This window comes from Rana temporaria, chromosome 1 (genome assembly GCF_905171775.1).
Source record: "Rana temporaria chromosome 1, aRanTem1.1, whole genome shotgun sequence".
Classification (NCBI taxonomy): domain Eukaryota; kingdom Metazoa; phylum Chordata; class Amphibia; order Anura; family Ranidae; genus Rana; species Rana temporaria.
Window position 1 is genome coordinate 608,054,872 of NC_053489.1, and position 288,358 is coordinate 608,343,229.

Consider the following 288,358-nt stretch of genomic DNA (forward strand, 5'->3'; position numbering starts at 1 on the left):
GTGGCCTCTTGAGACTGAGACAGCCATAGCCAATCTGATTCCATCCCTTCCTCTTCCTCTTCAGAGTCTTCATCCTCATCTCGAGGAAATGACTGGGATCTGGTAACTGGCCGCGACCCTAGTGAGGTTGTGGGGGTCACTTGTGGATCTGACATGGAAGGTAGACGAACTGCTTCGGAGAGGGGTAATAAATGGTTTCGGTGCCAGGTTTTTAGTGGTCCGGTATTCTCTTCTGGCCTAATCTGGTATACTGGGAAACCCGGTAGCTGCTTGCAGATGATATATGGCTGAGACTTCCAACGGTCTACCATCTTGTGCTTTCCCGGAACACCCAAATTCCTGAGCAATACTCTGTCTCCTGGTTGCAAGTCCTGAACCCTGACCTTCAAATCATATTTCCATTTATTCCTCTTTGGTTTGAGGTAGCTTGGGCTTTTTCATAGGCCGTCTTCTGACTTCTCCTCAGTCTGTCCACATATCCCTTGTGGGTTTGACATCGTATTTTGACAAACCCCTCCACGAATCTTCTATAGAAGGAGCAGAAACTCAGGAATGACCGGAGTTCAGTCACATTGGTAGGCCTCGGCCAGGAGGTAACAGCATCCAAATTGTCCAGATCTGTAGCCACCCCTTCTGCGGACACAATGTGGCCAAGGTAGTGGACCGAGGACTGGTAAAATTGACACTTTTCTAGGGAAAGCTTCAGTCCTTCTTTGTGGAGCCTCTTCAGGACTTTCTCCAGCCTTTCCTCGTGTTCTTCTAGGGTTCTGCCTGGGGCTTGTCTGGGATCGTATAGCACTACCCCCGAAGGAGCTGCTGGTTTGTTGTGGGTGGCACATTACCTCATGGCTCCTCCGCCGTCTTAGGGGTGTATGGTGCATATAGCAGTAGTAACGGAATGTCCATGACAGGTGTCTTTTGCTGTGCACTTTATTACCCAGGTGGTTAAAACAATAAAACTTGTGGTGAAGAAGGTAGAGTTAAAAGGAGAAGAAGAATAGCAAATTCAGGCGTAGCAAAAGGGAAACAATCCTGCTTCCACGTGTAACACTTCTTGCGCCACTCCTGCTTGAGTGGGAATAGCGTACCTGGACAGGCCTCTCTAACTGACCTAGCAGCCAGAGTATAGCTTGAACTTTTAAGGAAAAGTCTCTGCCACAGACCCTCCTGGAATGGATTCAGAGAGAAACCTCTGCCACAGGCCCTCCTGATTGTGTTTACGGAGATGGACCTCCTTGGTAGAATTACGCCTGGATCTCCTTCAAGTTGTTTTCAGGTACCGATTGACAGGTGACCAGCCTCTCAGTGTCCAGATACCTCGATCCCCGGTGGTTTGTCGAGACCCTATTGGATCGCCAGCCTCTCATTGGCTCTCAGATGGACTCCCCACCGAACAGCTATACCGCTTGGGATTTTCAGGATTGGGAACCCAGTCGATCACTGGGCTCCCTGCCACAGCTCAATTGTTCCGGACCAACAAGGTCCTGGAACCAGGAACTCCGTGTGGCACGCACGCCCCGACCCGGTAAGGCCATAACGCAGGGGGAAACGGGTTGGAGACACCCAAAAGGTGGGTGCCTCACTGGAATAAGACCCCAAACTAATGGCGTCTGCCCCATAAATACCCTCCCCCAGCATGCATAGCGAGGCCCAACCCTCCTGATTGGCTGCTGGGGAAGAGCACCCAAACCTTGACTTCACTGCTGCCACCTACTGTCCTGGGGTGGGAAGAGCACCCCAGCAACAACAGAATGAGCCCACAGCACAGCCAAGCTGAGACAGAGACCCAAGTTTGAACACATTAACTAGATCAGAGTTCAATTAACACTCTGATCTCCCTCTAAATTAAAATAGCACCGGTACTTTGAAGTAACCAGACGCTACACATATATACACACACACACACACACACACTGTGTGTTTATATAATTAAATATTTATTGTGACAGTGCGAGGCTCTGTCTTTGTGGGATTGGTCAGGAAATGTACACAAGGTTTGCACATTGGATGAGTGCAGGACTATGAAGCATAGCTTCTGAGTGGAGAAAACTGCCTTTGCACCCTCCTCCAGATGTTGGTATTTCCGGATGTGGTTCTGTAGTTTTGAGATTCAAAGTGCCCTGGGAGGGAAGAAATCTCCATCCCATTGTTCAGTTGTTGTGGAAAACCAGCAGGGTGTGTGCACAGGTGCACACAAACCTTATAATAATGGTCTGTTGAGAGTTGCAGGTGGGGGGGGGTGGAGTTGCTGTCATTGAGACAATCTCTGTGTAGAAAGAAGCCCCTTCCACATGAGTTGGGCTCTGTTGGAGTCCACCTGCTCAACAGATAATCTGTCTACTGATCCCTGCTGAGCAGGCGGCTGTTCCGTGTCTGCTCCGCTTACACTGAGTGGACACAGACACACCCTGCTCTCCTTTATGGGTGGTCAGATGTAAATAGACCATATGTCCATTTACTCAACTACCACCTGATACGATCCACCAGACAGATGGGGGTGGATCCCCATCTGTCTATTTTTAGCAGATAAGATTGGATCAAATGTTGATGGGTTTAAAACGACTGTCGGTTTATACCCTCCACTCCATAAAGGAGACTGAAGGGTCCAATTGGGTCCACTTGAAAAACTGAAGGCGGGCTTGATCGGTCCGCTAGCGTGAAAGGGCCCTAAGTTGTGTGCATTAAGGAGCTCAAGGCTGTGTGCATAGAAGAGCTGATGGTCTGAGGGACCAGTACCTATAGCAAGAGTAACCAGTTGGGCTAGCATTTTTATTTGTATTTTGCTGGAGAAGAACCCCTGTGTGGGAAACCTTATGTTATACAGACTTTGTTTTCCTTTTAATAAAAATGGGCTGACGTGAACTCACTTGGGAAAGCTTCTACCACTAGAGCTATACTTTACAGGGCTGAGACCACAAAGCTCCAAACAGTACATCTACACAATGGGAGCTTGATCAGGGTGACAGTAGCAGCCTTTCTCAACCAGGATTCTGCGGCACCCGTGACAGCCATGGATGGCACCCCGTGGGCTGTGCTAGATGCATAAATTTGCAATACATGTCTGACCTTAAGATTTCATGGCATCTCCCCAACTCCCCAGGACTTCTACTTGTCACTTGCATCTCATCATTGTTACATTGGCTTCCTTATAGACATGTGCTGTTCGTTTCATTCCAAAAAAAAATATTCGGACAAAGTTTTCGTTATTCTGAGATTTGGCTATATCCGAATACCCAAATTACAGTATAAACAAAATTTAACTAATGCTCCGTGTGACGAAACAAAATTTAGTAAATTTCTGAAATTCTTATTGAAATTTGAATTGAATTATACATCGAACTCCAGTTGAATTCAAACATATTTCTGAAATCTGAATGTGTGTGTTTTTTTAGAGCACCATTATGAAATAACACTGGGGTAGATTCAAGAAGCACTTGCGCCCGCGCAACCATAGGTTGCGCGGCGCAAGTGCTTACTTGCTCCGGTGTAACGAGTGCTCCTGATTCAGGAACCTCGTTACACCGACTGCAGCCTAAGATATGACAGACATAAGCCTCCTTATGCCTTCATATCTCAGGCTGCATTCTTGCGTTGGCCGCTAGGGGGCGCGGCCATTGTGATCGGCGTATAGTATGCAAATTGCATACTACCACCGATTCACAAAAGTTGCGCGGGCCCTGGGCACGCAAGGTACGGAGTTTCCGTACGGCAACTTTAGCGCAAGGTTGCTCCTGCTAATAGCAGGGGCAGCCAATGCTAAACTATAGCTGCGCTTCCCGCTCGTGAAATTTAAATTTCACGTCGTTTACGTAAGTGATTCGCGAATGGCGCTGGACGCCATTCACGTTCACTTAGAAGCAAATGACGTCCTTGCGACGTCATTTGCCGCAATGCACGTCGGGAAAGTTTCCCGACGGAGCATGCGTTGTTCGCTCGGCGCGGGAGCGCGCCTAATTTAAATGATTCCCGCCCCCGGCGGGATCATTTACATTAGGCGCCCTTACGCAGGGCTAATTAGCATAGCGCCCGCGCAATTTACGGAGCTACTGCTCCGTGAATCGCGGGCAAATCGAAATATTTGCGTGGGCGCAGAGAAAAATCTTTGCTCTTTGCCCACGCAAATATTGCACGGATCTACCTGAATCTGGGCCACTGTTTTTGTTAAGCCAAAAGTGATTTAAAGAGTCATTGTAATCACTTGATGAAGACTTTTCCCTTTTGTGCCACATTTGATTAAAAATGTATTGATTCGAATGTTTTGAATCTAAAAAAAGTCAGTAAATTTAAAGAAAATTTTAAAAAGCCATAAAACTAATTCTAAATCCGAATCCCAAATACGAATTGAACGAATCAACCAAATTTAACGAAACTAAGTAACTGGATTAACCAATCTAAACATTATTTCGTCATGCACATGTGTACTTGCTAACATTGCATATTTGCTAAATGGAGTGTGTCCTGTTCTGCTGCTTTAAAGCTGAACTCAAGACAGATATAAAATACACAAATGAATGCAGGTCAGTATTCAATAAATGCAAATGTAAGAAGAGTACGTAAGTGCAGTTGCATTGGCATTAATCCTTTCTAGTCTTTGTACAGCAGAGCTCAGACTAAGGGAGGGAAAAGCCGCACAAGGTTCCAGTCTGGTGTCCTGCAGTTGAAGAAGCAATCTGATAGGCCACAAAGAGAATAACATAGAGATGAGCTCAAAAGTCTGCTGCTTCTCCTTTTGGGTTTCCTTTCCTATCAAACAGGGTTGTACTGTGTGGCAGATCCAGGTAAATCTCAAAACTCTTATGACAGAAATCAAATCATTTGGCAAGTAAAAGGGCACCTGCATTTCAACTGTGTATTTACCTGTTTGTCTGGAAACAAGCTTTAAGCTACTCTTCATTTCTTGTTGTAAGTCAACAGGAATGCATTGTGTACAAATGTTAAAGGCATTTATGGAGATGCATCTGAAATGGAAGCCATTTTTCCCTAAAAGCATACAGCACTTGACTTGCTGCCAACTCTGACATCTGCACACATTTATTTTTAAGTAAATAGAGAAGGACATGTAAACTAAATGGGTGCTTTGAAAAATATGAAGGATGCCATTACTGAGCTAGTTGCCTTACATATGGAATATCTTCAATACTTTATGAGTTGCTAGTCTGGAACAAGTATACAGATCACAATCCTAACTTTACTCATGTCTTCTCTGGCTGCGTTTGATGTTGAGATCTTAGTAATGTATGCGTTCGGTGGCTGGATTCCTCACTGTCCAATATAGAGGTTCCCATTCAACAGAATCGGGTTTAGTGCTTGAGTCATTTAAGGGGTACATTTTCTTGGTATTAGGATCAGTATGGGGGGTTAGGTTAAGTGTTTTCATTGTGCAGTTAAGGAAGTATGTGCAAAGCTTTTTTGGCCATACCTCTCCTAAGGTTCTGCACTCCTGTGACCCATTTTCAGCCGACTGCGGGCTAAGGCCCACTATCAGCTGATGTCACAGAGCCAAACCAGGATCTGAAAGCTTTGACCAGCAGATGGCTCAGCCTCTCAGCCATCTTCTGAAAGCCTAAACCAGCCCCACCCACCCCTTCCACAGCCCATCTCTCCAGTGAGAGCTGGAGGGGAGAGCAGAGGGCCACTGACTGACTGTTCCGGCTCTCCCCTCAGAGCAGAGGGGGACAACTGAGTGATCAGTTGTGTTTGATTGTTTAGTTCTCACTGCAGAGCTGGCAGGGGACAGATGCAGCATTGGATCGATGCTGCATTCACATGAGAATAATTTCTCTTTTAAGCACTTGCTCTTTTTGGTTATTCCTGTACCCCATAGTTATATAGGAGTTGTGGGAGGAACCACTGAATGAAGCAAGGGACACAGAAGATTGACACTTCAGGAACAGATTGACTGAAATGGGAAAAATATTTGGAGGTATGGGCAGCAGGAGAGGTAAGTATCCACTTGCTTCTTTTCAAACAGATATGAATTTTGTAGCACTACCCCTGGAGGAGCTGCTGATTATTATTGGGTGGCACGTTACCTCTATATTCTCGCTGTCCAGGGTGCAAAGAGAGCCTGAAGAATTTCAATGTCCACACAATGCACTTCTTTTTCTTGGGTTTATTTTGCAAAAATTCAGTAGAAAAGAAGGATAAGGGGTGGAAAGGTAGATAGGTTCAGGTGCATAGTCACAAATAAGGAAACACTCCTGCTTCCAGCAAACAGTTATCGTCGCCATAGCCAGAGTGGGTATTGCTCACCCGCATAGGTCCCTCTCACTGGCCTAGCAGCCGGGATGGTGCATGAAGTAAAGTACAGTCTATGCCACAGACCTTCCTTTATGAGGAGACACCTTTGGTCCGGAATCCTCTGCCACAGGATTCTGCACCCGGATCTCTTTAGCTTAGCTTTGGTAGAACTTTTAGGTCCGACAGGCGACACTGTCAAGCCTCTCAGTGTGTGGTGCATCCTTTGATTAAGTTTCCAGGCCTTCTCCTAAGGTACCAGCCTCTTGCATGGCTCCCTCCAGGATAGGTCCTCCCCTGGCTTCCTTCATCAAGTAGCTTCCTCCCACAGGATGGACAGCACAGGATCACCTTTTGCAAGGCAGGCCCCAGCCAGACTACTGGGCCCACAAACAAAGTCTCAGCCCCAGGCCAGCGTGGTCCCGGAACCAGGAGACAGACCCCGACGACCTCACCCTAATGGTGTCTGTCCCTTAAGTACCCCTCCCCGGCATGGACAGCGAGCAATCACTCCCATCCAATGTGCCTTGACCTTGCTGCTGCCACCCTTGGCCTGGGGTGGTAATGACACCCCCAGGCGAACAATGGTGGATACTCCCAGCACAGTCGCGTCTGAAACAGAAGCTAAATTCCCCTAATAATTCCTGTCTGAGCCAATAACCGCTCAGACCCCACTAAATTTAAAGCAGTGCCTGATCAACAGGAGCAGGTCGCTACACACTCCCCCCCCCCCCCCCCCCCCACTACAAAAAGACACTGTCCCCAGTGTCAGGAACAAGGGCACTCAAGCCTGGGTGCCAGCACCTGAAACCTTAACTTGGATGGTAAAGGGAAGAGAAGAGAATAGAAAGACAGTATATATTATCACATTATAACAAATTGACATTATCATTACTTTCCTATCTATCTAACCTGCCCATTCTCCGGCAGTCTTGATAGAAGATCTGCTTACCTAAAAGAAAACGGAAATACACAAACACACATAACAATCCTATTCCTGATATATACAGTTAAGGCAGAGCAAAGCTGCACCTTCGTGAAGGTGGAACTTTCCTCCTTCCTTCTAGAGAACACAAAATGTAGTCTTAAAAAGTCTTTCCCTAGTCTTATTGACCACTGCCGCCTAGTGACAGAAATCACAATCAGAAGTTTGATCAAGACTTATTTTTGCTCAAGGATTTGTGCAGAGTCCTCAGAGGCCCTGGTCCTAACTGACTAGTTCCTCCCCTCCCAAGTTCAAACACTTCAGCAGGTGAAGAAATAAAGCTCTTTCATGGAACTTCTTTAAAGAAAAACTTTCAAACAGGTCCTGCCAGACTTCACAAATAAAACCGGGGATCCGGCAGTGTCAGGGATTTTCCATTCTTATCAAGGGTGGTGATAAAGTACACTCTGTCATCCTTGCCAGGCCTTTGGATTACCACCCAATCGGAATAAATGTGTCGGCCATAACTCCAAAGCAGCCGACATCCCTCAAAGTGGTGAGCCATAATAAAAGAAAAGTCCAAGTTTAGGCACTTTTAAATAGTCCCATATGGCTTCTGCATACCACTTTTCATGGTTAGCTTCGATCTCCTCCAAAGTTGTCTTTGGCACATAGGGAAACTCCAAGCCATAGTCAAGAGCTACCCTTTTCATCAATACCCTTTGCAAGCGGGTGAGTTTGGGTAGTGTGCGGGAGTGTCCCAGTCCCGGCATAACGCATGCCTCCGGAGATCTTTTCAAAAGAGGTGTAATAGAAGGTAGTGCATCTTTTCCCCCAGAAACAGTTTCTGCGTCAACGACAACTTCTAAGTGAATACCCGGGGTTTCCGCCTGAGGCGTTGTCTCCCCACATTTAAAGTAGGAACTGATCAACAGGAGCAGGGCGCTACATACATCTCTGCAAATCATGAACATTTCCACATTTTATCTCTTATGCCGCGTACACGCGGTCGTTATTCAGCATGAAGAAAAACAACGTTTTTTAAAACGTCATTTAAAATCATTGTGTGTGTGGGCTTCACATCGTTTTTCGGCTTCTGACAAACGCCCAAAAAAAAATTCGAACATGCTGCATTTTTTAATGTCGTCTTTTAAAATGTCTTTTTTCGGGTTGTAAAAAATTATCGTGTGTGGGCTAAAACGACGTTTTAAACCCGCGCATGCCCAGAAGCGAGTTATGAGACGGAGCGCTCGTTCAGGTAAAACTACCGTTCATAATGGAGTAAGCACATTCATCACGCTGTAACAGACAAAAAAGCGCAAATCGTCTTTTACTAACAGGGAATCGGCTAAAAGCAGCCCAAAGGCGAATAGAACTTGCCCTTCAGAGTGCCGTCGTACGTGTTGTACGTCACTGCGCTTTGTTCATAATTTTTTTAAAACGATGGTGTGTGGGCAACATCGTTTTTAATGATGAAGTTGGAAAAACTTTGTTTTTTGGACATGCTGGAAAAATTTTGTTTTTTTTCATGACGAAAAACGACCGTGTGTATGCGGCATTAGGCTTGGTTCACATTGGTGCAATGTCAGACATTGCATGTGATTCTGTCAGGACCATTAAGGTAAGTACTCACCGAGGCCGAGATGCTGAGGGCGGCTCACCTTTGCGACCCTGTGCAGACCACTCCCTGGAGTTAGAACAGAGGAGGGACGGCACAAGGAGGCACCGGTGCCGGGAACTGGTAGGCAGACCTGGTGCAGCTGACGAAAGCAGGGCAGGTGCAGAGGACTGGAGACAGTCGTTGATCAGGCAGGAACAGGCAGGTAAGTCCAGAAGGGACCAACAGGAAACAAGGCAAATCCGGGTCACAGGCCGTGGGTCAGGAGTTGGAGAGATCAGAGGAAGTCCGTGAGAGCAAGCCAAGGTCAAGGGGCAGGAGACAACAGCAAATCCGATAAGCAGGCAGGGGTCAAGTGTAGGAGACGGCAGAGAATAGTCAAGGTCCAATCCGGGTCAAACAGGTCAGGGTATTCAGGTTTCAAGGTTCTCTCACAGGGTAAAGCTGACAACGAACCAGCAATTAGCAAAGAGGAAGGGGCTGGCTTAAATAGGCCGCACTGGCCACTGATTGGTCCACAGAAGTACAGGTTCAGAACCAGGCTCCATCGACAGCACACAGAATAGCACTGAGCAGTGGCTCAGAGGCAAAGAGCTGGACTTGTAAATGGAGAGGTCCCAGGTTCGATTCTACCCAGAACCAACTGGGGAATGTGACCGTAAAAGGTCTGTGCCCTGACAGTGCCCCCCCCCCCCCCCCCTAGGGGCGGACTCCGGACGCCCAAACTGTCCATTATTACCGGATGCTCCTGATGGAAGCTCGGATAGAACAGAGAGCATGTAGATCTTTACTTTTTCTTTTTGGGCTTAGTTGATCCTGAAGTTCTGGTAGGGGGTGCCCTCCTCGCTTGTAAAGCTCGTTCAAATATCTCCAGATCCCGTTTACAAACCATGGTACCATTTGAGGCATATGTGCAGTCTGGAGGGAGAACTTCACTTGGGGAGATATGATCTGGAATTTCAACTGGGGACACAGGAACTGAAGACACTGGAACTGGGGACACAGGAACCGAAGACACTGGAATTGGGGACACAGGAACCGAAGACACTGGAACTGGGGACACAGGAACCGAAGACACTGGAACTGGGGACACAGGAACCGAAGACACTGGAACTGGGGACACAGGAACCGAAGACACTGGAACTGGGGACACAGGAACCGAAGACACTGGAACTGGGGACACAGGAACCGAAGACACTGGAACTGGGGACACAGGAACTGGGGACACAGGAACTGAAGACACTGGAACTGGGGACACAGGAACTGAAGATACTGGAACTGGGGACACAGGAACCGAAGACACTGGAACTGGGGACACAGGAACTGAAGACACTGGAAAGGTAGGTACAGGTTCTGAGGCATAGAAAAAACTCCCAATAGTACCCAGCTGAAGAAGCTTTGGCCGAGGTGGGCGAGTTGGGCAGAGCGATATAAGGTGCCCGCTAGCACCACAATAAAAGCAAAGTCCATAGCCTCTCCTCCGCTCTCTTTCTACCTCAGATAGGTTGGACCGGATGGCCCCGATCTGCATGGGTTCTTCCTCCTCCAAGGTAGGCGTGTGTGCATCCACAGAAATGTCAAGACCTTGTGATGGGGAAACTTCCAGGCTGGGCACATACAGAGTCTCATAATTTGGCACACACTGGGCTGGCTGGAGGTCATAACCGTACTGGGGCTTCCTATCCTTGGGTACCCGTAGGCCCCGTGAACTAAGAGCAGACTTGGGAGTGCTGGTCCTCTTGGAAGCAGGGATATATGAGTCCAGAGCAGACATGAACATCTCCCAGCTGTCCAAGACTGGACTTTTTTCCTGCAGCAGCAGGTGAGCCCACGATTTGACCTGCCCTGTTAGCAAGTTGACGGAGGCTCTAACCTTAATATAGTCCGTGACATAGGTCCTAGGTTTAAGGGTGAACAATAGCTCACAGTCGGTTTTAAAGCACAGGAAGGATGCACGGCTACCACCAAATTTTTCTGGCATGACAACAAAAGGTTCATAACATGCTGGTTCCGGGGCTGGGCGTGTTGTCCCTTTAAATTTTTGGACTTCTTGTTGTAGTTCCTGAATAGTATGGTTCAGGCTGGAGACTTGCAGAGCCAGGGAGGTGAGCATCTTGTACAAGTCTGCGGACTCCATATTATTAGTTAGTCCATTATGTAAGGGTTTACCTTCTTGCAATTTTTGAACGGCAACCGTCAAAACAGACACCTGTTGACACAGGTTTTCAAGGGGTGAGCATGCCCTGTCGGCCTCAGACATAATGGCTGGTTCGTACTGTCAGGACCGTTAAGGTAAGTACTCACCGAGGCCGAGATGCTGAGGGCGGCTCACCTTTGCGACCCTGTGCAGACCACTCCCTGGAGTTAGAACAGAGGAGAGACGGCACAAGGAGGCACCGGTGCCGGGAACTGGTAGGCAGACCTGGTGCAGCTGACGAAAGCAGGGCAGGTGCAGAGGACTGGAGACAGTCGTTGATCAGGCAGGAACAGGCAGGTAAGTCCAGAAGGGACCAACAGGAAACAAGGCAAATCCGGGTCACAGGCCGTGGGTCAGGAGTTGGAGAGATCAGAGGAAGTCCGTGAGAGCAAGCCAAGGTCAAGGGGCAGGAGACAACAGCAAATCCGATAAGCAGGCAGGGGTCAAGTGTAGGAGACGGCAGAGAATAGTCAAGGTCCAATCCGGGTCAAACAGGTCAGGGTATTCAGGTTTCAAGGTTCTCTCACAGGGTAAAGCTGACAACGAACCAGCAATTAGCAAAGAGGAAGGGGCTGGCTTAAATAGGCCGCACTGGCCACTGATTGGTCCACAGAAGTACAGGTTCAGAACCAGGCTCCATCGGACAGCACACAGAATAGCACTGAGCAGTGGCTCAGAGGCAAAGAGCTGGACTTGTAAATGGAGAGGTCCCAGGTTTGATTCTACCCAGAACCAACTGGGGAATGTGACCGTAAAAGGTCTGTGCCCTGACAGATTCACACTGCTATGTTAAGGTTTTTTCACCTTCATGCAGAGGATTAGCGGCCCCCGAGCCCCAGTTTACTTACCGGACCCCTCGAAAGTCCCGCACCGCAAACGCGCTGGCTTCTCGGCCAGACTTCTCGGCTCATTCATTGGTTGATTGATAGCAGCGCAGCCATTGGCTCCCGCTGCTGTCAATCAAATCAATGACGCGGCGCACCAAGTGATACAGTCAGCGGCTATAACCGCAGGCTGTATCACGGGAGCGCACCCGCAAAAACCAAACTCCATGGAAGAGAGTTCCCATGAAGGGGGTTAGTTCTTGAGGGGAGGAGCCGAGACAGCCGCCGAGGGACCCCAGAAGGCCAGGATCGGGGCCACTCTGCAAAATGAGCTGCACAGGGGAGGTAAGTATAACATGTTTGTTATTTAAAAAAAAAAAGAAAGGGAACCTTTTAGTATCCCTTTTAACATGCTGCAAATACAGAAGAACTCTTGATGCACCAGAAATACAGTATGCTCCTATATTCCTCTTTGACTGGCCAACACAGTGTATTTTTGAGTCTCAAACTATGTGTTGTTAGCCCTGCCTAATTCACAGGCCAGGTCTATAACTTCTGCACAGACTGAAAGCATAGGAAGTTATGAGCTCACCAGATTTCTGGCAAAATCAACAGGTATTTTTTGCATTTGAGCAAAAATTTTGCATACAACATTCTTCACAGGCTGACTTCTTTCCTGCAGTGATTTGGGACACAGTGGTGCAGTGCTTTATATGTTCCCAACGGACTTGGGTTAACACTACCTCACTACATCCACCAAGGGGGCTGACACGCAGAAGAAGCTCAAAAGGCTTTTTAGTTGGCAGCATTGAATAATGAGAGATGAAGTTTGGGAGAGAAACTTTACTATGGCAGTCTATGGGCCATTGGACTAAACTTCCCGAGCTGGGTATAAAGGGAGAGAGATTTATATTTTCTTAGGCTAAATACCAAGGAGATTCTCTGCTATGAGTAATTGTGGTGTGTTCTCCGCTATTCATGTATAATACCCACATCAACCTGCTACAAGCCTGCGGTCGTGTGCTGGGGACCTGAATCACTCCAGACATATCCACAAGTGAGCTGACATTTGAACAGTGATACCCTTGTTGCTGTATCACTTGGACTGGTAAGAGGACACTGTTGCCATTTACCTGGTGGTGGTGGTGGTGCTGCTGCTGCTGCTAGCAGAGACTGAGCTCATCTAGCTAGCAGCATTATTTACTGCATGACTTTACTGGGACTGTACTCATATGCACCATCGTAATTACTGGGTCCCAACTCTAGCTGGCTGAACAACTAGAGCTAAAGCCAGCTCACTCAGATAGCGGCTTCACAAGAAATTTACCTATTCTCCATAGTAAAAGGCTTCTCTTTAGGGAGTGTTTACCTTCATCATTGCTATTCATATAGAAAGCACTCTCAAGTGGATATAGCCCATTGTTTACGGCGGAGTTTTGACAGTATTGATTTTCATTGCTGTTACTGTTTTCTAATACCATTGCTTATTGTTGATTTTGTGGATCACCAGGTTTACTCAAATTTAGCTGCATAAAACTCAATTCTATGCCGCTATAGCTCAGTGAACATATTGTCTACTGAATTATGATTGACCTACTCCTCTACGTACTCATTTAAGTGCATAGTGCTATTTACTGCAACCTGTGACAATAAATTCAGTTACTTTAGCACTATCCAGTTTGATGTTTGCTTTTTGATACTGAACCTTTTCTGTGTGCAGGGTATCTATAAATCGCACTCCCAGTAGCAGTGCAGTATCCATTTGCTTAATGTGCATTTGAAGTCATAAAATTCAAGTAATTGTAAACCTTCACCTTGTAAAACAACCCAATCAGTTTAAAGTAGACATGAAAGGCAAAACATTTGTGTATAGATATGAAAAAAAAACAATATAATTTTTCACCTCTTTTATAAGTGATCACATTCCCTCTGTTCTCAGCTGCATACGAGCTAGGGAAAGAGACACTGTTCTTCCCAGTGAATGGCTGTGTGTGTGTGTGTGTGTGTAGGGGGAGGGGGGGTCCAGACAAGCCTGATCATTGGAGGAGAGCAGGCTCAGTTCCCAGAATAACTAGGAAGCTGATCATGGTGTGTTCTCTTGCTTAGTGTGGTCAGTTTAAAAAAAAAAAAAAAAAGAAGCAGAGGGACTAACAAGAACACCAGGAATTCCACGCAAAGGAATACAAAGCGAAAAGGATAATTTTTCATACAAGTACATGGTACAGCAGGCACATATCATTAATATGAAATGTTGAGTTTACATATTCTTTAAGTTCTTCTAGATTACTTCATATTGACCCCTTTTGCAGGTATAGGTATATAAAACATGAAAAAATATGTGCCTGTGCTGTTTAAAATGCAGTAATAAACTGTCTCACACTGTTCTGCGTATACTCAGTTGCACTAAGCCAAAAATGTAATCCACTAGAGGCTGATCTGCTGACAATCTAAAGATTTACTGCTGCTCAGCAGCTCTGGGCTTCAAGAAGAACCAGGAGCAATGCTGGAGGTAATTCACAACACTCACTAATTTTGGTAGCATAATTATTATTGTGAAATGTTCCTTGCTAAAGAATATTGGGGTTGATTTACTAAAACTGGAGGGTGCAAAATTTGGGACAGCTCTGCATAGAAGCCAATCGGCTTCCAGGTTTTTTTTTGTCAAAGCTTAACCACTTCCATACAGGGCATTTTCACCCCCTTCCTGCCCAGACCAATTTTTAGTTTTCAGCGCTGTTGCACTTTGAATGACAATTGCGCAGTCCTGCAACACTGTACCCAAATAAAATCTTTATGTTTTTTCCCCCCACAAATAGAGCTTTCGTTTGGTGGTATTTGATCATCTCTGCGGATTTTATTTTTTGCGCTATAAACAAAAGTGCAACAATTTTGAAAAAAACACCATATTTTTTACTTTTTGATTTAATAAATATCACATTTAAAAAAAAAAATTTTCAGTTTAGACCGATATGTATTCTTCTACATATTTTTGGTAAAAAATCGCAATAAGCATATATTGATTGGTTTGTGCAAAAGTTATAGCGTCTACAATATAGGGGATAGATTTATGGCATTTTTATTTATTATTATTTTTTTTACTAGTAATGGCGACGATCTGCGATTTTTTTTTTTTTTTTTTTTTTATTGTGACCGTGACATTGCGGCGAACATATCGGACACTTTTGACACGTTTTTGGGACCATTCACATTTATACAGCGATTAGTTCTATAAAACTGCACTGATTACTGTGTAAATGTGACTGGCTGGGAAGGGGTTAACACTAGGGGGCGCTGTCACGGAAGGTCCCCGCACTCAGACCGAATGCTTCCATCAGATACTGCTTCCCATAGTCTCGACATAGATACCAGATATTTTAGCTGCCTTGTAACACACAACGAGACGAGACTTGTATGTGTGCTAAGTATGGAATCTTTAATAGCATCAAAAACACAATCTCTTATACAGTAAAGAGGAGGTGACCAGAACAATAATTAACATGAGCTAATTTATCTAATCATTTAGCCAGACGAGGTGAGTAGACGCCCCGGCTCTTCATTCATCTGCTGTACAATACACAATCTCTTAAGCGTAAACACAGGACATCTTCACACACACAATAGAGGCAATTAGCACAAAGAATAGAGGGATAGCTGGAGGTGAGGACATTAACATTAACATCCAGCAGTATGAAAGAGTCACATCTACAATTAACCCGTTGAGTTCAGAATCAACCAACTTAAAATAGTCCTACAGATCTTGGAATATAATGTGGATAATAAATACATAATAATCCCATCTCGGGTAGTCCAAGATATCATTCTTCAGGCATCCTATGCCCCTAGTGGTCATAGGATGATTTTAGACATAAGAAGGTCTGAGTCTGTGACAGGCGCTGAAGGTGTTAATATGTTCCCTGGGAGTGATTCTAACTGTAAAGGGAGGGGGACTCACAAGGGGAGGAGACCGATGTGTGTTCCTCTATACTGGGAACACACATCAGTCTCCTCACCTCTGACAGGACGTCATATGAGGTCCACTGGGAGGGAGAGACAGTTCCTGCCGATGTCATATTACTATGGCTCGGTAGGGAACTGGTTAATTGAACAAGCTGACGTTAAGCATTGAACTTCATTTTTCTCGGCTCGTAGTAGTGTTTTACGTCACCACATTTTGGACGGTGGGAATTTAGTCTGATAGTGTGTAGGCAAGACTGATGAAAGTCAGCTTCATGGGAATTCCGCGGAAAAATTCCATCGGATTTTATTGCATCAGAAATCCGATCATGTGTATGCGGCATTAGAGTCGTGTCAAAAGAACAGAGAACCTAATTTACCAAGCGGCTCCTTTGGACGTATCGCTACGTGTCCACCCCTGACTCAAAGTAATCCAGAGGATCTCCCTAACTACAAATTAGAGTGACACCATGTTCAACTGCACTGGATAAATGCCAGCTCTGCTGCAATATTGTGTGTCTGGCCCAGATACCACTACCCCGATTACACCCCTGGATACCCCTCTACACACTGAAGAGTACTCCATCTCTACTAGAGAGAGAGGGGGGCTGAAAGAGAGATCAGGCTCAGAGAGAGAGGTGGGGCTGAATAAGATTGAGGTGGACAAAGAAGGGGGTTGAGAGAGAGAGAGAGGTGGGGCTGAATAAGATGGAGGTGGACAAAGAAGGGGGTTGAGAGAGAGAGAGAGAGAGAGAGAGAGAGGGGGGGCTGAGAGAGAGAGGTGGGGCTGAGAGAGAGAGGTGGGGCTGAGAGAGGGAGACCTATGAGATAAGCCCACCAGGTGTGAACCAGGCAGCAAAGGACTTCCATTAAATACTACACACTATTGCAGAAACAGCCCAGCTGAGAAAAACCAACAAACAATCCAATAAATGGTTCGACAAAGAATGCGAAGCATTAAGGAACACCTTACGGACCGCCTGACAACGCTGACCTAAGGATAGCCCATGGCCCCCTACAGAAAAAGTACAACTAAACCATTAAAAAGAAAAAGCAAAACCTAATCTCCAAAAACCTGCAACAGCTGGAAGAGGCACTTCAGGAAAATTCTTTCTGGGAAATATGGAAGAATATTGGCTCAGCACCCAGGAAAAACAACCTCCACATCCCAAATGGCGACATCTGGCTCAACTACTTTAACCTCTTCCATACAGGGCAGTTATACACACTTCCATACCAGGCCTATTCTGGCACTTCTCTCCTACATGTACAAATCATAATTTTTTTGCTAGAAAATTACGCAGAACCCCCAAACATTATATATGTTTTTTTAGCAGACACCCTAGGGAATAAAACAACGGTCATTGAAACCTTTTATCTTGCACGGTATTTGCGCAATAATTTTTCAAACGCCTTTTTTTTGGAAAAAAATTGTTTCATGAATTAAAAAAATTAAAAAACAGTAAAGTTAGCCCAATTTTTTTGTAAAATAGGAAAGATGATGTTACACCGAGTAAATAGATACCTAACATGTCACGCTTTAAAATTGTGCACACTCATGGAATGGCACCAAACTTCGGTACTTAAAAATCTCCATAGGCAACGATTTGAAAAAATTTTTACAGGTTACCAGTTTAGATTTACAGAGGAGATCTAGTGCTAGAATTGTTGCTGGCACTCTAACGCACGCGGCGATACCTCACATATGTGGTTTAAACGGCGTTTACATATGTCGGCGGGACTTGCGTGTGCGTTCGCTTCTGCGCGCAAGCTACCGGGGACAGGGGCGTTAAAAAAATAAATTTTATTTCTTTTTTTTTTATATATATTTATTCCTTTTTTTACACTTTTTTTTTTTTATTTTTTTTTTTTTTGATCACTTTTATTCCTATTACAAGGAATGTAAACATCCCTTGTAATAGGAATGTGTGTGACAGGTACTCTTTATGGAGAGATGCGGGGTCAATAAGACCCCACATCTCTCCTCCAGGCCTGAAAGCATGAAATCGGTGAAAAAAAAATCACCGATCTCATGCTTGCTGTTGCTTAGCAGCCGTAAAATCGCGGCTTTGTTTAATTACGGGGACCCGGGCGTGACGTCATCACATCGCACCCGGGTCCTCCGACGGTCATAGAGATGACTGGTGACCATCTGGTCACCAGTCATCTCTATGCTTCCTGCGAGCGCCGGACGATTCGTTCTCCGGGCCCCCGATGGCACGGGAGAGCCCGGAGAAGCACCGGATGGCGGCGGGAGGGGGGGGATGTCCCCTCCCGCCGCCTGTAAGAACGATCTAGCGGCGGAACCGCCGCTATGATCGTTCTTACGTTGTGCAGAATCGCCGGCAGTTTAGAAGGATATCTGAATGATGCCTCTAGCTGCAGGCATCATTCAGATATCCCCCCCACAAAGCCCAGGACGTCATATGACGTCCACTCTGAACGGCAGAGGTTCTTTGTGGACGTCATTTTACTATGGGCCGGTAGGGAAGTGGTTAAGGACCTCTACAAAAATATTCCAGCGGAGGCTCTAACTGTAGAACAAAGACATCATCAAAAGTCTAAATGACATGGAGAAAAAAAATTAAGGACTTCCAGAACCCCCTAGACGTACCGCTTACACCACAAGAAATTGGGGAGAAAATCCAAAACCTGCAAACCAAAAAATCCAGTGGGATGGATGGAATCCTGCCAGAGATGATTAAACACGGCTCCCCAGAGGTACACGCTGCAATGTGTAAACTGTTCAATCTGGTCCTGAGTGCTGGTTACTACAATACAGTATGGAACCAAGGCCTCATAACACCCATCCATAAGAGTGGAGACCAGTATGATGCAGCATACTAGGTAAACTATTCAACAGTATCCTCAACAAACGGATCCTCAACTTCCTGATACAACACAATGTCCTCGGCAGAAGTCAGGCAGGGTTCATGCCAAACCATTGCACTACAGACCACATCTACACAGCCTCATTAAGAACCATGTCCACCATACAAAACATGGGAAGATATTCGCCTGCTTTGTGGACTTTAAGAAGGCATTTGATTCAGTGTGGCACCCAGGCCTGTTCCTCAAACTATTGGAGAGTGGAATAGGAGGGAAAACATACAATGTCATCAAGAGTTCATACACTGAGAACAGCTGCAGCGTAAAGGTGAATGGGAAAAGAACTGAACACTTCTAGCAGGCCCGAGGAGTCAGACAGGGCTGCAGCCTAAGTCCAACCCTCTTCAACATCAATGAACTGGATGCAACTCTAGAATCCTCCCCAGCACCAGGACTGACTCTACATGACACTGAGGTGAAGTTCCTGCTGTATGCAGATGACCTCCTACTTCTGTCACCAACAAAGAAAGGCCTACAAGACAGCCTGGAAGTGCTGGAGAAATACAGTGCCACATGGGCACTACCAATTAAACCTCGAGCAAAACAAAAACCATAGTGTTCCAAAAGAAAAATATAAAACAAACAACAAAGAGCCCTTCCTTCACAATAAACAACTGAAATGTGGATAAAACTAACAGCTACACATACCTCGGCCTAGACATTACTCAATCATGAAGTTTTAAGCCAGCCATAGAGGCACTAAAAGACAAGGCATGCAGAGCCTACTATGCAATCAGGAGATGGCTGTACCACCTAAAGCCACCCGTGAGACTCTAGCTCAGAATATTTTATAGTGTCATCACCCCAATTCTTCTTTATGGCAGTGAAATTTGGGGTCCTGTCACCTACCCAGACCAATCCAAATGGGACCCCAGCCCAACAGAAATATTCCATCTGGAATTCTGCAAGCACCTCCTCCAAGTCCATCGGAGCACCTCCAACAGTGCTTGCCGGTCCGAGTTGGGCAGATTTCCCTTACTTCTCGCAGTACAGAAGAGGGCGCTATCATCATACTGGGACCACCTACAAAACAGCAGTCCCAACTCATACCACCATAAAGCCTTAGTGGACAGTAAGAACCAGTCCAAGCCGTGCGGCCTGCAACAACTCAACACCTTGTCTATCCCAAACTCTCAACAATGCGGCCTGACAATCTCAAATAAAAAACATAATGGATAACTCCAAAGAAAAACATGTTGGAGAATGGAGACACGCAATAACAAACTCCAAAAAACTAACCATTTACCAGTCACTGCAGAGAGACTACAAACTGGCCCCGTACCTGGAGGTGCTACAAGACCCCAAAGACAGACAGACAATGAGCTTGTACAGACTGAGCGCCCACAGCCTGGAAATGGAATTAGGACAGCACAGACAGACCTACAAGCCCAGGGAGAGTAGACTGTGCCAGCAATGTGACCAGGGGGTCCCGGAGGATGAAGAACACTTCTTGCTACATTGCCCCAAGTACTCATCAGTGAGGGACACTCACTTCCAGAGACTCTCCGCTCTCATCCTGGACTTCAATTCTACAGAAGAGAAGAGGAAAATCCAATTTCTACTGGGAGAAGAGGAGCCAATGGTGAAGATAGCTGCCCAATATGTGACGGCGTGTCACAGACTGAGAGGGACATGAGAAACTGAGAACTTAATCCTTTCACAGACTTATGTCGATTCCCCTTTATATTACCCCCCCTTCCCTATACAAACTCAACTGCTTTGGCAATGCTAACATGTATTTGGTCCTGCCAATAAAGCTTATTTGAATTTGAAAAAAAAAATTGAATTTAAGAGAGAGAGAGCGAGCGGTGAGGCTGAGAGAGAGAGAGAGAGAGAGAGAGAGCGAGCGGTGAGGCTGAGAGAGAGAGAGAGAGCGAGAGAGAGAGAGGTGAGGCTGAGAGAGAGAGAGAGAGGTGAGGCTGAGAGAGAGAGAGCGAGAGGTGAGGCTGAGAGAGAGAGAGCGAGAGAGCGAGAGGTGAGGCTGAGAGAGGATCAATTAATTGTCATTTCTCCTCCGCCCGGCTTGCAGTGAGGTTTGTAGCACCTGCTGTCGGAGGAAGGTTAGGCAGGTAAGCTCACCGGCATCCAAGCTCCCAGCTCCCAGGATCAGGATCAAGCTCCCAGCTCTCAGGATCAAGCTCCCAGCTCTCCTTTTACAGATCCTCCACACAGTCTCCAGCCTATGGTCCCTGGCCTCATCTGGCTTCACATTCCCCCATCCCCCCTCATCATTCCACAAACCATACTACTGCATCTACCTGGGAAAGCCTCCTAGCACATCAAATAGACTACCCTCCCCCACTTACCCCTTTCTTTGCCCCTCCAGCCTGTCCAAGCAATCAATTCACTGGCCAATTTTTCACTCCACAAGTCGCTCGGTTGCAGAACATAGGACAAGCAGGATCACCAATCTGCAGCTCTAACAGGTAAGAACCCACGCTCCACCGCCATAGTTCAGTTTATCCAGGGTTTTATGCGATCGCCCCTGAGGGATCAGGAAGGAATTTTTTCCCCTGTCGCTGCTGATTGTCATTGCACGGCTAGGTTTTTCTTCGCCTTCCTCTGGATCAAACGGGGAGGGATGGTTTAGTAAGTTGGGGACCCACCTGAAAATCTTCCTTCCCATCGTCATTAAATACCTCATCGATCAACATTTAACCACTATCACCATCCCCGGCATTTCTGCGATTATGGCTAATCTGATATACTCTGCAAAAACCATTTGGGGTCTAAAGCCATCCGCCTCAATATTACCAGCCGTCACCAAAAAAGCTCTAAGGAGTAAGCAACTGTTAAGAATCGATTGACGATCGACAGTCAAAAATTACACGTATTCACCCCAGCCAAAGCACATATCATGCGCTTTGGTCAACAAAAGATCGGCAGTAAAACACCGACAAGAAATCCATGATTTCATCCTACAACACGATTTAGACTGCCTCTTTATCACAGAAAGCTGGCTAACAGCCGACTGTAACACCATTCTAGGAGAACTGGTGCCAGAGAATTATCGTATTCTAACAGAAAACAGAGTGGGGGCAAAGAGGAGGAGGCCTGGTGGTGATCCACAAGACTCACCTCTCGATCACTAAACTAGACCTTCAGAACTCGCTTCCATTCATGGAAACCCTCACTCTGCAACTGCAAACAAATCCCCAGGACACTGTTCACATACTACTCTGCTATAGACCACCTGGTCCAAAAATGCACCTTCTCACGTCATTGACAGAGTTCATCTCCACCTATACCCTAAACATCAAACACCTCCTGCTGCTCGGGGATTTCAACCTCTGAGCCAACGCCTCACAGGACCCCGTCGTCGACGCCTGCATTGACCATTTGGAAGGATTAGGTCTGCAGCAACTAGTATGTGGGCCCACACATGCTTCAGGTCACACGCTCGATCTCATTTTCAGACAAGATTTGGAAATTAACTTTCTGGAAAATGAGCCGCAACCATGGACAGATCACCATGCAATTAAATTCATAATTACTAAAAATGCCCCCTAAAAAAAAAACGATAAAACCGGTGACCACACACTGGACTAGATCTCAGAAGAAGCTCCACTCGGAACTCTTCAAAACTACATTAGGAAACAAAATAAAAACGATCCAACAACATCAAATAGCCACAGAAACACTTTACGCCATGGGTCTTCAAACTACGGCCCTCCAGTTGTTCAGGAACTACAATTCCCATCATGCCTAGTCATGTCTGTGAATGTCAGTGTGTTACAATGCCTCATGGGATGTGTAGTTCTACAACAGCTGGAGGGCCGTAGTTTGAGGATCCCTGCTTTACGCCATCAACAAGGCTCTACTACAGTCAGCAGACTTGGTAGCGCCAAAACGCAAAACGTGCATCCGAAAAAACAACTCCAGCTGGTTTAACGACCAGTTGTCGTTGTTGAAGCAAGAGCGCAGAAGAGCGAAAGCAGCTTTGAAAAGAAGCTCTTCAGAGGAAAACCATACTATTTACAAGGTAATAACTAAGAAATACCATAAAGAAATCTTTAAAGCCCAAAAAAATAATTTTTCCAATATCATCGCAAATGCCCTAAACCGCCCCCGCGAACTCTTCAATCTAGTCACCCAGACCATGAACCCAGTCTGTCTAGAGGCCCCCGAATTCTGATTCACAAGAATTTTGCAACAAATTATCAGATTATTTCATTAACAAAATTGAAAAAATACGTGAAAGTATTCAGCAAAATAGAACCTTCATCAACCCCCCCCCCCCCCCCTAAATCACAAACCTAATACCCACATAAATCCGCCGCAATCAACTAATTTCACTTTAAAACCCATTTCCATCGATGCCACTAAAAATATCATCGGTACTCTGCGAAATAGCACAGCGCCTAATGATATCATCCCCACTAAACTGCTGAAAGAATGTGCCGATATTTTGGCACCAGCTATTACGCAGCTTATAAACCAGTCATTCAAGGAGGGCTTGGTGCCAACCTTGCTGAAACAAGGCATAATCAAACCAATTAAAAAAAAAAACACCCTCGACCCCAAAGACCCAAAACACCGTCGACCCATAACAGGCCTAAATGTCTTCTCCAAGGTAATGGAGAAAGCAGTTGTACAACAGCTACAACATCATTTAGACACCCACAAATTACTCGATCCGTTTCAATCGGGTTTTCGTCCTGGTCACGGGACAGAAACAGCACTGCTCAAAATATGGGATGATGCTCTCGAGGCAGCAGACGAAGGAGAATCTTGTCTTCTGGTACTGTTGGACCTAAGCGCAGCTTTTGATACGGTAGACCACAAATTATTACTGACTCGGCTAGCTGAAGTAGCCGGAGTCGCGGAATGTGATTTATCTTGGTTCTCCTCCTTCTTGGAAAACCGATCACAAATGGTAAAACTGGGGCCTTTCACTTCTAAAAAACGCACGGTGTCATGCGGAGTCCCTCAGGGATCCCCTATATCGCCTGTTATGTTCAATATCTATCTCCGCCCTCTTTTTGAAATCATCAGTAACCAGAAGTTACTTTACCACTCTTATGCAGATGACACACAACTGTATTTTCGCATCTGCAACAAAAAGGATCATTATCTCGGACTAGAGAAATGCTTTACTTTGATAGAAAATTGGATGACGAAGAGTTATCTTAAACTCAACGGTTCTAAAACAGAACTTCTCCTGTTTCACGCCAATCGAAAGAATCATCCCGCAAACAACATGGACACCCCCGCCCATTCTGGGTAAAACCATCACCCCTAGCACCAAAGTCAAAAGTCTCTGAGTCATTTTCGACACCTACATGACAATGGATGCACAAATAGGGTCAGTAGTCAGCGGATCGCACCATCTGCTGTGCCTACTACGCAGACTCACTCTCTTTATCCCAAAAGAAGACATAGCAGTCGTAGTGGGAAAAATTATCAACTCCAGGCTTGACTATGCAAATGCCCTCTATCTCGGACTCCCTAAATACCAAATCACTCGTCTGCAAGTCGTTCAAAATACGGCCGCTCGACTTGTGACTGGGAAAAAAACATGGGAATCAATCTCACCGTCACTGAGATCCCTTCATTGGTTGCCGGTAAAAGACAGAATCACCTTCAAGGCACTCTGTCTAATGCATAAGTGTGTTCAAGGAAATGCCCCCCCAATATCTATGCGGAAAACTAAAAGCTCACAACACCAATCGCGTTCTGCGATCCACCAACCAAAATCTACTCCAGATACCCAAAGCCAGATACAAGTCCAAAGGAGAACGAAGATTTGCAGTCCAAGGACCTAGACTATGGAACGTTCTACCAACCAGCATCCGACTGGAGGTGAACTACTTGGCCTTCAGAAGTAAAAACAAAACCCATCTCTTCTGAGGGCAAAAACGTTTACTCAGGGAATGAATGCTAAGCGCCCAGAGGCGATTCAGTTCGCATGTGTTGCGCTGAATAAGTTTCTCACTCACTCAGAGAGAGAGAGCGAGAGGTGAGGCTGAGAGAGAGAGATGGAGCTGAGAGACAGAGAGAGAGAGATGAGGCTGAGAGAGAGAGAGGGGCTCAGAGAGAGAGGGGCTCAGAGAGAGGGCTGAGAGAGAGAGAGGGAGGTGGGGCTGAGAGATAGGGGCTCATAGAGGGGGCTGAGAGAGAGAGAGGTGAAACTGAGAGAGAGGGTAGTGGATAGAGAGGGGGCTGAGAGAGAGAGAAGTGAGTCTGAGAGAGAAAGAGGGGTGAGGCTGAGAGAGAGAGGTGAGGCTGGGAGAGAGAGAGAGGGTAGTGGATAGAGAGGGAGGCTGAGAGAGAGGAGCTGAGAGAGAGAGGGAGGTGGGTCTGAGTGAGAGAGAGGCTCAGAAAGAGGGCTGAGAGAGAGGGAGGTGGGCCTGAGAGAGAGAGGGGCTCGGAGAGAGGGTAGTGGACAGAGAGAGGGGCTGAGAGAGAGAGGGACTCATAGAGGGGGCTGAAAGAGAGAGGTGAAGCTGAGAGAGAGGGTAGTGAATAAAGAGGGGGCTGAGAGAGAGCGGGGTGAGGCTGAGAGAGGGGGTGATGCTGAGAGAGAGGGAGAGGTGAGGCAGAGATAGAGGTGAGGCTGAGAGAGAGGTGAGGCTGAGAGAGAGGTGAGGCTGAGAGAGAGATAAAGGCTGAGAGAGAGGTGAGGCTGAGAGAGAGGGTAGTGGATAGAGAGTGGCGCTGAGAGAGAAAGGGGCTGAGAGAGAGGGAGGTGGGGCTGAGCGAGAGAGAGGGGCTCAGAAAGAGGGCTGAGAGGGAGGGAGGTGGGGATGAGAGAGGGGCTCGGAGAGAGGGTAGTGGACAGAGAGGGGCTGAGAGAGAGAGGGGGCTCATGGAGGGGGATGAGAGAGAGAGAGGTGGAGCTGAGAGAGAGGGGTGAGGCTGAGAGAGAGAGAGGGGGCAACGCTGAGAGAGAGAGATAGGTGAGGCTGAAAGAGAGGTGAGGCAGAGAGAGGGGTGAGGCTGAGGGAGAGAGAGGTGAGGCTGAGAGAGAGGGTAGTGGATAGAGAGGGGGGCTGAGAGAGAGAGGGGCTCAGAGAGAGGGCTGAGAGAGAGGGAGGTGGGGCTGAGAGAGAGAGAGGGGCTCAGAGAGAGGGTAGTTGACAGAGAGAGGGGCTAAGAGAGGTTGCTCATATAGGGGGCTGAGAGAGAGAGGTGGGGCTGAGAGATAGGGTAGTGGATAGAGAGGGGGGCTGAGAGAGAGAGGGGCTCAGAGAGAGGGCTGAGAGAGAGGGAGGTGGGGCTGAGAGAGAGAGAGAGAGGGGCTCAGAGAGTGGGTAGTTGACAGAGAGAGGGGCTAAGAGAGGTTGCTCATATAGGGGGCTGAGAGAGAGAGGTGGGGCTGAGAGATAGGGTAGTGGACAGAGAGGGAGCTGAGTGAGAGAGGGGCTCAGAGCCCTAACTTACCTCCTCTTCCCTCATTGTATGGATACAGCGGGCGCCGGGTGGGGGATGTGGACACTGCTGCGGGCGTGCCGGCCGGCAGGTCAGTAAGTGGCGGAGGTAGGGGGCAATGAACGAGGTCACGGCGCCCTCGCTGACATGCGCACATGACTCGTCTAGCTCGATACACCGGCGCTCAGCAGCACTATTTCCAACCAGAGGTAGCTGCTGCAGAAAAGCACAATGCCAACTCGCCAGTGTGCCCCATCAATTGCCGCCAGTGTGCCCCATCAATTGCCGCCAGTGTGCCCCATCAATTGCCGCCAGTGTGCCCCATCGATGGCCGCCAGATTGCCCCATCAATTGCCGCCAGTGTGCCCCATAAAATGCTGCCAGTGTGCCCCATAAAATGCATGTGCCTCCACTGTGGGGACGCTCATTGTTTAGTGTTAGGACCACAGATATTACAGGGTGCCTTGGCGCGGCTCTGTGGCTCACGCATGCGTTTGCAAATGCGTGCGGACTGAACCCCTGTTTTTAACGCATACTGTAGACAGGTTAATTGGTTTTCTGCAAGCTGGTCGGTAAGTAGGCTTGGTTTTTCCCTGGGCATTCCCCAGGTTTTTGTTGTTATCTGCTTTAGCCTTCCAATGCTACTTACTGTTATGGCCAGCTATAGACGGGGGCAGTGGACATGTTTATGCTTCACCTGTGGTGTTTATATTGGTCCATCAGTGCACCAACACCTTTGCAGCCATTGTGCTATATGCTGGGTGCTTGGTGTGCTCTTGTACCTTTAAAGGAGGGGTGGCTTCCCTTCAGTTCACCTGCCCCTGTCTATCCATTAAAATGCATGTGCCTCCACTGTGGGGACGCTCATTGTTTAGTGTTAGGACCACAGATATTACAGGGTGCCTTGGCGCGGCTCTGTGGCTCACGTATGCGTTTGCAAATGCGTGCGGACTGAACCCCTGTTTTTAACGCATACTGTAGACAGGTTAATTGGTTTTCTGCAAGCTGGTCGGTAAGTAGGCTTGGTTTTTCCCTGGGCATTCCCCAGGTTTTTGTTGTTATCTGCTTTAGCCTTCCAATGCTACTTACTGTTATGGCCAGCTATAGACGGGGGCAGTGGACATGTTTATGCTTCACCTGTGGTGTTTATATTGGTCCATCAGTGCACCAACACCTTTGCAGCCATTGTGCTATATGCTGGGTGCTTGGTGTGCTCTTGTACCTTTAAAGGAGGGGTGGCTTCCCTTCAGTTCACCTGCCCCTGTCTATCCATTAAAATGCATGTGCCTCCACTGTGGGGACGCTCATTGTTTAGTGTTAGGACCACAGATATTACAGGGTGCCTTGGCGCGGCTCTGTGGCTCACGCATGCGTTTGCAAATGTGTGCGGACTGAACCCCTGTTTTTAACGCATACTGTAGACAGGTTAATTGGTTTTCTGCAAGCTGGTCGGTAAGTAGGCTTGGTTTTTCCCTGGGCATTCCCCAGGTTTTTGTTGTTATCTGCTTTAGCCTTCCAATGCTACTTACTGTTATGGCCAGCTATAGACGGGGGCAGTGGACATGTTTATGCTTCACCTGTGGTGTTTATATTGGTCCATCAGTGCACCAACACCTTTGCAGCCATTGTGCTATATGCTGGGTGCTTGGTGTGCTCTTGTACCTTTAAAGGAGGGGTGGCTTCCCTTCAGTTCACCTGCCCCTGTCTATCCATTAAAATGCATGTGCCTCCACTGTGGGGACGCTCATTGTTTAGTGTTAGGACCACAGATATTACAGGGTGCCTTGGCGCGGCTCTGTGGCTCAAGCATGCGTTTGCAAATGTGTGCGGACTGAACCCCTGTTTTTAACGCATACTGTAGACAGGTTAATTGGTTTTCTGCAAGCTGGTCGGTAAGTAGGCTTGGTTTTTCCCTGGGCATTCCCCAGGTTTTTGTTGTTGCCAGTGTGCCCCCCCTTCCGAGTTCGAATAGAGCGCGGTAGCGTGCACTCAGTGACGCTACCGCGCTCTATTCGAACGAGGAAGGGCTCTTGTTGCCGGCCGGCATTTGTTTTTATGCTTGATGTTTTTAGAACGATTGTAAGTACAACTTTTATATTTAAATAAACGCCCTCAAACGGTATCACACTATAGTCCTTTTCTATTCTGGGGTACTACGTGATCTCTGAGTGGAAGGGCTGCCACTCTCTTTCTGTGGAGGATTGGATTTGCTGGATAGCTGGCTCTTCTCCCTTGGATGATTGTGATCAGGATTCACCTGGATTTGCTATCCCCTGGATTTGTTATCAACACAGAGCGGTGTATCTTGCTCAAGGCTATTCCCTCTTAGCAATCTAGTAAGAGGCTATCTATGTGGTGGTGGCTTCACTGATTTGTAATACCGTTCACTGTGGTGTTATCAGAATCCAGCTGTAAAGATTCCTGCTGCATATCCTGTGTTTCATATCCATCAGGACATTTATTTTTGGACTAACCCATTCATTATTCAATTTTTTTAATATTCGATTTTTAAGTTCACATCTGTGCATTTTATGGAAAGGGCCAGGGACTTTTTTCTGGTTTTTGGTTCCATAGACTTCAATGTATGAAAAGCATGTATTGTAAAACGTAAAATGCACCTGCAATATGCAAACTGCAACCTGCAAACGTGTGAATCAGGCCTCATACTGAAATACTACATCATAGACCTGTTTAGTGCAATCTAAAATATTTTTTCAACAATGGAAAAAACACAGTGCATTAACATGTCAGTACTAGTAACAGAGTTAAAATGCACATTGATCTCATGTGAAGGTTTGTCCTTAATATTAGTTATGCAGATGATAAGTCCGATGTTAAGTGATTTTCAAAAGGAAGTCTTTATCATTTAGGAAATGATTCAACAAGCTCTGCTGTTTGTTAATGCTTTCATTAACTCCATTTGAATTCTAAAGGCAGTTTATCATACCAGCACATGAGAAAACCTGAGTCATCCTTTTTGCATGAATATAGTTCTTGAAATCAGGTGAAGCTCTGAACTAGCAGAGATATGAGTTTTATTATAGTGATTATCCAAATCGCTGGTTCGGGTAAATTTGTTATTATTTCAATGGGCTTTACTATTAAAAATTAATTAAAAATCTTCACTGATGGCCCAATGAAAGGCAATGCCTTGCTCAGCCTCAGCTTTTTTCAAGACTTGTAAAAGCAACCTTAAATTTCAACTCCAACTTTGCTAATGATTTATCGTCCTATCGTACTATCGTCCTATCGTATAGGAGTACAGCCCAGGCTGTATGATGACGATGCCCCAGGGGTGGTTGAATGACAGCCTGGGCTCACAGGAAGTAGATTGAATAATGCTGACTGTCATTCAGCCTGGAAGGGAACAGATGGCATCAAATGATGGAGAGATGTACAACCCCAATTCCAAAAAAGGTGGAGCGCTGTTTAACCACTTACCCCCCGGACCATATTGCTGCCCAAAGACCAGAGTACTTTTTGCGATTCGGGACTGCGTCGCTTTAACAGACAATTGCGCGGTCGTGCGACCTGGCTCCCAAACAAAATTGGCGTCCTTTTTTTCCTACAAATAGAGCTTTCTTTTGGTGGTATTTGATCACCTCTGCCTTTTTTTATTTTTTGCGCTATAAACAAAAATAGAGCGACAATTTTGAAAAAAAATAATATTTTTTACTTTTTGCTGTAATAAATATCCCCCAAAAATATATAAAAAAACATTTTTTTTCCTCAGTTTAGGCCGATACGTATTCTTCTACATATTTTTCGTAAAAAAAAATCGCAATAAGCGTTTATTGATTGGTTTGCGCAAAAGTTATAGCGTTTACAAAATAGGGGGTATTTTTATGTCATTTTTATTAATATATATTTTTTACTAGTAATAGCGGGGATCAGCAATTTTTTTTTTCGGTATTGCGACATTATGGCGGACACTTCGGACACTTTTGACACATTTTTGGGACCATTGGCATTTTTATAGCGATCAGTGCTATAAAAATGCATTGGATTACTATAAAAATGCCACTGGCAGTGAAGGGGTTAACACTAGGGGGCGGGGAAGGGGTTAAGTATGCCTGGGTGTGTTCTTACTGTGGGGGGTGGCCTCACTAGGGGAAACACTGATCCTCTGTTCATACATTGTATGAACAGAAGATCAGCATTTCCCCTGCTGACAGGACCGAGAGCTGTGTGTTTACACACACAGCTCCCGGTCCCCGCTCTGTACCGAGCGATCGCGTGTGCCCGGCGGCGATCGCGCCCGCCGGGCACGGGAGTCGGGGGTGCGTGCGGCTGAGAGAGAGGACGTTATACTACGTGCTCTCGCCCAGCCGAGCCGACCTGCCGACGTAGAACGGCGGTGCGCGGTCAGCTAGTGGTTAAAATCTACATAAAACAGAATGCAATGATTTGTTAATCTAATAAGCCCATTTTAACTTATCAAATGTTTAAACCTAACTTCCTCCATCACTGACTGCAGATATACATCATCTGTCCTGTATACAGCTATATATACAGGACAGATGATGTATATCCGCAGTCAGTGATGATGGAGGAACAGGGGAGGGCTGGCAGCATTAGGCCTGGGGGGCAAGTCCAGTCAAGTGGCCATAGAGCGTGGAAAAGTGATCGAGGAAAACAGTCTAAGATTTTTTCATGATCACAAGAGTCCGCACAGAGGCCCCCCTTACATCGGAGTCCGCACAGAGGCCCCCCTTACATCAGAGTCCGCACAGAGGCCCCCCTTACATCGGAGTCCGCACAGAGGCCCCCCTTACATCGGAGTCCGCACAGAGGCCCCCCTTACATCGGAGTCCGCACAGAGGCCCCCCTTACATCGGAGTCCGCACAGAGGCCCCCCTTACATCGGAGTCCGCACAGAGGCCCCCCTTACATCGGAGTCCGCACAGAGGCCCCCCTTACATCGGAGTCCGCACAGAGGCCCCCCTTACATCGGAGTCCGCACAGAGGCCCCCCTTACATCGGAGTCCGCACAGAGGCCCCCCTTACATCGGAGTCCGCACAGAGGCCCCCCTTACATCGGAGTCCGCACAGAGGCCCCCCTTACATCGGAGTCCGCACAGACCCCATATACATCAGATCTGATGTAAGGGGTGTTCTGGGAAACTTGATTTAAGGGTACATGCTGTGGACTATTGAGAGGGTCTCTGCTCACCAAAGCCTGCCTCCCTCCCCTTTAACAAAGTCTACAGAGCACCCCTTTTTATACACTGGGAGGCAGGAGAGACTAGAGAGGGTGAGCTTACCAGGATGGAGGCTGAGGCGCAGGCAGGCTGTCTGATGCTTTTTTGGGTTCAAACTTCCTGTCCAGTGCCCACACATGCCCGGGGAGTGTGGGCAGGGCAGACTCAGAACGAGGAGCAGATGAGCTCTCTCTCCTTGTGTCTGTGCAGAGAGAGAAGGGGATGTCAGCGTTGGTGTGCGCTGAGGCTGAGCTATGTGTGAGACGAGACATAGCTCAGCTCTGCAACCATCTACCTCGGAGCTGACACAGGCACGGCTGCACAGTGGGAGGTGAGCAGCGGCCATGACCTGTGTTAACAGAGCTCCAGCATGCATATTCCTGCTCTGCAAAAACAGCATTTGGTAGTGGCGGCCGGTGGCTGTGCATAGTGTCACCAGCCCGGGGGGAGATTTCCACCCTGCCCCCCCTGCCAGCCCTCCCCTGTGGAGGAATACAGGAAGGAAGATGGGTGTATATAGCGGTATACAGGACAGGACAGATGATATGATATTTCCTATATCTGGTACCCCCCTTCACTGATCATACCTGTTTGCACTCAGCTGCCTCCCCCCCACCTTTATATATGTCAGGCCCACACACACACATCTGTAAGCACACACAACTCTGCCCCCCCCTGTACACAAACAGCCTCCTCCCTTTACTTGTACTCACAGCCCCCACTTGTAAGATGGTGTTCCTTCTTCCAGGTCCTGTTTCCACATGTCCCTGTGAAAATACATTACAGGCAGCAAACACGAGGGGCGCACATACAGAAGGCAGCCAGCGGTGGCAGTAAAGAGCCTGTATAAGCTCAATGACAGATCTGCAGCAGCTGTGGAGCAGTCTCTTAGGCCTCATACAAATGGCTGGACTTTCCGAGGAAAAAAAGTCAGACAGGCTTTTTTTCTCGGAAAGTCTGGCCGTGCGTAGCCTCCATCTGACTTTTTTTCTCGGAAGTCCGACGGACAGAAAGAGAACAGGTTCTCTATCTAAGCATGGTCAAAGGTCTGACCGTGTGTACAAGGCATTACAAACACAGAGAGCCAGTACAGATACAGATGTGGCCACGACGGACCCTTGCCGATTCCAGGGGGCTCACTCGCCCCCCTTGCCCCTATCTGCGGACACCCATGGCTATAGGTAACCTATTTGCTTTTTATTTTTTGTAAAAAGTACCCAGATATTTCTAGCCTAAAAGTTTTTTTTTCCTCCAAAATTTTGATTTTTATCAGCAGGTCTATGAAAATGATCAATGGCTGATTTACTAATGGCTTGACTAAGGGGAAAAGCAGTTATTGGAGAAACACCTGAAATACAATTTTGATTGAATATCTCTTTATTATGAAATGTTAGAACTTGAAAAATTGCATTGATCATTTAATTCCTCCATTAACAATAATTTACCATTAATATTTATGGTACTTTCCTATCACTGAGGTCTAATTAATTCTGCAAGGTTCAAGCCTCCCGTTTTAGAGTGAACACAATTAATCAAATACCAATGTAGCAAATCTGTTTTATCATCCTAGTAGTTCAGGGTTTCAGTCATCTCTGTTTTAATTGATTCTGCCAAAGATTTGTTTGCTTTTCCCTTGAGCAGTAATGAAAACTTACTATGTATTATATATTTAAGCAACCTTAAAAATATATCAACCATTGTAATTAACACTTTAGCATTAATAAACTGTTCTATATGTAGGGGCACAATGCAATTTTTTCTCAGCCACTTCACCATGCTGAGATTATTTCTCTACGTGCACAGTGACAAAATTTCTCTTCCAATGGCCTTGGTGTAAAGGTTAAGCAACATACAAGACAAGAAATTTGGGAGACAAGAGGTCACAAGCCTCTGACTTTAAGCGTGTTATGGGTAGGTAGGAAATTACTGATATAGTATATAAAAAAGAAGAAATTTCATTACAATATTTAAAAACATGAGAACAATTTCACACTCAATTCAAAAAGTCACTTGTTCCATAGAAGCATAAAAAACAGACACTACCACTCTCTACATGTTTCGCTCAGTAGAGCTTCATCAGGAGATTCTGTTGTGGAGTTTATGCTATAGATGACAAGAAATTAAATGAATGCTCATGTTGATATGTAGTTTGCACAAAAACATGTGAAAACAAATGAGTTGGCATATATAACGTATGCAGATTTTAAAGAAGTATACAAAATCTTGAGTAAAGGCACATAAACAAAAGGTCTATATGGATATTGGAAGAACCTTACCAGAAACTGCTCTATATCAATATGTAACTAGGAATTTAGGTAGAAATTCAAGATTCATGTGTGCGCAGAGCACCCCGTTTGTTTAAAATAATTTCTCCCAGAGTTTGCAGAAGGGGACAAAAACATATTTTTTTTTAAACTTGCATTTCTTTACCTAAATTCCAAGTGACATATTGATATAGAGCAGCTTCTGGTGAGGTTCATTATTCTGATATCCATATAGACCTTTGTTTATGTCCCTTTGCTCAAGATTTTGTATACTTCTTTAAAATATATCTGCATACGTTATATATGCCAACTCATTTGTTTTCACATATCAAACACAGAGCACAGCGCAGTGACCACAAATATGCTGGGCAGAATATGTGGGAGAGAGAAGATTTAATTTACAAAACCTTGGATGGCACAGAGGTGGAGCAATTTTGATGTATTGGAGCACTGGTGGAATCGTCTAATATCTTTGGAGACTTTATTCAGCTGTACTGCCAAGCATGCGAGTGCAAGGCATGTCCTATTGGTAAGCGCAATTCCTTAGGGTGTGGAGTCACTGAGCACTTACTGTATGGTGTGGTGGAAGGTCTCAAGCAAGATTTTTTAAGAAGATTAAGTGGACACTTTGGGGCAGATCCTCAAAGAAATTACGTGGCGAATTTTGCGCGTCGTATCTTTGTTTTGGTATCCACAAAACAAGATACAACTGCATCTGTGTTAGATCCGACAGGCATAGGTCTTCGTACGCCGTCGGATCTTAGATGCAATTTTTCCGCGTCCGCAAGGTGGCGTTCACGTCGTAATCTGCGTCGAGTATGCAGTTCCGACGATCCCCGAAGTATACAGTTCCGACGATCCCCGAACGTACGACCGGCGGTCGCATTTTTTTACATCGTTTCCGTTCGGCTTTTTCCGGCGTATAATTAAAGCTGCTATATGGTGGCGTACTCAATGTTAAGTATGGCCGTCGTTCTCGCGTCTAATTTTAAAAAATTTACGTTGTTTGCGTAAGTCGTCCGTGAATGGGGCTGGACGCCATTGACGTTCACGTTGAAAACAATAACGTTCTTGCGACGTCATTTGAAGCAATGCACCCTAGGAGTTTTTACGGATGGCGCATGCGCAGTTCGTTCGGCACGGGGACGCGCTTCATTTAAATGAAACACGCCCCCTACCTGCCCAATTTGAATTCCGCCGCCAGAGATACACTACGCCGCCGTAACTTACGCCGCAAATTTGTTGATTCAAACCAAAGCCAGGTAAGTTACAGCGGCGTAGCGTATCTTACATCTGCGCCGGGCGCAGTGTATGTATGTGGATCTGCCCCTTTAAGTTTAATCACTTGAAATTCACTCACTTATGGACTTGGCTTGTTATTACCTATTTTTGACCACTGGATGAACATTTTGAACATTTATTTTACATTTATTTATTTAATTACTTTAGTTTTATCCAATATATATGAATCATACTTTTTGGTATACAGTATGTGTGATATACTTTTCACAAGGTGATTCATTTATAGACTAATTTAGAATTGTTCATTCACTGAACATAGCGCTACTATTTTGTTCACTCAGAATCATTACACATCACTATTTAAAGTAGCTGGTTTATGTATTTTTCAGTTTGTTTTTTGGCGCTGTGGGGTGTGAGAATGTAGAAGGGCACGTATATTTTCCTTTTTTCCCCATTTATTATAACATATACTCAATGCTACAGAGAAGAAAGTGGTGATATCAGCACCTCACTGATGTCTTCAGTAAGCTACAATCAGGAGGTTGTGCGACTGGGAGCCATTTCTCCATATAGAGAAAAAAAATGCAACTGGTTGCATGAACTAAACTTCCCTGAAAGAGGAGGAATTAAAGGCATGTCAGAGGGATAAACAAGAATGGAATACACCAAGTTAAAAACAAAAGGGCAGCATTTTCAAAAAAGGCAAGCAATCACCTTTATAGTGATAATTAGGGTTGAGCGAACCCGAACTGTACAGACTTTGGTTTTTTTTTTTGTTCTCGAACCCGAATAATTGAAAAAAGTCCGGGTTCGGAGTTCGGCTATTTTATGGCGCGCTGCACGGCAGCCAATCGCCATTTGTTTTACTAGCCATGCCTACTAATGGCATGGCTGTGATTGGCCAGTGCAGTATGTGACACAGCATGTGACCAGCCTCTATATCAGATAGAGGCACACAGCACAGTCGTCACTCTGCATTAGCTAGTGTAGGGAGAGGCTGCTGCTGATTGAGGGACAGTGTCAGATAGGTGTATCCTGCTTCAGAAATCTACACACGCACTGTTTATTTCTGTGAGATCTGCATCTTATCGTTTAGGGAGAGGTTCCAGCTATTTTCTATAGGGACAGCAATATATAGGTGACTCTCTGCCTATTTCACCAGCACTGCACCTGTCACCTGTGATATACTGTGTGTGTCCAGTACATAGTTTAGGGAGAGGTTCCAGCTATTTGCTATAAGGACAGCAATATATAGGTGAATCTCTGCCTATTTCACCAGCACCTCACCTGTCCCCTGTGATATACTGTCTGTGCAGTACATTGTTTAGGGCTAGGTTCCTGCTTCTTGCTATAGGGAGAGAAATATATAGGTGAATCTCTGCCTATTTCACCAGCACTGCACCTGTCACCTGTGATATACTGTGTGTGTCCAATACATAGTTTAGGGAGAGGTTACAGCTATTTGCTATAGGGACAGCAATATATAGGTGACGCTCTGCCTATTTCACCAGCACTGCACCTGTGATATACTGTGTGTGTCCAATACATAGTTTAGGGAGAGGTTCCAGCTATTTGCTATAGGGACAGCAATATATAGGTGACTCTCTGCCTATTTCACCAGCACTGCACCTGTCACCTGTGATATACTGTGTGTGTCCAGTACATAGTTTAGGGAGAGGTTCCAGCTATTTGCTATATGGACAGCAATATATAGGTGACTCTCTGCCTATTTCACCAGCACTGCACCTGTCACCTGTGATATACTGTGTGTGTCCAGTACATTGTTTAGGGAGAGGTTCCAGCTATTTGCTATAGGGACAGCAATATATAGGTGACTCTCTGCCTATTTCACCAGCACTGCACCTGTCATCTGTGATATACTGTGTGTGTCCAGTACATTGTTTAGGGAGAGGTTCCAGCTATTTGCTATAGGGACAGCAATATATAGGTGACTCTCTGCCTATTTCACCAGCACTGCACCTGTCACCTGTGATATACTGTGTGTGTCCAGTACATAGTTTAGGGAGAGGTTCCAGCTATTTGCTATAGGGACAGCAATATATAGGTGACGCTCTGCCTATTTCACCAGCACTGCACCTGTCACCTGTGATATACTGTGTGTGTCCAGTACATAGTTTAGGGAGAGGTTCCAGCTATTTGCTATAGGGACAGCAATATATAGGTGACTCTCTGCCTATTTCACCAGCACTGCACCTGTCACCTGTGATATACAGTACTGTGTGTGTCCAGTACATAGTTTAGGGAGAGCTTCCAGCTATTTGCTATAGGGACAGCAATATATAGGTGACTCTCTGCCTATTTCACCAACACTGCACCTGTCACCGGTGATATACTGTGTGTGTTCAGTACATAGTTTAGGGAGAGGTTCCAGCTATTTGCTATAGGGACAGCAATATATAGGTGACTCTCTGCCTATTTCACCAGCACTGCACCTGTCACCTGTGATATACTGTGTGTGTCCAGTACATAGTTTAGGGAGAGCTTCCAGCTATTTGCTATAGGGACAGCAATATATAGGTGACTCTCTGCCTATTTCACCAGCACTGCACCTGTCACCTGTGATATACTGTGTGTGTCCAGTACATTGTTTAGGGCTAGGTTCCTGCTTCTTGCTATAGGGAGAGAAATATATAGGTGAATCTCTGCCTATTTCACCAGCACTCCACCTGTCCCCTGTGATATACTGTCTGTGCAGTACATTGTTTAGGGCTAGGTTCCTGCTTCTTGCTATAGGGAGAGAAATATATAGGTACATCTCTGCCTATTTCACCAGCACTCCACCTGTCCCCTGTGATATACTGTCTGTGCAGTACATTGTTTAGGGCTAGGTTCCTGCTTCTTGCTATAGGTAGAGAAATATATAGGTGAATCTCTGCCTATAGGAGGAGGAATCGGGATCATTTCCAAGGCTTTCAGGGCAGTCATTCACAAGTGGCTCCGAGGGTGGGTTTGTGCACCAACAAAGGCCAGGTACACAATTGTCCAGCAAGGGCACAGTTCTGGAGGATGACGCAGTGGAGGATGAGGAGGAGGAAGACATGGAGGAGGAGGCGGAACCATGTTCACAGCAGGATGGCATCCAGACCAGCTCATGGCCATCACTTGTGCGTGGCTGGGGGGGATACAGAGGACACAGATGATACACCTCCCACAGAGGACAGCTTTTCGTTGCCTCTGGGCAGCCTGGCACACATGAGCGATTACATGCTGCAGTGTCTCCGCAATGACCGAAGTGTTTCGCACATTTTAACAGGTGCTAATTACTGGGTGGCCACGCTGCTGGATCCCCATTACAAGGACAATGTACCGTCCTTAATTCCCTCACTGGAGCGTGATTGCAAGATGCGCGAGTACAAGCGCAAGCTGGTAGACGCGCTGCTGGTGCAATTCCCACCTGGCAGCAGGGGCACAGTGGAAGCACAAGGCGAAGGCAGAGGAGGAGGAAGAGGTCGCCAATGCAGCACCTCAGGAGGCAGGGTTAGCATGGCCGAAATGTGGAAAAGCTTTGTCAGCACGCCACAACAAACAGCACCACCAGCTGATATGGAACGTTTTAGCAGGACGCAGCATTTCAGCAACATGGTGGAGCAGTATGTGTGCACACGCCTACACGTACTGAAAGACGGCTATGCCCCCTTAAACTTCTGGGTCCCCAAATTGGGCACATGGTCTGAGCTTGCCCTTTGCGCCTTGGAGGTGCAGGCCTGCCCTGCGGCCAGTGTATTGTCTGAACATGTATTTAGCACGGCAGGGGGTGTTATCACAGACAAGCGCAGCCGCCTGTTCAGAGCCAATGTGGACAAGCTCACGTTCATTAAAATGAACCAGGCATGGATCCCAGAGGACTTGTCCGTACCTTGTGCAGAATAGACACCGGGCCGGCCTTACCCAGCCTTTGCTTTTTTTCTGATCTTTCTAGGGTTGCCATCTCATCCCTTTAAAAGCAAAAACATATTATTTACACAGGTTCTCTGGCTGATTAAGGTGCTGCTAATTAAACTCACTTGGTGCCTCATCAACATTAAATTATCCCCAGAACCTGTGTAATTACTCTGTGTTCAGGTTTAAAGGGATGAGGTAGCAACCCTAGATCTTTCTCACTCTTTTGGGGTTTACCCTAATTTAAAAAATAAATCAATTAAAAACCAAAACCTGCTGTGTTGGCTACCTCCTCCTCCTCCACCGCCACATCCACCTCAACCTCCTACTACATATGGACCTCGTCCTCCTAGGTAATTTTTTTTATTTTGTTTATGTTATTTTAAGTTATTTCCCTATCCACATTTATTTCCAGAGTACTTGCCATGCTCTTCCCGACATTTTGCTGTCATTTGCAGCCCTCCAGCCCTTTCCCTTAGTTTTTTAGAGACATTTTAGTAGTCAAAAGTCCGGGTCCCCATTGACTTCAATAGGGTTCGGGTCAAAGTTTGGGTCGAGTCCAAACCCGAACATCCAGGTGTCCGCTCAACTCTACTCCTCACCTAACTAGTGCATGCTTTCCTGACCTCCCTGGTGTGTGCTCTCCTCACCTAAAGTTACCCCTGCTATATGAGGAGTATGTGCGGCGTATCCTATGTTAAGTATGGCCGTTGTTCCTGCGCCGAGTTTTGAAATTTTTACGTTGTTTGCGAATACGGCTGGACGTAATTTACGTTCACGTCGAAAGCAATAACGTTTTGCGGCGGATTTTCGAGCATGCGCACTGGGATGTTTTCACGAAAGGCGCATGCGCCGTTAAAAAAAACATAAAATATGCGGGGTCAAGCCAAATTTAAATAAAACACGCCCCCAACATCCCCATTTGAATTAGGCGGGCTTACGCCGGCCCACATACGTTACGCCACAGTAACTTAGGGCGCAAGTTCTTTCTGAATACGGAACTTGCGCCCAAAGTTACGGCGGCGTAACGTATCTACGATACGTTACACCGGCCGGGCAGATACACCATTGTATCTGAATCCGGCCCTGTATGTAGTGAGACCCAGATACAACTGGCCCTTTGAGGGCAACCACACTGCTGCGTCAAACTCATTGAGTTTGACACCGCTGCATCAAGGCATCTGACACTCCTGGAAGTGTCTGATACTGAAGATTTTCCTGCAAGGGTAACACTTTAGGACTGAAAATTGTGGCGACAGGCTGCAGGAGGGTAAATACTATTGTAGCACATCTCCGTAGGGACTGCTGATGAACTTGGATCCCCCATTCCTGCACAGCTAGGCACACTGAATTTTCACAAGCACCCATAGTCAGAGAACAATCTATGACTTAGCTTTTGGTATTAATTGAGAGTTAATAATTTGGACAGGAATGGGAAGTTATGGGATGCCCACTTGACTTCAGCAAAACTATAGGGACATCTGCCTATATACAGCCTCCTTCACTTTCCTCCTGCATAGCACTTGCTTGCTCCAGCTGAATAACTTTCATTTATCTGACATGCTCCCAGTCAGATTAGCAATGGCCCTTTACAGGCAGGAACATGTAGCCCCTTTTTGTGTAGCACAGAGTAGTGAAACAGCTTGTGACTCTGTGGCCACTGATCCCAGCCCCACCACTTCAGGCGCTGCCAACCCACCTGGCTGCAGCTGCCCCTTTCACTAGCCTTCCAAGCTCACTCTCCCCACCAGTCCTCTAGACTGACTCTTCAACAGCCCACCAGCTGACTCTCTGGGGATCTCTCAGGGAAGCATGAAGACTTAAGCACACCGCTGTCTTCAGGGAGACTGGCTATATGTGTTAGTCCTCAACAGTGTTGACTACTCATTCTGTCCTCTCTTGCTCCTGTGCCTCCAGGAAGACTTCCTTTTGTTTTTTAGCAGGATTTTTCCTGCACACGAGCCCCGGCTTAAGGTAATACACCACTACCCAGAGACTAAGGGGAACCCCTGAGGTCCACAGACAGCCTTGAATTGAAGAAATGCTTATAAACACAGTCTTACCCATGGGCCTCAATGCGTGATGTTAATGACTTGTATAGTGCTACAATGCGAACTGAATTGCCTCAAGGCGCTTTTTTTTGCAGTCAGTGTCTGCTTGGCTGATGCGGTCATTTTACCTCGTAGGACCTCGACACGCTTGGGACACACATACGTACACATATATGTACACATATATACTGGGCCAATTTGGACAATATCCTATTAACCTACCAGCATGTCTTTGGAGCCTTCTCAACACTGTATCTCCATCTTCTACCCGACTGCTCCTGCTGGAATGGCTTATGTCAATTTATGGAGTGGTCTCAGCCCCCTGCCAGCCTACCTCTGAGGATTGGCTGAGTCTCCATAAATATTCAAGGCAGCTCCTCCTATCTTCCACCTACTAATCTTAGAAGATTCTCCAACTTCTAGACCAGGAGAGGCACCAGAGAGCTGCCAGGATAAGTCACTCAGCCCTGAACCTTAGAAAAACCTTGACCCAGATTCCATAGCTCAGGCTTAGCCCTGAGCTAAACTATCATTTTCCTACTCCGACTTCTAGCACACACTATAGCATGCTACACTATTGCTACACTATTAACTACCTATTTTTAAACTAGCAACCTATTTGATACTTGGGATTTTAATGCAGCAGGCAAAGCAAATTTAACTTACTACTGGAAGTCAGGAACTGAATTTCTGGTGGACCATCAAGTATTTTTCTGTATATGCAACTTACAGAACAAAAATACAGAATGGCATAGTGTGTATGAAGAAGTGTATATCTTGGGTTGGGACATACTTTAAACAGTCACAAGGCTTAAGAGAAAAAAGAAACACATTCAACATTGGGTAACACCTCAACCATCCTTTCCACTAGTTGTTCTTTTTTTAAATATTACAAGATCCCTTTCCTTAATCTCTTGGCGCTGACAGCATGTAAATATGCGGCTTCTCGTCGGGTTGACCTTGGCACTGAGCGGCAGCATATTTGCAAAAACAACTGAAAGCTCCCAATCGCTGCTTGCGATCGGGAGCTTTCTGATCATGTGATCGCTGTGACAGCCCCACCTCCCGGCACCTTAAACCTCTTCCTGGTGCGGGAGGCACCTGCGCCAAGGGGTAAAAATATTTCACCTATCTTAAATGAGACAGCAAGAAGTTGTAACAAATAATACATGAATGTTGAAAGTATTTGTGAGAAATATTTCTGACACTCTGCCAAACATTTTGTGTAAACCATTTTTATGGTTAAAAGCTTAATATTTTTTGCTTTTAGAAACTATTGTGTCAAAAACTTACATATAAACCACAAGAGTGCAGAAGCCAACAATGATAACCATCTTGTAATGACATGTTCTTACATTGCCTGCTGAGAATATATTGTTCTCAAGCAATTTAATATTGTCACCTAAAATAAAAGGAATGGCATTTCTGGGGCTTTCTGTTAAGTGGTTTCTTGTTGCTTTGTTTCTGCAGACATCTAACACACAAATCATTATAAGCTTTCCTGCAAATGCAGCATTACATAACCATTTTTTGTGTGGAAAATAAGCAAACTGTTTTGAAACTGTTGTGAATTCATGTAAACTGTCTAATGCTAAAGTAAAACTTGTAACTAATCTAATAGAAAACTTGTTTCAGGCATTAATTTAATATAGCTTACACCTGGTATTGCAAATCAGGTCAAAATCGACCTTATTTTGTGGGTACAAATACATGAATACCAGCTGGTAACATGTAGATGGCATTTGTAAAAAAATAAATAAAAAAATAACAGGTGTTGGACAAATCTGTGAAGGTATCCCAGATGGGCTTTGCTCCTCCAGGGAGCTATTAAAAGAAATTAACACTTGGAATAAAACTGTGCGGTAGAGGAGAATCTAATTTGTGGTTCAAAATGGCTGTCATCTAGTTGGACCTTGCATCCTTTTTTCGGATACTTGGCATATCCAGCCTTTCTTATCATGTATGCCTATAATGGCGAATACAGAATATGGCCCGGATTCACAAAGCACTTGCACCGGCGTAAGTGCAAATATGTGCCGTCGTATCTGTGCGCCGTACCCACAAACTAAGATATGCCTAAAAACAGGCTTAATCCCACCGACGTAACTTGCCTACGCCGGCGTAGGGTGGGCGCACATTCACATTGGCCGCATGGTGGTGCTGCCATTGATTAGCCATTCAAATATGCAAATGAGGAAAATACAGCGATTCACGAACCTGCGCCCGCCCGACGCAGGCTACGAGAGGTGCGCGTAAGTTGTACGTCCGGCGTAAAGTTAAGCCCCATAAAGGAGGTGTAACTCAGCAGCAGACATGTAAAGGTCTGCATCAGGGAACAGAAGCCAGCGGTTTTTACGTAGTTTACGTTGGACGTGTGTCTGGATGGGGGTAGATTACGCTCATGGCGTAGGCAGTGATCCGGCGTATCTTAGGTAGTTGTTCCAACGCGGTTATGAGCAAGCGCACGGAGATGTGTCCACGACACGACGCATGCGCAGTTCGTTCAACGTACTTGTCTGGCTCTCAAACCATCATTTGCATGGGGTCATGCCTCATTTGCATGGCTTTGCATGGGGCAAGCCCACTTCCACCTACGCCGGCCTGCGCCTTCGAAATCTACGCCACGCCGACGCAGCTTTGGGAGCACTGGCTTTCTGAATTCCATGCTTGCCTCTCTGCCTTGCGTCGGCGTAGCGTACATTGAGATGTGCTACGGCGGTATAATGTGCGCCCGTTCTCTGTGAATCTGGGCCATAATCTGCAAAAAAAAAAAAACATGCATTACCAATCTGTAATGCATGTGTGTTTCCTATGCTTTGTTTCTTTAAAAACATTTCAAGTGTAAACTCCTAACCCCCTAGTGAGCTGCCTTGGCTGCATTGAAATTCCATTGTTGTCAGCCTTCCCGTGTTTTCCCCTGCTGGACTAGAAAACACCTTTTGTCTCTCCTTAGCTCCATAGCATAAGGTGTTTTGTAGTCTAGCAGAAGACAACTAAGGCAGGCATGATAACACTGTTTAGAGAAAAAACATGGAGAAATGCGTATGTATTGCAGAGATGTATGGCATATGATTTTTTTTTTTTTTTTTTGCTTGACCATATATTTTCAAGTTGGTGAATTATCTAATCCATCCCCCTAATCATCACTGAAGAGAAAGCCCCTCCAGGTGAGCACATTAGCCATCCATCCACAGCATAACCAGGGTTTAGGTGAAGGTGCTAGCACAGCTCACCTACAGATACACAATCAAAAGGAATCTGGAATTTGCTGCAACACTTCACCTTTATCGAGCCTTCATGCAAAAGACATCACAGACGGTGCGGGATATAGTAAAAATGTACATGTTTCACGCTTTGTCTAATGCTTACTCATAACCTCATACACAAAAATAGAATAAATCACCCTTATAAGCTCTATACCACCATGAGCCCAATTGCACTAATTTGAAAGTCCCTCCCATCCCTATCAAAGGCAGGATATGTGGGAACTACTTACAACACATTATTAAACAGGTGTGGTGCAAAGAGAATCTTACTTGAGTGTTAATACATCTAATAAAAAAAACTTTTTTTTTTAAATGTCTCCATAATGCATGTAAACCATGGTCTCTTCCATAAACATAATTACTAACTGAATCAGTAACACACTTATGGATATAGTAAAAATTCTGTAAAAATTAGCACAGAAATAATCTACTACCTTACTATCATATATACTAATACATGCATATAAAAAGTAAATGGATGAGAGCAAAATCACAAAGAAGAATCAAAATCAAAACAACGTATATTAGTCAATGAACTCCAATGACCCTGATGTATAAAGAATCTGCATTCATAAAAATAAAGAAATATATAAACACATACCTCATAATTTTTTGACATTAAATGTATGATGTATAATCAATATCACATGGCCATATTGGAGGAGGCCATGTCATCACGCCGGAGTCTCGCCGAGTGAGGTGGTGAGCAAGCAAATGACTGTATATGTGTAGCGCTTTTAATTTATATTCTTGTAAGTGTAACTTTTAGCGTGGATTGTGAATACATTTACGAAAACGGATTGCACAATGTCTGGGCCTTTCTGTCTTATATAAAATATCAATGGAGCCTTTATATTGTGCCATGTGGATAAGACGGTTGCCTTGTGATAATTGAGGAGGATTGAGGTGGAGGACCCTAAGGAACAACAGCAGGGAGATAATATTAATCAGCGTGTTGTGATATTATTGAGGTGAGCAGGTATTTCACCTGGTGGACAATGTGCATTGATGCATGAAGAGTTAAGACAAGTGGTGTTTTTTGTTACTTGTTTTTTTTTTTTTAACACAGAATTTTAAAGCTAGGACTGCATACAGGTGCATCTCATAAAATTAAAATCTCATCAAAAAGTTAATTTAATTCAGTAATTAAATTCAAAAAGTGAAACTCATATTCTTATATAGAGGCGTTACACATGGAATGATATATTTCAAGCATTTCTTTTCATTTTGAGCTTACAGCTAGTGAAAACCCCAAATTCTGTATCTCAGAAAATAGGAATATTACATAAGACCAAAAAAAAAAGGATTTTCAATACAGAAATGTTGGCTTACTGAAGAGTATGTCCATGTACAGTATAGTCAAGGCCCCTTTTGCATGAATCACTGCCTCATTTCAGTGTGGCATGGAGGTGATCAGCCTGTGGCACTGCAGAGGTGTTATGAAAACCCAGGTTGCTTTGATAGCGGCCTTCAGCCGTCTGCATTGTTGGGTCTGGTGTATCTTCCTCTCATCTGATTTAATTCTCCAGCAGGACTTGGCACCTGCCCACACTGCCAAAAGTACCAATATCTGGCTTAATGATTCTGGTATCACTGTGCTTGATTGGCCAGCAAACTTTCCTGACCTAAACCCCATTGAGAATCTGTGGGGTATTGTCAAGAGGAAGATGAGACACTAGACCCAACAATGCATACACGCTTAAGGCTGCTATCAAAGCAACCTGGGTTTCCATAACACCTCAGCAGTGCCACAGGCCGATCGCCTCCATGCCACGTTACACTGATGCAGTAATTTATGCGAAAGGAGCCAAACCAAGTATGGAGCACATGCTGTACTGTACATGAACATACTTTTTCAGTAAGCCAACATTTCTGTATTAAAAATCCTTTTTTTTTATTGGTGTTATGCAATATTCAAATTTTCTGAGATACTGAATTTTGGGTTTTCACTAGCTATAAGCCATAGTCATCAAAATTAAAATAAAGAAAAAAATATATGAGTTTCAGTTTTTCTATTAAATTACTGAAATAAATTAACTTTTTGATGATTTTCTAAATTTATAAGATGCACCTGTATGTACAGCATATATTGTTTATATTGATATAATATTCATTTTTAGCATGTGGTAAGGTGTTGCGCTACACTGTTTTTGATATACATATAAACAGCTCGACTAGCATAAATATAAAATAATCTGGTCCTCACGAAATACCTTTTACAGACTGCAGCACTCATATGGAGACTTCACAGCTCTAATTAGTCTTCAATATAAATGATGCCTTTCGCCACTTCATCCACCTCAGTAATTTTCGACAAGCACTACTCTACTCTTGGCTTAGGCATTTTTTAGTTCAGTTATGTCAAAGCTGTTTGAGGCAAAACAGGCCATAGAAACTTAAACTGGATTTGACATACTATTGAATGCATCATATTTTCTGGTATTTCCACAATTTTCTGATTGGTACCCAAACACTGCAAATTTACGTACATTCATTGATAATTGCACGTAAAGCAAACCCAACTTTGTCTAAAAAGTGCTTATGTAATAACAGTGCTAAAGTAAATATACCTTGGGATGCCTACAAAACCACATGTTTTAGTTGTAAAATCAATCACTGTGTCTTTGTTGAGCTTTTTGGATTCTAAGCTCTGGCTGTGCATGTGAATTTGGCCAAGACTTGTCAAATGCCAGTTGCAACCCTGTCCTTTTGGGCATTTGACATTTAAAGAGGTTGTAAAGGTTTGTTTTTTATTTTCTAAATAGGTTCCTTTAAGCGAGTGCATTGTTGGTTCACTTACCTTTTCCTTCAATTTCCCTTCTAAATGTTTTTTTTCTTTGTTTTCTTTGTCTGAATTTATCACTTCCTGTTCCTCCTCAGTAAGGTGTTCAGTAAACTGTTCTAAATGACTTTCCAACGCTCGGATCATGGTGGAAATCTTACTGAGGAGAAACAGGAAGTGAGAAATTCAAACAAAGAAAAAAAGATTTAGAAGGAGAATTGAAGGGAAAGGTAAGTGAACCAACAATGCACTAGCTTAAAGGAACCTATTTAGAAAATAAAAGACGAACCTTTACAACCCCTTTAATTAAGAGGGCTTAGTGTGGAAGGGGTCTCGTAATCTCAACATGGCAAATGGTTGAGGTTCTGTGTACAACATGGGATAAGGATTCAAGGAACTGTACACGGACACAGGGTTTGAGTTAAAGCGGGGGTTCACCCTAAAACTACTTTCTAGTATTACAATGTCCCGACACATTACAATACAATTATGCCTATTTTGTTTTTTTTTATGCTGTACATACCTCGGTACAGCTAATTCACCCGCGGCTTCCGGGTTGCGAATCCCGCGGGAGTGGGCGTTCCTAACTTGCTGGTGATTGACGTGATGACAAAAAACGAGCTCCCCCCGTCGCATAAGCTGCGTCACGATTGCCTAAAGGAGCCGAACGGCGGTGCGCAGGCGCAGTATAGCACCGACTCGTTGTAATACTAGAAAGTAGTTTTAGGGTGAACCCCCGCTTTAATTACTAACATTATTGTTATTATTTTTATACAGGATTTATATAGCGTCAACAGTTTGCGCAGCGCTTTACAACATTAGGGCAGACAGTCCAGTTACAATACAATTCAAAACAAGAGGGCCCTGCTAACATGGTTACTTACAGACATCATATGCTTACACTTTAGCATTTTTGTGACCTTAACCTCTTTTTTAGCTGGATAAGGGTCCACTTTAAAGAATGTATTTACAGTCGTTTTTTTTTTCTTTCACAGTTTATCATTTTCTCATATAATTATCCATCTATTATTTATCAGTCAGTAAATGGGTTCCATTAGCTCCATGAGTAAGCTATCATGACTTACAAAAAATAAATAAAAAATACACACAGTATGAGTGAGATCTAACATAGATAGCAACATAGTTATTAACATTAGAAAGGGCAAAGGACCATTGAGTCTAACCTATTTTAATTCTAATGCTGTTAGAGGCATCATGCTGCTGATCAATTTTATAAATGATATGTGCATTTATTATGTTTGTACCACTTACACTACACAATACAGCTATCCAAAAAAATGTACACTACACAATACAGCTATCCAAAAAAAATGTACTAACATGGTACATGAAAAATGAGAATGTATGTATACCTAACTTTAATTGTAACAGTGCCCATCTACAACAGAAATCTTTCCAGGAGCAAGAGATTATAAAAATGAGAAAAAGAGTGTCAACAGACTTATTTTTGTACCCTAATTGCACAGAAACAATTTTAGAATTTTGCTAACGTTGTTTGTGAGACACCCTCCTTGGTGTATTCATTAGCACTTAAAAAAAATGCAACATGATACCCAGCAATTTCATCCCAGCCATCTGTAATATTTAAGAAGTTGCTATGTTCTGTGTGCCTTCGACATGCAATTAAAATAATAATTGGCTAAGAGAAGCAGTTTCCAGAGAGCCTTGTGCATTTCTTTCAGGTTACGTGAAATGTTGAAAACACTTGCCATTTTAATTGCACACACACATATTTCTTTATTTTGAGGGTTTTTGTGTTGTGTTCAGTCTGTTAAAAATTTAACATACATTTTTTCTTCTTTTGCCAACAGATGGGAAGGCTATACCATGGTATTTTTTCCCACTGAGTGACAAAGTATTTCATTACAGAAGAATAAAAACAGACAGATGTGTCAAAACATTCCTTTAAGTGATGAGTTGCATAAGGTTATGTGAAATCTCGCATTTAAATATCTTTTGTATTGTATAAAATCATATTGCGCAGGATGCAATTCATATCTTTGAAACATGCTGGATGTACCTGTACAAAGTGTTCTTGACATTTATGAGTTTTTAGAATTTATATATTTTTGTTATGGCTTTAATCATGTTCTGCATACTCTGTATGCAGTTTTTATTACTTATGTGGATAGTGAATTTGATTTGAAGCAATGAATTACTGACAATAACTTTTGGACGACAAATGCAATTAAGTGAAGCCTTTTATACGCCTCGAATAGCTTAAAAACATTATTTATTTTTTTGATAGTGACATATTTTGTAACAATGGCAGGTAATGAATGTTCTGTTCTGATCCCCCATATGACAGTAGAGGTTATTTTATTTTTCACAAAATACTGGGGAGGGGGGAGTTTTTCTTTTTTTTTGTGTACTATTAAAGGGGTATTCTTGCTTACACCAAGGTATTTTTATACCTTGATTATAAGTGCATCTGCAGTTTCTCAAAGGCATTGGTTCTCAACTCCTGTCCTCAGGACCCACTAACAGGTCAGGTTTGCAAGATAACTGAAATACATCACAGGTGATATCATTTGCTGCTCAGTGATTGCAGTATTCTAGTCTGCATCTCGACAAGTTAGTGGGTCCTGAGGACAAGAGTTGAGAACCACTGCTCTTATGCCGCGTACACACCATCACTTTATGTGATGAAAAAAAATGACGTTTTTAAAAACGTCACTTTAAATGACTGTGTGTGGGGGAAAACGTCGTTTTATGTCTTGTAAAAAACGACCAAAAAAAATTGAAGCATGCTTCAATTTTATGTGTCGTTTTTCAAAACGTCATTTTTTACTTCACAGAAAATGTCGTTTTTTTTCATCACATAAAGTGATGGTGTGTACAGGGCATAAGGCTTCATGTACACTGCTGCTGGTAAATGGATTTCCACTGAACTCTCCTCTATGTTATCTTATCAGTATATGTACACAGGGTCGTTTATAGCCATTTCTAGGCAGTTGAGTTTAGAAGCAATTTTTTAAAACAAAATAATGTGTTCAGGACGGATGTTTAGAGGCATTATTTGAAACACCAAACGCCTGTAACAGCTTGTAAATGCGTGTAAACGCGGAAAGTCGTGTTTATCCACGTTCCGTTTAGAGGAGTTTTTAATTTTTGACTATTTGAAAAAAAATTACGCAAACGCGGCTAACTGCAGCTAAACGCAGCATGTAAATGTGGCAAAACAGATGTTTTTAACCACTTGAGACCCGCGCTATTGACAAAAGACGTCAACAGCGCGGTTCTCAGGTGCCAACTGGACGTCTTTGGATGTCATTTGAAATGCATTACCCGCACGCACCACTGGGGGGCGCGCGGCAGGTAACCACTGTGCCGCCGCATCGCTGGGGAGCCGATGCGTGTACCTGGCGGCCGCGATGTCCGCCGGGTACACGCGATCGTCGGTGACACAGCCGGTAACAGCAGGGACGTGGAGCTCTGTGTGTAAACACAGAGCTCCACGTGCTGTCAGAGGAGAGGAGACCGATCTGTGTCTCTTGTACAAAGAGACACAGCATCGGTCACCTCCCCCAGTCACCCCCCTCCCCCCACACAGTTAGAACACACCCAGGCTACACATTTAACCCCTTCCTCACCCCCTAGTGTTAACCCCTTCCCTGCCAGTCACATTTATACAGTAATTAGTGCATTTTTATAGCACTGATCGCTGTATAAATGTGAATGGTCCCAAATTTGTGTCGAAAGTGTCCGATACGTCCGCCGCAATATTGCGGTCCCAATAAAAATCGCAGATCGCCACCATTACTAGTAAAAAAAAAATAATGAAAAAAAATCATAATTCTGTTCCCCATTTTGTAGGCGCTATAACTTTTGTAAAAAAAAAAAAAAAAAAAAAAATCGCAATAAGCGATTATTGCGATTTTTTTTTTTTTTTTTTTTTTTTTTTTTACAAAAATACGTCGAAAAATACGTATCGGCCTTAACTGAGAAAAAAAAATAGTTTTTTTTAAAAAAAAATTGGGATATTTATTATAGCAACAAGTAAAAAAAATCTATATATTTTAAAAAAATGTCGCTCTTTTTTTGTTTATAGCGCAAAAAATAAAAACCGCAGAGGTGATCAAATACCACCAAAATAAAGCTCTATTTGTGGGGAAAAAAGGACGTCAATTTTGTTTGGGAGCCACGTCGCACGACCGCACAAATGTCAGTTAAAGCGACGCAATGCCGGAAGCTGAAATTTCGCCTGGGAACGAAGGGGGTTTATGTGCCCAGTAAGCAAGTGGTTAAACGTCGGTTACTATCTGTCAAATTAAATCGTTCAGGAGAGGCTGAAACATTCCTACAAATAACTGTCGAGACAAACTCTGCAGGTTCGCGGACCCACAAAACTATTATGGGAGTTACCATTTACCATATTAATTATAATGCACTGTCTGGCCTTTGAACTTAGGTCAGCTGGCTTAGAAGAGCAAATATGGGGGATTTTAGATAAGCCAGTTCCCTCGCTACAGAAGTTGAAGAAAGTGGAAATATAGTGCTGGACCAATAAGGTTATCTTATTGATAATGCTATCATAAAGTATTGATATTGATGTAAATAATTCAGTTCCCAGGCAGGTGGCTTCTACACCCCAGGGGATCTCCACAGTCTATATGGCTTGTTGTGTAACATAACAAAAATGGAAATTAAAGCTCCACACCACTGCTAGGAGGTGCAGATACAACTTTTTTTCAATAAAATTTAGGGGGGACAATCCAAGTAGTAGTAGCCAATGCATTTTAGGGTTAAAAGTTACCCCTTTATCAGGGTTCTTCTAGTATGATTACAAACACAGGCCCTGTCTGTAGATGGTTTGGCAGCCAGCTACTCTTTGAATTGCCCACCTGACTTTTATTGGAAAAAAGCTTTCTCTGGACATCTTTGCAAAGTTTAGTGCTTCAATTAAAATTTTTGCCACCCTTGCTATGAAAAGGTGGGTTCCCTGCATTCACATTAACTGATAGGTAAAGTATATAAAATGCTGCTGATAATGATAAAGAGGATAGGGAGAGATTAGTGTAGGGCTGGTCTCCTAAAGTAGATGTAAGCCCCCTGAATGCCCTGTAGGAAGCAAAATGCTATGTATCTTTGAGCTTTTTCAGGGTGGGGGAGGGGAGGGATTTCACTTTTTTTTTCAGCATTTGTTACATCTTAACCACTTAAGCCCCGGACCAAAATGCAGCTAAAGGCCCAGGCCAGGTTTTGCGATTCGGCACTGCGTTGCTTTAACAAACAATTGCGCGGTCGTGCGACGTGGCTCCCAAACAAAATTAGTGTCCTTTTTTCCCCACAAATAGAACTTTATTTTGGTGGTATTTGATCACCTCTGCGGTTTTTATTTTTTGCACTATAAACAAAAATAGAGCGACAATTTTGAAAAAAATTCTATATTTTTTACTTTTTGCTATAATAAATATCCCCCAAAAACATATATAAAACACTTTTTTTTCCCTCAGTTTAGGCCGATACGTATTCTACCTATTCTTCTACCTATTTTTGGTAAAAAAAATCGCAATAAGCGTTTATCGATTGGTTTGCGGAAAATTTATAGTGTTTACAAAATAGGGGATAGTTTTATTGCATTTTTTATAATTTTTGATTTTTTTACTACTAATGGCGGCGATCAGCGATTTTTTTCGTGACTGCGACATTATGCTGCCGGCATTGACATCACACACATGCGACATGTTTCGAAGCTAGCAAGTCATTGATGGAAAAAAGGCCGCACCTCTTTTTCAAGCATATGCATATATGGGCAACTTTCAGCCAGTGGTACATCCATGACACCTCATCCAAGGATATGATCACTTATAAGCATTTTAGTTACCTGCCTTTGTTTGACAGGATTACGAGTAAAACATTTAAATTTCAAATGATTAAGAAAGTGAATCTGCAAATAATGCTAACAAAATAGTTATAGTATTTGTGAAAATGGCCACTGGGTCTGTACCAGCATTTAGCATTTAGCCTTCAGCACTATCAAAGGTTTCTTCCCTTCCTTTCTTGTTTTAGATTAAGACCTAAAACAAGCTCTACTTTTGTTCCCCTGTGACTCCGTGAGAACTGAATCTGGTCCTCTCTGTTCTTCATAAACCATTTTTAAATTCATTAGAGACACTTAGCCAGATTCAGGTAGAGTTACGCCAGCGTATCAGTAGATACGCCATCGTAACTCTGAATCTGCGCCGTCATATATTTTAGTGTATTCTCAAATTGAGATACACTTAAATCTAGCTAAGATACGACCGCCGGTGTCGTCGTATCTTAGCTCTCTATTTAGGCCGGCCGCTAGGGGCGTGTACGCTGATTTACGCCTAGAATGCGTAAATCAGCGAGATACGCCTATTCACGAACGTACGCTTGCCCGTTGCAGTAAAGATACGCCGTTTACGTAAGGCGTTTTCAGGCCTAAAGATATTCCACCAAAAAGATGGCGCAGCCAATGTTAAGTATGGACGTCGGAACCACGTTGAATTTTAAAATTTTTAGTCGTCCGTGAATGGGCCTGGGCGTAATTTACGTTCACGTCGAAACCAACAAGTCTTTGCGGTGTAATTTGAAGCATGCGCACTGGGATATGTCCACGGACGGCGCATGCACCGTTCATTAAAAACGTCAATCACGTCGGGTCATGATTCATTAGCATAAAACATGCTCACCTCTTCACAATTTGAATTAGGCGCGCTTAGGCCGGCACATTTACGCTACGCCGCCGTAACTTAGGACGCAAGTGCTTTGTGAATACAGCACTTGCCTCTCTAACTTACGGCGGCGTAGCGTATATGAGATACGCTACACCTGCCTAACGTTAGGCACGGATACCTGAATCCAGATAAACGTCTTGTCTTGCAAATCAGTTTTTTTTATTTTGCATAAGGTAATGTTGAGGCCTAAAACCTCTATCTTGCCTAAGGTGTTTGCTTGACCAAGGTAGGAATGGCCTTACAATAAAAAACAGTTTAAAAATTAAATAAATAAACTAAAGGACGATGTCACTGGAGGACCCACCCCCTTGTGATATCATCGACTGGGGCATGATGGGTCGAAGGGCCTGGCATGAACTGGGGTGGATTCCCGCCAGCTACTTAAACATTTTTAATGCTGGCGTAGTTTAATGAGTCGTAGTTGTTAACGATGCGTTGGGTGCCGCCTCCTAAAACACCAGCTGTCCACTGTTTGTTAAAGATGCCGACGGGTGCATCCGATAGAGTAGAAATTTCGATAAAAACAGAGGATTTATTAAAAAGCCACTCACGTGTACACAAAAACACAAGATGGCCACTGCCGCACTTCTAGCGGATGTATAACATCTACAAATGCCGCTTCCAATGATGGTGTGACAAAAATACTCCTCTGCTCCTGAATTCTGAGCTGCTGCAGTTATGTTGCCTGTGCCTGCTTGCAATGAAAATGGTTGCAAATAAAAAGTTGCAATGACTATGGTGGCTATTAACATTGTCACTGCTTATTCACAAGCCTGTAGCTTGTCATTCAGCAGCTGGTGGTCACACCTAGTCCTGCCCACTGCTCTCTAGATTGACATCACTATTTATGTTAAAGTTCCCATTAGGAACTTAGGTTTAGCCTCCATGCCTGTGAGGGATAAGAGAGCATCTTCACGCAGGGCTGTAGTCATAGGGAGGGGGTGAGCACATTCTGCTTTTCACCATGCAAAACGGCTCAAATGCTGGTGGAAAGCAAGAAGAGGAGTGACAGGAAATGGCATTTTAAAACCTGGATTACTGTATTTTGGAGGTCAAAAGGAAAAACGAGGTAAGTGATATTTAAATGCTCTAGCTTACAGCAATCAATTGATCTAATAAAAAACGAACCTTTAGTGTTCCTTTAATGATACCCTTTCACTGTGAGCTCCAGTGTCTATGAAGTGGAGCTTGTCAGACACAAATAAAGAAGCATTTGGGTTAGTCAAGGGTTCGCTTATAAGCCCACATTACAAAATTCGGCAAAACAGGCCACAGATTCCAAAAGATTGAATTTGGGTTATAGATTAATTGCACCCTAACAGTAATAATGATATAAATATACATATATTTGGCTGGGGAGGTGGAGGGGCTTAGATTTTATAACAAAGCCCTAAGATAATAAAAAGAAGTTAGGACTTGTTGAAGTAAGCTGTCGAACTACTGAGGACAATTTGAAGTTTATTCCCTGCACTGTTGCTCTTGCTTAGCAACTTTTATCCACAGCAACATCTATCCTTTAAGGGACATATAATGTTGGGTACCTCTCAGGTTCACTTTGTAATTCTGACTCCAATAATGCTTACATTGAGGCCTCGTACACACGACAGAGATTCTCGGCAGAATTCGCCGAGAAACTCGGTCAAAACCCGGATTCTGCCGAGAATCTCTGTCGTCTGTACAGTTTTGGCTCGATGGAGCCGCCGAGGAGCTCGACGAGAAAATAGAGAACATGTTCTCTATTTTCTCGTTGGCCGCGTTGTTCTATAGGAGAAGGCGGCCCGCCGAGCTCTTCGGCGGCTTCATCCCAAAACGAGACGAGGAACTCGACGTGCCAAGCACGTCGAGTTTCTCTGTCGTGTGTACGAGGCCTGACATGTGCAAGCTGCCATAAAAAAGAGAAAATACATAGTTTCCACTAAATATATTTTATTAAAACAACCAAAAGGTTAAAAATACTAACAAAGCATTGTATTCCTAGCACATGATTATATTCCATCCAAAACATCTCATCCAGAAAGAGCAGTACAAACATCACTCGTCACATAGGAACACTGAATCCGCCTAGCGTGATGACATCATGGGTATCGTGATCAGCCCCATATGTGCTATGTCCAGTGTGGGACTTCCACAAATGTACCCCAATAGCAAGCAGCACGATAGTGTCTTCAGGGTGATGTGCAGTGTTAGTTTTCCACCACACCGCGTTTTGATTTTGGGCCAAAAAGTTCAATTTAGATCTCATCTGACCAGAGCACCTTCTTCCACTCGTTTGCTGTTTCTCCCACATGGCTTCTTGCAAACTGCAAACAGGACTTCTTATGGCTTTCTTTCAACAATGGCTTTCTTCTTGCCACTCTCCCATAAAGGCCAGATTTGTGGAGTGCACAACTAATAGTTGTCCTGTGGACAAATTCTCCCACCTGAGCTGTGGGTCTCTGCAGCTCCTCCAGAGTGACAATTGGCCTCTTGCCTGCTTCTCTGAATAATGCTCTCCTTGCCCGGCCTCTCAGTTTATGTGGACGGCTATATCTTGGTAAGTTTGTAGTTGTGCCATACTTTCCATATTCAGATGATGGATTGAACAGTGCTCCATGAGATGTTTAAAGCTTGGGATATTCGTCATTGTCCAGCTAAATGGATTAATGGAACCAAGGTGGGGTTCCTGCAGAAGTGGAGGATCCAGCCAGGGACACTAGCATGGATGAGAATGGTCAGGGCACCCTAGGAATGATGGTTGCTCCACCGGGGAAAAAAAGTGACCATCGCCTGGAAGTGATGTCACAAACTGGCAGGAGTTGTAGGTGCCAGGCCTCGAACTGTGGGCAGCGCTGGGATTGGTGGGTGATCCGAGGCACGTTGAAGCCAAAAGAGCGTAGGACAGGAACACAAGCCAGCAGCTACAGACTATGGCCCGGATTCAGAAAGAAGCTACGACGGCGTATCTCCTGATACGCTGTTGTATCTCTGAGTCCTGCCGTCGTATCTATGCGCCTGATTCATAGAATCAGGTTACGCATAGATCTCCCTAAGATCCGACAGGTGTAAGTGACTTACACCGTCGGATCTTAGGCTGCAATCTCACGCTGGCCGCTAGGTGGCGCTTCCGTTTGTATATGCGAGGAATATGCAAATGAGGAGTTACGCCAATTCAGAAACGAACGACCCCCCGGCGTTTTTTTTTACGTCGTTTGCGTTTGGCTTTTTCCGGCGTATAGTTACCCCTGCTATATGCGGCGTATCCTATGTTAAGTATGGCCGTCGTTCCCGGGTCAAATTTTGAATTTTGTACGTCGTTTGTGTAAGTCGTTCGCGAATACGGATGGGCATAATTTGCGTTCACGTCGAAACCAATGACGTCCTAGCGACGTCATTTAGAGCAATGCACTCTGGGATTTTTTTGGGACAGCGCATGTGCAGTTCGGTCGGCGCGGGGACGCGCTTCATTTAAATGATACACGCCCCCTACCGGCCGAATTTGAATTCCGCCGGGGGATTTACGATACGCCGCCGCAACTTTACAGGCAAGTGCTTTGTGAATAAAGCACTTGCCTGAAAAACTTGCGGCGGCGTAACGTAAATCAGATAGGTTGCGCGGATCTAAAGATCCGCTCACCTATCTGAATCTACCCCTACATGTTTTGGGGCGTGGCCCCTTCTTCAGGTCATAAAGTTATTATAGTTGCATGCTTATCCTATCGCTACACTAGTTTTTAAAACTTTCTGGGGCATATACCCAGAATGATTGTGCAGATCAGGGGTCCTTATCTACATGCTTGTTCTGGGTCAGTGACTACGCAGGTATTAAAGTCTGAGATTAAATTATTATCATTAACCCATTTACGCAGACTGTATGCAAATTTGTGGCTTTTGGCTTGAAGGGATTGTACCGGGGTGATGCATGCAGCAGCACGCATCATCCCGGTACCGTTGTTTAGAGCCGATGGTTGGCTTTTTTATGATAACAATTGATGCAGCTAAGTAGCCACTCAATCGTTTTCAGAAGCAGTGGCTCCTTCCGCGGCTCACCCGTCCCACCAGGAGGCCCAAGCGACCAGCCAGCACATCTGCCGGCTGACCTGAGACCCGAATGAAGCAAGAATTCTTTTTCGATCGGGTTCCGGATCTAGTAACCCGAAAGCGATGTCATGACATCACTTCCGTTTTTCAGAAGACTTGCGCCAAATTTTAACAAATTACAGCATTCAAACCAGGCAAACATGGCGTTTTGAATGCTTTTGAGTGCAAAGGAGGGATTTGTGGTCTTATAGACCCCAGATCTCTCCATAAAGATTACCTGTCACTGCCTATTACTGTCATAAGGGATGTTTACATTCCTTGTGACAGCAATAAAAATGATCAGGCGATTTTTAAGTTTCACAGTTTGTCACCATTTCATAGAGTGTGCACAATTTTAAAGCATGACAGGTTAGATATCTATTTACCCGGTGTAACATCATCTTTCACATTGTACAAGCAAAATGGGCTAACTTTATAGATTATTTTTTTTATTCATGAAAGTGTATTTCTTACCAAAATATGCATTTAAAAGACCGCTGCGCAAATACAGTGTAACAAAATCAATCACTATTTTATTCTCTAGGGTCTCTGCTTAAAAAATACTTATAATGTTTGGAGGTTCTAAGTAATTTCTAGAAAAAAAATACTGATTTTTAACTTGTAAATAACAAGGCTTCGGCATGAAGAGGTTAAAGCCAGGCATGTAATCTTTATAGAAGGAAGTTAGCAATAGCTATCCACAAATTTCTGTCAGTACAGATTTCCTTTTTAAAACATTCTGCTAAGATACAGATTTATCCACTTGTGAATGTGCAAGGTTACCTGCAAAACATGCAAACTTGGTACGAATTTATGACAATTTTTGGTACATACTTTCTGTGTTTATATGGAGCCTGTATTAATTTCTTATCAAATCTTAATTTTTCCTCTAAAAATGTTTACATTTTACAAATATCTTATATCAATGGCAAGTCACTTTATGTCTGCTGAGACGTTTTTGCTAGAAGGTCAGTGGCGCATGCTTTTAGAATTTACCCCAAAAAGTTAAATAAAAAACTGCGCCCTCACAACCCCAAGCCGGCCTTTTAGAGGAGGGCACGTTCTTTTTTAATGCATGGTCCAATTTGCTCCAACAGGGAAAAAAAAATGTTCTTCTTTTCCATACGTCAATTAGACATGTGCATTAATTTTCGTCCGAATACATTTTGGTCCGAATTTTGGGGATTTTCGCGTTGGTTTTAACAAACGCGCAGAATCCAAAATCCGAAATATCCGACATAAAAAATGCTTTATTTTCGTTTCGTTGTGACAACAGTTCAAAATAGATAGAAGATTCGAAATGACAGTGACAATAGTGTGCTGTGTCTATCGAACCTGCGGTTGAATGTGCCTAACTTAACTCTATTAGTCGAAGATTATTCGACATAGAGAGAAAAGATTTGACATTATAGATACATGAAGATTCGATGAAGCAGCAAAAAGCTTACGATCGCCGCGAGTGGACATTTATGGTCAAATGCTCCGCCCATAGGCTATAGAATAATTCTAATGTTGGTTGACTAGTAATAATAATTAATAAATATAATTATTACTAGTCATACAACATTATAATTCTACTGTAGCTTGTGGGCGGAGCATTAGACCGGAAATGCACGATTGCGGCGTCGTACAGTTTAGCTGCTTCGTCGAATCTTCTTAAAACATTCGACAGACACCATAAACCTTCAATTGACAAATTCGACCTAAATTCATTCGGATTTTAGGACAAATGCATTTTTTAACTGCTTGCCGACCAGCCGCCGCAGTTATACGGCGGCAGGTCGGCTCTGCTGGGCGAGATCACGTAGCTATACGTCATCTCGCCGAGCAGCCAATAGGAGCGCGCACGTGCGCCCCCCCGCTCGCCCCTGACGCCGGCACACATGCCCGGCGGTCGCGATCACTGCCGGGCACCCGCGATCGCTCGTTACAGAGCAATAACCGGGAGCTGCATGTAAACACACAGCTCCCGGTCCTGTCAGGGGGAGAAATGCCTGATTGTCTGTTCATACAATGTATGAACAGCGATCAGTCATTTCCCCTAGTCAGTCCACCCCCCCCCTTCAGTTATAACACACCCAGGGAACATACTTAACCCTTTCCTCGCCCCTATTGTTAACCCCTTCCCTGCCAGTGGCATTTTTATAGTAATCAATGCATTTTTATAGCACTGATCGCTATAAAAATGCCAATGGTCCCAAAAATGTTTCAAAGGTGTCCGCCATAATGTCGCAGTACCGATAAAAATTGCTGATCGCCGCCATTACTAGTAAAAAAAAAATATTAAGAAAAATGCCATAAAACTATGCCTATTTTGTAAACGCTATAACTTTTGCGCAAACCAATCAATAAACGCTTATTCCGATTTTTTTTTTTACAAAAAATATGTAGATGAATACGTATCGGCCTAAACTGAGGAAAACATTTTTTTTATATATATATATTTTGGGGGGATATTTATTATAGCAAAAAGTAAAAAATAATATTTTTTTTCAAAATTGTCGCTCTATTTTTGTTTATAGCGCAAAAACTAAAAACCGCAGAGGTGATCAAATACCACCAAAAGAAAGCTCTATTTGTGGGGAAAAAAAGATGCCAATTTTGTTTGGGAGCCACGTCGCACGACCGCGCAATTGTCAGTTAAAGCGATGCAGTGCCGAATCGCAAAAAGTGGCCTGGTCTTTGACCAGCAATATGGTCCGGAGGTTAAGTGGTTAACGACACAAAATAAATAAAAACTAATTTCGGGAGTAACTAAATAACATTTTCTTTATCGTACATCACGGGACACAGAGCGGCATATTCATTACTATATGGGTTATATGGAGTACCTTCAGGTGATGGACACTGGCAATCTCAAACAGGAAATGCCCCTCCCTATATAACCCCCTCCCATAGGAGGAGTACCTCAGTTTTTACGCCAGTGTCTTAGGTGTTGGTCATGGTTTAGCTTGCCTCCGCATCCTTGGGATTAGGTGAGCTAACCGGTTCTGTCCAAAGGCCTCAGCGCTAAAGTGGTCAGTAACCGGACCCCAAACCCTTGGGGTATAGCCCATAATGCTTTTCTTTTTAGAGAGCTGGACCCTGGGCCCAGAACTTAGAAACCTTTGGGGGCCTAATGTTTCTGTTGCCAGAGTGCTATATGGGCCCAGGACAGTGGATCCTTCATAGGAACCCAGGGCCTGAAGGTCTAGACAGCCCCACGGAGATGGGGGAAGATTGGGCCTCTTGCTTGGCAAAGTCCTGCGGCATGGAGCAGGTAAGTGAGAGGAAACTTGCGGAACTTGGTTGTTAGCAGGTTTTTTCTGGGGGGTCACAGGGGATATGCCTAAAGTTATGCGCTGCATCTGGCAAAATAAGTCACATATCTTAATGATAGGATGGCTTTGTATGTTATTTCCCCATAAGAGGTGACCTCCCTGGTAGTATTGAAAAGCATTGAGTGGCTGTGTGTGTGTGTTAAAGAGAGCTGTGCTTACCTGCAAGCCTCCAGGCGATGCTGCATTGGTCCTTCCTCCTAGCCTGGATGACAGACAAACGCTGGCCTCCTCGTGGGCTCCCTTAACCCCCACCCCCTCCCCCCCCCCCGTCGGCGCGCGCGCGCGTCCCCGTGTTATGGGCGCAATTTCGCGCCGTTTGCTGAGGGGGGAAGGGCGGGTCAGTTGGTTTAAGGAAGGGGCGGTCCTTCCTTTCGTTCCATCAGCTCAGTTTATGCTGGAACTGAGGAGGAAGAGACCAGAGCGGCAGCACGGGGCGCCGAGGACACACAGTGGCCAAAAAAGATATTACAGTCTTCATAAGACTGTTTTGAAGCCTAGAAAAGGGCTGTTCTTTTTTTATCTCAGCAGTTTTTTGGCAATACTACTAAGGGGGACAGAATGTTTTTTCTTTCTTGGGTTTAAAAAAAAAAAAAAAAAAGAAAAAATCCACAAAGGGAGAGAAGGCATTTTTTGGTTTATCCCCCAAACGGGTTTTGGGCAATAATTGTTTATAGTTCCAAACACCGATAAGTTAGCGGGCGCACCTCGGTATTGTACCATGGCATCCGGGTCAGAGGGTACAAGAGGTGGGGATTCCCCCAGAGAGTCTGAGGTCTCGGAAAAAATTATGCCGCTGCTTTCCCGAGAGGGAGCCTTGGGGCCATCGGGATCTGGGGCTGGAGCTGGCTCGGGTCAGTCCAACCCTAGGATGGTCACGGACGAGGTATTATCCACCTCTTTAAAGGAGATGGAAAAGAGAATGGAAAAGATGATAACCATGGCTCTGCGGGGCAGAAAACGGAATAGATCTCCGTCGCCCGAGCGTGGACCCTCTGAGGAGGAGGTCCTTTCCGCAGGGGAATTGGAAGACCTCTTGGACAAGGACCAAGCAGGTTCGGGGATCGAGGATCCGGATACAGGGGAGTCTGGGGCAGTCTCCCAAAGGGAGAGCTGGTGGGTTCAAGCCTTAACGGACTTGGTCCATAGTGCTTTCAACTTGCCAGTACCAGATCTCCAAGTATCGACTGTTTCAGCTTTGGGCTCTCTAAAGCCGCCTCAAAACAACGCAGTTTTTCCGATCCATCCTCTGCTAGAGGAAGTTCTGTTCCAAGATTGGATCAAGCCAGATAAAATCTTTTTACCACCTAAAAGATTTTCTGCCTTGTATCCTATGGAAGATAAATTTTCCAAGAGATGGGCAACCCCTTCAGTGGACGCAGCCATCTCATGTGTTAACAAGTCTTTAACATGCCCTGTAGAAAACATACAGGTGTTCAAGGATCCGGTTGATAAACGCTTGGAAGCACTACTTAAAAACTCCTTCACTACTGCAGGGGCAGTAGTGCAGCCAGCTGTGGCTGCGATTGGGGTTGCACAAGCATTATCGGATCAAACTAAGCAGATGCTTAAACTTATTCCTGCCCAGCAGGCAGAAGAATTTTCGGATGTCCCTAGGGCCATACGCTTTACGGTAGATGCGATTAAGGATTCTATCCAGCAAGCGTCACGTTTATCGTTATCCCTTATCCATATGAGAAGACTCTTATGGTTAAAGAGCTGGGAGGCCGAGCCCCCATGCAAGAAGCTCCTGGTAGGGTTCCCCTTCCATGGAGGACGACTCTTCGGAGAAGACCTGGATAAATACATTCAGACCATTTCAAGCGGCAAAAGTACTCTTTTGCCAACCAAAAAGAAGTTCCAGGGGCCTGCGTTTAAACGACAGCACTCCCCTGGGCAGGGGCCCTCTAATGCCAATCAGTATCGACGGCCTCCTGCAAGATCAAACTTTAACTTCAATAGCAGATCGCAGGGACAGGCTGCTAGAGGCAAGAGGCAGTGGTTTCGCAAACCAGCAAAACCAGCCCCCAAGCCGACCTTATGAAGGGGCGCCCCCACCCACGAAGGTGGGGGGAAGGCTGCGTCTCTTTTCAGAGGTTTGGGAAGCCAGCATTCCCGACAAGTGGGTACGGTCTTCCGTGGCCACGGGCTACAAATTAGACTTCCTAAAGTTTCCTCCTCCTCATTTCCAGGAGTCAAGGATTCCAAACAATCCGGAGAGGGGAGCCGCATTAATGACGGCATTAGATCATCTACTCTCCCAGGAAGTAATAATAGAGGTACCAGTCCTAGAACAAGGGCTGGGTTTCTACTCCAACCTATTCATCGTCCCAAAGTCCAATGGAGATGTCAGGCCAATTTTGGACCTAAAGATGGTAAATACTTACCTAAAGGTCCGCTCATTTCGGATGGAATCCGTGCGGTCAGCAGCTGCCACACTCCAGAAGGACGACTTCATGGCTTCCATAGACATAAGGGATGCCTACCTTCATGTTCCAATTTATCAGCCACATCAAAGATATCTACGCTTTATGGTGGCTTCGCGTCATTTCCAGTTCGTGGCGCTTCCCTTTGGGTTGGCTACGGCCCCCCGGGTGTTCACGAAGGTCCTAGCCCCAATCCTAGCCAAGCTAAGGATCCAAGGGGTCACGATCCTAGCATACCTGGACGACCTCCTAGTCATAGATCACTCGTCTCCTGGCTTGGAACGAGCAGTGGCCCTCACTGTCCAATACCTCGAGAGGTTCGGCTGGGTCCTAAATCGAGAAAAGTCAGCATTCCAGCCCACAAGGCAGTTGGAATATCTCGGCATGAGGTTAGACACAGAACAACAAAGAGTGTTTCTACCTCTGAGGAAGGTCAAAGCCATCAAGGAATTAATCCTACTGGTTCTAAACAAAAAGGAACCAACTATTCGCCTATGTATGCGGTTACTAGGCAAGATGGTGGCCACATTCGAGGCGGTACCGTATGCCCAGATCCACACTCGCATCCTGCAAGCAGCCATCCTGTCAGCATGGAGCAGGAGGCCACAGGCCTTGGATATCCCTTTGCCGCTCTCATCAAGAGTCCGACAAAGTCTGTGTTGGTGGTTAGACCCTCAGAATCTAGTGAAGGGGAAGTCTTTCAGCCCAGTGGCTTGGAAGATAGTAACCACAGACGCCAGCCTGACGGGCTGGGGAGCAATTTTGGACGGTTGCACTCGCCAGGGTACTTGGGCAAAGCCAGAGAGGCAGTTGCCCATCAACATCTTGGAGCTCAGAGCTGCTCGACTAGCCCTCAGGGCTTGGACGTCCAAATTGCAGGGGTTCCCGGTGAGAATTCAATCAGACAATGCCACGGCCGTGGCATACATAAATCACCAAGGGGGAACCAAGAGTCAAGCCCCTCAGAGAGAGGTGAGCTTGATTCTCCTATGGGCAGAGGCTCATGTGCCCTGCATATCGGCAATATTCATTCCAGGAGTGGACAACCTTCAGGCGGACTTCTTAAGTCGCCAGACTCTGTTGCCGGGGGAATGGTCTCTACATCCACAAATCTTTCAAGCACTCTGCCAAAGATGGGGAGTGCCGGACGTGGATGTCATGGCATCGAGACTCAACAAGAAGCTAGACAGGTTCATATCCCGCTCAAGGGATCCGATGGCCTGCGGAACCGATGCGCTGGTTTACCCTTGGCATCAGTTCAAACTTCTTTATGCTTTTCCCCCGCTCCAGTTACTACCCCGCCTGCTGCGCAGGATCAGGGTGGAGCACATACCAGTCATCCTGGTAGCTCCAGCATGGCCCAGAAGGGCATGGTATTCACTAATCCTAAAGATGGTAGTGGGAGACCCTTGGACTCTTCCTCTACGGCCAGACCTGCTATCGCAAGGTCCGATCCTCCACCCTGCCTTACGGCATCTAAATTTGACGGCCTGGAAGCTGAATCCCTGATTCTCAGGGGTAGAGGTCTGTCTCAGAAAGTAATCTCTACCCTAATCAGAGCCAGGAAACCGGTCTCTAGGGTGATTTATTACAGGGTCTGGAAGGCCTATGTAGGCTGGTGTGAGTCCAAGCGATGGCTTTCTCGCAAGTTTACCATCGATAGAGTATTAAGTTTTCTCCAGCTAGGAGTGGATAAAGGACTGGCATTAAGCACAATCAAGGGACAGATTTCAGCTTTGTCAGTGTGGTTTCAGCGGCCGCTGGCCACCCACTCGCTGGTTAAGACCTTCCTTCAAGGGGTCTTACGTATTAATCCTCCAGTTAAATCCCCGCTTTGTCCGTGGGATTTAAATCTTGTTCTGTCAAGTTTACAGAAACAACCTTTTGAGCCGTTGGCTGAAATTCCTTTGGTTCTACTGACAAGGAAGTTAGTATTTTTGGTCGCCATAGTTTCCACCAGAAGAGTATCGGAACTGGCCGCCTTATCCTGCAAGGAACCATATCTTATTTTACATAAGGACAAGGTCGTTCTCCGCCCTCATCCTTCCTTCCTACCAAAGGTTATATCCAGTTTTCATCTAAACCAGGATTTGGTATTACCATCCTTCTTTCCTAAACCTACTTCCAGAAAGGAAGGGTTGCTGCATACCTTGGATATTGTCAGGGCCATGAAGGCCTATCTTAAAGCTACAGAGAAGATCCGGAAAACAGATGTGTTGTTCATTTTACTGGATGGGCCCAAGAAGGGGCAGGCAGCTGCAAAATCCACCATCTCAAGGTGGATTAGACAGTTAATCACTCAGGCCTACGGCTTGAAAGGGTTGCCTCCTCCGTTATCATTAAAGGCTCATTCTACTAGGGCCATGGGCGCCTCCTGGGCAGCACACCACCAGATCTCTATGGCTCAAGTTTGCAAGGCGGCAACCTGGTCTTCTGTCCACACGTTTACAAAATTCTACCAGTTGGACGTAAGAAGGAATACTGATACAGCCTTTGGGCAGGCAGTACTGCAGGCTGCAGTTTGAGACCCTCGGATTCCGGGGGCTCCCCTTTTTTTGAGTTAAATTTAAAATTATTTTTCTCAACTAAGTTGGATTTATTATGATTTGAGTATATCTCTAAATTAAATCCTTTTGTCTTGGAGATGTTCTCCCTCCCCTCATTGTAAGCATTGCTTTGGGACATCCCATATAGTAATGAATATGCCGCTCTGTGTCCCGTGATGTACGATAAAGAAAAAGAGATTTTTAATACAGCTTACCTGTAAAATCTTTTTCTTGGAGTACATCACGGGACACAGAGCTCCCACCCCTCTTTTGGGGACCATTTTGGGAGGCATACTGCTTGCTACAAAACTGAGGTACTCCTCCTATGGGAGGGGGTTATATAGGGAGGGGCATTTCCTGTTTGAGATTGCCAGTGTCCATCACCTGAAGGTACTCCATATAACCCATATAGTAATGAATATGCCGCTCTGTGTCCCGTGATGTACTCCAAGAAAAAGATTTTACAGGTAAGCTGTATTAAAAATCTCTTTTTTTTGGACGAGACCGAAATTCCGAAAACAAAATATTTCAGTGTGCATATGTCTAACAGCAATCAGATGTTCTGTAGATCAACAATCTGCAGTGTTTTTCTTTACAAATAACAATATTGGCTAGAACCATTAAAGTCCATTCAACAGTTTTTACAGTTTCTACTGTAAAGAAGCCTTTCCAAATGGGGAGCTTGAACATTGGTTTCTCCAAGTATCCACTTGCAGTTTACAGTGATTTTAAAGTAAACAACTTTGAACCAAGTATTCTAAGAGCCGGTTCACACTGGGGCGACACATCAGGCGGCTCAGCCGCCTGACGAGTCACGTCCCATTGAATGCAATGGAACCGTTCTAATAGGAGCGACGCAAGTTGCTCCGACTTAGAAAAAGGTTCCTATATGACTTCGGGGGCGGCTCGGGGCGACCTGCATTGACTTCTATACAGAAGTCGTTTTGCGAATCGCCTTTGAAGTCGTCCTCAGAGTCGCCCCAGAAGTCCTGCCGCTGCACTGTGAACCGACTCTTAGTATACTATGTTGATCATATACTCTCTTAGTTGACTCTTCTACAAGAAGAATAAATTCTATTTAATTACTGTTTTCTCATAGCTCCTCCATGACCTTTATTAATTTAGTTGCCTTTATCTGTACTCTCAGGAGTACAGTAACATCGTTTTTGTGAAATGGTACCCAAAATTAACTGCATATTCAAATTAAGGTCTACCTGTACAGACATCCATTAATGCAAATATGAAGCCAACCCTGGCCATATCTACCCTTTAATGCACTACATTTTCTTCTATAGACCCAATAGAAAGAGCATTTTGGAAATTCTTTGACAGATATGATAATACAAGCTCCCTTAAAAACATAAGTGCAGTGGGAATATTTCTTGGGAGAAAAATAACTCTAGTAGAAAAAAACATGACTATTAGTCTCAAAGATCCATATAAATCAAGTAATTAACAATTACAGGAGGTGCCATGCTTAGAAAGAAAATCCCATGTGACTTAAAAAGAAATTATGTGTTTTTGTCAGTACCCCTCCTACTCTATAGATTTTTTTTAACTTTATTTTTTTTTTAGTATTTGAGTAACCTTGCAATAAAATAGAACAGCTTGATTACTGCCTTATCAGTGCAGCCTCATTAGTTCCCTTCAGTGCCACCCTCATCAATGCCCTTCAGTGCTGCCTCATCAGTACAGCCTTATCAGTGTCCATCAATGCAGTCTCATTAGTGTCCATTAATACAAGCCTCATCAGTGCCCATCAGTGCAGCCTCATCCGCACACATGAGGTAAGAAGGAAAATTACTTATTTGCTAGATTTTATAACAAAAACTAAGAAAACTTTTTTTTTTATCCAAATTTTTGGTCTTTTCTCATTTGTTCAGCAAAAAAAAACAGTGGTAATTAAATGCCACCAAAAGAAAGCTCTATCTGTCTCAAACACAATATATAACAATTTCATCTAGTTACAGTGCTACATGACCGTGCAATTGTCATTCAAAGTATGACAGCACTGGAACCTGAAAATTGGCCTGGGCAGGAAGGGGGTGAAAGTGCTCGGTAGGCAAGTGGTTAAATAAGTCTCTATTGTGCTTCCTTCTGGTATTATAAAACTTATCTCTGAATGTAATACAACTGAGTGTTTCGGAAACAAAATGCTCAATGGGAATGAATATTACATAGCAGAGTTTACTGTAGTGTGATAGTTATTAATAGCAACTGCAGAGTATATGAAATCTTTAATTGCCAAACTGAGTAGGTTATAACTGCAAATGTTCAAATTAGTACATTGAAATAGAAATTATGCTGTTTCCTATAGTGTTGATGGACTTTTACACTTTGACAAAATAAGGTTTCATTTGTGTGGCATTAATTAGAGTTATAACAAAAGGGACATTTTTACTGTTGCAATGAAAAAGATAAATTTGTTTTTGCAGCTATATAGATATATGACATTTAAATATAATGACTGTTAAACATGACCTACATACAGGTTATTTTATACACAGTACACAGAGGCACACAGTATTGGCTTGGTAGTAGATAATAGGTATAAAATAAAGTGCACATCCTATACATCAGGGCTCCCTTTTTTGTACAAGACGTTATTTGATTTTGTAAAAGATTTAATATACTGTATTTATTGGCGTATAACACACACTTTTTTCCCCCTGAAAATAAAGGGTAAACTGTGCCTGCTTGTTATACGCCAATATTCTTTTCTTATTACCAATGGGGGGGTAGTCCGCCCCGGGTGCCACCTATTGGGGGTGGGGGTGTCAGCCCGGCTGCCCCACCTCTCCTGGCCCTGGGACAGCACTGCCAGCATACCATGAAATAAAAAAAAAGTTACTGCCAGTCCTTTCTCATACACTGCTCCTCCTGTGCCACCCTCAATGTAAATGAAAGCCTCTAAATACCTCACTTAACACCTTTCTGGACACTCTCCTCCTCCCGCTCTGCCTCCTCAAGTGTAGCTTTTGATTGGAGGACTGTCATGTGACCGACAATGAATCATCAGAGGAAAGAAGTCCCATGACCGGGTCCACGAAAGAGCAGTGTTAATTGAGGTTTTTTAAAGCTTCGATTTACGACAGGGACACAGGAGGATCGGTGTATGAGAAGAGGCTGACAGTGATGTTTTCTCAACTTTACAGTATGCTGGCAATGCTAACCCAGGAGACTGGGGGTCTACTGGGAGGGCAAGGTGGATTTAAAATGAATGGGAGTCTGTGTCCCATGCAGGGAGCCTTTGTAATGTGCAGGGGGTCTGTGTAATGTGCAGGGGGCTGTGGAAAGTTTTTTTCCTGTAACTTTCCTCTTAAAGTTAGCGTGCGTGTTATACGCTGATAAATACAGTGTATATATATATATATATATATATATATATATATATATATATATATATATATATATATATTTCTGTGTATACGTTTTAGGCTGGTGTGAAATATTGCTGTAAATTTAGAATGCTTTCAGAAATAGAAGTGTTAATAGTTTCTTTTTAACAATTAACACAATGGAAAGTAAATGACCAGAAGAGAAATCCAAATCAAATCAATATTTGGTATGACCACCCTTTGGCTTAAAATCAGCATCAAGTCTTCTAGGTACACACAATAATTAGGTACACAGTTTTTAAAGGAACTCGGCAGGTAGGTTGTTCCAAACATCTTGGAGAACTAACCACAGACCCTCTGTGGATGGCTGCCTCAAACCCTTGTCTCTTCATGTAATCACAGACAGACTCGATGATGCTGAGATCAGGGCTGTGAGAGGGTAAAACCATCACTTCCGGGAATACCTAACCGATAGAAAAAAAACAATCGTTTGTAGGCACGTCCATCGGTTAAAATCCATGCATGCTCAGAATCAAGTCGACGCATGCTTGGAAGCATTGAACTTCGTTTTCTTCAGCACGTTGTTGTGTTTTACGTCACCGCGTTCTGACACGATCGTTTTTTTAACTGATGGTGTGTAGGCACGACTGACCATCAGTCAGCTTCATCGGTTAACCGATGAAAACAGTCCATCAGACCGTTTTCATCGGATGGACCGATCGTGTGTACATGGCATTAGACAGGATCAATTTGGTTGTTTTGCAACGTCCTCAACGTTACTCGTGGTGTCCTCAGTGCTGAGAAATGCAGGCCAATACTTATCTAAACTTTACCAAAATACCCCACATTATTGACTAACAAGCTTCTTTTTTTTTTTGCTAATGAACTGGGCAACATTATAATACTCAATTCACTGTGTATTTAAATCCAAGACCAAAAATAATAAATACTCATATAATATTTATTGCTTGCCAGCTTGCATTCGTTTTCTTTCATCTGTCTTTTTTACTTCATTTCCACCTGGTGATCCTAGCATTAACACACTTCCTGTCCTAGGGTGACAACACTATTTCACTGTACTGTATCTATGGAGGAACAGCATTATTACCCCAGGTAGGGGTATCATCATAACATATGGGTAAGATATTATATGGAGTAGTTCATTGAGGTGAACTGGGAAGTCCTTGTAACAGTGCAGAGTTCTCAGAAACTTACAAGCTCACTTGATTTATGGCAGAATCAACAGGTAGTTTTTTCCTCAAACAGATACATAAAAAAAAATTCAATTGGAGTTTTTAATAGACCAGTTTGTACAAATTTAACTCCAATTTTCCCATAAGTAATTTCAATAGATTGGTGTAATACTAGTAATAGATGATTTAACATCTTCCACCATCTGTCCAAGGAGTCTAGCTATGTCTCCCTTTTATGAAACTTTGTCACCGGGCTGACAACTTCATCATACCAAATGATCACAGTACATCACATAACATATATCTAAACTGGAAGGCTGGGGCACAACAGGCTACTTATGAAAAAGTATCATTGTAAAGGTTGTATTGCTGTCTGGATGGCACATTCCCCTAATTCCTCTTTCTGGTGTCACATGGCTAAAATAGTGATGGAAAATCTTTTTTGTGCAGTCTCTAATAGCACTAAAGACTCACTTTATTAATAAAGAAATTATTTGGTTAGGCTTGGATTTTGAAGGACAATGAGCAATGTGTTCTAAACAAAGAACTAGGCTTTGGGCCAACTTTAGTTGTTGACTTTTTCAAGTTTCAGGTGCACTTATGTAATTTTGAGTAAAAACTCAAGTGGAGAGCCTAGCACGCTCTTGAAAAACTGGTTAAGAGTGTAGTATCTGTTAGAATAACAGGCAACTTGGCTGTTGAATACTTACTCAACTTCTTGTATATACAGTACCTAAAAATGAAGACTGAATATTATGGATAAATTAGCTATTGACAATTGGCTGAGGAATATTAACTAGAAGCTGTCAGTTACCTCGTTTTCGGGTGCAACTAACTACATTGTGGTTTTGTATATTTGTATATATTTTGTATTTTTGTACATAAGTATTTATTATGGTCACAGCTAAATAAAATAATATATATTTACATTTACACACACACTTATTAAAATAATAACATGAATAATACACATATATATATATATATATATATATATATATAATATATATATATATATATATATTTATTTATTTATATATACTCATGTGGCAATTAATTAATACATAATAATTTTTGCAGTGTTCTATCCAGCCAGTACATGGAGCATTAAAGTCTTGGTCATTTTTTTAACATTAATTATGCTGAAGTGAACCCTTTGTTTCCAGGATTTGAATAAGGCTTTAGATCAGTGACTGCTCATTTAGTCCTGGTTCACACCTCTGTGGCTCTGCGATCTGTGTCTTGTGTAGGGACGGCAGCCTATTCATTTGAATGGGCTCTTGTGCCTCTTGAAATCGCAGTCTGCATGGAAAGTGCAGTGTGGCTGCTGCAATTATCAGTGCATTTTCTTTGTTTTCTCTGCGTGTGGTTGAGGCTGCGGCAATAGGTGTGGAACCACAGTGGGAACCACCCACCCACCTGTGAACCAGGCTTTGAGCCCAGGTTTACACTGGGCTGCAGGAGTGAAGCCGTGAGAGTTCAACTGAACTCGCACAATTTCACTCCTGCTGGTCAGTCCAGGTTTCTGCACAGATGTCAATATAAATCGAGTCCAGAAATCGCAAAAAGTAGTACAGAAACTACTTTTCGAAATTGGTGCAGTGCCGCAGATTCAGCGTCGTTAAAGCCGTCAAATGCTGCCGATTTGACATGTCAAATCATATGTCAAATCGCACCAGTGTGAACCAGGGATAAAGGACACCTCTGCTTGTTTTCAGCAAAGGGAGCTTCAAAGCAAGTTTAACCTACTGTGCTGTATATTTTGCTAGTGGTTAGGGAATAATTTGTCATCAATTTATTTGTAAATCAAAGTTTGTCTACATATATTTAAAATATAAATAGGCAACAGTTTAAAAACATAAAAACTTAAAAAAAAACTAAGACAAAATTACAACTGTTTTTTAATTTTGGTTAAATAAATTTTGACATGTACTGTATGTATCCACCAAAAGTCTTGATGTATACTCTCTGAAAAGTTAATAAAAATGTGCATGGTGTTCTTGGAAGATTCATAGGAGTTTATTTACAGAAGGTGTAGGCAATGTTCACCTAATAAAGTGAATGGTCTTGCAAAGTAAATGTTCACTTAGCTTGCTAAATGTGGGAAAACTGTGTTTACTTTGAAAACCATTCATGTGCAAGAGAGATTAAAAAAAAAAAAAAAAACACAACAAATATTTTCCTTGCACAGGATTGGATGATTGAAATAACCATAACTTCCCCTTTACAAAGCTAACTGAACATTCACTTTGTAAAATGATCTTCTTTTTTTGTAAATGAACCTCATGGGCTCTGCAGTACAATTGTTGTTTTTGTTTTTGAGCCTTTACAGAAATGTATTTATGGGATTCTTCAGACCTTAATGAGGGAGTATAGTATGTGTTTCCATGATATCATATCCTCAAGTTCTTTATACATCTCAAAGTTTGGTACCCTTAAAAAAAAAAAGGAAAGGATCATGTTCTTTTAAAGCATGTTATACAGCACAGTGCTTGTGCTGTGCAATTTGCCCCCCCCCCCATATCACCTGAAATATCTGTCCGATCCTACCTGGCTATGCCCTCCCCCCTGTAAACTTCCATTTCCATCAGTGGACAGTACTTACATTTTTTGGCAATAAAATACTTTTTCATGGTGTGGATGTCTTTACCTTGAACTCTTTGTGGGAATGAGTAAGGGATACCAGTGTACCTTTGTACTCATTCCCCTGGGAGGGGCAGATATCGGGAGCCCCCATTTTAAAAAAGGAGGCTTGCAGATTTCTAAAATGCTCTAAAAAAAATCCCCTTTTCTTGGGCAATCGGATGTAGGGAAAAGGCTCCTGCGCTTTAAAATTGGGACTTCACCTCTCTCTCTTATGTTTTACCAAGCTGCCCAGCCACTGAACATTACTTGTGGCTACTCTCTCTCACATAATACAATCCAATTTGTATTTCAAGATAAAACCTCATCTCATCTCATCTTTCCATTTTGTAATGCGCCCTAAACAAGCTGCTTATCTATTGTCAAGTCATGGAACAAAAGTTGTGGCTTCTATATCTCATATAATTCACTCCAATTTTTATTTCAAGATAAAACATTCCCCAGCTCTTCCTCTTACATTGTAGCCTTAGAAAGCTACTTACATACTGTCAAACAATGTACAATATTTGTGGTTATTGTTTCTCAAATACTACACTCTAATTTCTATTTAATTAAAAGATAAAACCTGCATCATTTGTCCCTCTCTATGGCCTTACAATGCTGCTTACATACTGTGCAGCACAATACACACAATACACTCTAATTTCTATTTAGGATAAAATCTGCTTTGTCTCTCCCTCCTATAGTGTGCTCTTATCAAGCTGCTTACAAACTATCCAGCCACTGAACAATATTTGTGGCTATTGTATCTCAAATGATAGGATCGATTTATGTCAAGCTAAAACCTGCCTCACATTTTTTTCCCTCACTGGTCTTACCAAGTTGCTTACATACTGTACAGTAACTTTACAATATCTGTGGCTATTGTCCCTCACATAATACACTCTAACTGCCATTTTAAGATAAAACATGCAATTCCTCTTATACTGTGCCCTAATCAAGCTGCTTACATACTGTACTGTCCAGCCCCTGAACTATGTATGTGGCTATTGTATTTCAGATAATGCACTCTAGTTTGTATTGCAAGATACTTTCTGCCTTGTTTTTTTTTATGTGCTGTCTATTCATGTGCTTGCACACTATCTTGATACTAGCTGTTTTTTACAAAACACAAACATGAACATTTTGCACAAAACTCCTTTGTCACTGACCATTTTTTAGCAAGTTGAGTACTTTAGCTTATTTTATAGAGTAAACTTTTATTTGGCTTTTAGATCTGTTGTGGCTGGTACTTTTTCCACTAATCAATTCAGGACTATTACTGCTAATAAAAAATAAAATAAGAAAATCAGGCATTGCAGCCAAAACTATTTAAAAAAGCCTTTTTTTTTTTAAGTTGAAATTTGTCATATTGGCATGCTGTTACTGTATGTAAAATGTGATTCAACAAACCCTCTGGGGATCAGATTTGGGCAGATTCACTCATCCCTAGTAAACACATGATAAGCTGTTTGTCTTGAAAGAACTTCAATATGTAATAAAATTCACATCTTAATAGCATGGACGCTCTTAAAGAAAGGATTACTTGTGCAGCACAATACACATGGACAACGAAACACCTACTGAATACATTTTTTTCACAAAAGAAATGGAAGAGGTCATGGTAACAGCATTCAAAAGAGATGTACAGATTATCTATAAGATGTTTTCATCTCCAGTTACTCCATGAACCCAGACCGCCAAGCTTTCCAGAGTTCAGCTTTTCACAACAGACCATATACTTTGTGGAGTATGGAGAGGGGAAGAAATCACAAGAACTCAACTGAAGGTTTCTATAAAGAGTTGAAAATATGTAATTTTCAAAAGGAGAGTACAGTTTTAACAGACCTTAGCTCATGTGCATTCTTTTATCTAAGTCCTCAAAGACTTTTGGGACTTGGTAAGAAAAATATCAATAGTCTTAAAGCAAAACCCCTCGAAATCAACAAAATACATAATTGAAATACATACAGCATATGCTTATTTGTTTAGCTTCCATAGTATTTGTAATTCTGCACAGTGAATGTTGAATAGTTACCGAATAAGCATTTCAGCTTCCTGAGCCTCCTGCGTCAATTTATACTTCCAGACTCCTTACTCCTTACTGTATGGAAAATCATTATCATTACCAATGTGCAGTGAGAAAGGAGCTGGACTAGGAACCAGCGAACCAGAGAGAAGCAGTGTTTTCTATGGGACTTACAAAAGTGCATGTAACACAAGAATGGTTCACCAAAACAATTTTTTTTTGCCAGGTCAAACTGCATAGATACATCCATTTCCAGTGTGCTTTTATCCCAGTGTTCCACTTCAAAGTAAACTCAAATATATATTCCCTAGCTCATCAACCATATTCCGTATTGCTCTGTGCATTGGAAATTTAAATTACAATTTAGTTTACATAGCACAGAAATAAAACAAGAACTTCAGTTCAATTAAATAGTAAGATATTTAAATGAAGAGCTGTTGAAATCAGTAAATACAACCATGTAACACTTTTTACATAATTTCATTACATTCCTTGCATGTGCAGGTGCACGGCAAAAAAATATAATTAAAGTGGTTATAAAGCCTAAATATGTTTTACCTTAATGCATTCTTTGCATTAAGGTAAAACATGTTTAGGCATCACTATCGTCTTTTTACTTACCTGAGCCCTTTTTTGATCCAGTGCTGTGCCTGTCTGCAGCCCTTCTCCACCCTCACTTCCTAGTTTTACTGGCTTTGCTGAAGCAGCAGAAACTATTGGCTTCCCGGTGTTGTCAACCAAAGCCAGTGACAAGAGAATGGGGGCAGGGCTGGGTCCCATTGTCTGTGTCTCTAGATGCAGACGGCGGGCATGGGTGCAAGCACAGATGAGTGCTCCCAAAGAAAGGGGCTTTCCATGGGGCACTCGCTAGAGAGGAGGAGCCAGGATCGCTGGAAGGGTACCTGAGAAGAGGAGGTCTGGGCTGCTCTGTGCAATTACATTGCATAGAGCAAGTAAGTATTAACGTATTTTTTTTTGTAATGCATTTACAATCACTTTAACCACTTCAGGCCCGAAAGGTTTTACTCCCTTCCTGACTAGGCAATTTTTTGAAATACGGCACTGCATTACTTTAAACTGACAATTGCGCTGTTGTGCAACGCTGTACCCAAATACAATTAATGTCCTTTTTGCCCACAAATAGAGCTTTCTTTTGGTGGTTTCTTGATCACCTCTGTGTTTTTATTTTTTGCGCTATAAACAAAAAAAGACCGCAAATTTTTAAAAAAAATAATATTTTTTACCTTTTGCTATAAAACATATCCAATAATAAAAAAAAAAAAAAAATCTAATTTCTTCATCAATTTAGGCCAATATGTATTCTTCTACATGTCTTTGGTAAAAAAACAAAATCCCAATAAAACGTAAATTGATTGGTTTGCACAAAGGTTATAGGGCCAGATTCACAGAAGAAATACGCCGGAGTATCTACTGATACTCCGGTGTATTTTAAAATTTGCCGCGTTGTATCTTAATTTGTGATTCACAAACAAGATACGACGGCATTTGGCTAAGATCCGACAGGCTTACGGCTTCGTACGCCTTCGGATCTTAGGCTGCCGCTGGGTGGAGTTCGCGTCGTTTTCCAGCGTCGGGTATGCAAATTAGCTTTTACGGCGATCCACGAAGGTACTCGCGTGCGTTACGTCGTCGCCAGTCTTTTTTCCGTCGCAAAGTTAAGCCTGCTTTTTCATGGCTTAACTTTACACCAGCCATGTTAAAGTATGGCCGTCGTTCCCGCGTCAAATTAAATTTTTTTTTTTTTTGGCGTAAGTACGTTACGCACGTTGCAATTCACAAACACGTTGGGGCGCCGTAATTTCGCGCAAAGCACGGCGGGAAATTTTCAAACAGAGCATGCGCAGAACGTTCGGCGCGGGAACGTGCCTAATTTAAATGGTACACGCCCCATTTGAATTAGGCGGACTTGCACCGGACGGCTTTACGCTACGCCGCCGAAGGTTTACACGCAAGTGCTTGGTGAATCAGGCACTTGCGCTAAAAACTTGCGGCGGTGTAACGTAAAGACGATACGTTACGCCGCCGCATTTGTACCTGAATCTGGCCCATAGCGTCTACAAACAATAGTATAGATTTAGGGACTTTTTATTTATTTTTATATTTTTTTTACTACTAATGATCAGCGATTTTTAGCAGGACTATGACAAGTCTGATACTAAGTGACACCTTTTAGGTAGCAGTGACACCAATACAGTGATCAGTGCTAAAAAGAAATGCATTGTCACTGTACTAATGACACTGGCAGGGAAGAAGTTAATATCAGAGGCAATCAAAGGGTAATGGTGCTTGCTAATAAATTAATACACATAAATCGGAAAATAAAACTGACAAGTCCTGTGACTTGAAAAAAAACACGTGTTTCACTCCAAGTATAATACTACCCACTAAACATCAACCAGATAATGTGGAGGGTGACGAGAGTGATTTTATGTGAAAAATATGATAAGTGGTAATAATACCACCCAGAGCAAAGTCCTAACACACTAAATTAAATGTGATTAAATAGTTAATCGAATGTTACTCTATATGTGCAAACAATAGATCCACTGCAACATACAATAATTAATATTAAAATAAATAAGCAAAATGATATAGCAAAATGAGTCTATGCACATATATACCATAGATAGAATAAATAGTGTGTTTAGAATCAATATAAAATAATGAATATATAAATAATTAATCATTAAATATAAATGATCCAGTAAACTGGAAAATACTAGTGAAAAAAGGATATGGCAAATCCAAATGTTAAATAATGTGAACAAACAAATGTGCGTAGATAAAGTGCATCTGATAATACCATAAAGTGCAAATGTGCAATGTAATAAGTTGAACCAAACTTCATGCAATTAATATTGTAGGTGAAATAATCTCAAAAGATTTTGCTCCTCAATAAATAAATAAATAAATAAAGTCCAATCCCATGCAGAAAATATAAAATAGCAATGTCCATTTAAATTTCTGAAGTGTGTAGTGACACAGGCAATCCACCGCAAACTGACAGGTGCTCCACTCTGAGTGACCCCGCTCTCACCAGCCTCTCACCTCAGCTGGCTTAAATACAAGCCTTCTAATGTTAGATGGCAGCAGCTCTCAGTCCCGCTCCCAGATAGACCACTGAACGGTCACTTATAGGGATCCAGAAAGATACTCTCTAAAGGCTCACAATGAGGATGCAAAGCCCCCAGTGGAAAATATAAAAACAAAAATAGGCTTCATAGTGCAGTACTTTAAATAAACATACTTTATTATAACAGCATATGCACTCACAGTTACGATGATAAAGAACAGCATGAAAACAAACTCCTCCGTTCTCGTCCGTGAGCGTGGATGACGTCACCAACGGGTTAAATGTGTCCTTAGGGGGTGCTATCTAACTATGGGGGGTGTGCTTTGACTAAAGGAAAACAGAAATCCGTGTTTCTGTTTAACAGAAACACAAGATCTCCATTTTTCCCTCTGGCAGAACAGCGGTCTGCCTTGTTTACATAAGCAGACTGTCGTTTTGCCTCACTCCAAATGACTGCAGGGTTCCTGGCAGACATCGCATCCTCTGGACCCGCTGATTGGCTCCCGCTGTTTCCAATCACATCGGGAACGGGTGTCCAACGGCACACAATCGCGCCCCAGACCAGGTATGTGATTTTGCGCTTAAGGGCTGCCCTGCCACAGTATATGTACGTGGGGCAGTCCCAAAATGGTTAAGATCTCTAGCATGTGCCGGGACCCAACCTTCATGCTAGCTAATGTAGCTGAGGGCCAGCTGTATTTATACTGAGATTATATTACACACAGGTGGACTCTATTTACTAATTAGATGACTTCTGAAGGCAATTGGCTCCACTAGATTTTAGTTTAGGGGTAGCAGAGTAAAGGGGGTTTAATAAAAAAAGCATGCCACATTTTTTAGATATAAAACATTTTGAAAAGCATTTAGCATTTTCCTTCAACTTCACAATTATGTGCCACTTTGTGTTTGTCTGTCACATAAAATCCCAATAAAATACATTTACGTTTTTGGTTGCAACATGACAAAATGTGGAAAATGTTAAGGGGTATGAATACTTTTTCAAGGCACTGTATGTAATAATAATAATAATTAAAAAAAAGTATAGTTCATTTTGTACACACTTTGATGCTTAAAATTATATATATTTTTTTTTATAAAAATTGCACCAGAAGGAGTAATGCCCTTAAACATGATTAATAAAGCCCACCTCCCTCCAACTCCAGTCCCATGTTTTGAAGCCTGTTTTTTCTTAACTGAGTCTGCCATCAAGTGACCCTTCTTGGTGCCTGCTGATCCACTGCTGCGAGTAATGTTCACACTTTTCTGCAATCCATGCCCACACTTTGTTGTGATGTCAGCACACCCTTCAGGATCCAGCGGTGACCCACTAATGAACAGCTAATGGTAAGTATTCATGTCACCAGGCAGTGATGTGGCCACCCGAAAAAAGACCCTTGTGGGATACAATCCTGAATAAAAAAGATTCAGGATGCAGTTGTTTAGGTAAGTTTGTGTCTTCTAGGTAGGTTTTAGAAAAAATCTAAATAGGTAAAACGTTTTGGGTTAATACATAAAATGAATGTTCTTTTGGGAATACGTGAATGTCAAAGATACTCAACACTGTAAATATGAAAATTGGGAAGGCATTCAGTATGTGTGTACAGCTGCCTGTCTGACAGAAGCATCCAACCAGTATCCAATCACTGCTGGCAGTCAATGGCTGCGACCGCTGATCAGTGTGTTCTGGTGGTGGGGGTCAGTCCCCGTGTCTGAACGCAATAGCATATCGGGGGTGATTGGCGCACTAACATCATGTGTGTTAGTACTGCAATCTGCCAGTTCAGTTGTTGGATAAAAGAATACAAATAAAAAACTGAGTGTGTGTGTACCAAACTTTACTGTAACGGCACTATCAAAGTCTGTGTTAATCAGCTTCTTTGTATAAATGGTCAGGATAGTAAAAAATGATCCTCGAAATGTAAACAATCTAATCAAAATGTCCCCAAGAGATACTGTACATATACCAGTAATAATTTGTGTGTGTAATGGGATCGGATTATAAGTGTATCTCTTGATTTTGATGAATTATGATAATAATGACAATTTACTATACTGTCAAATGTAAATTTTAGTTTTTAGAAGGATTTACTACTACTCCATTGCCAGGGTCCAGAGCTCAGCAACTTCTGCCACTGCTTTTTCATATGCAATTATCCTGTGACTATAGAGCTCCATCTTTAAACTAAGGCCTACTGTCAAGGGTTAAAAGAAAATACTTTATCGCTAATACTGATGTATCACTGAAATGTTACTTCATTTTTCAAATTTGCTCTGTAATGCAAGTGGACACGTTTGGTTAGGGAAACTCAAAAAGACCACACAAAGCCCTGTCCTCAACCCTGTTGAACATCTTTGGGAAGAACTGAATTGTTGTTTGCATATCAGGTCTTCTCATTCTACACCAGTATCTGTCCAAATGTTCATTTTGACGTATTGGCCACAAATTCCCACTCTAAAATCTTGAGGGAAGCATTCCTAGAGTTGACTAGTAGAGTTAAATAGTAAAAATGGGCACTTGTAGCATAAATACGATATGAACATTTTTTTTCCCCCCCCAAAAGTAAAATCTTTTAAAAAGAAGGAGCTCCGATTCCCCCTAATTGTATAGGCATATAAACAGTTTCCTGGGTCTGGACAGTGTGCGTTCCACAGACCATAGCGCAAAAAACAGAAGTTCCAGAAGTGAAGTGAATGAGTACCAAGTCCTGCATGCGTTTCGTCATTGGATGTCGTCTGAGGCGCCTCAAACGATGTCCAATGATGAAACGCATAAGGCGGGACTGGGTACGCATTCACGTCACTTCCGTTTTTTGCGCTGTGGTCTGTGGAATGCACGCTGTCCAGACCCAGGAAACGCTATGCCTATATGAGTCAGGGCAATTAGAGCTCCTTTTTTTTTAAAAGTTTTTTTTGGGGGAAAATACATTTTTTATATACCGGATTTACTCTGAGTGCCCTTTTTTACTATTAATTGTATTTATTAATTAATTTTACCCTATTATACAAACAACGCCATAGAGCAGGAGGTCATATTGATCATTGAGACACCAGGACCAGAGGCATATCTGACTACATGCTCTTTACCCCTGCAGGGGTAGGGTTTTCTGGTGAGTGCATAAACAAAGGGGAGCACAGAGTCACTTTATTTCTTTGTAAACAAGGCAGACCGCTGTTCTGCCAGAGGGAAATTGTAATAAAGTGTTATCTCTTGGATTCTGCACAAGTCACATTGGGATGTTTGAATTATGGACATTTATTGCAGATCTATCACAGATTTGGACTTACTGTATATATTGGTTTCCATTTTTTTACATTGGTTTTGGTTTGTGTATTTTTTATGTCATTTGATTTATTGAGGATTTTTTTCAGATATCACATACTGGATACACTAGACACATGTTCATAATTTTTTCAGCCTGCCTTTACTTTTAGTCATGATATAAGGAGACTTGGGATGTTCACGTATATTTAAAAAGATTATTTTCATAAGAAACAACTGGTATAAGTACACATTTTTTTTATATATTTGTTGTAAACAGCGCCAAATTCCCTTACTTTCATAATTAACTAATTGGACTTCACTTATGAAGTTTTCTTTCAGGGAGGCAGCAGCTTAGCACACACCTAAGTGCAGGATTTTAGTTAAATATACTCCTAGAGTTGAGGCTGTTATAGCCACAAATGGTGGTGGTGGGAGAACATAGTTCTAGAATGGGATGTCAAGCAGGTTCATATAGGTTTGAGGCTCTTGTTCCACAAACCTTTTGCCGTATAGTGTATATTGATGGTTTTATAGTAATACAGTATATTGTATGTGTAACCGTTGAGGGTTTAGCCACTTCAGCCCCGGACCATATTGCTAGTCAAAGACCAGGCCACTTTTTGCGATTAACTGACAATTGCGCAGTCGTGCGACGTGGTTCCCAAACAAAATTGGTGTCTTTTTTTCCCACAAATAGAGCTTTCTTTCTTTTATCACCTCTGTGGTTTTTTAGTTTTTACGCTATAAACAAAATTAGAGCGTCAATTTTGAAAAAAAAAAATTTTTTACTTTTTGCGATAATAAATATCCCCCAAAAATAAATAAAAAAAGTTTTTTTCCCTCAGTTTAGGCCGATACGTATTCTTCTACATATTTTCCGTAAAAAAAAAACAATCGCAATAAGCGTTTATTAATTGGTTTGCGCAAAAGTACTGAGACATTATGGCGGACACTTCGGACACATTTTTGGGACCATTGGCATTTTTATAGCGATCAGTGCTATAAAAATGCATTGATTACTATAAAAATGCCACTGTCAGGGAAGGGGTTAACACTAGGGGGCGAGGAAGGGGTTAAGTATGTTCCCTGGGTGTGTTCTAACTGAAGGGGGGGTGGACTGACTTGGGGAAATTACTGATCGCTGTTCATACATTGTATGAACAGTCAATCAGGCATTTCTCCCCCTGACAGGACCGGGAGCTGTGTGTTTACACACACAGCTCCCGGTTCTCGTTCTGTAACGAGCGATCGCGGGTGCCCGTCGGTGATCGCGCCCGCCGGGCACGCCCGTCGGCATCAGGGGCGAGCGGGGGTCGGCAATCAGTTAAAGGGGTTGTAAAGGTAAAAAAAAAAATTCCCTAAATAGCTTCATTTACCTTAGTGCAGTCCTCCTTCACTTACCTCATCCTTCGATAATGCTTTTAAATGTCCTTATTTCTTCTGAGAAATCCTCAATTCCTGTTCTTCTGTCTGTAACTCCACACATTAATGCAAGGCTTTCTCCCTGGTGTGGACTGTCGTGCTCGCCCCCTTCTTTGGACTACAGGAGAGTCAGGACATCCACTAACACACAGCTCCTTTCTCTATCTGCAATGTAGTGAGCGTCCTGACTCTCCTGCTCGCCCCCTCCCCCCTCAAGGGAGAAAGCCTTGCATTACTGTGTGGAGTTACAGACAGAAGAAGAGGAAGTGAAGATTTCTCAGAAGAAATAAGTACATTTAAAAGCAAAAATCGAAGGATAAGGTAAGTGAAGGAGGACTGCACTAAGGTAAAGGAAGCTATTTAGGGAATTTTTTTTACCTTTGCAACCCCTTTAATCTTCATCTACTGTAGTACCTTTTGTAAGTATCACTGAATATGTAAATGCTTTGAAGGATTATATGTGTTTATCTAAATAAAATATATTACTTATTAGATGATGACTGTGGTTAGTTTTAATATATCATGCATAAACAGTATACTACTATACCAACAAAACCAGGTTTGAAGATAAGAACTGATTATCTCCACTTAATTAAAAGTATTTTTCAAAAACAATCATAGGTAAGGAAAAATAATAATGCAAGGAATGATAATAATAATAATAGTCATAATTAAGCAAAGGTGGCAAAAAGGTGGAGAAAGGTTTACTGTATCTTAACACCTTATTTGATTGACATTAACTTGTACTATAAGGACACATGTTCATTGGCACTGCAATTTTATTTTTGTTTGAAAGCCAGCTTTACATTTTAATTGCCTGCTGTATTTTAATTAGATTTTAGGACAGGTGAAAATAATTAAAAGTACAACATTCATATATATATATTAATTGAAGCGCAATAATAAAAGGATTAAGGAAAATCATTTTATCATACGACCAAGGGAAGAAGAAACCAAGGTGTGCTCCTGTATATAAGCATATCTAGTAATTGTATTTTTTTCAGGTTTTATAACCTAAACATTGACAGGCCATCAAAACACTTGGCTGCCTTCACACCTCTGTGGGTTTTATACATTGCCATTAATGTGTGGTGTATTTTAGACATGATTTATATGCATTTTATATGCAGTAACATTTATTACTATTTAAGATATACTTTGCTGAATACTGTACAAAAGCAAACAAGTGAATGTTACCAAAATGAGTAATTAATCTAGGCACATACAGTAAGCATAAATACAAATATAAAAATAGAATGGTATAATATATCTGATCTGAAAAAAAATACTTGCAATAAAAAGAAAGTAATTTATATAGAGGCAAGTTTTTTTTATATATATACGTAAAATGTACAAATACCATGTGTTGCAACATAAAAAAATTGTTTTCTTGAAAATCTTTAAATGATAATCACTGGTCGAGTACTGTATGTGATACTTTTTTGTTTGAACAATTACATTTTCAAGACAAGCTTTCTGGATGTTCCCTACTTCTCCATCCATATACAGAGAACCCACTATGCGATACAACTACCGCCACATTTTCAGCTTCCACCCCAACACACCAAAAGGGTAATCATACATAGTCAACTGATATGCTCTAACCCAAGAGACAGAAAGACATGTAGCCAGGTGCTGGGCTACAGCAATATGGAGCGGAGACATTGCCTTTTATTCTTCTCTCCCTCTACTGAGATACTGATGGTATACTGCACCATTCTTCTCTGACCAGCAAGTTGAAAGCTAAAGCTAAGAACACCTATAGACTCCAATGCTGAGTAGTGATGTCGCAAACCTAAAATTTCGGGTTCGCGAACGGCAAACGCGAACTTGCGCAAATGTTCGCGAACGGGCGAACCTCCAATGGGCAGGCGAATTTTAAAACCCACAGGGACTCTTTCTGGCCACAATAGTGATGGAAAAGTTGTTTCAAGGGGACTAACACCTGGACTGTGGCATGCCGGAGGGGGATCCATGGCAAAACTCCCATGGAAAATGACGTAGTTGTCGCAGAGTCCGTTTTTAATTCATAAAGGGCCTAAATCACCCAACATTCATAAATTGTTTGGAATAACGTGCTTTAAAACATCAGGTATGATGTTGTATCGATCAGGTAGTGTAAGGCTTAGGGTTAGGGTTAGGGTTACAGATAGGGTTAGGGTTACAGACAGGGTTAGGGTAACAGGGTTAGGGTTAGGGTTACAGACAGGGTTAGGGTAACAGATAGGGTTAGGGTTAGGGTTACAGATAGGGTTAAGGTTACAGTCTGTAACCCTAACCCTGTCTGTAACCCTATCTGTAACCCTAACCCTTTCTGTAACTCTAACCCTAACCCTATCTGTAACCATCATCATATCTGTAACCCTAACCCTAACCCCATCTGTAACCCTAACCCTAAGCCTTTCTGTAACCCTAACCCTGTCTGTAATAGGGTTAGGGTTCACAGTGACAGACCAAACTCTGACAGATCAAACTCCCCGTTTAACGCACCGCAAACACCTGCAAACAGTCCATTTGCACAACCGCAAACTCCCCATTTACACAAGGTTGGATACCAAGCTAGCCATGTCCCGTTCCTTGTCCTCACTGACATCAATGAACATTTTGGAGATTGCAGGCGATGGGGGTTTTTCAAAGCCTATGGTCGTGTTGAGGTAGTTCAGTGACAGCTAAGTGACCCAGAAAACAATGATTCTGCAGTGTGGGCCCATTGTTGGCCTAGTAGGCTTTAATGATCACCTTAGATGATCACAAAGAAAATTAATGTTTTTTCTATGCAAAATTATCCAGCCGATCGCTTTTGGTCTGTTCACAATGAAGCAACGACCTTATCATCTGGGGTGTGCCAGCATTGCCATTGCCAACACACTCATAGAGGTGGTCGCCTCATTGTGATACGCAAGCCCCTTCACCACAACAAGGTAATGATCACGAAGGGGAATTGACACATGTATGTGCCTTTTTTGTTTTTGTTTTTTGCAGCCACAGTGCAGCACAAGAGGCCAGAAAAATTAGGCATGTACACATGCCTGAAAAAGTAGGTATTGTTGCAGCTGCTGCTGTAGCAGCGGCCAGAAAAATTGATGTTTTCCAGGCAGAAAGTGCACTAAAACATTGCGGCTTGAACCCTATTTGGTGGCGGATAAGTCACGCAAGTCATCCGGCATGCAGAGATAAAATACAGCAGCATGTGGACCATTTGTAGCCCAAGGAAGCTCATTTAATCAGGCCTTTAGTCAAATGTCAGTCCCTTCGGGATCCATGCCTCATTCATCTTAATAAAGGTGAGGCAATCTAGACTTTTTATGACCTAGGCGACTTCTATTCTCAGTGACAATCAGTTCTATCACAAATTGGGATAGCTCAGGCCACAGGTCAAGCCTGCACACCCAGTAGTCAAGGGGTTCATTGCTCCTCAGAGTGCCGATATCTGCAGTTAAGGCGAGGTAGTCTGCTACCTGTCGGTCGAGTCGTTCTCTGAGGGTGGACCCCAAAGGGCTGTGGCGACGCGTAGGGCTGAAAAAGCTCCGCATGTCCTCCATCAACAACACGTCTTTAAAGCGTCCTGTCCTTGCCGGCGTGGTCATGGTAGGAGGAGGATTACTTTCACCTCTTCCACTGTTAGATTCCTGTTGTGCTGTGACATCACCCTTGTATGCTGTGTAAAGCATAGTTTTTAATTTATTTTGGAACTGCTGCATCCTTTCCGACTTCCGGTAATTTGGTAAAATTTCAGGCAAAAGTAAATATAGTAAATATATTGCGCTAAACCCTAAAGAAAATAGTTTTAAGGCAGCTAACACAAACAAAGGATAATTGTAAACGTGAATAGAAGTAAAAGTGTAGCGCCAAAAAAGATCCACCTGGATGGTGGGTCTATTGTGATAACAAGGGTCTACTAGACCATACACACTGTGAATGAACACATGGTGAATACAATAACTTGTATATGTTACAAGTAAACGTGAGATCCCAGTGGTGATACTAACCAGTGAAAGATATTATACAAAACTATGGGTGATAATCAGTGAATTACTCTCCCAATAAAAAGATTTCCTCAGGCATAGAAGAGATACTATGGCACATAAGCTGGGATGTCAGGTAGGTTAACCAGTAAGTGGTCATAAGAGATACTCAAAATACCCAGGACTGGTATGAGCAATCCTATATAGTAAATATATCCTGTACACACTAAGAGTGCAAGATAAGCAAATCTGGCTATGAATTGCTATATCCAAAGGTCCCAATCAAGGTAAAAGATGTATCATAAGTCCATACACCGTGATGAAGATAAATCTGCTTTCCCTTATTTTTGGTAGACTTTGAATCAGGTGTACTATTCAAGGAGTGTTTCCAACATCACTTGAAGATAATTAAATAGGGTACTCTTACCAGATGTTGTGGACCCTCAACACACCGTACGGTGGGAGGACCTTGCAAGCTTGTATGGGCCGATCGCCCTAACTGGTTACCGTCAAGATGGTGCCGTCAGGATCTTTGTCCTTAGATGAAACAGACGTTCCTTTGTGCACCGAATGTGCTTGTGACCAGGTGTTCCGGGTTTCCCAATGTATAAATATACATCGCAGTAGTACCATTCAATCAGTCACGGAATGAAAATAAAAGAGAAAAGGGAAAAAAACTCCTCATAGTCTAAAAAAGTAAAAAATTTAATGAAAAACACTTTCAAATACTTTCAAGTATCACAGCAATGACAAAAAAAGTCCATAGAAATGCTTTCAACATTTCACAGCAAAAACTAAAGATCCATAAAAATCCATAAAAGTTCAAGAAAACCTTTTTAAAACACGTGAGAGCAGCAACACAGCAACGACTCTCCACCTAGATGGGTGGACAGGAGATATCCAATAGTGTGCAGTGGTCAGAGTGGTAGGACCAGTATACCCGACCGGTTTCGTCTAAAGCATACTTTAACAGGGGTGCATTACTGGTCCCCCCTTCCTCCCTGCACTTAAATACCCTATGTACCCACCTGTATGAGACCCTATTCGTCCCACGATCAATCACGGCGTGCATGTCATTTCCAATCCACTTCCAGGGATCCCCTGTCTTCAATCCTCCAATTGGGGAGAAGCAAATGATGCTGTACGTCCGGCCTATGAGCTCCGCCTTGTACGACGCGGCAACCGTCATGACGTCATGACGCCATGCGCCGATGCGTTCCATCGTGCGTCTCACGCCTCACTCTCCCTTGTAACAGGAGGACAGGTACCCCACAGTGTATGCATCACGTGGTACAGCCATTTCAGGCACTTTCTTCTTATACCGAGGGTTTAGTAGTAGCGTGGCCACCCAGTACAGGTCGTTCTCCTTCAGCCTTTTTATACAAGGGTCCCTCAACAGGCACGACAGCATGAAAGACCACATTTGCACAAGGTTGGATGCCGAGCTACTCATGTCCCGTTCCTCGTCCTCATTGATCTCACTGAAGGTCTGTTCTTCCTCCCAGCCATGTACAACACCACGGGTACAAGATAGGTGACAACGAGCACTCTGGGATGCCTGCTGTGGTTGGTCTTTCTCCTCCTGAAAGCCACATTCCTCCTCTGACTCCTCTTCCTCACACTCCTCTTCCAGCGTTTCTGCAGGTCCAGCAAGTGATGCTGATAAGGCCGTTTCTGGTGGTCATGGTGACCACAACTCCTCCTCTTCCTCTCGCTCATTTACGGCCTGATCCAGCACTCTTCGCAGGGCACGTTCCAGGAAGAAGACAAATGGGATGATGTCGCTGATGCTGCCTTCAGTGCGACTGACTAGGTTTGTCACCTCCTCAAAAGGACGCATGAGCCTACAGGCATTGCACATGAGCGTCCAGTAACGTGGCAAAAAAATTCCCAGCTGCGCAGAGGCTGTCCTAGCACCCCAGTCATACAAATACCCGTTGACGGCTTTTTCTTGTTGGAGCAGGCGGTCGAACATTAGGAGTGTTGAATTCCAATGTGTCGGGCTGTCGCAAATCAGTCGCCTCACTGGCATGTTTCGCCGCTGGATATCTGAAAAGTGCGCCATGGCCGTGTAGGAACGCCTGAAATGGCCACACACCTTCCTGGCCTGCTTGAGGACGTCCTGTAACTCTGGGTACTTATGCACAAAGCGTTGTACAATCAGATTCATCACATGTGCCATGCACCGGACATGTGTCAACTTGCCCAAATTCAATGCCGCCAACAAATTGCTTCCGTTATCACACACCACTTTGCCGATCTCCAGCCACTGATCCACCTGTGTGTTCAGGACGGACAGGAGTGCTGGTCCGGTGTGACTCTCTGCTTTCAGGCAAGTCAACCCCAAGACGGCGTGACACTGTCGTATCCGTGATGTGGAATAGCCCCTGGGGAGCTGGGGGGTGCAGTTGATGTGGAGCAAGACGCAGCAGCAGAAGAGGACTCAGCCGAGGAGGTTATCGAAGAGGATGGAGTAGGAGGAGTAGAGGAGGTGGCAGCAGACCTGCCTGCAAGTCGTGGCGGTGTCACCAACTCCTCTGCAGAGCCACACATTACATGCTTGTCAGCCATCAGCAGGTTTACCCAATGCGCAGTGTAGGTGATATACCTGCCCTGACCGTGCTTTGCAGACCAGGTATCAGTGGTCAGATGGACCCTTGCCCCAACACTGTGTGCCAGGGATGCCATGACCTCCTTTTGCACAATAGAGTACAGGTTGGGGATTGCCTTTTGTGAAAAGAAATTTCGTCTGGGTACCTTCCACTGCGGTATCCCAATAGCTACAAATTTTTTGAAGGCCTCAGACTCCACCAGCTTGTATGGTAAAAGCTGGCGGGCTAAGAGTTCCGACAAGCCAGCTGTCAGACGCCGGGCAAGGGGGTGACTCTGTGACATTGGCTTCTTATGCTCAAACATGTCCTTGACAGACACTTGACTGTGGGCAGATGAGCAGGAACTGCTCAAGGTGAGAGACGGAGTGGCGGATGGTTGAGAGGGGGCAAGGAGGACAACAGTGGTTGACGTGACTGAAGATGCTGCAGAGAGAGAGAGGGGGAGAGAGAGGGGGAGAGAGAGAGAGGGGGAGAGAGAGGGGGAGAGAGAGGGGAAGAGAGAGAGAGGGGGGAGAGAGAGATAGAGAGGGGGAGAGAGAGAGGGGGAGAGAGAGAGAGGGGGAGAGGGGGAGAAAGAGAGAGAGAGGGGAGTTGTATTCTGAAATGGCAGCCATATAATGAGACAAAGACTTCTTGCACTACAGATTCCTATAGGCCCACTAGAAGGAGTGGAGAGATGGTTATTTTTAACTACCTTGGAAAGTTTTTCCTCTTGCGAGAGAGGGGGAGAGGGGGAGAGAGAGAGGTAGAGGGAGAGGGGGAGAGGAGGAGGAGGAGAGAGAGAGAGAGAGAGAGGGAGAGAGAGGGGGAGAGAGATGGAGAGAGAGGGAGAGAAAGAGAGAGGGAGAGAGGGGGAGAGAGGGGGAGAGAGAGGGAGAGAGAGGGAGAGAGAGGGGGGAGAGAGAGGGAGAGAGAGGGGGGGAGAGGGAGAGGGAGAGAGAGAGAGAGAACCTCTGTCTTGATATTGGTCTACCAACAGGAGAGGAGACCATTCCAGCAGAAATCTGAGACTGGAAGTGAGGACACCTAGGATAGCACAGCACCACCCACATAAGACATGTAAAGGGGGTCTCTGACTGTCACATCTAATGTAAAAGGGGTCTCTGATGGTGACATTTGATGTAAAGGAGGACTCTGATTGGGACATCAAAAGTAAAGGGGGTCTCTAATAGTGACATCCTTCAAATCCTTAACACAACGTTCAACACTATTCTACCGCCTGATCCATCTACGGCACTCCTGAACAGTAATCCCCACACCCTATCACATCGTCAATTTAAACGAATGCTCTTCATAACCACAGCAGCAAAGCAGACTATTGCGACAGCATGGAAATCTGACTCACTATGTATTTTATCAGTCAAATTACTCAATCCATGATTCGTGCAAAAACAGAAGCAATATTTCTCGACAAAATATCCAAATATGAAGCCTTGTGGAGTCCATGGTTTGAGCATTTCATACCTCCGGGTTTTTGATAAAACATTGTTGTCTCTATGGCCCCGTATACACGTCCGAGGAACTCGACGTGCCAAACACATTGAGTTCCTCGTCGAGTTCAGTGTTGAAGCCGCCGAGGATCTCGGCGGGCCGACTTTCCTCATTGAACAACGAGGAAATAGAGAACATGTTCTCTATTCGGCCCGACGAGTTCCTCGTCGGCTTCCTCGCTGAAAAGTGTACACACGACCGAGTTTCTCGGCAGAATCCAGCTCCGATCGAGTTTCTGGCTGAATTCAGTGTATACGGGGCCTCAGAGGGAGTTTGCCCTATAAATATCCTCTCTGGAAATACTTTTCATTCTCCACTCTATCGTTCCCTTACCCCAAACTGGTTTAGTTTTACTTTATATTTCTTACAAACAAGTTTAACCATCAAAACAAAGGTCATCTGCGATAGTTAGGAATATTACTTAATCTCCAGATAATGCTAAGCCAATTAGCAGGAACTTGGACCTTGAATAGTCCATTAATTTCTCCTAACTATTTTAGGTTATTTTGACCGGCTATATCGAGCAAACCTTATCTTCTTCCATTTTCGCTATAACTAAATATTACCTTTTATATTCTCCTATCTTGATTATCTTGATTATATATGATTGTTAGGCCCCTTTCACACGGTCAGACCGTTCAGGTCTGCCTGTCATATTTGTCGGCAGACCTGAACGGCCGCTCCATATATCTCTATTTCCGCTGACATCCGATCTGCTAAAATCAGACGGATGGCGATACATCGCCATCCGTCCATGGCGGATCGGATCGGGTGAGATATGATGAAAATGGACATGCTGTCCATTTTCATCAGATCGCTTCAAAGGAGACAGCGGTGCTGCACAAGCCCCTCCCCGCTCAGTGAGTAGAGAGGGACTTGTCATCCGCTGGCTCAGCGGAGATCCACGGAGAGATCTCCCGCTGAGCTGGCAGACTAGGAGTCCGCCTAGTGTGAAAGGGGCCTTATTGATGATGGCTAGAATAACATCACTAAATTGTTATGATAACTGAAATGTTACACTAAGGCCGCGTACACACGATCGGTTAAACCGATGAGAATGGTCTGATGGACCGTTTTCATCGGTCCAAACCGATCGTGTGTGGGCGCCATCGGTTATTTATCCATCGGTTTAAAAAAAGCCAACTTGTTTTAAATTTAACCGATGGATACCTAACCGATAGAAAAAAAACGATCGTCTGTAGGCACGTCCATCGGTTTAAAATCCACGCATGCTCAGAATTAAGGATGAGCTCCGGCGTGTTCGCATTGAACACGCCAGGAGCCCGCCAGGAAGACGGCACCCGCGCTGCGCTAATCACAGCCAGGCAGACATTTCCCGATCTCTGCAGCCGAGCATCGGGAAATGTCTGCCTGGCTGTGATTAGCGCAGCACGGGTGCCGACTTCCTGGCGGGCTTCTCACGTGTTCAGTGCGAACACGCCGGAGCTCATCCTTACTCAGAATCAAGTCGTCGCATGCTTGGAAGCATTGAACTTCGTTTTTTCAGCACGTCGTTGTGTTTTACGTCATCGCGTTCTGACACGATCGGTTTTTTAACCGATGGTGTGTAGGCACGACTGACCATCAGTCAGCTTCATCGGTTAACCGATGGAAACGGTCCATCAGACCATTTTCATTGGATGGACCGATCGTTTGTACAGGGCATAAAGAATACTCCTTACATTTGGTTCTATATACTTCATGAGAGAAGCATTTTTTTTTGCATTTTATTCTTTTCATTGTATTGTACTAATGTGAATGGTATTATTCTTATGACCTTTGTTATGCTTTATGAAAACATAATAAAATATTCAAACAGAAAAAACATGCGCACATCATTACATCTACTTAGGTAACAGATCCTCCATGATGGCAACCTGATAATAGGTTTTGTATTCAAGGAACCATCTTTTACAGCAGACTTCAGCAGTGGCGGCCCGCCCCCCTCCTGTAGGCAAATATATATATATATATATATATATATATATATATATATATATATATATATATATATATATATTTTTTTTTTTTTTTTTTTGGCCCCTTTAAGAAAGAAACTTAAAAAAAAAAATTTCTTTAATGGGTTGGGATTGAGCGCCGGCCACCATTTCCCTATGAAGCGCCGCGTCACTACAATCTAGACATGGCGCTTCATTTGCGGGCTTTTAGCTTGAATATGGGCGCATTGAAAAGCGCTGATATGCTTCCCGTGCCTCTCTATGAGCGCCGGGAGCATTACTACTGTGACTTCCGGCTATTCGTCTTACAGACGAAAATCGGAAATGACGTCACGCGGCACTTTCTCTGAAGTTCACACTGCCCGAGCGGAGTGAACCTGGCGCTGCTAAGGTAAGCCAGCCAAGCCACACTCAGTTCAAAATGGATTTGATTTATCGCCCCATTAGGTCATCAGCGGACAGCGGTGCACTGCCTGATCCCCACCCATCCACCTTGGAGCCTGTTATTGTATTTAGACTGCTGGGACTTGTAGTTCTCCATCATCTCCTGGGGCTCAGGTGCATGCAATCCACCCTCTATGGGACTACAAGTCCCAGCAGTGAGAAAAACTGAACAAATATGGTGGATTGCATGCACCTGAGCCCCAGGAGAAGATGGAGAACTACAAGTCCCAGCAGGTTATAATATAAAGCTCCGAGGTGGATGGATGTCTGGACAGTGACAATTGATGGGCACAGTGGTGACATTTGATGGGCACAGTGGTGACAATTGGTGGCACAGTGGTGACAATTGATGGCACAGAGGTAACAATTGATGGCATGGCACAGTGGTAACAATTGATGGCACAGTGGTGACAATTGATGGCAAAGTGGTGACAATTGATGGCAAAGTGGTGACAATTGATGGCATGGCAAAGTGGTGACAGATGATGGCATAGTGGCTGTGTTTGATGGCATGGCACAGTGGTTGCGTTTTGATGGCACACTGGTTGCGTTTTGATGGCACAGTGGTTGCGTTTTGATGGCACAGTGGCTGCGTTTGATGGCACAGTGGTGATAATTGATAGGCCGAGTGAGACTGCAATTGTTTTTTTTTTTTTTTTCGTTTGCGCCCCCCCAAAAAATTTGAGCACCAGCCGCCACTGGACTTCAGTGAACCTATTTAATTAGTTGTGAACTGTTTCTGCTGTTTCAGTGCACTACCAAACTGTTTACTGTAGGTCATTTAGAAGTTTTCTAACTGTATGTGTGATACATTTTTTAAGAGATAAAAATTCTGTGGTGGAAGCCCCCAAAAGATGACTCACTTTGTCCATTAAGAAGAATTGGCTAAATGACAGAGATTTATTTTAAAAAATAGAGGGCCAGATTCACATACATCGGCGCATCTTTAGGCGGGCGTAGAGCATCGAATATACGCCAAGCCGACATTGCGCAGAGCGCGCGAGCACAGTATTCTCAATGGAAATGCTCCCAACGTTGCGCCGGCGTAACGTAATTTCATTGGCGTAAGCCAGCGTAAGTGTAAGTGGGTGTGACCTTATGCAAATGTTGATCCGAGCGTGGAGCAGTGTTTTACGCCCGTCGTATCATGAACGGAGCATGCGCAGTCATGTGGACGTATGATCGCTCCCCTGTGCGCATGCTCAAAACTGTGCCGGCGCTACTTCCTGGGATACGCCGGCCCACCGGCTTGCGCCGAGCGCATAAATACGCCCAGCCATACGCCCGTCCGGTGCAAAAGTACATCCTGCTTGTTTCCCCCCCTGAAGCAAGGTACTTTTGCTGAGCGATGGAGGCAGCTGGAAATGGAGGCAAGGACAAGGAGGAAAAAAAACTTTAACAAGGAGGAGAGGGCAATTATTATCAGGGCAATTTCCAAATATTATAAATTCCTCCATGGTGCCCACAGTGCCCAGACCAGCAGGGCACATAAGAGGGAGATATATGAGGAGATCACCCTGGAGGTCAATGCCATGGGTAACGAGACCAGGACCCCCAACGATGTGCATAAAAAAATAAATGACCTCAGACGTCGGGTTTGTGACAAGTTGGCCCTTATGAGCAAGCATGCCAGGGGCACGGGAGGAGGACCAGCCTGTGATCTGCGGCTGACAGATGAGGAGGAGGTCGTCGCCCAATATTTGCAGCGGGATCAGGTGGTGGGCATGGAGGAATTCGACTCCGGTGACCAGGCCTTGAGGACAGGTAAGTGTGTTTTATCTCCTATCCGGTGTGTAGCATGTGAGGGGGTGGAAGTGAATATGTGACAAGTGTGTGGGTCCACCAACATGTGAATGCTTTGCGTCATCCACAGATGTGCTGGATGGAGCTGGGCTGTCGTAGGGCTGCTGGGAGACCCACTCCATCCCCAGAGGAGTGTGCCCACACCTCTCCTCTGGAGGAAGTTGTGGAGGAGCACAAGAACCTGGAGGAAGTGGTCAACCTCGTTGAGGATCCCATCATCCCTGGACCCTCCCAACCCTCCTCCCTCATCAGGGGAAGCCCCTCACCCTCCTCCCACATCAGGGGAAGCACCTCACCCTCCTCCCACATCAGGGAAAGCCCCTCACCCTCCTCCCACATCAGGGAAAGCCCCTCAAGGGCCTCCCTGTATACACAGCCCCAAGCCTCTCCTGCCCCCAGGAAGGCTACCCGCAAGACCAGGGGTGTTCCCGAGTCCCTTCAGGAAAATCTTGCCAGGGATCAGGCCCGCCAGACCCGCCATATGGGTGCTGTAGCCAGGGATTTGCGACGTGTGGCAGACAGCCTGGCCTCCTCGGCGCAGATTAACGTCAGTCTGCAGGATAGCAGTGGCAACTGTGCAGCTGTGGTGACCTGTGTTGGTGAGCTGCAGGCCACAACCTCATGCCTCGTGGCAGAGGTCAAGAGCCTGACAGTGGCTGTAAAGGCCAATAGTGCTGCCATCGAGGCAGAGGGGAGGCAGAGGAGGCGCCACCAGCAGTACACCACCACCCGCCAGCTGCAGATGCAGGCTCAAACAAATGCGGTGCTCACCCGCATTGCCCTGGCATGGGGGGCAGGCAGCCAGCACCTGCCAGGAGTGGCAGACCTGAGGATGAGCCTCCTCCTGATGCCCCACCACCCCCACCTGAGGCTCCCCCCAGACAACTAAGGAGCCAGAGCCGTGGCACCAGACGTAGCCCACGACGGGGCAATTGATTGCCTTTTTTAGATTTTTTAATGCTCAGGTTATGAGCCTTTTTTTTGTAGTGTATGCACACGGTGAGGAGTGCAGGCTACAGTGTGACTGGTGTGTGAATGTGGGGGTGACATACCTGCCAGCAAGGTGTGTCACCCTGGGTCGCCGGGGGGAGGTTATCCCCATGACCGTGTGAATGTTGTATGAATGGACAGTGACACCATTGGGGCCTTGGCGTGGCATTGCTGCTCCCAAGTCCTGCACGGTGGACTTGGGCTAAGCCAATGTGATGTGGATGTGGTGTGTGTGAGCTAGGGACCACAGTGGTGTGCATGCGTGCATTCTCCATGATGAATGTGTGTGTTTAACGTGCAAAGATGCATACCACGAGGCATCTCCTGACTGCTCTTCCCTCAGCAGACGGGGTAGCCTCGTTCAGGGGGGGACTGTGTGGTTGGGGGGTCAGGTCATCACATATGTCAATCTCCAGGCCCTTTCTCATGGCGTAGTTGTGCAGCATGCAACATGCTCCGATGATCTGGCACACGAAGTTTGGGGAATACAACAGGGTCCCCCCGGACTTATCCAGGCATCGGAAACGGGACTTCAGGAGGCCAAATGTGCGCTCCACCACTGCACGGGTACGTATGTGTGCAGCATTGTATCTTCTCTCCCCTCTGGTTTGGGGATTCCGGTATGGAGTCATGAGATGGGGCCCAAGTGCATATGCAGATTAACCTGGAAGGGAAAAGACAGGAGGATGTTAGTCGTGCATTTGCCCCTCGTGATGTCTGCATCATGGGGTCGGACAGTCATGCCTGACTCCCATGTCACACACATCCCAGCCACGACTCCACTTGTACACTGAAAAGATCCACTGGCAAGGAAATTAAGTGTTGCCAGTACCTTGACCAGTGGCTGCACTGCATGTGAGCGTTGTGTCTTGCTGGTGATGTCATCATGCAGGGCTGTGGCTAATTCCAGGATGGCATCAGGGTTGAATCTGAAGATGCGATACACCTCCGATTCACACATGCCAAAGACGTTCATGCACGTTCGGTATATCCTCTCCCGTGCCCTCCTACGTGCCTGTGGACACAGTAGTAGTGCAAGGACCACGGCTGCCCCTGGCATGTTGGCATACAGATGTGTTGTCCTGCAAGTGTGGTTGCTCAGCTCGTCCGTAACGGTGCTGCTGCAGCTGCTCTCCAGCTGACCTGTGCACGTCTGTTGCCGAGTTACACCAGCTTTATGAGGGATAACTTTAGGCCGGACGTACAACTTACGCGCACCGCGCGCACGTACGTTCGTGAATCGCCATATCTCCCTCATTTTCATATTTAAATAGGAAATCAATGGGAGCGCCAGATGCGTCCAGCGTAAATATGCGCCCACGATACGCCGGTGTAGGAAAGTTACGTCGTTTGGAAGAAGCCTATTTTTAGGCGTATCTAGTTCTGTGGGTACGGCGCACAGATACGACAGCGCACATTTAGACTTACGCGGCGTATCTCGAGATACGTCGGCGTAAGTCCTACGTGAATCTGGGCCAGAGTCTCTTTAAAACTACAGGCAGCTTACAAAAAATAGTGACTGCCAACCACAGTCACAAGCATTCTGTAAACATTTTGTAGGACTAAAACTTGTAACAGTCAGTAATGCTATAATCCACATCCCCGCAATATCACAGTCCACCGATCTCCAGCAGTAAAATGTGGACAGGTAGTTCTAGCAGCAGCCATGCTCCATTCTAGGTAGATATATGGGGCAGCCACAAAACCGATTAGAGCCTTTACCTTAGTGCAGTCCTCCTTCACTTACCTCATCCTTCGATTTTGCTTACAAATGTCCTTATTTCTTCTGAGAAATCCTCACTTCCTGTTCTTTTGTCTGTAACTCCACACAGTAATGCAAGGCTTTCTCCCTGGTGTGGAGTGTCATGCTCGCCCCCTCCCTTGGACTACAGGAGTGTCAGGATGCCCACTAACACACAGCTCCTTTCTCTATCTGCAACGTAGCGAGCGTCCTGACTCTTCTGTAGTCCAAGGGAGGGGGCGAGCAAAACACTCCACACCAGGGAGAAAGCCTTGCATTACTGTGTGTAGTTACCATAGGCGTGCGCACAGGGTGTGCCAGGTGTGCCCAGGCACACCCTAAATACTCTGTGCAGCACAAATTTCCCCTATTGCCCTGCCCCCCCCCCCCATTTCCCCCACAGCGTTGCCAGCTTTCCTCCTCTCCTCTCCCACTGGCTGCTGCGGGCACACACAGGAGGATGGTTTAGGATGAGGGGGGAAAGGGGCCGGTAAATATGTAATTTATCAACCCCTTCCTTTTCTAAATGAACACAGTGAGTGATCAGTAGCGTGTGAGCTTTGGGGTGCACACCCTAATGCAATAGGCTGCGCACACCTATGGTAGTTACAGACAGAAGAACAGGAAGTGAGGATTTCTCAGAAGAAATAAGGACATTTAAAAGCAAAATGGAAGGATGAGGTAAGTGAAGGAGGACTGCACTAAGGTAAAGGAAGCTATTTAGGGGGAGAAAATGTACCTGTATAACCCATTTAAAGCATGCTATGCTCTGAGTTCAAGTATACATAAAGTAACATGATACAAAATCTGCACAAATTGATCTGCATCCTTGCCTAGTTTATTATCCATTTAAAGATAGAATTATCAGGTAAGTATAGTTTTCTTTTTCTGTTATCATCAATGAATGAGTTGTGTACTAGCAATATGGCCATTTTCTGCTGGCAATCTGCATTACATCATACGTTTTATTGATCAAAAGGTTTGCCATCAGCAAATAATCTTCTGTGATTTGCAGTGCAGGACACATAAGAATGATTAGTTACAAATTTATAAGAATCAATACCAATATGGATTTTGTATGCTTTTAGAATATTGGCCTATTAATCTGTAGCATGTTATGTCTCAATTTGCTGAGGCTGCCCTATTTGTACTGTATTATTTTATTTTTTTAACCATTTTAAACATATGATTTGTAGTTTTTCAGGTCTGCGAGTATGTGAACCTCATATGAGACATTCTTAGAAGTGTTTATTGTTATGAAAAACAGTACACAGTGACTTAAATATGCATATGTATTTATTAAAAAAAAATGTACAAAATTGTTGCATCCAAAGCAGCCAGGCCAAGCTGGTTATTTTATTATTTGGACATTAAATGTACAGTATATTTAAAACCGGTCACCAAAAATCTCATTCAAACTACCATGTTTTAGTAATTTCAAAAATGATTTTCAATTTCTTTTAAAATCTGTAGTTTTCATTAAAATAATATTGTTTATGATGCACAATGCTATAGCAATCTATAAATTAAAAATATAGGAGAGATTAAATAATAATAAAAAAAAATTGTACTAGTTACTAATCATGCTATATGTTTCAATTTTTTTTTTTTTTTTTTTTATAATATTCTTTAAAGATTGTTCTATTATGAAAATATTTGTTGAACAAATGTCACAAGCATTTATGAAAGCTGTACACATCTCCCCAATATTTATATATTCATTATTACATATTGGTTGAAAGTGTGGCTTGAAGCAGTATTGAAGTAGTATTGATACAGTATATATATTATACACATACACTATATTACCAAAAGTATTAGGACACCTGCTGTTACATATATATATATATATATCAGATATTAGCAAGGAAAGGCGATGCTGGAAGGTGGGTAAAACGCTGCACACCCCAAATTGTTGTAGAAAGGAAAAAGGGAAAGTTACCCCGGGGGCTTTGTATTGCAGCAAAAAGTAAATAATGTTTAATTGGTACAAAAGTTTTATTTTTGTTTTATATGTCTCACAGGAAACATATCTATTCTATTTAAACCAAAGAATAGTCAAGTAGTCACAATTAAAGTATGTACGTATGAATTGACAGCATATTGATTAAACCGTAAGGGCAGACCAACAAGAACATGGCATAATCTTATAATAATGATAAACATGATAAAACCCGACGCGTTTCGACCTTGTAGAGGGCAGTCATCTTCAGGGGGTGAAATGGAGATACTCTGAAAGGAAATACATTGTATAGGTGAGGTTGTTAAAAAACAAAGACGCTCTCAGCAAAAAAACATCTACCGTATTGACAGTGTTGTAAACAATGAGTATATTTACCCTTTAACAGCTAGGGTAAAGGAAAATGAGGCTTTCCCATGTGCTGTGTCTGTGAACCAACCAGGGACCCCCTAGTTGCAGCCAATGCCTCGCAAGACCCACATGGAGGCGGGAGGAGATAGATGGAAAAGAGCTCGGCTGGGTAGATGGACCAAAGGCTCCGGGCCTACGAAAGGCCGCACTGGTACCACACGTGTGGGGGCGATTCCGGAGGAATGGACCTAAAGGACCAAGCTGGTAGCCATAGAGGACTTGAACCAAAAACGGGCACCCCATGCTGTAGAGATGGTATAAGGTGGAGAAATGTATACAGAGATAATTAGAAGGATATGATATTAGTGTCTTAATAGTAGAATGGAATATATATAAAAATATAAAAAAGGTTATTGAAACCATAATCAAATGCCATGGCAAAAAGTAAAAGTTGCGATGGGAAGTATGATTAAATAAAGAAGCCTAGTGAGGTATCAAAGTGAATGATTGTGATGTGCAAGGAAGAGTTAAATGTGGGATGGTGCATGTGAAATGTGACTGTGAATGGAGTGAGAAGAGGAAGTGTAGAGTTCTGAAAGGTGTTGACTAAAAACTACAAAATATAATGAAAATGTACTAAATGTGCAAAAATGCATGATGGAGAGAAGTGCAAAAAAGGACGTGTGTATGATCATGTATGAATGATGAAAGAAAGATAGTGTGGGAATAGAATAATGAAGTGCCTACTGGGCGATTAAGTGGAGGAGTAGCAAATTGTCTTGGAGAAGTCCCTATGAAGGGAAAGTCCAAGATAAGTGAATAAATAAATCAATACATGAATAGATAAGGAGGTACCCAGAGCCCAGAGGTTCTGGAAAAAAGTTTGCAAAATAAATGGAGTAAAAATATATGCTGGGGAACAGAGCTCCAGTGAAAGGCCCTATACAATTTCAGGCATTACTTACTTTCATCTGCATACTGGTTAAGGTCTGTTTATTGTGGTGGCTGTCTGGGATCTGAAAGGAATCCCAGTAAGTCCATCTATTAATATATAGGTCATGCTATGATTGGGCATACCTGATAGGTAACGAGTCAAATGACTACCAGGGTCCTCATGTGAGCTCCTCCCCCCCGGAAACACCCCCCCCCCAACCACACATGAGCGCAGGGGAACAGAGGCTGCCGGAAAGCAGCCCTTGTGCGGCCTCCCCGGCGTTCTGGAAGGACAAAGCCCCGACCCAGTCGTCACTTCTGCCGCCAAAACGGCGTGACGTCATGATGTGCTGTGCATAACGCTGTGCTCATGCGCGGCAGATCAAATGACATCCGGAAAGATCGCGGGACGCTGGCGGCGGGTGAGAGCTCCCTCAAACGGCCAATCAAAAGATGCCCACTGTGGAGCATATGGGGGATACCGGGGAGTGCCCCCAATAGCCCCCTCCACCCGTTGTGAGGCCCGGAGGAAAATAGGGTCCCCACAAATCCACACCAAACAGTGGGCCTGTGTGCATAGCTACAAATAAACAATGTCCTAGTGGGAGCAGAGGCAGCACATAATGGGTGAAAAAAAGTAAAATAAAGTTTAATTGTTGTGTAGTAAATATATGTAAAAAAAAAAGATATATGTAACGTATTGGCATGTTAATAGTTAATATCAAAGTAACTAACATGACCATTTCTACGTACTACAACAAAAATGTAAATACCTATGACATTATAATGAATGTCTAAAACAAAACATATTAGGCCCCGTACACACGACCAAACATGTCTGCTGAAACTGGTCTGCGGGCCAGTTTCAGCAGACATGTTCGGTCGTGTGTAGGTCCGAGCGTGCAGGATTCCAGCAAACATTTGCCCGCCGGGCCTTTTCCCAGCGGACAAATATTCCTGGACTTGTTTTAAAACAGTCCGCTGGAATCCTGCCCGCTCGGACATGTTCGGTCGTCTGTACAGACCTACCGTACATGTCCGAGCGCCCGCCATCCCTCGCATGCGTCGAATGACTTCGACGCATGCGTGAAGGCATTTAACTGGCAGGCCCGCCCACATCGCCGCGTCATCGTCGCGGCGACGCCGCGGACACGCCCCGCATATTGTTTACGCGCAGATTTCTGTACGATGGTTAGTACAGCCACCATACAGAAATCCCCGGGCAGACATGTACGGGGAAAACGGTCCGGCGGACCGGTTTCATCGTACACGTTTGCCCGTGTGTACACGGCCTTAGAGGTAGAGAACTAATAAGCTTCAATACCACTTCCTTGCACATCACACTCATTCACTTTGATACCTCACTAGTAGAGTTGAGAGAACACCTGGATGTTCGGGTTCGACCGAACTTCGGAAAAAAGTCCGGGTTCGGGACCCGAACTTGACCCCGAAACCCATTGATTTTGACTACTAAAATGTCTCTAAAAATGAATGGAAGGGGCTAGAGGGCTGCAAATGGCAGCAAAATGTTTGTAAGAGCATGGCAAGTACTATGCAAATAAATTTGGATAGGGAAATAACATAAAAAAATATATATATATATATATCTTGACCTAGGAGGACGAGGTCAGGGTTAGGGTTTATCTCACACGTACAGATATGGACGAAACACTGCAAAAACTGGAGGAAACACTGCAAGATATATATTTTTGCCCTAAATGGGTGATTTTTGAATAGAACAATAGAAGAACACTGGCTAAAGTGTTTATCTCACACGTACAGATATGGAGGAAACACTGCAAACACTGGAAGAAACACTGCAAAAAGTTTTTTTCCCTAAATGGATGTTTTTTGAATAGCACAATAGAAGAAAAGTATATAAAGGGTGTATCTCACAGTAACATATGCAGTGCTGGTGTAATATGCAGAGTATCTCACAGGAACATATGCAATGCTGCTGCAATTTGATTTGTGAAGCAGGACTGACTCCTAAATATTTCTCTCCGTATAAGAACAATCTGGAACCTTTCCCTAAACTATCTAATGCAAAGTATCTCACAGGAACATATGCAGTGCTGGTGCAATATGCAGAGTATCTCAGAGGAACCTATGCAGTGCTGGTGCAATATGCAGAGTATCTCACAGGAACCTATGCAGTGCTGGTGTAATATGCAGAGTATCTCACAGGAACCTAGGCAGTGCTGGTGTAATATGCAGAGTATCTCACAGGAACCTATGTCGTGCTGGTGTAATATGCAGAGTATCTCACAGGAACCTAGGCAGTGCTGGTGTAATATGCAGAGTATCTCACAGGAACCTAGGCAGTGCTGGTGTAATATGCAGAGTATCTCACAGGAAAATATGCAATGCTGCTGCAATTTGATTTGTGAAGCAGGACTGAGTCCTATATATTTCTGTCCCTATAAGAACAATCTAGAACCTTTCCCTAAACTATCTAATGCAGAGTATCTCACAGGAACATATGCAGCGCTGGTGTAATATGATTTCTGAAGCAGGACTGACTCCTATATATTTCTGTCCCTATAAGAACAATCTGGAACCTTTCCCTAAACTATCTAATGCAGAGTATCTCACAGGAACATATGCAGCGCTGGTGTAATATGACTTATGAAGCAGGACTGATCTCTCCCTCAGATCAGATCAGCAGCAGCCTTTCCCTACCCTATCTAAAGCAGAGTGACGAGCTGTGCTATGTCCCTCTAGCTTATATAGAGTCTGGGTCACATGCTGGGTCACATGCTGCACTGGCCAATCACAGCCATGCCATTAGTAGGCATGGCTGTGATGGCTTCTTAGTCACAGTAGCAAAACAAATGGTGATTGGCTGCCCTGCAGCCCGCCATTACATTGCCGAACACCGGACCCGAACTTTCAGAAAATTGTTCGGGTTCGGGTCCGGGTCCAAACAAAAACCAAAGTCTGTACCGAACCTGAACTTTTTTAGTTCGGGTTCGCTCAACCCTAGTGAGGAGAGCACACACAAGGGAGGTCAGGAAAGCATGCACCAGTTAGGTGAGGAGAGCACACCCTGGGGGTACAATACTTTAATGAGCCCAATTTCTCACTGTGCCACATGAAAAGAGTCAATCTGATTTGTCAGCTAACAGCTCCTCTATGCTAAGCTGCAGTAACTCAGCAGACTCAGCATACAGGTGCTTGTAAACTAATCCAGATGTACTGCTTGCTGAGCTTACCTTCCAGGAATTTCACAGTCACTCGGCTCCCTCTGCTCAGCTGCTCACACCTCCCTTTTCCAGGTGGGCGCGGCCTCAGGGGTCAGGCACATCCCTTTCCCTCCCACTCAAGCAGCAGCCTGCAGGAGATAGGCTGGAAAACTGCTGGGGGAGGTACATGCTGGATCCACTGCATGCACTCAGCTACACACAGTACTAAGGAGGAGAGGGAGGAAGTGTTTACTCTGGTTGCCAAGGAGACCTGTTTCGTGTTAGCAGCAGAAAGCAGGTGTGAGAAGAGGAAGTGGAGGCTGGCGTGCCGCTGCGTGGGCCACATTACAGGATCCGCAGCCACCTCATCCCAGCCACGTAAAATTCCATGGGTTCCTTGGGACTGTAAAGGATCCCTTGAAGATTGCTGATGATACAATCCTCCTCCTCCTCCTCCTCCTCCTCCTCGTCCCCTTCCTGTGTGCTAGGCGAGCAAGCAGGACCACTGTCTGGATAAAGGGGGCCTTGAGAGGTAAGGAAGTCCTCCTCTTCCTCCCTCTGTTCTGCCTCAAGGGCCCTGTCCATTATTACACGTAGCGTTTGCTCCAACATGTGAATAAGAGGGACAGTCTCACTGATGCATGCACTGTCACTGCTCACCATCCTTGTGGCCTCCTCAAATAGTGACAGGACAGTGCATGTATCCCTGATCAAGACCCACTGGCGTGGGGAAAAAAAACAAGCTCCCCTGACCCAGTTCTGCTGCCATATTGGCACAGTTACTCATTGGTGGCCCTCTGCTGCGTGTGCAGCCGCTGCAGCATGGCCAATGTAGAGTTCCATCTGGTGGGCATGTCACAGATTAGGCGGTTCTTGGGCAGGTTGTATTCCCTTTGGAGGTCTGTCAGCCGAGCAGTGGCATTATATGACCTTCGGAAATGCACACAGACTTTCCTGGCCTGCTTCAGGACATCCTGTAAGCCCTGGTACCTGCCTAAGAACCGCTGCACCATTAAATTCAGAACATGAGCAAAACAGGGCATATGGGTCAGTTGTCCCTGTCGCAGGGCAGAGAGGAGGTTGGTTACATTGTTGCTAACCACCATTCCTGGCTTAAGCTGGTGTGGCGTCAACCACCTCTGAGCCTTCCCCTGCAGAGCTGACAGAACCTCTTCCCCAGTGTGGCTCCTGTCTCCCAAGCACACCAGCTCTAGCACTGCATGGCATCTCTTTGCCTGCATTCCTGCGTAGCCCCTCGTACGCCTACGGAGCACGGCTGGTTCCGAGGACACATCAGCACAGGAAGAGGCCACAGAGGAAGAAGAAGAGGAGGGGGTGGAGGAGAGAGGTGTGTCACAACCGGTAGGAGTGTTTTGGAGGTGTGTTGTGGCGCAACAACCTCCAACACTACTATACCTTGCCCTGCGTCCTTCCCAGCTGCCAGCAGAGTCACCCAATGTGCCGTGAAAGAGAGGTAATGTCCCTGTCCATGCCTGCTGGACCATGAGTCAGTGGTGATATGCACCTTACCACTGACCACCCTGTCCAGCGAGGCATGGTCATTGCCTTCCACATGGCGGTAGAGAGCCGGAATCGCCTTCCGTGAGAAAAAGTGGCGTTTGGGAACTTGCCACTGAGGTACCGCACATTCCACAAACTCACGGAAGGGGCAGAATCTACCAACTGAAAAGGCAGCAGTTGAAGTGCTAGCAATTTTGCTAAGCTAGCATTCAATCGCTGGGCATGTGGATGGCTGGGAGAGTACTTCTTTCGGCGCTGCAGCAGCTGGGGCAGGGAAATTTGGCTGGTACAATCTGACATCGGTGTACCGATAGTAGATTGCCCGCATGTACTACTAGATTGTGACACACCTAATTCTACACCTTCAGTCCTATCAGTGCAGGCTTCAGAGAGCACTGAGGGTATAGTGGGGTTGGAGATCCCAGCTGATCAGGAGCAAGGGGAGGTCCGCTTTGTTCTTTGGTGTGGGTCTTTCAGGTATGCTTGCCAACGAACTGCATGGCAGGTCGACATATGTCTGGTCAAGCATGTGGTGCCCAAGCGGGTGATGTTTTGGCCACGCGAGATACGCTTGAGACATATGTTGCAAATAGCAACGGTGCGATCTGATGCACATGTCTCAAAAAAGGCCCACATCAAAGAACTTTTGCAGTAACGTTGAGACACAGCAGCGCCCTGCACAGGCGTAGCTCTGCGATGTAATGCAGTTGGTGTGCTGCCCTTAAGCTGGCCCCTGGAGGGCATCCTGCCTCTTTGGAGATGTGCCTGTGCCTCTTCCTCCTCCTCTCTCCTATCAGGCACCCACATAGAGTCAGTGACCTCATCATCCCCTCCCTCCTCATCACTGTCAAAAACCTGGCAGTATGCTGCAGCTGGGGGAACATGACTGCCAGATTGCTGTCCCTCTCGGGCACCCCCTCTCTCTGGGCTCACATTACTGCCTTCCTCTATCCGTGTTCCATCATCGGAGCCTTCAAAACGCTGCCCATCTTCATGCAGCATGTACCCAACACTGTTGAAACAGTTCGGGGGACTCCTCAGGAGGATATGGTGGGACTAGGGAAGGAGTAAGTGATGCCATTGAGCAGAGGGAAGAGGACGCCTTGGCAGCTAATTTGCCAGACAAAGTACCCTGAGCCTGGTTGAGAGAGGATGAGGACGAGGATGAGGATGGCTTGGTCATTCACTCTACCAATTTGTCTGCATGTTGAGGCTCAAAACGGCCAGCTCCCGAAAAGAAGGACAAGCGTGTGCAACGGCCACATGCTGAAGAGGATGCACCGTGTCCACCACCAGCACTGTTGCCTCTAGATGCAGAGCCTGCTTGCCCTCGTGACTCTCTGCCTCTCTTTGTTGTCCTTCCAGACATTATAATGGCCTGAAGAGGACAAAATCAGTACACACACCTCGTAGCTTTAGGTGCAAACTGCAGAGGACACGTGCAGTACACACCAAGTAGCTTTATGTGCAAACTAATAAGCAAACTTGCAGTATACACCAAGTAGGTTTAGGTGCAAACTACAGAGCACACTTGCAGTATACACTAAGTAGGTTTAAGTGCAAACTATACAGCACAAGTGCAGTAAACACCAAGTAGGTTTAGGTGCAAACTACAGAGCACACTTGCAGTATACACTAAGTAGGTTTAAGTGCAAACTATACAGCACAAGTGCAGTAAACACCAAGTAGGTTTAAGTGCAAACTATACAGCACAAGTGCAGGAAACACCAAGTACGTTTAGGTGCAAACTATACAGCACAAGTGCAGTAAACACCTGGGCCCGGATTCTCAGAGGACTTACGACGGCGTAGCGCCATGTACGCCGTCGTAAGTCCGAATCCGACCCGTCGTATCTATGCGCCTGATTCTTAGAACCAGTTACTCATAGATATCCATTAGATCCGACAGGCGTAAGTCTCTTACGCCGTCGGATCTTAACTGCATTGTTTTTTTTTACCGCTAGGTGGCGCCTCCGTCGAATTCCGCGTTGAGTATGCAAATTAGCTAGATACGCGAATTCCCGAACGTACGCACGGCCGACGCAGTAAAGTTACGACGGTTACGTTAGGCTTTTCCCGGTGTAAAGTTGCCCCTGCTATATGAGGCGCAGTCTCGTTAAGTTAAGTTAGGTATGGCCGTCGTTCCCGCGTCAAAATTTGAAAAAGTTACGTTGTTTGCGTAAGTCGTCCGTGAATGGGGCTGGATGTCATTTACGTTCACGCCGAAACCAATGACGTCCTTGCGGCGTACTTTGGAGCAATGCACACTGGGAAATTCCACGGACGGCGCATGCGCCGTTCCGCAAAAACGTCAATCACGTAGGGTCACAGTAGTTTTACATAAAAAACGCCCCCCTGATACAAATTTGAATTAGGCGGGCTTACACAGGCCGATTTACGATACGCCGCCGCAACTTACGGAGCAAGTGCTTTGAGAATACAGCACTTGCCCGTCTAAGTTGCGGCGGCGGCGTAACCTAAATCGGATACGTTACGCCGCCGCAGAGATACGCCGCCGCTGGACGTGAATCTGGGCCCAAGTACGTTTAGGTGCAAACTATACAGCACAAGTGCAGTAAACACCAATAGGTAGATTCAGGTAGGGGCGCACAAATCTAGGTTGGTGTAGCCTAGCGAGTTTACACTACGCCGGCCTAAGCTAGAGAGCAAAGTTGATGATTCACAAAGCATTTGCGCGCCAATGTGCGCCGGCCGAACCTAAAGTTGGAGGCTTAAGCCGGTGTAAGAGGAAGTGGGTGTGAACTTATGCAAATGATTGTGTGAGCGTGGTGCAGTGGTTTATGCCCGGCCTAACTTCAACGGAGCATGCGCAGTGATGTTTTAGCCGGAGCGCTTTCTTGTGCGCATGCGCGCATCTAGGTCGGCCGAACTTCCTGTTGTAGGCCGGCCTATTGGCTTGCGTCGAGCGTATAAATATGGCCAGACATGCATCCGACCGATGCAAAATTACATCCTGCCTTTCCCCCCCTAAGCTTGGTAATTTTGCTCCTGGCTTATACAGTTATGATGGCTGCTCCCGTGGCTGCTCCTGTGGCTGCTCCCGTGGCTGCTCCCGTGGCTGGTCCTGTCACACACAGGAAAAAAAAATTTACTGCCCAGGAGAGGGCTATTATCATTGATGGGATGGAGGAGTTTCATGAGTCCCTCCATGGCCCTTCCAGCCGGAATACCACCCGTGCCAGGAGGCAGGAGATCTATGACACCATTGCCACTAGGGTCAATGCCCTTGGCAATGTCCCCCGCCTTGGCAAGCATATATTAAAAAAAAAAAAATGACATGCGGCTTTGGGTGCGGGAGAAGGTTGCGAAAATTAGGAAGCACAGGACTGGCACTGGGGGTGGCCCACTCTGTGCTGTCGAGCTGACCCCGGAGGAGGAGCGGATCGCCCGGTGTCTGCACAGGGAGCAGGTGGAGGGGATTGAGGGGTTTGATTCCCGGGAAGAGGTCTTGATGACAGGTAAGTGTGTTTTATATTTCCTATCTGGTGTGTAGCATGTGTGGGTGGGGGAAGGGAACATGTGACAAGTGTGTGGGTCCCCCAACATGTGACTGCTTTATGTCATCCACAGATGTGCAGGAGGAGGCGGGCCCATCTGGGGTTGGTGGCCGTCCCACCACATCTACCACCTGCACCCCCATGATAGGAAGCCCCTCTCCCTCACCCACCAGCAGGGCAACCACCACCAGGACCTCCCCATACACCCGCTCTGTCGCCTCTTCTGGCCCCAGGAAGGCAAGCAGGAAGACCAGGGGTGTTGTGGGCGATGTCTAGGACCAGATCGCCCAGGACCAAAGCCTGCAGACCCAGCATATGGGGGATATTGCTGGGGATATGCGGAAGATATCAAAGGATGCTGGACATCTGAGGGAGGCAGTGGAAGAAGTCAGCTGTAACAGCTCGGCAGGAGCCACCTGTCTGCATGTTGAGGCTCAAAACGGCCAGCTCCCGAAAAGAAGGACAAGCGTGTGCAACGGCCACATGCTGAAGAGGATGCACCGTGTCCACCACCAGCACTGTTGCCTCTAGATGCAGAGCCTGCTTGCCCTCGTGACTCTCTGCCTCTCTTTGTTGTCCTTCCAGACATTATAATGGCCTGAAGAGGACAAAATCAGTACACACACCTCGTAGCTTTAGGTGCAAACTGCAGAGGACACGTGCAGTACACACCAAGTAGCTTTATGTGCAAACTAATAAGCAAACTTGCAGTATACACCAAGTAGGTTTAGGTGCAAACTACAGAGCACACTTGCAGTATACACTAAGTAGGTTTAAGTGCAAACTATACAGCACAAGTGCAGTAAACACCAAGTAGGTTTAGGTGCAAACTACAGAGCACACTTGCAGTATACACTAAGTAGGTTTAAGTGCAAACTATACAGCACAAGTGCAGTAAACACCAAGTAGGTTTAAGTGCAAACTATACAGCACAAGTGCAGGAAACACCAAGTACGTTTAGGTGCAAACTATACAGCACAAGTGCAGTAAACACCTGGGCCCGGATTCTCAGAGGACTTACGACGGCGTAGCGCCATGTACGCCGTCGTAAGTCCGAATCCGACCCGTCGTATCTATGCGCCTGATTCTTAGAACCAGTTACTCATAGATATCCATTAGATCCGACAGGCGTAAGTCTCTTACGCCGTCGGATCTTAACTGCATTGTTTTTTTTTACCGCTAGGTGGCGCCTCCGTCGAATTCCGCGTTGAGTATGCAAATTAGCTAGATACGCGAATTCCCGAACGTACGCACGGCCGACGCAGTAAAGTTACGACGGTTACGTTAGGCTTTTCCCGGTGTAAAGTTGCCCCTGCTATATGAGGCGCAGTCTCGTTAAGTTAAGTTAGGTATGGCCGTCGTTCCCGCGTCAAAATTTGAAAAAGTTACGTTGTTTGCGTAAGTCGTCCGTGAATGGGGCTGGATGTCATTTACGTTCACGCCGAAACCAATGACGTCCTTGCGGCGTACTTTGGAGCAATGCACACTGGGAAATTCCACGGACGGCGCATGCGCCGTTCCGCAAAAACGTCAATCACGTCGGGTCACAGTAGTTTTACATAAAAAACGCCCCCCTGATACAAATTTGAATTAGGCGGGCTTACACAGGCCGATTTACGATACGCCGCCGCAACTTACGGAGCAAGTGCTTTGAGAATACAGCACTTGCCCGTCTAAGTTGCGGCGGCGGCGTAACCTAAATCGGATACGTTACGCCGCCGCAGAGATACGCCGCCGCTGGACGTGAATCTGGGCCCAAGTACGTTTAGGTGCAAACTATACAGCACAAGTGCAGTAAACACCAATAGGTAGATTCAGGTAGGGGCGCACAAATCTAGGTTGGTGTAGCCTAGCGAGTTTACACTACGCCGGCCTAAGCTAGAGAGCAAAGTTGATGATTCACAAAGCATTTGCGCGCCAATGTGCGCCGGCCGAACCTAAAGTTGGAGGCTTAAGCCGGTGTAAGAGGAAGTGGGTGTGAACTTATGCAAATGATTGTGTGAGCGTGGTGCAGTGGTTTATGCCCGGCCTAACTTCAACAGAGCATGCGCAGTGATGTTTTAGCCGGAGCGCTTTCTTGTGCGCATGCGCGCATCTAGGTCGGCCGAACTTCCTGTTGTAGGCCGGCCTATTGGCTTGCGTCGAGCGTATAAATATGGCCAGACATGCATCCGACCGATGCAAAATTACATCCTGCCTTTCCCCCCCTAAGCTTGGTAATTTTGCTCCTGGCTTATACAGTTATGATGGCTGCTCCCGTGGCTGCTCCTGTGGCTGCTCCCGTGGCTGCTCCCGTGGCTGGTCCTGTCACACACAGGAAAAAATTTTTTACTGCCCAGGAGAGGGCTATTATCATTGATGGGATGGAGGAGTTTCATGAGTCCCTCCATGGCCCTTCCAGCCGGAATACCACCCGTGCCAGGAGGCAGGAGATCTATGACACCATTGCCACTAGGGTCAATGCCCTTGGCAATGTCCCCCGCCTTGGCAAGCATATATTAAAAAAAAAAAAATGACATGCGGCTTTGGGTGCGGGAGAAGGTTGCGAAAATTAGGAAGCACAGGACTGGCACTGGGGGTGGCCCACTCTGTGCTGTCGAGCTGACCCCGGAGGAGGAGCGGATCGCCCGGTGTCTGCACAGGGAGCAGGTGGAGGGGATTGAGGGGTTTGATTCCCGGGAAGAGGTCTTGATGACAGGTAAGTGTGTTTTATATTTCCTATCTGGTGTGTAGCATGTGTGGGTGGGGGAAGGGAACATGTGACAAGTGTGTGGGTCCCCCAACATGTGACTGCTTTATGTCATCCACAGATGTGCAGGAGGAGGCGGGCCCATCTGGGGTTGGTGGCCGTCCCACCACATCTACCACCTGCACCCCCATGATAGGAAGCCCCTCTCCCTCACCCACCAGCAGGGCAACCACCACCAGGACCTCCCCATACACCCGCTCTGTCGCCTCTTCTGGCCCCAGGAAGGCAAGCAGGAAGACCAGGGGTGTTGTGGGCGATGTCTAGGACCAGATCGCCCAGGACCAAAGCCTGCAGACCCAGCATATGGGGGATATTGCTGGGGATATGCGGAAGATATCAAAGGATGCTGGACATCTGAGGGAGGCAGTGGAAGAAGTCAGCTGTAACAGCTCGGCAGGAGCCACCTGCATGGTAGAGCTGCAGGCCACCACGGCCAACCTGGCCACCAAGGTGGATTGCCTTTGTGAGGCAGTAAAGGAAAATACCAGTGCGGTACAGGCTGCCATACAGGAGGAGGGGAGACGGAGGCAGCGGTCTGAGAGGGCCAACCTCACAAGACAATTGAGGATGCAGGCCCAGACAAACCTGTTCCTCAGCAGGATCGCCGCTTCCTTGGAGGCCAGGCAGCTGTCACCTGGCAGGAGTGGGCCACCTGCCGATTTGCCACCTCCCGATCTCCCACCTCCCCCACCACAGGCTCCGCCAAGGCAGCCGTCACCTGGCAGGAGTGGGCCACCTGCTGATGTGCCACCTCCCGATCTCCCACCACCCCAGGCTCTGCCCAGGCAGCTGAGGAGCCAATCATCTGCCACCAGGCGCAGCCAAAGGAAGGCTAAATAAAAGCCTTTTTTTTCCCCTTTGCTCAGGTGATGAGAGGTTTTTTTCCCTTTGCTCAGGTGATGAGATGTTTTTTTTTCCCTTTGCTCAGGTGATGAGATGTTTTTTTTTTCTTTCTGCCAGCACACTGTGAGGAGTGCTGCTTCAGTGTGACTGGTGTGTGAATGGGGGGGGGGGGGGGGCAATCCTGCTGGCAAAGGGGTGTCACCCTCTGCCGTGTGAAAGGTGTATGAATGTACAGTGACATAATTGGAGCCTTGGCGTGGCGTTGCTGCTCCAAAGTCCCGTTCGGTGTACTTTGGTCTAATCCAATTAGAGGAGCATGAAATGTGTCTGTGCTAGGGACCACAGTGGTGTGCATGCGTGCATTCTCATTGTGCTATGATTAATGTGTGTTTTTAAATATGTGTAAATATGTCTTCTGTGAGGCGTCTTCTGATTGCGGCTCCCACAGCAGATGGGTTATCCTCAGTTATGGGGGGATTGTGTGGTTGGGGGGTCAGGTCATCACGTAGGTCAATCTCCAGGCCCTTTCTCACGGCAGACTTATCCAGGCATCGGAAACGGGACTTCAGGAGGCCAAATGTGCGTTCCACAACTCCACGGGTACGTGCGTGTGCTTCATTGCATCTTCTCTCTCCTGGGGTTTGGGGGTTCCGGTACGGAGTCATGAGATGGGGTCCAAGTGCATATGCAGAGTCACCTGGAAGGGAAAAGACAGGAGGATGTTAGTCATGCATGTGCCCCTCATGATGTCTGCATCATGGGGGGGGACAGTCATACCTGACACCCATGTCACTCACCAACCAGCCAGGTGTCCCCATACATGTTTTGGTCAAAATCTGTTGGGATGTCGCTTTGACGGTATATGAAGCTGTCATGGCTGGATCCTGGGTGTTTGGCACGGACCTGCCATATGTGGCATTGGGCATCGGCTATCACCTGTACATTTATTGAATGCCAGTGCTTCCTATTGCGGTATATGTGCTCTGTCTCACGGGGGGTACGTAGTGCCACATGTGTGCAATCAATGGCCCCCACGGTGCGTGGGAATCTGTCAATTCGATAGAAATCCTCCATTGCCTTCTGCTGCAGATGCTGCTGAGTGGGTCTGATGATTTGGTTGGACATGCGTCTGAGGATTGCGGGGACAACCTGGTGCACACATCTGCTCATACTGGTTTGTGACATCCCAGCCACATTTCCACTTGTGCGCTGAAAAGAGCCACTGGCAAGGAAATGGTGTGTTGCCAGGACCTTGACCAGTGGCTGCACTGCATGTCCACGATGTGTCTTGCTGGTGATGTCATCCTGCAGGATTGTGGTTAAATCCAGGATGGTTTCACGGCTGAATCTGTAGATGCGATACACCTCTGCTTCCCCCATGGCAAAGACGTTCATGCGCGTTCGGTAGATCTGCTCCCCTTCCCTCCTACGAGTCCGTGGACCCATTAGTAGTGCTAGGAGCACGCCTGCCCCTGGCATGTTGGCACACAGATCTGTGTTGTCCTGCAAGTGTGGGTGCTCGGCTTGCTCAGCTCGTCCGTAATGCTGCTGCTGTAGGTGCTCTCCAGCTGACCTGTGTCCTGGTGCAAAGTTATTCCACCTTTTTGGTGGAATAACTTTAGGCCTGACGAAGCTCATCCATAATAAACAGTGATTACACCAGACATGTGAGGTATCGCCAAGCCAAAACTCCTGTTAAATTGATAACCTGTAAAGGCTTTTAAAGCGTTGCCTAAGGACGATTTTAGTAACCGTACATTGTCGCCATTTCACAGGCCTGTGTAATTTTAAAACTTGACATGTATCTATTTTATGTTTTAGAAAAAATTGGGTATTATATTGTGTTTGTGGCCACTACAATTCATTTAGGTGTATTGTTTCCTAAAAATTTGCATTTGATAAATGGCTGCATGACATAAAAAATTGCAACAGCCACCATTTTATTCTCCAGAGTCTCTGCTATCTAGTTTTGCAGGTGTGACCAGACTAAAAAACTGCAGTCAACCAGCTGCCAGGAGTCAAGTAATAATTGTGTTTTTTTTTATAATCCATTAAAGGGTTTCTATCTAACTGTAGTGAAGGCGAAACACCTCTTTAAATGTTTTAACATAAGTTTACTGACCCTGTTAATAATGAGATTCCAGAGACATGAAAACATAACATTAAAAGTATATTTTTTTTATATTCTTTGTTCACTTTCATTTACTGTAGCTGATCTTCAATGCAGTGGCGGTGTATGAAAGATTATCCTCTAAATTCACAGATTGAATGGTCCTCTTGTGAAAATATTCTATTTTTTTAAACCAACCTTATTTCTCAAACTTTTAAAAGGAATTTGTCCTTCAGTATTGTTGTAGCCCACAATACTGTACATGAGTATCACTGCCAGAACAAGTTCATTAATCTTTATTGATGTTTTTCCTTTATATCAGTAAAAGAATGGGTACGTCAAGGTCAAAACAAGTGCTTGCTATGCGTAGATTATATTGTGAAATACAGAAAGAACACATTTCTAAGTAATATAGGGGCTATATATATATACAGTCCTGATCAAAAGTTTTAGACCACTTGAAAAATGGCAAAAAATCATATTTTACATTGTTGGATCTTAACAAGGTTCCAAGTAGAGCTTAAACATGCAACAAGAAGAAATGAGAGTGAGACAAAACATTTTTTGAGCATTCAATTAATTGAAAATAATGATTAAACTGAAACAGGCTGTTTTTCAGCTGATCAAAAGTTTAGGACCACATGCCTTTAAAAGGCCAAATCTGTGCAAAGATGTGGATTCATTGTCATTCTCTGTCAGGTAGTCACACGTTGTGATGGCAAAGGCAAAAAAACTCTCCCTTTTTGAACGTGGTTGGGTTGTTGAACTGCATAAGCAGGGTCTCTCATCAAGACACTGGACGATCCTCGACCCAAATTAAGGTCCTTACTGGTGCTGACTGCAGCCCCATAACCATCAGACGGCATCTGAGACTGAAGGGCTTCAAAAACAAAAAACGTTTTCAAAAACCTTGTCTCCTTGAACGCCACAGAACTGCTCGTTTGGACTTTGCAAGAGAGCACCAAACATGGGACATTCAAAAGGTGGAAGAAAGTTTTATTCTCTGATGAGAAAAAATGTAACCTTGATGGTCCTGATGTTTTCTACGCGCCACAGTGGAGGGGCGCCATAATGGTCTGGGGTGCTTTTTCCTTCAGTGGAACAATGGAGCTTCAGGAAGTGCAGGGGCGTCAAACGGCCACTGGCTATGTCCAGATGTTGCAGAGAGCATTCCTCATGACTGAGGGCCCTCGTCTGTGTGGTAACGACTGGGTTTTTTAACAGGACAACACTACAGTACACAATGCCCGCAGGACAAGGGACTTCTTCCAGGAGAATAACATCACTCTTTTGGCCCATCCTGCGTGTTCCCCTGATCTAAATTCAATTGAGAACCTTTGGGGATGGATGGCAAGGGAAGTTTACAAAAATGGACAACAGTTCCAGACAGTAGATGGCCTTCGTGCGGCTGTCTTCACCGCTTGGTGAAATGTTCCCACTCACCTCATGGAAACGCTTGCATCAAGCATGCCGAAACAAATTTTTAAAGTAATCAACAATAACGGCGGAGCTACTCATTACTGAGTTCATGTTTGAATGAAAAATGAATGAATGAATGAAAAACTTATAAAGCGCGGCACATTCTAACTGAATCTCTTCTGGGCGTTGGAAGTTGGATTTCTGTTTTGGGGGGGTTTAGTTTTTTTTTGGAGGTGTGGTCCTAAACTTTTGATCAGCTGAAAAACAGCCTGTTTCAGTTTATTCGTTGTTTTCATTAAATTGAATGCTCAAAAAATGTTTTGTCTCACTCTCATTTCTTCTTGTTGCATGTTGAAGCTCTACTTGGAACCTTGTTAAGATCCAACAATGTAAAATATGATTTTTTGCCATTTTTCAAGTGGTCTTAAACTTTTGATCAGGACTGTATCTTGTTTATTCTCCAAATGGAATAACAAGGACAAAGATACATATCTGGCTGGAGCTCACAATGAAATTCAAGTGACTGTGTTTATGGGACTTTAGTTGAATTTTCTCCATACAAATACTGTATTTGAATCAGGCCCTAGTATCCAAAAATATGGACAACGAATGAGTCAAATACGTTTTTGGGCTTCTAGTAATTTGCTACATGTAACCTGTAGCAGAATCCACATTTCATTGGCATAACTTCAGAAACTTGAAATAAGAGTTCTATGGATGTACATGGTACTTTGTGCTGTTATTTTAAATAATCCAGCCTTTGTTTTGCAGTCAGTGCCCAAAATCACTCTTTACTAGGGACTGACATTGGTACAAAAATGTCACTTGGAATGGGAATGTTTGATGTGGTTAGGGTTGCTTTGATGATTTTGAATGGTCCCTTAAAGTCTTTTATTTATGCTTTGTGACTTAATTTGTTTGTTTAAAATCCCCCTAAATTACCCCTATCAGTAGCAAGGAGAATAAACATAAATTACAATTATTTTATTAGAGATAAAAAATATATATATATATATATATATATATATATATATATATATATATATATATATATATATATATATATATATATATCTGCGCTTGTGGTTAATAAACAAAGGGGCAGATCCACAAAGCGAGTACGCCGGCATACCGATACGCCGGCGTACTTTCAAATTTCCTGCGTCATATCTTTGTTTTGAATCCTCAAAACAAGATACGACGGCATCTGGGTTAGATCCGACAGGCGTACGTCTTCATACGCCTTCGGATCTAAGATGCAATTCTTCGGCGTCCGCTGGGTGGCGTTCCCCTCGTTTTCCGCGTCGAGTATGCAAATTAGCTATTTTCGACGATCCACGAACGTGCGAGCGGCCGTCGCATTCTTTTACGTCATCTCTAGTCGGCTTTTTTCGGCGTATAGTTAAACCTGCTATTTGGTGGCGTACTCAATGTTAAGTATGGCCGTCGTTCCCGCGTATCATTTAAAAAAAAAATTTTTGTTTGCGTAAGTCGTCCGTGAATCGGGCTGGACGTAATTTACGTCCACGTCAAAACAATGACATCCTTGCAACGTCATTTAGCGCAATGCACGGCGGGAAATTTAGTAACGGCGCATGCGCAGTTCGTTCGGCGCGGGGACGTGCTTCATTTAAATGAAACACGCCCCCCTACTCGCCGATTTGAATTTGGCGCCGTTACGCCGCGAGAGAAACACTACGCCGCCGTAACTTACGGCGCAAATTCTTCCAGGATTCAAACCAAAAAAAGTAAGTTACGGCGGCGTAGCTTATCTCAGATACACTGCGCAGGGGCAGATCTTTGTGGATCTGCCCCAAAGTCTGATAAATACTATACCTCTGATACCAGGCACATAAAAAAAACATAGAAAAAGTGCAGCACACATAGCCTAAAAATGTGGCCTAAAGCGAAGTCCTGCCACACAGAAAAAAAAAAAGTCAGCAGATACTGTAGCTGCTGGCTTTTAATATTAGGACACTTACCTAATGTCGCAACGTCGGCACCCCAGCCAAATGTGCCAAAGGTGCCAAATATGGCACTGGAGGGGGGGGGGAGCAGATAAGCGGAGCTTCCACTTTTGGTTAGAACTCCGCTTTAAATAATCCTGGATAAATATTTGAGTTACAACTCCTTCAAATATAAACAGTGCAACACCTAAAGTGAGATAGTGAATAAACAAACAATAGCCACATTTTAGTGCCACAATATTACGTGATAACCGAATAAATAAATATGTGACTCCAGAGAGGAAACATTCTTTTAATGAAAAGTCCAAAAATTAGAAAGTTGCAAGATCAGAATAAAAGTCCCACGTGTGTTGAGGAAAGCTGGAAATCACAAAATAGGTAAGGTGACACCAACCAAAATCATGCTGCGCCTGCCGGAACATGTGTGACCCCCTTATTAAGAGTGGTCTGAATGCACTTACTTTACAATTACAGAGCCAGGTTATAAGGCACTCTTCTCCAATCTCCAGGTAACAGAGAACCATAGGGAATATGATATACTGAAGTCTCAGTAACTGATACAAACTCACTATGGTCCAGGCTCCCACACAGTGTTAGAATCTGTAAACAGGGGCATGACATAAAAGGATACTCCACATAGTGTAATATTGTAAAATTCTATCTGAATGAGTTGTCACTCAACTATTTATCCAGTACCATTTAAGACAATGTTTCTCAACTCCAGTCCTCAAGTACCCCCAACAGGTCATGTTTTCAGGATTTCCCTCAAATGAACGGGTGTGGTAATTACTAAGGCAGTGAAACTGAACAAATCACCTGTGCAAAATAATGGAAAGCCTGAAAACATCACCTGTTGGGGGAACTTGAGGACTGGAGTTGAGAAACATTGATTTAAGACACAATTTTTGGCTGTATGGACTGCACGAAAATGATTTTCTTGCCTAAGTGTTTGTATGTGTTTTCACATTCCCCTGCGATTAAATCTAAATAGATATTTTAAAAACTGAATTCCCAACTGTCAAGGTTTATTAGGGTCAGTGGTAAATTAAAGTTCACAATGTTACAGCAACCAAAAACAAAAGCAGGAATGGCCCTGCCATATATATATTTATGTTATCTGAAAGGCCAAATGAAGCACTTGAGGATGTGGGTGATTCAGGATCAGAGGGGCTGAGACATATTTGTAAAGGCCCGTACACACGGTCAGACTTTTTGCCAACAAACTTCAAAATCTGCAAGTTTTCAAATTTGTCCGATCATGTGTACGCTCCATCAGACCAACTTTTTCAGGTTTCATCAGACGAAAAGTTCGGTCTGCAAACGGACAAACTTTTCAGCAACAAAAGTCCGATGGTGCCTAGTCCGACGTGTGTACAGCATGCCATCGGACTTTTGTACAAAGTGCAAATACGCATGCTCAGAACCAATGTTAAAATCAACCAACAATAGCAGAAGTTAACCAAAGGGTGGCGGTAAAGCGCAGAAAAACCATGTGATGTTGGGAAAGTTTTAGAAAAGTTTGCAGAAAAGTCAGAGCGTGTGTATGCTATGGGTGTGACCGGACAACTCCCTTCAGACAAAAATCCAAGGGAAAGTTTGTTTGATGTCCGACCGTGTGTACGAAGCTTTAAAGATACTTCAGGTGAAGGATCTCTTAATGGGGCAGGAAGCACAATCCTCTCAATTGCCTAGAGTGAAATATTCTATTCTAGATTTGGAATGGTCAGTGTAGAAGGAGGCTAATGCCTCGTACACACGACCGTTTTTCTCGGCAAGAAAAAAAACAAAGTTTTTCCCAACATGATTCATCTCCAGCTTGACTTGCATACACACGTTCATGTAAGAAAACGTCCGACCAAAGCGTGGTGGCGTACAACACGTACAACGGCACTATAAAGGAGAAGTTCCTTTCAAATGGCGCCACCCTTTGGGCTGCATACTTGATTCTGAGCATGCGTGTTTTCTTCCCCTCGGAAAAGCATACAGTCGACCGTTTTTTGCAACGAGAAAAAGACTGACCGAAAAAACAACCGAATTTTTTTTTTTGCAGGCAGTTTTTTCGTTGAGAAAACTGATAGGGAGCATACACACGACCGGTTTTCACGACCAATATAAAAAATGGCAGTTTTCTCGTTGTGAAAACCGGTCGTGTGTACAAGGCATAAGAAATTAGCAGGTTTTCCAGATACTACTTTAGTGTTCCCATCTGGAAAAACCCTTTTCTGGATCAGTTAAGTACATTTTCGGATTGCAATTTCTGGAAACAGAGAAAGGTGGTCATACTGGCAGAGGTATATGATCATAGAACTCCACACTTGTTTGACTACCTATGTAAGCAATATACTTTACCTCATAAGTATTTCTATAAACATTTACAATTTCAACATGCCCTTTAGGCTCAATTTTGTAGCCAGAATCCCAAGATATCAAAATACTTGCTTATTGGTGTGTTGAGATTGCAAGGACTGAAAGGGGTAATATAGTAAAACCTTGGTTTGCGAGCATAATTCGTTCCAGAAACATGCTTGTAATCCAAAGCACTTGTATATCAAAGCATTTTTTTACAGGGTATAAAAGAGAAGAGAGGCACCTCTAAGTGTACCAATAAGTTGCTAAATGTTGTACCTTCATTAAATGTAACCATATTGCTCAGTGGCGGTTCGTCCATAGAGGGCGCTGGAGCGCCGCCCCCTCTGGCTCTCACCGCCACTGAGTGAAATAACATAGATTCATGCATTGCACAGATCTATGTTATTTTCGCCGCTGCCGCTGTTATTCAGATAGTCGGCGCTCAATGTCCGGCCATCTGAATAACGCCAGCTGGTTGGCTGTAGGGAAATGTCTATCAAAGCCAACGGCTCTGATAGGCTTTCCCAATACAGCCCTCGGGTCCCGGAAGCTTATTCTCGGAGCACACAGACTGTACGCCCCTTGAATAAGATGACAGGCATCTCAGCCAATCACGTTGGCCGGTTATGGCTACCTGTAACCTGATTGGCTGAGACGCCTGTCAGTCATCGAGGGCGGGAGAAGACATCGTGGGACGTGGATGCCTGACTCCAGTAAAGGTAAGTGCCGGGCGGGGGGGGGGAAGAACGCTATTTACAGGGCACAGTGGGGACAATTGGCACAGCGGCGACCATTAAAGGGCACAGTGGCTGCGTTTAATGGCATGGCACAGTGGTGACAATGGATGGCACAGTGGCTGCGTTTAATGGCATGGCACAGTGGTGACAATGGATGGCACAGTGACTGCGTTTAATGGCATGGCACAGTGGTGCGAATTGATGGCACAGTGGTGCGAATTGATGGCACAGACTGCATTTGATGGCATGGCACAGTGACTGCGTTTAATGGCATGGCACAGTGGTGCGAATTGATGGCACAGTGGCTGCATTTGATGGCATGTAACAGTGGCTGCGTTTGGGCACAGTGAGACTGCAATTTTTTTTTTCCTTTGCGCTCCCCCAAAAATTTTGAGCACCAGCCGCCACTGATATTGCTACATTTAGAGGCTCCTCTATTCTTTTTTATACTCAGTTGTGACATGACGCTACTCTTATATCAAGACATCGCTTGTATATCAAGGCAAAATGTATTAAAATATTTTGCTTGTCTTGCAAAACGCTCTCAAACCAAGTTACTCTCAAACCAAGGTTTTACTGTATCTACCCTTTACTCTTTATGTTAGGTGATACTCCTATGAATGTAAAAGCTAAATGTCAGTCTTTTTCCCCCAGATAGGACAGATGAGAATTGGGAGGAGATTTGTTTGTAACATTTAGTAGTATTATGATTATGTACCCACGCTGTGGTAATAGTGATCATTTAACTGTGCTCATCATAAAAACTATTTTTTTTAACCTATAGGACTGCTGCTGTAATGTTGGTGAACCTTCTTATACCAACTTTAAAAACACATCTCCTAAATTCATATTTAAATCCATGTGCTCTTATTATTAAAAAATACCAAAAATTCATAAAGTGTTCTCATGCATAAATTCCTGTGCTCTTGTAAGAAAAAATAAATTGATAATCCTAGGGGATTTTTAACAGCTGGGCAGAAGATGCTGACCATATAGAAGCCCAGAAAATCCTGGACTTCGCTACTAGTGTAGGATACAAACAGGGTGTTTCTGGACCCACCCATTGTGCTGGCCACACACTCGATTGGATCCTGTACAAGGAAGCCATTCATAAAATACATATTCCTATTATGGTGCCTTGGAGCGATCATGCTTTTATCGAATTTGAGCAATTAGGTCTCCCTACTAAGAAGGAGCCGCATATTCCCTCAAGAGTAAATACCAACAAGCCTACGCGTAATTACTCTAGATTATCCATTAAAGACTTTCAGACTCAGTTTTGAATTGCTATAAATAGCACTGTTTTCTATAAGACTTATGATGTTTCCATTAAAGTAGAGATTTTTAATCGTGCGATTACCAATGCTCTTGATATTGTGTTGCCTTTAAAAAAATCTCAAATATTTAGAGCTGAGAAAGCTAACCCACTTTGGTTCACCCAACAAACGAGGGAACTGAAGTGGGCTTGCAGGGCTAGCGAAAGAAAATGGAGGAAGAACCCTACCCCAGAGTCCAAGGTGGTCTATAACACTAATCTAAAAATCTATAAATTAGGAATCGTCGAGGTTAAAAAAGTATTTTTTACCGGAAAAATTAAAAAGGCGAACAACTCAGCAGCAGAGCTTTTTCGGATCGCAAGAGCTCTTGCTAATCCGTCATGTACCCAAGCTCCCGAAGAAGTTTCGGGTGACTTCTGTCAGGTGCTTGCTGACTATTTCATGGATAAGATTCAGAGTATTAGAGATAATATTGAAAACATTAATTACTCTGAGTCTATACCTGTGTATAGGGGCAATCGTTTTGACAGTTTTTCTCCTGTCACCCCCCTGGAAATAAAAATCATCCTCAAGTCTCTTAGGGCATTTTCCTCTGCGCTCAATCCCTGCATTGCACAGCTGATGAAGGATGCTTGTGAGACCATGGCCCCTTTTATAGCGGACATTATAAGCACATCTTTTTCATCTGGAGTGGTGCCAAGTATTCTAAAGCAGGCGGTGGTTATACCACTGCTGAAGAAATCGAAAGCCGCGCTCCGTGCTCAGTAACAATCAACCTATTTCCACCTTGCTAAGATCATGGAAAGAGCAGCGGTATGGCAGTATCAGCCTCACTTGGAATCTAACAACATCTTCGATGACCTCCAGTCAGGATTCCGACCTGGCAGAGGTCCGGAAACGGCCTTGGTTAAAGTCCAGGATGATCTCCTCTGGTCTTTGGATAGGAATGACACCTCGGCCTTAGTACTTCTGGATCTGTCTGCAGCTTTCGATACCATCGATCACACCAGACTGTTGTAAAGACTAGGGACTGTGGCTGGCACTGATGGTACTGCTTTGGCATGGATGGCCTATTTTCTGCAGGAGAGAGTTCAGCGGGTAAGATTGGGACCGTATTACTCTGCTGATAGTTCTCTCTCCTGTGGGATCCCTCAGGGTTCGGCATTATCGCCTATCCTGTTTAATATCTACATGAGACCATTGTTGTACATCATACGTCACCATAACCTCCTCTTCCACGTCTACGCAGATGATACCCAGATATACTTTCGCCTCCCCAGGACCAACGAGAGGCAAGTGGATCTTGCCTCTTGTTTGGAGGAGATTAGAACCTGGATGGGAGCCAATTACCTCAAGCTTAATGGCTCCAAAACTGAAACTATGATCTTCAGTAACCATGATTGCCCTAGTAAGATGCCCGATTGGCCTGACTCTTTTAAACCGAGTCCGGCACCAGTTTCTAAGGTCAGGGACCTGGGGGTTATCCTTGATTCTAAGTTGGCATTGCGTAGCCAGGTGAATCAAGTGGTAAGTGTATGTCACTTCCACTTGAGACTCCTGGGATCTATGTTTCGCTTTATCGAGGATTCTGATAAAATCTCTATGGTCAATGCAATGGTTGGTAGTCGACTCGATTACTGCAGTGCCCTGTACATGGGTGTGTCTAAGAACATCTTGCACAAGCTTCAGCTTGTTCAGAATGCCGCTGCTAGGCTACTCACGGGTGTGGGCCGGTGCGACCACATCACTCCATCCCTACAGGCCTTGCACTGGCTGCCCGTGGCACAACGGGCTCAGTTCAAGACGGGGTGTCTTGTGCATAAGGCCATCCATGGTTTTGGACCGGGCTATCTCAGAGAACAATTCATCAGACATGTGCCTACCAGATCTCTGCGGTCTGAGAATTTGGCTTTGTTGAACATCCCCAAATTTGCCAAAAACAAATGCGGTGGGAGGACCCTGGAAGTTCAAAGAGCTCAGTTCTGGAACTCCTTGCCCTGTCACATAAGACTTGAGAATGATCTCCTAAAGTTTAGGAGATTGTTAAAAACATGGCTATATATTCAGGCTTTCGGGGTGACTAAAATATTAAACATTCTAATAGCTCTAAATTTAATATTTTTAACTTTGTATGTTTTATATATCTTCTTGTTCGCTGATTGTTATTGTTTTATTGTTACTTGTTTTAACAATGTAGTTTCTGCTCCTTTTCTGTTCTGTTTTTATCCCGCCAGCGCATCGAGGCACGTGTGTAAGACTGCGCTGTTGTTTTACAAGCATTTTAACAAAAAAATAAAAAATATAACAGAACGCATAAATTAAATATTTAAAAAATTAGTAAGTAAATCTTATGACCAAATATAAAATTAACATTTGGTAGTATCACCTGCAGTTAATAATAAACTGATCAAATTATGCATCAACCAAACCTTATCCTATATCATTTGTATAGTCAAATTGTTTACATGGACATAAAACTGGGGCAGATTTTTTTGCATCTACCGTATTTATCAGGGTATTGCGCGCTCCAGCGTATAGCGCGCACCCCTAATGTGGACCCGCAATTCCTGTAAAATTTTTTTAGTACTTACAGTTTTGGTGTCTTGCGCGGCGTCCATCGGCGGCCTCGTCGGGTCTGGCGTCCGTCTGCGGCTTCGGTGGTGTCCTCCCAGCTTCTCCCGCTCTGTCTCCCCGTCGAATCGCCGCTTCCGGCGCTCTGTTTGAATGCCTGCGCCGACATATACCAAATGCAGCACACTCGGCTACATTCGGCCAGGCTCGGCTTCGCTCGTGCTCACGCTCTGTGACGTTTATGCGTGAGCACAAGCGAAGCCGAGCCTGGCCGAATGTAGCCGAGTGTACTGCATTCGGTATATGTCGGCGCAGGCATTCAATCTGAGCGCGGTAAGGGGGTCGGCGTATATCGCGCACCCACGATTTCCCCCTTATTTTAAGGGGAAAAAAGTGCGCGGTATACGCCGATAAATACGGTAATTTGGTTTTGTTCTGAAATTGCAGCTATAGGAAACAGGTCTTGGGGATCGATGCAACCCTAAAAGCAGTTAACTAGATTCTGCCATATGAAAACATTATGCAAGAACCTAGATGAACCTTGCAGAAATACCACAAACTCTTGGGTATATGGTGTAATTCTTATTTCACTCTTGAAAGGAATGAAGGACAATAAGTAAAGTTAAAAACAATTTAGATATAGTAGTGGTTTAAGTGGAAGATAAATTGGGTTGCAGAAATAGAAAGAGACACACCTCATCCTGCCCGAGTGGTTAGCAGGTAAAAGCAGCCTCAGTGCTATTCATCCGGGCCACACCCATAACGTCATCATATTGATACTTATATTGATACTTAAACCACTCAAAAAATGTAAAGGGACAGGTGGGTGAAAAGTGCACTGTGTACCATAAGAGTTCAAGACACTGAAAAGCAACCACAATCAAATGAAAACTGATTGACAATTTAGAAGCATGCATATACGGGCACAAAAGGTAAATAGGGACTAAATATAATTGGTGAAAACATTTTAATAAAAAAATTGCATACTAAGTACAAAAATCAATAAAGAAAAAAGGAAGAAAAATTACAAAATGCCCCAAACAATCCTACAAAAGCTTATTCCCCTGATTAAATTATTTTTTAGATTTTTTTTTTTTATTGGTGTTCACTATAAAAATATGTAATACGAAAAAAGCTAAAAAAAAAAAACATGTCTTAAAAGACAAGAGAAAAGCTTAAGTGGCGAAGATGGAGACTATGCCATAATAATAGACCTGTGTGGTAAATCCCAATAGGAAAACTAAATAACAAAAATGTCAAAAAAAAATCACAGTAGGAAAAAAGGACAAAGACCCCATACAATATCGCTCATTCCCAACAATATTTAATCAATGCACAAATGTTTAGTAGAAATATACTGTGAAATAGGGGGTAAAAAAATTGAAATCTAAGGGAGCTGATAGAGTAACCTATAAGGACACAATAAACTGGGATGAGTCTATTTACAGGATTCACTTGAGTGAAAAAATGATTGGGAAAAAAAGCTATCTCTTCCTATTTCTGCAGCATGCTTTGGGTCTCCAACGCCTGCACCCTCACTAGTCAGCGTCATCCAACTGATCAGACCCTGTGAGCCTGAGCAGGGACCCTTATTTATTTATTGTAGGTAACAAAGATAATATGGGGTTATTACTTTGATATGTTGGTGAGTGGTAAACGACGGCAACTGAATTGTGTGAATTGTAATATGTGGTTTGTTTTTTTAGTTTGTAATGGGATGGTCGTTCAAATGATGACCCAATGAGAATGTATTGTCATTGTAAATGGTATGTTTTGTACCTTGTTTGCAAAACTTATGCAATAAAAAGTATTAAAAAGAATAACAAATTGAACATTTTTCAGGGACAGTATGTTTTAGTATTTTGTAGTTTTTGTGTGTGCTTGTTTTACTGTTATTTGATGTTTCATGGAAAATAAAGTAAAATACACAAAAAAATTATAAATAAGATTGAAAAAAAAAAAAAATCTATGAATTGGCACTAAAATTTTATATATATTATAATAATTTTTGGGGTTGAGAGGTGGTGTTTTTTTGTATTACAGCATGCATTATTTCCAATTATGATCACACGCAATTTATATCCAAAAAAGCTCATAAAATCAATACCCCCATTAAATTCAAACAATAAAACATACCAAAAACGATGACAAAAAGAAAAAAAAAATGTTTTCCTCCAAATCTTTTTATTGAAAATTTTTAATTTACAAGCCTCAAACAAAAACAGAAAGGGGTAGATTTACAAAGCTTGTATCTAACCCACTACCAATGTTTCCTTTTACTGCATTGATATTATGGGATTGATTTACTAAAGGCAAATCCACTCTGCACTTGAAAGTGCACTTATGCCACGAACACACGATCGGTTCATCCGATGAAAACGGACCGATGGATTTTTTCATCAGATATCCGATGAAGCTGACTTTTATCAGTCTTGCCTACACACCATCAGTTAAAAATCTGTTTGTGTCAGAACGCGGTGATGTAAAACACTACGACATGCTGAGAAAAATTAAGTTCAATGCTTCCGAGCATGTGTCGATTTTTAACTGATGGACTTGCCCACAGACGATCGTTTTTTAACCATCAGATAATTTTAAAACGGGTTCTACGTTTTTTCACCGATGGGGGAAAAAAAGATGGGGCCCACACACACTCGGTTCGTCCGATAAAACCGGTCCATCGGACCGTTTTCATCAGACAAACCGATCGTGTGTACAGGGCATTAGAAGTGCAGTTGCTGCAAATCTAAAGGGAAGATCTGAAATGAGGGGACGCTTAGCTGATTTTATCATCCAATCATGCACTTGTAGTGCAAAGTGGATTTGCCTTTAGTAAATAAACCCCTATGTCTTTGTACCCAATATGCATTTTTAAGATTGTTTTTTTTTTTACTTGTTTTATTTAACAAATTAAATTGCTTTTGTTTTTTGTAAATAAATACTATTATTTTAAAATACTATTATTTTAAAATCAAATCAAATCTATTATGCAATGCTTTAATGAAAACTGACAAATTCAGTGCGATAGGCAATAAAAAAATAGCAAATGTGAAATGCAGTAAATTCAATAAATCCAGGCTATAACCTGCTCATGTGCTATAAATAATTGTGCTGTAAAAGTTCATAAAATAATATAAAGTTCATTCAATAACTTTCAATAACTCAATAACTTTTATTTCCAAAGTGTGGTGCCTTTTTGTGCAATTTTCATACAAATTTTTCTCTTCACGGAGGATTCTTTGCTTCTAATGTCATTCTAGAAATAGAAAGGCATGTTGATTTGTTGAGTTGCTGTCTAATAGGTGTTGGACACTGAGCACATTTGTTATTTATATTGCACTGAATTTGTCTTTTTTAGCTGGAGAACGGCTTAATAGGTTTGATTTTAATTATGTTTTGTTTTTTTTCTTTGGAATTATATTGCAGCAGATGGATATTTGTTTTTTTTTTATAGCATACTGCTTTGTTTTTTCAAATATCATTAATTGGTGTTCTACTTTCTTTGTGTGTAAATATTGACCCTGTGTCACATTACAGACCATAGACTGAGAAATCCTATGAATGGGCTATAGCGTACAGTTAAAATGAGGACTTTAGATGAGTGAATCTCACATGATCATTTTACATTTGACTTAATTAAAAAAATAGGTTCCTTGACAAAGCCATTCATTGGTGAAAAGCTGATAGGAAGCAGGAAACATCGGTTGGCTTGACAGAGGATTCTTGCAGAGCAATGGATGGATAATGAACATTTTGCACAATTGTTTAAAAGAAACAGGGAGAGCCTAAACGATTGCATATAAACATGAGTAATCAGTATTGCTGCTTCCAATGAGAAGCTTAAAATTACTTGAGTTTTTAATTTGGCACTGCAGTGGTAAAGGTAACAGTAAAGATGAATTTGTTCAAATTGTAATGTTTATGAATTCCTAATAGTATCACTACTGTTAGCTTTTGCCACAAGAACCATGAAGATATTGGCAAACTAGCATTTTATTCCTATACTAAATCATCTCTCTAACATTTATCCTGTCCCTAACTAAAAAAAAATGTATTTAAATGCCCCCTAAAACAAGTCCTTAAAGCAGTATTAAACCCAAAAGGCAACTTTTATTATATTGCTGCTTACCAATTATTGGATGTAATGGCTGTATTCATTTCCATTTTCAGGCTTTCTTTCTTCTATTTTTATCTGCTGATTCAGTCAGAAAGTCTGTTATTTTTCACAACACAAACTCTCCAGCAAAATTTATTATTTTTACATGGATGAGACAACCCACTTAAAGGGGTTATAAAGGTTCGTTTTTTATTTTCTAAATATGTTGCTTTAAGCTAGTGCATTGTTTTATTTCTTTGTTTTCTTTGTCTGAATTTCTCACTTCCTGTTCCTCCTCAGTAAGGTGTTCAGTAAGCTGTTCTAAATGACTTTCCACCGCTCAGATGATGGTGGAAAGCTTACTGAGGACAAACAGGAAGTTAGAAATTCAAACTAAGAAAAAAAGCATTTAGAAGGAAAATGGAAAGAAAAGGTAAATGAACCAACAATGCACTAGCTTAAAGGAACCTATTTAGAAAATAAAAGATGAACCTTTACAACCCCTTCAACACTGGCAGGGGTGATTAAAATAAACATTTATCCCAAAGGGAAAAAAAAACTATTTGCTGTAACTGCTTATAAAATGTGAGCTGGAGATTGCTGCTGTCTGCTGTACCTTCTTTTCTCATTCCTCCAGACTTGTGTCTCGCTAATACAGGTAGTGTGTCACTGGCCAGATCACCAGGTGAAAACAGAGGGAAAAAGGCCAAAGAAAGGAAAACGAATGCAGACAACATATCTAGTGACTGGTAAGCTGCAACATAATGTATTTTTGGTTTTGTGTTTATTACTGCTTTAACACTTGACATGCTAAAAGTTAATGTATAGCAGTTTTATATATAACATCATTCTTTATTTCCTACTGTCAGGCATAACAAAATAAGGTTTTAGATTTTGATTTATCAGTTAGGTAATTATAAAATGATAAATATAAATACTTTACTTTTCTCTTTTTTTCCTCCTGTTTAAGTACTTTTCTCTATCTGTTAACAACCTTTGGGGAAAGAAGCCTTTGGTTTATAGGCTTTTTAGCTCAAGCTGAAATGTACACACAGAAGTGGATACTCTTTAGAAATAACTCATCCCAGTTGTCCTATCTATTTAGTTAATCCCTATTGTTCTGAGAATCATTTGTCATTTATTAAATGTTTATTTGTAAAACATAAATTGTACGTATATGAAAAATGAAAAAAAACATAATAAAAAATAAATGTACACACTTAAAATACAATTTATTCAAAAGTAGTATAGTTTGCTATAAAAAAAAAATAAAGGCAAGGAAGAGGGACTGGTGTAATAAGGAATGTAAGTGTCAGGGTTTTTCCTTTTTAAAAGGAAAATAAAAATGTTGAATAGATGAACAAGATAAATATGAAGTAGCATGAAGAGAAACTATTAAGAGATTAACAAAAATAGAGAGGAAATGGCAAAGGGAAAAAATTATTATAGCAAGAATATGAAAAAAATAAGGAAAATTCACTTCCAATACTTAACCTAATTTTCTTTTCCAGACTAAATCCATGTGCATATGGGTGGGTAGTCTCAACCCTTGAGAACCCCATAGAACCAAGCTCTCAATAAATCCCATTTAGTACCTACCAGAGCATGCTCCTGGCATATAAGTGGGCCTGTATGCTTCCATGGAGTTAGTCAAGAAAATAAAAATATGGTAAGTATTGGATAGAAATTCTCCTTATACCTGATCACTCCATTACAGCATATGAATGGGAAATAACTAGCAACAATAGAAACATTTAAACGTTATTACAGGAAGAACTAGATGCGAAAACTGAATGGGCAAAATTCTGTAAAAATGACTGGTACTTTACAATATGCAAAAAAACTTCTGAAGTAGTAAGCAGGAGGCTGCTCTGCAAAGTCAATCTACGGTTATTGAAAAAGCCATAGCCTACAACATCAGGTTTATGGTTACCCCCTCTGACCCCAAAAAGCACTTCTCTTTGTAGACATCTTATATCACTTGCGCTATCCAGCCCGCTATCATCCTGGTAGATGCTACGCCTTTATTCCACCGTGCAGGAATGATAAATAATCTCTGTTTTCCTCACAGAACTTCTGGCTTTAATGTACTGTGGACGAATCCTGTCCAAGTGTAACAAATGAGACCCTCCTGCCGCCACATCTCCATGTGTGGCTATTTTTTGGATTTATATAAAAATCTGTAGCCACCTTTAGAAAAAATGTAACAATAAGTCTAAGGGCTACCCTATGCAGGTAGATAATGAAGGGTTCCCCACAGCTTAGAGCTTTTAAGTCAAAGGCTTTCTTGGTTGACATGATTGCCACTAAAAATGCAGTCTTCAAAATAGGAACAATTTTTATTTATTTGTTTTGGTGGTTTTATTTAACCTCCCTGGCGGTATGATTCTTTCTGAAAAAACATGCTGAAAGCGGTACAATTATTTGCCAATAAATTTGGTGTTTTATACTGTAGGCCTGTGATTTTTAGGAATAACTTACTTAAATCTGACCAAACAAGAATCTAATAGGCATCCCGGGTATGACATTTTTTTAAAAACAAAATTTTAAATTATAATATAATAAATAATTATACATAATTACAGCAAGTAATAATATAATTAAAATAAAAATTATTCAATAATGTAATCAACTCAAAATCACTGAAATTTGCTCAGTTGCAGAATTGTAGCTGTCATTATTTATTTTTTTTTTTATGACGAATTTCCCCGCAAATCGCTATCGCACAATTCTGCAAGTGATTATAATTTATTATCGCTGTTTTCTAGCTGATCTAAAACCATTTTTGACATAAAAAGACACTTTTGGTTGCTATGGACAATCTACAGTTTTCAGGGAGAAAGAACCGTTTTTATTATATAAAATGACATGTAGGACACTGGGCAGACCACTAGGGACAAGGGGGGTGTGTATTTTTTACATACAGTACTGTAATCTATAAGATTACAGTATACTGTATGTATAGTGCTTGTTTACTTTTTTGAATTTGGCGCCGATCTCGGCTCCCGTGCGTCGTAACGTCGCAGGGAACGGAGATCGGCAGCACAGGAGGACGCTGTGTGAATCGAGCGAGGTCCCGCTCGCTCACACAGCGTGGTGACATCGCTGGATCCAGGAGAAAGTAAGGCAGCGCACGCTGCAGGCTCTGCATATCTACCCCGAGCGCGACTTGGGGTTACCGTTTTTGGTAGAAAAAATCAACCCTGAGTCACGCTCGGGGATACCGCCAGGTGGGTTAACCACTTGCCGACCGTGGACGTTGTATAAAGTTTTCGGCTTTTCCATCGCTTGATCGTTCTTACGGGCAGCGAGAGTGGACATCTCCCCTCCCGCCGCCCTCCGGTGCTTCTACCAACTCACCTGTGCGATCGGTGAGTTGGTGACAGGATCCGTCGGACCCGGATGTTGATCATAGTGATTTCCAGCAGACCAGATGGTCGCCGGACTCTCTCTGATCATTGGAGGCCAGGCGCGATGTTATGACGTCACGCCCGGCCTCTGCATTCAAAAAACGGCGCCCCTTCGGCTGTGAAGCGGTGATGTTTTTTATCATTTTAGGCTTCTCAGCCTAGTGGTGAGATATGGGGTCTTATTGACCCCATATCTCATATATCACTGTAAAGAGGTCCTGTCATACCATATTCCTATTACAAGGGATGTTTACATTCCTTGTAATAGGAAAAAAACGTAATCAAAAGTGTCAAAATAATAAATATATATATTTTTTTTAAAGTGCCCCTGTCCCTGTTTGCTCGCACACAAAAGTGAACGCATACATGTGAAAATGGTGTTCAAACCACACATGTGAGGTGTTGCCACGAACGTTAGAATAAGAGGAATAATTCTAGCCCTAGACCTCTTTTGTAACTAAAAACATGTAACCAGTAAAAAAAATTAAAGCGTCGCCTATGGGGATATTTAAGTACCAGTTTGGCGGCATTCCACGAGCGTGTGCAATTTTGAAGCGTGACATGTTAGGTGACTATTTACTCAACGTAACTTCATCTTTCACATTATGAAAAAAAATTGGGCTAACTTTACTGTTTTTTTTGTTTGTTTGTTTTTTAAGCATTAAACTGTTTTTTTTCTTTTCAAAAAACGCATTTAAAAAATTGCTGCGCAAATACCGTGTGAGAAAATGCAATGACCGCCATTGACCGCCATTGTAGTCTCTAGGGTCTCTGCTAAAAAAAACCATATATAATGTTTGGGGGTTCTATGTAATTTTCTAGCAAAAAAATATGTTTTTTACATGTAGGAGCGAAGTGCCAGAATTGGCCTGGTTTTTAAGTGGTTAAAGAGTATGTAAAGGTTCAGTGGCCCCTATCCTCCTCTTCTGGGGTCCCTCAATGGCTGCCCTGCTATCAATCTATCCGATCAGGACCCGAGCCCCCGGCTGGCGCTGATGTGCTCGTCCCAGTTGCTGGAAAGACTGGGTTCAGGTAAGTAAAAGTGGGGCTGCTGCATCACAGGAGGTTTTTCACCTTAATGAATACAATGCATTAAGGTAAAAACACCTTGAGGGTTTCCAAGCCCTTTAAATCCTCAGAGGATCAAATGCATACTGTATAGCACTTGATCCCATTCTAACTGGTGGCCCTGCTGTCCCTTGAAAACACCTCCTAATGCTGACCCCCTTTTGAAGCCCAAATTACAGGTTTTCCTGTGAGGGATGTACAGCGAGAACAGAACCCTGCCCCTGCTCTAAGCTGATCTTTAACTATTATGAATGAATGTTTTGCTTGTCCATAAAGGTAAAAGATCACTGAGAGCTTTGGCTCTGTGTAATGTTTCTTCTGGCGTTCTGTGTAATGTTTCTTCTGGCGTTCTCTGTGTGTACAAGGAGCCACAGGTACATTACAAAGAGTCGCAACTCTGAGCAATCTTTTGATGAATGATCGCTAACAACTTGTTAACTAATCTGTTAACTGTTAACTGATTCAAACTATCATTCAAACAACTACTCACAAATAGCTGCTACATCCAACAACAAATCCTAATGTGAATTAAAGTGGTTCTAAAGCCTAAGCATTTGTTTACCTTAACTGCTTGCCGACCAGCCGCCGCAGTTATACGGCAGCAGGTCAGCTCTGCTGGGCGAGGTGACGTAGCTATACGTCATCTCGCCGAGCAGCCAATAGGGGGCGCTCGCCGCTCGCCCCTGACGCCGATGCACGTGCCCGGCGGTCGCGATCACCGCCGGGCACCCGCGATCGCTCATTACAGAGCGAGAATCGGGAGCTGTCAGGGGGGGAAATGACCTATCGTCTGTTCATACAATGTATGAACAGCGATTTGTCATTTCCCCATGTCAGTCCACCCCCCTTCAGTTAGAACACACCCAGTGAACATGATTAACCCCTTCCTCGCCCCCTAGTGTTAACCCCTTCACTGCCAGTGGCATTTTTATAGTAATCAATGCATTTTTATAGCACTGATCGCTATAAAAATGGCAATGGTCCCAAAAATGTGTCAAAAGTGTCCGCCATAATGTCGCAGTACCGATAAAAATCGCTGATCGCCGCCATTACTAGTAAAAATAAAATATTAAGAAAAATGCCATAAAACTATCCCCTATTTTGTAAACGCTATAACTTTTGCGCAAACCAATCAATTAACATTTATTGCTTTTTTTTTTTTTTTTTTATGAAAAATATGTAGACGAATACGTATCGGCCTTAACTGAGGAAAAAAATTGTTTGTTTTTTTATACATTTTTGGGGGATATTTATTATAGCAAAAAGTAAAAAAATATTCATTTTTTTCAAAATTGTCGCTCTATTTTTGTTTATATCGCAAAAAACACAGAGGTGATCAAATACCACCAAAATAAAGCTCTATTTGTGGGAAAAAAAGGACACCAATTTTGTTTGGGAGCCACGACGCACGACCGCGCAATTGTCAGTTAAAGCGACGCAGTGCCGAATCGCAAAAAGTGGCCTGGTCTTTGACCAGCAATATGGTCCGGGGGTTAAGTGGTTAAAGCATTCCCACCATTAAGATAAAAAATATTTAGGTAGTAATGTCACCCTCTCAACCCCCCCTATACTTTTCTGAGTCCTCACTCGATCCAGCGCTGTGCCCATCTGTAACAACTCTCCCTTTTCTCACAGGCCTGGCTCCCGCTGCTGTCAGACAAATCATGTGATGAAGGAAATTGAACATGCAGAAAGGAGCATCCTGTGGTGGCATACCAAGAAAAGGAGGGGCGAGAAGATCCGGCAGGCAGGGGACCCTAGCAAAGGAGAATTTGAAGTACCATAATGAGAATTTGAAGTACCATAATTTCTTCACCATTTCGGGGATATGAACATTTTTAAAATTTATTTTGCCCATACTTCTCATGTGGGTCACAGGAGTGCATTCCTGTGACCCAGAATCAGCCGACAGCAGGCTAAAGCCCACTGTCGGCTAACATAACAGGCCCACTCCAGACTCTGGAGGGATCCCATCAATAATGTCGAAACCCAGCCAGCCACTCCTGCCCCCTCTCCTGCCTAGCGCTCCAGTAAGTGCTGGAGGGGCATAGCAGAGAGCCAGTGACTGGCAGTCACCGCTCCCTGCTCAGTGAAGACCAAGAACTGGGTGATTATCAGTGATTATCAGTGATTATTTATATGTTTACCAAAAAAAAATGTATTATATTGTATTTGTTTTGTGTATTTGTTAGTGTATTTCTTACTGAAAATATGTGCATGAAAAACAGTTGGGCAAATATTGTGTAACATACAAAAAAAATTGAAATAAATATAGAAACAATATAAATTTGCATCTGCCACTATTGTATTCCCCAGGACCTCTACTTTCAGAAAATATTATTTAGCGGTTTAAACAAATTTTATAGGCAAAAATTGCGATATGTGTGCAAAAAAGCGTAAAAAAATTGCCCCTATAGTTAAGTGGTAAGAGAATCTGCAAGTACAGAAATGCTCTTTGATCTGACAGAAATGTCCTTTGGACATACCTGATCACAGATTGAGTACTGTCACTGTGTGAGGAAAGGAAAGAAAATAATTAGCTATCATGTGACAGGGGTCATTTACACTGATAATCAAGGCACTGATCATCAGTGCCCTGATGATCAGTGCAGCCCCATCAGTGCCAATCAGTATCCATCAGCGCAGTTTATCAGTGCAGCATATCACTGGAGCATATCCATGCCCATCAGTGCTGCCTATCAGTGAGTTTCAGTGCCATCTTATAAGTGCAGCCTCTTCAGTGCCTCCTCATCAGTGCCCATCATTGCAGTTGTCAGGAAAGGGTTTACGTGCAGGTGGCACTCTGGATCTCAGACGTATAGGCTTCAGTTCCAGTGTCCACCAGCGGGTATCTCTCTGGTGCCAAAAGCTCATGGTAATCAGTTACCACCTGATGCGTATTGCAGAAAGTGTATTTAAGCCCTGCCTGTGCTTATCCTCATTTGCCTTGGTGTTTTGTTCAATGTGCCCCTGACCTATGTTCCTGCGTTCCTGCATCCTAATCCTGAACCCGTGATTCTGCAGCTTGATCCCTTAACTGCCTGCTTGTTACTTCTCTTGTTTACCCTCTCCCTGATACCGACTACACTTCTCATATCCTGCTATCTGTATATACTTGGTTTGAGAAGTTACTCACTGTGTGTTGACACACTTTTTCGATTCTCTGGTTTGATCTATACAGTTCTGGTATATTGGAAATGTTTTTATATTTATGTTATCCCCTTATTCTTTATGTAGCACCCCTGCTCCTGATGACCAGGTGCTATGTCAAATTTAGTGGGTGTCTGAGCTGATAATTAGCTCAGACTGTGTTAATTAAGGCTAAATCAGCCTCTGTTCCGGCTTTGGCTGTGCTTGGAGGGATTTCCCTTTGTTTGCCTATGGGTGGCGTTGCCACCATAGGCCAATGTTGGAACTCAAGCAGGTCAGGGTGTATTGGGTGTCTTTCTCCGGGAACGGCCCAGTGGGAGTGGTCTCCCCGCTGGGAATGCTGGGAAGGCATACTTAAGGGGCAGATGCCATTTTTTGTGGTCCTTTTTCCGCCTCGTGGCCCTCCTGGCGTGAGGTATGTGCTGCATGATTTTTGACCTCGGGGGCCATGTTGGCCCGATGCTGCGTTTCTGAAACCATGGGAGGACCTGTCTACTTTGGGAGAGGCCTGATAACTTTATTGGAGGATGCACCGTAGTCTACGAAAACCTTACAGTGTGCCGGGTTGGCTTAAAGGCTCTAATACTGTAAGGCTGGATATCCGGGTATCAAATCCTGTGGCAGAGGATTCCGGAATAGTTCACTTATGCTTGCAACCAGTCTGTGGCAGAGACTGCTACTGATCATTGTTCGTGCTTCATTCCAGCTGCTAGGCAAGGTGAAACGGGCCTATCCGGGTGAGCAATACCCACTCAAGAGGAAGTGGTGAGTGACTGTTTCTGAACTTAGAAGTTTTCCCCAGTGATCTGTACTATGCGCCTTCCCCTGCTCCTCCATCCTTCTACTTTCTACTTTCTTGCAAGTTATGAGAAAAATAAAACGGCTAAAGGTTTTACAACTTGTGTGGCCATTGGAGTTCTTTACAGACTTTCTTCCCCTAGACAATGAATGTTGAGGTAACGTGCAAGGCCCAAATCTAATCCAGCAGCTCCTACGGGGGTAGTGCTACATTAATAAATTACATTATTTTACATTATACTTGTTCCTGGTTTTCTCTGTTCAATTCCACACATTTCTGGTCATGCCTGTTTCTGACATAACACCAAGGCCAATACTGACCAGAAGTGGCTGCATGGGGAAGCCATCTTGGCTCTGCTGTTGCAAGATGCTTTCTGAGGAGGTTGTATACTATCATTTTGCTTATGACAGAGCAAAAGGAATATTGCCACCAGATATTGGAGGAGTGGGCCAGAGATCAGCTGTTAGAATGCATTCCTCTTGCTCATTCCCTAGTTGATCAGGGCAGGATGTTGTTTGGTGATGTTCAGTCATTGATTCAAGTCTATGCAGAGTTGGCTTTGTTCAGGATTCCTAAAGGCAGTGATGGCTTTTCTCCTCCCTTTAGTATGGCTCAGGTGAAATCACTGGTATGGTTATTGGAAGATGACTCGGCTTAATTCTTTCAGCATTATTCAACTTGTTCCCAATGGGTGCTAGTGGATTGTATTAATGCGGTGTAGATTCTAGTCAGACAAGCAAAGTGTAATCTGAATTTTGTTCAACCATTACTACAAGCATGGTCAGATATATTGCACTCAGCCTCAGTCAGTTTGCACCAACCCACTCCTGCTGCTAGGCACCTGCCTTCTCAAGTATCTCCCTTTCCGTCACCCACAGCAACCACAGTTGCAGGCCAGTGTATTCTGCTACCAACTACAGTATTTGTCAGTACCCTGTTCCCACTCGCTGCACCTACCCTGCCTTTAACCAGTTGAAGATTACCTCTTCTTCTCAGTTGCCTGCATCAACCCCTCAGAAATCCTCTCTAGCAACTGCTCCCTCTTTTTCACCATCCCTCAGTTCTTCTCTTCCATCAGCTGCATCCCCTGCTCACAGCCATGTAATCACATGTAGAATGTGCCTAAACCCAAGAAGAAACTGAAGTTTTTTCCAACTCGCACAATTCTGCCACTATCCACTCCTGCCTTAATGCCAGCCAAAATGCTCCAGTCTGGCTCTATTCCAGCTGTTCTGCTCCACTCTGCTTCTATACAGGCCAATCTGCTCCAGTCTACCTCCATGCCAGCTGATCTGCTTCACTCTGCCTCCACGCCAGCCAATCTGCTCCATTCTACCTCCATGCTAGCTGATCTGCTACACTCTGCCTCCACACCAGCTGATCTTCTCCACTCTGCCTCCACATCAGCTGATCTGATCCAATCTGCCTCCACGCCAGCCGATCTGACCCACTCTACCTCCACGCCAGCCAATCCGCTCCACTCTGCTACCATGCCTGTTAATTTGGTTCAGCCCATGTCAGAGGAGCCTTCCACTTTTTCATATTTGGGACTTTCAGTAACCTGGTCTTAATCTACTGCAGTTGCCTTTGTTCAACTTGTTATAAGATTTAGCTGTGTATGAATCCACTATTAATGATTTTAGTGTATTTTTAGCGAAAATATTGATTTGGTAAACATTTTGAGCAAATATCGTGGGGGCCTTAAAAATCAATAGCACCTTCTTTTTATTCTACTGGTCCTATGCCTTCAGAAAATATGTGGTTTTTTTTGGGGGGGGGGGGGGGGGTATTTCACAAATTCTGAATATCGTAAGGGAAAAATGAAAACCTTCATATTTTTTGAGAAATTTGTATATTTATGTTTTTGCATACGTTCGATTTGAACCATTTTGCAAAAAGGCGCAATGTAAAAGTTACAAATATTTGCTATTTATTAACTCCATACAGGTTACACTTTTATATTTAGTAGGGATTTAACAGGAATTTTGCTAAATGACCTGTGTTTTTATCTGCTAATAATGGTTTTTAGTGTATTTTATGTGAATATATTGTTTCGATAAACAATTGCGCAAATACGGCAGGGTCTAAAAAAAAAATAGTAGCACCTTCTTTTTATTTTAGAGGTCATATGCTTTCAGAAAATATATGGTTTTGGGGGTCTTTCACAAATTTTGAAAGCTGTAAGGGAATTTTTTTAGAGAAGTTTGAATATTTACATTTTTGCACACGTTCAAATTTTCACCATTGTGCAAAAATGTGCAATGTAAATTTTTTTCTTTTTGTTATTTATTAGCAGGAATTTTGTAAAATTAGCTGTGTTTTTATCTGCTAATAATGGTTTTAGTGTATTTTTTGTCAATATATTGGTTTGATAAACATTTGCGCAAATACCGCAGGGTCTAAAATATCAGTAGCACCTCCTTTTTATTATAGAGGTCACATGCTTTTAGAAAATATAGGGTTTTGGGGGTCTTTCACAAATTCTGAAAGCTGTAAGGGAAAAATGAAAACCTTACTATATTTAGAGAAATTTGCATAGTTGAATATTACTGTTAATGTTACTGGTAAAGTATATCCCACCCTATGTCATTATGCAAAGCAAAGGGGTTGTCCCCTGGGTGTATATCTCTTTGTACCTGTGTTTGAATAAAGAGTTTGATGTTTTCCACCTTACACTAATGCCCCGACAAGTGACTGGGTGGGATCTCCTCCTGAGTACGGGTGCCCGTCCCAACCACTATTAATTTATTTAACTACGTATTAATTACTTATTAATTACTAATTAATTACTATTATTTCTTTAACCACTACAGATCCGCGCTATCGTCAAAAGAAGTCTGCAGCGCGGACCTGAAGTGCCGGGAGGACGTCTTTGGACGTCCTATTGTTTACATTACCCGCGCTCGCCGCTGGGGGGCACGCAGCGGGTAAACACTGTCCCGGCGCATCGCTGGGAAGCCGATGCGTGTACCTGGCGGCCGCGATGTCCGCCGGGTACACGCGATCGGCGGGAACACAGCAGGGACATGGAGCTCTGTGTGTAAACACAGAGCTCCACGTGCTGTCAGAGGAGAGAAGACCGATCTGTGTCCCTTGCACATAGGGACACAGCATCGGTCACCTCCCCCAGTCACCCCCCTCCCCCCACACAGTTAGAACACACCCAGGGAATACATTTAACCCCTTCCTCACCCCCAGTCACATTTATACAGTAAAAAGTGTCCGATATGTCCGCCGCAATATCGCAATATCTCAGGCGTGACAAAAAAAATCGCAGATCGCCGCCATTACTAGAAAAAAATAAAAAATTAAAAATAAATCCTAAATCTATCCCCTATTTTGTAGGCGCTATAACTTTTGCGCAAACCAATCAATAAACGCTTATTGCGATTTTTTTTAACAAAAATATGTAGAAGAATACGTATCAGCCTAAACCGAGGAAAAAAATATTTTAAAAAAAATAAATAAAATGGGATATTATTATAACAAAAAGTAAAAAATATTGTGTTTTTTTTCAAAATTTTCTGTCTTTTTTTGTTTATAGCGCAAAAAATAAAAATCGCAGAGATGATCAAATACCACCAAAAGAAAGCTCTATTTGTGGGGAAAAAATGATAAAAATAAAATTTGGGTACAGTGTTGTATGACCGCGCAATTGTCATTCAAAATGCGTCAGCGCTGAAAGCTGAAAATTGGTCTGGACACGAAGGGGGTTTAAGTGCCCAGTAATGAAGTGGTTAATTATCTATTTCATTGTTACATATTCAACAATGCTCCTCAGATTCTGTTTTTTTCTTTTATACCGTTATGTCTATGTTTTTCAGTAGCCATTTACAATATTTACATATAAATCTGCAAAAGAACTAATGAAAGGATGGGAGGGGGTTCCCATAGAACATGGGTGCTCAACCTGCGGCCCTCCAGCTGTTGTCAAACTACACTTCCCAACATGCTTCTGCCTTTGGGAGTCATGCTTGTAACTATCAGCATTGCAATGCCTCATGGGACTTGTAGTTCCGCAACCGCTGGAGGGCCACAGGTTGAGCACCGATGCCATAGAACAAGTGTGATGGCATATGAGTCCCCCAGTTGTTTCTGTTGTATATCTAAAACTCACAGGCACTTTCTTACACCAGAAGAAGACTTGCAGACAGTACTAGAAAGTGCTCAATGCATTTGTTGCTTCTTCGGTATCAGCAGTGAATTCTATTTCCACAAATAAGTGAACTTGCTCGGCATTGGAAGGCTTGTCTTTAATGCTAGTGTCGTTGTTCCAGTTTCTGTTGGTGTTGAAGTCACGCTCTCTATTTCCAGAGCTGTATCTGTGATACCTCCCCCACTGACTTTTCATGCTCTATATTACAAAATGCTTTTTCTTACTGTTTCCAAGGAAAAGGGCACCACTTGTTTGACATCCCTATGGCAACCTCATCGGTTTCTTGCTTCACCCTCATTCCATCCACTAAACCAGTACAAGTAAACATGTAAGTTCACTGAAATATATAGGTATTTTATTATAAATATATATACACAATGTATATGTATGTGTGTGTGTGTGTATATATATATATATATATATATATATATATATATATATATATACTGCATTTAGAACTTTATAACAGATATGAAGAGCTGCATTAAGGCTTACACAGCATACAACTTATGCTCTAACAAGCAGGGCTCTCTGATTCCTAGTGTAATAAATTGTATTGTAATTGTACTGTCTGTTTAAATGTTGTATGGCGCTGTGTAAACTGTCGGCGCTATATAAATCCTGTATAATAATAATAATAATAATAATAATAATAATGTTCTCTCTCTCTCTCAGACGAGTAAATTGCACACAGTAATTGGTTAAGCAAGTGTCTCTAAGTATGATGAGTGCTGAAAACAGTGATGAAATCATTACATTTTCAGAATATAGTAACAAGTGAAATATTTGCGCTGTAAAGTGTTATACAAATTAATGTGTGTGTGCATATAACCACATACATATACAAGTACAAAAAATGGGTGGGGAAAGTCCAAAAAAGGGGGAGTGACACTAATATACCAGTAAACAATATTGTTGAATAGTCATTAATCGAGGGCACAGTGCTGAAGAGGTCCAGGTACAACAAAATCCAACCATGTAGGGGTGCAGTTCATCAATACTTTATCCAATCAATAACGTTGTGAAGTGAAAAATGTTGAAAAACACAACAATAAAAATAAAATATAAAAATAGAAATAAAAATAAATATAAAAATAAAAATAAAAATAGGAATAAGGGTCAAAGTATTTCAGAAGAAGGAGGCCTTGTATCCAAAAAGGGTGAAAGATAGAGAGTGAGCCGTAACCAAGATCTCATATATGCACCTCTAGTGATCCCAGCAGCTCACCTCTAATCTGGCAAGCTGGATTAAATCAGCCTGATCCTGATGGGTGTGGTCCGTTGTTGAATATCACATACGGGTCTCCATAAAGTGTATTACATGAAAAAGTAAAAGGAGTAGAAACCAAATGGTGTGATAACGTCACAGAGAGGGATAGCAATGTCTTCTGATTTAAACCAGTGGAGATGCACTCACATGTGGGTGAAAAAACTGGGGCTCTTATCCACGAACGCCGAGCTCGTCAGTCCCTCCTTCCTCTCCCTTACTGATTCTCCAGGGTTAGGAGTCCCGTGTCCCCAATGGTTCACGAGTCGGCTCTTGTAATGTATGAGGATCTCGGTGGTGTATGTGGGGTAAGAGAGAAGGACAAGCCTGATCATGTGATATCATCAACAATAAACAAAAAAACCCCCAGGAATGCCCAGGTAGTAATGCACTCACATGAACAATATAACATAAAAGACCTTCCTCCACGAGTGCGGACTCGCAATAAATCTGTGCCTCCAACACTTCCCCTCTATCTGTGGCTCAGTCCGGACACTCAGATGTGGCAGTCATACATGGGGGGAAGTGGAATAAACAACCACAGCGTAGCCCAGTCAGACGTGAAAAGTTTATTTTAAAAGCACTTAAAAACTCACATTTAAAATCAAAATTGCTGCATCAATCCGACGAGTGGCGAACTCGTATATCCAGTGGTCGGATGCTGGAGTGTGTCAAGCCCTCCAATCCCGACGCGTATCGTCAACATGTGACTTCATCCCCTGATGTGAGTTTTTAAGTGCTTTTAAAATAAACTTTTCACGTCTGACTGGGCTACGCTGTGGTTGTTTATTCCACTTCCCCCCATGTATGACTGCCACATCTGAGTGTCCGGACTGAGCCACAGATAGAGGGGAAGTGTTGGAGGCACAGATTTATTGCGAGTCCGCACTCGTGGAGGAAGGTCTTTTATGTTATATTGTTCATGTGAGTGCATTACTACCTGGGCATTCCTGGGGGTTTTTTTGTTTATTGTTGATGATATCACACGATCAGGCTTGTCCTTCTCTCTTACCCCACATACACCACCGAGATCCTCATACATAACAAGAGCCGACTCGTGAACCATTGGGGACACGGGACTCCTAACCCTGGAGAATCAGTAAGGGAGAGGAAGGAGGGACTGACGAGCTCGGCGTTCGTGGATAAGAGCCCCAGTTTTTTCACCCACATGTGAGTGCATCTCCACTGGTTTAAATCAGAAGACATTGCTATCCCTCTCTGTGACGTTATCACACCATTTGGTTTCTACTCCTTTTACTTTTTCATGTAATACACTTTATGGAGACCCGTATGTGATATTCAACAACGGACCACACCCATCAGGATCAGGCTGATTTAATCCAGCTTGCCAGATTAGAGGTGAGCTGCTGGGATCACTAGAGGTGCATATATGAGATCTTGGTTACGGCTCACTCTCTATCTTTCACCCTTTTTGGATACAAGGCCTCCTTCTTCTGAAATACTTTGACCCTTATTCCTATTTTTATTTTTATTTTTATATTTATTTTTATTTCTATTTTTATATTTTATTTTTATTGTTGTGTTTTTCAACATTTTTCACTTCACAACGTTATTGATTGGATAAAGTATTGATGAACTGCACCCCTACATGGTTGGATTTTGTTGTACCTGGACCTCTTCAGCACTGTCCTCTCGATTAATGACTATTCAACAATATTGTTTACTGGTATATTAGTGTCACTCCCCCTTTTTTGGACTTTCCCCACCCATTTTTTGTACTTGTATATGTATGTGGTTATATGCACACACACATTAATTTGTATAACACTTTACAGCGCAAATATTTCACTTGTTACAATTATCACTTTTTGTCTATCGAGGTAGACCTCTTTTTTATTTGCAGCAGTATCCCCACTTTTCACTTGTCCCCTCACTCTAGACAGCGCAGGAGTTCACTTCACTTATATTTAAATTTTCAGAATATAATAAGAAAACATCTCACCACCTTACCTCTCCCTTAAATATAATAAGCACAGTATAAAACCCCCCCCCCCCCCCAAAAAAAAAAAAATTAAATGTACAGATCTCTCCTAAAAAAAAAAACCAAAAAAAAACACAGGCGATCTGGAGTGCTCCCACACACATGATGTCTTTACCCCTTCTTGCTGTATCCAAGATACCTGCTTTGATCATCTTTTGGTTAGTAAACATGGGGGCAGATTCACATACAATTGGACAGGCGCAGCGTATCAGAGATACGCTATGCCGCCGTATCTTACCTGGCGTAAATTTGAATCCAGGAAGAATTTGCGCCGTAAGTTACGGCTGGGTAGTGTTTTTCTGGCGGCGTATTTGAAATTGGGCGGGTTGGGGGCAGGTTTTATTTAAATGAAGCGCGTCCCTGCGCCAAATGAAATGCGCATGCGTCGTTCCTAAATTTCCCGCCGTGCATTGCGCTAAATGACGTCGCAACGATGTCATTTTTTTAACTTCGACGTGACTTACGTCCATCCCTATTCACGGACGACTTACGCAAAAAAAAAAGAAATTAAAATTTCGACGCAGGAACGACGGCCATACTTTAACATGGCAAGTCTATCTATAAGCCACAAAATAGCAGCTTTAACTATACGCCGGAAAAAGCTGACTACAGACGACGTAAGAGAATGCGACGACCGCGCGTACGTTCGTGGATCGTCGGAAAAAGCTCATTTGCATACCCGACGCGGAAAACGATGCAAACTCCACCCAGCGGACGCCGAAGTATTGCATCTGCGATCCGAAGGCTTACGAAGCCGCACGCCTGTCGGATCTTACCCAGATGCCGTCGTATCTTGGTTTAAGGATTCAAACTAAAGATACGACGTGGGAAGTTTGAAAGTACGTCAGCGTATCAGTAGATACGCCGGCGTACTTGCTCTGTGAATCTGCCCCATGGTGTTAAAATTGTAACAAAGTGCCTGTCTGTTTAATTAAGAAAATGACTGTTTTTTCAACAGCTGTACACATATATTTTGTATTCATTGTATCTTTTGAATTGTAGATATCATATACACCTATACCACTTTCTCCTGATGAAGAGGAAGAGAGGTGTAAATTAAGCTGTTTGTCATGATCTCATGTGGATACATATCTTTAAACTTGTAAACACGTGATACAAAAAAAACCTTTCCATGTATCTGTTTTTTAGAATTTGTATTATTAAACTCATATTAATTTTATACAATCATTGTCTACATACACAATTTTTGTTTTCATTGCCTTTTAACCACTTAACCCCCGGACCATATTGCTGGTCAAAGACCAGAGCACTTTTTGCGTTTCGGCACTGCGTCTCTTTAACTGACAATTGTCTCAACTTGGCTCCCAAACAAAATTGGCATCCTTTTTCCCCACAAATAGAGCTTTCTTTTGGTAGTATTCGATCACCTCTGCGGTTTTTAGTTTTCGCGCTATAAACAAAAATAGAGCGACAATTTTGAAAGAAAATTATATTTTTTACTTTTTGCTATAATAAATATCCCCCAAAAATATATAAAAAAAAAAAAAATTTTTCCTCAGTTTAGGCCGATACGTATTCTTCTACATATTTTTTGTCAAAAAAATCGCAATAAGCGTTTATTGATTGGTTTGCGCAAAAGTTATAGCGTTTACAAAATAGATGGTATTTTTTTGGCATTTTTATTAATATTTTTTTTTTCTAGTAATGGCGGTGATCAGCGATTTTTTTTTCGGTACTGCGACATTATGGCCAAAACTTCGGACACTTTTGACACATTTTTGGGACCATTGGCATTTTTTATAGCGATCAGTGCTATAAAAATGCATTGGGTTACTATAAAAATGACATTGGCAGTGAAGGGGTTAACACTAGGGGGCGGGGAAGGGGTTACTTATGTTCCCTGGGTGTGTTATAACTGTAGGGGGGTGGCCTCACTAGGGAAAATGACTGATCTTCTGTTCATACATTGTATTTCTGGTAAGTAAAAACAATTTTTTTCATTTTTTTGTAGGATTTGTTTTTTTTTTTTTTTTTTAGGGTGGACCGCCGCTTTAATGGTGCAAAAATCCTGACAGGGGTTATAACCCTGCCTCACTCTATCCTCAATGGAAAAAAAAGGTTTGACTTGAGTTCTACTTTAAGGCATTGCATTTGCTGAGTTTGCCTTAAGGAAGGGAATCTCTCCAATGGGACTCAAACTGAAAATAAATAGTTTGCTAGATATTTTAACCATTACCTACTTTTTAAAAGTTGTGACATCAAAGCCCCGCACTTACCCCATCTAGGGAGCAGGTGGGTGGGAAGTGTGTCCGGCATCTCTTTCTTTCTCCTCCTAGGCATCCAGTCGGATCGCCTGTCCTTTCAGTCAATCGGGAAATGGATGTGAGACCCACGTTTCCTGATTGGCGGAGAGGCGATTCTGGCTTTAATCAGGTGCTTCAAAAAAAAACCCCGCCACTGTAGATCATGCGCCCGGCGTCCTGAAAAGGGCCGGACTCCTGAATAGGGGATGGCAGCTGCGATGGAAGGGGAGGCGGCGCCGTGCACCCTTAATGGACTCACATGCATGTGCTGGACTTCAGTTTTGTCTTGTGGCCTGCTCCATTGCAAAGGTCACATGAGTGGAATTAAGGTTTAGAGTCATTCAATATTTAGTGATTGATTTTTGCACCCAATTCTCAATTTTGAAAGGGGAAAACTGCCGCTCCAGGTGAGTGTACTAAGCAATCAGTGTCCTCTCAGAACCAAATGGTTGCCGGAAATGCACGAAGCAAAACTTTGAGGGGAAGATATGGACAGCCAAACACCAAAGAAACCTTAAAAAGGTGGCCTTTAATGGTAAAGGGAAACAGGCACTACAAAGCACAGCAAGCAGTGGGGTATATTAAACTGACACGTTTCGCACTGGGGTTCAGTGCTTAGTCATAGTTTTAATTCTCAATTTTGAATCTGTTTGAAATTGTTATTTTTAATCTGGCAAGGTTTATCACCAGATTTCCCTTCTAATTTGAGATCTGCCCTCAATGTGTTTTTTGGGTTTCAAGTATAACATTTTATAGCTGTACTATTTTTATCATTATTTGTTATCTATTTTATACTTTTAAATATACCAGCAGGCAACGTAAATGCATCATGTTGTCTCAGTTGCATTTCCAGTTGCCATTGAAATGCTGTTAAAATGTCATTAATTATGAAACTGCAGCTATTAAAATTAAGAAGACGTTATAATAACCTGCTGCTCTCATTTGATTGCAAGTTTAATATGAAGTACTTTTCATTGTGTGGCTAATTAGTGACCTGGCAGACCTCGCTAAGCCATTTCCTTCCTTATTAAGTCAACTTCCTTTCATGAACCTTCAGTGCAATTGAAAAGTATTTATCCCTAATGTAGAATAGAAAACTAAATATTCTGGTCAGTTGTGCAGTGGGGAGACCACTGTACCATCAACTGTACAGTAGTGAGGAACAGTTCTTCACAAGGCTGAAGAAAAAACATTCTTTCTTTTAGAGGAATGTTAGCAATTTTCAAATTTTAGTTGCTATTACTTCATTGTCCTACATCTACCTATGTTTTTTTATCTTCTACCCCTTCCCTAGGCTCCAACAAGCATTGCCCCACAAGGAAACACATTGTAAGGATTTCCTTATGTGAAAAACATATTCTAAAACCCTAAAATGAGTGTAATAAAATATAAGCAGCGCTGTAAAACAATGTAAGATGAAATATCAGTTTTCACAGGTATTCAAAAATAATGCTAATGTCCATAAACATCACCATGTGACAAAAGTGAATATGTGCACAAATTCCAATAGTATATATATATATATATATATATATATATATATATATATTCAGTACAGACCAAAAGTTTGGACACACCTTCTCATTCAAAGAGTTTTCTTTATTTTCATGACTATGAAAATTGTAGATTCACACTGAAGGCATCAAAACTATGAATTACCAAAATACAAAAACGACGGGATTACGAATGAGCCGCATAACGAACAACCGCAAATACGAACGAACGATCTGATGAAAATACGACAAAACGAAAACGGCAAAAGAACGAAAATTACACCTATAACAAAAGATTTGCATTCTGTATCCTGTTTGAATCCCCTCTCTGCTCGTATCCTCAGCCGCATGTCCACATGACACCTACAACAAAAGATTTGCATTCTGTATTTTGTTTGAATCCCCTCTCTGTTCATATCCTCAGCCGTATGTTCACACGACATCCACAACAAAAGATTTGCATTCTGTACCTTTTTGAATCCCCTCTCTGCTCGTATCCTCAGCCGTATGTTCACACGACATCCACAACAAAAGATTTGCACTCTGTATCTTGTTTGAATCCCTTCTCTGTTCGCACCCTCAGTCGTATGCTCATATGACATCCACAACAAAAGACCCGCACTCTGCATTTTGTTTGAATCCCCTCTCTGTTCGTATCCTCAGCCGTATGTTCACACGACATCCACAACAAAAGATTTGCATTCTGTATCCTGTTTGAATCCCCTCTCTGCTCGTATCCTCAGCCGTATGTTCACACGACATCCACAACAAAAGATTTGCACTCTGTATCTTGTTTGAATCCCTTCTCTGTTCGCACCCTCAGTCGTATGCTCATATGACATCCACAACAAAAGACCCGCACTCTGCATTTTGTTTGAATCCTTTCCCTGTCCGCATCCCCAGTCGCATGCTCACACGACATCCACAACAAAAGATTTGCATTCTGTATCCTGTTTGAATCCCCTCTCTGTTCGTATCCTCAGCCGTATGTTCACACGACATCCACAACAAAAGATTTGCATTCTGTATCCTGTTTGAATCCCCTCTCTGCTCGTATCCTCAGCCGTATGTTCACACGACATCCACAACAAAAGATTTGCACTCTGTATCTTGTTTGAATCCCTTCTCTGTTCGCACCCTCAGTCGTATGCTCATATGACATCCACAACAAAAGACCCGCACTCTGTATCTTGTTTGAATCCCTTCTCTGTTCGCACCCTCAGTCGTATGCTCACACGACATCCACAACAAAAGACCGGCACCCTGTATTTTGAATTCCTTTTTTCTGTTCGTATTTTGGATTCAACAGAATGCAAATCTTTTGCCACAGATGTCAGACGAACACACGACCGAAAACACCAAAAGAAAAAGGACCCAAAACACAGAATGCAAATGCCTTGACACAGATGTAATTTTCGTTTTTTTGAATGGGCAGTGAGTGTAGTTAGTGAAGCAGCTTCTCTTTTGTGCTGAGTAGTACAGTAAAGCCAAATAAACTTTTCTGTGGATTTTCATCTGAAGGGAGATCAGTTGGCCAGACTTTTGAACCCAAAAATGGTTTTCTGATGGAGTTTAAAAACTAACAAATTTTCTGAGAATGAACGGAAAACGATCGTTTTTATGTTTGTTGTTAAAAAAGTCTGACCAAGTGTATGGGGCTTAACAATCGTTAATATGGATGAGCTGCGTGTTGAAAGTGCTGCGAATCCCGCGATATATTTACGAAAGTACAAAATGACGAAAATCCATTTTCTGTTCGTATCTTCAGTCGCATGCCCACATGACATCCACAACAAATTGTCATAGATGTCACACGAACACACGACCGAAAGGAATCCAAAACACAGAATGCAAATCATTGACGAAAATTCACAAAAAAAATTATTGTCTAACAAGTAACGAACATGAATTAAACAGAATAACGAACCATCCCGCATGTACGAAAATAAAACGGTAACGAAAATACGAAACGATCAGAATACGAAAAAATCTTGTCGTGCGAAAAACGAACGGGAACGAACAGGAAAACGGGTGTCTTACGAAAAACGAACGGAAACTAACCTACGGAACGATACGAAACAGAACAAAAAAAAACAAAAAATATTCTGTGCACATGTCTAGGAATTATACATAACAAAAAAGTGTGAAACAACTGAAAATATATTTCATATTCTAGGTTCTTCAAAGTAGCCACCTTTTGCTTTAATTACTGCTTGGCACACTCTTGGCATTCTCTTGATGAGCTTCAAGAGGTAGTCACCTGGCGCAGCACCCCATTACTCTCCTTCTTGGTCAAATAGCCCTTACACAGCCTGGAGGTGTGTTTGGGGTCATTGTCCTGTTGAAAAATAAATGATGGTCCAACTAGATGGAATTTTATGCCGCTGGTAGACATGCTGGTTCAGTATGCCTTCATTTTTGAATAAATCCCCAACAGTGTCACCAGCAAAGCACCCCCACACCATCACACCTTCTCCTCCATGCTTCACGGTGGGAACCATGCATGTAGAGTCCATCCGTTCAAGATCTCAAGTTTGGACTCATCAGACCAAAGCACAGATTTCCACTGGTCTAATGTCCATTCCTTGTGTTCTTTAGCCCAAACAAGTCTCTTCTGCTTGTTGCCTTTCTTTAGCAGTGATTTCCTAGCAGATATTCTACCATAAAGGCTTGATTCACACAGTCTCCTCTTAACAGTTCTAGAGATGTGTCTGCTGCAAAAGGTGGCTACAGTGAAGAATCTAAAATATATGATATATATTTTCAGTTTCACACTTTTTTGTTATGTATAATTCCACATGTGTTTATTCATAGTTTTGATGCCTTCAGTGTGAATAAAGAAAACTCTTTGAATGATAAGGTGTGTCCAAACTTTTGATCTGTACTGTACTGTATGTATATATATATATATATATATATATATATATATATATATATATGTTTAAATATTAATTAAATATAAGTCCATATATCACATCAAGTAGGTTTGTGAAAAAAAACTATGATAATAGCTTCCAATCTTCCACCACACCCGGTGTCAGTGAATCCTCTCCCGTCAGATGCAAAACTCAGCAACTCAATTTTCCTTACACTCTCATGTTCGGCGTATAAATGTGTACAAAAATACCTCACTGGTAGGTATAGCAGATAATCCCAGTTCCAACCAATTCACTGCCAGAAAGCTCCGCATGTAAATAAAAGAAGTGCTCAAAATAGCGTGATACCGTAAAATCAGTTTAATAACACAATTAAATCTTCAAATATAGCACTCGCATGAATCTCAAAAAATAGAGCAATACACTGCACAGCAAACACTTGTTCAGAGATGAACCGAAAACCAAGTATATTGGCCCAAGGTGTCAACTGATCGCTCACCATCTCCCCGCTGTTCCTCGCTGGATCTCCGCTTCCTTGATTTGCCTTGATACATCACACGTTCACTTCAGATTGTTGCCTGCACAGTTACGCCCTGACATGTTTCGTCATAAAAGACTTAGTCATGGGATTGATCAATCCCATGACTAAGTCTTTTATGACGAAACATGTCATACATACGCCCCTACCCTAAGTGTTTAAATACATAAAACAAACAAAAAAAAAAATATTGCGCTTGTGTAAAAAAATAAATGTGAAAAAAGTTGCAAACAAAATAGTGAGATATTTACCACCAAAAAACAATAAATGTGTACAAGGTGTTGCTCTACAAAAAGTAATCAGTAAAAATGTAACAAATATAGGAATGCCAGACAGTCCTATATAAATGATGATGCAAGTTAAATGGATCCAACAATCAAGATCGAAGATAGATGGAACTCCTTTCCTCCACCACAGAAGCCAATCATCAACACCCAAATAAGATGTCCTCTTATCGAAACTCAAGGACCCGCTGAGACCAGGTAGGTCAAACAGGCTTTTGGGGACTTTCCCCCATGTAATAATGCTCCAGATGAATTTCAGCATCCACGGGAATGATGCGTCAGCAAGATCTCAGGATGGATACCACCAACTTCCACAAGTGTAATACATATAGCTAGAAAGACACTAGATAGTGTAAAACCTTAAAACAGATCCTTTATTTAAAATGAGTGCTACTCACAATATATAAAAAATCATGCGCATGTCTCCATTAAACAATCCTAGGCACGTATGATGGCACCCGCCTTAACTTCCGGCTGCTGAAATTCGGCTGGATTATCGACATGAACACACAAACACCTACACAGGTTGAACTGGATAGATTAGTGTCTTTATTCAACCATACCAAATATGAAGCTAAGAAACATATAGAGGACACCGCTTACTTGCTTAGAGCTTTTTTTTATCCAAATATGTCTCTGACAAGACAGTAAGGGCTCTTTCACACGGGGCTGTCCGGGTACAGACTCTGCTTGCTCAGCTGGGATTGATCTGTTGATCCCCACTGAGCCGGCGGATTACAGGTCCGTCTCTGCACACTGTGCGGGGACAGACCTGTCAGAGCTCCGCTGTCCTCTATGGGGGATCAGATGAAAATGGACCGCCTGTCTGTTTTCATCCAATCCGCCAGACGGATGGAAAAAAGGGTTTCCATCTGTCTGGATTCAGCGGATCAGAGCGGATTGGATGTCAGCGGACATGTTACTGCTGACATCCGTCGCTCCATAGAGTCCATTCAGGTCCGCCTAAAAAACGATATAATGGGAAAAAATATCTGTGCTAAACCCTATTAAATAAATTAACCAGTGAAAAAAAATATATATCAAAAAGTGATAAATGTCAGAAAATGGTATCTTAAAACCAAAAATTGTAAAGTAGTGCAGCCAGTAGTGTATTGTGACGTAAAACACTACGACATGCTGAGAAAAGTTCAATGCTTCCGAGCATGCATCGACTTGATTCTGAGTATGCGTGGATTTTTGACCGATGGACTTCCACACAGACGATCATTTTTTTTCTATCGTTTTTTTATCCATTGGAAAATTTTAAAACATGTTCTATTTTTTTTCACCAATGGAAAACAAACCGGTGGGGCCCACACACAGAGTATTAGTGAAATGTATTATGGTTGTGTATGAACTATGACTCCCCCATATTTTTGTGCCTGCCCTGGATGCATGGAAGCTGGAGACAATATAAACCAAGGGCCAGATTCACAGACGACTTACGCCGAGGTATCTATTGATACGCGGCGTAAGTTCTGTGATGCGCCGTCGTATCTATGCGCCCTATTCAGGGAACAAGATACGCCTGAAGCATATATGGTATAATGGTATAAGGGGGAGAAATAGTGCCCCATCGTCTGTATCATAGGGAGGAATAGTGCCCCATTAGTGGTGTCATTGGGGGTAATGGTGCTCCACTGTCGGTGTCAGATGTCAGAATAGTGTCTCGTATCAGTGGCCGCATCTGGCCCTCGGGCCGCAGTTTGGAGACCACTGATATAAACAATAAATCCAAGGAAAGATCCCAGCTTTACTCACCGGACAGCACGCTGACAACCAAATCAACCTATCTAACAGTATGTGTTAAAACAGGGGTTTAGTCTGCACACATTTGTAAATACATGCGTAAGCCACAGAGCCTTGTCACGGCTCCCTGGTATCTGTGGTCAGGTTTCTAGCTTATGAGCGACTCCACAGTGGAAGCACATGAATTCCACTTTTTTAATTTGTATCAAATTTACGTGGCAAGTCTCTAGCAAGAGTAAAGTTGCAGTGGTGAGTCTACAGCAAGAGCTCTGCAAGTCTACAGCATGAAAATTCAACCACAGTGACCCCTATGGTGGGATGACTATTGCACAACATAACTGAACCAGAAGTTGCAGAATGTTTGCAAAGAAAGGTGATCTGGAGTCATTCAATGTGGACTGGCTGCTATTGTGCAACAACCTTGGCAAGTCTATCAATAGCTTAGCAAGTTATTTTCAAACTTGCAGCACAATTACCTGCTATATGGGTTTGAACCACTTTAACTTTACCACTCCCATACCTCCCAATATTCTCAGATGGGAATGAGGGACACCTACTAACAAATGTATGTAGGCATAGGACACGCTCCCTGCCACACCCTCTTAACCACTTAAGCCCTGACCATTTTGCTGGCCAAAGACCAGGCCACTTTTTGCGATTCGGCACTGCGTCACTTTAACTGACAATTGCGCAGTCGTGCGACATTACACCCAAACACAATTTACGTCCTTTTTTCCCCCCACAAATGGAGCTTTCTTTAAAGCGGATGTGCCATGGGAAAAACATATTAAAAGCCAGCAGCTACAAATACTGCAGCTGCTGACTTTTAATATTAGGACACTTACCTGTCCTGGAGTCCAGCGCCGATCGCAGCAGAGCACGAGCGATCGCTCGTCTCTCTGCTGCTCCCCCCTGCCATCCACGCTGAGGGAACCAGGAAGTGAATCGTTGTGGCTTCACTGCCCGGTTCCCTACGGCGCATGCGCGAGTCGCGCCGCGCCCACCGATTGGCTCCCGCTGTGTGCTGGGAGCCGAGCGTTCCCAGCACACAACGGGGGGGGTGATGGGAAGTGACGGAATGCCCGTCTTTTGCCCGTGAATGCCGGGCCGGAAGTGGGTGCAAATACCTGTCTTTAGACAGGTATCTGCACCCCCCTCCCCCCTGAAAGGTGTCAAATGTGACACCGGAGGGGGGGAGGGTTCCGATCAGCGGGACTCCACTTTAGGGTGGAGAACCGCTTTAAGTGGTATTTGATCACCTCTGTGGTTTTTATTTTTTGTGCTATAAACAAAATAGAGCGACAATTTTGAAAAAAAAAATCAAATATTTTTTACTTTTTGCTATAATAAATATCCCCCAAAAATATATATAAAAACATTTTTTCCCCGCAGTTTAGGCCAATACGTATTCTTCTACATATTTTTGATTAAAAAAAATCACAATAAGCATATATTGATTGGTTTGCGCAAAATTAAAAGATTGCGATAAAAGATTTTTTATCGTGACTGCGACATTACGGCGGACACATCGGACAGTTTTTTTGGGACCATTGTAATTTTTACAGCGATCAGTGCTATAAAAATGCACTGATTACTGTGAAAATGGCAGTGAAGGGGTTAACCACTAGGTGGCGCTGATGGGGTTAAGTGTGCCCTAGGGAGTGCTTATAACTGTAGGGGGGGTGGGCTGTGTGTGACACGACAGTGATCCGATTACGGGAAGCTGTGATCACTGTCCTGTCACTAGGAAGACTAGGGAAATGATTGTTTACATAAGCATTTCCACGTTCTTCCTTATCGTGACATCGAGTCCACAGGACCCACGGTCGAAGTCACGGAGCTCGCAGCACGCACACACTCACAATGGCGCTTCTTAAAGAGGACGTATATATACATCCTTTTGCCTGTCCGTGCCATACTGCAGACGCAAGCAGTTAAAAGAAGAATTTACCAAAATAAAGGTTAACCACTTAACCCCCTGACCAATATGCTGCTAAATGCCCAAAGGCGTTTTTACAATTCGGCACTGCGTTGCTTTAACAGACAATTGCGCGCTCGTGCGTCGTGGCTCCCAAACAAAATTGGCGTCCTTTTTTCCCCACAAATAGAGCTTTCTTTTGGTGGTATTTGATCACCTCTGCGGTTTTTATTTTTTGCGCTATAAACAAAAATAGAGCGACAATTTTGAATTTTTTTTTTAAATTTTTACTTTTTGCTGTAATAAATATCCCCCAAAAACATATATACATTTTTTTTCCTCAGTTTAGGCCGATACGTATTCTTCTACCTATTTTTGGTAAAAAAAAATCGCAATAAGCGTTTATCGATTGGTTTTTGGCGCAAAATTTATAGAGTTTACAAAATAGGGGATAGTTTTATTATTTTTACTACTAATGGCGGCGATCAGCGATTTTTTCGTGACTGCGGCATTATGGCGGACACTTCGGACAATTTTGACACATTTTTGGGACCATTGTCATTTTCACAGCAAAAAATGCATTTTTGCACTCGTAGCTGCGAGTAAGCATCATACGATGTGAAACATGTCAGCCACCTTTTTCCTTTCGTTTACTTTATTTTGACTGTATTGTTTTGGTTGTTTTTTGGATTTAATTTGCAATAAAGACATCGTTTTAGGAGTGCGGCAGTCCAGGACTTTTTCCTATCCAATGCACCTGCGCATAGCCAGCACCCTATTGGTCCAGTGGGACGGAAGCAAAGCCAAGGGATCAGCAACTTTTAGAGCTGTATATTTTCTTACCCTTGTTTTGTGCTGAAAAACGCTTTTCAGACCCGAATATTTCAGATATGATATCTGATTTGTGCAATGCGCCAGACCAACACCAGGGGATTTTACTACATTTCATATATATCCTTTTATGGTCCTTTATAATATTGCTTACCTGTAAGAGCACCTCAAGTTAGTTAGTAAAATGTGTGCCTGCAGCCCATCAACTGCTCTTTCTGTTTTTCTCTTTATATTCATGCAAGCTTTGCTTTTCATGCCCTATAGCACAAAGCAGGCCTTCATTTGTTTGACAATTTTATGTTTGCGGAGTGTTTTGATAGCTGACTGCATTATACTATCGCAAACTGACGAGATGTGAATGCAGTCTTTCTGTGTCCTGTATAGCAACAGCAGTTTACTGATTGATAGAGCTATTTGCTTGAAGCTGCTTTATAAAACATCACTTACTTATTATGTTCTTAGAGTTCTAGGAAATGGGCAACAGGAATGAACTTCAGATTAATTTAATTCTGCACATAGAAAGCAGCAGAAAGCCGCGTGTTTGCGTCCAGCGAATTTCATCCCTGTACCACTCATGATCTGTGCTTCCTTTTTTTGTGTCAGTCACTCATTAGTTCCTCAAATAACAAGGAACACACTCAGTCAGTTGGCATTTTCCAGTGTTTTAATTGCCTGCTGTGATATAATTATTGTGACATTTTGGAATCTTTTTAACATCCTGAATTAAATATTCTGACATCCCACAGAGCAGTTCACGAAAACAGTGAAACTGTAGTCAAGTAATTAGCTGTCTACAGCTGTCCGTGTGTGTTAAAATTAGTTTGCAAAAAAAGCAGAGTTTGAATTCTAATTGTTATACAAATAAGTGTCAGGCCAGCTACTTACCTTACTGACTGTCAAATTCTTGCAATGAGCCTTACTTTCCAAGCTGCCTGAGAGAAGAACTGTATATAGTGTCCCACAGCAGTATGGTGACAGTGTGGTTCGTTTTCTTTAGATTAGGAGCTAATCAAAACATGTTATAGATTTTAACCACTTGCCTAGAGGGCACTTTCACCCCCTTCCTGCCCAGACCAATTTTCAGCTTTCAGCGCTGTCCCACTTTGAATGACAATTGCGCGGTCATGCAACACTGAGGCCTCGTACAGACGAGGGAACATGTCCGATGAAAACGGTCCATGGACCGTTTTCATCGGACATGTCTGTTTGGAGATTTCGGTCTGATGGCTGTACACACCATCAAACCGAAATCCCCGCGGACAGAGAACGCGCTGACGTAGACGACACCGACGTTCTCTATCGCGCGAGTTCAATGCTTCCACGCAAACCAATTGGGGATCCGGTGACCAGAGTACTGACAGGTATGTTTGCTGTCATCTGATGACCGATGCAGAAAACTACTGGGAGGATTCGCTCCATTTATCTATCTAGCTCAGTTATTGTAATTGGCCTGTGGCAGAGGCCCAGAGCCGGGTCTGTGAGAGAGGCCTGTTCCTCCCAGAAATCCTAAGTGACATCTCGGCTGCCAGGCCTGTAGAAAGGGGTCTGTCAGGGGGCACTTTACCCACTCAGCTGGAGTGGCGACGAGTTACAAATTGGTACTATACAGAGCAGTACTGACTGCTCCATTCAATATCCAGGCCTGATACTGCAAGGTTCTTCCTCTCTCTCTATTCATCAACTTTGTCCTTCCCAATTGATGTTGATGTTGGCCTGGAAAATAAAGCATTGGAAAAAACCTTTGTTCACTGTCTGGACCTTCGCTCACTGATGTTTCTACAATTGCACCCCTGGGACATATCAATATGCCGATCCCAAAAACAAACCAGTGGCTCCTTCGGGGGTGAGCGCTACACGTAGGGGTTCGTCCGGGATTCGGCTGTTACCGTTGGTAACCAGAAAGTGGGTGATTATTTTTTAAGGAGCGAAAAGTGTGTACAGTGTTGTGTATTAGAACTGTCCGGCAACGAGGGGGTTAACCTCGCATCGCTAAGCTTGGGCGTACGTGCGGCCTAGCACGCGCCTGCAACGTGTCCGGACAAGTTTTTCCAAGTGGGCAGAGGCACCCTCCCCTGCGTGAGACGTGCAGGGAAATTCACGCCAAAACGAGAAAGAAGGATACACAAAACCTTGCGCCACTCGGTGAGGCTCCGCCTACGAAGGGGCCTAGGGTGTGAAGATGTCCGCCCTTGCCCAGTCATTTGAGGGGCCAATGGCCCGGGGGCTAGCTACCCAGGCCAAGCAGTTTGACGTTCCTTCGTTGGAGAAATTTAATGGCTCAGGCACTGCCGACCAGGAGAGCATACCTGTCTTAACCACCCATTTATCAGAGGTAAGCGGAAGGAATGAGGGTGCCACAAATGATTGCAAGCTAAGCATCGTTGGGGTACGAGTCGATACCGTCCCGGGACTGGCACTGTCAATGTAGTCTATATCTGGAAAGTTACTGCTTAGGCAAAATCGGCACAAGTTCCCAAAGCCGGCGGGAGTGTTTCTAATGCATCTGAGAAGGTTGATTTTAAAGCTCCAAAATTGACTTGGGGTGCTGGAAAACTCGGGCAAAAAGTTCTTACCCCACTGTTTGCTACTGTGCCTGTGTTAAGGAGGGCACCTGATTCGATTGTGTTGCCCGGGTTAGGGGACCCCAGAATGATGCCTGTATTGGCCCCGTTACAACACATTGTCATGTGCAGGGTTGCCACTGAATATGGGTATGAATACCAGGGCTCGAGTCCTGCGGGAACGCATGGGAACGGTGTCCCTGCACTTTTTTTTACAGCAGGAACGCCATTCCCTTTGCAGGACTAGAGCAGCCGAGCCGCCCGAGCCGATCCGATCCTTTCAGCATAGTGAAGGACTCGACTCGAGTCAGGGGCAGGCAAACTGAGCCGAGCAGACTCGGAGCTCCTCCTCCAGGCTGCGACCTCGCCTGCCACCTATCCTTCAGTATGCGGCTGGTTGTGTGTGACATCACGCGGAGGCGGAGTCACACAGCAATGCTAGGGTGAGCCCGCGTCTTCTCTCCTCACACTGTCACACGCACTCTGCCCTGACACTGATGATCTGACACTGTGTGTGCAGTGAGCTGTAAAAAAAAAAAACTTTTGTACCCTGCTATAATATATATTTATATATATAAATTGACCAGCCAGCCAGCACCCAGAGGCCAGTCAGGCCAGTACCGAGTACCCTGAGGCCAGCTAGGCCAGCCAGCACCCTGAGACCATCCATGCCAGTTCAGAGTACCCTGAGGCCAGCCAGCCAGCACCCTGAGACAATCCAGGCCAGTACAGAGTACCCTGAGACCAGCCAGGCCAGTACCGAGACCAGCCAGGCCAGCACCAGTATTTTCGGTGAAATATATATGCATATGAGCTTATCATTTTAAATTTTTTTTTGGTGGGGCAGTGGATCTTGGGTAGGAGTTCCCACACTTTTTTCCCTAGGACTTGACCCCTGATGAATACCCATATGTGTCACTCTCTCTCCTATGCCGGATTGATCAGGAGAGAGGGAGATGGTGTAGGGATGCTGCGTGGAGCTACTTGGATACATCGCCAAAGAAGTGCGAGTCTCCCTATGCCCTTGTTTCTGTGGGGAGGCGTTTCGAGGAATGCCTCCGAGAGTGGAGCTGGGGGCGCCATATCTACCGGGATCGAGTTGTATTGAAGTGCCCTGGAAGAAAAGATTTGATTTTCTCGGCCATTTCCACGACCGCAATGGGTACCATCGTTGTTCTACCCGACCCCCGATTTTATGGATAAAACTTTCGAGAGGGTTTTTTTTTTCGGTCCGGTTATCCTGCGAAAGTTGCGGACAAGAGCGCCCACCCCCCACATCTGGGGGCCACTTTTGTGTAGAACTCTTGGGGGGGGGGTTAGGTTCAGTCAGTTAGAGTGGGGACCTTGCCAACTTTCTTTATGCAGCTTTGGAACATTCGATAAGGAGAAAGAACTATTTTTCCATTTTTTTTTGTTCACTTCCCTTTGCTGCTATTTATGCACCTTTGAACTTGTGACTGTTGCAGTACCAGCGCACTGACCGCTAGGGGCAGTGTTCTGCACCGTTCCTTTGCAGGAGTATGCTGTTGAATTTTGATATTTCTTGCACAGAGTATTTCTTTTACAGCACTTGCAATTTAGAACTCTTTAGGGAGGGAAACTTCGCGTTCAGACGTGAGCGTGCAGTTTCAAATCCCAACCTCAGAGGTTGTACATATTAGAGAGTATACTGTACATTTTGTATGTTTTCTTCTTTTTTTATTTTTTTATATACAGGATTTCTTCTGGACCCACCTACTATCGAACACTGCAGAGAATGGGCAGATAGATAGCAGGGTTGTGTATGTTGTATGTCTTAGGCCATTTTAAGAATTTGTATTACCATGTGTGAATTCTGTCCTTCCTTCTTTTCCTCCTTTTCTTTTTTTTGTTAGCAGGTATCAGGTCAGCATTCGGGCTCGAATGCTTTAGGACACTGGGGACAGTGTCATTTCAAGTCGGGGGAGTATGTAGCACCCCCTTACTTTCAGTATGGGCACTACGCTAAAGTTAGTGGGGAATGGGAGAGTTACCTTGCTCCCATTCACTATTTGTTTAAATTTTGGGATTTCTGTCATTCCAGAAATGTCCACTGGGTCAGTCTGTGGTCCAGGGATGCGATGTCATTCCTGGCCAGCGGTTGGCGCCAGAGGGGTTCTGGCAGAGTAAGTTTCTCCAGCAGCCAATCAGAGGAGCTTTTTCCCTCGCGGGGCGTGCTGGAGAGGAGTATATCTGTGACAGGTGTCATGTGTTCTAAAATCTTCGTGGGGTCCCCGTTCCAGATGCGGCATCCACCTTCAGGGTGCGCGCATTCATGGACCCTGCCAGCGTGGCCCACCTGGCCATAGTTGCAGACCACTTGGAACCTCATCCGGAGGTACAAGGGGACCCCAGTCAATTTTGGCTGGGTTCCCGATTCTATTGAAAGGATCCCAGGCTGGGTGCCATTCGATTGGGGAGTCGGTTTGAGGAGGACCTGGAGGCAGGTCGTCCAACAGAGCTTGAACAAACCAATTGGGGATCCGGTGACCAGAGTACTGACAGGTATGTTTGCTGTCATCTGGTGACCGATGCAGAAAACTACTGGGAGGATTCGCTCCATCTATCTATCTAGCTCAGTTATTGTAATTGGCCTGTGGCAGAGGCCCAGAGCCGGGTCTGTGAGAGAGGCCTGTTCCTTTCCAGAAATCCTAAGTGACATCTCGGCTGCCAGGCCTGTAGAAAAGGGTCTGTCCGGGGGCACTTTACCCACTCAGCTGGAGTGGCGACGAGTTACAAATTGGTACTATACAGAGCAGTACTGACTGCTCCATTCAATATCCAGGCCTGATACTGCAAGGTTCTTCCTCTCTCTCTATTCTAACTTTGTCCTTCCCAATTGATGTTGATGTTGGCCGTGTTGGCCTAAAAAATAAAGCATTGGAAAAAACCTTTGTTAACTGTCTGGACCTTCATTCACTGTTGTTTCTACAATTGCCCCCCTGGGCCATATCAAGGTAACTCAATATGCCGATCCCAAAAACAAACCAGCAGCTCCTTCAGGGGTGAGTGGTACATACACATAGGCGCATAGGAGCATTTCATCCTGGAAGGAAAACCAGCAAATTATGCGAATGTACATACAGAAACAATTAAAGAAACACATACAGAAAAACTTACCATTCTTACGATATCTGGGTGTGTGGAAAGGAGATTCCTAACTTACTTTTGCCCCTATTTCTGTCCCTACCTGCCCGGGCTCCTCAATCTCCCACAAGCTCCTATACTACCAGTGGGCGTGTACACTTTTCACTTCTCACAGCGTTACCCCAACGCTTGAGGCTTCTACTCTAGAAGGGAGGGCAATTGGGGATGAGAATATAAGAAAACCAACAGCCAACAGGGCAATCTGGGTTACGACAATATACAAGTCCCAGGCTGCCATGCCAAACAGAACACAACTTCTTTGAAGGGGTCTGTCCTAGTAGGGGGGGGGGGCAACCCAGGTGTTTCCTAGCAACTGTTTCATTACTAGACATATAGATTCAATATATTCTCTTATCCTCTGGACCCAAGTAATACCCAAGGGTCTCAGAACAGAACATTTTACTAGGGCTGTTACTGATTAAAATTTTCGTGTTCGAGTAATCGATTTTTTTTTTTAATCGACTAATTTCGATAAATTATAACGCACATACAAGTCCAACTACTTTTAGCTGATCTCCTTGCATTGTAACTCTGCATTAGTGGTAAATGTGGTATACACTATATACAATCACCTGACACTAGTTAGTTTCCACAATCCATAACTTAACAGTTCACACAAATACGTTTTAAATTCAAACTGTAGCACTGACAAGTAGTTTTTTCTTATTAAACTTTAAGGAAAACATAGCAAGTTAGTTTAACTTTAATTATAAAACATATCTAGTATATTGACTGTCGGTCACTTTATAGTAGGCAAGTAGGCATCACTTTAGCCAGTCACGCAGACATACCAGAGTGTTAACATTTTCTGGAAGCAGACATGATCGCATTTTTTTGACAATGTACCCTAAAGAACTTAACAGATGTTGCCGATACACAAAGAATTGCCTGCACAAAACTGCTTAGGACAGGAAAACAATGGTTATTTTTGCCCCCTTCCCCTGATGCATCCTGCTGCTCCACAGATGCAAAGGTACCTCAATCTAATGGGTGCAGTTTGCTCGCATCCAGCAGGGTAAGTCTCACTGTCCAGGCTGTCTGGTGACGTCAAGAATTTTGATCGATCAAAAGAATTTTGATCGATCAAAAAAATTAAAGATTAATCAAGGAATTAATCTTTAATTTCCCCAGCCCTACATTTTACCCAAGCACATATTCTGACTCAGAACTTATTTTCCTAACTTTGTAATATATGAGCAACATTAACACTTTACAACTGAAATTCTGGGAATTCAAAAAGTAAAATATCCAAAAAAAACTTTAAGACTGTTATTCAAACAAACTTTCCCACCAAACATTAGCATCTTATTCATAGTTTCAATATATGTCAAATGTTATTTTGTTCCCAAATGCTTAATTTCTTAAAATCCGTAAACGTATTTATAAGTTCACCCTTTTTCCCCTCCTACTCTTAGGTTGGAATAGAAACACAATACATTTTCACTTGACCTTGTACACATTTTAAGATATACACAAAATAACCTTGCCTTAGGTATTTCAACCACTAAATGTGAATCCATAAACCCTAATTTTTTTTCCATGATACAATAAAACACCTTCTCATTCCTTCATTCTCATTCACTGGCCCTTGCTTTGAGTTATTCAATTAAAATGCATTCTCCCATATTTTCCTCTATATTTATATGACAAAATTTATATGACTATAACTAAAGAACTTTCGACTTCTGTAATCCCTATTATTTTAAAATGAATCCTGGCTGTTATGCACTTTACCTATCCGCTTTTATAAGCTAGTTAAAGCTTTAATACAAGATCACACAGCTAAAACTCCTGCCGATCGTATGCAACGTACCACTAAAAGTTTTCTTTGTTTTGTTTTTTTAAATGCCTTACGCGATGTTATAGATAAAGTGGAGATCTCCCCTTTAACTTGGGAGCATTTAATCCTGGAAGGAAAACTAGCAAATAATGTGAATGTACTTACAGAAAAACTTACCATTCTTATAATATCTGGGTGTGTGAATGGGAGATTCCTAACTTACTTTTGTCACTACCTGCCCAGGTTCCTCAATCTACCACAAGCTCCTATGCTACCAATACCAATGCTTGAGGCTTCTACTCTAGAAGGGAGGGGAATCGGAGACGAGAATGTGAGAAAACAGCTTCCTGCCTAACTCCCAATGACCAGCTCCTGCTCCTAAAACAGGGCAATCTGGGTTACGATAATATACAAGTCCCAGGCTGCCATGCCAAACAGAACACAACTTCTTTGGAGGTGTCTATCCTAGTGGGGGTGCAATTTAGTAGTTAAACAATTTAGTCACTAGGGATGAGCGTCGTATTCGAGTCAAACTCACGTTCGACTCGAACATCGTATGTTCGTCCGTTCGTCGAAATACGAACGTTACGGGCCGTTCGCGCCAAATTGCGAGTGGCGCGTCACGGCCCATAATCCACTGCGGCATTGCTGGCTGACGATTGGCCAAGCATTCACTATGACCCGCATGCTTGGCCAATTACAGCGTGCAAAAAACGGAGAGCCATAATTGGCCAAAGCCAGGGTGGCTTTGGCCAATTATGGCTTAGGGGGTTTAGTACATGCCCCACACTATAAAAGGCCGCCTGCAGGTCGGCCTTGTGTAGTGTGTTGCGGCGGTGGTTAGAGATCTGTTTAAGAGAGAGAGTGTCTTTTTTTCTAGGTAGATAGAGCAGGCAGGCTAGTTAGTTAAAGTTACAGGCCCAGATTCTCAAAGACTTACGACGGCGTTTCTCCAGATACGCTGTCGTAAGTCCGAATGGCCGCCGTCGTATCTATGCGCCTGATTCATAGAATCAGTTACGCATAGATTTGGCCAAGATACGAGCGCGTAAGTCTCCTACGCCGTCGTATCTTAGGGTGCATATTTCCGCTGGCCGCTAGGTGGCGCTTCCGTTGATTTTCGCGTTGAGTATGTAAATGAGCAAGATACGCCGATTCACTAACGTACGTACGCCCGTTGCAATTAGTTACGCCGTTTACGTAAGACATACGCTGGCGTAAAGATAAAGCTGGTCTTTAGGTGGCGCAGCCCATGCAAGGTATGGACGTCGGAACAAGCGTATCTTTTTACGTAAGTCGTACGTGAATGGGGCTGTGCGTAGGTTACGTTCACGTCACAGGCATTGAGCCGGCGTACCTTTGGGCGAAAATACGACGTGATACTGAGCATGCGCGCGCATGCGGCATTCGTTCGGCCATGCATCTACATGGGGTCACGCTTAATTTAAATACAACACGCCCACGACCTGCCTACTTTGAATTACGCACGCTTACGCCGGCCGATTTACGCTACGCCGCCGTAACTTAGGAAGCAAGTGCTTTGTGAATACAGCACTTGCCTCTCTAAGTTGCGGCGGCGTAGCGTAAATAAGATACCTAAAGCTACTTGGTGTGTACTGCCCGTGTCCTCTGTAGTTTGCACCTAAAGCTACTTGGTGTGTACTGCCCTTGTCCTCTGTAGTTTGTACCTAAAGCTACTTTGTGTGTACTGGCCATGTCCTCTGTAGTTTGTACCTAAAGCTACTTTGTGTGTACTGGCCATGTCCTCTGTAGTTTGCACCTAAAGCTACTTGGTGTGTACTGGCCGTGTCCTCTGTAGTTTGCACCTAAAGCAACTTGGTGTGTAATGCATGTGTCCTCTGTAGTTTGTACCTAAAGCTATTTGGTGTGTACTGCACATGTCCTCTGTAGTTTGCACCTAAAGCTACTTTGTGTGTACTGCACGTGTCCTCTGTAGTTTGCACCTAAAGCTACTTGGTGTGTACTGGCAGTGTTCTCTGTAGTTTGCACCTAAAGCTACTTGGTGTGTACTGCACGTGTCCTCTGTAGTTTGCACCTAAAGCTACTTGGTGTATGCTGCCCGTGTCCTCTGTAGTTTGAACCTAAAGCTACTTGGTGTGCACTGCACGTGTCCTCTGTAGTTTGCACCTAAAGCTACTTGGTGTGTAATGCACGTGTCCTCTGTAGTTTGCACCTAAAGCTACTTGGTGTGTACTGCCCGTGTCCTCTGTAGTTTGCACCTAAAGCTACTTGGTGTGTACTGCACGTGTCCTCTGTAGTTTGCACCTAAAGCTACTTGGTGTGTACTGCACGTGTCCTCTGTAGTTTGCAATTAAAGCTACTTGGTGTGTACTGCCCGTGTCCTCTGTAGTTTGCACCTAAAGCTACTTGGTGTGTACTGCTCGTGTCCTCTGCAGTTTGCACCTAAAGCTACGAGGTGTGTGTACTGCCTTTGTCCTCTGCAGGCCATTAGTATGTCTGGAAGGACAACAAGGAGAGGCAGTCACGAGGCAACAGTGCTGGTCGTTGACACGGTGCATCCTCATCAGCACGTGGCCGTTGGACACGCTCATCCTTGTTTTCAGCAGCTGGCCGTGTTGGTAGACTTGGTAGAGTGAATGACCAAGCCGTCCTCATCCTCCTCATCCTCTCTCACACAGGCTCAGGGTACTTTGTCTGGCAAAGTAGCTGCCAAGGCGTCCTCTTCCCTCTGCTCAATGGCATCACTTACTCATTCACTAGCCCCACCATGTCCTCCTGAGGAGTCCCCCGAACTGTTTGACCACAGTGTTGGGTACATGCTGCATGAGGATGCGCAGCGTTTTGAAGGCTCCGATGATGGTACACAGATAGAGGAAGGCAGTAACGTGAGCCCAGGCAGAGGGGGTGCCCAAGAAGGACAGCAATCTGGCAGTCATGTTCCCCCAGCTGCAGCATACTGCCAGGTTTTCTACAGTGATGAGGAGGCAGGGGATGATGAGGTCACTGACTCTACGTGGGTGCCTCATAGGAGAGAGGAGGAGGAGGATGAGGAGGAGACACAGGCACATCTCCAACGAGGCAGGATGCCCTCCAGGGGCCAGCTTAAGGGCAGCACACCGACTGCATCACAACGCAGAGCTACGCATGTGCAGGGCGCTGCTGTGTCTCAGCGTTATTCCAAAAGTTCTTTGGTGTGGGCCTTTTGAGACGAGTGCATCAGATCGCACCGCTGCTATTTGCAACATATGTCTTAAGCGTATCTCGCGTGGCCAAAACATCACCCGCTTGGGCACCACATGCTTGACCAGACATATGTCGACCTGTCATGCAGTTCGTTGGCAAGCGTACCTCAAAGACCCACACCAAAGAACAAAGCGGGCCTCCCCTTGCCCCTCATCAGCTGGGATCTCCAACCCCACTATACCCTCAGTCCTCTCTGAAGCCTGCACTGATAGGACTGAAGGTGTAGAATTAGTGTCACAACCTAGTAGTACATGCGGGCAATCTACTAGCGGTACACCGATGGCAGATTGGCAGATGGCAGATTGTACCAGGCAATCTTCCCGGCCCCAGCTGCTGCAGCGCCGAAATAAGTTCTCTCCCAGCCATCCACATGCCCAGCGGTTGAATGCTAGCTTAGCTAAATTGCTAGCACTTCAACTGCTGCCTTTTCAGTTGGTAGATTCTGCCCCCTTCCGTGAGTTTGTGGAATGTGCGGTACCTCAGTGGCAAGTTCCCAAACGCCACTTTTTCTCACGGAAGGTTATTCCGGCTCTCTACCGCATGTGGAATGTCCATGAATAGCTAGACAGGGCGGTCAGTGGTAAGGTGCAAATTACCGCTGACTCATGGTCCAGCAGGCATGGACAGGGACATTACCTATCTTTCACGGCACATTGGGTGACTCTGCTGGCAGCTGGGAAGGACGCAGGACAAGGTACAGTAGTGTTGGAGGTTGTTCCGTCACCACGCCTCCAAAATGCTACTACTGGTTGTAACACACCTCTCTCCTCCACCCCCTCCTCTTCTTCTTCCTCTGTGGCCCCTTCCTGTGCTGATGTGTCCTTGGAACCAGCGGTGCTCTGTAGACGTTCAAGGGGCTACGCAGGTACGCAGGAAAAGAGATGCCATGCAGTGCTTGAGCTGGTGTGCTTGGGAGAGAGGAGCCACACTGGGGCAGAGGTTCTGTCAGCTCTGCAGGGGCAGGCTCAGAGGTGGTTGACGCCACACCAGCTTAAGCCAGGAATGGTGGTTTGCGACAATGGCACCAACCTCCTCTCCGCCCTGCAAAAGGGACAACTGACCCATGTGCCCTGTTTTGCGCATGTCCTTAATTTGGTGGTGCAGCGGTTCTTGAGCAGGTACCCGGGCTTACAGGATGTCCTGAAGCAGGCCAGGAAAGTCTGTGTGCATTTCTGACGGTCATATAATGCCAGTGCTCGGCTGGCAGACCTCCAAAGGGAATACAACCTGCCCAAGAACCACCTAATCTGTGACATGCCCACCAGGTGGATCTCTACGTTGGCCATGCTGCAGCGGCTGCACACGCAGCAGAGGGCCATCAATGAGTATCTGTGCCAATATGACAGCAGAACTGGGTCAGGGGAGCTTGTTTTTTTCCCACACCAGTGGGCCTTGATCAGGGATGCATGCACTGTCCTGTCACCATTTGAGGAGGCCACGAGGATGGTGAGCAGTGACAGTGCATGTCCCTCTTATTCACATGTTAGAGCACACGCTGCGTGAAATAATGGACAGGGCCCTTGAGGCAGAACAGAGGGAGGAAGAGGAGGACTTCCTTACCTCTCAAGGCCCCCTTTATCCAGACAGTGTTCCTGCTTGCCCGCCTATCACACAGGAAGAGGACGAGGACGAGGATTGTGTCAGCATGGAGGTGGAGCCTAGCACTCAGCATAAGCAGAAGTCTTCAAGGGATCAATTACGGTCCCAAGGAACCCATGGACTTGTACGTGGCTGGGATGAGGTGGCTGCAGATCATGTCATCCTCAGTGACCCAGAGGACTCCACACCGAATGTCTCAGCAAACCTACGCTGCATTGCCTCCCTGATCCTGCAAAGCCTGAGGAAGGATCCTTGTATTCGTGCTATCAAGGAGAGGGATCATTACTGGCTGGCAACTCTCCTTGATCCACGTTACAAGAATAAGGTTGCGGACCTTATCTTGCCAGCACAGATGGAGGAGAAGATGAAACATCTTTGGGAGGCCTTGCAGAAAGGTCTGTGCAACGCGTTCCCAGAGACTGGGGGGGTTACAAAATTCTGGTCCTGGACAACGTGTTGCTGATGTGTTCAGACAATTTTTTAGTCCGCAGCCCCAAGGTATGACCGGTTCCAGCAACCATCGCCAGCGTCTGTTTTACATGGTGTGGGAAAACCTAGGGGCAAGATTAGACTTGGACACCTTTCCCACCGAAAATCCTCTGGCTTACTGGGTCTTGAGGATGGATCACTGGCCAGAGCTTGCACAGTACGCAATTGAGCTCCTGGCTTGTCCTGCATCCAGCGTTCTTTCAGAACGCACATTCAGTGCTGCTGGAGGCACAACTGACCTTCATTAAAACGAATCAGGCTTGGATCACCACCAGCTACCAAGCACCTGATGCTGATGTAACTGAGTATTTTTTTTTTATGTCAGATCCCTTTAAGACTGCCTATGCTGATGCTGAGTGACTATCCTGTTTTGCTGATAAAGGAAGGAAAAAATGGTACTACAGCGCTACTACTTATATCAATCAAAGGAAAAAAACTACTATACAACAAAAATAACCAAATGATACAGCTGCAGACACAGAGGTGTACAAAACCAATAGTGAAATTATAACACTAGGTGTTACGCTTATATCAACATTTGTTACTGTGAATACAATAGTGCCAATGATACCTAGTACACACCCTAATTAATCAGGAGGTATCAATCAATGTGCAAAAATAGTGAAAGAAAAAAACAACAAAATAAAATTAGGAAAAACAGTGTCAGGTTCCTAGACATAAACCAATAATGTCCCGCTAATTTGCAGCATGAATCATTCAGCGGAAGGAAAACCCCACATTAAATTTAGCATATGGAACGAGGGAACTAGTCCTTTGCTGTAATCAGTGCAGTATACTTCACCCCCTGATCTCCTATTCATCCAGGGTAGGTCAGCTCATGCCAGGAGAGAGGAAACAAACATAGTGCAAAAACGTATAAGCAGGTTCAAACAAGATAAGCAATACAGCGATTGCACTCACGAAACCCCAGATCAAAGCTCAGCTTCAGAATTCAAAAAGTGCCGCTCAGTGTCTGCGATCTCCTCATTCGGACGGATCTCCCGTCGATCGCGTCACTAGGCTCCTCCCCCACGCATTACGTCACTCGACACGTGACTTACTCATGGGTAAGTCACGTGTCGAGTGACGTAATGCGTGGGGGAGGAGCCTAGTGACGCAATCGATGGGAGATCCGTCTGAATGAGGAGATCGCAGACACTGAGAGGCACTTTTTGAATTCTGAAGCTGAGCTTTGATCTGGGGTTTCGTGAGTGCAATCGCTGTATTGCTTATCTTGTTTGAACCTGCTTATACGTTTTTGCACTATGTTTGTTTCCTCTCTCCTGGCATGAGCTGACCTACCCTGGATGAATAGGAGATCAGTGGGTGAAGTATACTGCTCTGATTACAGCAAAGGACTAGTTCCCTTGTTCCATATGCTAAATTTAATGTGGGGTTTTCCTTCCGCTGAAGGATCATGCTGCAAATTAGCGGGACTAGCGGGACATTATTGGTTTATGTCTAGGAACCTGACAATGTTTTTCCTAATTTTATTTTGTTGGTTTTTTCTTTCACTATTTTTGCACATTGATTGATACCTCCTGATTAATTAGGGTGTTACTAGGTATCATTGGCACTATTGTATTCACAGTAACAAATGTTGATATAAGCGCAACACCTAATGTTATAATATCCTGTTATGCTGAGTGAATATCCTTTTCCTCCTCAATGATCTTGCTGATAGCTTGTAAGAACATTGTTGGTTCTGGGCACCGCCACCAGTGCCTAAGGCCCAATTTTTCTGCCCCTGTTTAACAGGGGCGTGTAATTACAATTTTTGATGCAATACTTTGCAACAGGCTCATTGCTGCACTCCAACTAGAGTATCTTGGAGGGGTTGCAGTGTTGTGGCACCAGCACCAGTGCCTAAGGCCCAACTTTTCTGCCCCTGTTTAACAGGGGCATGTAATTACAATTCTTAAACTAATATTTCACAGCAGAGCATTCCAGCGGTCACCAAGACTAACTGTGAGGGCTTACAGTGTTGTGGCAACACCAACACCTAGGGCCCAAATTTATGAGTATATACGGCAGGCCCCTACTTTCAAACATCCAACTTACAAACGACTCCTATTTGCAAACGGAAGGAGACAACAGGAAGCGAGAGGAAATCTACCCCTAGGAAGGTAAATTCTCTTCTGTAAAAGGTGTCTCCTGTCCACTGATGCTTTATCACAATCCTTGTTTCGCAAAAAAAAAACAAATTTTCAAAAAATCATTTGTCATTGGGACAGAAAGTGAGGTGCAATCTTCTGAACAGATGCACACAGACAGCAAAACAAATGTTACAGGGGTGATAACCCTTCTCTATGTTTTCAGAAAAGCTTAAATAAAGATTTTGGGCCGGATTCACATACCTCGGCGCATATTTCTTCCGGCGTAGCGCATCTCATATGCGCTACGCCGACGTAACACAGAGAGGCAAGCACAGTATTCACAAAGCACTTGCTCCCAACGTTGTGCCGGCGTAACGTAAAAGCGTAGGGGTAAACAGGCCTATTTCAAAGTAGGTGGAAGTGGGCGTGATCCATTTAAATGAAGCGTGACCCCATGCAAATGATGGGCCGAATGAACGGCGCATGCGCCGTCCCGTGGACGTATCCCAGTGCGCATGCTCAGAATCACGTCGAATAAACTCCCTAAGATACGACGGCTCAATGCCTACGACGTGAACGTAACCTACGCCCAGCCCTATTCACGTACTACTATGTAAACGACGTAAAATACGACGGCTGTTCCCTGGTCCATACCTTTGCATGAGTTGCGCCGAACCGAACGGGGGGGTGTTCGGCTCATCCCTATTAGTCACCTTGGATGCGACACCCCCTCCCAAAAAATACTCCAGCAAAAAAACTTTTCAGTATTATTTTTTTAAGTATTTAAATATTTCTAAAACCATACTGATATGGATACTTTGTATTCCTATACCTCTATTCCTACATATCACCTTTATTACTGTCTAATTACATTACCTTATTTCTGACATTTCTCAGTTTCGCCACACCCAGATCTGTGCAGGGAACAATGTATATATTATAATGACCCAACAGAGATCGGATCTATACACTGTTCAATTTATTGTTCCGGGTACAGCATATTTATAGTATACAATCCCTCATGTATATACATTTATTCATAGCATATTCTCACCTGACAATGTACAGACAGTTTTTATACCAATATACAGGCTATCACATCACTTTGACCCAATTTTGTGGTTTGCACAGACTAAAGACAGACTTCCTTTTCCTCTATAGAAACATATTTCCTACTTCTAACTCCAGAGCAATAATACATTTACAGGAGTAATAGCACAAAGCATAGAAAATATTAGGAGGAGTTCTTTACAAGATTTTTTCACCATCTGCTTCCTTACTGATTCCACAGAGGGTAGTGGGTTCTTTTTTGTCTGGAACCTGGAATTTCAGATTTGATGTGGGCTTAAAGTGTTTAAATGTTTTTGCCTTCTAATACAGAGATACCTGTGTGCATCTATACTAATTTAAAATGGGTCACCAAGCATCTAGATTGGGGATTTTCAAACTATGGCCCTTCAGCTGTTGCGGAACTACACATCCCATGAGGCATTGTAAAAACTCTGACATTTACAGACTTGACTAGGCATGATGGGAATTGTAGTTCCTGAACAACTGGAGGGTCATAGTTTGGAGGCCCTTGATCTAGATCAAAGTAGGTTAGTTTGCTGTGCACTAAAATAAATACATGGATAAATAAATGTATCCATGTCTTCTGGCCACCTTAACTGCTCCAACAGACTCTTTAAGATATACGATATGCTCTGAAGTCCACTGAACCACCTCCCCTTTTGTTTGGGACCCTCACTGCTAGACTTATTTCAACTAATGTATAGCAACTCAATTTCAGGTATTTTCTGTAGCTGAAATAAAAAAGTCTTCTGAAGGAATGTGTACAATGAATGAACTAAAAGATGTGTTTTATATTTCTCTGGAGCTGTCATTTAATACTGTGCATTAATTCTCCACTGTAGGTCATTATTAATTTTTCAGATTTAAAATTTGAAGGGTTTTTTGAAGGCTGAGATCCTTATTTCAAGACTACTGTATTCTCTTCATCTTTCCATTTATTTCTATCCCTTAGGAGTTATGTAATGTCAAGATATAGCCCAAAACAAAGGAACAGAAGCTCACTGATTAAAACCAAGCCACAAATGTATGCAAAGAGAACATTCTACCTGGAAACAAGATTGATTGAAGATCATTGACGTTTTTCCCTAGAGTCCTTAGAGGTTCTCTTGAAAATATATATATATTGATATTTATCCATGTTCTTTCATTATAAATTTCAGCTAGCCTGTCAAGCTGATCCTTCTTTTGAAACAGCAGAGTGATATTATTGATTAATGGTCTGAACCACCATAATAGTGGTTTCTTTATTTTAATGATGATTCTAACCTAAACAGTCTGTTTTTAAAGATTTCAGTGAGTAAAAGTTAAAATGGACTTGAAGTCAATAAGTAAAGATTTTCTATTTTATATAGAACATCTGCACTTAACAGTGCCTAGGCAATACCCTGAAATATCTAACTTTGTTTTGAATTGCTCCCGAAAAATAATGATGCGCTTCCTGTGCCTTGAACTTTATACCTGTATATGTGCTGTGCATTTAAGGCACTTCTGGTTAGATTCCTAGTTTCACAAGATTTGGTGTAATATTTGGAGATGACACTGATGTGCTGCTTACTTTTGTCCTTGCTGGAGAGTAACCTGAACCTGAGAAGACCTAAAGACAATCATCTCTCTGCTTCTATACATTACAGATATTGCACTCAAACCACTTGCATACCATTCCACCACCTTCAGGTGCAGGTCCCTCAAGGAACATGTCCTGCTCTGTTCCGCCACAGCAATACAAAACCCTGGGCCACACTATGAGTGTATCAACCAAGTCTGAAAGTAAAAGTAAAAGCTTCAGCTGCAGTCCCTGCCTTCTGGCCAAGGTGAAGCAATCATTTGTCCTAATGGGTCTCATGCCGCGTACACACAATCATTTTTCGGCATGACGAACAACACGTACGACGGCACTCTAAAGGGGAAGTTCCATGCGAAAGACGCCACCCTTGGGGCTGCTTTAGCTGATTTTGTGTTAGTAAAAGACGATTCACGCTTTTCTGTCTGTTACAGCGTGATGAATGTGCTTACTCCATTACGAATGGTAGTTTTACCAGAACGAGAGCTCCCATCTCATAACTTGCTTCTGAGCATGCACGGGTTTTTAATGTCGTTTTAGCACACACACAAACATTTTTTACAGCCCGAAAAACGACATTGTTTAAAACGTCATTAAAATAATGCAGCATGTTCGATTTTTTTTTTTTTACGATTTCCAGAACCCGAAAAATGAAGTGAAGCCCTCACACGATCATTTTAAATGACATTTTTTAAAAACAACGTTTTTTCATGCCGAAAAATTATCGTGTGTACGCGGCATCAGTCCCTTACTGGCCCAGAATGCTGTAGACTTTGGCTTGTAAGTAAGGAAGTCATGACAGAGCAACACCCCACTGGTCCTACCAGAGAGGGAGTAGCCCCATGGAAGTGGTTGGTGGTTAGGTTAGTGGTGTTACAGGTCCTGTTATTGGCTGAGCAGTAAAAGGATCCTTATTTGACATTGTCTTAAGCTGAACATAAAAATATAGATGTTTTTTAGTCCAGCCTGCAGGCTACACAACGTGAATGGATGAATCTACTGAGGTGGGTTATTGCCAACTGTCAAAATACCTGAACACAATTCTCCACTTGGCTCCTTTGATGTTTCATTTGACAGCTGGTTTGTCCTGAACCTGTAAAATTTTTCTCTGGAAATAATGAAAAGAGAAGAAAAGAAATTAACCACTTCAGCCCCGGAAGGAATTGCCCCTTAATGACCAGGTCCTTTTTTGCGATACGGCACTGCGTCGTGCAACTGAAAATTGCATGGTCATGTGACGTTGTACCCAAACAAAATGTATGGCCTTTTTTTCCCACAAATAGAGCTTTCTTTTGGTGGTATTTGATCACCTCTGAGGTTTTTATTTTTAGTGCTATAAACAAAACTTACTAGTAATGGTGGCGATCTGCAATTTTTAGTGGGACGGCGACATTGCTGCGGACAGATTAGACACTTTTGACACTTTTTTGGGACCAGTGACATTTATACAGCAATCAGAGCTAAAAATAGCCACTGATTACTGTATAAATGTCACTGGCAGGAAAGGAGTTAACACTAGGGGGCGTTCAAGGTGTTAACTGTGTTCCTTGGGTGTGTTCTAACTGTAGAGGGGGATGGGCTACCTAGGACATGATAGAGGCCACTGTTCCTGATGACTGGGAAAAGAAGATGTCTGACATGTCACTAGGCAAAACAGGGAATTGCCTTGTTTACATGGCAGTTCCTTGTTTGGTTTCTGTACACCGCGATCACGGGTCGCTGGTGGACATCGAGTCTGCGGGACCCACGCCGCACGCCCTCTAGCCTCTCTGCACAGGCCGATGTACACCTATGGTGGTTTGCGCAGGGGAGCCGACCTGCCGCCGTATTATGACGGGGCTGGTCGGCAAGAGGTTAAAGAAGGTGATAGAGTTAATAGGTGTAGGCTACTAAGTGGTAGGTACATTTTTTTCTTTACTGGTCTTACTACAATCACTAAATTGGTCTTCAAATGCTTTGGGCTTTTATAGATTACACAGGCTGCAGATTTGAATGCTCCCTCCTGCTTTCTGGGAAAAGTCAAATATGCAAAAAGGTAGACTGAATATTTATTGAGCACCAGCCAATCCCTGTGAGGTATGCCCAGCAAGTGGTTGGGGAAGCTAAGCCAATCAACGGCCAGGCTGGGAACACGCAGGTGTGCAGAAATGCAGGGAAAGAAGTATCCGACCCTTTTTTTTTAATTGCGCCGCCGCACCAAAAGCACCCCATGTTTGTCAATGCGTGGGGTACCATTAAGAATGAATGGCACCTCGAAAGAGTAAAGCATTTGTCTGTGTGTCAGGAACGAGCGCATTTTTGCGCATTTTCCGTGATACACAGTAACGTGAACCAAGTCTTGGACAGGTGTGCCTCAAGACTGAAAATACTTTTCGAGGGCTCCCCGACTGGAAAAAGATTGAGAAACACTGATGTAGATAATAAGCCTGTATTTTGTCATCTCTTTGGTATTGGGAACCTGGATCACTCCTCATTTTATATTCACAGGTGTGGTGTATCTGTGTGTAACAATGCCACGTTAGAAGCCCCGATGCAGAGACGCCCCCACCACCACCTTCTCCCACCTCCTTCCTATCTTTTTTTTATTTCAATATATTTTTATTGGATTATTAAAAATTTTACAATAGTAGCAAATAAAATAACAATGTTTTACAGTATACAAGAGGTGAAATAGCATACATCTTCGATTGCACGTATACAATGCTAGTTAGGAAGTTGAGTATATACAATACTGTTTAAATAAGGTAGAGAATTCCTAGTGATACTTAATGTTGAAACAAAAATCTAATTTCAATCGTAGAAGGGAGGATTGAACACTACCAAACACCCCCGAGGGGAACTCCTTCCTATCTTGATTTGCACTCACTATTGCTTGTTTTATAATAGATCACAGTTTTACAGTTTGCAGACTTTGGTCATCTAGGGCAAGAAGAAAAGAAAAAAGAAGTATTACAAACTAATTGGACATAAAAGCCATTCTTAGGCTGCTTATGACTTGTGATGCCCTTTTCTTTCTGTTTCCAACAGTGGTATACAAAACATTTTGGGTGACAGCTTCATCTTGCTTCATTTTGCATTTATGCATTGTTCTGCTGATTTAGCAGCATTATCTTGGTCAACAATGAATCTGAGTTTGAAGTGAAAACGTTTATTGTTTTCCCTCATCACAAGGTCACATACACAGACCAATTATGGCTTCTAGTATCATTATGTTAGTCAATAACGTTCAGTATTTTCCTGTAACAATGGAAGGCAGTTTAGAAGGTGCTTGAAAGCTCATCATAATGATAGAAGTACAGTGCTGTGCCAGGGAGGTGACAGTGGATGTTCAACAATAAAGATTATGTCTATGGTTAGAAAAAAATGCTGTTAGACATTGCTGTGTATTGTTGGAACCACTTAGGGGTCAAAATGTGACCGTTTCAAAGTTTGAAGCAAACAGGAAAACAGTTTACTTCAAGTAATGTTGTGTGCTTTGCTCTTAACTTTGTAGGTAACCTGCTTAGATGTATTTACATTTATTGGAAAAACTAGGAGGTAGAGAAAATAGCAAAAACACATGCATCAAGGACCCAGTAAGCCAGGAATAGGCAAACTTTCAGAGGTTGAGATCTTCCTCGATCTACCTAAAGATGTAGGAAATCTTCACCGCCCGTAAAAAAAAACAAAAAAAAAACCTGTCTATTCTTTTCTCAACAACCTGCTATTCATTGGTTGTTAAGGACGGTGGCGGGTGGTTGTTAAGGAGCCAGAAACCGTGGGAATCCTTAACAAGTGGATACCTACACATACAGTGCCTCCCTGTACCTCCATTGTAGTCACCAAGCTCCACTCAGCTCGAGTGGTCCGGTCAGCAGTGCAAAGTCAGAGCAGAGCCCACAATCTTTTGCCCCGTTATTACACAGGACACTACAGAGAGGTGGGAGGTGCCAGGAAAACTGGGCAGGACAGAAAGGAACTGTGAACCAACTCTGAATGTGTTGGGAGGAGAGGGGAGCTGGACCAAACCTTGAACTGAAAGTTGGGGCCGAACCGAATGGTACATTGAACAGACCATGGAAGTACGGGGGTATATGTGTAGCTATTTACTTATTGCTAAGGATGCCAGCAGGTGCCGGCTCCTTAACAACTAGCATCTTTTTTTTTTTACAAAAAGTGTCATGTGAAAATGCACCAAAATACACACCCTGGGTGCATTTTCAGTGCGGTTCTCATTGATTTCAATGGAAGATGCATATTTGGTGTGCTTTTGGAAAGCGCACCAAAGATGCTGCATGCAACACTTTACAGAACACAGCACAAACGCAGCGCAGTGATGTGAAAAGAGAGAATTCTGATACGCCTTTTTCATGCTGGAAAGGTGCTTTCTAGTGCAGCAAATGTGCAACAGTGGGAAAGGGCCCTAAAGCTGCCCTTAAGGAAAATAGTGGCCCTACTGCTTACACACGTAAATAAATATTCACAGCCTTTGCCATGACACTCATCATTGATCTCAGGTGCATCCTGTTTCTACTGACCATCCTTGAGATGTTTCTACAACTTGATTGGAGTACACCTGCGGTAAATTCAGTTGATTGGACATTATTTGGAAAGGCACACGCACCTGTCTATATAAGGTTTCAATTAACAGTGCATGTCAGAGCACAAACCAATCCACGAAGTCCAAGGAATTGTCTGTAGCCCTCCAAGACCAGATTGTATTGAGGCACAGATCTGGGAAAGGGTACAGAAAAATCTCAGCGTTGACGGTCCCAATGAACACAGTGGCCTCCATCATCCGTAAATAGTTTGGAACCACCAGGACTCTTTTTTAAACTAAGCAATCAGGGGAGAAGGGCCTTAGTCAGTGAGGTGACCAAGAACCCAATGGTCACTCTGACAGAGCTCCAGCATTTTTCTGCGGAGAGAGGAGAACCTTCCAGAAGAACAACCATCTCTGCAGCACTCCACCAATCAGGGCTGTATAATAGAGTGGCCAGACAGAAGCCACTCCTCGGTAACAGGCACATGAAGTTTGCCAAAAGGCACCTGAAGGACTCTCAGACCGTGAGAAACAAAATTCTCTGGCATTATGCCACGTACACAACATCGGAATTTCCAACAAGGAAAGTTCAATGTGAGCTTTTGGTCGAAAATTTCAACCGTGTGTAGGCCCCATCTGACTTTTTCTGTCGGATGATTGGTTCTCAAATTTTCAGACAACAAAAGTTCTTGCATGCTTGGAATCAAGTCGACGCATGCTCGGAAGCATTGAACTTAATTTTTCTCGATTCATGGTAGTGTTGTACGTCACCGAGTTCTTGACAGTCGGAATTTTGTGTGACCGTGTGTATGCAACACAAGTTTGAGCCAAAATGACATCGGGAAAAAAATCCACGGTTTTCTTATCAGACTTTCTGATAGTGTGTAAGCAGCATTAGCCTTGAAAATGGCCAGAAGTGGTATTCCGGATTCATTTCCCATAGGCCCAAATGGGGCTCAGATTTAAGATCGCAATTTTCAGACTTTGACAAATTAAAGACGAGGCAGTAAATTGGCTAATATGGAGTAATATTTACTTTGGTACCGTACAGTGAGGTTAACTCTTGGGGGTTGATTTACTAAAACCGGAGAGTGAAAAATCTGGTGCAGCTGTGCATGACAGCCAATCAGCTTCTAAATGCAGCTTGTTTAATTAGGCTTTGAAAATAAAACCTGGAAGCTGATTGGTTTCTTTGCAGAGCTGCACAAGATTTTGCATCCTCCAGCTTTAGTAAATCAAACTCCTTAAGTTCATTATAATCAAAATTTCTGTTAATAAAGTATTTTATGAAAGTGACAGTTCTGCTGTTATTACTATGACCATGCTCATTGCTCAGATATTTCACTTTAGAACTCTAGGGATGAATTTAGAAAAAAAAAAAAAACTAATGTAATATCTTATGAGTGTTTCTTCATCCCTGTGTTATGTTCACAAATTATCCAGAGTATTGATCACATACAGAGCTACTGAGCTCTTTATATGGCTGATCTTAAAGTCTAAATTAATCAACATGCAGGCAAATTAACTTTCCTTTTCAAATGTCATTTTCTGGAGATGATAATTCTTCTGAGTGACAATGTATAATTATATTACCTATTTGTTTTCTTCTATGGATCTTTAGGTGCACAAACGTGATATCATAGAAATAGTTTTACGTGCCAAGATGTGGTCACATATAGCTAGATTCACCTAGCTTGCCATAACTTTGCGGCGGCGTAGCGTAGCTTGTTTACACTACGCCGCCGTAAGTTAGCGAGGCAAGTACATGATTCTCAAAGTACTTGCCTGCTAAGTTACGGTGGCGTAGCGTAAATCGGGCAGGCGTAATGGCGCCTAATTCAAATTTAGCTGAGGGGGTGTGTTTTATGGTAATGAGGCTTGACCTGACGTGATTGACTTTTTTTGGAACGGCGCATGCGCCGTCCACCTACATTTCCCAGTGTGCATTGCGGCAACGTACGCCGCACAGGCCTATTGATTTAGACGTGGACGTAAATGACGTAAATCCCTATTCACAGACGACTTACGCAAACAACGTAAAATTTTCGAATTTCGGCGCGGGAAACGGCAGCCATACTTAACATTACTATTCCATCTATTTGATGGAATAACTTTAGGCCTGCTAATGCGTTACGTAAACGGCGTATCTGTACTGCGTCGGCCAGGCGTACGTTCGTGAATAGGCGTATCTACTGATTTACATATTCTACGCTGACCGCAATGGAAGCGCCACCTAGCGGTCAGCCTAAAAATTACACTTTAGGATACGAGGGTGTAAGACACTTATGCCGCTCGTATCTGAGCCTAATTTAAGCGTATCTGGTTACCAGAATACGCTTAAATTAGCGCTGACGCAAATTCTGACTTAGGCTGGCGTATCTACTGATACGCCAGCCTGTCTCTCTGAATCTAGCTAATACTCTGCTTAGTACCATTATAGGTTTACCTTAGCAGAATAAGGCAAATGTCACACTTACCTCCATACACCAGAAGCTCTCACAGCTCCTCTTTTGCCTTATGCCCCGTACACACGATCGGAATTTCTGATGGACTTTTTCCATCGGATTTTTCGATCGTGTGTAGCCCCATCAGAGTTTTTTCATCGGAAATTCCAATGAATTCCATCGGAGTTTTGATATAGAACATGTCCTATTTTTTTTCCGATGTGATTTGGCCAGGCAAAAGCCTGATCATGTGTTCGCGACATTAGTACAATAGTTCTCAACCTCAATACGATCCGCGGGCCATGTTTTCAAGTTTTCCTTTACTTTGCACAGCTGCTTTAAATCATTATCAATGGTATTGATAAGAGCTATTTTATCGAAGGTACTTAATGACTGAGGTTGAGAACCACTGTGTTAGTGTACTTTCAGACGTGTAGCCCCCTTATCATAACCTGAAAAAGTGTTCATAGAAAAGGTTGTCTCTGAGCAGTTCTTCATATTCTCAGATGACTTTTATGGCACCAACTAAATTCAATTAGGTACAGGGACTAGATGTGTGTGGGTAACAGTAAAGCAGCTGCGGGAGCCCAGAATTATTAGCTATCTAGTAGAGAAGACACATGCAATCTTCTTGGAGCACAGTGGCTAAGTGGTTTACACCTCTGCCTAGCAGCACTAGTGGCATCCGTTAAACTCCCACCCACCCACGGCACTACCTGCCTGGAGTTCGTGCTTGCATTGATGTCCTCTGGGTACTCCGATTCCCTCTCACACTCCGAAAACATGCTGGTAGGTTAATTGACTCCTGTCTAAATTGGCCCTACTAAGTGTATGAATATGAGTTAGGGACCTTAGTTTGTAAGCTCATTGAGGACATATATAATTACATTTGGCATGTAATTTTTTTTTGGGGGGGGGTGGGGGCTTCAGGAGGAGTGGGACTTCCTGTCCCACTTCCTCCTTCCGCCGAGGGGCTGCTAAGGCGAATAGTCTAATCGCCTTTTGGCAGCCCCTCCCTGTAGGCGATCGCCTGGGACACAGGACAGGTCCCAGGCGATGGCCTGTCCAATCGGATGGCGCAGAGCCGCTCGCGCATGCGCAGTGGGTGCCCGGCCGTGAAGTCGAAAGCTGTCACGGCCAGGTGCCCACACTTAGAATGAAGACGCCGGATAGGGGGGGAGAGGACCGGAGCCCCGGCCGGAGCGCCGCTGGAATGTGGAGCAGGTGAGTGTATGTTTATTAAAAGCCAGCAGCTCCACTTTTTGCTCTGTGGGAAATTGCAAGAGGCTGATACCAAATTAAATTCAGGTATTAAAGGGGTTGTAAAGGTTAGTTTTTTTCATTTTCTAAGTAGGTTCCTTTAAGCTAGTGCATTGTTGGTTCACTTACATTTTCCTTTGATTTCCTTTCTAAATGTTTTTTTCTTTGTCTGAATTTCTTACTTCCTGTTTCTCCTCAGTAAGCTTGCCCCCATCATCCGAGCCGTTATGGCTGGGGATTAGTCACCCAGAACAGCTTACTGAGGAGGAACAGGAAGTGAGAAATTCAGACAAAGAAAACAAAGAAAAAACAAACATTTAGAAGGGAAATCGAAGGAAAAGGTTAGTGAACCAACAATGCACTAGCTTAAAGGAACCTATTTAGAAAATAAAAAACAAACCTTTACAACCCCTTTAACTCTGCGGTCTTAAAAAATATATACATTTAAATGTATATATTGTTGTATGTTGTATGTTGTATCAGAGAATACAGTGCCTGTGTCTTTTATAACCCATAGTTCAGCTGTAGGGAAAAATTACTGTGACAGGCATAGAGACCATCTAAAAAAAAATTCTTGGACCTGAAAATAGATATGTGGTTATGGGCCGTACACACGACCGAACATGTCTGCTGAAACTGGTCCGCGGACCAGTTTCAGCAGACATGTTCGGTCATGTGTAGGCCCGAGCGGACAGGATTCCAGCATACATTTGCCCGCCGGGCCTTTTCGCAGCGGGCAAATATTTCTGGACTTGTTTTAAAACAGCCCGCTGAAATCCTGCCCGCTCGGACATGTTCGGTCGTCTGTACAGACCTACCGTACATGTCCGAGCACCCGCCATCCCTCGCATGCGTCGAATGACTTGAACTGGCAGGGCCGCCCCGCGTATTGTTTACTCGTGGATTTCTGTATGATGGATGAGTACAGCCACCATACAGAAATCCCCGGGCAGACATGTATGGTGAAAACGGTCCGGCGGACCGGTTTCATCGTACATGTATGCTCGTCTGTACGCGGCCTTAGGCTTTAGATTTTCAACTGTTTACATATCCTTAAAGGGGTTGTAAAGGTAAAAAAAATCCCCTAAATAGCTTCCTTTACCTTAGTGCAGTCCTCCTTCACTTACCTCATCCTTCGATTTTGCTTTTAAATGTCCTCATTTCTTCTGAGAAATCCTCACTTCCTGTTCTTCTGTCTGTAACTCCACACAGTAATGCAAGGCTTTCTCCCTGGTGTGAAGTGTCGTGCTCAACCCCTCCCCTGAGGGGATGAGCAGGAGTGTCAGGATGCTCTCTACATTGCAGATAGAGAAAGGAGCTGTGTGTTAGTGGGTTTCCTGACTCTCCTGCTCGCCCCCTCAGGGGAGGGGTCGAGCACGACACTCCACACCAGGGAGAAAGCCTTGCATTACTGTGTGGAGTTACAGACAGAAGAACAAGAAGTGAGGATTTCTCAGAAGAAATAAGGACATTTAATAGCAAAATCGAAGGATGAGGTAAGTGAAGGAGGACTACACTAATGTAAAGGAAGCTATATAGGGGGATTTTTTTACCTTTTTTTACCTTTTAAAGTAGTCACTGCTTTTAAAGCGTTCACCATGGTCTTTCGGGTCCTGTGCCTGATGCATAGCAACCACAGGTAACCGTTAATGTGGCGGTTTTTCTCAATGAATGCAAATGTTCTCTGTTGGATGAGGTGGAAAGGCAGGGCAGTGATGTCACAATCTTCCCCTGGTCCAATCAGAGAATGCTTCACCTAGCACAGACGTCAGGCGTGTTCATTAAATCCTTCCTGTACTTTGTGGTCAGGTCTTAAATCTTTATAACACTAGTAGGCTACCGGTTACCATGGGACATGGACTGCTAGGGAGGGAGTCAAAACACAGACCCCATCACTACTGGAGGACCTGTCACCAAACTAGATATCGTGCCAAATGACTGGTTGCTTGTAGCGTGTTCCTTCACTTGGTTACCCATAGAAACTATACTCCTCATCTTGCAAAGTTAACCTTTTGAAGTTGTGTTTTTATTCATACCAGTGGCAGCTGGTGAAGTTTTAGGATGGGGTGGCACCAGACCCTGCCCTTCCTTTTTGAATTCTGCCACTTCTTAAAAAGTCCCCCCTTATAGAATCCACCCACTCTGTCCCCTGTATTCCACTTGCTTCCACCCATAGTGTCATGAGTATACAGCTACAGAATCACAGGACAGAGTATATAGCTCAGCATCACAGGACAGAGTAAATAGCTCAGCCTCAAAGATCAGGGTATATAGCTCAGCCTCATAGATCAGGGTATATAGCTCAGCCTTTACAGATCAGGGTATATAGCTCAGCCTCACAGATCAGGGTATGTAGCTCAGCCTCACAGATCAGGGTATATAGCTCAGCCTCACAGATCAGGGTATATAGATCAGCCTCACAGATCAGGGTATATAGTTCAGCCTCACAGATCAGGGTATATAGATCAGCTTCACAGATCAGGGTATATAGCTTAGCATCACAGGACAGAGTATATAGCTGCGCCTCACAGATCATGGTATATAGCTCAGCCTCACAGTTAATGGTATATAGAACAGCCCTCACAGATCATGTTATACAGTGTAGCCTCACAGATAAGGTTATACAGCGCATCCTCACAGATCATGGTATATAGTGCAGCCTCACAGATCATGGTATAGAGTGCAGCCTCACATATTATGGCATATAGCTCAGCCTCACAGATCTTGTTATATAGCCCAGGTTTAGAGATCATTGTATATGGCGCAGCCTCACAGATCAGAGTATATAGCTTGGTGACTCAGAGCAAGCTGGGGCATTGCAGTGCTGGAGTTCTGGTTATAGTTCCCACCAGGGCTGCCTTCATGGTTTCTCCATAGTGACATATAGCAAACTGTAATTTCCTCAGGGACGGTTTTTAATATTCTCTAATAACTACTAAAGAAATAGTCAGAGCTACTGTACTTTATGGGCCAGATTCAGAAAGATCAGCGGATCTTTCTGCTGGCGTAACGTAACTCATTTACGTTACGCCGCCGCAAGTTTTTCAGGCAAGTGCTGTATTCACAAAGCACTTGCCTGTAAAGTTGCGGCGGCGTAGCGTAAATTACCCGGCGGAATTCAAATTTGGCGGGTAGGGGGCGTGTATCATTTAAATGATGCGCGTCCCCGCGCCGAACGAACTGCGCATGCGCCGGCCGCGACTGAATCCCAGTGCGCATGCTCCAAATGACGTCGGCAACTCGTCATGCTTTCGTCGTGAACGTAAATTACGTCCAGCCGTATTCGCGAACGACTTACGCAAACGACGTAAAAATTTCAAAACTCGGAGCGGGAACGACGGCCATACTAGCGGCCGGCCTGGAATTGCAGCCTAAGATCCGACAGTGTAAGACACTTACACCTGTCGGATCTTAGGGATATCTATGCGTAACCTGATTCTATGAATCAGGCGCATAGATACGACCATCGGAACTCAGAGATACGACGGCGTATCAGGAGATACGCCGTCGTATCTCTTTCTGAATCCGGCCCTCTATGTTTATTAACTAAATCAATTTACAATTTAATGTAGAATTAGGTAGCCAAATCTGTGCATCACATGATGGGAAAAATATAATCTACATTATAATAATTGTATTCAAATTGATTTATAATCATATGACAAGCCGTGCATCCAGATTTAAATTCCTCAATGCTGCCACCAATGCACCCAAAGCTGAGATCACTTATCGCAGCGCCAGCATACCAATTTGGGATTCTGATTTTAAAAAGTACCGCCCGGGCTGTGGGTTCCATCCACGGAGCTGTGGACGTCACATCCAGTTTATTACTGCACAGACAAACCAGAAGTGATGCTGACACACCGTTGGAAAGTACCGCCTATGTCTAGGACAGTACAGTGCCAATCAAATACAAGGCAAGTCTAACACTATGGGAGGAAGTAATCAGGCGCAGCAAGGCAGGGCAAAACAAGGCAAAAGAAGCATCTCGTCTGCAATCACGTAACTGCATAGACGTCACGCTTCCCATAGTGCACTGTGTCTGGCGCCCAAGCCTGAACACAGTGCACTTTTTTTGATACTAGGGGGCGGCGCCCCTTATTGATGGGCCACCACTGATTCATACCTCATAGTGCTTTTACAGACCCATGTTCTTTAGGATATGCCAGAACCCAACATGCACCCCTTTGAAAAACTTCACATCAGGCTCAGAGCGGGCAAAACAACTTTACAGTTGGAACTAAACATAACAGTGGAACAGGCAAAAAAGTATTTCTTCTAATTATTCCTAACTTTGGCTGCCCCAGCATACCTGCACAGGAGGAGTCCATAGATGGTGAGTTGAGAATGGCAGTGTCCATGATAACCGTCTCTTTGCCATACTCCATAAGCAATGTGTAAGTGGTACAGACAATTGTTTGATGACAATAATGCTATGATGCTGTTACATAGATATTAATTTCATGTTTTTTTTCCAGTTAGGCCATTTTTCTTTGCTGCCAAGATAAAAAGGTCCTGAAGAAGCTTGTTGGATGTGAAACATGTTGACCTCTTGAATAATCTGCAAAGATGACCATTAATTGACTGTATATATGGCCCATATTGCTTGACAGAGATTTCCCCTTGTGGTTTTATTTAAATTGCATTTTTCTTGTAATAAAATTTATATTTTTGTGTATATGAATGTGTACGTGTTTTCAGTACCATTAAAGTTCAACAAATGGGGAGGAGGGATTTTTTAAATGTTTTTTAATCCTTGAAAGACTGTGCACCGTGCCACAAGCATCTAACTGTATAATGCACTTAGTAATAAATTTAATGGCTTGAGTTTGGGGGTGGTACTGCTTGCTGAACACAACAGGTGGTATAATTTTTACTACAACTGAAAAGCATCACAGCCATGGCATGTCTACCACCCCCTCCAACCACCATATTAGCTTAAAGCGGGGGTTCACCACGAAAAAAAATTTTTTAACATTAGATTGAGGCTAATTACGGGAAGCACAATCGGGTGTTTTTTTTTTTAAATCAATGCAGTACTTACCGTTTTAGAGATAGATGTTCTCCGCCGCTTCTGGGTATGGTCTTCGGGACTGAGCGTTCCTATTTGATTGACAGCCTTCCGACTGTCGTATACAGCGCGTCACGAGTTGCCGAAAGTAGCCGAACATCGGAGCCGCACCGACGTTCGGCTCCTTTCGGCAACCCGTGACGCGCTGTATGCGACCGTCGGAAGGCTGTCAATCAAATAGGAACGCACAGTCCTGAAGACCATACCCGGAAGCGGCAGAGAACATCTATCTCTAAAACGGTGAGTACTGCATTGATTTAAAAAAAAAACACCCGATTCTGCTTCCCGTAATTAGCCTCAATCTAATGTTAAAAAATGTTTTCGGGTGAACCCCCGCTTTAAGGTGAGCAGTCAGGGTGATAAAACCCCAGCTCAGCTGCTTATTTTTTACTGGCCCCTGGTCCCAAGTGTAAACTAGGCTATAGGAAGAAACATAAGAAGTGGTACATGACAGTTTTAGAATATAATCTTCTTTACTTTAATTCATCTTACTATCTGGCCAGAGATGTCTATAAACATTTTCTATAGATCTTTTATGCTGCAGTTATATTCCTAGCTTCACTTTGTCTAAATTCAGTCCTAAATGAAATCATGTCACCTTAGATTAACAGCATGAGTCTATTTCCTTAGCAGGCCAGATTACCTAATTACAGTTTATTACTATATGGACTTCTTTAAGATGGGTGCAGTATGTTAAACCACTTTCAGGAATCATTATAGAATGCTACTAGGTACATCTCTGTCACCACGGAAACCTTGATTCACTTAATTCAAGTAATGACCCGCAATTTGTCAGATCGCAGTTCACTCTGCTTTTTTCTAAGATTCACAGTTGAGCAGGTTATGTCCTTCACACTTTGCAGTCAGCCCAACAATAAACTTGCTTTTGCAGTGATAATAGTAAAAAAGCTTCTTTTAGAAACGAATAAGAAGGATATAATATGACTCGAAAGCTATTTTCAACAAAAGAAATGCATCTACAGGAGTTAGAGCATATTCCCCAGACCATTGTGTCACCTGCCTCTCCTTGTTCTTCCTCATGTTCGAAAGAGAAAAAATAGAGATAAAGAGAGAGATTCAGGGGTAAAATACTTGCTAGGGGCAGAAAAGTTCAGTCCACTCAGAGCTTATAAGAAATGGGCTGTAGAAAAGCATCAAGAGAAATTGTTGAATGCTTAGATAATGTGTTCATATCAGCGATGAGCACATTTATTTAGGTAAAATTGGTTTTGTGGTAAATTGCTCGATTTTGCTCTCACAGTTCTGATTCTTGAGGTTCCAAAGCCAAAATTTGGTTGAAAAAAAATTGATGAGGGACCTTTTTTGGCTAAAAATGCAGAATAGTTGAAAGTAGATTTTGCTACTCTGATCCTGAAGCACATTGCACCCTTAAAGGGGTTGTAAAGGAAACAATTTTTTTCCCTAAATAGCTTCCTTTACCTTATTGAAGTCCTCCTTCACTTACCTCATCCTTCGATTTTGCTTTTAAATGTCCTTATTTCTTCTGAGAAATCCTCACTTCCTGTTCTTCTGTCTGTAACTACACACCGTAATGCGAGGCTTTCTTCCTGGTGTGGAGAAAGCCTCTTGAGGGGGGAGGGGGGAAGGAGGAGGGTCAGGGCGCCCACTAACACACAGCTTCTTTCTCTATCTCAGTAGAGAGTGTCCTGACTTGCCTGCTCGCCCCCTCCCCCTCAAGAGACTTTCTCAACTCCAGGAAAAAAGCCTTGCATTACTGTGTGTAGTTACAGACAGAAGAACAGGAAGTGAGGATTTCTCAGAAGAAATAAGGACATTTAAAAGCAAAATGGAAGGATGAGGTAAGTGAAGGAGGACTGCACTAAGGTAAACAAAGCTATTTAGGGACCCCTTTAAGGTGGTTATTAAGCCCAGGGCTTTTTTTCAGCAGGAACGTGGGGGAACGCAGTTCCGGCACCTCCAGCAATGAATGTATGTAATGGCAAGGAGTGCTGGGGTGTCCTGGAGGGACCATTAATGCTTGCTGCTGGGGGATCAATTTTCATTGGTTGGGATCTATTTTTGTGTGGAGGTCTCTTGTTGCTGGGTAGATCTATTGTTGCTAGTGGGGGGTCCTATGTTTCTAGGAGGGAGCAATTGTGGCTGGGAGGGATCTACTGTTGAGGGAGAGGTCTATTGTTGCCGCCTCCTGGAGTGTCTATTGATGAAGTCTGCTGGGACATTCGTTGTTGCTAACGGGTGTCTATTGTTGTTAGGGTGGTATTTTGTTGTGTGGGGGCTCTATTTTTGCTGGGGTGAGGTCTATCATTGCTGGGGGGGTCTACTGTTGCTAGGGGGAGGATCTATTGTTGCTCACTGCAGGGGATCTATTTTACTATATTTCTTTGTTGTTATTAAGAAATTCCGTGAAAATCACTTAGTAGCAAAAATAATACTTTATCCTGTATTCCCTAAAATGGGTGGTACTGGGAGGTCGGTAGGAGGTGCAGCCAAGGAACAGTGCTCAGGGGCGGGTAGGCAGCAGAAACGAAGGGTGAAGGTTGGAGTTCCTGCACCTATTCTCTGATAAAAAAAGCCCCGTTAAGCCACTTTATAAAGTACATGCAATCCCCTCTGTTAAAACACGTTGTATGCTCCAGTGTCTGTGCTTTGTAAAAAATATTCCCTTTACTACCTTATTTTACAGCACCACTGAGCGCTCACGTGACTACTCGCTGCTCACTCTACCGATCTGACAGCTACAGAGGAAAGGTTTGAAAATCCCCGCTGATGTCAGTCGGGAAGAGAGAGCCAAGATGTCAGCTGGGGAGGAGAGAAGGACATAGCCCAGATATCAGCCAGGGGGCAGGGGAGCAGGAAGTAGTCACGTGAGCCATGCTCTGAAATCAAGTAGTAATGGGCATATTTTTTACAAAACACAGATGCTGCAGCATAGGACGTTTTCTAACAGAGGGGATAGCATGTACTTTTTACTGTTATTTCAGCAGGGGGGGAGGGGTGGGCCCTGACAAGGAGCCAACAGGCAGCGAGGGAGGGGGGGAGTGGAGCACAGAGGAGGACAGGAGAGCTGCAGATGACAGAGGCTCGTAAACTGACTATAGTGCCAGAGCTTAGCAGCCATGACAAACCATGGTCAGTTTATAGGGAGGAGGGCATAGCCAGACCGGATCAGCCAGGTAATTCAGCTGATGAAAGAGACCAAATTACACAGCACAAGCACTGTGCTGTATAACATTCTTTAACCTCTCCGGCGGTGTGGCTCGTGGTTATTTTTCAGTACAAAAAAAAAGCAGCAACTCAGAGCCACATTCTGGATTACATTGCAGTATCCTGGCACAGCTTACTTACCTTGTCCCTAGGATCCTGCGATGTCCCCCCGCTGTGTCCTCTGCCGGTTCGTCCGCCCGATGTATCACTGTTCCGGACTCCATTCCTTGCAAACATCACGACGCATGGGGGTGGAGCCCCGCAGCAAATTCAAAAATGTACACAAAACTTCACACATAATACTGTAATGTAATCTTACAGATTAGTGTATCAAATGATTTCACCTCCCTTTTATCCCTAGTGCTTTGTCCAGTGCCCTGCCTGCAGTTTTATATCATATATACTGTTCTTTCTGCCTGGAAACTTAATTTCCATGGCATCCAAAAAAAAATCCTTTACGCCAAAAGCAACTTTAGACCAGCTAGAAAACAGCAATAGTAAATTAGAACACTTTAAGCGATAGCGATTTGTGGGGAAATTTGTCATCAGACAATGAAAGTGACAACAGCGACAATTCTGCGACTGAGAAAATTTCTGTGGTTTTGATTTGATTACGTTATTGAATAAATGTTATTATTATTACATTATTATTTAGAATTATTTATTATATAATTTATGATTTCGTGTTTCAAACGTTATCATACCCAGGATGTCTACTAGACTCTTGTTTGGACAGAATTCACTTTAAAGTTATTCCTAAGAATTACAGGCCTACAATATCAAACGCCAAATTTCTATGCAAAACATTGTACCGCTTTGGCATTAAAAAATCTGACATAATCATACCGCCAGGGAGGTTAAATGCTTTAAAGAATAAGTTCACCTTTTGTAACATGTTACACTTAAATTCAGGGTGTAACATGTAACATGTTACAGATGCACTGGCCCCCACTCCCCTGTTTTAACAGCTAGTAGGGGGATCTCCAGTGTTCTGTGAATGGGAAAACTACAAGGAAAGGCTGCCGGCTTGTAGTTCTCAATTAACTACTATGGCACTGTTGAGCACCGTGGTAGTTCATAAAGTCTTCCTGTCACAGTGTAACTGCCTGAAATGTCATAAAAGAGGTATGGCCAGACAGAACACAGACAGTCTGCTGGGCCGTGGCATTACACCCACTATCTGCTGATCGTAGGTGTAATGCTTTACAGGTCCATTCCAAAAAAAAAAATGCAGATTTTTTACCTGCACAAAAAAATGAGAATTCAATATTTTTATTGTAAAGGTGAACTCATCCTTTAAATTGAAACTAAACCCATTTGCATACACTATCGCATGCAGTATCATATGCAAGTCATCCTTCATAACCAAAGAATTTGCTATCTTAGCTTCTGTTTGATCTGCAGGGGCCATGGTGCTGCACATGTGATTAATTATGACAGCAGCAATTTGATGGCTTGACTTGGTTGAGAGCACAAAGCACCCGTGACAGCTATCAACCACGGCATGCCTTAAATCTAACTGTTTTGGGAAACAGGTAGATTGTTGGATTTAATTCTGTTTTAAGGGGTCGTCATATGCAGTCAAATGCATTTTTAACCACATATGGACAGCCCGCTGTCAAAATACAGAGGCATTTTGAAGAGGGATATTGTTGTTATAGAAGCAGCTAGATACCATAACCCCGGTATCTCTTCTTCAGCGGGCGGTCCGCTTTCAGATAAAAGTGGTCTATGCAGCATATTTGCTGCAAGATCACTTTTATCGGCGGCAGCAGAGGCCCCCCCGCTGCGCTCCGGTGCCCTCCGGAGCCACGGTGGAGCCACGATGGAGGCGATTGGGTCCTCTCCTGTTTGTGGTATGGAGCTGACTGAGGAGAAGATTGCCCCCACCCGGCTCCATGCCACGTCACTTCTGCCCATATCTCCTAAAGATACTTTTTTTTTTTAAATGACATTTGTTTTTGTTTTTTTGTTTTTTTATAGTGCATTTAAGTGTAAATATGAGACCCCAGATCTCATATTTAGTAGTCCTGTCATGCTTTTTTTATTATTATTATTATTATTATTATTATTAGAAGGGATGTTTACATTTAGAATCAAAATCAGGGACAGTTGGGAGCTATGCCAGAATGTAATGTCCTAAATAAAGAGATTAATAAAAGCAACTATAATACAGTATGTGTTACCTGTTGAATAATATGTAGACATTAGATCTGATTAGATTAGATTAGATTAGATTAGATGTGTTTGAGGGGGAGCAGTGGAGGAAAATTAACTCTTTTGGGTAGGGGTCCTCTTTCTCAGGTGAGCATGCAACTATTATCACAGCAATGGCATCCCTAGGGGGGCCAACCAACATTATGCTGTGCCCCACCATGTGCCCCCCCCCTCCCCCCAAAAAAAATATTTAGCTTTTTTTTTTTGCAGTTTTTCGGATTTTGCTCGGGCCGCCGCCGAGTAACACAGTCTCTCCTGAGAGGGAGAGCATCCCCAGTCAGTCTTCTCCCCTTCCTCTGCTCGCTGACACTGCATAATGCGAGCATCACACAACCACAGCCACCCGATCCTGCATCCTCATTGGCACGGAGAAGAGCGAGTTGCAGGAAGGACTCCATGAGCACTGTGGTTCTTCATCTTAGTTACTGAAAAAACAGACTGATTTCTCCCGTCCTTAGGACAGGAGAACCAGCCTGTAAATTCCGACAGTGGTGACTGCAAGCTGAGCCGAGTGTCAGTCTATGACACTTTTTCACAGCCCAGCGAGTCCAGCGTTCCTGCACTACATCTATGTCTATGTCTATGGACACACATAGCTCAGCTCTGAGAGGAAACATGTGCTGGTATCTCCTTAGCACATGGATAGCTAAGGAGACATTTGCAAAAAGAGCCAGAGAGAGCAGCTTTGGGACCCCCAGCTACAAGAGGAAAGGGAATTTTTTGAAGAAAAAGACTACACATAATAGGTAAGTGTGGACCTCCTCCTCTGAAATAAAAAAGAGAGGGTTTAGCATCACTTTGAGAAATTATCATTAAAAAAAGAAGAAGTTTAGCTTCCTTATTAACGCATCCTTCTTGGTGAATCAAGATGCGTGCATGGTAACCCTCACACTCCACAATGAAGGCCACACTTTACCATGTGAAAAATGTCACCATTGAAGTAAAGCTTTGTACACGCGATCAGATTTTCAGATGACCATTCGTCTGTTTTTTGTTGCATGCTAGTCTCATGTCGAAAGTGAAGAGCATACTCACCATACGAAAATTCACGTACGACAGAATACAACTTCAGAAGTGAAGTAATGTGTTGAATAGTTTTGTATGTATTCTTTTGTTTCTGAGCATGCGTAGTCTTGCTCTTACGATTTTTTTCAGACAAAAAACGTACTAATTAAACAAAAATCAGACGTTGAGTTCACATACGACAAAAAATATATAGTCTGCACATCCAGCTTTTGTCTGATGAAAAAAAACAGGAATCGGCTGTCGAAAACACCGTACTAACGATCTGAAAATCGTCAGATTGTTTGTCCGACTAAATTTTATTTCCGATTTTCGTATCGTGTGTACGGCCTTAACTTTCAAGCTCACAGACTGAACTTTATGTTGGCTTCTATTCAATGTTTATGTGGAAATGTGTTTCCATTGTAACTGTTTTCTGTATTTAAGTAGAACAAAAGAACAGCTTGTTTTGTGCTTAACAGCGGTTGCTTCAATTTACACGATGGCTGTCTAAAGAAAACATGCAAATAGTAATTAGATGTACCAGCACTAATATCTGGATGCTACTAAAGCCTTTATGTGTAGTAATACGTAAAGGGTACGAATAGCTGTATTTAGAAAAGACAGCAGTACTCAGAAAAAGGTCCCAAAAGCTGGTTTACATTTTTAATTACAGAACTTTAATCTAATTAAAAAAAGGCTATTGTTTTACACCCCCAATTCCAAAAACGTTGGGTCATTGTGTAGAATCGATAGAAAAAAACTAAATGCAATGATTTGCAAATTTCATAATTTATTCACAATAGAAAATATTTAAAAACTGGGAAAATGTACCAATGCAAGAAAAAAAAAGGTAATTTTGAAATTGATGGCAGGCACATGTCTCAAAAAAGTTGGGACAGGGCAACAAAAATCTGGCAAAGTAAGTGGTAATAACAAGGAATAGGTATGAGCCCACGGTTTGAGTCGAACGTAAGTTTGACTCGAACATCGGGTGTGTGTTTGTTCTAAAATGAACATATGGGGCGTTTGTGGGAAATGTGAGCACCCCCGAACGCCCCATAATGCACTGCGATCTTGCAGTGCATTGCTGTATGATTGGCCAAAGCATGCACCTGACCTGGCAGGGTGCCTTTTGCCAATCAAGGCTCAGGGCTCACACTATATAAGGCTGCTTACATAGCGGCCGTGTATAGTGTGTGACTGGAGATAAATTGAGCTAGATTAGGCAGGCAGGTTAGTTAGTGGCAGTGTATTTGATGTATATATACACAGTCTAGTATTTATATATAAGTTTGGGGTATTGTGGCAAACTGTCTCTTTAAAATGTCAGTTTTCAGTTTTAAAGGCCTTTTGCAGCTGCAAATGCTCTTTGCCAGCATCCAATACACCAGTTGTAAAGTTTGGAGGATTGTAGCTCCACAGGACCGAGTGCAAAAAACTTTAAAACTTTAAACAAAAAGGCTTTTATTTTCAGCAAGCAAATCAAAATAAGGCTTCCAGCAGCACACAAGCACAAAAATACGAAATAAAGTCTCCTTACCTTTAGCACACAGTAAAAGTAAAAAGGCCCATACAGTTCATTGATAGGTCTTAACCCCAGTGGGCCAGATTCAGGTATAATTGCGCTTTTTTTACGGAGGCGCAGGGCAACGTTTTTGCCCTGCGCCCCTGCCATTTTTTTGCGCTGCCCTCGATTCACGGAGCAGAAGCTCCGTAAATTGCGTGGGCGCGCCGGCAAAATGCCCGGCGCAAGCGTGCGCAATTTAAATGATCCCGTAGGGGGCGGGAATCATTTAAATTAGGCGCGTTCCCACGCCGATCGTAGAGCGCATGCTCTGTCGGGAAACTTTCCCGACGTGCATTGCGGCAAATGACGTTGCAAGGACGTCATTTGCTTCAAAGTGAACGTGAATGGCGTCCAGCGCCATTCACGAATCACTTACGCAAACAACGTAAATTTCAAATTTCGCGACGCGGGAACGACGGGTATACGTAACATTGGCTGCCCCTGCTAATAGCAGGGGCAGCCTTACGCAAAAACCGCCGTACGGAAACAACGTAAATTGCTTACGCAGGGCTCACGCAACGTTGTGAATCGGCGTTAGTATGCAATTTGCATACTATACGCTGAGCACAACGGGAACGCCACCTAGCGGCCATCTCAAGAATGCAGCCTAAGATATGCGGGCATAAGAGCCTTATGCCGCGCATATCTTAGGCTGCAGTCGGCGTAACGAGGTTCCTGAATCAGGAGCATTCGTTACGCCGGGGCAAGTAAGCAATTGCGCTGTGTAACCTATGGTTACACAGGCGCAATTGCTTCTTGAATCCAGGCCAATGTTTTTAACAGTCCTTGTTGAATTATTTAGCAGACTCACAGCTCTCTAATGCCGCGTACACACGATAGGTTAGTCTGATGAAAACGGTCTGATGGACCGTTTTCATCAGACCCAACCGGTCGTGTGTGGGCCCCATCGGTTATTTATCCATAGGTTTTAAAAATAGGAACTTGTTTTAAAATTATCTGATGGATAAAAAACCTATAGAAAAAAACAATCGTCTGTGGGCACGTCCATCGGTTAAAAATCCACACATGCTCAGAATCAAGTCGACGCATGCTTGGAAGCATTGAACTTAATTTTTTTCAGCACTTCGTTGTGTTTTACTTCACCGGGTTCTGACACGATCGTTTTTTTTAACTGATGGTGTGTAGGCACGACTGATCATCAGTCAGCTTCATCGGATATCTGATGGAAAAAATCCATCAGACCGTTTTCATCAGACTAACCTATCGTGTGTAGGAGGCATAAGACTGGTGTATATTCACCAACTTCTCCTCACCAACACACCTAGCACTACTTTCTGTATTTTAAGAGCTGCTTCCTGGAGGCCCTAGAAATCCCTAGAAATCTTACTTCAGAGTTTTCGAAATTCCGGGTCCCAAATATCCCTAAGCCTAGGTTTACATTGGAGCGATTTGTAATGCAATTTCAATAGATATATAAGCATGAAAGCATCAAGTAGCAGCTGAAATCGCGCTGACCTTGCTACTTTGAAATCGCGCTACTTGATTTCAAAGTAGCATCAATGTGAACCAGGGCTAAGGTCCCTTTCACACGTGCTGACCGCTTAGATCTGCCTGTCAGTTTTATCAGGCGGACCTGAACGGGCGCTCCATGTACCTCTATGGAGCGTCGGATGTCAGCGGTGACATGTCCGCTGACACATGATCAGCCCCGTTCCGATCCTTTCCGCTAAAGTGTGACAAATGCAAACCCTATTTTGCATCCGTCTGGCGGATCAGATGAAAACTGACAGACGGTTCGTTTTCATCCAATCCCCCCACCCCCATAGAGGAGAGCGGAGATCTGACTGGTCCGTTTCTGCACAGTGTGCAGAGACAGATTAGCATACCTCCCAACATTTAAAAAATCCAATGCGGGACATCTTGGCCTGGCCTGGTCATTAAGGGGCAAATCTTTCCAGTCCTTAACTGGTTTTATGGCGGCAGGTCGGCTCCCCTGCGTGAGAGCACGTAATATAGCGTTGGCTCTCGCGCAGGCCACGTGCGCGTGCCCGGTGGGCGCGATCGCCGCCGGGCACACGCGATCGCTTGTTACAGAGCGAGGACCGGGAGCTGTGTGTGTAACAGCCAGGGAGAGAAATGCTGATCTTCTGTTCATACAATGTATGAACAGCGATCAGTCATCAGTCATTTCCCCTAGTGAGGCCACCCCCCCTACAGTTAGAACACACCCAGGGAACATACTTAACCCCTTCCCCCACCCCCTAGTGTTGACCCTTTCACTGCCAGTGGCATTTTTATAGTAATCCAATGCATTTTTATAGCACTGATCGCTATAAAAATGCCAATGGTCCCAAAAATGTGTCAAAAGTGTCCGAAGTGTCCGCCATAATGTCGCAGTACCAAAAAAAAATCGCTGATCACCGCCATTACTAGTAAAAACATTTTTTTATAAAAATGCCATAAAAATACCCCCTATTTTGTAAACGCTATAACTTTTGCGCAAACCAATCAATAAGCGATTATTGCGATTTTTTATTTACAAAAAATATGTAGAAGAATACGTATCGGCCTAAACTGAGGGAAAAAAACGTTTTTTTATATATTTTTGGGGGATATTTATTATAGCAAAAAGTTAAAAATATAAATTTTCTTCAAAATTGTCGCTCTATTTTTGTTTATAGCGCTAAAACGAAATATCGCAGAAAGTTCTATTTGTGGGGAAAAAAAAGGACGCCAATTTTGTTTGGGAGCCCCCTCCCACAACCGCGCAATTGTCAGTTAAAGCGACCCAGTGCCGAATCGCAAAAAGTGCTCTGGTCTTTGACCGGCAATATGGTCCGGGAGTTAAGTGGTAAAGTGGTTAAAGATAATGACAGATACAGATAAAGAAAATATATACCGTATTTATCTGCGTATACCGCGCACTTTTTTGCCCTGAAAATCAGGGCAAAATCGTGTGTGCGCGATATACGCCGATACCCGTTTCCTGCGCCGAGTTTGAACCACAGTGCCGGCATATAACGAGCGCAGTACACTCGGGTATAGTCGGGCAGGCTCGGCTCCTCTCGTGGTCACGTACGGGACGACTATACCCGAGTGTACTGCGCTCGGTATATGCCGGCGCAGTGGTTCAAACTCAGCGCGGGAAGCGGGGATCGAGCGGGGAGGACACCGCAGAAGGACGCCGGACCCGACGAGGAGGACACCACCGAAGCCGCAGACAGACGCCGGACCCGACGAGGCCGCCGATGGACGCCGCGCAAGACACCAAAACTGTAAGTACTAAAATGTTTTTTTTACAGGAATGCGGGTCCACTTTAGGGGTGTGCGCTATACGCCGGAGCGCGCAATACCCCGATAAATACGGTACTAAAGATGAATGGCATTGCACAGGTGACCACATCTGCATGCACGATTGCAAGCTCTGAAGACGAGGCAGGTATTACAAGCTGTGTGTGTGTTATATAGGGAAATGTCCAACCCATCCCCCTTTGGAGCAGAATAATCTCACATTCCTGAAAGTGTCCATATAGTCAGTTTACAATCAGATTACAATCTCATGAGTAAGCTAAAAGTAACTAGACTTTGCCCTGTATAATCCTTAGCCAAGGCTTGGAGAAATTCTAAAATATTTGTGTCACCACTAGACAACTTTAAGTAAAATGTAATTTGCTATTTCCATATCCCTATGAACCAGATGAGATTCAAACTGTCTATACTGTAGCTTGCTTTAGGGCAAAACTTGTTTTCATTTTCCTGTACCATAGCCAAAACATGAAGTGAGTGGAGATTCCGCACTGTTGTTGTCACCAGGGTCACCAGAACCGGTGTTCTCGTTGGACGTTTTTATTCCTGTTCTGGGGACAGCCAACAATTTGTGATTTTCTTTTTCTTTTGATGATAATGGTAAACAGGACAAATAGAGAGGATGAGTCTCCCTAACCAGGACACAGACAGCAAATAAAACTGACAGATGTTCTAATCGAGGTGTCTCCAAACTTTTTATACAAAGGGCTGGTTTATTGTCCTTCAGAATTTAGGGGGCCAGACTGTGGCCATCGGGAGTACAAAATGTCTCTGGGTCATTGGGAGAAAACAATCCTCCATCATTGGTATCGTTGGGCTCCATTGTTGGTGTCATTGAGAGGAATTGTGCCCCCATCATTGGTGTCATTGGGCTCCATTTCAAGAAAAGTGCTTATGTGCTAATAAATACAAAAGTGAAATAGTGCACAGAAAAATATAAAGTCCATATAGCTATGATTTGCTAGATGTTGATTAAACGTGACAAATCTTCATATAAGCACCGAGTTGTGTTGAAAAGAAAATCCACACTGAGTGAAAAGCAGCTGATTGAAGCACCTCCACCTTAGGTAAAATTTCCTGCTTACCGAACACCAATTAATAAATCGCATGTAGTACTGATAGGTAACCTCCGTTCCCCAGCTAGGTTCTTCCACACCAGATGAAAACAATTGGTAGTCCTTAGCCAGAACGCACTCATGCGTTACACCCAGAGGTAAAAACAAGAAGGGCAAACATAGGGTAGTACTGCTAACACAGCGATTTATTGAAAAAATAAAATTTATGCACTCACATATCCAAAATAGTAAGTTGGCGTGTGTTTAAAATGTAAAGCCGGCCGGCTTGTATAATCCGCTCGTTCCTTCCGGATAGTCGCGGGCAAACAATGATGACGTCAGCACGCCGTTCCTCCCTACGCCGTTTCGTCAGTAGAATGACATCTTCCAGGGGCACGAGCGGCGTGCTGACTCGCCACTATTTATGTGCATTCAATGTCGATCGGACCGCCCAGACTTGACTTCCGGGGATCGTGGACACAGATCCGCCATTTTTGATGAGGGATCCTATACCTAATAGTATATATCCCAACTACAATTGGGTGATGATGCTGGCAATAATTCCCAAAGCTGAATTAGATCAAACTATGTGGCAGCTAATCACTTATGGCTAAAATATACAAAGAAGTAAAATGTCATACGGTCATTCACATTAATCAGATTAATCAGACATAAATTATGTGCCGCAGACATTTCAACATTAAAAAATACCTAAATTAAAGATATAACTTAATATGAGGACACATTCAACTTGAACTTGATACAGGTGCACGCACTTATTAAGGTGCAGATCCCATATCTATTGTTGGTTGACAGTGTGACATCATGAATATAAAATATAAAATCAAATCATGAATCGAATCATGACTATCTATATATAAGATAAAAAGTCGAATCTGAGGAGGACCCATATTAATGAATCCACCTATGGTCCGATTATACACCCTTCAAAATTGTCCGATCATATATGGCAGAAAAACGATCGGAACTATGAAGGAAATTTTCCAAAATTTTAAAATTAATTAAAAAAATTCGCAAATTAACAATATATCAAAATAGAGCCGTACTGGCACACATATGGTGTACTGCTAGGAACAGAAAAATGGTAAATTAGAAAAAGAAAAAGAAAAAAAGTTAAAAAGAAAATACTACAAAAGGAGATGTATCCATAGGGAAGTCCTGATACCCCGGATGTCAAGTCAGGTTCACAGCATATATTTCAAAAGATGATATTATGCATTCCTATTCCGAAATGGTCTAACTATTGTCAATAAAAGCGTTGACATCAACGTCTATATTTAATCCATATGGGGTATATGTGCGGACACGGTGTATCCAGGCCATTTCTAGCCTAGAAAGTTCTCTTACTAGAGAACCACCTCTCCAATGGGCATCATATTTATCTATGCCCAGGAATAACGTTCCCTCAGGATTCCTAATTTATGTCTGATTAATCTGATTAATGTGAATGACCGTATGACATTTTACTTCTTTGTATATTTTAGCCATAAGTGATTAGCTGCCACATAGTTTGATCTAATTCAGCTTTGGGAATTATTGCCAGCATCATCACCCAATTGTAGTTGGGATATATACTATTAGGTATAGGATCCCTCATCAAAAATGGCGGATCTGTGTCCACGATCCCCGGAAGTCAAGTCTGGGCGGTCCGATCGACATTGAATGCACATAAATAGTGGCGAGTCAGCACGCCGCTCGTGCCCCTGGAAGATGTCATTCTACTGACGAAACGGCGTAGGGAGGAACGGCGTGCTGACGTCATCATTGTTTGCCCGCGACTATCCGGAAGGAACGAGCGGATTATACAAGCCGGCCGGCTTTACATTTTAAACACACGCCAACTTACTATTTTGGATATGTGAGTGCATAAATTTTATTTTTTCAATAAATCGCTGTGTTAGCAGTACTACCCTATGTTTGCCCTTCTTGTTTTTACCTCTGGGTGTAACGCATGAGTGCGTTCTGGCTAAGGACTACCAATTGTTTTCATCTGGTGTGGAAGAACCTAGCTGGGGAACGGAGGTTACCTATCAGTACTACATGCGATTTATTAATTGGTGTTCGGTAAGCAGGAAATTTTACCTAAGGTGGAGGTGCTTCAATCAGCTGCTTTTCACTCAGTGTGGATTTTCTTTTCAACACAACTCGGTGCTTATATGAAGATTTGTCACGTTTAATCAACATCTAGCAAATCATAGCTATATGGACTTTATATTTTTCTGTGCACTATTTCACTTTTGTATTTATTAGCACATAAGCACTTTTCTTGTGATGTGTATTATTGTTCACTATATCATGTCAGTAATGATGTACACACGTCTACCATATTAGCAGCGCAGCAATCATTCTTTTTAATTTGTATCATTTGTTCATCTAACATTTTTTGCTGCAGCAGCTATACACTAATAGATTTTGACATCACGTCATTATTTATTATATCTATAGACCTGCGCTGAATTTTCACATACATTGGGCTCCATTGTTTGTGTCATTGGGAGGAATTGTGCCCCATCATTGGTGTAATTGCTGGTGTTATTGGAAGGAACTGTGTCCCATCGTTAGTGTCATTGGGAACAATTGTCCACTTCATTGGTGTCGGAGATCATAACAGCAACTCAAGGGCTGGATAAAAGAAAAGAAAGAAGTTTGGAGACCACTGTTCTAATCAGTGGGGTAGATTCAGGTAGCTTTGCCCCTTTTTTTACGGAGGCGCAGCGCACCGTCTGCCGCTGCGCCTCCGTAAATTTCCTGCACTATACGCGATTCACGGAGCAGTAGCTCCGTAAATTGCGTGTGCGCTCCGGAAAACTGCCCGGCGTAAGGGCGCGTAATTTAAATGATGCCGTAGGGGGCGTGGATCATTTAAATTAGGCGCGTTCCCGCGCCGAACGTAGTGCGCATGCTCCGTCGGGAAACTTTCCCGACGTGCATTGCGGCAAATGACGTCGCAAGGACGTCATTTGCTTCAAAGTGAACGTGAATGGCGTCCAGCGCCATTCACGATTCACTTACGCAAACGTCGTAAAATTTAAACTTTGCGATGCGGGAACGACGGATATACGTAACATTGGCTGCCCCTGCTATTAGCAGGAGCAGCCTTACGCGAAACCCGACGTACGCAAACGACGTAAACTGCGTACGCAGGGCTCGCGTAGGGTTGTGAATCGGCGTTAGTATGCAATTTGCATACTATACGCTGACCACAACGGGAACGCCCCCTAGCGGCCAACGTAAGAATGCAGCCTACGATATGACTGGCATAAGAGCCTTATGCTAGTCATATCTTAGGCTGCCGTCAGCGTAACAAGGTTCCTGAATCAGGAGCATTCGTAACGCCGGCGCAAGTAAGCAATTGCGCTGCGTAACTATGGTTACGCAGGCGCAATTGCTCTTTGAATCTACCCCAGTGTTAATTTTGGCAGCAAATTTCTATTTAGTTTTAGTCATAAGCTGCATACACATGACCATTTTTCATGTCATGGAAAAAAACACAGTTTTTTCTCAACGTGATTCTTGTCAAGCCTGCCTTTCTTACACACGATCGTGAAAAAAATGCTCGAACAAAGCGCGGTGACATACAACACGTACGACGGCACTATAAAAGGGGAAGTTCCATTTGAATGGCGACACCCTTTGGGCTGATTATGCAAATTTCCCTTCTCATAAACTGTGCATTTTTTTCCACGTCGTTAAAGCCTACACATGGCCATTTTTCACGTCGAGAAAAATGCTCTGGAGCCTACACACGATGGTTTTTAATGACCAATTAAAAAAATTGCATTTTTCTCGTCATGAAAAACGGTCGTGTGTACGCATCATTAGTCTTAGGACTAAAATGGCATTTTAATTTTAGTCCCATTTTAGTCTTAGTCATATTTTTTAGTCATATTTAGTCGACTAAATCTCCAGGACATTTTAGTCTACTAAAATGTCCTACATTTTGGTCGAAGAAAATCTCCAGTACATTTTAGTTTACTAAAATTATTTTAGTTGAATAAAACTAATTTTAGTCATCTAAAATCTAATATGTGTAGTTAAATTGTAAGGCATTATTTAAAGCGGGGTTCCAACCACAATTAGCATTTTTTAAATGTATGTCCTTTCATCATGCGTTTTTATAATAAAAATCCGGTTACTTACTATTTTACAATCCGCCGCCGCTCCGCATTGTTATTCAAAAAAGATAGGGCCAGATCCACAAAGATCTGCCTATCTTTAGGCAGGCGTAGCGTATCTAACTTACACTACGCCGCCGTAACTTACTTGTTTTTTTGGAATACTCAAAGGGCCAGATTCACGTAGATCAGCGGATCTATAGATCCGCTCGATCTACGTGATTTAAGATCCGCTCCCGCAAGTTTAAGAGGCAAGTGGCTAATTCACAAACCACTTACCTCCAAACTTGCGACGGCGGATCCTAAATCCCCCGGCGGAATTCAAATTCCGCGGCTAGGGGGAGTGTACTATTTAAATCAGGCACGTTCCCGCGCCGATTTAAATGTGCATGCGCCGTCCGGGGAATTTCCCGGCGTGCATTGCTCCCACTGACGTCACTAGGACGTCAGTGGTTTCCACGTGAGCGTGACTTGCGACGCGCGTGTTTGTGAATCGGCGTACGCAAACGACGTTAGAAAATTCAAATTCGACGCGGGAACGCCGGCTATACTTGCGCCTGATAAAAGCAGGGGTAAGTATACGACAGGTACGCCGCTACGGAAACGTCGTAAGAAGACTGCGTCGGGTCCGCGTACGTTCGTGAATTTGCGTATCTCGCTGATTTACATATTATTTATCGTAAATCAGCGGGAATGCCCCCGGCGCCATTTTTAAATTGAAAAAAAGATCCGACAGTGTAACAAATTGTAACACTGTCGGATATAGCCCTATCTATGCGTATCTGATTCTATGAATCAGGCGCATAGATAGGACCAGTGTAAGTCAGAGATACGATGGTGTATCTGTAGATACACCGTCGTATCTCTTTGTGAATCTGGCCCAAAGAATTTGCACCGTAAGTTACGGCGGCGTAGTGTATCTTTGGCGGCGTAAGGGCGCAGAATTCAAATGGATGTGATGGGGGCGTGTTTTATGAAAATACATCGTGACCCGACGTAAACAACGTTTTTTTTTTACGACAGTGACGTCATTCTAAGCAAATCCCTATTCGCAAACGACTTACGCAAACGACGTAAAAAATTCAAAAGGCGACGCGGGAACAACGGCCATATTTAACATTGAGTACGCCTCATAATAGCAGGGGTAACTATACGCCGGAAAAAGCCGAACGCAAACGACGTAAAATAATGCGCCGGCCGGACGTACGTTCGTGGATCGCCATAACTAGCTAATTTGCATACTCGATGCGGAATTCGACGGAAAAGCCACCTAGCAACCGCCGAAAAAATGCACCTAAGATCCGACGGCGTACTAAGACGTACGCCTGTCGGATCGATCCCAGATGCAGTCGTATCTTGTTTTGTGGATACAAAACAAAGATACGACGCAGGAACTTTAAAATTACGCGGCGTATAAATAGATACGCCGGCATAATTCTTTTGTGGATCTGCCCCATAGTTATGTCCACACCGTTGTCATTTTGCTTGTGGGCATTGTGAAGCTTACTTCCTGGAAGTCTTGGATGGGGAGTGATAATTGGACAGCGCACTGCATCCTGGGAAATTATGACACACATTTCCCAGGAGCATTAGAGGGAGATGATGTCAGGATCCTAGGTGATTCCAAAGGCAGATTTTGTGGGACCACATAGCAACAGGCATTTCCAGATGAGTAAAAAAATATGTTTTTCTTTTTTTCTTTTTTAGGTCTAATGAGCACAATAATGAAAAAAATATTTGGGATGGAAACTCCACTTTAAGCATTTCTCTGCAATTTCCAAACTCATTATATACTGCTGGAGTGAAAAATCTAATATGTTATTATTTATGTTATTGAGGTATGAACATGCATTACAGACCAGTGTTAATTTTGACATCAAATTTCAATTTAGTTTTAGTCTTAGGGGCAGATCCACAAAGATCTGCCCCGGGGCAGCGTATCTGAGATACGCTACGCCGCCGTAACTTACTTTTGTTTGCTTCGAATCCAGAAAGAATTTGCACCGTAAGTTACGGCGGCGTAGTCTATCTCTCGCTGCGTAATGGTGCGTAATTCAAATCGGCGAGTAGGGGGCGTGTTTCATTTAAATGAAGCGCGTCCCCGCGCCGAACGAACTGCGCCGTCCCTAAATTTCCCACCGTGCATTGCGCTGAATGACGTCGCAAGGATGTCATTGTTTTGACGTGGACGTAAATTACGTCCATCCCGATTCACGGACGACTTGCGCAAACGAAAAAAATGGTTTAATTATACGCGGGAACGACGGTCATACTTAACATTGCGTACGCCACCAAATAGCAGCTTTAACTATACGCCGGAAAAAGCCGACTAGAGACGACGTAAAATAATACGACGGCCGCTCGTATGTTCGTGGATCGTTGGAAATAGCTAATTTGCATACTCAACGCGGATTACGACGGGAATGCCACCCAGCGGACGCAGAAGAATTGCATCTTAGATCCAAAGGCGTACGAAGCCGTACGCCTATCGGATCTAACCCAGATGCCGTCGTATCTTGTTTTGAGGATTCAAAACAAAGATATGACGTGTGAAATTTGAAAGTACGCCGGCGTATCAGTAGATACGCCAGCGTACTCTCTTTGTGGATCTGCCCCTTAGTCTTTTGACTAATATGACATTTTAGTTTTAGTCTCATTTTAGTCGTTTGACTAAAATGCCATTTTAGTTTCAGTCGTATTTTAGTCGACTAAAATGGTATTAAGTTAGTTGACTAAAATGTTTTAGTCAACAAAATTAACACTGGTTCTAATCCCTCTCCACTCTAATCAAAACTAAAAAAAAAAAAAAAAGTTTTGCCTTTATTTATATTTTAACAGATTTTCTCTTGTTCATCCCATGGGAGGAAATGCAGCCATGTGTATCTGCCAATAGACTCATAGATGACATTGACAAATGACTAAGAGAATGTGATAAATAGCAAAGACAGATGATACCTTCCTGTCAATCCTCCCTCTTGTTAATTAAATGAACAGAAGGAAGAAAAAAAAACCTCATTCCTTCTTACCAAGACCTCTTGCCTGTATACCTAATTTTAATGAAAAGTTTAGGTTGCAGCACATAATTTAGGCATCTAGGCCCCTATACAAACCAGTAAACTCCACCTCACCCTACTCAAACAGGTCGTAGGTTCCTTCTGTAAAGAAAAGGTACCCATGGCACAGAGAATTGCCGATTAGAGGAAAAATGATCAACTTATTCAATGGCAAAATGCAGAAATGCTTTCCACTATGAAGTATCTATTTAAACCCTTGAATGACTTCCACATCTGTAACACAGTCCAGGTTATATGAAGGTTCCAAAGAAAGATTATAACCAGGTACAATGTTAGAAAATATTTATACATTTCTTATATTATTGGGTATTGAATGAATGAATGAATGAGAAACTTATATAGCGCGACACATGCGAACTGAATCGCCTCTGGGCGCTTGTTGTTCCTGTCTCCTTTGATATCAAAAGAGATGAGTTTTGATCTTTTTCCTGAAGGCTAAGTGGTTTTCCTCCAACCGAACGCTGGTTGGTAAAGCGTTCCATAGTCTGGGACCTTGGACCGCAAATCTTCTTTCTCCTTTGGACTTGTAGTTGGCTTTCGGTATCTGAAGAAGATTTTGATTGGTGGATCGCAGAACGCGATTGGGATTATGGGCTTTTATTTTTTCGCATAGATAGTGGGGAGCATTCCCATGGATACATCTATGAGTTAGACAGAGTGCTTTAAAAGTGATTCTGTCTTTTACTGGCAACCAATGAAGGGTTCTCAGTGAAGGTGAAATAGATTCCCAGGGTTTTTTCCCAGTGACAAGTCTGGCGGCCGTGTTTTGAACGACTTGCAGACGAGCGATTTTGTACTTTGGGAGTCCGAGGTAAAGGGCATTCGCATAGTCCAGTCTGGAGTTCACAATTGATCCCACTACGGCTGCTATGTCTTCTTTGGGAATAAAAGGGGTCAGTCTGCGTAGTAGGCGCAGCAGATGGTGAGAACCGCTGACTACAGACCCTATTTGTGCGTCCATTGTCATGTTGGAGTCGAAGATGACCCCGAGACTTTTGACTTTGGCGCTAGGGTAGATGATTTTGCCCAGAATGGGCGGGGGTATCCACGGTGTTGCATGTTGATCCGTCCGTTTAGCGTGAAACAGGAGAAGTTCTGTTTTTGCTCCGTTGAGTTTAAGGTAACTCTTTGTCATCCAGTTCTCTATCAAAGAGAGACATGTCTCTAGATTGAGGTGGTGATCCTTTCTATTGCAAATGCGGAAATATAGTTGCGTGTCATCTGCATAAGAGTGATAGAGAATTTTTTGGCTGCTGATGATTTCAAAAAGAGGACGAAGATAGATGTTGAATAACACCGGCGACAGAGGTGATCCTTGAGGGACTCCGCACGATACTGTGCGTTTCTCAGAAGTGAAGGGTCCTAACTTCACTGTTTGAGATCGGTTTTCCAAAAAAGAGGAGAACCAAGATAAATCGCCCTCTGCGACTCTGGCTACTTCAGTTAGCCGTGTCAATAATAGTTTGTGGTCTACCGTGTCGAAAGCTGCGCTTAGGTCCAACAGAACCAGAAGACAAGATTCTCCCTCGTCTGCGGCCTCGAGAGCGTCGTCCCATATTTTGAGCAATGCTGTTTCCGTCCCGTGTCCGGGACGGAAGCCAGATTGGAATGGATCAAGTAGGTTGTGGGTATCTAGATGCTGTTGCAGCTGTTGCACCACTACTTTTTCCATTACCTTTGAGAGTACATTTAGGCATGTTATGGGACGGCGGTGGAGTGGGTCCTTGGGGTCCAGTGTGGGTTTCTTCAAGATGGGTTGGATTATGCCCTCTTTCAACTTAGAGGGCACTATGCCCTCCTTGAAAGATTGGTTTATAAGCTGCGTGATAGGAGGTGCCAGGATGTCGGCGCATTCCTTCAGCAGTTTAGTGGGGATGATATAATTAATTAGCTTAACCCCCTGATCGGTATTCCCGAATCTGGCTCGGGGTGGAATTTCAGGACCAAAAGCAGTAACCCCGAGCCAGACTCGGGACCGCCTCGCAGTGTCCACGGGCACAAGTTACTTACCTTGTCCCTGGATCCTGCAATGCCTCCCCGCTGTGTGATCGAGCGGTGTCCTCCTCCCTCGATTCACAGTGCCGAGTGCTGTTCCCTGCGGCATTACGACGCACAGGGGCGGAGATCGGCGCCAAATTTAAAAAAGTAAATAAACACAATACATCTTTTAGATTACAGTACTGTATGTTAAAAATACACACACCCTTTGTCCCTAGTGGTCTGCCCAGTGCCCTACATGCACTTTTATATAATAAAAACTGTTCTTTCTGCCTGGAAACTGGAGATTGTCCATAGCAACCAAAAGTGTCCTTTTATGTCTCTGTGGTTCTAAGATGCCGGGAGGCCGTCTTATGGCCTTGTGTCCTCCGGCCATTGGGGGGCACGTGCGCTTGCCCAGCATGTCACTGAGATGCCGATGCGCGTGCCTTGCGGCCGCGATGTCCGCCAGGTACCCGCGATCGGCAGTGACAGAGCAGGTACATGGAGCTCTGTGTGTAAACACAGAGCTCCACGTCCTGTCAGGGAGAGGAGACCGATGGTGTGTCCCTTGCATATAGGGATAACCATCGGACACCTCCCCCAGTCAGTACCCTTCCCCCACAGTTAGAATCACTAGTAGGGAACACATTTAACCCTTTCCTCGCCCCCTAGTCACATTTATACAGTAATCAGCGTATATTTATAGCACTGTTCGCTGTATAAATGTGAATGGTCCCAAAAATGTGTCAAAAGTGTCCATAATATCGCAGTCCTGACAAAAATCGCAGATCGCCACCATTACTAGTAAAAACATTAAAAAAAAAAATTCAGAATTCCATCCCCTATTTTGTAGCCGCTATAACTTTTGTACAAACCAATCACTATACGCTTATTGCAATCCCCCCCCCCCCAAAATATGTAGAAGAATACGTATCGGCCTAAACTGAGAAAAAAAAAATTGGTATATTTATTATCGCAAAAAGTAAAAAATATTGGGCCAGATTCACATAGAATCGCGGCGGCGTAACGTATCGTAGATACGTTACAACGCCGCAAGTTTTCATCGCAAGTGCCTGATTCACAAAGCACTTGCGATGAAAACTACGCCCGCGGCCTCCGGCGCAAGGCCGGCCAATTCAAATGGGCGTGTGCCATTAAAATTAGGCGTGCTCCCGCGCCGGACCTACTGCGCATGCTCCGTTTCCTAACTCCTGCCGTGCTTTGCGCGCCGTGACGCCTTTTTTTTCGAACGGCGACGCTCGTAGCGTACTTCCGTATTCCCGGACGTGTTACACAAACGACGTTAAATTTTTAATTTCGACACGGGAACGATGGCCATACTTTAGACTGCAATACGTTTGCTGACTAAAGTTAGGGCACCTAAAACGACGACTAACTTTGCAACGGGAAACTAGACTAGCGGCGACGTAGCGAACGCCTAAATCCGTCGGGGATCCGCCGTAACTCCTAATTTGCATACCCGACGCTGGTTTACGACGCGAACTCCCCCCAGCGGCGGCCGCGGTACTGCATCCTAAGATCCAACAGTGTAAAACTATGGGCCAGATTCACAAAGCACTTACGTCGACGTATCTAAAGATGCGCGGCGTAATTGAAAAATGCGCCGCGCGTATCTTTGCGCCTGATCCTCAAAACCAAATACGCCTGAAAAACAGATTTTTGCGTCCTACGTAAAACGATTACACCGGCGCATCTTGAAGCGCAAAATACGCTAGACACACCATTGATTTTCTATGCTAATATGCAAATGAAGGAGATAGGGCGATCCACAAAAGTACGCTTGTGCGGCGTAGACTATGCACTGTGCGCATCTGCTAGTTTCACGGTGTAAAATTACACCTTATAAAAGGTGCCCTAACTTTACACCAGCCGTGTAAATGTCAGCTAAAGCAACACCGTTAGGGAAGAGCTGAGCACACACACTTGCAGGACAACAATCTGTATGCCAACATGCCAGGGGCATCCATGCTCAAAGCTATACTAGTGACTTTAGTAACCGAGGGTACCCCCTCTTCTGAGGGAACAGCAGCCAGGAGATGCCTCGCAGAATGCATCTTTGCATGGTAAACACACACATTAATCATGGCACAATGAGAATGCACGCATGCACACCCACTGTGGTCCCTAGAACAGACACATCACATCCTCATTGAATTGGATTAGACCCAAGTACCCCCCATGGGACTAGGGAGCAGCAAGGCCACGCCACGGCTCCAATTATGTTATTGTGCATTCATACACCATTCACATGGACCTGGGATCACTTCTCCCTGGTCCTGGGGATCCCTACTCCACCAAAACTGAGGGTGAAACCCTTTTTCACCAGGAATGTCACCCCCACATTCATACAGTACATCATTCACACACATAAACCAAATCATAATCACAGTATAATTAAAAAAATCATAAAAATAAAAAATAAAAAGTACAACCAAAATTAATGGCGGCGGCGTGAGCTACGCCTGGGCCGGCCACGGGCACGGCCACGGCCAACCAGGGGAGACTCATGGGGGGGGGAGCAGGGGAAGGAGGAGCCTCCCCTGGTGACTGTCCTCCTGTTGGCCTGCCCTTCAAGGCCACGGCGATTCTGTTCAGGCCCACAGTGAGGGCAGCCGTATTGGCCTGGACAGCCTGGGTGTTTGCGTGGACAGCCTGGGTCAGGGCACTCACCTCCAGGGCCACGCCTGCTGTGGCGGTCTGCAGGTCACAAATGCATGTTATGACCGCCAAGGAGTTTGTGCCCACATCATTGACCGAGTCCTTAATTGAGCCCAGGCTGTCCTCCATCTGGGCCAAAGTCCGGGCGACCTGACCCAGATGTTGGGTCTGCCGGGCCTGGTCCCTCCGCAGATTGGCCGGCAGAACCTCGGCCACCCCCCTGGTCTTCTGGGTAGCCTTCCTGCCTGCAGCTGAGGCTTGTGGCCTGGGAGGAGGGGAGAGAGAGACCCTTGTGGGGGGAGCCCTGTTGGGGGAGGAGTGGGAGGGGCTACCCCTGATGGAGGCCTGACTGCTGCCAGACACAGGGGTAGCCTCAGGGGTAGCCTCAGGGGGAACCACATCCGTAGTCAAAAGGATTTCCCTGGCAAGGTCCATCCGATCATCCCCATCCTCCTCCCCCTCATCCCCCCCACTCAACCTCCTCATGAGGGGAGGTGTGGCCACTCCCCTCCCCTGAGGACTCCTGCCCTTCTTGGGGATCTTCAGCAGCCTGTTGTCCGGGGGTTGGTGCGGACTGGCCTGATGGCCCTGCAATCTCCTGGCCATCTGTGGATGACACAAAACATTCACAGGTTGGAGGATCCACACACTTGGCACATATTCCCTTCCCCCACCCACACATGCTACTCACCAGATAGAAATAAAAAAAAAACGTACCTGTCCTCACGCCCTCCTCGGAGTCAAAGCCAGGCAGGCCCACCACTTGTTGTCTGTGGAAGCACCGGGCCACTGCCCACTCCTCCTTAGTCAGCCTGATGGGGCAAGGTGGTCCTCCGCCAGTGCCCGTGGCATGGGCATTTATCTTGGCCATCTTGTCACGGACCAGGCTCCTCAGGTCATTTATCTTCTTGGCTATCCCACTGGGGGTCCTTGTCTCTCCCCCCCCGCATTGATCTGATCAGTTATCTCCTGGATGATCGCCCTCTTCCTGGCCGGGGTGGTGTCCCGGCTCTCAGGGCCATGTAAATATCGCCCAAATCGGGTGATAGCCCTGGCAAGTATTTGCTTTTCTCGCACTGAAAAATTAAGCTTACGTCTCTTTGGTGCCATAACACCCAACACTCAGCACCAAACACACACAAAAATCTAACGCAACAAACAAACACAAATACACACAGAACAAACACACACAAAAAGACACAGAACACACACAAAAAGACACAGAACAAACACACACAAAAATCAAACCGCAAACACAAGACAGCAATATCAAACAACACAAGCAGACAACTAATACAAATTCAAAAACAAACACAGAAAAAACAAACAGAAAAAACACTCAGAAAAAAAACACAGCTACTTTTGCAATGGAAGTGCGTTTGTGTGGGGCTATTTATACACATGGTGGATCTCACTTAGTCTGCTTGGCCTTTTTCCTATCTCACTGTTTGCGCCGGCCCGAGTTCTGAGCATGCCCAGTGAGGTGCAGATTCATGCGCGCATGCGCAGTACGGCCGGCCCTTCATTTGCATGGGGTCACGGCTCATTTCAATGGAGCACGCCCACTTCCTTCCCACTTGCAATAACCCCGCCTTACGCCTCGGTATTTACGTTACGCTGGCGCACATTTGGGCGCAAATGCTCTGTGGATACGGCACTTACGTCACAAAATTCAGCCGCCATAACTTAACTGACATACGTTAGGACAAACTAAATTTGCGCCGCTCTACGTGAATCTGGCCCATTGTGTTTTTTCAAAATTGTTAGTTTTTTTTTTGTTTGTTTATAGCGCAAAAAATTAAAACCGCAGAGGTGATAAAATACCACCGAAACAAAGCTCTATTTGTGGGGAAAAAAGGACGTCAATTTTGTTTGGGAGCCACGTCGCACGACCACACAATTTTCATTTAAAGCGTGACAGCGCAAGTAACGCAGCTCGTTCCCAGTGGTCCCCGCTGTCTCCTGGGACCAGTGTGTTTCCCAGAAGGCAGCGGATGGGGGTGGGGGGAAATGGAGTGACTCCCGTGGGAGTCTCTCCCGGAAGTGGGTGCAAATATCTGTATTATACAGGTATCTGCACCCCCCTCCCCCCTGAAAGGTTCCAAATGTGACACCGGAGGGGGGGAGGGTTTCGAAAAGCGTAAGTTCCATTTTTGGGTGGAACTCTGCTTTAAGGAGTCCCCTGACATTTAAATACAGGATTAGTATACTACTCCCTCTTTCCCTTATGTACTATATATAACTGAAAAGGCAGTTAAATAACAACACAGGCATAATGTATATCCATAGCTGATGAAATTCTAGTCTCTTTATCTGTACTGAGAAAAGAAACACAAGGGTCTAATGCATTCAAGAGAACACAAATCACTAAAACACCCCATTTGTTTCAAGAATGTGACTACACACTTAACAGTAAGCGTTATTAAACCTCTTAGCAGAGTGGTCAAGAGCAATTTCAGCAGTTTATTTAAACTCAAGCTAATTTTATGTAGAATGATGGTCATCATGAGGAAAGGAAAATAATTATAGGAAGCAACACATAGTCCAAAAAATTATTATATGCATATCATACAGTTTATATCGCCATCAACCTTCTATTGACTTAACTACTTGCTGACTGCCGCATGTACATTTACGTTGGCAGAATGGCACGGCTGCGCAAAGGGATGTACATGTACCTCCCTTTGAATTTGCAACCTTTCCCCAAGCCGCGTGATCAGTTAGCGTGCCCTGTGGGTCCCATGGACTCAATGTCCTCCGGGTGCCCGCGATCGTCTGACAGAGTGGCAAAACGGGAGATGCCTATATAAAGAAGTAATTTCCCTGTTCTGCCTAGTGACAGGACAGTGATCTACTGCTCCCTGTAATCGGGAGCAGTGATCATTGCCATGTCACTTGTAGCCCAGCCCCCCCACAGTTAGAATCACTCCCTAGGACACACTTAACCCCTTCATCACCCCCTAGTGTTTAACCTTCCCTGCCAGTGTAATTTACACAGTAAACAGTGCACTTTTTTTTAGCACTGATCGCTTTATAAATGACAATGGTCCCAAAATAGTGTCAAAAGTGACTGATGTGTCCTCCATAATGTCGCAGTCACGATAAAAATCGCAGATCGACGCTATTACTAATAAAAAATATATATTAAAAAATGCCATAATTCTATCCCCTATTTTTTAGACGCTATTACTTTTGCGCAAACCAATCAATATATACGCTTATAGTGATTTTTTTAACCAAAAATATGTAGAAGAATACATATAGGCCTAAACTGAGAAAGAAATTAGGGCCAGATTCAGGTACAAATGCGGCGGCGCAACGTATCGTCTTTACGTTACACCGCCGCAAGTTTTTCTCGTAAGTGCTTGATCCACAAAGCACTTGAGTATAAACTTGCGGCGGAGTAACGTAAAGACGCCCGGCGCAAGCCCGCCTAATTCAAATGGGGCGTGTACCATTTAAATTAGGCGCGCTCCCGTGCCGAGCATTCTGCGCATGCTCCGTTAGTAAATTTCCCGACGTGCTTTGTGCGAAATCACAAGGGCCCCGACGTGTTTGTGAATGGCGATGTGCGTAACGTACTTACGACGAAAATTTTTTTTTACATTTGACGCGGGAACAACGGCAATACTTTAACATGGCTGGTGTAAAGTTAAGCCATGAAAAAGATTGCTTAACTTTGCGACGGGAAAAAACGACGTTACGCACGCGAGTAGCTTCGTGGATCGCCGTAAAAGATAATTTGCATACCCGACGCTGGAAAACGACGCGAACTCCACCCAGCGGCGGCCGAAGTATTGCAGCCTAAGATCCGAAGGCGCACAAAGCCGTAAGCCTGTCGGATCTTAGCCAAAAGCCGTTGTATCTTGTTTGTGAATCACAAGTTAAGATACGACGCGGCAAATTTGAAAATACGCCGGAGTATCAGTAGATACTCCGGCGTATTTGTTCTGTGAATCTGGCCCTTAGTTTTTTTATATATTTTTTGGGGGGTATTTATTATAGAAAAAAGTAAAAAATATTGTTTTTTTTTTTTTCAAGATTGACGCTCTTTTCTTGTTTATAGCGCAAAAAATAAAAACCGCAGAGGTGATCAAATAGCACCAAAAGAAAGCTTTTGGGAGCAACGTCGCACGAGCACTCAATTGTCAGTTAAAACGACGCATTGCGTATCGCAAAAAAGTGGTTAAAGAGTTTTAGGTATCAGTGAATGTCTTCACATTTGCAGAGTGGCTTACTGAAGTCGTATACGATGTCTAGAAGAGATGCTGGATAAGCACCACAATACATTTTCTGTTAACATGGCCACCTGGTGTTTTCTGAATATTCTTTTCGGACTGCCCTCGGTTCACAAGTATTTACTCCTGACTTCAGGACTCAGCTATACTACAGTTGAGATGGGCCTCTCCCAACTGAATACCCCCTCTCCCCCTCTTTTTCATCCTCAACCCCTTTCTCTACTTTTTTCCTTTTTCTACCTTACTATACTTTTTACCAGCTTCTCTCTTAAGTCCATTCTTTTGTCCTGGCTTAGTTATCGATGCAAGATAGGAAATTGACAGCGGTCCACACCTGTCACACTACACTGCTAGGTTTATGTCTCTGATATTGTTCTCACTCCATGTCCCTGGAGAAGATCTCTGTGACATGCTTAATGCAGGACTTAAGCACACGCTCCCTTACTGGGTACCTGACAGGGTACTAAATCTGTGCTACTTCTGTTTTCAACCAATATCAAATCACTCTCCTCATCCTCTCGGGTCATACCTACCGTATTTATCGGTGTATAACGCGCACAGGCGTATAACACGCACCCTCATGCCGCGTACACACGATCATTTTTCGGCATGAGAAAAAACAACGTTTTTCAGCATGTAGAAAAAACAACGTTTTTCCAACTTCATCATTAAAACGGCCTTGCCTACACACCATCGTTTTTAAAAAATGCTCTAGCAAAGCGCGGTGACGTACGACGGCACGATAAAGGGGAAATTCCATTCAAATGACGCCACCCTTGGGGCTGCTTTAGCTGATTCCGTGTTAGTAAAAGACGATTTGCGCTTTTCTGTCTGTTACAGCGTGATGAATGTGCATACTCCATTATGAACGGTAGTTTTACAAGAACGAGCACTCCCGTCTCATAACTTGATTCTGAGCATGCGCAGGTTTTTAACGTCGTTTTAGCCCACACACGATCATTTTTTACAACCCGAAAAAACGACATTGTTTAAAATGTTGTTAAAAAATCAGAACTCGAAAAATCATGTGAAGCCCTCACATGATCATTTTAAATGACATTTTTTTAAAAACTACGTTTTTTTCATGCCGAAAAATTATCGTGTGTACGCGGCATAGCATTAAGAGGGAAGTTTCAGGAAAAAAACTTTGCACGGCCCCCCTGCGTATAACACGCAGGCACAGTTTACCCTCTATTTTCAGGGTAAAAAAGTGAGTATTATACGCCAATAAATACACTATATACCGATAATTGGGTATTTCTGTATAATATTCCTGGAATATTATTTGGATTTTTTTTATGACTGTGTGTTTTGCATGTCTGTATTTACAGTATATTTGAAAAAATAATAAAACATTATTCTTTAAAAAAAAAATAAGGAAAAAGATATTAAGTAGCTTTGAATAAGTTCGTTCCTGATCTTACCCTAAGAAAACCTAGATTTGTGCATTAATAGCTGGATTCAGAAAGATTTACGCCGGCGTATCAGTAGATACGCAGACGTAACTCTGAATCTACGTCGTCCTAAATTTAAGCGTATTCTGGAAACCAGATACGCTTAAATTAGGCTAATATACGAGCGGCATAAGTCTCCTACGCCGTTGTATCTTAAAGTGGCCGATAAGGGGAACCGTTTTGTTTGTCTTTTATCTATAGGCAAGACTAGAATAAGGCTTACCTATAGATAGTGGAAATATCTCCTAAACGTGTGCCATTTAGGAGATATTTCACTTGTAGTGCGCCAATGTCGTCATCGGCGCATGTGCTGTGAAGAAACGGGCCTCTTTGCCATTTCTCCCCTATCGCGTGCCGTGCATGGTAGCTCTCGCACGAATGCGCGGCAGTGACGTCACCCGGAACGAAGAGGGGCGAAGGTGGACGCTTCCTGCACAGGGGACAGCGCGGGCTTCGTTTGCAGGTAAGTGTCACATAATGAGCTAGTATGAGATGCATACTAACCCATTATGCTTTTAATTTTCAGGCTTTGTACGGAGCAAAAGAGGAAGTAAAACCCATCAGGGTTTACTTTCTCTTTAAATGATTCAGATCATCGAGAAAATTTAAATATTACACAAAGCTAACCCCAGTAAATCCAAGATGCTTTTTTTAAATTGTTATTTAATTTATTAAGGGAAAAAAAGCTGTTCAAGCCTGCCTGGCCCTAAGTGGAAAAGTACCGGTAATTGCCCCCTCCCATGCTAAATCATGAATGGACTTTGATTAACTACAATTTCTTTTTCATACATCATGGGACACAGAGTCAGGCTAATATTCATTACCTGCTGCGTTATACTTCATCATCAGGTGAATGGACACTGGTAGACCAAAGGTTTTAGACAGGAAGTGATCACTTATATAACCCCTCCCATACAGGAAGTTACTTCAGTTTTTTACCAGTGTCTGTCTGCAAGGTGGATGGCATGGTTTGTTGAGCTCTCTGAGATCCAGGTTTCTATTCCCACAATTGGTTCCAAAAATGAATCAAGGGATTGATCAATCGGATCCATTTGACACAGGCTTTTATGCTAATATAAATGGTACCCGAGCCTCGTAAGGAAAACTCAAGATCCTGTGAGGTTTGGCCTGTAATACGAACTTCGGGCACTGTACCCTGCGGAGTGGAAACCCTGAACACTACAGCGGTAAGGCATTTCCTGCAGGTTGCTGTACAGGTCCAAGGGAGTGGACCCTAAACATGAAAGGGTACCCAGTCCTTGAAGGTCCAAGTGACTGTAACCCTCCGTGAAGGGTGAAGATTGGGCCCTCGGTTTCTAAGCGGCACTGCGCCTGGACAGGTAAGTGAAATCCCTTTATTTATTATTGTGCGGTGTCCTGGTGATTGTAGCAATCAGTCAAGCTAGCTAAAGGCTGGACATCTGTGTGCGGTGACCATACAGGGGAGTTTTGGGCTAGTTGTGGGTGTTTGCAAAGTGTACCTTTTTTGCTTGTCTGGCTGTTTTTTACCTGTATGATGGCGCACTACAGTGCGCCATTTTTGCCTTGATTCACCATGGCCCACGTGCGTTAGCAAGACTGCCGCCGTGCTCAGCAGTTTGTTTGGTGACCATAGCGCACGTGCATTCACAAAAGCAGTGCATATGCAAAAGCGGTGCATTCGCAAAAGCGCCGCTGGACTTGTCAGTTTGTTTGGCGGCCATGGCGCACGTGGCTTTGCCGCACATGCGCGGTAGCCTGTATCTGGGCGCACAACGATTCGCGTCAATGCGAATACAGCCACGCCCGTCCACTGGAACCACACGCGTGCGCACGAACGTTCTACCACATACCCAGCTTATTTAAGCTGTGTAGGCCAAGCACGCGGTGCTTCCAGGCAGCTATGGGACACAGAGCAGGCTCTGAACAGACATTTGCAGCGGTTCATTTCTGCTTACCTGGGTCACGCGAGTCACCAAGTGTTGCTTGGCAGGCTATGGTGCTTAGCCAGATTGTTGCATAGGGGCTTGGTGAGCCCTATTAAAGGGTCTCCCTTCTGAGGTGTGTTAATCTACACCCAGATACTCTCTTTTGTGGCTATTAAATATCTTCTTCATAAAAGATGAGTGTGATTACCACTACAGGGAAGGGTACACCTATGTCGTCAGTAGTTCCTGGTGAACCTAGTCGTATCCCTATTGTTGTATCCCCTAAAAGACCAGAGGCTTCCAGGCAATCTGAGCCGCTGCACCTATCTGGTATTGTGCCCAACACTACTGCTTCACTCCTTATCACTAAGGATAAACTGTCCTCAGCCCTAGCTGGGTTAGAGCACAGAATTGCTGGCATGATTGTCTCCAGGGTGGCAAGAAGCGAGACAGATCTCCCTCCCTAGAGCCTCCTAGTTTGGAGCAGGAATGGGTTGAGAATGGGGAAGAGGTAAAAAGCTCAGGATTCAGTGGAGTGCCCGGTAGATGAGCCCATTTTTGGACCTAAGATCCCTGAACCAGTATCTACTAATCCAGTCCTTTCGGATGAAATTTGTACACTCAGTTGTAGCCTCATTCCAGATGGAAGACTTTTTGGCCTCCATCGATATAAAGGATGCGTATTTACACGTACCTATCTTTTAGCCTCATCAGGGGGTTCCTGCAACATTCAGTAGAGGAAAGCCATATTCAGTTTGTGGCTCTACCCTTTGGGCTTGCTACAGCTCCCCAGGTGTTTACAAAGGTCCTAGCACCAGTACTGGGTCTTTTAAGGGCCCAAGAGATCTTGGTGCTCAAGTACCTGGATGACCTCCTGCTCAGAGATCACTCACTACAGGCTCTAGAACAGAACATAACATATACAGTGCGATATTTGGAAAGCTTAGACTGGATCATAAATACCGGAAGGTCAACCTTGAGACCAGCTCTAAGTCTAAAGTATTTAGGTCTGATCCTAGATACGGTCTGAGCAAGAGTATTCTTGTCACCCGCAGGGATAGGAGCCCTGAAGAATTAGGTGCATTAGATAAGGGGCACCAGACAACCCTCCATTTGGCTATTCACTACAGAGAGGAATTGAGTATTCCTACGGTCATGGACGGTGGAGCTTCAGGACTGCATTATCAGGGTTTAGTCCGACAATGCCACTGAGGTGGCCTATATAAACCACCAAGGTGGTACCAGGAGTCGTTTAGCTCTGTAGGAGGTGAACCACATACTAGCCTGGGCAGATGGACAGGTGCCAATTCTATCGACAGTTCATATCCCGGGAGTTAAGAATTGGATGGTAGATAATCTCAGCTGCCAGCAGATCTGCCCGGGGGGGGGGGAATGGTCCCTACACCCAGCGGTGTTTGTAACAGGCGCTCCTCACGCCGTCGTATTGCGTTCCACGCTGGAACGCATATGGCGCGCAATGACGTCATCGCCCGGCACAGTGTGGTATCCCGCTTGGAACGTGGAAGTGCGCCGCTGATTGCAGGGCACCTGCCTCTCACCTATAAAGAGAGCGGTGTGCAGATTGCCCACCATTCTATTATTGTCGGCCGTAGCCGGCTCAGCTACCAAAAAGCTACAGCAACCATCCTTCCCTATGCTTAAGAGCCTGCCATACTGGATCGATGCTACCCTCCGTACTGGCAATACTGGGGACCCGATAAGATATCCCCCACCAGCAGACCCTAGGCTGCTGCAATACCTGCTTTATGTTATCCTCTACAAACGGATAAGTAGACATTGTGTTACTTGTAGTGCCTTAAGAAGATCTGCTACGTATATTGCTGTTATACAATTCCTGTATTTAACTCTGGCTTATTAGATACTAAGATACTGCTTGGGACTGACTTTTGTGCCTGTTGGCTATTGCTGTGCAAGATCTTAAAGGAACATATACTCTCAAATAAGCTGAGCTATATATGCCTCTTATGCAATTACTAGTCGCTATCACTATTCTTATTTACTACGTGCTTGACATAAGTTATAACTTGTTTATGCCCTAAGTTACTGAACATGTTTGCTCTAAGTTTTCTATGCTAAGGGTTGAAGGTATTTCATACCAACTCCCTTAGTGCCCTAATGCATTTCTTTATGTTTAAGTGATATGATGTAGAGAACCCCCAAATTCCTGTTTGCGTGGAGTGACGACTGGGGTCCTGTACTGTTAATCACTTGCATATAGAAGTACATTGGAATCTTTACGTGTATGGTAAAATTTTAAACGCTAAGGTCTGGTTGCATGTTGTAATGCGTCCAACCTTAGTAGCTCAGCGCCTTTCTTTATGTGAGAGAGATGATGTAGAGAACCCCCAAACTCCTGTTTGTGTGGAGTGACGCCTGGGGTCCAATACTGAATTCTCACATAAAGAAGTGCATTGAAATCCTTGCTAACCGCAGTTGTGGTTCACTCCAGAGGCCGACCTATACAGTAATTAACACAGGAAAGATACGCTACTTTACAGGCATACTACAGACACCACCAAGCACGATATTTAAAGGAATTTTTAATTTTATAGTTTCACTTTAAAGTGGATGTAAACCCGAAAAAAAATTGCTGGCACAATGTAGTGTATAAGATTTCCTATCATATGTGCACAGTCTTGCCACACAGAGTTAATCCAGCTCTGAGCAATCCTCTTTTCTTTGTAAAGTGAAATAAAACAAAAAACAGAGAAACCTGTTTGTCCGTTCCTCCCCCTTGCTGTGAGTGACAGGTGATTTACATATCTCATACACTAGCCTGTGACAGGCACATCCTGTGTAAAAAGTTCACAATTTACTACCCCCTCCCCTCCCCTCCAGCTCTCCCAGGATTGGCTGCCTTTACTGTGTTTTGACTGGATGTTTCTCATCATGGGGTGTGATAAGGAAATGTATGGTGCAGTGAAAACACAGAACAGCCAGCAGAATATACACAGACAAGTGATTTAGGGGAGATGTATCTAGTCAGAGCTGGGCAGAGGAGAAGCTCCAGTGATCTGATTATTATTATTATTATTATTATTATTATTATTATTATTATTATTATTATTATAGTGCAGTGTGTGTGACCTGATCATAGTTGCAACATTCCTTTCCATCACCAGGGTGTGTTATGTGGGGGAGGGGTGGATTTCTCGCTTTTTATAATTACACCCAGTAAGGCTAAATGAGCTTAGGGCCGGTTTACACTGGTGCGCTGTGCGAGATCGCATGTGATTCGCACAGCACTGCAAATCACATGCAGTGTCTGTTCGATGTGAACCGAGCCTTGGTGGGAGCAGTCAGGTTACATTTGTAGGCTGTGTGCTTTGAGGCCCCGATTCACACTGGTGTGATGCGGGAACCCTGCGAATATGCCATATGCGAATGTTAACGACACCCCCCATTTCAGCTCGCATATCGCACTGCGAACTGACAGTTTGGACATGAATCGGACTCATAGGTGTGAACACCCATGCGATTCGATTCTGGTCCGGACCAAAAAAAGGGTCCTGTGCGTGTTTGGTCAGAATGTGGTGCAATTTCAGCCATACATATGAATGATAACACAAAAACTTTTTTCACTCATGGTTAGTTTTTGGCTGAAGCCATTTATTATCAATCAACTGTGTTTACTCTTTTTAAATCATAATGGCAACAGAAACTACCCAAATGACCCTAATCAAAAGTTTACATACCCTAGACCAGTGTTTCTCAACTCCAGTCCTCGGGGCGCACCAACAGGTCATGTTTTCAGGATTTCCCTCAGATCAAACTGCTGTGGTAATTACTAAGGCAGTGAAACTGATAGAATCACCTGTGCACAATAATGGAAAGCCTGAAAACATGACCTGTTGGTGCGCCCCGAGGACTGGAGTTGAGAAACACTGCCCTAGACCACCATCCGATTGGAGTTAGACAACTTGGCCTTCAGGAGAAAGATTAAAACCCATCTCTTCTGAGGTCAAGAGGTTTCCTTACCCAGAGAATGGATACAGAGCCCAGAGGTGATTCAGTTTGCATGTGTTGCGCTATATACGTTTTTCACTCACTCACCCTAGTGATTTTGGCATGATAACATGCACACAAGTTGACACAAAGGGGTTTGAATGGCTATTAAAGGTAACCATCCTCATATGTGATCTGTTTGCTTGTAATTAGTGTGAGAGTGTGTGTGTGTGTGTGTGTGTGTGTATAAAAGATCAATGAGTTTCTGGACTCCTGACAGACCCTTGCATCTTTTATCCAGTGCTGCACTGATGTTTCTGGATTATGAGTCACGGGGAAAGCAAAAGAATTGTCAAAGAATCTGCAGGAAAAGGTAATTGAACTGTATAAACAGGAAATGGATATAAAAAGATATCCAAGGAATTGAGAATGCCAATTAGCAGTGTTCAAACTCAATCAATAAGTGGAAAATGAGGGGTTCTGTGGAAACCAAACCACGGTCAGGTAAACCAACTAAAATTTCAGCCACAACTGCCAGGAAAATTGTTGGGATGGAAAGAAAAACACAGAAATAACTTCAGATGAAATACAGGACTCTCTGAAATCATGTGGTGTGGCTGTTTCAAGATGCACAATAAGGAGGCACGTGAAGAAAGATGGGCTGCATGGTCGAGTTACTAGAAGAAAGCCATTGCTAAGCAAATGCCACAAAGTATCCCACTTACAATACACCAAACAGCACAGAGACAAGCCTCAAACCTCCTGGCATAAAGTCATTTGGAGTGATGAGACCAAAATTGAACTTTTTGTCCACAACTATAAACGCTACATTTGGAGAGGAGTCAACAAGGCCTATGATGAAAGGTACACCATTCCTACTGTGAAACACAAAGGTGGTTCACTGATGTTTTGGGGATGTGTGAGCTAGAAAAGGCACAGGAAATGTGTTCAAAACTGATGGCAAGATGAATGCAGTATGTTAGAAAATGGAAAAAATCTGCGCTAACTCTAAATAAGTGTAAATAAGCAGCTACATACAAACAAACAAAGCCAGTGAAAATAGTAAAATAAAAAATGTAGCGCTAATGAATTAAAAAAATACAGTAGATGTTACCATGTGAGGCAACAACTTAGTGATGTATGTGCACATAAAGAGGGGATAGCCAAATAAAGGTAGAGTTTGGGTAACCTGAGAGAAAAAATTACAATGTGATAAAACGAGTCCGAAATCACAACATTGAATAAGCAGTCTCTAGCCAAAGCATTAAGTGAGCTTCAATGGAGCAGTTGGTGCATGCAGTGCATGGAGTGGACTGGTGTCCAATGATTGGAGTGGAAGGTAATCAATTGTAGTCACAATCACTTCAGGTGTAAGGTAAATATAGACACGCTTACCAGATGGGTTGGACTCTACTACTATACAGCAAAGAGTCAATCAGACGTTGTGGTCTTTGGGGACCGGGACCACTGGAACCGGAATAGGACCGTTGTTGTAGCTAGGACTCCAACTGGCGTAGACACCTGGAACCAACGTTGCTCGGATAGCGTGTTGCGTGGCCAACACAGATTGGTAAATGTGACCCTCAGGCCGTATATCCAGGAGTGCATGAATGCATGTAGCTGGACCTCCAGTTGGACCATTGAATGAATGGTATAAAAAATAGAGAAAAATGGGCTCCAATAGCGCAGGTCAATTAAACCAAAAAAGGTTTATTTTTAAAAGTCATACATATCAAATTATGACAAAGATAAAAGTGATCACATAAAAGCAATATGGGATGCACAATAGCAAAAACCCAACGCGTTTCGGCCACATAAGCCTTCAACTGAATGCAGTATGTTATCAAAAAATACTGGAGGAAAATTAGCATTCATCAGCCAGGAAGCTGTGCATGGGACGTACTTGGACATTCCAACATGACAATGATCCAAAACACAAGGCCAAGTCAACTTGTCATTGATATCAGCAGAATAAAGAGAAGGTTCTGGAGTGGCCATCTCATTCTCCTGACCTCAATATCGTTGAGCCATATCGTTGAACCACTCCGCCAGGAACTGGAGGCTTTTTCCCAAGAGGAATGGGCAGCTTTACCAACTGAGAAGATAAAGAGCCTCATCCACAAATACCCCAAAAGACTTCAAGCTGTCATTGATGTTAAAGGGGGCTATACACGGTATTAAGAACTGGGGTATGTAAACTTTTGATCAGGGTCATTTGGGTAGTTTTCTGTTGCCATTATGATTTAAAAAAAAAAAAAAAAGTGTAAACACGGTTTATTAATAATAAATGGCTTCATCCAAACACTAACCATAAGTGAAAGAAAAGTTTTTGTGTTATCATTCATATTCTCTGTAAAATGGCCAAGAAATCATAAATTCTGCCAGGGTATGTTAACTTATAAGCACAACTGTATGTACTCAATCCCATGAGCCTGGTATTTGTAGACCTTGAATTGATGCACACGGAGGGCTGTATTGTGTCTAAGACACATTGCAAGCCCTCCGACGGTAACTCGTATCTCCACTTTGTGAGTTGCCACAACCCAAAGTGAATATTTCGAAGGGCCAGTTCTGTAGGTTAACCACTTAAGGACCCCCCACTGTATATATACGTCCTCTTTTTAAACATGGATATCTCAGTAACGGCAGCAGCTGCTGCCACAACTGAGATATCCATGTTTTCAGCTGGCGGCCGTGTAAACGATAACGGCGGTCTCCGCGGCGGATTCGCCGCGAGATCGCCGTTATCGGTGGCGGGAGAGGGGCCCCCCCCCCTCCCGCCGCTTTTCCGCGCCCTCCGCCGCTTACCGGAGCCGTCGGTAGCGGCGGAGGAGATCCGATGCTGCCGCCTTGTGTGTGAGGACTTGAGTGAGGGCAAGATGGCCCCCACCCGTCCTCATAGCTCTGCTGGGCGGAAGTGACAAAACGTCAGTCCCGCCCAGCCTCTTAAAGAGACAATTTTTTTTCTGTCATTTTTTTAAATGACAAATTTTCCTTTTTTTTTTTTTTGCATTTAAGCCTAAATATGAGATCTGAGGTCTTTTTGACCCCAGATCTCATATTTAAGAGGACCTGTCATGCTTTTTTCTATTACAAGGGATGTTTACATTCCTTGTAATAGGAATAAAAGTGATAATTTTTTTTTTTTTTTATATTTTAGTGTAAAAAATAATAAAATCAATAAAATTAAATAAGAAAACAAAAAAAAAAATTTTTTAAAGCGCCCCGTCCTGACGAGCTCGCGCGCAGAAGCGAACGCATACGCAAGTAGCGCCCGCATATGAAAACGGTGTTCAAATCACACAAGTGAGGTATCGCCGCGATCGTTAGAGCGAGAGCAATAATTATAGCCCTAGAGCTACTCTGTAGCTCAAAAAATGCAACTTATAGAATTTTTTAAACGTCGCCTATCTAGATTTTTAAGGGTAAAAGTTTGACGCCATGCCACGAGCGGGCGCAATTTTAAAGCGTGACATGTTGGGTATCATTTTACTCGGCGTAACATTATCTTTCACAATATATAAAAAAATTGGGCCAAATTTATTGTTGTCTTATTTTTTAATTCAAAAAAGTGAATTTTTTCCAAAAAAAGTGCGCTTGTAAGACTGCTGCGCAAATACGGTGTGACAAAAAGTATTGCAATGACCGCCATTTTATTCTCTAGGGTGTTAGAAAAAAATATATATATAATGTTTGGGGGTTTTAAGTAATTTTCTAGCAGAAAAAAATGTTTTAGTCTTGCAAACACCAAATCTGAAAAACACCTGAGGTCTTTAAGTGGTTAAGGAAGAACTGTTCCTTGGATCATAATTACACCATGCAAGAAAAGATCCTGACTGACAAATTCCTTGACAAGAGATATGATCCTGATCTGGTAAATAGAGTATTCTTGGAATGCAGAGCCCCCATAAATAAAAACAGAAATTTACCTCCACCTACTAATGCTGGTGTTAAGTTTATAACACAGTACCATAGTAACATATAAATGTTTGGGGTTCTAATTAATTTTCGAGCAAAAAATACAGATTTTTACTTGTAAACAAACATTGCCAGAAAAGGCTTGGTCCCTAAGTGAATAAAATAGCCATACTTTATGTGTCATGGTCAAGACGGTTATGTGAAGGATCAATGTATCCCTGACAAATTTTATTGTTTTTTTTTCCCTAACGCTCCACTAACCTCCATAGACACAAACATGAATGTGCAGCTGATGCTTATGTAAAAGCATAATTTGGAAATGACTGACTGCTATATAGTTTATGTAGGAAATTTGAGAAATAGACACCTATGGGCAAGCCAATTAAAATGAAAAAAATATATAAAAAAATATTTAATAGCAAGTGGGAAAGAAGAGTGCTGTAAGAATACAGAGGGAGAAGAGGCTGGTACTGTTGAAGATGACATTATCAGATTGGTAGTCGCCTTTGGTAAAATAAAGCAGAGGATAGATAACAATGGGGGAAATGTTGTTGCGCCAAGGTCTGTCCTACCAATGGGTAAAGTAGTATACAATCACATTGATAAATAGGGATACGTGAAATTAAGAGCTTTTGGTAAAAAGCATTAGAGTTTATAGGGAGGTCAAAATTAAATCATCCACCCACAAATCTCCCACAGCGCACATTCAGAGCCAAAATACCCAGGAGAATATGTGATGATTATTAGTAGCAGCCACTGGGGAGTGAAAATAATCACATAAAACGAAGTACAGTAGCAAAAGGATAATAAGTAGAAAACTATAAAGACAGCTCTGTAAACAAAGCTGGCAAAATAAAGACCAACTGCTATAATGTTAGAAAGCATAATGATTTATAATACAAAGTAAACAGCATTAGGTTTAAAGTGGCTTAGGACCCAGAGGTTAGCAATCACTGAATGCTAAATACTGCTACTGGCTAATAGCTAGGCTACCTCCTCCTGCTGGCTTGGGGAACATGAACCTATAAAAAAAAAAAAAAAGAAAGAGAAAGAGGGTTAACAAGCATTTTATTTAGTGGCATTACCTGGAGCAATATGGGTTAATTATTACTCCAAAAGGCATAGCATAGCTGTGAAAATCAAAATAAATAGAAATTGGGAAGAGTTGGGAAGAGTAAATTTTAATTTCAGGTTCTTGAATGTCATAAATCTACCCTCCGTGTAGGATATCTCTAATGCCCTGTAACACACGATCGGTTCGTCTGATGAAAACGGACCGATGGATTTTTTCATCAGATATCCGATGAAGCTGACTTTCATCGGTCTTGCCTACACACCATCGGTTAAACATCAGATCGTGTCCAACAAACTCTAAATACACCCCCTAAAAATCAACACCTTATAAATAAACAAAAAATATTTTTTTTTTAAACAAATTTCACCTCAGTAAGCAAAAATAGAAAATTGTATACTCATCTTTCTGTAATTTTCATTTCCTTGTACATCTTAATGGCAGCGTACAATGGATTGTGGCTCCACTCACACAATCCGATTGGACTGGTTAACGAAAGACAGACTCAGCTCACAGCATTCTCTGAAACTCTCACCATTTGGGTGAGCATCTGTATGCTGCCATGAAGATGTACCAGGAAAGGAAAATTATAGAAAGGTGAGTATACAATTTTCAGTTTTCCTGACACATCTTGGCAGTATACAATGGGAACGAACGCCCCGAATGGGAGGGCCCAAGAGAAGAATTGTAATGATCAGTAGCATAAATATGCGCCTGCACAACAAACTTTGAAATTCTACTGTGAGCTGGGCTCACCTAAGCTTAATGAAGGTGTTCCAGGAGGACCATATTGCAGACTTGCAAAATAGCTTCAGAAGAGTTGGCACTGCCCTGGTTGAATGTGCTCTTAATTATTCTGAAAAATGGAAGGTCTTATCAAGAGCAGGCTCTTTTAATCATCTCAACAATCCAGGAGGCGATTGTACGTGTTGATGCTGACTGACCCTGCCTTAAGTCATGCGGGACCAAACACAGATTTCAGCTTACCTAAATGAAGAGGTAGGCGATCAGATTTATACCAACATCCCGGGTAATGTGGTTCTCCAACTTCAAGGAAAGATGGTAAATTGACTTCCTGGTTAAAGTGGAAGGCAGAAGACATCTTAGGGATAAAAGTAGTCTGAGGGAGTTAGGACTACTCTGAAAGGGTAGAATGTTAGGTGAGGCTCCTCAAGTACAAAGCCTGCAGTTCTGACACCCTTTTCGCAGAGGCTGTGGCAACTAGAAGAAAGGTCTTCAAGGTTAGATTGCAGGGTGTAGCTAGTTCTGTAAGATAGAAGGGAGGCCTTGATAGAGCTGCAATGACTGTAGGCATGTCCTACTTAGGGAACAATGGTTTCCTGGGAGGTCTTAACTTCATGCAAGCTTTTAATAACTGCATCACCAAATGGTTAAGGGCCTATTGAACCCCAGTATGCATGGACAAGCCTCTCAACTTCCATGCCATCAAATATAGTCTTTTGGGGCTGGATAGCAAAAACTGGCCTTGCGAGAGAAAACCTGACATCACTGGCAGAGGCAGTGGTGACTCAATGTTTAACTGTAGGAGAGACAGAAACCAGAGCCTTCAAAGCCAAAATGGTATAACTGCAATTATAAATACTGGAAGTTCCACTGGCAATCTAAGAAGTCTGCTCTTCCACTGCTGGGTGTGGTTCTCTTGCTAGCAATCTGAAACATTTCATATCGCAGGGAGTTATTACTAGATCGACCTGAGGAAATCCCCCCATAGAGTTAAATGGCTGAACACCCCAGCTGAGGGACCACTCATTTGATAAGAAGGTGCAGCTCAACAAGTCTGCTAACTGATTTTGAGTTGCTGGCATAAGTACTGCCCTCTGGTCTTTGATTAATCTGAGCGCATTAGATTAACAGTTCCAACATCAGGCAGATAGTAGGACCTTTGTGAATGTCCTGGGGTAGGTGGACAGACCGAAATGAAGGTACTAAAACTGTCAGCGGGACTGAAAAGCAGAATGTATAGGAATGTGTAAGTAGGCCTCTGATAAACCTACAGAGAGAATCCAATCTTCTAGATCTCTCGATAATAGAACTGATTTGAGATTCTCTATTTTGAACGACTACATTTTTATGTGCTTGTTGAGTTTTTTCAAATTTAGCATTGGATATAGATCGCGGTTTTTGTTTTGTTTTTTACTAGGAACAGAGGTGAACAGAATCCTCATATCCTCTGGGCACTTGGAACCCTAATAATCGCCCATTTTCAATTCAATACAAACTGGACCTAAACCTTTTCTGTCAAATCAGGTAGCCTGGTTGGCTGAAAGTGGTCAGAAGGTGGATATCCCTTAAACTACCAATGTCACACAGATATAGACATTATGGTCCACTGGTTATGAATATTGTCCATCCAGGTGTATGAACAAAGCTTCCATCTGGCTCCAACAAGCAACCCCTGGATGAGCGCACCCTTAAAAGTAATTCTGCTGTTCCCCTAAGACAGGTACCTTACATTTTTTAAAGCTTCGACAATGAAGGTTGGGTACTTCTCCAGTTCACTTTGTAATCTTTTTCTGGTCTGTAGGATTTTGTATCCTCGCATCTACCCGGGAGTTGCTACCTGTATGTTGTTTCTTTCTGATTCTTTTGTTTTTTGTCAGATGATATCAGCGCTGACATGCTACTGGTCACCCTAAGATGGCGCTATTCAGTCTATTCCCAAGTAGATTGAAGCTGCTGTTTGGTATCTTGCACCAGTTTAATTTTGATTTGACTGAGTTTGATTTTGAGGCAGAAAACAACAACCATGGCTTCAGCCATAATGTCCTCCTTGTGACTGTGGACAACATCGCTCTGTAAGAACATTCAATGACGTCTACTGATGCCTCCGCCACAAAGTCTCCGCCAATTCCAGCTTTTACCACCTTGTCTCTCTCCACTTCCTCCAAAAGGGCTTCTTTAATATTTGCCATCCCACTCAATATTGGTCTGCCTACCACTGCAAATGTTATTGCTGGTCTGCAGGCACCTGCAGATGCTACAAAAGAGCACTTCAGAGCTAGATCTAATTTTCTAACTGGAGCATTCTTGAACATAATCCCAAGGTGACTTGTCTTGTCAGTCGCATTAATGATGTATCCACCATCGGAGGCAACAGCAGATTGACCTTTGGCTCTTTCAGGGGATACAGCTTTGACAACCTGATGTTTATTCAAGTCTTTAAGAAGCCACTAGCCTTCTTAACTGCCCTTGCAAAAGGCTCTTTTAGTAAAAAAAAAATCTTTGTTCGCCGACAATCTTTCCAATTCTGATGCCACCTGCTGGCTCTGGCTGAAAGTGCTGCTGACTAAGGAGTAGAGACTTCATGTATCCACTGCTTCTTTGTTAGTTGCCGCTTCCTCCAAATGGACTTGGCATACTAGCTTGTCAGGCAATGACTTCTCTTGTCAACATTGCCTGAATGCCTGCACTTAGGTGGCAACTTGTTTGGCCTTTAGAGGTCTCCTTCCATCTAGAGGTCTCTTCAGGGCTGTAGATGATACAACTGTCATGTACCAGGTGTGACCAGAACTGTGTGGCTAGCAACAGAGAAACACCAAATACATATAAGTGAAAATATAATGTTTTTTTTAGGTAAGTGAATAATATAAATACAACCACCTCCAATATGACACAGTGCAGCAAACCAACCAACAGACAAAGACCCTCACATAACAACAGACAGATATGTACAATAGATGGGAAATGTCAGAATCATAAACAATAGCCAGGCCAGGGTCATACACAGCAGATCGGCAGATGGACAAAGGGATATTCCAGAAACATAAACGTTAGCCAGGCCAAGGTCATACACAGGGAGATCAGCAGATGGGGTAAGGAACACAGGACAGGGAGAGGATGGATGGTCAGGACAGGGAGACAGGATCATGAACTCAGGTAGCATATTTCAGGAACAGGTTCACATAATCAGGCAGAAGGTACAGATCAGGGCACGAGGACGATACCAGGGCAAGGTATGTTTGCACTTGCCGGGTATTTATAGGAATGCCTGTAATTGGCCTCAAGTCACACCTGAGCCCAAACTGTGCTGTCTGCTCCACACTGCCAGGATCCATCCGCTGGTGGAGACCAGTACTGCGGCCCAAGGATGACATAACACCAGCAGGGAGAAGTTCCCCTGACAGTTCAAAACTGCCAGGAGACACCTGCTGGTGGACCTCAGTACTGCATGCCAAATGATAGATATTACCAGCGGATGGAACCTTTCCTGACAACAACAGCATTGGGACCAGATGCTCTCTTTTTTCTCAATATCTTCACTGTTTACCTAATCCCTTTACCTTACAGGCAATCGGTGGTCTGACTGGGCAGTGTTGCCCATAGAGATAGGGTAAAGCAAAAGGCTGAAGTGAAAAACAGCATGACATCATGATCCCAGATCGATGAAAAGAGAAGAAGCCTGAGATAGGAAGAGCCCAGGTGAACTCCATAAAAAGGTAAATAATACCTCCAGACAATGACCACATAAACATCCAGCATGCGTGAGTAGAGAACACCACCATGTGTTGCCCACAAATGCCTTACATCCTTTTAAAACTGGCACCCCTAGCCATCAGTGATGATATCAGTGCTCGGATTGCAACCTCAGCTCCCGGGACCATTTTGGAAAAGGGCAGTCCAGGAAAATCTGCCCACAGTGGCCCACATCACTTCCTGCCATCCATGTTCAGAGTGTACTTGCACTGCCAAAGCCATCTTAGAAATGGCAAATGCCCACAAACAAACAAGTGCATCAAAAAAACACTGACAAACAGAGGAAAGCAGGAAAACAAAGGGAAAATGCTGCCACTTAATCCAAAGCTTGTTTAAAGGTTTCTTTGACCGACCAGAATGGGGCTCCAACCATATAGCTCATTTAGAGGCAGAACAGAAAATACTTCCACCCAGGAGAGGCTGAACCATCCCCCAGACCACTAGAATGGGGTTCCAACCATACAGCTCATTTAGAGTCTGTACAGGAAGGACTTCCACGCAGGAGAGTTTGAATGTGGTGGGGGCAACCAGCAGTAAGGAATAACTAGCAATTACAGTCCTGATCAGATGAGGACAAAATAATGCTCTAAGCCAGGTCTGTGTTTCACTTATAGTTACCAATCCTTTCAGGTTGTGGGGGTGGAGCCATAACCCATTGTATGCTGCCATGATGTGCCAGGAAATTCCGTTTCCTTCTATTGCAAAATCTGTAATTTTCAGAAAAGTCAACCCCCCCCCCCCCCCCTCAATTAATTCCATTTATCACCACTGATTAATACTTTTTGTTTAATTTTTAAATGTGTTATGCAGGTCTTGCAGGTTATTTAGGTTTTGGGTTTCATTTATTATTTCTGTTGGGCTGATAACAGATTGTGTAAACTTTCACCCATTTCTTTACAATTACCACACATAGGCCATTCCTAGTGGTGGTAGGCCTTTGAATTAACTACAAAAGAAAATGTTTGTTTGATTCTGTGTAAAGCTTGATAAAAGTGAAATGACAAACTGCCAGAAGTATACGTTTGGTCTACAGACAACAGAAGAGTTAACATAATCTAGCACATGTGGGTGTACCCCATGTAAACATATATGCAGTTTTCACAATTCCATTTAGCTCAGAATGAGTGTTTTACTACACATCATATTGATTGAACATAAAAAAGCCACTGCCATTAGCCAACAGTACTCCTACATTTCAGGCCTATCATTATAGTGACATAATTTGGCTAAAAATGAGAAAACCTAAATTAGAGTTACTTTTATATACTGGAAATTCTGCAATAATGGGGAAATATTAAATTGTATGTGCCTTGTTATACTAAATCTTTCATATGTCCTTATTTGAAAAGATGTCATTTGTTTGGTATCCCCTCCTGTAAAAAAGCTTCCAATATTTTACCAGCATATGTGCAGGCAATTATGTAAGGAATGTGCTGGGAATTATTGAAAGCTACTATAAAGGCAAACTGCAAATAAGCACCCTATCAGTATGTAAAATATATATTTAAGATAATTGGATGCTTTTGTTCAGAGTTACAGTGTATGTATAGTCACTGCTAGCTCTTTAACCAATTCAATACTGGGCATTTACAATCCCCCCCCCCCTCCCCTCCCGCCCAGGCCAATTTTCAGCTTTCAGCACTGTCACGCTTTGAATGACGTGGCTCCCAAACAAAATTTACGTCCTTTTTTCCCCCACAAATAGAGATTTCTTTTGGTGGTATTTGATCATCTCTGCGGTTATTTTTTTTTGCACTATAAACAAAAAAAGACTGACAATTTTGAAAAAAAACACAATATTTTTTACTTTTTGCTATAATAAATATCCCAATTTAAAAATAAAATAACATTTCCTCAGTTTAGGCTGATACGTATTCTTCTACATATTTTTGGTAAAAAAAAAAAAAAAAAAGCAATAAGCGTATAGCGATTGGTTTGCATCTACAAAAAGGGGATAGATTTACGACTTTTTTTTTACTAGTGATGGTGGTTATTGTGATTATTGTGATTTTTGTCAGGACTGCAATATTGCGGCGGACACATCGGACACTTTTGCACCATTCACATTTATACAGCGAACAGTGCTATAAATATGCACTGATTACTATATAAATGTGACTGGCAGGGAAGGGGTTAACACTGTGGGGCAATCAAGGGCTTAAATGTGTTCCCTGTGAGTGATTCTTACTGTGGGGGGGGGACTGACTGGGGGAGGTGACCGATCTGTGTCCCTATGTACAAGGGACACACCATCGGTCTTCTCTCCCTGACACGCGCATCGGCAACCCGTGTGATGCGGCGGGCACAGATTTCCCCTGATGCGAGCCCCGTGGCGCGCGCAGGGAACTAGTAAACAGGAGAACGTCCATGGATGTCCTCCTGGCAATTGAGAGCCACGCTGTAGAGGTCTTTTGTCTATATTGCGGCTTCAAAGTGGTTAAAGTGCTATCAAAACAGAAGTGCAGGAACCCTGAGATGCCTACACATATAGGAAATTAGGAGAATGGGTGCTACACATATAGGTAATTAGGAGAATGGGTATCACAGAGATAGTAAGATACACTCAGCAATAGAAGTTCTAGCTCTTCCCTTTCATCTCTGAATGTGCCCCATTGGAGAGTTTTTTCCCTCACTTCCTGTCCCAGTGACATCCTGTCTCGAGAATAGGAACTTAGGGCACACATTTCTAATAGGAAGACAGATAACCAAAAAAAAACAGAGGCTCTAACACTTGTACACTTTATATAGAACTAACAAGGGGATATTTTGGGCTTAACTGGCTTGTGTTTACCTTAACCCATTAGGTGTTTGTTTTTTATCACTTTAGGGATAGAAATAGACTGTAAGTTTCTGTAGGGTAGGGACCAGGGTTGCCTTTTAGCTCATATTTCACCTGACTGGACGAGCACCGATAAAAAAAAATTAGTACTCGCCGATACCAATTACGGATACCTACTGCAACTGTTTTATTTACACTTCAGCTGTCAGCAAAGGTACAAAGCATTGAAAAGTTATTTACAAATTAAATAAATAAAAATTTGAACTTTTTTCAAAGTGAAACATGTAAATTAATGTCAAAGGTGTAAAAATATTAACAAACAAAGAAAAAAAAAAAGGTTTTATTTATAATAGTTTATAAAATAGAAGTGAAAAAAAAAAGTCAGCAGGAAAATAATAATGAAATGGAGGAGAATAGGAAGTTAATTAAGACTGGTTATAGTAAATTAAGGGTTAATAAGGGGTTAAACAGAGGAACATTAAATAAAAACTTGACAGGTTGCTTTAAACTGACTTCATCTGCAGATCGAAGTTCATCCCTTTTATCTGTAGATGAAGAAACAGGAAAGATACAAAAAGGAAACAATGTTTCTTTTTATCTTAGTGTTTCAGGGGCCAAGCAATGTTTTGATAAACATTGCCCTGTTTTTTTTTTTACTTCTGAGGCCCCGTACACACGACCGAGTTTCGACAGAATTCAGCCAGAAACTCGATCGGAGCCGTATTCTGCCGAGAAACTCGGTCGTGTGTACACTTTTCGCCGAGGAAGCCGGCGAGGAACTCGTCAGGCCAAATAGAGAACATGTTCTCTATTTCCTCGTTGTTCAATGAGGAAAGTTGGCTCGCCGAGATCCTCGGCGGCTTCAACACTGAACTCGACGAGGAACTCGATGTGTTTGGCCCGTCGAGTTCCTCGGACGTGTGTACGGGGCCTGACAGTTCCAATTGTCAGACTTCTTTAACGCTTCAGCTGTTAACAGGGAAACCCCACTGACAGCTGAATGAGTCATCGGTTGTTAAGGACACGGCAATCTCTCTCTCTCTCTCTCTATCTCTCTCTCGATCTCTCTCTCTCTTGATCTCTCTCGATCTCTCTCTCTCTCGATCTCTCTCTCTCTCGATCTCTCTCTCTCGATCTCGATCTCTCTCTCTCGATCTCGATCTCTCGATCTCTCTCTCGATCTCTCTCTCGAAATTTCACAGAAAGCATATGATTTAGGCGAACTAAAACTTTTTCACTCATCCTAACGCTGAGCATACACTAAGGTTTTCAAACTAAATTTTTCAATTTAAGAACGTTTGTTAGTTTTTCCAATTATTAGTGGGGTGAAATTGAAATTCCTTTTCTACCAGTGTGACAAGTATATTCAAAGGAGCAGTATGGAAAATACTGTTTTAACAGTGTATGTGGCTTTTACTCTGGAAATTTCAATAATTCCAAAATTGAATGTTAAAAGCAAATTACATTTTTAACAATATTCCTCAAGCTGTGAAATATACAGAGAATTTCTGAACACATTTTTCATTAACCACTTCAGCCCCGGAAGGTTTAACCCCCTTCCTTACCAGAGCACTTTTACAATTTGGCACTACGTTGGTTTAACTGTTAATTGTGCGGTCATGCAATGCTGTACTCAAATGAAATTTGATTTTTTTTCACAAATAGAGCTTTCTTTTGGTGCCATTTGATCACCTCTGCGGTTTTTATTTTTTGCACTATACACACAAAAAAAAAAAAACATTTTGCTATAATAAATATCCCCCCAAAAAAAACCACACACACACACACATTTCTTCATCAGTTTAGGCCAATATATACAGGGAGTGCAGAATTATTAGGCAAATGAGTATTTTGACCACATCATCCTCTTTATGCATGTTGTCTTACTCCAAGCTGTATAGGCTCGAAAGCCTACTACCAATTAAGCATATTAGGTGATGTGCATCTCTGTAATGAGAAGGTGTGTGGTCTAATGACATCAACACCCTATATCAGGTGTGCATAATTATTAGTCAACTTCCTTTCCTTTGGCAAAATGGGTCAAAAGAAGGACTTGACAGGCTCAGAAAAGTAAAAAATAGTGAGATATCTTGCAGAGGGATGCAGCACTCTTAAAATAGCAAAGCTTCTGAAGCGTGATCATCGAACAATCAAGCGTTTCATTCAAAATAGTCAACAGGGTCGCAAGAAGCGTGTGGAAAAACCAAGGCGCAAAATAACTGCACATGAACTGAGAAAAGTCAAGCGTGCAGCTGCCAGGATGCCACTTGCCACCAGTTTGGCCATATTTCAGAGCTGCAACATCACTGGAGTGCCCAAAAGCACAAGGTGTGCAATACTCAGAGACATGGCCAAGGTAAGAAAGGCTGAAAGACGACCACCACTGAACAAGACACACAAGCTGAAACGTCAAGACTGGGCCAAGAAATATCTCAAGACTGATTTTTCTAAGGTTTTATGGACTGATGAAATGAGAGTGAGTCTTGATGGGCCAGATGGATGGGCCCGTGGCTGGATTGGTAAAGGGCAGAGAGCTCCAGTCCGACTCAGACACCAGCAAGGTGGAGGTGGAGTACTGGTTTGGGCTGGTATCATCAAAGATGAGCTTGTGGGGCCTTTTCGGGTTGAGGATGGAGTCAAACTCAACTCCCAGTCCTACTGCCAGTTTCTGGAAGACACCTTCTTCAAGCAGTGGTACAGGAAGAAGTCTGCATCCTTCAAGAAAAACATGATTTTCATGCAGGACAATGCTCCATCACACGTGTCCAAGTACTCCACAGCGTGGCTGGCAAGAAAGGGTATAAAAGAAGAAAAACTAATGACATGGCCTCCTTGTTCACCTGATCTGAACCCCATTGAGAACCTGTGGTCCATCATCAAATGTGAGATTTACAAGGAGGGAAAACAGTACACCTCTCTGAACAGTGTCTGGGAGGCTGTGGTTGCTGCTGCACGCAATGTTGATGGTGAACAGATCAAAACACTGACAGAATCCATGGATGGCAGGCTTTTGAGTGTCCTTGCAAAGAAAGGTGGCTATATTGGTCACTGATTTGTTTTTGTTTTGTTTTTGAATGTCAGAAATGTATATTTGTGAATGTTGAGATGTTATATTGGTTTCACTGGTAAAAATAAATAATTGAAATGGGTATATATTTTTTTTTTGTTAAGTTGCCTAATAATTATGCACAGTAATAGTCAACTGCACACACAGATATCCCCCTAAAATAGCTAAAACTAAAAACAAACTAAAAACTACTTCCAAAAATATTCAGCTTTGATATTAATGAGTTTTTTGGGTTCATTGAGAACATGGTTGTTGTTCAATAATAAAATTAATCCTCAAAAATACAACTTGCCTAATAATTCTGCACTCCCTGTATATTCGTATACAAAAAAAAATAATCGGGATACATTTGACACATTTTTGGGACCATTGACATTTATACAGCGATCAGTGCTATAAAAATGCATTTATTACTGTTTAAATTACACTGATATGGAAGGTGGCGATCAAGGGGTTAAATGTGTGTTCCCTCAGTGTGTTCTAACTGTATGGGGATAGGACTGAGTAGGAGAGGACCAAACGACTTGTCTCCTCTCCTCTGACAGCACAGGGATTTGTGTGCGCTGCCACTCTTGCATGTGATCAGGCGTGGCCAGCGGCGATCGTGACCGCGTTCATCGGGTCCCACGCCGTGCAGCGGGCGCGCCTACGCCCTCTAGCGGCTCTTAAAGGAACCCCATACCCATACGGGGTTTCATGCAGGGGAGCTATTCTGCCCTCGTAAATACACGTGAGCTGGTCAGGAACCAGTTAAACAAAATATAATAGTGTATACCAATTTTTAGTGGCAACCTTATCAGGATGTAATGTGAAGGTTTCTATGGAGTCTTTAAAGTATAATTCCAGTCAAATTCTAACTTAAGACCTGCACATACGATACCAAAATCAGATGGGAAAATTCATACTACGAGCTGTCTGACGATTTTCAGATCGTTAGTACAGTGTTTTCGACAGCTGATTTCACTTTTTCATCAGACAAAAGCTGGCTGAGCAGACTAGTAAATTGTTGACGAACGATGGCTCAACATCTCATTGTCAGTACAGAAATCGTCACATAAATGTCGAAAGTACAAACACGCATGTCAGAATCAAGGAACGACCCGGAAGAGCTCGGTCTTGTAATCTAGAATTAACATTTGTGACGCGGCAATTGATGAAATTTCGAAATGCAGCGCACATTCTCATCTTCTTTAACCACTTCAGACCCGGAAGGATTGACCCCCCTTAATGACCAGGCCATTTTTTGCGATATGGCACTGCGTCACTTTACCTGACAATTGTACCCAAACAACATTTATGTCCAATCTGCAGAAAATGTTATAGTGTGTATCCAACCTAAAGCCTAGTACACACGTTTAGAATATCATACAAAAAAATACTGCTTTAAAAGCGATCGTACGATAATCTAAACGTTACTACAAATGCAAAACTTTTTCTCGTTTGATATCAGATCGTATCATTTTTGTTTAATCAGTAAACATTGAAAATACAATACAAATATAATACGACACATGACATCACTTCCAATTTTTTATTCTGTCCTCCGAAAATTTTCGTACTTTGGTAACCCTTTCATTTTCGATCTGGAATCTAGCATACAAAAAAAAACATTCAATCGCCTGATAATCTCATCGGCGCATATTTATGCCGCCGTAGCGTATCTCTTTTACGCTACGCCGGCGCAGCGCACAGAGGCAAGCACTGGATTCACAAAGCACTTGCTCCCACTCGCTCTTAAAGATACGCTGGGTTCCCTCGGCGTAAGCCAGTGTAGGTGGAAGTGGGCGTGAGCCATACTAATGAGGCGTGACCCCATGCAAATGATGGGCCAAGCGCCATAGAAGTACTTAAAATGAACGGCGCATGCGCCATCCTGTGGCCACATCCCAGTGTGCATGCTTAGAATCACGTCGAAACAACTGCCTAAGATACGTCAAATCACTGCATACGACGTGACCGTAACCTACGCCTAGTCATATTCACGTACAACGTAAACGACAAAAGATACGACGGCTTGTGTTCCCTGGTCCATACCTTTGCATGAGTTGCGCCTCCTATATGGGGAATAACTTTACGCCGGACGTACGACTTATGCAAACCGCGTATATTATGCGCCGGGCGCAAGTACGTTCGTAAATCGCCGTATCTCCCTCATTTGCATATGTGCATAGAAAATCAATGGGAGCGGCAAATGCGCCCAGCGTAAATATGCGCCCACGATACGACTGCATAGGCAAGTTACGTCGGTCGTAGAAAGCCAATTTTCAGGCGTATCTTAGTGTGTGGGACGGCGCATAGATACGACGGCGCACATTTGTACTTACGTCGGCGTATCTTGAGATACGTCGGCGTATCTTGAGATACGTCGGCGCAAGTGCTTTGTGAATCCGGGCCTTTGTGTGTACTAGGCTTTAATCTACTCCCAACAATGGCTGCCCCATAGTAAGCCTATGGGTGATATCACCGCCCCGGCTCTGCAGCATTGATATATTGTTTTTTGCAGGGGAGATAGAATACTATTAGAATTGGGGTGGAAGTAGATTTAGTTAGGTTAGAATGTGACTTGAATTTCACTTTAAAACTACTTCCCTACTGCACGCCGTCATATGACGTCCTTGAATTTGTGCGGTGATATCTGAATGATGCCTACAGCTACAGGCATCATTCAGATATCCTTCTTTTCAGCCAGCATTCCTGTGCACAATAAGAACGATCATGGCGGCAGTTCCACCGATTGATCGTTCTTATAGGCGATGGGAGGGAGCGTCCCCCCTCCCGCTGCCATCTGATGCTTCTCCAGGCTTTCCCGTGCCATCGAGGGCACGGAGAAAGAATCGTCCGGCGAGATGTGGGCTCTTATTGACCATAACATGTTAGGTATCTATTTACTCGACGTAACATCATCTTTCACATTATACAAAAAAATTGGGCTAACTTTACTGTTTTGTTATTTTGTAATTCATTAAACCGTTTTTTTCCCCCAAAAAAAGGTGTTTGAGAAATTATTGCGCAAATACCATACCTTGCAATGACCGCCATTTTATTCCCTAGGGTGTCTGCTAAAAAAAACATATATATATAATGTTTGGGGGTTCTGAGTAATTTTCTAGCAAAAAAATGATGATTTTTACATGAAGGAGAAAAGTGCCAGAATAGGCCCGGTATGGAAGTGGTTAAAGTGTTGTACACCATGTGGGTATATTTAAAATAATACCAACAATAATACTAGTAAGAATAAGGGCTTTTTCACACCTTACGTGCATGAAAACTGATGGCAACTGATGGAAAAACTGACATCAGTTTTCATGCGTGTCAGTTATCTCTATTATCCCTATCCCCGTTGCCCTATTCACACCAATGTTGATGTCATGTCAGTTTTTTTCCTGTGCAAAAAAAAATTTGCACATAATACCAGTGTTGTGGTGTTAACAATTGGGTTTTTTTTTGTGTCCTAGCAGAACATCTCTGCACTAGGGTTGCCACCTGTCCAGGATTCCGAACAGTATGGGTTTGGAATCGTGCGTCCGAGTGTCAGACTGCCTGAACCCCGGACACATTATTTAGACTGGACTATGGCTTCCTAGCAGGGTTGCTGGCTGCAGTTGTCTAAGCTGAGAGTATCTGTTACACTCCTTCACACTGCCCAAAGCCAGCACTAATAACCCCCCCCCCCTTAAACACCCCTACCCCTCTGTGTCTGCCCACACTCCAATCTCCGCCGCTGTGCCTCAGAAAAGGAAAGTTGGGGTCGGCGATTTGAAGTCGGGCAGCCTCAGATACATCTGGATGAGAGGTGCTGACTGCCAAGGGGTGAGTGAGCTCACCATCCATCCTTGTCTGTGACTGAAGTCTCCCCCCTTCTCTCTCCTGCCTCTGAGTAAGTACACTTATGCCTCGTACACACAGCCAGACTTTCCGAGAAAAAAAGTCAGACAGGCTTTTTTTCTCGGAAAGTCCGGCCGTGTGTAGCCTCCATCAGACTTTTAGATAGAGAACCCGTTCTCTATCTTTCCATCGGACTTCCGAAGGACTCGCGGCGGACCTTTGCATTGGTCAAAAGTCCGACCATGTGTACAAGGCATAAGGCAAATCGGGGTTCTCAGTTCCCCTTAAATTAGAGTTACCCTTTACATTAGAAGCCACAATGTTTCCCCTTACATCAGAGTCTTCTCCATACATCAGAGTTCACAGTGTTCCCCCTTAAATCAGTGTTCCCAGAGCATCCCTTATGTTAGAGGCCCTAGAGTTCTCCCATACATCAGAGTCTGCAGATTCCCCCCTTAGGCCCCGTACACACGACCGGATCTATCCGCTGGGATTTATCCGCGGATCGGTTCCAGCAGATAGATCCGGTCGTGTGTAGGGCCTAGCGGACATTTTCAAGCAGACATTTGTCCAGCCGACGGTTTTCCAGCGGATAAAAATTTCTTAGCATGCTAAGAAATCTATCCGCTGGAAACCTGTCCTTCGGACTTATCCAGTCGTCTGTACAGACTCACCGGATAAGTCCGTCCGATCCCCATCCCTCGCATGCGTCAAAATTATTCGACGCATGCATTGAAGTATTTACCTTCCAGGGTCGCGCACGTCGCGGGGATTTTGATCTGATGGTGTGTACAGCCATCAGATCAAAATCCGCCAGCGGACATATCCGCCGGCGGACCGTTTTCATCGGATATCCGCCCGTGTGTACAGGGCCTTACAGTGAAAGGGAACTCTGTGAGTTCAGATATAAAAGGGGAACTCTGTGGATTCAGATGTAAACGGAGAACTCTGTGGACGCTGATGTAAAACAGGAACCCTCTTGACTCTGATGTAAAGGGGGACTCTTGTTATTAACTTCATATGATTAGAAATGTTATTTAATTGCAAAATATATGTATAGTTTATACTATAAATAAAATTGCTATGTGCCGCTGAAGTGTTACGTCACCTATTTGACATGGAGAAAACGTGGCAACCCTACTATGGTGTGAACGAGTCCTAAGGCTTTTGCACAGGGGGCCATCTGGGTGCAGTATGCTCTTTCAGTGCTGAATTTCAGTGCTTTGGGGAGGGACAGGTGAAGCACTCAGCCCCACTGCTGAAGCCTGTCAAAGTCTATGGCAGACTGTGGCTGGACAGGGCTGAACAAGTTGGTAACAGAGATTAGTAGACATGTGCACACTGAAATATTTTGTTTCAGAATTTCGTTTTCGTCCGAAAAATAAAATGATTTAGTTACTTCCAAAATTAGTTTTTATTTATTTTGTTTCGTTAACCACTTAAGGACCGTCTCCTGTAAATATACGTCAGCAGAATGGCACGGCTGGGCAGATGTACGTACCGGTATGTCCTGTACATCTACCCAGCCGTGGGTCGCGGCGCGCGCCCGCTACCCGGTCCGAAGCTCCGGGACCCGCGGACCCGATCGCCGCTGGGGTCCCGCTATCGGTCCCCGGAGCTGAAGAACGGGGAGAGCCGCGTGTAAACACGGCTTCCCCGTGCTTCACTGTGGCGGCTGCATCGATCGTGTCATCCCCTTTATAGGGAGACACAATCGATGACGTCACTCCCACAGCCACACCCCCCTACAGTTGTAAACACACACTAGGTGAAACATAACTCCTTCAGCGCCCCCTGTGGTTAACTCCCAAACTGCAACTGTCATTTCCACAATAAACAATGCATTTTAAATGCATTTTTTGCTGTGAAAATGACAATGGTCCCAAAAATGTGTCAAAATTGTCCGAAGTGTCCGCCATAATGTCGCAGTCATGAAAAAAATCGCTGATCGCCGCCATTAGTAGTAAAAAAATGTTTTTTATAAAAAATGCAATAAAACTATCCCCTATTTTGTAAACGCTATACATTTTGCGCAAACCAAACGATAAACGCTTATTGCAATTTTTTTTACCAAAAATATGTAGAAGAATACGTATCGGCCTAAACTGAGGAAAAAAAATTTTTTTTATATATTTTTGGGGGATATTTATTATAGCAAAAAGTAAAAAATATTGAATTTTTTTCAAAATTGTCGCTCTATTTTTGTTTATAGTGCAAAAAATAAAAACCGCAGAGGTGCTAAAATACCACCAAAAGAAAGCTCTATTTGTGGGAAAAAAAGGACGCCAATTTTGTTTGGGAGCCACGTCGCACGACCGCGCAATTGCCAGTTAAAGCGACGCAGTGCCAAATCGCAAAAAGGGGCCTGGTCCTTTACCTGCATTTTGGTCCGGGGCTTAAGTGGTTAAAATATGCATTCGTCAGAAAATCCGAATTAATTAAGGTCGAAGCTGTCATTGAAGGCTTATGGTGTCCGTCAAATGTTCTAAGAAGATTCAACGAAGCAGCTAAACTGAACGACGCCACAATCGTACATTTCCAGTCAAATGCTCCGCCCACAAGGTATAGTAGAATTCTAATGTTGTATAACTAGTAATAATTATATTTATTAATTATTATTACTAGTCAACCAACAGGAAATGTCCGCTCGCGACGATCGTAAGTTTTTAGCTGCTTCGTCGAATATTCATGTCTCTATAATGTCGAATCTTTTCTCTCTATGTCAAATAATCTTGGACTAATAGAGTTAGGTTAGGCACATTCAACCGCAGGTTCAATAGACACAGATCGCTGTTGTCACCGTCATGTCGAATGTTCTATCTATATCGAACTGTTGTCGCAAAAAAATAAAAATAAAGCATTTTTTATGCCGGATCTTTCGGATTTTGGATTCTGCATGTTCATTATCGTTTGTTAAAACGAATGCAAAAATCCCCGAAATTCAGACAAAAATGCATTTGGACGAAAGCGAATGTACATGTCTAGAGATTAGGGTCCTGTGCATTTAGGGACAAATACTTGGAATGCTCAGAATGTAGAAGACATGCGTACTCCATCCAGCCGCAGCCTACCATAGACACTAGACATGTGCACAGAAAATGTTTTCGTTTTTTTTTGTTCTGTTTCGTATCGTTCCGTAGGTTCGTTCCCGTTCGTTTTTCGTAAGACGCCCGTTTTCCTGTTCGTTCCCGTTCGTTTTTCGTACGACGCGATTTTTTCGTATTCCGATCGTTTCGTATTTTGGTTACCGTTTTATTTTCGTACATGCGGGATGGTTCGTTATTCTGTTTAATTCATGTTCGTTACTTGTTAGACAATAATTTTCGTGAATTTTCATCGTTTTGTACTTTCGGAAATATATCGCGGGATTCGTGGCACTTTCAACACGCGGCTCATCCATATTAACTATTGTTAAGCCCCATACACTTGGTCAGACTTTTTTAACAACAAACATAAAAACGATCGTTTTACCGAACGTTCGTTCGTTTTTAAACTCCATCAGAAAACCATTTTTGGGTTCCAGGTTCAAAAGTCTGGCCAACTGATCTCTCCCTTCAGACGAAAATCCACAGAAAAGTTTATTTGGCTTTACTGTACTACTGTACTCAGCACAAAAGAGAAGCTGCTTCACTAACTAACTACACTCACTGCCCATTCAAAAAAACGAAAATTACATCTTATAACAAAAGATTTGCATTCTGTATTTTGAAACCAAATTACGAACAGAAAGAAGGAATTCAGAATACAGAATACAAATCTTTTGTTATAAGATGTCATATGAACATACAAACAGAAAAAGGATTCAAACAAAATACAGAATGAAAATCTTTTGTTAGATGTCATATGAACATACGACTGAAAATCAAAATACGAACAGAACAAAGATTCAAACAAAATAAAGAATGCAAGTCTTTTGTTATAGATGTCATATTCGTTCTTTTGCCGTTTTCGTTTTGTCGTATTTTCGTCAGATCGTTCGTTCGTATTTGCGGTTGTTCGTTATGCGACTCATTCGTAATCCCGTCGTTTTCGTATTTTGGTGCTTACATTCTTTCGTATGTACACATTATTCTGCGGGTACGAAAATGAACATTTTCGTACGAAAATAACATTCGTACGAACGGGAATGCACATATCTAATAGACACTGCACTTGTATCACCTGGGCTAGAACACCAGGAGGAAGGCACTGCACCTAGGCAGCCCCATGCACCAGGGGCCCTAATAGTACAATTGTTTATGTAACTGACATAAAATTTGTAAAGAAAGGTCAGCTTACTTCATAAATGCATTACATTTTGCCAAATATATATATAACTAAGGCAGCAATTGCTATCTACTAGACGTTAAAAAGTATAACAGCCTCACTGCTAGTTACTATTAAATGTTATAGTACCTTCTAGGATACAACAACGACTACATGCAACTATACAAATACATTTATATTAAAAATGTGTTTTTTGTTTTAATCCCTCCCATCTGCCAGCACTTGGTGGAAGAGATCAGATAATATTGCAAAGACAAGGTCAAGTTGAATTTGTTTTCACATAAAGACATTTTTATGCCCTGCAAATGTGAGGAAGGCTATTTAGGGGGGGGGAGGATTTGGGTTTCTATGGAGATTCCCATCCCCCTCCTCCTTATTTGCAACAGCACAGATAAGGCACAAATGAGGCAAACAATGACAGCTCAGCATCAATTTCTGTTCATCTGGATCTCGTGCTCCTCCAAATAATTACATTTGGAATGCATTCCCCATGGACTTTGTATACCATAAATGTTTGGGAGTTAGCGTAGATGGCAGAGATATTTTTAATCTTCTTTTCCCATCTACAGTAATGTTGAGCAGATACAGGGAAGTAAGCAGATTACTTTATATAGTGTTTTACACATACAGGATAATGGACCTGTAACTTGTTCAGCCTCAGCAATAAAGAATGGTGAAAATCATCTACAGTCTTATTATTTTTCCCAACTTGATCTGGTAAAGAAAAGAATTAAGAAAGTCTCTTGATGTAAAAAATAATAACGCTTTCTGCTAAAAAGTTTATATTTAGTGGCAATGTTTCTTATTTTTGAATAAAATCACTTTGTCCCATTCCCACCGCTCTTATCATTTCTCTGCTTCAATGCCACCCTATAATAAATGCATCAGCATTCACCGAAGGCCAAGCAGGGTAGTGTCTGTTATTAACTCCTTGTATTCACCTACATTTTACCTTCCATTTCTTTCAAAGTTCATTCCACCAAAAGATAATGGTTGGAAGTCATTGAGCTAACTCAGTTACTAGGGGCCTGATCCACAAAAGGGATACGCCGGCGTATCTACTGATACGCCGTCGTATCCCTGTTTCTATCTATGGAACTGATCCACAGAATTAGTTTCTCATAGATAGGCAGAAGATCCGACATGTGTAAGGGACTTACACTGTCGGATCTTAGGATGCAGTACCGCAGCCGCCGCTGGGGGCATTTCTCGTCGAAATCCAGCGTCGGGTATGCAAATTAGCACTTACGGAGATCCACGAAGCTTTTACGCTTTGTTTTTTCTCCGTAAGCATTAGTTTGCCGTCGCAAAATTAGGGCTGCTTTTACAAAGTGTAAAGTTAGTACACCATGTAAAAGTAGACCCTTCTTTCCCACGACGCTGTCAAATTTTTTTTAAATTTTTTTTCCCGGCGTGATTCACAAAACTCGGCGTAACGTAATTTTGCGCAATGCACGTCGGGAAAATCGCGTCGGGAGCATGCGCAGTACGTCCGGCGCGGGAGCGCGCCTAATTTAAATGGGACTCGCCCCATTAGATTGGGCACGCCTTGCGCCGGCCAGATTTAAGTTACACCGCAGAAAGTTTCTAGGTAAGTGCTTTGTGGATTGGGCACTTAGGTAGAAATTTTCCGGCGGTGTAACTTAAATCCAAATATTTCAGTTACACCCGCTGGCTGTGGATCTGGCCCTAGCTTCTTAAACCCCATACACATGATCAGAATATCGTACAAAAAATACTGCTTTTCAAATCGATTGTACGATAATCTGACCGTTATTATTATACAGGATTTATATAGCGCCAACAGCTTGTGCAGTGCTTTACAACATGGGGGTAGACAGTACACTTACAATACAAATTAAAACAGGGATCAGAGGGCCCTGCTCTTTAGAGTTTACAATCTAGAAGGGAAGATCATGTGGAACAAAAAGTAATAGCTGTGGGGGTGAGCTGATGGAGAAAATGAAAATACAGTTGTTAGTAGACATGTGCATTTGTTTCATCCGAATGCATTTTTGTCCGAATTTCAGGTATTTTCGTTATCGTTTTAACAAACGAAAACAAATGCACAGAATACGAAAACCGAAAGATCCGACATAAACAAATGCTTTATTTTCGTTTTCGTCGGTCGAATGTGCCTAACCTTACCTCTATTAGTCTAAGATTATTCTACATAGAGAGAAAAGATTCGATATTATAGAGAGAAAAGATTTAATATTATAAAGAGAAAAGATCGCTGCTGGAATTGGGTGGGGGAAGTAAAATAAAAATAATGATTATGATGAATGTCATTGGCTGATTGTAACCAAAGAGGAGGAGCAGTAAAATAGCTAGAACTAACTTGACATTTCAACATGAACGACGAAGATTCGACAAAGCATCGAAAAACGTTAAATCTGTCATTGAAGGCTCATGGTGTCTGTTGATAGTTCTAAGAAGATTTGACGGAGCAGCTAAACGGTACGACGCTGTAATCATACATTTCAGGTCAAATGCTCGGCCCATAGGCTATAGAAAAATTATATTGTTGGTTGACTAGTAATAAATAAATATAATTATTACTAGTGTCATACAACATTAGAATTCTACTATAGCTTGTAGGCGGAACATTCGACCGGAAAAGTATGATTGCAGCGTCGTACAGTTTCGCTCGCTGCTCCGTGGAATCTTCTTTGAACATTCGACAGACAGTCAGACATCATAAGCCTTTAATGACAGATTCAACCTTAGTTTGTTCGGATTTTCGGACAAATGCAATTTCCAACGAAAAACAAAATAAATAAAAACGTATTTCGGGTGTAACTAAATAAAATAAAATTTCGGGCGAAAACGACGGTCGTTTTTTGTGATGAAAAAAAACGTTGTTTTCAAAAACGTCATTTAAAATGACTGTGTGTGGGGAAAACGTTGTTTTATGTCTTCTGAAAAACGAAAAAAAAAAAAAATCAAGCATGCTTCAATTTTTTATGTAGTTTTTCAAAACGTCGTTTTTTTGTGTCATAAAAAAATCAGCGTGTGTAGCTAAAACAACGTTTAAAACAACGTTTTTAAACCCGTGCATGCTCAGAAGCAAGTTATGAAGCGAGCTTCAATGGAAAAGAGTGCTGAACGTGACCTCGCTTTGCTAGAGCATTTTGAAAAAACGATGGTGTGTAGGCAACGTCGTTTTTTAAAATGAAGTTTCAAAAACGTCATTTTATTTCATGATTTAAAACGTCGTTTTATTTCATCACAAAAAACGACCGTGTGTACGCGGCATTAGGTGTGAGTAGGTTAGGCATCTCTAAAGAGAAGGGTTTTCGTCTAAAAGCTAATATAGTAGGAGATAATCGGACAGATTGGGGTAAGGCATTCCATAGGATTGGAGAGGCTCTGGAAAAGTTCTGGAGGCGAGCATGGGAGTAGGTGACAAGGGAGCAAAAAAGCAGGAGGTCTTAAGAGGAACGAAGAGAATGAGTAGGTTGTTATTGAGAGACTAAACTAGTGATGTAGCTGGGGGCTAAGTTGTGGGTGGCTTTGTAAGTAGTTGTTAGTATTTAAAATGTTATTTGTTGGGTGATCGGAAGCCAGTGGAGGGATTGACAGAGAGAAGTAGCAGAAACAGAGCGATTGGTAAAGTGAATGAGTCTGGCAGCAGCATTCATGATGGATTGAAGGGGTGATAGACAGTGGCGGCTGGTGAAGTTTTAGGATGGGGGGGCGCAAAACCCCGCCCCTCCAGTTTGGACCCTCCCACTTCATGTAAGCCACACCCCTTAAAGAATCCACCTACTCCGTCCCCTGTATTCCACTTGCTTCCACTCATAGTTTCAGAAGTATACAGCTCAGCATCACAGGACAGAGTATATAGCCCCAGCATCACAGGTCATTGTATATAGCGCAGCCTTACAGATCGGTGCAAACAAACTGAAAAATGACACTGTTAAAAATGAGGGGTTCCCTCCATAATGAGGCGTTAATTCCCCTCGGCAGAGACACGCTCTTCCTCTCTACACAGGGTTCTCGGCTCTTGATTGAATAGATCCGAAAACTTAGATACATCGATTTCATATACTTTACATGTTTGATGAAGTGATTATAAGTGAAGTATTTTTAATTTATTTTTTTGGAAACCGTAAAAAAAATAAAAGAGTAATGTGTAATAAAATAAAACAGAGAGGAAAAAAAAAGAACAAAATTAAAAGTTCCCCAAATATTAAACAGTAACCTTCCTTTTCCCCAGAGTCTGCAAGTCTTGAACTATGCATACCTTAACAGAGTATGTACTGTATATATGCATAAATTAGCATGCCTTACAGTGTTGCTTCTCCTAAGATTATAAACAAATATAAACGCTTATACTGTACATTCTAATGGCTTTTTTGTGCAAATATTTACACTGGGAGACATTGAGATCACCAACCTGTTTGTCCAGACTTCCTAAAGAGAGGGAGGGTAGGTTTACCCAGCTCCTGCATAGACAGTGATTACCATAATATAAACTGACGCATTTTACCTAAAAGTTAGAGTTCTAGTTACATACCCATGGGTGAGCAGGGGCTTGAACTTGTCATCCATCTGTAAGCATGGGTGGGGTGGGGTGGAGAGGAACCATAATCTAACCAACCAGGGTTTCCAGAATTGTGTGAATTTGTCTAGTGTTCCTTTGGGTTGATATAAATGGCTTTTCAAATTTTGGCGTGAAGCTGAAAAGACAAGTTTCCATTGCTTTGATCCATTTTATCCCTGTCACTGGCTAATTAGATTTGGAGTGACTGCCAATGAATTACTTAGGGCCAGATTCACGTAGATGAGCGGTGGCGTAACGTATCGTAGATACGTTACACCGCCGCAATTTTTCATCGCAAGTGCCTGATTCACCAAGCACTTGCGATGAAAAAATAAAGGCCGGCGGCCTCCGGCGCAAGGCGGGCCAATTTAAATGGGCGTGTGCCATTTAAATTAGGCGCGCTCCCGCGCCGGACCTACTGCGCATGCTCCGTTTCCGAACTCCCGCCGTGCTTTGCGCGCCGTGACGTCATTTTTTCGAACGGCGACACGCGTAGCGTAATTCCGTATTCCCGGACGGCTTACGCAAACAACGTTAAATTTTTTAATTTCGACGCGGGAACGACGGCCATACTTTATACAGCAATATGATTGCTGTGTAAAGTTAAGGCACCAAAAAAAACTAGCGGCGACGTATCGAACGCGAAAAACCGTCGGGAATCGCCGTAACTCCTAATTTGCATACCCGACGCTGGTTTACGACGCAAACTCCCCCCAGCGGCAGCCGCGGTATTGCATCTTAAGATCCGACAGTGTAAAACAATTACACCTGTCGGATCTTATGGCTATCTATGCGTAACTGATTCTATGAATCAGTCGCATAGATAGAACAACGCCGTCGTATCTGCTCTGTGAATCTGGCCCTTAGTTACTAGAATGTCTTACAGGTTGTTCAGAATAACTGGCAGAGCAGTGCTAATGGTAGCTGTAAAGTAGAATGATCTGTGCTTGATTAGCTGCAGTGAAGGAGGTCTAATAGACCCCTGATGTCTCCATAAAGAAGACCTGTCACCAGCCCAAGCTATCTAATAATGCCACGTACACACGGTCAGAATTTCCAATGGAAAAAGACAGACGGAATTTTCCTACCGTGTGTATGCCCCATCTGACTTTTTCTGTTGGAAATTCCGATGGACTTATGCCGCGTACACACTGTCGTTTTTTGTCTTGTAAAAAAACGTTGTTTTTTCTCATGAAAAAGTTTTTCAAACTACATTTTAAAAAACGACGTTGCCTACACACCATCGTTTTTTCAAAATGCTCTAGCAAAGCGCGGTTACGTTCAGCACGTACGGCGGCACTCTGTTCCATTCAAGCTCGCGTCATAACTTGCTTCTGAGCATGCACGGGTTTAAAACCGTTGTTTTAAACGTTGTTTTAGTTCACACACGATCATTTTTCATGACACAAAAACCGACGTTTTGAAAAACGACATAAAAAATTGAAGCATGTTCAATTTTTTTTTTGTCGTTTTTCAGAAGACATAAAACAACGTTTTACCCACACACGGTCACTTTAACCCCTTAAAGCCCGCCGCACGACTATTTACGTCCGCACAATGGCACGGACAGGCAGAAGGACGTATATATACGTCCTTGCCTTCCTGCGGGTCGGGGGTCCGATCGGGACCCCCCCCCCGTTGCGTGCGGCGGGCGGAATCCCTCGGGGAGCGATCCGGGACAACGGCGCGGCTATTCGTTTATAGCCGCTCCGTCGCGATCGCTCCCCGGAGCTGAAGAACGGGGAGAGCCGTATGTAAATACGGCTTCCCCGTGCTTCACTGTGGCGGCACATCGATCGTGTCATCCCCTTTATAGGGTAGACACAATCGATGACGTCAGACCTACAGCCACACCCCCCTACTGTTGTAAACACACACTAGGTGAAGCCTAAAACGTTCAGCGCCCCCTGTGGTTAACTCCCAAACTGCAACTGTCATTTTCACAATAAAGAATGCAATTTAAATGCATTTTTTGCTGTGAAAATTACAATGGTCCCAAAAATGTGTCAAAATTGTCCGAAGTGTCCGCCATAATGTCGCAGTCACGAAAAAAATCGCTGATCGCCGCCATTAGTAGTAAAAAAAAAAATTAATAAAAATACAATAAAAATATCCCCTATTTTGTAAACGCTATAAATTTTGCGCAAACTAATCGATAAACGCTTATTGAGATTTTTTTTACCAAAAATAGGTAGAAGAATACGTATCGGCCTAAACTGAGGAAAAAAATAAATTTTATATATGTTTTTGGGGGATATTTATTACAGCAAAAATATAGCATTTTTTTCAAAATTGTCGCTCTATTTTTGTTTATAGCGCAAAAAATAAAAACCGCAGAGGTGATCAAATACCACCAAAAGAAAGCTCTATTTGTGGGGGAAAAAATTACGCCAATTTTGTTTGGGAGCCACGTCGCACGAGCGCGCAATTGTCTGTTAAAGCGACGCAGTGCCGAATTGTAAAAACGCCTTTGGGCATTAAGCAGCATATTGGCCCGGGGCTTAAGTGGTTAAATGACGTTTTTAAAAATTTCGTTTTTTTTTCATCACAAAAAACGACCGTGTGTACGCGGCATTAGAAAGAGAACATGTTCTCTTTTTTTCGGAAATTTCATTCGTCTGTATGGAATTCTGATGGAGAAAAAAACATGCACGCTCGGAAACAATTCGGTGCATGCTCAGAAGCATTAAACTTAATTTCTCTAGGCTCGTCGTAGTGCTGTATGTCACCGTGTTTTTGGCGGTCTGAATTTGGTGTGTCTGTGTATATGCAAGACAGCTTGAGCGGAATTCCGTCGGAAAAAACAGACAGAGTTTATTCCGACGGGAAATCCGATCGTGTGTACGGGGCATTAGGGGCTTGTTAGCCCCCTGGTGATAGCAATACATTTAAATGAAGGGGAAAATAAATAAAAGCACACCTGTCACCCCTGTACACATCCAAATGCAAACAAGCAGAGAAGTAAAGATGTAAACATATATTTTGGGTTCTGTGCCCTCTGCCCACTTATTCCTCCTTCTGGTGACATCCCATCCTCCTCCTATTTAGTGCAGCTTGTAAAGACCACTCTGTCCCACTCAGATGGAGCTTCTGCAAATGGTGCAAGTTCCCAAGGGGAGCAGCGTGAGGTGTACAAATCGGGCTGAGAGCAAGAGGAACATCAAACACTTAGGCCCCGTACACACGATAGAGGAACTCGACGTGCTTGGCACATCGAGTTCCTCGTCGAGTTTTGGGATGAAGCCGCCGAGGAGCTCGGCGGGCCGGCTTCTCCCATAGAAGAACGAGGACAACGAGAAAATAGAGAACATGTTCTCTATTTTCTCGTCGAGTTCCTCGGCGGCTCCATCGAGCCAAAACTGTACAGACGACAGAGATTCTCGGCAGAATCCGGGTTTTGACCGAGTTTCTCGGTGAATTCTGCCGAGAATCTCTGTCGTGTGTACGAGGCCTTAGATGTTACATTACTATGGAACCTTTCCAAGATGGCAGACCTTTTCTTAGAAGCCCAACATCCAATTCAAACAGAGGGTCAGAGGTCCTGCAGCCTCATAGGACAATCAGGGGAGAATGACAAATCCTCTTCAAAGCTTTAACCAAACACTGATAGAAGTCACAAGACTGCCGTATACTGCTGATGAAAAAAATGTATTTAGCATTTTATATTTACTAACATAATTGCATTTCTGTGTTCTGTGTATGGGGGGGATACCATATATAGTGAATACAGGGTCATGGGTTTAGTAACACTGCAATACCCTAGGCTCTACCAAAAAACTAAACAGAGCCTTTTTACAAGACTTGAATTGACCCAGAAAAGGTCAAAGTGCATAACAGACGTTGCTAAGCAGCTATGAAGCAATCACTCCTCAGAGAGTAGAGACAAAAAGGTCAAGGCAAACTAAATCTTTAAAGAGACATCCATAGAAACAGAATTGTAAATATTGAATTGGTAATGAGAGTAAGCGAATTGTATAGGCTGGTATTTAGGTTGAAAGAATGGGGCACATTGGAGCCATTTATTTTGCATAACAAGTTGTCATACATTATTGTCATTGCCAGGCTGCAAAGGTAAAATACTACAGTTAACATTAATAAGAAGAATTCATGCTAATGTGTGAAAGGATGGTTAATTTTTGACCCATCATTTCCTATACCCTGTAACCCAGGCTTTGATGCCTATTCATTTTAATGCCAACTTTATATGCTTTGTTTCAAATTTGGACCTTGTGTTGCATGGTCAACTTGGACATGTTCACAAGTCATGGTACAGAAGAGAAATTCCAGCAGGTGTGAATCAGAGCTAAGCTATGGGATACACAATACATTTTTTTGATCTTATCACCAGTGTGTATTTTATTAACCACTTCCCCACCGCGCCATAGACAAAAGACGTCTACAGCGCGGTGGAGTTATTCTGGGAGGACGTCGCGCGCCCCCTGGGGCGCGCTCCCGGAATCATCTGTGAGCATCACAAATCGCGGTAAATTGCCGCTGATAGCGGCCGTTTACCACGTGATCGCTCCGTCAAATGACGGAGCGATCACTTGTAAACAAACCGGCGTCATGTCATGATGCCGGTTCCTCCCTCTCCTCTCTGTACCAATCGGTACAGTGTGAGAGGAGAGGGGGAGAGCGAAAGCAGCAGCAGCTGCTGTGGGCTGGATCTGTGACAATTGCAGTCACAGATCCAGCCATCCCTCCCTGCCCAATACTCTGCAATAACACCAATACTCTGCAATAACACCAATACTCTGCAATACCCCCCATACTCTGCAATACCCCCCATACTCTGCAATACCCCCCATACTCTGCAATACCACCCATACTCTGCAATACCCCCCATACTCTGCAATACCCCCCATACTCTGCAATACCTGCTAATATGACAGAAACGAGAATTTTTTTTTATTTTTACAGAATTTTCAGTGTTTTTTCTTTTATAGCGCAAAAAAAAAAAAAAACCCAGAGGTGATCAAATACCACCAAAAGAAAGCTCTATTTGTGGGAAAAAAAGGACAAAAATTTCAGATGGGCACAATGTTGTATGACTGAGTTATTGTCATTCAAATTGTGAGAGCACCGAAAGCTGAAAATTGGTCTGGTTAGGAAGGGGGTTTAAGTGCCCAGTGGTCAAGAAGTTAAACAATGACAATAGATATATAGAGAGTAAGGGCCCTTTCAGACGTGCGGACCATATGTCCGCATTTTCATCCACCCATTGCGGATGAAAACGGGACATACATTGGTCCCTATGTGATTGCGGGTGTCAGCGGATGACCATCCGCTGACACCCGTAATCGTCCGCCTCCGCAAAGATCCGATTTTTCGGACGGAAGAAAATCCTATTTTTCTTCCGTCTGCCGGATCAGATCGGATGAACACGGACATACGGTCCGTGTTCATCCGATCCCCCATAGGGGAGAGCAGAGGAAAGACAGGGCGGTCCCTGCACAGTGTGCGGGGACCGCCCTGTCAGCTGCCAGCTCAGTAGGGATTTTACGGAGGATCCCCGCTGAGCTTTTGCCGACACACGGAGGGGATCATTACTGATCCGCCCGTGTGAAAGGGCCCTAACAGGAAAAGCATGTTAGGTTTGCAAGGATAGAGTTTATTCTCTACAGCAGAGGGCCACCTGTCCTAATAGCCACCAGGTCAATATAGGCACACTATTTTGGTTTTCTGTGGAAAAAGATTAAATATTTTATATGAATCCTTAATGTTTTGTGTCCGAAAGGTAACATTCAATGCAAACTTTCTCTAAAGGATTTTATTTTTAACCGTGCAAAAATAGAAAAACCTCTTTCCTCTCTCCTGCCAAAGGTGGGCATGTCTTAATTAATCAGTTAGCAAAATAAGCCAAAAAGCAAGCAGACAATGTCTAACCTTTATATTCGGAAGCCTGACATGTTTTGCAATAAGTGTCATGGATACCCCTTCATATACTGTATGTTAATTTGTAAATTAAAGCACTAAAATATCAATTAGCAAACAGTATATAACAGGATAATTGGTGTAACAACACCCCGATTTTGAAAGGGGTTAAAGTTGTGTAGAATTTTCCATTCCCGAATACAAAGGCAGCTACCGAACACTGCAATCAATCGAACAAGAAACCCATACGAATAATTCTCCCCCAAGTACGAGACGTGGCTTTGTATTGAGGGTCAAGCAGAAATCAGACTCTTTATTTAAAGGAATACAGGCTCTTTATATACACTTGAGAATACTGCAGTCACCACATGAACAATGACCCGAATCCACCCACAACATCACACAATGGTTACATAACGAGCCCCCAATACACATTATTCTGAGTGTCAATACATTCCTTAGAAGACAACCTTAATAATAGGTGAATGGAAAGCTGCCTCAGACAAGATTAACACAATTTACTTATCCAGACAAAAGCAACATCGTTGAGCAATAGTCGGTCCGTCTCTTACATTGAACTTCCTGGAATATTCATATTAGGAGTTATACTTCCTGATCATAGACCTCACAGTGTACAGGGGATAGAATCTTCATATTTCTTGAGAGTTATTAACCACCGCCTCCTGCAGATATACGTTGGCAGAATGGCACGGCTGGGCACAAGCACGTACCTGTACGTCCTCTTTAAGTGCCCAGTCCGAAACTCCTTGGCCGCGGGACCCGTGGACCCGATCGCCGCTGGAGTCCCACGATCGGTCCCCGGAGCTGAAGAAGGGGAGAGCTGTGTGTAAACACAGCTTCCCCGTTCTTCACTATGGCACTGTCATTGATCGTGTGTTCCCTGATATAGGGAAACACGATCAATGACGTCACACGTCCAGCCCCGCCCCCCTACAGTTATAAACACAGATGAGGTCACACTTAACCCCTTCAGCGCCCCTTAGTGGTTAACTCCCAAACTGCAATTGTCATTTTCACAGTAAACAATGGTCCCAAAAATGTGTCAAAATTGTCCGATGTGTCCGCCATAATGTCGCAGTCATGAAAAAAATCGATGATCGCCATTAGTAGTAAAAAAAAAAAAATCATAAAAATGCAATAAAACTATCCCCTATTTTGTAAACGCTATACATTTTGCGCAAACCAATCGATAAACGCTTATTGCAATTTTTTTTACCAAAAATAGGTAGAAGAATACGTATCGGCCTAGACTGAGGAAAAAAAAGGTGATCAAATACCACCAAAAGAAAGCTCTATTTGTGGGAAAAAAAGGACGCCAATTTTGTTTGGGAGCCACGTCGCACGACCGCACAATTGTCAGTTAAAGCAACGCAGCGCCGAATCGCAAAAACTGGCCAGGTCCTTTACCTGCCTAAAGGTCTGGGTCTTAAATGGTTAACCCCCCTGGCGGTATTCCCGAGTCTGACTCTGGGTTAGATTTTTGTGCTAGGATCGGTAACCCCGAGTCAGACTCGGGCTCGCCTCGCTGGATCCACAGGAAGTGTTTACTTACCTTGTCCCTGGATCCAGCGATGCCACCGCCCTGTGTGAGCGAGCGGGACCTCGCTCGATTCACACAGCGTCCTCCTGTGCCGCTGATCTCCGTTCCCTGCGACGTTACGACGGAGATCGTAGACGGAGCGGAGAATGGCGCCAAATTCAAAAACGTAAACAAACACATTACATACAGTATACTGTAATCTTATAGATTACAGTACTGTATGTAAAAAATACACACCCCCCTTGTCCCTAGTGGTCTGCCCAGTGTCCTGCATGTTCTTTTATATAATAAAAACTGTTCTTTTTCCCTGCAAACTGTAGATTGTCCATAGCAACCAAAAGTGTCTTTTTATGTCAAAAATGGTTTTAGAGCAGCTAGAAAACAGCGATAATAATTATAATCACTTGCAGAATTGTGCGATAGCGATTTGTGGGGAAATTCGTCATAAAAAAATAAAAGTAATGACAGCGACAATTCTGCAACTGAGCAAATTTCAGTGATTTTGATTTGATTACATTATTGAATAATTTTTATTATAATTACATTATTATTTGTTATAATTATTTATAGTTATTTATTAGATTATAATTTATAATTTTGTTTTTAAAAAAAATTCATACCCGGGATGCCTACTAGACTCTTGTTTGGTCAGATTTAAGTTAGCTATTCCTAAGAATTGCAGGCCTACAGTATAAAACGCCAAATTTCCTTGCAAATAATGGTACCGCTTTCAGCACCTTTTTTCTGAAAGAATCATACCGCCAGGGAGGTTAATGAACATTACTGTCCCATTTGAAGTAATCCAATCATATTCTCAGTGTTCATTATTTTCTTGGTCACCCTGCGCCCAAAAGTGACTCCTGTTACCTGAAAATGCAAAAAAATACATTAGATCACATTTAATATTAGGTACTGCTAATTTGGAATGAATTAAAGTGTATTTAAATCGAAAAACACAAATCTAATATGACACCTTACCAGCCCTTAGATGTAGTGGCTGTAAAAAAAATAATATCAGTGACATAACTCCTGTCCTAGGACAATAACGCTCTCACACTCTGGGACGAGGAGCATAAATAAATAAATAAATAAATAGAATTTTGAACAAGTGTATACAGTAAACTACAAATTGGTCCAAAAAAGTATTCCAAATTAGAAAATTGTTCCAGATTCCAAAGTGATTAATTCCATGATTTACCATCTTTCAATTAATGTGCTGAATAGTTCATAACCCTTTCACGCCGAGCGTACGCATATATGCGTCCTCGGCTTTCAGGGGTTGTACCGGGATGATGCCTGCAGCCGCAGGCATCATCCCGGTACCGTTGTTTAGAGCGGGCGATCGGCTTTCCAAACATAACAACCGATGCGGCTAAAAGCCGCTCGGTTGTTATGCCGGAGGAGCGGGAGGGGACATCCCCCCCCTCCCGCCGCCTCTCGCCGCTCTGACCGGGCCTCCCGTCCCACCGGGAGACCCGATCCACGATCCGTTGCCTCCAGCGTCTCGGCGCGCTCTGAAACAAAGCCGTAAACGGCTTTGATTCAGTGTGCGCATTGAAACCACGGAAGCGGCGTCATGACGTCACTTCCGGGTTTCTCGGCTGCCAATGGCGCCGGATTTAAAAAAGTACACAGTATTCAGAATCGCCGTTTTCGGCGATCTGAATACTTTGAAGTGCAAAGGAGGGCTCGGAGGTCTTTTAGACCCCCGATCCCTCCATAAAGAGTACCTGTCACGACCTATTGCTGTCACAAGGGATGTTTACATTCCTTGTGACAGCAATAAAAGTGATCAAAATGTAAAAAAAAAAAAAAAAAAAATGTAATATTAGAAAAAATAAAAAAATAAATAAGAAAACAAAAAAAAATTTTTTTTAAAGCGCCCCCCTCCCCTCGAGCTTGCGCAGCAAAGAAAGCGCATACGGAAGTCGCGCCCGCATATGAAAACGGTGTTCAAATAACACATGTGAGGTATCGCCGCGATCGTAAGAGCGAGAGCAATAATTATAGCACTAGGCCTACTCTGTAACTCTAACCTGGTAACCGTAAAAAAAGTTTAAAGCGTCGCCTATGGAGATTTTTAGTTACCGTAGTTTGTCGCCATTCCACGAGTGCGTGCAATTATAAAGCGTGTCATGCTTGGTATCTATTTACTCGGCATAACATCATCTTTCACATTATGCAAAAAAATTGGGCTAATTTTACTTTTTCATTTTTTTAAAATTCATGAAAGTAAATTTTTCCCAAAAAGTTGTGTTTAAAACACCGCCGCACAAATACCGTATGACATAAAATATTGCAACAATCGCCATTTTATTCTCTAGATTCTCTGCTAAAAATATATATATAATGTTTGGGGGTTCTAAGTAATTTTCTAGCCAAAAATATGGATTTTAACTTGTAAACACCAAATGTCCAAATAGGCATAGGCATGAAAGGGATAAACAAAGTGCTGAAGCACTCCAAAGAAACATGCCGTGAAGTGTGGCACACGCCCCTCTTGTGCCCCTACTCACCAGAGAAAATAGACCCTCAGCCTGAGGGTCAAACACACTTGTACCTGATAAGGGGGTACCCCAAATCTCTCTCTTTCTATGCCTCCTACACGCTGGTCCTATGTGCAGCTTTCGCTGTATTTGTTGCTCATTTTCCAGCAGGCTCAATAGAGAGCGAGAGAGAACTCTCATAGTGTAGTATTTTCAATTTTTTTCAGAAACAAGGTTAAAATTACACTTACAGAATGTGAGACAGAGGGGGTTATTTACTAAAGGCAAATCCACTTTGCACTACAAGTGCAAACTACAAGTGCAAAGTGCACTTTAAATTGCATATTAGCTTGCACATTATTGGATGATAAAAGTGCACTCTGCACTTGTAGTTTGCACTTGTAGTGCAAAGTGGGTTTACCTTTCGTAAATAACCCCCAGAGTATCACTTTGCAGAGTATAGAGCTCATCTAGGTTTTCTGTAGCTCGGCATGCATCAACTGCTGGCAGAAGTGACGTAATTGGTTAGAGAACCTGAAATTTCATCAACGAGTTTCGCCCCTCCCACAGGGCGTCACCCAGGACTATATTATTATCATTCAAGATTTATAAAGCGCCAATTTACACAACGCTTCACAACATGAGGGCAGACAAAACAGTTAACAAACAGTAGGAATTAGAGGGCCCCGTTCATTAGAGCTAACAATCTAGGAGGGAAGGATATACTGTATACTACCTTCCTTCTTCTCATCACAATAACATAGGGGGAGATGTTCTGTAGTTGACAGAGAGAACTGGGAACAATACTAACAGAAAACAGCGCACCAGAGGCAAAGTGCAGAGGAAGTTATCAGCTCAATAATTTTAAGGCAGAGTCAACAAGTATTTTTTATTTTTTTTGCACTTATCACACAGATATAACAAAAGATTTTCATTGGTATATTTAACATAGACCAATAGGGAGCATATAAGAGAAGTTAGGGTTTCCATACAGTTTATGAAAATCAAATACTTTTTGGGCAAATTGAAAGAAAATGTTTTCAAATACAACAGAATATTCTGATAAAATCTATAAAAATGATGCAAACTTGCTGCATATGTCGCCTATCCTATCCAATACTAATGGCAAAAAGTTGGACAGTTGGTGTTTTCTGAAAAACAGAAACAAAGACAGTTGTGTATTAAGAAATACCCCCCCCCCCCCCCCCCCCCCAAAAACTTCATTTTAAATTTCCTCTCTTCTAAAATATTCCAAAAATGACACATGTATCTATGATTATTAAGCACTTAAGGGCTGCCGCACGCACTTTTACGTCGACAGAATGGCACGGCTGGGCAAATGGACATATATATACGTCCCCTTTAATTTGCCGGTCGTGTGGTCGCACATGCGCTAAGCTCTGTGACCATTAGACATGTGCACAGAAATTTTTTTCTTTTTTTTTTGTTCCGTTTCGTATCGTTCCATAGGTTCGTTTCTGTTTGTTTTTCGTAAGACGCCCGTTTTCCTGTTCGTTCCCGTTCGTTTTTCGTACGACGCGATTTTTTCGTATTCCGATCGTTTCGTATTTTGGTTACCGCTTTATTTTCGTACATGCAGGATGGTTCGTTATTCTGTTTAATTCATGTTCGTTACTTGTTAGACAATAATTTTCGTGAATTTTCGTTGTTTTGTACTTTCGTAAATATATCGCGGGATTCGTGGCACTTTCAACACGCGGCTCATCCATATTAACTATTGTTAAGCCCCATACACTTGGTCAGACTTTTTTAACAACAAACATAAAAACAATCGATTTACCGAACGTTCGTTCGTTTTTAAACTCCATCAGAAAACCATTTTTGGGTTCCAGGTTCAAAAGTCTGGCCAACTGATCTCTCCCTTCAGACGAAAATCCACAGAAAAGTTTATTTGGCTTTACTGTACTACTGTACTCAGCACAAAAGAGAAGCTGCTTCACTAACTAACTACACTCACTGCCCATTCAAAAAAACGAAAATGACATCTATAACAAAAGATTTGCATTCTGTATTTTGAAACCAAATTACGAACAGAAAAAAGGAATTCAGAATACAGAATACAGAATACAATCTTTTGTTATAGATGTCATATGAACATACAAACAGAAAAAGGATTCAAACAAAATACAGAATGAAAATCTTTTGTTAGATGTCATATGAACAATGAACATACGACTGAAAATCAAAATACGAACAGAACAAGGATTCAAACAAAATATCATTTTCGTTCTTTTGCTGTTTTCGTTTTGTCGTATTTTCGTCGGATTGTTCGTTCGTATTTGCGGTTGTTCGTTATGCAGCTCATTCGTAATCCCGTCGTTTTCGTATTTTGGTGCTTTAATTTTTTTGTATGTACACATTATTCTGCAGGTACGAAAATGAACATTTTCGTACGAAAATAACATTCGTACGAACGGGAATGCACATATCTAATGCTGGCAGTTGGAGTGCCCTGTCATCACGCCTCAGGCCATGCTGGCAGTTGGAGTGCCCTGTCATCACGCCTCAGGCCATGCTGGCAGTTGGAGTGCCCTGTCATCACGCCTCAGGCCATGCTGGCAGTTGGAGTGCCCTGTCATCACTCCTCAGGCCATGCTGGCAGTTGGAGTGCCCTGTCATCACTCCTCAGGCCATGCTGGCAGTTGGAGTGCCCTGTCATCACTCCCCAGGCCATGCTGGCAGTTGGAGTGCCCTGTCATCACTCCTCAGGCCATGCTGGCAGTTGGAGTGCCCTATCATCACGCCTCAGGCCATGCTGGCAGTTGGAGTGCCCTGTCATCACGCCTCAGGCCATGCTGGCAGTTGGAGTGCCCTGTCATCACTCCTCAGGCCATGCTGGCAGTTGGAGTGCCCTGTCATCACTCCTCAGGTCATGCTGGCAGTTGGAGTGCCCTGTCATCACTCCTCAGGCCATGCTGGCAGTTGGAGTGCCCTGTCATCACTCCTCAGGCCATGCTGGCAGTTGGAGTGCCCTGTCATCACTCCTCAGGCCATGCTGGCAGTTGGAGTGCCCTGTCATCACTCCATAGGCCATGCTGGCAGTTGGAGTGCCCTGTCATCACTCCTCAGGCCATGCTGGCATTTGGAGTGCCCTGTCATCACTCTCTAGGCCATGCTGGCAGTTGGAGTGCCCTGTCATCACTCCCTAGGCCATGCTGGCAGTTGGAGTGCCCTGTCATCACTCCCCAGGCCATGCTGGCAGTTGGAGTGCCCTGTCATCACTCCTCAGGCCATGCTGGCAGTTGGAGTGCCCTGTCATCACTCCTCAGGCCATGCTGGCAGTTGGAGTGCCCTGTCATCACTCCCCAGGCCATGCTGGCAGTTGGAGTGCCCTGTAATCACTCCTCAGGCCATGCTGGCAGTTGGAGTGCCCTGTCATCACTCCCCAGGCCATGCTGGCAGTTGGAGTGCCCTGTCATCACTCCTCAGGCCATGCTGGCAGTTGGAGTGCCCTGTCATCACTCCTCAGGTCATGCTGGCAGTTGGAGTGCCCTGTCATCACTCCTCAGGCCATGCTGGCAGTTGGAGTGCCCTGTCATCACTCCTCAGGCCATGCTGGCAGTTGGAGTGCCCTGTCATCACTCCTCAGGCCATGCTGGCAGTTGGAGTGCCCTGTCATCACTCCATAGGCCATGCTGGCAGTTGGAGTGCCCTGTCATCACTCCTCAGGCCATGCTGGCATTTGGAGTGCCCTGTCATCACTCCCTAGGCCATGCTGGCAGTTGGAGTGCCCTGTCATCACTCCCTAGGCCATGCTGGCAGTTGGAGTGCCCTGTCATCACTCCCCAGGCCATGCTGGCAGTTGGAGTGCCCTGTCATCACGCCTCAGGCCATGCTGGCAGTTGGAGTGCCCTGTCATCACTCCTCAGGCCATGCTGGCAGTTGGAGTGCCCTGTCATCACTCCCCAGGCCATGCTGGCAGTTGGAGTGCCCTGTAATCACTCCTCAGGCCATGCTGGCAGTTGGAGTGCCCTGTCATCACTCCCCAGGCCATGCTGGCAGTTGGAGTGCCCTGTCATCACTCCCCAGGCCATGCTGGCAGTTGGAGTGCCCTGTCATCACGCCTCAGGCCATGCTGGCAGTTGGAGTGCCCTGTCATCACGCCTCAGGCCATGCTGGCAGTTGGAGTGCCCTGTCATCACGCCTCAGGCCATGCTGGCAGTTGGAGTGCCCTGTCATCACTCCTCAGGCCATGCTGGCAGTTGGAGTGCCCTGTCATCACTCCTCAGGCCATGCTGGCAGTTGGAGTGCCCTGTCATCACTCCCCAGGCCATGCTGGCAGTTGGAGTGCCCTGTCATCACTCCTCAGGCCATGCTGGCAGTTGGAGTGCCCTATCATCACGCCTCAGGCCATGCTGGCAGTTGGAGTGCCCTGTCATCACGCCTCAGGCCATGCTGGCAGTTGGAGTGCCCTGTCATCACTCCTCAGGCCATGCTGGCAGTTGGAGTGCCCTGTCATCACTCCCTAGGCCATGCTGGCAGTTGGAGTGCCCTGTCATCACTCCTCAGGCCATGCTGGCATTTGGAGTGCCCTGTCATCACTCCCTAGGCCATGCTGGCAGTTGGAGTGCCCTGTCATCACTCCCTAGGCCATGCTGGCAGTTGGAGTGCCCTGTCATCACTCCCCAGGCCATGCTGGCAGTTGGAGTGCCCTGTCATCACGCCTCAGGCCATGCTGGCAGTTGGAGTGCCCTGTCATCACTCCTCAGGCCATGCTGGCAGTTGGAGTGCCCTGTCATCACTCCCCAGGCCATGCTGGCAGTTGGAGTGCCCTGTAATCACTCCTCAGGCCATGCTGGCAGTTGGAGTGCCCTGTCATCACTCCCCAGGCCATGCTGGCAGTTGGAGTGCCCTGTCATCACTCCCCAGGCCACGCTGGCAGTTGGAGTGCCCTGTCATCACGCCTCAGGCCATGTTGGCAGTTGGAGTGCCCTGTCATCACTCCCTAGGCCATGCTGGCAGTTGGAGTGCCCTGTCATCACGCCTCAGGCCATGCTGGCAGTTGGAGTGCCCTGTCATCACTCCTCAGGCCATGCTGGCAGTTGGAGTGCCCTGTCATCACTCCTCAGGCCATGCTGGCAGTTGGAGTGCCCTGTCATCACTCCCCAGGCCATGCTGGCAGTTGGAGTGCCCTGTCATCACTCCTCAGGCCATGCTGGCAGTTGGAGTGCCCTGTCATCATGCCTCAGGCCATGCTGGCAGTTGGAGTGCCCTGTCATCACTCCTCAGGCCATGCTGGCAGTTGGAGTGCCCTGTCATCACTCCTCAGGCCATGCTGGCAGTTGGAGTGCCCTGTCATCACTCCTCAGGCCATGCTGGCAGTTGGAGTGCCCTGTCATCACTCCTCAGGCCATGCTGGCATTTGGAGTGCCCTGTCATCACTCCCCAGGCCATGCTGGCAGTTGGAGTGCCCTGTCATCACTCCCCAGGCCATGCTGGCAGTTGGAGTGCCCTGTCATCACGCCTCAGGCCATGTTGGCAGTTGGAGTGCCCTGTCATCACTCCCTAGGCCATGCTGGCAGTTGGAGTGCCCTGTCATCACGCCTCAGGCCATGCTGGCAGTTGGAGTGCCCTGTCATCACGCCTCAGGCCATGCTGGCAGTTGGAGTGCCCTGTCATCACTCCCTAGGCCATGCTGGCAGTTGGAGTGCCCTGTCATCACGCCTCAGGCCATGCTGGCAGTTGGAGTGCCCTGTCATCACTCCCTAGGCCATGCTGGCAGTTGGAGTGCCCTGTCATCACGCCTCAGGCCATGCTGGCAGTTGGAGTGCCCTGTCATCACGCCTCAGGCCATGCTGGCAGTTGGAGTGCCCTGTCATCCTGCCTCAGGCCATGCTGGCAGTTGAAGTGCCCTGTCATCACTCCTCAGGCCATGCTGGCAGTTGGAGTGCCCTGTCATCACTCCTCAGGCCATGCTGGCAGTTGGAGTGCCCTGTCATCACTCCTCAGGCCATGCTGGCAGTTGGAGTGCCTTGTCATCACTCCCTAGGCCATGCTGGCAGTTGGAGTGCCCTGTCATCACTCCCTAGGCCATGCTGGCAGTTGGAGTGCCCTGTCATCACTCCTCAGGCCATGCTGGCAGTTGGAGTGCCCTGTCATCACTCCTCAGGCCATGCTGGCAGTTGGAGTGCCCTGTCATCACGCCTCAGGCCATGCTGGCAGTTGGAGTGCCCTGTCATCACGCCTCAGGCCATGCTGGCAGTTGGAGTGCCCTGTCATCACGCCTCAGGCCATGCTGGCAGTTGGAGTACCCTGTCATCACTCCCTAGGCCATGCTGGCAGTTGGAGTGCCCTGTCTTCACGCCTCAGGCCATGCTGGCAGTTGGAGTACCCTGTCATCACTCCCTAGGCCATGCTGGCAGTTGGAGTGCCCTGTCATCACGCCTCAGGCCATGCTGGCAGTTGGAGTACCCTGTCATCACTCCCTAGGCCATGCTGGCAGTTGGAGTGCCCTGTCATCACGCCTCAGGCCATGCTGGCAGTTGGAGTACCCTGTCATCACTCCCTAGGCCATGCTGGCAGTTGGAGTGCCCTTTCATCACGCCTCAGGCCATGCTGGCAGTTGGAGTGCCCTGTCATCACGCCTAAGGCCATGCTGGCAGTTGGAGTGCCCTGTCATCCTGCCTCAGGCCATGCTGGCAGTTGGAGTGCCCTGTCATCACTCCTCAGGCCATGCTGGCAGTTGGAGTGCCCTGTCATCACTCCCTAGGCCATGCTGGCATTGGGAGTGCCCTGTCATCACTCCCTAGGCCATGCTGGCAGTTGGAGTGCCCTGTCATCACTCCTCAGGCCATGCTGGCAGTTGGAGTGCCCTGTCATCACTCCTCAGGCCATGCTGGCAGTTGGAGTGCCCTGTCATCACTCCCTAGGCCATGCTGGCAGTTGGAGTGCCCTGTCATCACTCCTCAGGCCATGCTGGCAGTTGAAGTGCCCTGTCATCACTCCCTAGGCCATGCTGGCAGTTGGAGTGCCCTGTCATCACTCCTCAGGCCATGCTGGCAGTTGGAGTGCCCTGTCATCACTCCCTAGGCCATGCTGGCAGTTGGAGTGCCCTGTCATCACTCCCTAGGCCATGCTGGCAGTTGGAGTGCCCTGTCATCATGCCTCAGGCCATGCTGGCAGTTGGAGTGCCCTGTCATCACGCCTCAGGCCATGCTGGCAGTTGGAGTGCCCTGTCATCACGCCTCAGGCCATGCTGGCAGTTGGAGTGACCTGTCATCACTCCTCAGGCCATGCTGGCAGTTGGAGTGCCCTGTCATCACTCCCTAGGCCATGCTGCATTGGGAGTGCCCTGTCATCACTCCCTAGGCCATGCTGGCAGTTGGAGTGCCCTGTCATCACGCCTCAGGCCATGCTGGCAGTTGGAGTGCCCTGTCATCACGCCTCAGGCCATGCTGGCAGTTGGAGTACCCTGTCATCACTCCCTAGGCCATGCTGGCAGTTGGAGTGCCCTGTCTTCACGCCTCAGGCCATGCTGGCAGTTGGAGTACCCTGTCATCACTCCCTAGGCCATGCTGGCAGTTGGAGTGCCCTGTCATCACGCCTCAGGCCATGCTGGCAGTTGGAGTACCCTGTCATCACTCCCTAGGCCATGCTGGCAGTTGGAGTGCCCTGTCATCACGCCTCAGGCCATGCTGGCAGTTGGAGTACCCTGTCATCACTCCCTAGGCCATGCTGGCAGTTGGAGTGCCCTGTCATCACGCCTCAGGCCATGCTGGCAGTTGGAGTGCCCTGTCATCACGCCTCAGGCCATGCTGGCAGTTGGAGTGCCCTGTCATCCTGCCTCAGGCCATGCTGGCAGTTGAAGTGCCCTGTCATCACGCCTCAGGCCATGCTGGCAGTTGGAGTGCCTTGTCATCACGCCTCAGGCCATGCTGGCAGTTGGAGTGCCCTGTCATCACTCCTCAGGCCATGCTGGTAGTTGGAGTGCCCTGTCATCACTCCCTAGGCCATGCTGGCAGTTGGAGTGCCCTGTCATCACGCCTCAGGCCATGCTGGCAGTTGGAGTGGCCTGTCATCACTCCTCAGGCCATGCTGGCAGTTGGAGTGCCCTGTCATCACTCCTCAGGCCATGCTGGCAGTTGGAGTGCCCTGTCATCAGTCCTCAGGCCATGCTGGCAGTTGGAGTGCCTTGTCATCACTCCCTAGGCCATGCTGGCAGTTGGAGTGCCCTGTCATCACTCCCTAGGCCATGCTGGCAGTTGGAGTGCCCTGTCATCACTCCTCAGGCCATGCTGGCAGTTGGAGTGCCCTGTCATCACTCCTCAGGCCATGCTGGCAGTTGGAGTGCCCTGTCATCACTCCTCAGGCCATGCTGGCAGTTGGAGTGCCCTGTCATCACGCCTCAGTCCATGCTGGTAGTTGGAATGCCCTGTCATCACTCCTCAGGCCATGCTGGCAGTTGGAGTGCCCTGTCATCACTCCCTAGGCCATGCTGGCATTGGGAGTGCCCTGTCATCACTCCCTAGGCCATGCTGGCAGTTGGAGTGCCCTGTCATCACGCCTCAGGCCATGCTGGCAGTTGGAGTACCCTGTCATCACTCCCTAGGCCATGCTGGCAGTTGGAGTGCCCTGTCATCACGCCTCAGGCCATGCTGGCAGTTGGAGTACCCTGTCATCACTCCCTAGGCCATGCTGGCAGTTGGAGTGCCCTGTCATCACGCCTCAGGCCATGCTGGCAGTTGGAGTACCCTGTCATCACTCCCTAGGCCATGCTGGCAGTTGGAGTGCCCTGTCATCACTCCCTAGGCCATGCTGGCAGTTGGAGTGCCCTGTCATCACTCCTCAGGCCATGCTGGCAGTTGAAGTGCCCTGTCATCACTCCCTAGGCCATGCTGGCAGTTGGAGTGCCCTGTCATCACTCCTCAGGCCATGCTGGCAGTTGGAGTGCCCTGTCATCACTCCCTAGGCCATGCTGGCAGTTGGAGTGCCCTGTCATCACTCCCTAGGCCATGCTGGCAGTTGGAGTGCCCTGTCATCACGCCTCAGGCCATGCTGGCAGTTGGAGTGCCCTGTCATCATGCCTCAGGCCATGCTGGCAGTTGGAGTGCCCTGTCATCACGCCTCAGGCCATGCTGGCTAGACATGTGCACAGAATTTTTTTTCGTTTTTTTTTGTTCCGTTTAGTATCGTTCCATTGGTTCGTTTCTGTTTGTTTTTCGTAAGACGCCCGTTTTCCTGTTCGTTCCCGTTCGTTTTTCGTACGACGCGATTTTTTCGTATTCCGATCGTTTCGTATTTTGGTTACCGCTTTATTTTCGTACATGCGGGATGGTTCGTTATTCTGTTTAATTCATGTTCGTTACTTGTTAGACAATAATTTTCGTGAATTTTCATCGTTTTGTACTTTCGTAAATATATTGCGGGATTCGTGGCACTTTCAACACGCGGCTCATCCATATTAACTATTGTTAAGCCCCATACACTTGGTCAGACTTTTTTAACAACAAACATAAAAACGATCGTTTTACCGAAAGTTCGTTCGTTTTTAAACTCCATCAGAAAACCATTTTTGGGTTCCAGGTTCAAAAGTCTAGCCAACTGATCTCTCCCTTCAGACGAAAATCCACAGAAAAGTTTATTTGGCTTTACTGTACTACTGTACTCAGCACAAAAGAGAAGCTGCTTCACTAACTAACTACACTCACTGCCCATTCAAAAAAAAGAAAAAATGACATCTATAACAAAAGATTTGCATTCTGTATTTTGAAACCAAATTACGAACAGAAAAAAGGAATTCAGAATACAGAATACAGAATACAATCTTTTGTTATAGATGTCATATGAACATACAAACAGAAAAAGGATTCAAACAAAATACAGAATGAAAATCTTTTGTTAGATGTCATATGAACAATGAACATACGACTGAAAATCAAAATACGAACAGAACAAGGATTCAAACAAAATATCATTTTCGTTCTTTTGCTGTTTTCGTTTTGTCGTATTTTCGTTGGATTGTTCGTTCGAATTTGCGGTTGTTCGTTATGCAGCTCATTCGTAATCCCGTCGTTTTGGTATTTTGGTGCTTTAATTTTTTCGTATGTACACATTATTCTGCGGGTACGAAAATGAACATTTTCGTACGAAAATAACATTCGTACGAACGGGAATGCACATATCTAGTGAACATGCCTGCGGGACCCGTGGACATGATGTCCGCCGGTGTCCCGGGATCGGGTCACAGAGCTGAAGAACAGGGAGATGTCAATGTAAATACAACATCTCCCCGTTCTGCCTAGTGACATGTCACTGATCATCTGTTCCCTGTCATCGGGAACAGCGATCAGTGATGTGTTACGTAAAGCCACGTCTCCTAACAGTTAGAAGCACTCCCTAGGTCACACTTAACCCCTTCAACGCCCCATACAGGTTAACCCCTTCACTGCTAGTCAATAAACGCTTATTGCGATTTTTTTTACCAATAATATGTAGAAGAATACATATCGGCCTAAACTGAGGGAAAAAAAAAATTATTTTATATATTTTTGGGGATATTGATATAGCCTAAAGTAAAAAATATAAAATTTCTTTCAAAATTGTCGCTCTATTTTTGTTAATAGCGCAAAAAAAGAAAAACGCAGAGATGATCAAATACCACCAAAAGAAGCTCTATTTGTGGGGAAAAAAAGAACGTAAATTTTGTTTGGGAGCCACGTCGCACGACTGCGCAATTGTCAGTTAAAGCGACGCAGTGCCGAATCACAAAAAGTGGCCAGGTCTTTGGCCAGCTAAATGGTCCGGGCTTAAGTGGTTAAAACACGTTTTTACTGAAATGGTAAAAAAAAGTAAAGTTTCCCTTTAAGGAGATGTCAGATAAAAATACCTTTTTTCCCCACATTATTTATGCTACTAAATTTACATGATTAAAGTGTACAAAGCCTAGCTTCCGTAAACGTAGATGCCAAAAAGAGATTCCTGTTTCACTCTCTGAATTACAGTACAAAGGGCGTCTAAGAGAATGGCAATTTCTATAGGGCTAGGAGGAAATATGAGGGTTTATTTACTTACAACATACAGACATCAGCAACGGTTATTATTCACTGAGCAGACACAGGTACTCTGTACTGCGCTTGCTAGATCAAGGGGAAAGATCTCATACAATCTTAATTGAACGGTGTATGGGGGATTAATATTGACTTTAATTTTATTAATATTGACATTTACTATAAAAAAAATGTATACAATCCCGGAGGTATCAATACTAGCTAATGAGTCTCCTGAGCGGGCTGGGAATCCAAACACTGCAAAAGAGCAGAGAGATGGGGAGAGAGGCGCCAAGCCGTCAAGAGTGTAGCAGGTTTAATTAGTAGAAAAACTTTAAATTCAAATCTTATGCACTCACAGACGTCGCTGGTGTTAAGCATTGCAACAAGTACCTTGTAAGGCTGCATTCACACCTGAGCGTAGCGTTTTGCGGCGTTTTTTACCGCGATTTGTCGCGACAAAACGCAGCGTTTTTTCCGCAATTTTTTACAGGTCTAGGGTCACCAATGTAAAACGCCCAAACGCCCAAATTCGAGCGAAAAAAAGGGTCCAGAACTTGTTTGGGCTTCAGGCGTTCGGCGTCAGGCGTTTTGTACTGGAGATGTGAACCATCTCCGTAGAGAATAATGTATTTTTTCCCCTCTAGCGTTTTGGGGCGTCGCGCTTCAGGCGACAAAACGCTCAGGTTTTAATGCAGCCTAACTGATGACTTTTACATGGAGCTTGTTTCAAAGCTTAGCACCAGCAATGTCTGAGTGCATAATGCCACACGATCATTTTTCGGGTTGTAAAAAACGATTTTTTTCAGGTTCTAGAAAAAACAAAGTTTTTTTTAACTTCATCATTAAAACGGCGTTGCCCACACACGATCGTTAAAAAAAATGCTCTAGCAAAGCGCGGTGACGTACAACACGTACGCCGGCACTATAAAGGGGAAGTTCCATTCGCCACCCTTTGGGCTGCTTTAGCTGATTCCGTGTTAGTAAAAGACGATTTGCGCTTTTCAGTCTGTTACGTGATGAATGTGCTTACTCCATTATGAACGGTAGTTTTATCAGAACGAGCGCTCCGGTCTCATAACTTGCTTCTGAGCATGCACGGATTTTTCACGATGTTAAAGCCCACACACGATAATTTTTTACAACCCGAAAAACTACATTGTTTAAAACGTCGTGAAAAAATAGAGCATGTTGGAAAAAAAATGGGTGTTTTTTCAGAACCCGAAAAAAGCTCTGAAGCCCACACACGATCGTTTTAAATTACATTTTTAAAAAACTTCGTTTTTTACAACCCGAAAAATGATCATGTGTACGCGGCATTAGATTTGTATTTTAACTTTTTCTACTAATAAAACCTGCTACACTATTGGCGGCTTGGCACCTTTCTCCCTATTCCTTTTTCTCTTGCAGTTATTATTCACTGACCTTTGTAAAGAAAGAATTTATAACTTAACTACCAGGGGTTTATATATGATACAAAAATTACTAAAAATCACAAATTTGATTGATTTCTAAGCAAAAGTATGGAAAACATGAGAATAAAATAACAATGGATGAAATACTGTATATACTGAATTTATGAGAATCATTTTTCTTAAGTTTATCCACAGCTTTTACACTTCGTATTAACAAAATAAGACTGACCATGAGTTGGAAGTGGCATAGGTTACTTACCTATTTGACTGCAATTATGTTTTTTTAGGTCCTTTTTTAATATATTAGTTATTAAAACTGAATATAAGAGACAGAGGGCAGTGCTATAATCAATAATACATAATTGCAAGCAATACCCAAATCTGACCTGGTAACAGCCTCTTGCAGTCCCTGCACAGCTGAGTGTAAAGCCTCGTACACACGATCAGATTTTCCGACAACAAGTGTGTGATGGCAGGATGTTGTTAGATAATCCGACTGTTTGCACGATCCATCGCACAATTGTTGCCAACAACAAATGTTTTAAAGCATGCTTTCAAATGTGTCTTGTCGGATTATCCAATCCGACAAGAAAAAAATCCAAAGTACAAACACGCATGTTCCAAACCAATGCTAACCATAGCACAACGTTAGCAGAAGTGGCCCAAAGGGTGGTGCTAAAGAGCTGAAAAAACACATCGTTTTGTGTATTCTGCCATCTGTATGCATACCAAGTTCATGGTCAATGCCTTTCGCACAAAGTTCCACAGATTTCAATCCGATCGTGTGCCTCTCCCACTGTCTGCCTCAATGCATTCCACTGTAATAAATAGAAAATGTCACCTGAAATCAATTCAGAAACATTCACACATATGTTGGTGTCAGATTATCAGAACCCCATTATGCTCAGTAGTTTTTGCCACTAATATAATATCATAATTATTGTGCATTATGGTGACACAGGGGGCGGCAGGAGCAGCCATTAAGCATAGTGGTACATCAGGGAGTCAACACTTCTAGATGTGTCAGTGTCTGACTTTAACCAGCAATTTCTTTTCATTATGCAGGCTCATGGAAGAGCTCGTTGATGCAGGCAATGGAAGAGATAAATATTCACTAAGGGCCCTTTTGCACGTGCGGACCATACAGTCAGGTCCATAAATATTGGGACATCAACACAATTCTAATCTTTTTAGCCCTGTACACATGATCGGTTTGTCCGATGAAAACAGACATCGGTGAAAAAAAATAGAACATGTTTAAAATTCTTCCTATGGATAAAAAAACAGTAGAAAAAAAACGATCGTCTGTGTGGAATCCATCGGTCAAAAATCCACGCATGCTCAGAATCAAGTCGACACATGCTCGGAAGCATTGAACTTCATTTTTCTCAGCACGTCATAGTGTTTTACGTCACCGTGTTTTGGCACAGTAGGATTTTTGACTGATGGTGTGTAGGCAAGACTGATGAAAGTCAGCTTCATGAGATATCCGCCGAAAAAATTCATTGGATTAGATTCCATCAGATATCCGATCGTGTGTACGAGGCTTAAGGCTCTATACACCACCACAATGTATTTGAAATGAAACGAACAAGATGTGCTTTAACTGCAGACATTCAGCTTTAATTTGAGGGTATTTCCATCCAAATCAGGTGAATGGTGTAAGAATTACAACAGTTTGTATATGTACCTCCCCCTTTTAAAGGGACCAAAAGTAATGGGACAGATCAACAATCATAAATCAAACTTTCACTTTTTAATACTTGGTTGCAAATCCTTTGCAGTCAATTACAGCCTGAAGTCTGGAACGCATAGACATCACCAGACGCTGGGTTTCATCCCTGGTGAGGCTCTGCCAGGCCTCTACTGCAACTGTCTTCAGTTCCTGCTTGTTCTTGGGGCATTTTCCCTTAAGTTTTGTCTTCAGCAAGTGAAATGCATGCTCAATCGGATTCAGGTCAGGTGATTGACTTGACCATTGCATAACATTCCACTTCCTTCCCTTAAAAAACTCTTTGGTTGCTTTCGCAGTATACTTTGGGTCATTGTCCATCTGCACTGTGAAGCGCCGTCCAATGAGTTCTGAAGCATTTGGCTGATCTGGATAATATTGCCCGAAACACTTCAGAATTCATCCTGCTGCTTTTGTCAGCAGTCACATCATCAATAAATACAAGAGAACCAGTTCTATTGGCAGCCATACATGCCCACGCCATGACACTACCACCACGATGCTTCACTGATGAGGTGGTATGCTTTGGATCATGAGCAGTTCCTTTCCTTTACCATACTCTTCTCTTCCCATCACTGTGGTTCAAGTTGATCTTGGTCTCATCTGTCCATAGGATGTTGTTCCAGAACTGTGAAGGGTTTTTTAGATGTTGTTTGGCAAACTCTAATCTGGCCTTTCTGTTTTTGAGGCTCACCAATGGTTTACATCTTGTGGTGAACCCTCTGTATTCACTCTGCTGAAGTCTTCTCTTGATTGTTGACTTTGACACACATACACCTACCTCCTGGAGAGTGTTCTTGATCTGGCCAACTGTTGTGAAGGGTGTTTTCTTCACCAGGAAAGAATTCTTCAGTCAACAGTTGTTTTCCGTGGTCTTCCGGGTCTTTTGGTGTTGCTGAGCTCACCGGTGCTTTCTTTCTTTTTAAGGATGTTCCAAACAGTTGATTTGGCCACACCTAATGTTTTTGCTATCACTCTGATGGGTTTGTTTTAATTTTACAGCCTAATGATGGCTTGCTTCACTAAAAGTGACAGCTTTTTGGATCTCATATTGAAAGTTGACAGCAACAGATTCCACACTTGAAAGTTAGCACACTTGAAATGAACTCTGGACCTTTTATCTGCTCCTTGTAAATGGGATAATGAGGGAATAACACACACCTGGCCATGGAACAACTGAGCAGCAAATTGTCCCATTACTTTTGGTCCCTTAAAAAGTGGGAGACACATATACAAACTGTTGTAATTCCTACACCGTTCACCTGATTCGGATGTAAATACCCTCAAATTAAAGCTGAAAGTCTGCAGTTAAAGCACGTCTTTGTTTCATTTCAAATCCATTGTGGTGGTGTATAGAGCCAAAAAGATTAGAATTGTGTCGATGTCCCAATATTTATGGACCTGACTGTATGTCTGTATTTCATCCATCCGTTTTCGGATGAAATACGGACATACATGTATCCCTATGGGATAGCGGGTGTCAGCGGATGAACATCCGATGACACCCAATCTCATCGGTCCCCGCTATGGTCTGATTCTGCAGACGGAGGAAAATCCTATTTTTCTATCCGTCTGCGGATCGGATTGGGTAAACACGGACAGGCGGTCCGTGTTCATCCGATCCCCCCATAGAGGAGAGTGGAGATCTGACAGGGCGGTCCCTGCACAATGTGCAGGGACCGCCCTGTCATCTGCCGGCTCAGCAGGGATTAACGGAGCGATCCCCGCTGAGCAAGTGGATATTAAAGGAACAGATCCTCATGGGATCCGTCAGTGTGAAAGGGCCCTAAAACATTTAGAGCCCTTTCACACTGGAAACGCCTATAGCGGAGCGTTAAAATAGCGGTAAAACACTGCTATTTTACCGCGATTTTACAGCGTTTTTACAGCGTTTTCAATTCATTGCAATGGAGGGGGCGTTTTTGGAGCGTTTTAATAGCGCTATTTTTACCGCAAAAACACACCAGTGTGAAAGGGTTCTTAAAGTGAGACTCCAAGCAAATTGCTAAATACACAGCTGAAATGCATTAGGGTTGATTTACTGAAGGAATAGGGAATATTCACTAAATTTAGTAAATACTGTTCACTTTAATCAAAGAAGCATATGCTGGAAAAATCATTATTTTTTTGCACATAATTGGGTATTCTAAATGTAAACACAGATTTACCCTAACTACTATCAGGCATTGTGCAAAGTAAACATGCACTTTTCTAAGGGTTAACTCTGAACATTCCTTCATAAAATTATCTCCACAGTGTTTATATTTTGCCTACCATGCATTAGTAATTATGCTCAACCACATTTTTTGCACTATGTAGCCAGGTGAGGCTACATTCCTTTTTCGGCTGGGTTCACACTACTACACTACTTTCATCCTACTTTGCTCTGTGTTCAATGTTTCCCTATGAGAGCGTCTTGTAGCGTCCTACACAAGTCGGTCCGACTTTGAAAATGCTCCCTGTACTACTTTTGGTCCTACATTGATCCTACTTCAGGCCCATTGAATATCATTGAAGTCGGACCAAAGTAGTATCCTGTTCATGAAAGTAGGATGGATGTAGGACCAATGTAGGATAAATGTAGGACCAATGTAGCAGAGCAAAGTAGGATGAAAGTAGTGTAGTAGTGTGAACCCAGCCTTCAACCTTGTAAGTTTCCGTGTCACCTGTGCACCTCCTGCCTGTTTACTAGACAGCGAATTAGCATTATTATTGTAACGGTCAGGGGTTAACACCGTTTACGATATTCCATTCTACCAACCCAAGACAGCTTATCCGACACTCCGACAATCCAGCAGACAGGACCCATTGGATTCCCCCCAGAAAACGAAAGACACACAGCTCTGGTCTCTGGTTCCAAACGAATTAATCTTTAATGGTAAACTCAGGCTGGTTATATACAGTTACAAAGCATGCTGCAGTAATCACAGGGACAAAGACACACTCCACCCATAACATCACACAAAGGGGTGCTAATGAGTCCCCCTCGATCCACATCTTAGACAGACTTTCTGACTCCGTGATAAGCTATTCCCACCTGCTACATAATCCACATTCCTTTAGTAAACATGAGTCAGACGTCTGACCTTTTAGAGGGTGCCAAGTCACATCAAATATTATCATCAATAGTATTTTCACACAATGAAAGGTTCCTGAGAGGAAGACTTAATTAGCACAATGGGCAATAGAATGCAAACATAGCAAGCTTTTATCACTACAGCCAGGTAGACTTAATTAGCACCTCAACAGTCTATGTTCCACATTGAAGGAGACACTCTATTGACCTGTTGTAGTTAGTTCTTCTATATATTGTGGATTACTGTCCCATGCTAAAACAATCCAACATATGTCCCTTATTTCCTGGCCCAATCTGTGCCCAAAAGTGACTCTCGTTACAATTACCATTTATGGTCGTTACCCTCTGACCGAGAGAGATGTGGATCACATAAACACGCGACAAGACTTACAACATAAATAGACCTGAAGTGTGCCTTGGTGGTCTGGTCAGTATGCCAAGAAAAGGGGGCATACCCAAGGTAAGTAATGGGTAGTTAATTGAAGAAGGACATGCTGAGAAGTGCCCTGAAAAAGGGAAGGGCGGGAGGGTGTCGAATGCACAGACTCACGGACATGAGGTGAGCTGGGAAGAGTCGGCCCAGTGACGTGTAGTACTGCACACTGAACCGACAAAGAGCATGTGTGAGTGGGCTGCTTAAATACCCTCCGGGCTCCTCCCATAAACTCAGGCCACCATACTGGCCTTCTTATTTATGGTCGTTACCCTCTGACCGAGAGAGATGTGGATCACATAAACACGCGACAAGACTTACAACATAAATAGACCTGAAGTGTGCCTTGGTGGTCTGGTCAGTATGCCAAGAAAAGGGGGCAAAAGACTCAGATAGGGAAATAGTTTATATTGATTTCTTGTATTTATTGAGCTAGCTTGGTAAAGGCTTGTGCCATTCCTTCATGAGGATTTGGGATGTATGTGGCAAAACAAGGAGACTTCCATCAGCCTGGTATCTTGATTACGTAGTCTGGTACTCCCTGTTGGGATGCAACTGAGGCTGCTCCAATTCGGAAAGAATGTCCAGAGAACTGACTGGGGTTTGAAGCCCAAGTTATTTAGGAGGATTCTGACATGCTTGACACACTGGCTGACACTCAGGGAGCTGGTTTAGAAAGGGTAGCAACGAGCTACCATCAGATTGGCTGGGTAGATGGAGTAGTAGTGGGTCGAGCACCGTCACTGTGCATCAGGCGTTGTCAGTCTGAAACAGGTTGATGTCAACCCCAGGGGCCTGTTTGTTGCGTTTGCAGACTGTGAGAGTGTAGTGGTTCAAAAGCGAGTCGGGTGGCGTCGCAGCAGTGTGTGACTGCCGGAGCCGCTGACTAAATTCACTAGGTTGTAGGGAACCGTAGAAGGCCTGGTAGATGGCTGTTGGGTGACTAGACTGGGCAAAGCCCTAAACAGGGAACGAGTAAGGATTTTAGACATGTCCCTAAAGAGGGGACTCTTGAAAGGTAGGCGCTTGCCACTGACTACAGGTTGGTGCTTCTGTATGCCCTGTAGGAGGGACTTGACTGCATGGGCTCGAGAATACTGACGGTTTACTGGGGTCCTGCAGGGACAGGAAATGCTGGATGCCATCTAGATATGGCGTGATAGCATTGAGAAATGGTCAGCTGCATGTGGCAATACGATATGAAGGCTAGGATGTGTCCAACGTTGCCTATTGCTGCTCCGGGGCAAGGGGCCAAAAATTTGCGATTAGTGTTCCAAGCAGTGTGATAGGCCTTCAGTGTGTTGCGTGCCAAGGAGTGGTTAATAAGTTGGATTGCGTTGGCGAGATGCGACTTCAGTCCATCGTCAGCAATGTCCATGGTGGGACAGGGATAGTTGTTGGGTCGGCTCCAGGCTCTTGCTGGAAAAAACATCCATTCCAAGGTTGGAATAGGAAAGCGCATCAGCTGCTTTTTGCATTTGCCTGGAAAAGGTCTACATAAGATATTAACTGGTGACGGAGTGACAGCTGCGTGAGCCTGCGCAGGAAGTGATGGGGAGTGACTTAGATCTATCTTAATTGATGATGTCGGCTGTGGCCTGATTGTCTGTGGTGAAGAACAGTGTCTGTCCTGTTCAAGTGTGGTCCCAGACCTGGGCAGCTGCCACGATGGGGTGCAGCACGAGGCGTGATGAAGACTGGGTGAAGCAAAAATTTAAGAGAATTTCTGGGGGCCAAGTTTTGGAGAACCAGTGGCGGCCTAAAAATGGCTGCAAAAGCCTTTGGTGGCTCGGCTGACACTGCCGGGATGAAGATTGAAATGATGTTCTATCAGGTGGGGAAGTTGTCCCACATAGCTAAGTCTGCTACTGATGCTTGGTCTAGTTTGAGAACTTGACCTGGATCTTGCATTGGTGTGAGAAAATCAAGACAATACACAGGTGCTCAACAAGACAATATACATGCACTCGCAGGCCAACGTGCACTCGCAGGCCAACGTGCACTCGCTGGTGCTGGATGAAAACCTGAACTAACCGCAGGGAAAAAACTGAGAAAAGATGAGTGGCCCGCGTGCCACTGAAGATGAATGGCCAACTGGGTGCCACTGTGTGTTTGTGTGGCTGATTGTTTGTCACTGAGGTGTGTTTGCAAGTTTAGTTTGTATTGGGGTTTGCACGTAGGTGCGTGCCGCTAAGTGTTTTATACTACTGCAGACAATATTGTGCGGTTGCAAGGGTGTCGGTGAGTGTCAGGTTGCTGGGACGATATTGTGTGGTGGCAGGGGCCTTGAGTATAAAGGTTTGATGGTATTGGTGGTTGCAAGGGTCTCAGTCAGGTTTGCTGAGACGATATTGCATGGTTGCAAAGGTCTGGATGATTATGAGGTTTGTTTTGAGATGGCATGGTGTGGTTGCACAGGTCTCAACAAGTGAGGGGTTGCTGAGACGATGTTGCGTTTGCAATGGTCTCAAATGAGTGTCGGCCGCTGAGACAACTTTGTATGGCTGCAAGGGTCTGAATGGGGGTCAGGTTGCTGAGACGATTTTGCATTTGCAATGGTCTCAAATCAGTGTCAGGTTGCTAAGATGACTTTGTATGGCTGCAAAGGTCTGAATGGGTGTCAGGTTGCTGAGATGAGATTGTGTGGTTGCAAAGGTCTAGAAGGGTGTGAGGTAGCTGAGATGATATTACATTTAGCAAGGGTCTCAAATGAGTGTCAAGTTGCTGAGACAATATTCCCCTTTATTTTAATTTTTTTTATGAAAACGACTGTGAATGAAACGCTGGTAAACATGAGTTACCGCATCTGGTAGTGTTTACAAGCTGTTACAGGCATTGGCGTTTCGAATGCGTTTTGAATGCCCCTGAACATCCGTCTGAACCCATTTTTTTTTTTTCTACCAACAGCAGTGTACATGAGGCCAAAGATGATTTGTCTGGCTGCAAGGGTCTCAATGAATGCCAGGTTGCTGGGGCGAGACTGTATGGTCACAAAGGTCTTTGACGAGTGGGAGGTTGCTCAAGACAGTATTGCATGGTTGCAAGTGTCTCGATGAGTGTGGCGCTGCTGAGACGGTATTGTGTTTGCAAGGGACTCAACAATGGTGTGAGGCTGCTGAGACGGTATTGCGTGGTTGCAAGAGTCTTGATGAGAGTGGGGTTGCTGAGACGGTATTGCGTTTGCAAGGGTCTGAACTATGGTGTGAGGCTGCTGAGACGGTATTCCGTGGTTGCAAGGGCCTTGATGAGTGTGGGGCTGCTGAGACGGTATTGCGTTTGCAAGGGTCTGAACAATGGTGTAAGGCTGCTGAGACGGTATTGCGTGGTTGCAAGGGTCTTGATGAGTGTGAGGCTGCTGAGACGGTATTGCATTTGCGAGGGTCTCAACAATGGTGTGAGGCTACTGAGATGGTATTGTGTGGTTGCAAGAGTCTTGATGAGTGTAGGGCTGCTGAGACGGTATTGCGTTTGCAAGGATCTCAACAATGGTGTGAGGCTGCTGAGACGATTTTGCATGGTTGCAATGGTCTCAACAGGTGTCGGGTTGCTGGGCCGAGATTGTGTGGTGACAATTTATTTTTTCTGCTTTTTTTTTTTCTTTTTTTTTTATTTTTTGCATATTTTTTTTTTTTTTTTGCGTTTTGTAAGGGTCATGTGTTGCAAGGGTCTTAACAAGGGTGTCAGGCTGCTGAGACAATTTTGTGTGCTTGCAAGAGTCTCCATGAGTGTGGGGCTGCTGACACGGTATTGCGTTTGCAAGGGTCTCAACAAGGGTGTCAGGCTGCGAAGACGAATTTTGCGTCGTTGCAATGGTCTCAACAGGTGTCAGGTTGCGGGGCTGAGATTGTGTTTTTTTTTTTCTGCACTTTTATATTTCTTTTTGCGTTTTTTTTTTTTTTTTTTTATATATAATTTTTTTTTTTTTTTTTTCGTTTTGTAAGGGTCATGTGTTGCAAGGGTCTTAACAAGGGTGTCAGGCTGCTGAGACGATTTAGTGTGGTTGCAAGAGTCTGGATGAGTGTGGGGCTGCTGAGACGGTATTGCGTTTGCAAGGATCTCAACAATGGTGTGAGGCTGCTGAGACGATTTTGCATGGTTGCAATGGTCTCAACAGGTGTCAGGTTGCTGGGCCGAGATTGTGTGGTGACAATTTTTTTTTTCTGCTTTTTTTTTTTCTTTTTTTTTTGCATATTTTTTTTTTTATTTTTTTCGTTTTGTAAGGGTCATGTGTTGCAAGGGTCTTAACAAGGGTGTCAAGCTGCTGAGACGATTTAGTGTGGTTGCAAGAGTCTGGATGAGTGTGGGGCTGCTAAGACGGTATTGCGTTTGCAAGGGTCTTAACAAGGGTGTCAGGCTGTGGAGACAAATTTTGCATTGTTGCAACGGTCTCAACAGGTGTCAGGTTGCTGGGCTGAGATTACGTGGTGGCAATTGTTTTTTTTTTTTTTTTTGCGTTTTATATATTTTTTTCCTTTTTGCGTTTTTTTTTTTTTTTTTTTGCATTTTGTAAGGGTCATGTGTTGCAAGGGTCTCAGCAAGGGTATCAGACTGCTGAGATGATTTGCATGGTTGCAAGGTCTCAATCAATAAGAATTGGGTTACTGAGAAAGGATAGAAACACTTGGTTTGTTTGTACCTTAAGCAAGAGTATAAGGTAGAAGGACAACGCCTGTTTGAATCGTAGGTTCCATAGGGGCCACTAATGAACGATATGGGAGACAACGAATGGTAGCAAATTGATAGAACATAAAGAATGTAATAACAAATCTTACTTGCGACAGTGGGCCATGCCAGTGAGTTTGCGGCGGACTGTGGCTGAAGTGAAACATGTCGGGAACGTGTAGCGTGATGCCGTGCATGGGGCAAAACAACGAGGTTTGGTGTAGAAAATAGAACACAAGAAGTGCGTATCAATGCTTTGTAAGCTTCACTGCGGGAACCAAACATATGGTACAGGTGACACCATGAGTGGCCACAAATTTGACATGACAAACAAGCTAACGAATCCTACCTGGGACAGTGAACGTGCGACTGGGTTTGCTTTGGACTGGAGTGGATGTGCAACACATCCCAAGAGTGTGGTGTGGTGCCATGCATGACACACACGCAATAACTTTGGTAAATAAATGAGAGAGAAGAGCCGTGTACAAGCAATTCGTAAGTTCCCGCTGCGGGAACTAAAACACGACATGGGGGGGAACAATGAATGACAATGGTAGAAAGTATGCAATGTATCTGATGCAAAACGGTTGTAAAATGCATGAAATGAATCCGATACCAATTGATAGTAAGGAGTATTGGACGAATCTGATACGAATTGGTTGTAGAGTGTATGCTACCCCTTGCTTTGAAACCGAACACCTACCAACCACCCATCCCCCCAGGCTAATCAAGTGCAGAGAAGGCACCATGTGAGTCCAATTACCACCTCAATCTGCCAAAGAACCCATACAAACACATGTCAATCTTCAAATGGATTTACAAATGAATCGTATGTTTGGCAGAACATTATGCCTGAGCCGAATTATGTTGGAACATGAGCAAAAGTAACTCAGAAGCAGATTTTTTCACGAAAGGGATGCAGGATAGGAAGCATAACGAATTGTAAGATTGCACGAGATACGAAAAGGTTTGAATACTACCTGCGACAGTAAGCGGAAACCGCCGGCGAAGACCATGAAGGGAGAAGCCGCAAAGCGCTTGCTATGTCGAATGCGATTGAATGCACAGACTCACGGACATGAGGTGAGCTGGGAAGAGTCGGCCCAGTGACGTGTAGTACTGCACACTGAACCGACAAAGAGCATGTGTGAGTGGGCTGCTTAAATACCCTCCGGGCTCCTCCCATAAACTCAGGCCACCATACTGGCCTTCTTATTTGTCCAATTATATTGTAGATATAGATTATAGATATAGATATTGGGCCGGATTCAAAAAGCCTGGCGTAAATTTGTGCGGGTGTAGCGTATCTCAGATACGTTATGCCGCCGTAACTTAGTGAGGCAGGTTCTGTATTCAGAAAGAACCTGCGCCCTAAGTTAAGGCGGCGTAGCGTATGTGGTCCGGCGTAAGCCCGCGGAATACAAATTATCCATGCAGTGGGAGTGTTGTATGGTTATGAAGGCTGACCCCACTTAAATGACGTTTTTGACTACGTGAACGTATCCCAGTGCGCATGCTCAAAATTACACCGCAAATAGTCAATGGTTTCGACGTGAACGTAACTTACGAACAGCCCTATTCGCGAACGACTTACGCAAACAACGTAATCGACGGAAAATTCGACGCTGGCAAGTTTTTGTGAAACGCGTCGGATGACTCCACTGCTGCCACGTACATATTGATCGATATGCCTTTTTTCTTCACTTCCATGTAAGTGTTTCTAACCATTATTAAAAGCTCAGTGCCTACGTTATTACGCTATGTGCTTCTTCTGTTTCGCTTTTCCTTTATACATCGGTGCTTTGGTTTGACCGTTTGGGAGATACCATCTTTAAGTCTTGGACATCCTCCTCTTGTTTGGTAGTGTTGCCATATGAAGATCGGATCCTGCATTGTCATAGCCTTTGTATATATTCAGCTTTGTTGACCCTCTGGGCGTAGGTTCACTAGGGTTCAATATATTCGGTAAGCCTTTGTTTTATTGGTGGCGGGTATACCACTAGTGTGCATCACGGTCAAGAGTGAATCACCGTTGATGTGTGATTACTTAACCTGCTCATACATCAATCAAGTTTTTTCACCATAATATATTTGGACTTTTTATTATATTTGTCCTTTTTTAGTTCACATATCATTCATTTGATTTTTTTCACTATTATTATTATCACTTAGCGCTACTATTTGTATGTTTTGGGTGCTGCATTCATGACAATGGGGGTGCTGCATTCATGACAATGGGGTGCTGCATTCAGGACAGTGGGGGTGCTGCATTTAGGACAGTGGGGCTGCTGCATTCAGGACAGTGGGGGTGCTGCATTCAGGACAGTGGGGGTGCTGCATTCAGGGCAATGGGGGTGCTGCATTCAGGGCAATGGGGGTGCTGCATTCAGGGCAATGGGGGTGCTGCATTCAGGGCAATGGGGGCGCTGCATTCAGGGCAATGGGGGCGCTGCATTCAGGGCAATGGGGCGCTGCATTCAGGGCAATGGAGGTGCTGCATTCAGGGCCATGGGGGCGCTGCATTCAGGGCCATGGGGGCGTTGCATTTAGGGCAATGGGGGCGTTGCATTCAGGGCAATGGGGGCGTTGCATTCAGGGCAATGGGGGCGTTGCACTCAGGGCAATGGGGGCATTGCATTCAGGGCAATGGGGGCGTTGCAATCAGGGCAATGGGGGCGTTGCATTCAGGGCAATGAGGGCATTGCATTCAGGGCAATGGGGGCATTGCATTCAGGGCAATGGGGGCATTGCATTTATGGCACTTGTGAGGCTGTATTGATGGGAAGTGACCCTTATTTTGATTCACAGTTCTTTATTTAAAATTTAAGATTTTTTAAAGTGAAGGTGCGTGTTATGCGCCGATAAAGACGGTATATCCAAATAATACGCCTGAGCTCATCTCTTCACCACACACAGCCACAAAGGCAGGAGAATTATTGTTGGGTAGTATATTAGTGCTCGAACAAACACACTTAGACTGAATTTTAATGGTTCACAGAATGTCAGGCAAAATGGTCGGCCCCTCACGCATGTTCACTTCATCAAATCTGGCCCTCTTTGAAAAAAGTTTGGACACCCCTGCACTAGTCCATCCAGTCCAACCTGTGTATTGGTGTATGTGTGTTCATGTTGATAATCATTTCTCATATCCCTGTATATTGTGTCCAAAAGATGCACGTTCAAGAGTCTTTTAAAACTATGAATACTTTCTGCTGACACCACCAATTGTAGAACAAAGTTCCACATTCGTATCACCCTGACAGTGAAAAACCCATTGCACAGCTTAAAGGGGTTGTAAAGGTAAAAAAATGTTTCCATAAATAGCTTCCTTTACCTTAGTGCAGTCCTCCTTCACTTACCTCATCCTTCGATTTTGCTTTTAAATGTCCTTATTTCTTCTGAGAAATCCTCACTTCCTGTTCTTCTGTCTGTAACTACACACACTAATGCAAGGCTTTCTCCCTGGTGTGGAGAAAGCCTCTTGAGGGGGGAGGGGGCGAGCAGGAGTGTCAGGACACTCTCTACTTTGCAGATAGAGAAAGGAGCTGTGTGTTAGTGGGCGTCCTGACACTCCTGCTCGCCCCCTTCCCTCTGAGGAGGCTTTATCCACACCAGGGAGAAAGTCTCGCATTACTGTGTGAAGTTACAGACAGAAGAACAGGAAGTGAGGATTTCTCAGAAGAAATAAGGACATTTAAAAGCAAAATTGAAGGATGGGGTAAGTGCTGGAATACTGCACTAAGGTAAAGGAAGCTATTGAGGGATTTTTTTTTTTTTTACCTTTACAACCCCTTTAAGGTTAAACCGCTTCTCCTCCATTCTCATTGTGTGGCCCATGTCTTTCTACACTCCCTGAGGCTGAATAGTACCTTCCTACGCTGGGATCCCCAATGAGGAATGAGGTCTTATCTTAGTTAAAACTACAAAACAATAGATTGAGCAAGTGTCATGATCGCTACTGTGCCGAGCGGGCGGCGAGGCATGGTCGTCCCCCAGTTGGCTCTGGGTGGAATTGAACCCAGGACCTCTCTATTGCTGGTCCAGGTCTTTGCCTCTGAGCCACTGCTCAGTGATATTCTTCTTGCTGTCCGTCGGAGCCTGGTTCTGAACTCGTGCTACTTTGGACCAATCAGTGGCCTGAGCGGCCTATTTAAACCAGCCCCTTCCTCCTTGCAAATTGCTGGTTCGTTTGCAGTGTTTGCTACTGGAAACCTTATCTGTGGATATCCTGTTTACCTGACCTTTGGCTTGCTCTCTGGATTGCTGCTCTCCTTAACCCTGTGACCCCGGCTTGAACTTTGGACTGTCTGACTTCTCTACCCCTGACCTTGGCTTTGAACTTCGGATACCCTACCTGCTCCAACCCCTGACCTTGGCTTGTTCTCTGGATTATTCTTCAGCCTTGTTCCTGTTTGAGCACCTT